Source organism: Marmota flaviventris, chromosome 11 (genome assembly GCF_047511675.1).
Source record: "Marmota flaviventris isolate mMarFla1 chromosome 11, mMarFla1.hap1, whole genome shotgun sequence".
In the NCBI taxonomy this organism is placed as follows: domain Eukaryota; kingdom Metazoa; phylum Chordata; class Mammalia; order Rodentia; family Sciuridae; genus Marmota; species Marmota flaviventris.
Window position 1 is genome coordinate 43,717,317 of NC_092508.1, and position 220,705 is coordinate 43,938,021.

The 220,705-nt window shown below is 37.1% G+C and overlaps 2 protein-coding genes across 11 annotated transcripts; one reads left to right on the plus strand and one right to left on the minus strand.

Moving 5' to 3' along the window:
* Positions 1–18,703: 18,703 nt before the first annotated feature.
* Nab1 (NGFI-A binding protein 1) lies at positions 18,704–71,405 on the minus strand. 4 transcript variants are annotated; one of them, XM_071618975.1, is made up of 9 exons: positions 71,133–71,405; positions 69,805–69,939; positions 60,675–61,512; positions 42,058–42,191; positions 39,274–39,325; positions 27,978–28,067; positions 25,984–26,146; positions 24,500–24,616; positions 18,704–22,094 (listed from the first exon to the last, which is right to left on the minus strand). In XM_071618975.1, exons 3-9 carry the CDS (start codon positions 61,491–61,493, stop codon positions 22,006–22,008), a joined length of 1,464 nt encoding a protein of 487 aa, XP_071475076.1. In that variant the 5' UTR covers positions 61,494–61,512; positions 69,805–69,939; positions 71,133–71,405; the 3' UTR covers positions 18,704–22,005. The 4 variants fall into 4 exon arrangements, with proteins under 4 accessions (XP_071475076.1, XP_027780820.1, XP_027780819.1 ...); XM_027925019.2 differs by lacking the exon at positions 69,805–69,939 and having other exon boundaries at positions 25,984–26,143; XM_027925018.3 differs by lacking the exon at positions 69,805–69,939.
* A 369-nt stretch (positions 71,406–71,774) lies between these two features.
* Nemp2 (nuclear envelope integral membrane protein 2) lies at positions 71,775–210,727 on the plus strand. 7 transcript variants are annotated; one of them, XM_071618981.1, is made up of 12 exons: positions 71,776–71,851; positions 100,224–100,380; positions 102,287–102,497; positions 103,270–103,333; positions 196,799–196,914; positions 199,668–199,899; positions 200,017–200,089; positions 201,217–201,310; positions 202,138–202,252; positions 204,102–204,327; positions 207,565–207,741; positions 208,549–210,727. In XM_071618981.1, exons 4-12 carry the CDS (start codon positions 103,297–103,299, stop codon positions 208,685–208,687), a joined length of 1,209 nt encoding a protein of 402 aa, XP_071475082.1. In that variant the 5' UTR covers positions 71,776–71,851; positions 100,224–100,380; positions 102,287–102,497; positions 103,270–103,296; the 3' UTR covers positions 208,688–210,727. The 7 variants fall into 7 exon arrangements, with proteins under 7 accessions (XP_071475083.1, XP_071475082.1, XP_071475081.1 ...); XM_071618980.1 differs by lacking the exon at positions 102,287–102,497 and having other exon boundaries at positions 208,549–208,705; positions 208,867–210,727; XM_071618978.1 differs by lacking the exon at positions 102,287–102,497.
* Positions 210,728–220,705: the final 9,978 nt, after the last annotated feature.

Consider the following 220,705-nt stretch of genomic DNA (forward strand, 5'->3'; position numbering starts at 1 on the left):
AAATAGAATTGGACAAAGAACAGTACATTATGAGAACAACTAAATGATGTTGGGAGATTTAAAAGATTAATTATTTTGAACAAAATTCTCTCAGTTTCATTTCTCGTCTTTGATGATAAGAATGTCACTTTGGCTTTTAGTATAGGGAGAGTGTCTTTCACATGGAATTTCATCTGCATTTCAGAAACAGAAAATAGGTCAGAAGGAACTTCTTGCACCTGCTGTTTTTCATGTCCTTAATGCAAAGCAGTCAATATGCCAGAGTGATATATTTTAACTCCTTCACTATCAAAAGACATGGTGAAATAAAGCGAATCATAGATCTTAGTTTTAAGAAACCTTAGAATTACTTTTACCAGTATCTTTAAAGTTTAAATAAAAAACTACAAAACCAAAACAACAAAATGGAGCACAGAGACATTGTGTCCAACATTACATAATAATTCATAAAAGATTAAATTCTATAGGTCTGAAAGCTAAGACATGTAAATGATTCATTTCTGTGAATTAAAACTGTATAGAGTTCCATATGAACCCATTTTGGAGTCTCTGCACAATTTCAAGGATTCTCCCTAAATTTCCACCCCGCCCCCTCCAAAGCGGATTAATCTGCACTCATTGCCCACACACAGTTAGTTGGACTGGAGTGAACGCCTAATCAAGGCCAAGCCAATCAGAGTCCTCTCCCGTGGAATTTGGAATTGGACTTGGAGATTGTTGCAATCTATGTTGCGAGATCCTTCCACTTCCGCACTGTCCAGTACTATCCACAGAACAGTGGCATTTCTTCCTGAATACGGCTACCCACCCTCCCAGCCTTGTTTACAAAGGCCAGAGCAGGTGCAGATGCACAAATTCCCGAGTGTAGGACTCTCCTTTTGCTGAACAGGTCAAGGTAAAAAGCTGAGTGTTGTCAGTAGATGGGCTACACACAGCAAGGCAACAAACCCTAGTTATTGCAGCACAAAGGATCAGGGAAAAGTGTGGGCTTACTCCAACTGACTGGGTTGGGCTACCTTCCCTGGCCTCCATGGGGAGGGGTGCACGCGGGCTCTGTTGCCACCTCTTCCTCAGTCCCTGTAGGTGTTGGTTCTCTTGTCCCCAGCTCCACTTCCCAGTCTCCTCTAGCTGAGGAGGGGAAGTCACAGTCTGGGTGTTCTTCCCCTTCTCTTTTCAATGTGTTATTAGGACAAAAATTCTATGCCTGTTTCCTTCAAGGCCTTTCAGCCCTTGTGATCCTTTTCTTTTCTCCATAAAGTCTACATCATTTAAATCAAAAGTTTTGACTCTCAGAACTTTTTTTTCTGATTGGCTATTACAAAAGAGCCTGTTTTATAAATCCAAAAAATAAAAAGGAAAACGAAAAAGCATGGAATGTTTATCTTCTCTCACCAGCTAAAACCATCCATGTCTTCTTTAAGTCAATGTGGAAAGTTCTGGGTGAGCAGTAGGAAGTACAAAGCAGACACACACACACACACACACACACACACACACACGTGTTTCCAGAGACTTGCTATTGCTGGCAGCCATACCCTACCCTATGAATTAGGGGGCAGGCAGAAACCAGTATGCAGAGATAATAATGAAGAACGCTCACCGTGACATGCAGAGAAACTAGTGAGAAGAGGGATATCATGGTTCCTGATGCCTTTTAGGTTTTCTGTTTCAGTACAACTCAAGATGCCCTTTCATGCTCATGACCTTAAACATCACTGTATTCTTAAAATAAATTTGTAATTTTTCTTAGGCTAACTCAAATGAGCCTATATTTTTAGCCATCAAACACGCTAATTAATACAGTTGTATAGTTTCAAAGCTAAGCTACATTTTTCCCAGCCATCTTTAAAAGGAAAACACTATAGAGATTAACATTAATATGCAGTTAAATGTTCCAAGAACTTTTGTTATGAAAGTCTGTGTTGTTCATTGCCACTCTGGTTTATGTTTCCATGATGAAGATGTCAGACTGTGGTGGAAACTTTAAGTTTTCTGTGTTGGATCTGAAAGAGATCTGACCAAGACTACTTACCTACTTCCACCCTCCTGTGCTAAGGGGTAGTTGCGAGGCTGTGGGTATTTTCTCCAAGTAAAGACTTCCTCTCTGTTCATGAGGAAGTGCAGGAAGAGACTATCCCATGGAAACAAGCATCATAGCTCCATACTCAGCTGGCCACCATGAGGCTCTTGATGCTATTAATTTCCTTTCTTTTATTCAAAGTCTGTCTGCCACATACTAGCAATAAAAGTCCTTAAGAACCCTATTATTTTCACTTGCCCATGCAAGCCTCCTTTTTTGGGAATTGTGCTCCTCTAGCTCCTATTGAGCAGGCAGTAATACTAACCAACTTCTCTCAGCTCACTGGAATATATTCCTGCCTAAAACTGGCACAGTCAGATACTCCCTGCAGGAAATTTGGAATTGGGCTTTAGAGACTCCAGTCAGTCTTTGTTAAGGTCTAGACAGAAAGTTGTTGCAGGGCTGAGCTGGGTAGCTGTGAGAATAAACATCCTGAAGCAGACATTGCTCATCTGAGAAACAAAACGGATGTGAAGAGGGAAGAGGAAATGAGGGACCATTCAGCCTCCTCCAGAGAGGAAGAAAATAACCATTGCTTCTCAGTTTCCCAGCTTCTTGGTTCTGGTTCTTTCTGAGGCTGGACTATGCTTCCTGTCCTTGGGTTCCTTTAGATATTCTCATATTCTTCAAAGAAAATTTCCTTTGTGCTTAAATTAATTTGAAAGCACTCTATTCCAGTCAACCACCATATATCTAGCCTATAACTCTCTGTAGGGGGTCAGTCATTAATTGCTAGAATATGTAATTCGTTGCCCATTAATCTGATTTTCAAAACAGGCTGTATCAAGAAAAAGACATGATCTAAGTTTATTTCTTCTCATTCCATGTATCTTTTCAGAGCAAAAAAAGGAATTTCCATTTCTTAAATTTGCTTTTTTAATATGAACAGAGATTAAAGAATTTGCTTTACAAAGTGGTAGTATATTTTAGTTGTAGGCCTAGATGTGGGAGCCAAAAAATTGTCTATCCTTAAGATATGGGATGACAGACTTAGCAGTTTTCATTTTAAATAATATTGAGGTGCTCAGATCCTTTTTCACATGACTTTCATCTGTGAAGTGACCTTGTCCTTAGCCTGAGAAAGTTCCTAACAGCAGCAGGATTTCAGTTAAACTTTAATGCATTAAAATGCTAACTGAAAATGGAATTCCATCGTTGTTCAAAATGATAGAGACTGATTAGTTATAGCATTCCTAGATAATTTTTAGTTTGAGATCAACTAGGTTAGGGTTTATTAACCTGGAGTCCATTATATATTAAGTTTGACTGTGAACCTCAAATCTATGCAAAAGTTGAAGTCTGTGCACATTGTCATGCGAGCATCAATGTGCTTCATCAGCTTTCCCGTGGGGCACATGACACAGTTAACAATCAGTAAAAGTCCACCCCCTTTTAATATAGGGAGAAACTGAGGCCCAGCAAAGATAAGACTTGATAAAGTCACTTGTGAAGACAATGGTAGAGCCAAGAGCTGGAATCCAAGCATTGGAATTTAGTCAATGTTCTTTCTCTGCATGATAGCACTCCCAAGTGCTTTAATAAGAGCTGCTTGAAAGACAGATTGTAATAGGCAAAGCATGCTCTTTAATGGCAGGAGAAGGTTGCAAATGCTAAGATTTTTTTCCCTCAGTGAATACTAACAATTAAACATTAATGATTGAGCCTCATGGATTCTTGGAGATATGCACGCAATCAGGTAAGAAAGTATTTGCACCTCCTAAAGGGGAGTGACAATCTTAGGGCATCTTTATGTTTTTTATGTGCCATAGTCCCAAACAAAATCCTGGGATTCAAAGAGCATCTCCTATGATTCATGTCTCACAAATGAGAAAACTGAGGGTCAAAAGGCTTCAATAACTTCTTAAAAGCCTCATCACCCCAAAATAAAACCAATTGCAAAAAGGAGGCTATTTGACCCCCAGTCCTTTGGTCTTTGAACTATCAAAGTGCACTTCTTTGAGCAAGAGAAATGCAATTATAGAGGAAAGAAAAATTGACTTCTTGGTGGTAGTCAAAAATGGTAGATGAACCAAGGCTCAAATTCAAGTGTCCAGAATTTTCTCTGACCAACAATAGTTAGATATTTTTCATGGTTTTGTTATTGTTGTAGGTAATAAAAAACTCATTTTGCAGACAGGAAGGGTGATGAAGAAGAATAAATACTGGGCTAGGGAGATAGGACCTGGGGTCCCACCCTGGCTCTGCCACTGTTGGCTATGAGACCTTTGAGTCACTTAACGGAGCCTGGGTTCATTTTGGAATTGAGCAGATTATCTCAACAACCTATGCTCTTCAATAAAAAGATTCTTTGATTCTTCTATCTGTATGTATCACAGCCCTTGTGATAACCTCTGCCTTAGGATTCTGGTGTCACACTTGTCGTTAAACTACATTGTAAGAGAATTAGAGAATGCAGAGAATTTTAAAAGCCACTTTTACTAAGTCAAAAACAGGGTAAGTTCAATTAGTCTAACTTCCTTAATACAGAAGTCTTAATAAAAGTTAATTACTTTGTACTTCAGCTCAAGAATACCAGGTTGTAGGGCTAGAGTTGTGGCTCAGTGGTAGAGCACTTGCCTAGCATGTTTAAGATACTGGGTTCAATCCTCAGTTCCACATAAAATAAAGGTATTGTGTCCACCTACAACTAAAAATAAAAATTAAAAAAAAAATACCAGGTTGTACACTACTTAAATCTTAAAATTGCAAAACTCAATATTCCCAGTTCTGATGTTCTTTGCATTTGGGCATGTCTTTCCGTCCTAGATAAGTGGCTGGTAACATGTTCCTTTTTAGGCTGGTTAGTCACTCTAAGGAGAAGCTAAGAGCAGATGCAGCAAGTTGACTTTCATGGCATTAAGTCATCAAAATCTATTTGTGAGAAATCAGGGAGAACTTGATTAGACCAAACTCCAGTTACTATAGTGCTCTAGTCATAACTCAAAGCTGACATTAGCATGAGAAAAATAAATACATTTTAGGGATTTAAACATCTTTCAATTTAAAAACATATTGATCAACTATTACTATTGTGTTCTAAAAATTCTATTTGTGCCTTGATTTTTACTACCTATTTTTTAAAAAATATTTATTCATTTTTTAGTTGTAGTTGGACATGATACCTTTATTTATTTATTTTTATGTGGTGCTGAGGATTGAAACCAGGGCCTCGCACGTGCTAGGTGAGCACTCTATCACTGAGCCACAACCCCGGACCTACCACCTATTTTTGAAGGCATAATAACTGCAGATATGCAGTAATAAAAATAAATAAAATGTTTTAAACCAAAGAAACCCCAGCCAGATGTCTATGAGGGTGGTCTGTGTCTTGGGTCAATAAAAAGTTATTTTGCAGAAACATGCAGAAAACAAAGAAAAAAAAACTAAATATTTTCTTTTACATCAATCTGTGCAGATGTAAAATTTAGGTGTTATCCAATCAGTTGTTTGATGGATTCTTCTTCAGCCTTTTGAGGAACAGACTGTCGGGGACTGGAGTGAGGAGTTTAAATATTCTAGGTGTGCTGCATGATTCTGGCTTCTTGCATATGAGTTTGGATGTATGAAATAGCTCTAAGTAAATCTAACCTTCTGTGAAAGAAGGAAGGATGTGGCATTTATCAAGGAACTGGTAAACTCTTAGATGTGAATAAAAGATTCCTTATATCAAGTTCATTACTAATCTTCATATTGTTTATCAGTATGTTGTGTTTTACTTTAGCAAATTACATTAAATGATTGCCCTATTGATTCTTCCCAGTCACTCTGTTTGGTAGCACTCTCTGAAAGTAAACGAAAACCTCCTTAATAATAAACTCCAACCGCCTGTCCTCATCCTTCTTGACTCTTACCTCATTTGACATTACTGACCAACTCAACTCTGTGGCCTCCAGGATGCTACTCCTCAGTTGTCCTTCCAATTAACTGCTTTTAGTGTCTTTGATGGCTCTTGTCATTCTACCTGCCTCATATGAGGTAATATTTCCCAGGGTTCTATCCTTAACCACCTTGTCTTGTTTTCAGGTTCTTTCATTCATTCATATGGGTTCAGCCATCTTTTATGAGACTCCCATTACTCTCAAATCTAAGATTCCAGTCTTGACCTGACCTCCAAGCTTTTTCTTTTGACTTTTTAAAATTAGTTGTTCCATGACAGTAGAATGCACTTTGACATATCATATATAATAGAGCATAATTTCTCATTCTTCTGGTTATACATGATGTAGAATCCCACTTAGTTATATATGTACATAGGGTAATAATGTCTTAATTCATTCTACTTCCTACCCCTAGGCCACACCTCCTCCCCTCCTTTCACTACCCTGTATCTAAAATAACTCTATTTTTTCCTGTCCTCACCCCCTATTGTGAATTAGCATCTGTATATAAGAGAAAACATTTGGCCTTTGTTTTTTGGGGATTGGCTTATTTCGATTAGCATGATATTCTTCAGCTCTGTCCATTTACTAGCAAATGCCATAATTTCATTCTTCTTTAAGACTGAGTAATATTCCATCACATATGTACACCACAGTTTTTTTAATCCATTTATCTGTTGAAGGGCACCTAGGTTGGTTTCATAGTTTAGCTATTGTGAGTTGAGTTGCTATGAACATTGATGTAGATGCATCAATGTAGTATGATGATTTTAAGTCCTTTGGTATAAACCAAGAAGTGGGATAGCTGGGTCAAAACTTTCAAGTTTTCTGAGGAATCTCCATACCATTTTCCATAATGGTTTCACTAATTTGTATTCTTACCAGCAATGTATGTGTGTACCTTTTTCCCTACATCCTTGCCAATAATTATTGTTGCTTGTATTCTTGGTTAATTGCCATTCTGACTGGGGTGAGATGAAATCTTAGAGCAGTTTTGATTTGTGTTTTTCTAATTGTCAGAGATGTTGAACATTTTTTCATATATTTATTGATTGATTGTAAATTTCTTCTTCTATGAGGTGTTTGTTCAGTTCTTTAGCCCATTTATTGATTGGGTTATTTAGGGTTTTTTTTTTTTTTTTTGGTGTTAAGTTTTTTAATTCTTTATGTATTTTGGAGAATAATATTCTCAGGTGCATATGATAAAGATTTTCTCCCATTCTGTAGGCTGTCTCTTCACATTATTGATTATTTCCTTTGTTTTTTAGTTGAAATCCATCCCATTTATTGATTCTTGATTTTATGTCTTGTACTTTAGTGCCACAGTCTGGCTGGGCACAAATGCCGCAGTCTGGCTGGGCACACAATCACGAGCCACCACACAGCTTGTAGATTCAAACAGCAACTCTTTATTCCCGAACTCACACCAGCCGTCTACAATCACGTTCTGGGGAAATCCACGTTCTCTGCCCAAATCCACCTTCTCTGCCCAACTCCACCACCACTGGGCTTCTATCTCCAAAAGAATATACTGTCTGAATCATGTGAGAACTCAAGGGGAACTCAGGCAGCAGGATACGCCCTATTCCCAGGAGGAATAATCTTAAACCTTAAACCTGGAACCTAAACTGGGAACGCCCTAAACACGATTTATCTTAAAACCGGGAACACCCTAATCTGCCTTGGTCCTTGAGCAAGGTCACCTACATTCAATGTCGCTGCAACATGTCAGCAACATGGGGTACGCTGGCAAGGAAATTGTCATACCTACTTGGCTAATGGCTCCCAGCATCTCCCCCCTTCTGATTAATTAAACAACAAGCAATGTGGCTTAAGGACCGTGTCTGGTAGGTTGTCCAATTCAACATATGGTTCTTACCCGTCATCGGAAAACTGACCTTTAGGCGTCAGCCTCCTGTCTTAGGTTGATACCACTGCAATTGAATCATACCCGTCACTGACTACCGGTCCAGCATACAGCCATACTTGTGGATAGGTCTATGCACCAGTGGGGGGGTGAGGTTCTTTGCCTCACCTCTGTTGGCCCCCAAATTTGGCCTTGGTGCCAGTGGGGGAGTGAGGTTAATGTGGCTTATGGACCGTGCCTGGTAGGTTGTCCAATTCAACATATGGTTCTTACCCGTCATCGGAAAACTGACCTTTAGGCGTCAGCCTCCTGTCTTAGGTTGATACCACTGCAATTGGATCATACCCGTCACTGACTACCGGTCCAGCATAAGCCATTGGCCCCCAAATTTTAGACCATCACTAGCAGAAGGGAGGAGGATACAGAAATGCCATGACACCAAGCCAATTGACGGCTCCTTGGGAAAAAATTGCATCACTGGTGACACCATCAGCAAAGATATGCCAGCACTACCACAATTAACATGGGGTGTGCTGGCAAGGAAATAAAAATTATATCACTGGTTAATCACTGTTGCAGATGTAAGAATGGCCAAGCTGGAGCTCTGGATATCAGCTGTTATGGATTTGAGTCAAATCATCTTCTTTTCGATCTGTAGAAATTGTTTTAGTTAACCTCTCTGGAATCCAAATCGGCTGCTGTTCTCCCTGTGGAAAAACACAAACAAAACCCTGACTCCAGATAATCACTGGGTCAGGACCTTTCCATTGTCCTGTTAGAATATCTTTCCAAAGTACCTTAGGCATAGGTAAATTTTTTGGATACACATGTCTTTCCGCAGCACTAAGTCCTGATGAATCCAAATTTTAAAAGTTTAGAGTAAAAAGGGTTATTTTAAGTTTATCTATGGGGGATATATACCCCTTTCCAATTCCCTCTTTTTGCTTTAATAAGTATGTCTGTATCTAATAGTTGTCTTAGCTTTTTGCATTTTCTATCTGAAATACCTTACTTGACATTTTCAACCATTTTTTATCTTATTTCTATCTTCTAGTTTTTTTCTAAGGTTTGTATATTTACCCTTAGTTGCTTATTTTCCTCCTAGTTTTTTTTTGTTGTTGTTGTTGTTTTCTATTTTGTGGGTTTAAAATTATTGTCTCCCTACATCTTTTTTATCTTTCTACATCTTCTTTATCTTTTCTCTTTTTAACTTTCTATACTTCAGTCTTTAAAGTTTTTCACTTTAAATTTTTAATCTTCTTCATCTAAATATCTTTTATCCTATTATCTTCCCATTTTTTTTAAAGTAATGCCTTTAAGATTAACTAGGCTTCGAATGATGCAATAAAGCAATCTTTTTTCCGCCATGAAGGTATCTCGACCACCTTCAATTTAACCTTTTAAAGCCTTTTAATTATCATCTATACTGTACTTTTAAATGTACTTTTTCACCACCTACAGCTTCGCTCTTTTAAACAAGGCTTAGATTCTGTTTAAATCTCTTTAATGTTAGTTTACATGGCTGCCCTTCAACCAAAGGCTTTTTTTTTTTTTAACTCCATTGAGAAGCTTTGTCTCAATCTGCCATGTACAAATACCTTTTTCTTCTTTTTTCCTTTCTCAAGCTTTTAAAGTAAGTCTAGTTTCCTCAAAATCTTTTTAAATGGCATTTTACAACTTTTTACTTTACCACACAGATTATCACTCATCTAGAAACATTTCTTTTTCCTTTAACCTTTTATATTAAAATATATTTCCATATCTTGAATCTTTTTCTCTTTTTTAACCGTTAACCCTTTTTATAAATTCACATTTTGAAAAAACTCTTATAAAATTTCTGATTTAGACAAATTACTCCACTTTAATAAGATGAAAGACTTTCATGTTTTTTATGATACTATACTATAATTGAAACCCAACTGAAAATTTTTCTACTCTTTGTATATAAATTACACATGATAGAATCTTAACACTTAGTAACCTTGTTTTAGCAAAGACACAGACACAAAGCAATATTAAACATTTTTCCATTTACCAATTTATGAAAACACACATAATGTTTAAATATATTACCTTATGGAACTTAATAAGTAAAGAGTACTTGATTTCATATTTAGTGGTTGATATTTTAACACTTTAGCATTGTAAATTAATCAGATATCTGTAAAAACCAAGATCTTAGACAAATGTAGTAAACAGAACTAGTCATCTCTTTCTTGAAGAAAAATCCTTCTACAGGATACCATGATGGTCCCATTGATATACTTAATAACTTGTCTTTAAAAAGCCATGGGCTACATTTTTGTATTGTATCAACATATGTCCTAACTGTTCTTGGTCTTACTGGGGTGCCTCCTTCCTCTAACAATTTATCTTGCTCGGAGGCGAACAACTTCAAACCTTGAGTCAACCATTTTCCCCAGTTTGCCTGAGAAAGTTCTAGGAACAGGCAACTTGAAATAAAAACAAAATAAATCAAAACAATAACACATTGTTTTTTGAATTGGTCACCCATTCTTTCGCTCTTCCTCAGGGGCGAGCAATTTCACTTACCTCTAAACTTCAGAAGTTCCCCGTACGGGCCACCAAATGCCACAGTCTGGCTGGGCACAAATGCCGCAGTCTGGCTGGGCACACAATCACGAGCCACCACACAGCTTGTAGATTCAAACAGCAACTCTTTATTCCCGAACTCACACCAGCCGTCTACAATCACGTTCTGGGGAAATCCACGTTCTCTGCCCAAATCCACCTTCTCTGCCCAACTCCACCACCACTGGGCTTCTATCTCCAAAAGAATATACTGTCTGAATCATGTGAGAACTCAAGGGGAACTCAGGCAGCAGGATACGCCCTATTCCCAGGAGGAATAATCTTAAACCTTAAACCTGGAACCTAAACTGGGAACGCCCTAAACACGATTTATCTTAAAACCGGGAACACCCTAATCTGCCTTGGTCCTTGAGCAAGGTCACCTACATTCAATGTCGCTGCAACATGTCAGCAACATGGGGTACGCTGGCAAGGAAATTGTCATACCTACTTGGCTAATGGCTCCCAGCACTTTAGGAGTCTTGTTAAGCAAGTTAGATTTAAGCCGACAGGTAAAGATTTGGGCCTACTTTTTCTTCTATTAGGTGCAGGGTCTCTGGTCTAGTGCCTAAGTCTTTGATCCATTTTGAGGTGAGTTTCATGTAGGGTGAGAGATAGGGGTTGAATTTCATTTTGTTTCATGCGGATTTTGAATTTTCCCAGTACCATTTATTGAATAGGCTATCTTTTCTCTAGTGAATGTTTTTGGCACCTTTGTCTAGTATGAGATAACTGTATTTATGTGGGTTTGTCTCTGTGTCTTCTATTCTGTATCATTCTATGTGTCTGTTTTGGTGCCAGTACCGTGCAGTTTTTGTTACTATGGCTCTGTGGTATAGTTTAAGGTTTGGTATTTTGATGCCTCCTGCTTCACTCTTCTTGCTAAGGATTGCTTAGCCTATCCTGGGTCTTTTATTTTTCCAAATGAATTTCATGATTGCTTTTTCTAGTTCTATCAAGAATATTGTTGGGATTTTAATTGGAATTGCATTAAATTTGTATAATGCTTTGTGTAGTGTGGCCACTTTGACAATATTAATTCTGCCAATCCAGAAGCATGAGAGGTCTTTCCATCTTCTAAGGTCTTCTTCAACTTCTTTCTCTAATGTTCTATAATTTTCTAACTTTTCCAATCTCAATTTTTGTTTCCAAGTAAATCCTAAATAGCTCCATTATGATAAACTGAAGCCCCCTCAAACTAACTCTGTCCCAAACAGAGCCCCTTATCCCTCACTGTGGAAGACAGCATCCAAGACATTCCCCAGTGATCCCCATTTCATATCCTTGAGTGAAGACAGGATAGGTCTAGGAAGTGGGCATAATTGCCAACTTTACTCTTTATCTTTGTTCCAAATAATGCTGTGCTCAGTTATCAACATTTCAAGCTCAAGAGCTCAAGAATTGTATCATTTATTCTTATGGTCACTTTTTCCTTAGGTGTGCCTGAAAAGTGTTAATGATGAAAATTTTTGTTGTACTTAAGACCAAGTTTTAAAAATGTGTGTGTGTGTGTGTGTGTGTGTGTTTTTTAAGAAAAATCACTATTTTTCCATCTAAAAAGAGAGACTCTCAATTAAAGAAAAAAATAAAGAACTATACTGATATTTAATTTTATCTCAAACTACCAGTATTTATATTGCTTACTTCTCAACTCTCCCACAATTGTCTCACTGGACTCACACTGGCCCACATAAAGGAGCTAGAGGCAACCAATATTTTTTAAACATATAATCTGATTTTCCTTCCTAATTACACAGAAATCAGAACAGAAACAACATATCACAAGGCAACTAATTCTTTTTCTAGACATCAAGTCCCTAAACGTCTTCATGGTTTTTCTTTTATAAAATGAGGATAATGCCATATTTGCTGGTTTGTAAATCAGATTAATTAGGTCACAACTACAGTGATAAACAGACTTGTAACTAACTTTCAGGTGTTGTCCCTAGAATTTTTTTACTCAATATGGGAAAGAATATAGTTCATAATTATAAAATTAATTTTGCCCTTTTGTAATTTTAAAATAATGTGTGGGGCTAGGGTTGTGGCTCAGTGGCAGAGTGCTTGCCTTGCACATGTGAGGCACTGAGTTTGATCCTCAGTACCACATATGAAAATAAACAAAAATATTTGATATTGTGTCCATGTATAACTAAAAATATTTTTTAAATGATTTGTGGGTGAAATTTGGAAAAGCAAATAAAGTTAAAATGAACCATATTTACCTAATTTGTTTCTGTCTCCAAATCCCTTCTTCTTCCCTACCCCCTAAAAAACACACACAAAACACTTCAATCCTTAATCAGGGTTCTCCGAGGTTTTCTCATAGGTTGTCAGTTTATAACTAGTGGGGGTCTCTCAAGAAAATGACTTCAAATTTTTAAAAAATCTTCAACTTCAACTGGGATCCACACTTTCTTTGATCCATTATTTTTTGCTTATTTGTTACTGCCTGTTTACATATGTGCTATTCACATATACAAATCCCTGACTGAACCATCCCAAACAAAATGTTGAACACCAAACTCTCTTTTTCTTAAATTCTCTTTGATTAAGTGACATTACTATGCTCACCTTTCCTTAGGGTCATAACCATGGATAATTTTCATCAGTATGTCCCTTCCTCAGGAGGAGGATATTTAATCTATGAAGTACTGCCATTTCATAAGCAGCCATCATAGTCTTCCTCTAGTGAACAATGGGTGTCCCTAATGGGTAGGAATGACGACTTATGTTCTTGCAAGTCCCAGTTCCTAACACTGCACCTGAATATTTTTATGCAGTTGGTTTAACAAATGTTTGCTAAATTATTATTCAACGATTGCATATCCTTCACTCTAGTTCCTCGTGATCCTTATTCTCACTGTGCAACTGAGTTCACTATGATCACCTGAATGTTGGACAATTGCAACAGAATCCTACTCTCTCCATCCCTCCTCATGTACATCATAGTCCAAATCAAGCCCTGTGGACCTTCTTGGAATACTTCACAATATCGATACAACTTGTATTACTTTGAGATTATACTCCAAACATTTTTGGACTGTTTTACTCCTCTCCTCATACTTCCAATTGTTTTCCAAATTAAATGAGAACTTTGTATAACCTGAAGATTAGTGCTCTATCTGATGTGTGAGGGGTTAAAATTCATTCCCAAGATGTAGGCTCTCTATTCACCTCACAGATTGTTTCTTTTGCTGAGGAGAAACTTTTTGGTTTGAGTCCACCCCATTTATTGATTCTTGATTTTAATTCTTACGCTATAGGAGTATTATTAAGGAAGTGGGGGCCTAATCCCACATTATGAAGATTAGGTCTACTTTTTCTTCTATTAGATGCAGGATGTCTGGTTTAATTCCTAGGCCCTTGATCCACTTTGAGTTTTGTACATGGTGAAAGATAGGGGTTTAATTTCATTTTGTTGCATATGGATTTCCAGTTTTCCCAGCACCATTTGTTGAAGAGGCTATCTTTTCTCCAATGCATGTTTTTGGCACCTTTGTCTAATATAAGGTAATTGTAATTGTGTGGGGTTAGTCTCTGTGTCCTCTATTCTGTACCATTGGTCTGCCAGGCTGTTTGGTGCCAATACCATGTTCTTTTTGTTACTATAGCTCTGTAGTAGAGTTTAAGGTCTGGTATAGTGATGCCACCCGCTTTACTCTTCCTGCTAAAGATTGCTTTAGCTATTCTGGGTCTTTTTTCCAGATGAATGTCATGATTGCTTTATCTATTTCTATAAGGAATGTCATTGAAATTTTGATAGGAATTGCATTAAATCTGTAAACCACCATTAACCCAGCTATCCCTCTCTTCAGTTTATACCCAAAAGACTTAAAAATAACATACTACAGGGACACAGCCATATCAATACTTATAGCAGCACAATTCACAATAGCTAAACTGTGGTACCAACCTAGATGCCCTTCAATAGATGAATGGATAAAGAAATGTGGCATATATACACAATGGAATATTACTCAGCAATAAAAGAGAATAAAATCATGGTATTTGCAGGTAAATGGATGGAGTTAGAGAAGATAATGCTAAGTGAAGTTAGCCAATCCCAAAAAACCAAATGCCAAATGTTTTCTTTGGTATAAGGAGGCTGATTCATAGTGGGATAGGGAGAGGGAGCATGGGAGGAATAGACAAATTCTACATAGGGCAGAGGAGTTGGAGGGGAAGGGAGAGGACATGGGGTTACTAATGATGGTTGAATGTGATGATCATTATTATCCAAAGTACATGTATGAAGACATGAATTGGTGTGAATATACTTTGTATACAAGCAGAAATATGAAAAATTGTGCTCTATATGTGTTAATAAGAATCGTAATGCATTCCACAGTCATATATAAATAAAAATATTTTAAAAAGGATTTTATTTTGTAGGCATTGTCTTCTCTATTGTTTCATCTCTAGTTAAAATTTTATTTAAATTCTCTGCCCTGGTTTCCTGATGGTATCTAAGTGTAACTCTTCTGCTCCCCTACTTGGGTCTTTCCAACATGCTAGTTCCAAAGCAGTGTGATGCCTTCCACTTCTCTGCTTCAATCCCTGCTTTCAGAATGGCTTGATGGATGTCCTTTAAGTGGATTCTAGACACCACTACTGACTAATCAACAGTCAGTTATTAATACAATCATTTTCACATATGGCTTAGTTGTTTCGATATTGATGGATGTTTATGCTTTATCTGTATAAAGTGCTTACTGTGTAAAATGTTCATATATCACAGAGGCCACTCAGTTTACAAGATATTCAAGTTTAGGGTGCACACGGACTTTGGAATCAGACAAGTAGAGTGTTTTATTCAGTTATTTCACTGTTGTGACCAAAAGACTTGACAAGAATGATTAGAGGAAAAGTTTATTTGGGGGTTCAAGGTTTCAGAGGTCTCAGACCATGGACAGCTGGCTCCAGTACTCTGAGCCCAATGTAAGGCAGGACATCATGGCCTAAGTGTGTAGAAGACAGCAGCTGGAAATATGGCACCCAGGAAGAAGAGATAGCACCCCTCATCACAGACAAAATATAAACCCCAAGGGCACATCCCCATCTACCCAGCTCTTCTAGTCACACTCTACCTGCCTATAGTTACCACCAGTTCATCCCTATCAGGGGATTAATGCACTGATTAAAGCTCTCATAATCTAATCATTTCACCTCTAAAATTTCTTGAATTCTCTCATGCATGAGCTTTTGGGGACACCTAATATCGAAACCATAACATGGGCTATAGTGGCCCAAGTTCCTACTTACTAGCATGTAACTACTATTACTAGTCTTGAGATGTCCATTTTCTCATCTGCAAAATGGAGGTGGTAATACTTAATCTGAGGTTGTGGAGGATTAAATGTAAAGCAATTGGCCCCATGCTAGGAAATGGTCGTTTGACATACCCACTACAGCAATTATTAATAGATTAAGAAAACGAGTCTTGGTTTTATGAGGTGGTGAATAAGGCAGAACTAGATCTTGTCTTTTTAATAAGGAACCATGAGAAAAAAAGTGACTTCTCCTATAAAACAACTATCATGCTTAAAGTCTTGGGAAATAGGATCCTTCTCTCTCCTCAATTTTGAATATTACAATATATTAAAATTCTTCCTTAAAACAAACAAAAAAATTTATAAAAACCCTAAAATTGGGGGCTGGGGTTGTGGCTTAATGGTAGAGAACTTGCCTAGCATGTGAGGCCCTGGTTTGATTCTCAGCACCACATATAAATAAAAATAAAGGTCCATGACAACTAAGAGAAATATTTAAAAAATAAATAAAATTGTTCTTTTTGAGTTAACTGGGTAGCCTTCAATTATAATACCTTCAACGTTAATTTAAGTGGAAATTACTTCTTAATATACCCTTAATATATAAGAAATGGAATTAAGGACTTAGCTGTGTGATATCCCTTTCTATCTCATATACAAGCTATTAGGTTACCTTCTTATCTATAAAAATTAGAAATTGTCCAATTTGAGTTAGCTGATGTATACAAGAGAAATTCACAAAATACATGGATGTGTTTTGATGATAGAAACATTGGCTGAATTCAGAAAGTTAAAGGGTATCTAGTCCATTTTAACTGTTCATAGAAAAATCTCCTTATGTTGTCAGGGACCTGAAGATGAAATGTGTGTTTTGAGGGTTAGCATAACTAAAATCATGAGACTCAGGAGAGTCTACAGTATCAAGAGTATGCTACCAAAGAAATCCTTTTGTGTTCTGGGAAAGATAACAGCAGGGTATGGTGTGAGACCACAGATGTTTGGTTTAACAATTCATAGCTGAGGATAGTAGGTAGTCTCAAAAATGCCTCTGCTGAACCAGTTACCAGTAAGATTCCACCTACGTATGTACTACTTAAATATCTTCCTACATACTCAAGCCTAAATGACCTGCCAATATAGGATATCTGTGACAGTTATGAGAGAATGGCCTTGCTTGCTTAGGATTGTGTGTGGGTGTTGAACATGACACTTTAAACATAAATTTATGAGGTGCAAACTTTTAATGCAAAGATGACTCATAAGGTTTCAGAATGTGTAAATATGAAGCACAATCTAATTTGTACCATCACTGGTGCTCACCCACAGCAAAACTACCCTGGGTTGATTACCAAATTGTTTGGACTACCTGGAAACTCACAAAATTTACCATTCTTAATAAGGCAATTATAAAGTAAAAATAGAGAAATACAGAAAATTCTGGAACTTAGAAGTATATGTCCTCATGTTTTCTCAATGTATATCAATGTAGAACTGTTTGGTGTTGAAGAAATATTTTAGAACATCTTACTGAAATTTAAAGAAACTGATCAAAGTGTATTAAGTGTAAAAACTAAAATTAGAAGGCAATTTCTTACTGAAGTGTCTTATTGACTGTGGTAATCTGTATACAGTGTGTGTGTGTATGTATATTATATATATACATAAAATCACATACTTGATTATAAATTTTTTGTTTTAGGTGGACACAATATCTTTATTTTATTTTTATGTGGTGCTGAGGATCAAACCCAGTGCCTCATGCATACTAGGCGAGCACTATACCACTGAGCCACAACCCCAGCCCCAGCCCCATTGATTGTAATTTCTATGTCAATTAAATATTGCAAAATTTTTAAAGAATGGAAGAATAATGGTAACTGTGCAGTTCACATGGCTGATGAAATGAAAATTTCTTTCGTGATGTTTTTTCCTGGTGTTCCTTGCCTGATGGTCTCATCTAGTTGTCACAAAAATGTTGTAAGAACTTCCCTTGGTTGAAGATGGTAAAAATTAGACCTTCAACATTATATTAGAGTGATTTTTTTGAAAATTGCTCACTTAGCTTTCAGAATATCCACCTTGTAAACTGTGTCTAAAGAGTCAGACACACTCAGAAGACCCAGGGTTCAAGAGGATATGGTTTTAATACTTAAGAACTGTGTGGCCTTAACAGATGAGAAGAACATGAAAGAATAATTCAGGAGCTTAACAAACCAATTTTATAATGGAAGCCATTATTTTCATAGTTCTTTTTAAAATGATTGTTAAAATTTGCTAAACTTACAAAGATTTCTAGGTTGAACTTAAAACTATACACACAGAAAGTTTTGGGATTCTAACTTTAATAAGTTAACTAGAAGTTTTAAAAACAAATTTCTGATTAGCATTTTTGCACCAAAAGCAAAAACACCTTCGAGGTAATTTTTTTCTTCTTCTATTTCCATAAGTTGGTAGAAAGCAAAGCTAAAGAAATTTTAAATATTTAACCATTGCAAACTTGGAAAGGAAGAAAAATCCTACCTCTAACATAACTTCTATGGGAAATAAGAATCATCTCAGTCATGAATAGTTAAGCATCAAGGTTTTTTGAGATTAAGAGCATAAGGTGGTTTTTAGTTAAATATCAGCTATCATATTTGGTCATATCCTTTAAGTTGATACAAACACAAAATGTTTACTCAATTCTAACTTCAGCTATTTAGTATTTGATTTCATTTCCTAAGAGACAGACCTCCTGGTTTTATTATGTTAATACCTAGGCAGATTTTCTTTTGAAGACTCAATGCAGTACTAAGTCAAGTCATAAGAAAATGGGTGTTGTTAATAATACTTAACCACTTGAATAGCCGAGTGGAGCATGTTAACTAAAGTTACCATCCAGCTATTTAGGTTTTAATCTTTAATACTGTCAATTATAATTATAAAAGGACATAGGAGCTAGGGACCTCATATTCACCAAATGGTAAGGCTTTTACCCAAGTAATTTTATTAAGGACAGGAGGAAAAGAGCATGTTTCGTTTTATTTTTTATTTTTTAACAACAACAAAGAGAGCCTCCAAATGAAACATATTACCACTGTGACTTTGTATCAAATCTCACCTCTTAACATTAACCGTTTTAGTCCTGACTGGTCTCTTCTACATCTCATTCATGAAATACTTTCTCCTATAAAATGTGTACTACCATAATGACTACATAACACAAAATGCACTTAGATGTCAGCTCCTTATTCCCAATTTTGTAACATTAAAATTTGTAGTTTTTATGAGTGGTGTTAGTTTCCATCCAACTAGGTTATGAGTTCACAAAGGGCAAGGATTGAATCTTACATTTATTTTGTGGTCTTCATCCCTATCCTAATACCTGGCATACTGCTTGTCACCTTGAAGCTCTTCGCTCAAGATTCATCTTCAAAACTTGTCAATTAAAACTTCTTTACTACAGGTTAGTACAATTTCACATACTTAGCCTGTAACACTGAGGCCAAATCAGATTAACATTTACAAACATATATTATAAATGTCAAATCCTAATGTTTCTCCTATTTATTAGTTTAGTTGGTTCAAAATGGTGAAGACTATTAAAAATGTCTTTATAAGCTTCTTATGAGTGAGAACAATATAAACTAACATCTCTCTCTGATAGACCAGAATCAACCTACAACCATTTCCCAAATAATCTTTTAGAAATGAAGGAAACTGGAATCTCATTTAGTTACAACTTAAAGACTTAAGCTCCTGTCCTGTGACACCCAAGCCCAGCCCAAATAATCAGATAAGGGAGGTACAGCAGGCTAACAGTACCCACTGTGGCAAGAGCTATGCACAAAGTGCTATGGACATAAATGTGAGGCAAACAAAATCTTTATTGCCACAGGAAACAAGTGTACTCATCCTACCTCACCAACAGCTTTAAGAGTCACAAAAATGCAGACTTCACACAATAAAATATAACACAGACTCAGGGGAAAAATGGTCCCTTGGACTATATTGGCTGTAATACTGAGGTAACCAATTGACCTTGTTCAGTGAAAATACCTCTAACACAATGAAAAAAAAAATCAACTAGTTATAACATCCAATTCATATATACAATTCAAATAAAAATATATATTATTTGCTTTAATGTATAGCAAGTTTAATACATTAGTGTTTACAAAATAAAAACTGTTTTCTACTGAAATTTTTGTGCTTCCTCATCACAAGCTTGAAAGAGCAGAAAAGTATGATTAAGGAATCTTACTTATGGATTTAAAGATGCAGTTTGTGAGTTCATGAAAGATGGATAAATACTAGTTGGAAGATTATTGCATCTTTAAAAACTGTTGCTTATTAAAATCTATAAACTTGAACTGTAAGACACAATTAAAAAAAAAACCACAAAATTTCTCAAAATAGATTAGAATACAGGAAACGTTTCATGAAACTACTGAGATACTAACCAGTGCTATGGCTAATATTAAAAACTGAACATTCTATTTAAATTGTACTCATACTAGTTCTACACACAGTGAACAATAGAACCACAATAATCAACCTCAAGCTAGCAACAAAGTTGCAAGGTCCATAAAAAGCTTCTTCAGTGGGCAAAATACTAGGGTACATTTAAAACATTTAGAAAGGGGAAAAAGCCTTTTAATAGTATAAAAGTTGTTTACTGGTGTTTTCTACCATAAAGCTCTTCTACAAATCAAAATGAAAAAAGCAATTATATATGTGACAGTGATCAGAGACTACAGTGCAGACATTTCATCTAACATTTGGCTGACAAATTTTAGTATAACAGATCATGACAATATTTGTTACACAGTTATGATTTAAAGCAGAACTAAAAACAGACATATACTCCATGTCCATATACTCTTCTCAGCAATATCTGGGTTTAGATGAATCTGTAGGAAGTAGGTAAACTGTCAAATATCTTCTCTTCAATCAGCAGAAAAAAATGGATGTTGGCAGAGTTGGATTTTCTTTCTTTTTTTTTTTTTAATACCCACTATGGATTCAAATATGAAATTCTTATAAGTATGCCAATGCACTATTAATATTTAATAGTGTGTATGAACATACGGTCTACTAATTAAATAGGGGAAATTATAAGTATACTTTCAAGTTAAAATGAATTTTACAAAAAAAAAGCATTCAAAAATCTGAAAGGTGTACAAAAATGAAATTGTAAAATAAATAATAAACCTGTCAACTGAACTTCCATAGAAATATGCCTGCAAATATGGATCAGTGACTCCACACTTGTGATGGATGGGTGGGAAGGCATTCCCCAGGGAGAGCCACCTAGTCTGACTCCTATACTTGGAGAAGAATTTCTGAATATAAAATCTAACAATCATTATAGCCTTTGTTAAGTCAACATCTTTATCACATTTAGGATTAATGTACTACATCTTACTCAATTTAACACATTCTGAAATACCAATGTTTAAATCAAGGATTTTACACATTAGTCCACTTGTTTCAAGTTCTGTCCAAGGAATAGCTTCCTATTCATTTGTTATGTAAATTCATTTGTTATGTAAATAGCAATTATGTAATCCATCTGGGTCAACTAGGTAAGAGAGATTTTTCAGAGTGCTCATCTTTTTAACTTTTAGTTTGTGCTCCTAGTAGAACAAGTGCTCATCTTTTTAACTTCAATTAATTGTGTAAATGTGCACTCATTAAAACAGCAAAAAGATTACTGAACAATTGCTATATATTTCCTGGTAAACAAAATCAGTTTCATCAAATATTAAATACACAATATTTTCCTTGGCTTAAATTGAGAATTTGCTTTTCATTTTTCTACAGTCATTGCAACCTTGCCAATAACTATATTACTTAAGCTTTCTTTTTTATGACTGCAAAGATTCTAAACTCTGATAATAATATTTACGCTAAATACACTTAAAGTAGACAATAAAATTTCAAGTAAAATAAACTGTATCCACATCTATTAGACCAAATGGGTCTCAACATCTAGATTTTACTTTATAAATTACACAAATACATTATACATTCTGAAATAATGAATGCTTACAATATTAACTTGTAAGCCTTTCCACATAAAATGACTTACACAGGAATGTGAATGGATCAAATGTTTCTGATATAAATTGCAACTCTCTCTTGATTTTTCTCTTTTGTGGCTGTTGTTGTTTCTTCCCAGTTTCCACAGACTGCTGCAGGAGTTCTTATGCTTTGGCTATGAAATCTGTTTGAGCTGAATGAGGCAACATTGGTTATTAAGGCTTATTTCTATGATGGAGCATTAATCCTTAAATCTGATGCCATTTCCAGAGAACAGTAGGAGAATCACAGCTATCTTGAATCTTCAGGTTCTGTTTTGATGACTTTCTTTTCCAAAGTAAAAGCTGAGTGAGGGTAGTCTTTTAAAATCCCAAGGCTCTCTGCATAAAAATGAAAACACATAGATAGTGTGTTGATATTTCAAACTGATGGGACTACAAAGTCAAACAGTTATAAAACAAGACCACAAACTTCATGGCAAATAGTATTCATGATTCTGCAATTCCATGTAACATTTTGTTCATAGAGGTGTGGTTAAAAGCTTGGATTATGGGGGCTGGGATTGTGGCTAAGCGGCAGAGCACTCGCCTAGCATGTGCGCGCTCTGGGTTCGATCCTCAGCACCACATAAAAATAAATAAAGGTATTGTGTCCAACTACAACTAAAAAAAATAAATATTAAAAAAAGCTTGGATTATGGATTTAAATTATGACTATGCCAATTACTAGTTTTATACAGTTCTAAAAGCAAGTTATACACCTTTCTAAGCTTTAGTGTCTTGATCTATAAAATGAGGATGGTATTTACAGTGTAAAATGGCATGAGAGTTAAATCATGAACTGTTCATACAACACTGAGCATATATAGAACGTTAAATTTTTAAAAATTCTTGGTCCAACAAATAAAATAAAACTGATCACTTATTTTGGTTAGAATATTTACTATCGAAGAAATGACAGAAAAATATCTTCACTGTTTAAATATAAAACTAGTTTTAAAATTTCCTCTTGCCATGATATATTAAGGTAGGGAAAACAGAGATAAAAGAATAATGACTCTATTTTCATAAGAAATCACAATGTCTAATATACGGGCAGATACATACACATATACAAATAAATGTATGTTAACATGCAAGCATGTACACATACCTTTCAGCTAATAGACTTATCTGAAATTAGGTACCTCAATTTATGAATCCACCTTCTCTATACAGAAAGGAAATTTAAATTGTGCATGAGAGAAATAAAAATACTAGCCACCATTTACTGAATTCTTGTCAGCTATACAATTCATATATACCATCTTATTTAATTCTCACAACTACCTTATGAGGTAAAAATGATTTCCATTTTACAGATGAAGCAACTGAGGGACAGGGTAAGTCAAGCGTTATTCAGTCAAGTATAATGCTAACATCTGGAGCCAGGTTTGCACTATATGTAACCCATATTATTTATACTCAATTAAAAAAGAAGGAAAAAGGCTTTTTAAGGCACTCCTTTGTTCTATTCCACATAAAATCCAAGCTCAACTATATCTCTATGTAATAGAAATACAAAAAGTACATAATCATGGTAAGACACAATAAATTTAACTGGAGTATTTCTTTCATAGTGTCTTCAAAGGAATAAAAATTAGTAGAAAGTGTTTTAGCTTTGTTTTGTTTTTAAGAAAGTTAAAGAGCAGATCACTTTTTCATGTTGTGAAAAACATGAGACTCACATGTACTACCAGTTTAGAACAATTTCTTAACTTCTCTGACAGTCTTAAAAGCATCTAAAATCAAGTATGAAATAGTCACAGCGCAGAATATTATTTAGGACTTTGACCTTTTTAGCATGTACTACTAGGAGCATAAACTAAAAACAAGAGACAAAGACTCTCTTGAAAACTTTTTTCCTAGAAAATATATAACTTAAGCTATCAGGTATAAAGTCATATTTAATTCTAACGTTTGTAACACTACTTTTCCCACTGGCTCAGAACATAAATTTAGAATCAATTATTTTGTCTGGCCTCAGCTTCCTCATCTATAATCAGTGGCTTTGATTAAGTGACTCTCAAAGATACTCTAACTTTAAAAATTAATGATAACTAGATTCTTTCAAATGGTGATCTCTTATAATTCAACTGTGTCTAACTCCCTTTACTTAAGTAAAAGTATGTAAACACCTAACTGGAAGCTGCTTATACTCTTATGGAGGTCAGTTTACTTCTGAAATATATTATCCACAAAATATATCTGCATAAAAAATTTACATTCTGATACATTAGCTTTCTTAGTATGAGGACAAATATACATACCATCCAACAATTTCATATTATGTTACTGACAAAAAAAGAACCAGCCAAACTCATATCAGCTATTTATTATTCAAATTTTTGTATAAAAGATACCATTCAGCTGGGCACAGTGGTGTACACTTGTAATCCCAGTGGTTCAGCAGGCTGAGGCAGAAGGATAGAAAGTTGAAAGCCAGCCTCAGCAATTCAGTAAGGCCCTAAGGCCCTAACTTAGCAAGATCCTGTCTCAAAAAAAGGAGACCATTCATGTAACAGCTAATCAAAAATAATCTCAATCTTTACAAGTTTCCCCTATCATTCTTTGAAATGCTATAGTCTCAAAAATAAAACTATAGAATCCACAATTTCAAAGGGGAGGAAAAACTGACCACTAATATTTTTGTTGGGGAGGGGAGAGGGACAGTTGTGGAGTAGAAAAACAAAATTTAAAGATGCTTTGTTCAAGTTTTACTCTTTGATTGTATAAGACATACTCACCTGAGGAGTGGGACTTTGCCTCATTTGAGTAAAGTCTACTCAGCTCCCCATCCACCACAAAATGATGGGGCTGTCTGTTCTGCAAATTAGGCATTCGGAGATTCAAAGGTCTCTCTCCTAATAAAAATAAAAATACATATATAGATAATATTTTAAAAATATCATAGTTTTTCTTAAAAACAAGCTTTCACAAAAAAATTGACTTGAACACTCCATAGGAAGAGAGGAAAGTCAATAGGCACTGAAGAATGTCAATGATTGTGGAAAAAGTTTTTAAATAATAATTGAGGAGGAAAATGGCAAGTTATTTCAAGCTAGCCCCAAGGTATATATAATTCTATGAAGACATCTTTCATAATTGCTTTTACTTGTTAACTCTTAAGAATGATTGGAGAAGTTAAATAAGACCACATATTAAAAGTTTCTGATATATTTTAAGAAGGAAGAACTTTTTTCTCCTCCAGTATTTGGAACTGATGACAGAGGTAATATTTCATTCGATTGGTTAACAAGTAAGAAGGTACTCTTACTTGAAAAGAAGTCTTATTTTTTGACAACAGTGATCACTCTCCGGAAAGGTATAAAAATAATATGTAAAAATGATGACACTAAAACATTATTGTTTTACTTCAAATACTTATTACTATTTAAACTGGAAGACATGCTTACATCCTTATATACTGTACATCTCCCTCCACTAGAGTGTAAGTGAATAGGGACTTATCTTGATCACTGTTGTATCCTCAGTGCCTAGAAGCATGCTGGGCATGTAAGAAATGCTTCAAAAATAAAAATTCGTCGAATGAGTGAATAATAATGATCTGGAATTATCTTCATGTGAGGACTTGAAAAAAATTAAATACTATTCAGTCAGAATGGTAAAAATATTCATGAATCAGTTTTCTAAATTTAAGAGTTAGACTTTGTCATAGTACTTCAGTAGCAATTACCATATTCTCTTAAGAAATAAAGGTTATAAAATTTCAGACTAATCTAGTTTTGAAATCTAAAAAATATAAAAGTTTTGAGCTTTTCAAACAAGGTAAGGGCTGATGGTATAGCTCACTGGTATAGTGCTTGCTTAGTATGCACAAAGCCATGGGTTTGAGCCCCAGCAACACAAGAAAAGAAAAAACAACAAATAGAGGCACACATAAACATCTTTAAGGGAATTTGTTTCTTGGGGAAAATGATCTGTACACTATTTGCATCTCCCTTCCTTACTTACGCTTTAGAAAATAAACACCAATCAGATGTGCCAACTATGGTATAAGAATGATAAAATTTAAAAAAATTACAAATTAAAATCTCCAGGAGAAATTCTTTTTTTTAAAAAGGGGACAACTTAAAAATTAAAACTCATAGAAAATCTATAAAATAATCTCTATACAACATCAAGATATAAAAATCAGCAATTTTTTTCAGCTTCTCTTTGAAGTATGCATAGTAGGGCTCTAAAGGCAAAGGCCATTCTGAAGATGTACCTTGTCCATCTGAGTTATCAGAAGGCAAGCCATTAGGGCTGTGCTCTTCTGAGCTCTGCCTGTAAAGCCCTGTAGACAGTCTTCTCTCAGCATGCTGCAGTCTTTCATAGCCAGCTTGGGCACAGAGGAGTTCCATCTGCTTTGCCATCACCTTTTCAGGCTGCTAGTAAGTAGAGCAAAAAATAAAATCAGTAATTCAAACATTCTAGATTTTTTAATGGTTTAAAGATGCCAATTTCAGACTGCAGTAAATATATTTAGTATTCATTAAAATTAGTTCACTCTTTATGTGGTATGCTCGGTTCCATAAATATGAATAAATGTATCAAGTGAAAACATAAAATACTGGATTTCATACAAAAGAAAAAAGGGTTCTTCTCAGCCATATAAAGAGAATTCCATCCCAGTTCAAAAGCAACATAACCCTAGCTTTATTTTCTAAAGTGTAGCAAGTTCATTAAAGTACTTTTTAAACAAGGAACCCAAGAGCAACAGCAATATTTGCTATCAACTGCTTCTAACACACAGGGTGAAATGTTGGCATTTTTATTTTAGGATTTGGCACTATAATACTGACTATCAGTATTCTGATATGGTGACAGTATGTTTGAGGGATAAAAGGTGTAAAACGGCTGTCTAGAAGAACAAGACAAACATACTTCCCTCTAAAAATCAAATAATGCAAATTATGCAAAAAAAAAAAATCAATGCTAGTGAGGATCTTCACCTTCATCAGAGAATGAAACTGCAGCATTTCCCAACCAATCATAAAGAGACATGTTTTGAAATGTGAAATTAGTGAGCTGACATAAATTTATCTCTGCCTGTGTTTTATAAGTTCCTTCTCTATGCTCTGTTTAAATTATTTGTATGTGATATTCAAAGCAGTATGTCATATCTATGATATTTTCCAAGGAGATAATGGTCAAAATGTACTTTTATGGGGGGCTGTGGCTCAGCCATAGCACACTTGCCTGGTACACTGCATATAAATATATTATTTCATGAAACATATTATTTCATATTTCTGAATTTTAAAAAAAAGCAAATTAGTTATTATTTAGGGGATAAATTTTGGTAGATGAAATATAAGTAAATAAAGGTCTATCAACAACTAAAAAGATATTTTAAAATATGTACAGATATGCTCATTACCATGTTAGTTACATAAGAAAGCAAGCAAGCTGCTATATAAAATGGTTATAAGTCATGATTCAAAATATTAAAAAACAATAGGTGGAATGTGTTAATTCATCAAATAAATAGGATAAAAACTCAGACTTTTCAAAATGCAAATAAATCAGACCAAAAGTAATCATAACTTCATCTCATTTAAACTTATCAATTGATAGCATTCAGCAAACATTTCTGAGAGGGAAATGTATTTTTCATCCTCTTACCATGAAAATATAAAATTTGGCAGTACTAAATTTGAATAAAAACAAGTCACTAGGGAAAAGCTCAAAAAGTTATCACTTATAGTACTTTCTAAAAGATGTCTGCAGAAGTAATATTTTTAATGTTCATTTCAGTGAACATACATAAATGATAGCAAAAGCACATGATGGTACATAGTAACATTTCTTCTTCTTGAATTTAAATGAGTTATAACAATAATTATAATACTGACTACCAATATTTTATTGAGAACTAATGCTATTTTATTTCAGAGTTATATTATATGGAGCCATGATCAACATGACTGATTTTCTGATACTAAATTTATTCTTTTGAATTTTCTTGAGTAGAGACTCTTGTCTAACTTCCTATAAACCACAAAGAATAAATAAGTAGTCCCACATCAGATTCTGTTAATGAAGCAAATCAAGTTGTTATTGCTATCCTGTGGCTACAGCTATGGATCAAATGACATTTTAAAAACAACCAGAAATAAATTTAGTCCTCAGAAACCTAAAACTGAAAGTAGGTGAAGCAGCCATTTATTTTTTAACCTACAGATATTATGATGATATGATAACTGGTAGTTTATTTACCTGTGAACTAAGGGCTGCGAGTTCTTCACTCTTGGCTCTAGCCTGCTGAAAGAGTGTTTGCATAGAATCCTGGAAATCTGGAAACCCATCCTGTGGGTAAAGAATATATCCTTTATATTTAAGTTTGTAAAAAACAAAATAATATCAAAAATTCAGATAATAAAGCAAATGAAACCACCTTAAACTCAATACTTGAATAATCACAGTTAAGGTTTTAATGAATAGTATTTCATTTTTAATTTTTTATGGTACCTTATATTCTACAACTGTAATATCAGTAAAAACACAAATAAAAATGAAGAAGAATATAATCATCACTATTTTTTTCCATCAGAAAGCAAACCTTAGGGCTGGGGTTATGGCTCAGAGATAGAGCGCTCACCTACCATGCATGAGGCACCGGGTTCGATCCTCAGCACCACATAAAAATAAAATAAAGATATTGTGTCCATGTATAACTAAAAAATAAATATTTTTTTAAAAAAGAAAGCAAATTTTATTATCATTATAATGGTTCCATAAAACTTCAACTAGTTGTTCAATTACACTATCCTCACATTGGACATTTTAGATTCTTTTCTTAATTTCTGGTATTAAAAACACTGCAAAGCCAGGCATGGTGTAATCCCAGCAGCTCAGGAGGCTGAGGTAGGATCTTGAGTTCAAACCAGATGTAGCAACTTAGTGAGGTCCCAAGCAACTCGGCAACATCCTGCCACTAATAAAATATAAAAGAGGGCCGGGGATATGGCTCAGTGGGTCAAACGCCCCTGGGTTCAATCTCCAGAACTGCACCCCCACCCCGCCAAAAAAAAAAAAAACACTGCAAAAATATTTTCATGGACACAGCATTTTCTAGTTGAGATTAGCCACTATAAAAAGTTTTGAGAAGTAGAATTACTACAAACAGATGCCATTTTTTATATCTTCTTACAAACTATGCCGAAAGGCCTTAACTGGGTTATAATATAAGCAATATGTGACATTTTGTCTTGGTACTGTTAGGTTTTTTTAAAAAATTGCAAATTTATTTTTATTTTGATACTCAAAAATTTTTTGTAATTTACATACTATAGTTGTATGAACTTCTGTTTTATTTTGTGATTTCTTCTATTGCTATAGAATTCTGAAAGGAAGGCATTCTACTTTGTACTCAAATCTACTCTTAGTTTTTATAAGGCAATTTTTGGGTCTTTGTTCCTCCTTCTCCTTCTCCTTCTTATTTTAGTTGTTGAGGGACCTTTATTTTATTTATTTATATACAGTGCTGAAAAATCAAACCCAGTGCCTTACACATACCAGGCAAATGCCCTACCACTGAGCCACAACTCCAGGCCTGGTTTTTGGCTTATTTGTTTCCTTAAATATAACTCTCCAATCTATCTGAAATTAATTTTGTTAATATTTAATGTGGTGAAGATTCAAACTAAGAAAAAAATTTGTAAGTCCTATCCAATAATTCCAATCTAAATTTCCTAAGAATTCTTCCATGCTGGCTTGTGATTTCTGTTTTATCATAGCAGGCAATGGGCCTTTAGAACTGGAAAGACCTGTACTTGTTTTCCAGTTCCACCGCTTAGGAGCTATGTGACTTTGCATGGGCAAATGTAACAATCCTGAATGTCAGTTTTCTCCTATGAAAAAATGAGGACAATAGAACCTATCAGAGTTGTTGTGAGGATTAAATGAGATAAATAGGGCCTATTTGTAGAAACTCTATTACTGGACAATGCTTCAACAAATTATTTGTTTTATACTTGACAAGTATTTGGGCTAATCCACCTATTACTTTCAAGTTTCTTTTAGTTGCCTGTTTACTGCTCCATGTGAACTTCAAAACTACAAAACATCATGATGGTGTATAGTAACTTTAAGGAAAGCTACTGAAGGACTGGATTCCTCACAGAAACAGTCATTAACTCCAAAACACACATTTCTTCTGCTGTTTGATTATGTAACTGAGGATGAATCATTAAATGCAATAACAACAACAAAAAAATAGTTTCCATTACTTGAGATGTAAGATAGTGATTCAAAAAACTTCTTCCATCATGTTCTTTTCAAAAAATTATTTCTCCATTGTGGAGCCCATATTTTCAAATATTTCATCTACCAAAATTTATCCCCTAAATAACAACTAATATGCTACTTTTAAATTCGGAAACATGAAATAATATAATGAAGTCAAAAGCAAATACATTTACCATCTTGAAATAGCCTTATATAAGTTTCATGGTGATTTTATATACAATCATTATCTTTAAAGTATTGAGAACAGCCAGCTTTCTAAGTCCCTACACTGATATTTGGAATGTATAGAACATAATCATTAGGTGAGCTAGAAAAAACTTTATTTAAGTGTACATAATCTAGACTAAAGGAAAAGTACACTTTTTCTTATCTATTCTATTTTTCTTCTAGGAATTTATTCCTAAAAACCCAACTTAGTCTTAGCAAACCTTCATTTAAGTTTGAAAGTTCAATGAGATAAGGTGGTAGAAGACTTGGAAGAAAAACAACAATAAGAGCAGCTATCACTTTATAGGCGCATACAAAGTACCAGTTCCTATGTTCTATACTTTATGTACATTATTCCTCCCCACAAACAACCCGAGGTTATCCTCATTTTATTGCTGTGGATAACTGACTTTCAAGTCTATGCTCAGTCTATAAAATCCTACAATGAAACAATAACAATTACCTTCATGAAACAATAACAATTACAGTTTTTTTTTAATTCTAAGTTGCTATGTATGGCAGCAGAATGCATTACAATTCATATTACACATATAGAGCACAAATTTTCTTATCTCTGGTTGTACACAAAGTAGAGTCACACCATTCCTGTCTTTATACATGTTCTTAGGGTAATAATATCCATCTCATTCCACCGTCTTTCCTACACCCATGCTCCTTCCCTTTCTTTCCCCACTCTTTGCTCTACTTAGAGTTTGTCTAATCCACCCATGCTCCTCCTCCACAACCCCATTATGAATCAGCATCCTTATATCAGAGAAGGCTATATACTGGCTAACTTGACTTAGCATTATATTCTCCAGCTCCATTTACCTGCAAATGCCATGATTTTACTCTCTTTTAATGCTGAATAGTATTCCATTGTGTGTGTGTGACACACACACACACATTTATACACACATAATTTTCATTATCCATTCATCAACTGAAGGGAATCTAGGTTGGTTCCACAATTTAGCTATTGTGAATTGTGCTCCTATAACATTGATGTGGCTATGTCCCTGTAGTATGCTGTTTTTAAGTCCTTTGGGTATAGACCAAAGAGTGGGATAGCTGGGTCAAATGGAGGTTCCATTCCCAGTTTTCCAAGGAATCTCTATACTGCTTTCCATATTGGCTGTACCAATTTGCAGTCCCACCAGCAATGTATGAGTGTGTCTTTTTCCCCACATCCTCGCCAACACTTATTGTTGTTTGTATTCTTAATAGATAGCTGACACTCTGACTGGAGTGAGATGATATCATAGAGTAGTTTTGATTTGCATTTCTCTAATTGCTAGCGATGTTGAACATTTTTTCATATATTTGTTGAGTTGATTGTATATCAGCTTCTGAGAAGTGTCTATTTAGTTCCTTGTCCCATTTATTGATTGGGTTATTTGGCTTTTTTGGTGTTAAGATTTTTGAGTTCTTTACAGGTTTGTTTTTTGATGTTACTGCTCTGTTTTATAAGAGGTGGCTTTAAATGTATGACTTATGCTGAGTTCGAAACCCAATTCTACTACCTATTTCTGAGATACAGGGCAGACTATTTCACCTGTTTGTTTTTTCATCTATAAAATAGCAATAGTACCTAACAAATAGTATATGAAAAATACTTGCCACAATGCATGGCACATAAGTATTTCCTACTAAATATTTGTTACTTATATTTACTCAGATTATCCAAAAAGCCACCAGATTTAGTTGGAGTAAAGAAAACATCATGCTATAGTGATATATTATCTCTCTATCATACAGAGGAAAATGGATAAATTTTAGCGATATTTCCATAGTGTGGACATCTTAGAATGAGTATGAATAGATATTTCATATGAACTAGATATTTCATACTAAAACCAGCAAGAGAATGTTGAGCATATTTGTCAGGGACTGTTTTAGTGAAAAGCACTCTGGAAATCTAGAAACATGCTTATTGACTCAACAAAAATGCCATGTAACTGGTTCACACACTGCTGACATGGGGTACAATGGTAAAAAGAGACACACTTTCTGCTTTCTTAACAAACAGTCTTGAGAGGGAAACAGACAGAGATCTGGGGCCCAGCTCAGGCACTATGGCAGAGTAGGCTCCTTAGAGGGCATGATGTCAAGGTTAAGACTTGAAGGAAGAGAGTTTTCTAGAAAGAGAGCAGCTTAGATAAAAACCTAGAGACAATCTGGTGAGAACTTTTAAGCTACATTAAGAATTTTAGGGGCTGGAGTTGTAGCTCAGTTGTAGAGTGCATACTTCACACATGTGAGGCTCTGGGTTCAAGTCTCAGAACCACATGTAAGTAAGTAAAATAAAGGTCCATTGAAAAAATAAATAAATAAAATAAAGGCACTGTATCCACCTACAATATATATATATAAAATTTTAGGTTTTATCTTAAATGCAAAAAGAAGTGATTAAAAGTCTTAGAGAAGAAAGTGTAAAATCTGCACTTAAGAAAGGCCAGGCTGTATGTGATGGTGGCAAAGATGGTGGTAGGGAGACTGGTTAGAGGGCTATGATGGAGTTGGAGAATAGCACCCTAGTCCTGAACAGTAGCAGATGTGGCAAAGAAATAAATCCCTGAGATTAGGCAACTGGGAGTCTGGTAGCAATGTCTGCTACAATATGAAACTCTGGGCCAGGGGGTTTGAGGTGAGGTGAAAAAAATCAACTAATTCAATTAGGGACATACTGAATATAAAGGCTGGTGAGACATATATACATACACACACACATATATTCCAGCTAAATAGGCATAATGAATTTGGAGCTTAGGGCAAAATCAGGGTTGGAAATCCAGACTGTGGAGTTACTAGATCATCAGCAGTCTCTGAGCAGAGTGTACCCAGCCAGAAACCCCCAAATGTTTCAATATCTCAATACTATTTTTGAAGAGCTTGCATGTTAGTACCAGATGTGTGGTCTCAGGAAATAAAATTAACTTCATTTTCAACTGGTCCCAACTTTTAAGGGGGGATTACCCCACCCCCTGCCCAGGGGAGATTTGTAATGATTCAACAGCAGCACAAATGGCAAATTGTGCCATACAAATATATGGTATTACTACTGTCAGGATTATTCAGCTAAGAGAATACTGAGAGGTTGGAAGAGTGGAACTCCAAACTCTGCATGTGATAGTTTTTCGAAAATGTGTACTGCTCAATCATTAATAAAGAGAAATAATAGCTTACAATGAATCATAAATTACAATATCCAAGTAACCAATAATATCCACAATCAGTACCTTAATCTATTTCATTTTTTCCTCCAGTCTTGACAGTTCATCTTAGATGGGAAAACTAGGACTGAGTAGCTATTACTTCATGAGATGTATAGGAGGCTTAAGCTATTCAAAATATGTGACTTAGAAATAAAAGTGAGAGGGGCTAGGGTTGTGGCTCAATGTAGAGTACTTGCCTAGCATGTTTTGAGTCCCTGGTTGGATTTTCAGCACTGCATATAAATAAATAAAATAAGGTCTATCAAAAACTAAGTAAATAAATAAAAATGAGAACATTCCCAAGAAACTGGTCTCTTTCACATTATGTTCGGTGCAGGACTTTAATTTTAAGCGTTTTTTCCTCAGGCACCAGCTGTACCATGCTATGAGCAATTTATCTCCATGTCATATTCTTGGCTGCTGCCATTAATCATGATGAGAGTTTAGGTCTCAGCACTGAGAAAATAAAAGATATAGGATGGAATGCTGTTTGTGACCTAATTACTCTCACACCATTGGTCTCTACCCTCACTCTCCTCATCTTTTCCACCAAACACCACCAGCAAGTTGCTTTAAAGTAACTACTTAACTATCTTTAAATGACTTGTTACAGCAGATGTTCTCAACGCCACATGTGCATTTTCCTTTTTTCTACTCATACTTTCTGTATGAATAGCAGATTGTAAAGCTTCTGTTTTTCTGATCCAGAGAGAAGAGTCTTCATCAAATCAGACCAGCTTTTTTTTTTTTTTCCCAACAAGCTTAGTAACAGCGTAGGTGGATATTCTGACCCTCTTCCCTCCTGCTTCTCACAGCCCCACCCCCGCCCTACTGGAACCTACTAGCAGATGTTTCCTCTAAGTCTTTCTTCAATCCCCAGTTCTCTTTCTGGGTTCTATTAACAAATTTCATTTCTATCATCTGGCTGTCTCTAACTGCTTGCTCCCCTAACCCCAGAGTCAAAAAAGCTGTCACCTCCCATCTCTGCCTTATTTCTAGCAATTCCAATAAGTGAAGAAAACTTACTGATGAGATATGAACCAAGTATTAGTTCATTTAGTCAGCTGCCATCACCAGTCCTGAGACTGGTGGCTTTACATACCATTCATCCCTTCTAAGATGCTCCTTGAAAAACTGGAGGTAATGAGTTTATTCATGGCACTTGTTATTGAAAAAGGCACCAACTAAATCTACTTTTAACTAAATTTTTAAAAAAATTTAGAATAAAACAAGAGAGTCATGGTCTCTGGCTCTTCATTTTTTATTCCTTTAACTAGCTGTCAAGCCATCTTAAAAATGTTCTGTCATAGGGAGTGTATAAATCAATTGGACTATTTTTTCTTGATTTACTATATCTTCCTAACACAGTTTTTATTCATTCTAAACAATGAGCAAATCATATAGCTTATATATAATGCATTTTGTCATTTACATTGTTAAAATTTTCTACTCAAAACTTACAGATGTTTACTACATAAGCTTCCCTGGATTAGAAAATAATAACTGCCATTCCTCCTCTTCTTCAGAGACCACTAGTCCTCTATGTGTACTTGCCCTTCATACCCTAGACAGGTCCAAACCCAATAGTGTTTTTTTGCATACCTGAGGTACTTTGTGAATACTCATTATTACCTAGAAAGGTGGCTTTCCTTTGAAGTTGAGAAGTGAAACAAAGTTTGGAAACCCTAATTCTGCTACTGGATAGCAAGGTGACAACTTGGGTAAGTTACTGGACCTTTCTGGGTCAGTATTGGCTGTAAAATGAAAAATCATAAAGCTTTTATAGAGGACAGAAAAGAAGTTTTGTGATAATAAATTTCAATGCCTAGCAGAGCATGGCACATAACAGTGAATAAAAAGTAATTGTTTTTATAACTGCCCCACAACAAGATTTGGAGTCCCTGATAAAAAAGAATAAGAATACACATACTTTGTTTTCACTTAGGCTTAAAATGGATTCACACAAGCTGCTCATCTATTCTGGGCAGAAGTGTTCCCAAGCCTTAGTAACTAACACATAAGGATGAAGAGGTACTTTCCCTAGAAGTTCTCTACAAGTGGTAGTTTCCATAAACCCTACACAAGCTAGCAGGCTATCTTTTTTTTTTTTTTCCCTCTCTCTCCTTTGTGGCTATCTCATTTACTATAGGAATTAAAGAAATAAAGATCAAAGACTCTATTTTTTAAAATGTCTAAAATACCCTGTAAGGAAGAGCAGTATTTAAAGACAACAGGTTATCCTGAGCACTTCTATACAATGTATACTAATATTTAATACTAATATTAAAAAGACAAAAATCAAACAGTAGCTGTCCTCAAGAGAGAAAAACATACAACATAAGTGCTTTCCAGGAAGAAAAATCAGAGAAGTATTTTTAAAGCTTCACTCCACCCAACTCTTCAATTACAGACCAGGGAAATATAACAAGGAAATATTATACTGAACTTGAACAATACATTACTTTTACTTGTGTATTTTAATGCACTGATAATAGCAAGCAAGAAAATTTTTATTTTTCCCTTATATATTATTTTGATATCATTTCTATTTTACCTACTGAACATTGCATTTATTTTTGTTTACTGTAAAGATTATCTTTTTAAGATGAAAAAATGAGCAACTTGGCATGTATGCTTACTGGTTGTTGACAGATTATAGAAGAACTTGTTTCAATTTGGACCTAGTAATTAGGAATCTGTCATATTATTTTCTTTAAAAAATAATAATAAGCTGAGAATCAAAAAACAAGCAGTAAAATGAAATAAAAGTATTTCAAAAGTTCTAAAATCTTTCTAGTTTTATCTATGTGGTATCCTATGTCAATTACATATCTAAACAAACTATTCTACTTATTGTCTCTAAACATACCTGGTATTTTCTTACCTCTGTATATTGTCCATGATAGTTTAAGTTTACTTTTGGTGTTAACACTACCCCAAACCCCCAAGGGTATCCCTAACTTCTTAAATCCTCTGTCCCTTTAAAACCCAGTTCAAATACCTCTTCAGTAAAACCCTACACATATCCCTTCTCATGTCAGAAAGTTTCCTTCTCCTCATTAGTCACATAGGAGATAGACATAAATAAACCACTCACATTCAGTGAGAAGTCATAAAACAGTAGAAACCTTTATAGCCAACACTAGCTACACCTCATTATTAGCTTCCAGAATCAAATGATCAACTCTAGTACCTAAAACTCTTAGGTACTAGAGAATTTAGACAAGGGTTTAAACCAAGACTGCACATTTTGAAAAAGATTACACTATATACGTTATACACACACACACACACACACACACACACATACACACACACACACACAAAAGACACTTTTAAAGAGATACTGATGACTCATAAATTCTTTTGAAAAACTAGGCAAAAACAAAACAAAATTAAAAGCAAAACTACAACTAAAAGTGAATCACTGTCCTAAATTCAAAGCTAAAGCCTTTATATGTTGGAAACAAAATCAAGAGTACAGTGTTTATAGAAGAATGCAAGAAATTTGATACTGATTAGTTACATGTCTTATTTAGGAAGGAATAGAATTGTTATTCACAGGAAAAGGAAACACTGATTATTTAAATTTGAATCCAGAACTGTTCAAGTGGCTTTGTGAACTCTAATAAAACAACAAACATCATATGTAATGATATCTGAATGCTCTCTAGTGGAATGTTTCAAAGGAATAGAAAGTTCACATCTAATGCTATAACCCAACACTCTCGACTTCTAATAAGAAACTCAAAACACTGTAAGAAACCATTTGCTTAAATTTCAGATCAGGGCTGCTGAGAGAATAAGACTAAATACAGTCAAATAAAAACAGCAGGGCTGGGGGTTGTAGCACAGTGGTAGAGCACTTGCCTAGCATGTGTGAGACACTGGGTTCGATCCTCAGCACCTCATAAAAATAAATAAAATAAAGACTCATCAACAACTAAAAAAAAAAGCAGCTTAAACCATTCAAGACTACAAATTTCAGTGTTCAATAATGATCTCTATGGCTAGATAAAAAGGGAAAGCAGGGCTTAAGTGTGAGAGCAGCCTGAATCACAATCACACTGAAGGTCAATACTAAAAAACTGATGTAGATGTATTTCTAGTCTAGCAGATGACTATTCTTCCTGGCCACTAAGTAGGATTAATACTTCCTTCCTTTAAATTATCCGACGGCACAGACCTTAGCAGCAACAAGTTTACTATGTTCACCTTCCTTCTCTGACAGCAGCAATAAGTCATTAACAGCTAAGTGCACAGAGATCTCTTAACTCTCATCCCAGGGTGCAATAGGATAAAACTGTTACACTGGTTTATCTTTCAATGTAATCTTTTAGACAATTTCAACAAATTTTCTGACAGGCATTTGAGATTAACTTGTCTTAAACATTACTCCACAGCTAACAGTGAATATATGACAAGCATGAAAACAACTTTTTAAAAGACGTGCCCTTTGGGGAACAAAATACTTCCCTTCTTTGTTAACTATTGCTTTAGGATAGTTTTTAGAAATTGAAGGTGCTTGTCCACAGCTATTCATTATTTCATCCAACAGATTTTATTAAGTGCAAGGCATTGTTGCAAACTGAGTATACGTAGTGGACACACAAGAAAAGAGCCCTGTTCTCATCCAATGACACAAATGATACTAAATTAAACACAAACACGTAACCATTCCACCAAACAGTAGTAAGTGCTATGAAAGCCAGCAAAAAACCCATAATAGCCTGAGTATGATTTTTGCAGTTCAGGAACTCCTTCAGAAAGGGAGGCAGGGAAGTCAGTAGAAACTCAGATGCAACATACAGCTGCTTAGAGAAAATAAGGAGGCAAGACAAAGGAGAGTGCTGAAACACAAACAGATTGGCACAATCCAGGAACACAACAGCGATCAGCATAGCTAGAACACAAGAGAGAGTAGAAAAATATAGAAGCAAACATAGTAAGAGAAGCAAGCTAGAGTCAGATCATATAGGATCTTAGACACCTCCAGAATAGTTTAGATTTTATTCTAAATACATGAGAAAGCCACTGGGGAGATTTAAGCAAGAGAGAAATGCATGTTTTTATAGAATAATTCTGGCTTTGATATAAATAAAGGATCATTGCCATAAAAATATTAGGTTATGATAGAAATTTAGGGCAGTCAAGCATAACTCACTTGCTTTAACTTGAAATTAAAATATGATGGCTAAGAGTGCACAAAATCCCATAAAAAAGGAAGAAAGACGGAGCCATCTGACTTCAAATTTCCATTCTGCTGTAGACTAGATTTTCAGAACAATAGTTCCGAAACCATTCTATACTTCTGAGAGCCCTAAGAAGAAAATACATTCTTGTTGCTTAATTCCCGCCTTACCACTTGCAAGTCTAAAATAAGAAGTCTCAACCATGGTCCTTTACAAAAGCCATTAATTACAGTAAAGTTTCTATGATTTGCAACTACTGAATTATTTTCCTCAGATAGTTAATATAAAAAAACTAAAAAGTCAGCTCTTCTGAATGTATTTGATGACTAATGATATAAGGAAGATTATAAAAGTAATTGTTTAACCCACAAAGAGTTTTAAATCTGTAAGACACAAATTTTTTGCATCCTTTGATAAACTGAATGGACATCAATGTAGACAATATAGTCTCCTTTTAAAAATTTGCTTCATTTGCTAGTTCAAAATACTATAGATACTTCAGAGTAACAAAATTATATATTGTTTTTCAGTGCATTTTTTTAGAACCACCTTTTTTTGGGGGGGAGTCTGAACTAGTAAAACTCTATTTTTAAGCATCTTAAAACAAAAGTAAACATTAATAGTATTTGAAAACATTACATGTAATCATACCTCTACTTTAATTCTCTTTGGGGATAATTCATCTCTTTCACCACATTTTGACCTAAGGGGAAGGGGAGAGAAGAGAAAAACTTCAGAAGATAAGAAATTTCATTCCTAAGGCATCTTAGTCTAGAACCTTCTCCCAAAACACATAATCTTGAAGCCCCAATATAAGAAATGACATACTTATATCAAACATTCAAATAATGAAAAAAAGATTTTTCATCATTTTCAAATTAATATTAAGAGAATATATAGACAACATTATTTCATATTTCAAGTTAAAATGTATACATGTATACAGAAAAAGCACTCAATAAATATTTCATGATGATTATATACCAAAAATTTTTTTTAAATAGAGGACATCCTTTTATGACTCAGTACAAATAATTAAAGAAAAAAAATGACCATTTAAGATGAATGCTTAAGGTTATATGAGATTAAAGTGCATTTTGTTTATCTACTGACACTACAGATGTACTTACTCTTAACTCAGAAATCTCTCTGCTGGGAATCTATCCCAGAGGTAGAAACACATATATGAAATGTCACTTCTTCAATTCTAGGATATACAATTATTTCATATACCACCCTGAAATATTCTTGCCAACTAAACTATGGATAGTCTTCAACTGTTAATACCTTAATATAAAAGATGTGAAAACGTGAAAAAAAATATATTTCACAATCAACAAAATATGTATGGTGTTATAATGTTATTATTTCTAATAAAAGAAGACCCAAAACAACTCAAGTGTACATTAGTAGGGCACTGGACCAATTAAATGGTACATTCACATAATTAATGCCTACAGCTGTAAAAAAATAAGGAATATATATGTGTGTGTGTGTGTGTGTATGTACTAATATAGACAGTTCTCTTATGTTAAGTTAAATAAAGGCAAAATAAAGAACATTGTAGATATATGCTTTTATTTAAAAAAAAGAGGTGAAAAGATAGCATTACTGGTATTTGTTTACAAATGCATAAACAAACTGGAAGGATGAAAATAAAACAATTAAAATTCCTAGATTGGGGAAGGTTAGAATAGAGTAAGAGTCCGGAATGGAAGTGAATCTTTTTTTTTACTATCTTTTTATAGTTTGGGCTTCTAAATTATATTAAAGTATTAATATATTTAAAATAGATTTAACTGGGGCTGAGGATGTGGTTCAAGCAGTAGCGCACTTGCCTGGCATGCACGGGATGCCGGGTTCGATCCTCAACACCACATAAAAATAAAAAATAAAGATAATGTGTCCACCTAAAACTAAAAAATAAATATTTAAGAAAAAAGTATAATAAAATAGATTTAACTTAAAAAATATACAAAAACCAGCTAACATTATTGAAGGCAGTTGCTTCTATGGCGTGAAATGGGAAGGTGGCAGAGGACAGGAACTGTTGTTTCATGATAAACCTTGTGTACTATATGACTTCTTACATCATATATATGTATTATTTTGATTAAAGAAAATCATCTAAATAAAATACTCGAAGTTTTGTATAATGCAGCACTGAAAATGAAAAAATCACTAAAATCAGTTTTTGATTATCCAACTTCAAAAAAAATCTTGGAAATAATCCCATATTGCTGTATATTCTTATCCTGTTACTCTATATAATTTTACTTACTATATGTTGGCAAATATGTAGATGCCCAGATAGGGCAGAAAATGAAGCCACTGTGAGTTTGAGAAAACAATGGTAAATGACAGCAAATGCCTATAATATAGTAGTAAACTTTAAACTTCAGTATGTACAATAATCATTTGCAATACCTGTAAAAACTTAAAATTTCAAGGATCCATCTCCACAGATTGACTTATTAAGGCTGGGAAGGGTGTTCAGGATGTGAATTTAACAAACAACCAGAGTTACTCTAATACAAGTGTTCATTTGCATCCACAGAGACAAGCAAACAATGAACTGGCAGTACCAAGTGAACAAAATAAAAATGATCCTACACCTACAGACAATGCTTAGAGACTAAAGTGAAGATAAGATAAAGAAGAATATGGTGTGTTTACAATAAATTTTGAAATCATCATTCTTTTCAACTTTATGTTTTTTATTTCAAACTCACATTTTATATTCAATTTGTTAAAAGTATCTCCCTTAAAATACTAGTCTATAGTCTTTTTTTACATTCAGGCAATCTCAAGACTGCAAGCACCTTGCAAAAGGAATCACTTTGTTTCCTCAGAGAGTTCAAAAAGTTCATGTAGTTGTAGGTATGCAAATAAGTCTAAAAAGTTTTTCTGAATCGCATCAACATCCCCAAACCCAAAATAAGTATGAGAAAAATGTTTAAACTACCTGTAAGAACAACATTAACATACCGGGAAACTATGTCTTTCAAAAGAAAGGAAGACAAGAGGAGAATTAAACAAAACAACAAAAATCACTTTGTTAGAAGAAAAAAGTTCTGGTGTTTATTTACACAGTAGGGTGATAGACACAATTATGAATACACGAATAACAATTATGTACTATGTATTTCGAAAAATAAAATGATTTTAAATGTTTTCATCATTAAAAAATGATAAATGCTTGATTTAAACATATAATGATCATAAGGTACTTCTTAATATGCACAATTTTTATCTTTTTATGTGCAAGTTAAAAGATTAAATTTAATTATAAAGTAATTTAAACAACAGTGTTTTGAAAAACCATCATAATCATACTTTCATCTTTTCAAAAATGCTCATATTCAATCAATGGATGGTGTTTCAAACCACTTCTATCAGGCAATGCAAAAATACCGTCAATTAGTTAACACTTACTTGGTGGTTCTGTAAGTATATTTATAGGTGACTTCTCGAGAAATCTGCCTAGCCAGAGCAAAAAGTTCATCTCTTCTTGTAAGCAGGGCATTATCTTTCACACAGAGTTGGGCAGCTGCTTCATTAACAGTGAGCTAGATATCCAAAATAAAGTTATAAAAATCATAAGCATTTATATTTCATTGATGCATAAAAGGTATCACTAAAGAATATAAATATTTCATATCACTGTATAATGAAACAATATTCACAAAAAAATCAGGATGGTCACTCCAATTGCCAAATTTTGGAAGAAAACCAACTTATTTACCATTTTGCAGAGCCCAAACTATTCAAAATAGTCATCATGGTTTTACTTAACTTATTTATATGTTTTCTTTTTCTTCTTCTCTCTTTTTTTTTTGCAGGGGGGAGAGGGAGGCTAAATGGAGTTTATGGATAATTTGAAAAAGTAAAGAATATTATATAACTCACATCTCATTTTTTCTGATGAAAAACCAAAGGATTTAATAATATGATATGGTGAAAATACTTTCCTAACTAAAAGTTAAAAAGCATTTTTAAGTGTGAACTGAAATGAAAATTCTTAGATTCAAAATTAAATGATTTGAGTTAAACTTATAATCAAATCACCTAAGTATAACAAAATTATCAAAAATTAGGGCTATCCTGGAAAAATCAAGGTCTTGGAGACTAATCGCTAGTAAGAGTAATCTAATTCTACCTTTCCATGATTCAATAATTTTTAGACACTGCCAAGAGAGCCGCTAGTTGACCAAACACCTTAAACTAAAATAGTAAATGTCATCCTAAACTCAAAACCTTTAATTCTTTAAACTATAAAATTCTGTCATTTACTCAGATATAGTCCTGCTTCATCACTTACCAGCTCTGTGACTTTGGACAAGCAAAAATTGCTCAGAGCCTTTTAAGAGACAAATGGGAGGATAGCACTACTATAAAGGACTCTAACAAGAAATGAGGAAACACACCTGGCACAAGTTGTCAGTGTCAGTCTTGTTTTCCTTTCATTAAAGAAAAGAAAATCAGATATTCATTTTTTCTCCAGGCATTCCACCTTTATTGATAATAATTTTTCTTATTTAAATTTTTTGAAAATATACAAGTGAAGAAAATAAACCAAGCATGTGATCTTTCCATCTAGAATGACTACTGATATTTTAATATAGACTAATAATATTTCTCAGTACACAATATAAACTTAAGTATATATGTAAATACAGATTTGCAATATTCTTTTTTCACTTAATGTATGCTATATTTTAATCATATATTAAGGCAGAGACTTGCCAGATACATCTAGTGTGCACTGGATGCTCAATATTTGTTGATGAATAAATAAATTTTAAAGTACTTTATAATATAATTTTTCACTAGTCATATAATACCCCATTATAGGAAAGAATAATACATTATTTGAACAATCTCACTCCAGAAATTAAACTACCTTCGTTTTCAGTATACTACAAACACAGTTACATAGGGTATTCTTAAATATACATTTTTTCACATATATCTAATTATTTTTTGACATAGACTTGTTAGGTCATAGAACTAAATTTTAAGAAACTTATGCCTTTCACCAAATTACTCCTTAGAAAAGTTATTCTACATCATACTACAATTTTATGAAGAGCCCATTCTTAGAATCTTGCCCAACACTGGTTATTATCTTTTTAAAGTTTACCAATATCATTTGGTTATAATTTGCATTTATTTGACTATAAAACTGAATTTTTTGTTATGGTTTTGACTTATTTTAAAATCTGCTTGCTTAAGAAATTTGTCTGTTTAATTTTCTTTTTTGTTTGTCTTTCTAATTGATTTTATTTTTTAAATAAACAACAGCTGAATGCATTACAATTCTTATTACAATTGTAATTCACAATAGCTAAACTGTGGAACCAACCTAGATGCCCTTCAGTAGACAAATGGTTAAAAAAAATGTGGCATATATACACAATGGAATATTACTCAGCAATAAAAGAGAATAAAATCATGGCATTTGCAGGTAAATGGATGGAGATGGAGAAGATAATGCTAACTGAAGTTATCCAATTCCAAAAAACCTAATGCCAAATGTTTTCTCTGATATAAAGTAACTGACTCATAGTGGGGTAGGGATGGGGAACATGGGAGGAATAAAGGAAATCTAGATAGGGCAGAAGGGGGCGGGAAGAGAGGGGGCAGGGGGTTAGAAGTGATGGTGAAATGTGATGGACATCATTATCCAAAGTACATGTATGAAATCATGAATTATTAAAGTTTATAATGTCTGTTTCATTTTCTTACGAATTTCAGACTTCAGGAATTATTTAATGTATTAGGAGTATTAATTATTAATTCTCCATCATATATGGTGCCTCCCACCTCAGTCTGGCATTAGCCTTATTATAGTTTTTGCCTTGGGTGCCATGCTTAGAAATACTCTTTCCACCTAAACAATACATAGATGTTCTCCTATACTTAATCTAATAGTTAAAACCTTTCACTTAAGTAAATAATCCACCTAGAATGTGTTATGGTAAATGGCATGATATAGTATCTAACATCTTTATCCTTAAATTTCCAACTATAATCTGTACTGGTTTGTTCTGAGACAATTAATTTGGCTACTGACAGCAAAGTTATAATAAGACCAGGCTTCCTATTTTAAGCTTGTAGCTGAATATAAAAGTGTAACTGAAGGAAGAAATCTATTTTCAGCCTTCTCCCCTCCTCCCAAAGAACCATCAAAGATCAATTCCTTTCCTAAGTTCTTTTGAAAGGTGCAATATTATTGGAGCTAAAAGTAAAATATACTTTAAAGAATGACATCCTAAGTACACTGCAATTTCAGCATGGTAGTAGCTCCAATGATCTTGAAGACCCTTCTCAAATTGCTTTTTGTACTTGTAAATCTAGATTACTATGAAAACTTCTGAATTAACAACATTTCAGAAGTATCAGCTATGCACAGCCACAAAAAACAACTTTTTAACATAATCTTCTAGTATGCCTTCCATCATCTTACCAGGAGGGAAAAAAAAAAAAAAAGAAACACATTCACTGTCACTGCATTCATGCTCCACAGACTGAAAAACTAGCCTGAAATCTCCCTACTTCAGGAAACTTTTGGTAGAAAATTAAGGCTGGAGAAATAATTTTAGCTCACTTTCAAGTAGTAAGAAGAAACTGACTTATAAAGTATCTCCCTAAAAAAAAAAAAAAAAAAAAAAGTTATCTAGATTTCATGGCCCCTAGTGGTTAATTAACAATCAATAATATATTTGAAAAAATAATAAAAACACTCCAACACAGTAGTAGTAGTTACCAGCTGTAGCACCATGCTAGCTTTTCAAAAATGCCAATATTCTTATTTTATTAAAGTATAAAGTAACAAAATATTCTCCCTTATTGTTTTACTTATTTTTCCTACTTCCTCTTTTCATGGCCCAAAATACCAAAATTCCATTTGTATCATCTTGTAAAAGACTTTTTAAAGTTAGCTTTGTATGATTTATGACTGGACCTAAAAACTGAACCACAGATGTCTTTATTTTCAGAAAGGAAGGTAACTAATTCTAAGAAAAAATTTTATTATTAGTTAAAATTTATAATCTTAATCAAATGATAATTCTAGATTAAGTATTGTTGGCACAAAAATACTGTGTAAATGCTGTGTGATAGGGAGTTCAAAAGGCAATCAGCAGAATACAACAGACACTAATATAGTAGCATGTATAAACGTGACTGTATAACCAATGTGATCCTGCAATCTGTACATGTGGGAAAAATAAAAATTCATACCCCATTTGAATCAAATGTATAATATATGATATGCAAGATCATTGTAATGTTTTGAGCAACTAATTAAAAAAAAAAGGCAATCAGGACTTCCTACTTCTAGTATTCAGAGAGCTAGGTACCATTACTGCTGCATCCCCTTTCAAAGAAACAACCAAAAATGTTGAATAAAATAGGGGTGGGGAAAAACATCTTAAATGCTGGAAAAAGAATAAGGCCAAAAAAGAACAAGGACAGTATCTCAAAGGAGGAAGTTAAATACAAGTGCTAAACTGGATGAACCTCAGCTTCAAACTTCATAGCCTGAGGCTGGGGAATGTGAGAAAAGACAAAAAGGCAAAGTCCACAGCTCTTCAATAAAACTCAAACCTCAAAGCACTGAACACCAATGTATGGGTGAATAAGAAAATCGTCTGTAGCCCCAGAGGAGTACAAGGAAAATTACCTGTCTTGAACTTTGGTGCTAACAGAACAGAAAGTATGCTCTTGAGATTTCATAAAAACAAACCCACCTTTATATAGATCTATGGCCTTAACTCACAATAAGTACAATGAGAATTTATTTTCTCAAAGTCCTAGAGTTGTAGTGTCTCCAGTTGCCTGGTAGAAATAAAAGCAAACAACCTCTAAGGAAGTTCACTTTCTTCCCAGGCTTCTAAACAGTCCCACAGTTAAAGTACCAAGAAATATAAGTTCATAGACAGAAATCATAAAATAGGCATCAAAAGTGAAAACTAGTAGAAAAACAGGTGAATCAGACCCTCAAAAACTTGATTTACCCCATTACATTCAAGTTTTCAATTCCGTACGTATTTTAATGAAATTGACACAGGTGCATTAAAATAGGTTGGAAATAATAATTTACGGCTTATATGTTATTATATTAACTAGTATTATTATAACTATTATAATTGTATCCTTTTTATTATTATACAATTATATATTATCTACTATACGTTTTTATGTGTTCCCCATCTGAGGTGATAGGACAAAATGTGACTAAATGGAACTAAAAAGCAATATAGTAAAATTAATAATCAGAGAGGACAAAAGAAAGAAATTGGGGCAGAAACAAATAGAAAATTTAAAAAACAGACAATAAATAACAGAATAACCACTAACTTCTAAACAAAGTTGAAAGCCAATAAAATGGTATCTGTGAAAAACCATAGACAATATAAAATTTACCTTGTATAAACAGTAATTAAGAAAGAAAGCAAAATAAAGATATTTTCTGGTGGGGTAGAGAAGATCAGAGTGATTTTCACCAATAGAATTTCATTAAGAAAAATTTTAAATCCTACTGATTTCATTTAGAAATCAGTTAAATTAAATCCACCTGAGACAGAAGGAAACTAGTCCTAGATGATAAATTTGAGATATATAAAGTATGTGTGTGTGGTGGAGGGAGGAAGAAGTAGAGAAAAACTAATAAAATAATGGAAATTAATCCAAAATATTAGTAATTATAGTAAATGTAAATAGACCAAATTTTCTTTTTTTTTTTTTCTGTTGCTTTGTCTTTTTTTTTTTTTTTTTAATTTTATTTTTTTTATTGTTGGTTGTTCAAAACATTACATAGTTCTTGATATATCATCTTTCACACTTTGCTTGTTACATCTTTTTATCATTGTTTTATGCTATGCTTTTCTGAATTCATGTTTTCTATTGTATCTCCTATAAATACCAGTGGTTGAATTTTAAGGAATCCAGTCTAACATGCTTACATGACCAAATTTTCTAAGTTAAAAAACAAAAAGATTGTTAGACTGGATTCCTTAAAATTCAACCACTGGTATTTATAGGAGATACAATAGAAAACATGAATTCAGAAAAGCATAGCATAAAACAATGATAAAAAGATGTAACAGGCAATTATTAAGAGACCTAATATATTTATATATTGTATTTGCAATATCAAACAATGGACTTTATAGCAAAATGCATTAAATGATTAATAAAATGACTACACAATGCAAAAAGAAAAAAAGACAACTCCACTAACACACTACATTTTAAAACACAACTCTTATTTACTGATATAGCAAGTAGCTCCCCCCCAAAATAAGTAAGAATATAGGAGATTTGAATAACAAAGTCAATAAGCTTATTAAAACAGACACACAGAGAAGACTCCACCAACAAATGTCAAAGATACCATTCCATATATATCAAAAACACTGACTACATACTGGATCGTAATTAAAATCTTAAAAAATTTTAAAGAGCTGGCATCATGAAAACTATGCTCCCCAGAGCAAAATGTAATTCGATTAGGAAACATTACAAAAAATAATGGAGGCAGGGACACTTCGATTTGGAAATGAAGAACACTTCTAAATAACTCATAGGTCAGAAAAGAAATCATAAAACAAAAAATAATCAGAACTAAAAAATAACAAGATAACCTCATATAAAACTTTGGTGGGAATAAGACTAAATCAACATTTATAATTTTGCTTGCTTATATTAAACATATAAGGGGCTAGGATTGTAGCTCAGTGGTACAGCACTTGGCTCACATGTATGAGGCACTGAGTTCAATCCTCAGCACCACATAAATAAATAAAATGAAGGAATGGTGTCCATCTACAACTAAAAATTTTAAAAAAATATAAGAATGATAGAACTGATGAACTAAATACCCAACTTAAGCTAGAACAATAAAATACAGGAAAGTAAAACAAACACATAGCACAACCAGAAATATCAGTAATACGAAGTTAAAAGTCGCTTCTTCATAAAGATCAGGAGTTGGGAGGATGGTTCTATAAAAGGCCAAAGAGTAAATATTTTAGGCTTCACAGTCTAGTTTATGTCACAACTACTCAATTCTGTCATTATAGTTTAAAGGCAACCATAGACAATACATAAATAGGCATGGCATGTGTTTCAATAAAAGTTTATTTACAGGCTGGGGATATAGCCCAGTTGGTAGAATGCTAGCCCCACCTGCACAAGGCCCTGAATTCAATCCCCAGAACCACAAAAAGAATTTATTTACAAAAACAGATACTAGTTTGCAGATATCTGAAAAAAATAAAATAAAATTGAGAATCCTCTGTCAAGGTTGATCCAGGGGTAAAAAAAAGACAGATTCACAGACACAGTTAGTTCTTAAAAACCATAAACAACTTTCAAGCCAGCAAGTTTGAAAACAGATGAAACGGACATATTGTAAGAAAAACTGTAAATTTATCAAGTGATTTAAGAAACAAGAGTACCTTAGTAGTCCTATAACTTACTTTAAAAATCACTGGCCTGGGCTAGGGTTGTGGTTCAGTGGTAGAGCGCTTACCTAGCAGTCTAGCACATATGATGCACTGGGTTCCATCCCCAGCACCACATAAAAAAACTAAATAACAAAATAAAGGTATTATGTTCATCTACGACTAAAAATATTTAAAAAATAAATCACTGGCCTGAGCAACTTAGCAAGTTCCTAAGCAATTTAGCAAGACCCTGTCTCAAAACAAAAAGTTTTAGAAGGCCTGGGGATGTGGCTCAGTGGTTAAGTGTCCCTGGATTGAAATCCCTGAACAAAAAATAAATAAATAAATATAATAATAATAATAATAATAATTAGAAGGAAATGCCCAACATTTCTTTTGAAGTATTAGATGCTAAAAACTCTCAATTCTAAGCCGAGAATTCAGAAAACAGCATCAAAACTTATTAATAATGTTTTTCAGTCTTTGGGTCTACCAGATTCTGTACTCCTTTTCTCTCAAAGCTCAAACTTAACTTTCTCTGAAACATCTCAGCCTTGACTTCTCAACATTACAATGGCAATCAACCTAAGCGTGGCTTCATTGTTTATTTTATGGGCCTGGGTCCTTGTCTTGGTAACCAGTGTGCAGCCCAGTTCCTATATAATTTCAAGAGATATATATTCTTTACTACCTTGTTGTTCCCAACCATTTCTCTCTCTGAAGACCTGAGGCATACTGTTTAGCCTAGTTTAGCATCTACTGTCTGCTAACATCTCTTTGGATAAATAAAATATTCTAGGTGTTGGAAATTCTTTATAGTACTACATCTGGGTACATTTGTCCTACTTGTCCCACACCAACTACTTGTGTGGTTCTAAATCCTCTGACACTAACTTCATGGTCTGACTCCTATAAACCAGACTATGTCTAGCCAGGTCCTAAACTTCAGTTTAAAAAAACTTCAGTTTTTAAAAAAACAGGGTTTAGGGACTGGGGACTGTAGTTCAGTAGCAAAGCACTTGCCTAGCATGCATGAAGCACTGGGTTCAATCCTCAGCACCACATAAAAATAAATAAACAAAGTAAAGGCATTCAGTCCATCTACAGCTACCAAATTAAAAAAAAAAAATTAAGCATTTAACATGATTAATGCTTAAATGCTTAACATGATAATTCTTTCCTAAACAGTATATGATACATTTGGAAATAAATATAAAAAGTTTATAAGAAAAAAATCACAGGAACTTAGGGGAATTAAAAAAAAATTTCAGATGTAGATAATTTCCATCCACACCTACATATAGTTGCTTTGTCTTGAAAAATAAAAAACAGTATCCATAGAGTTTCTATAAAGAAAATTCTCAGGACAGTGGGATTAAGCCAACAGTGAATTAAGTCATACATTTCCTTGTTTGGAAGTTGAAGGCAAACTAGCAACATTTTTTAATCTTAAGGAATTTAGAAAAACAAACAAAAGTTTTTCTGATTCAAATAAATGAAAATATGAGAAATTTTTATAATACCTCAAAGTTACACTTAATACTTTCTTTAAATTCCCTCAGGATTTTATAATTTTATCCAAAGTCTTAAAAAGTTACTAGTTTTAAAAAGCTTACTGATTCATAAACACCTATCCTATATTATTGGACTAGATTCACAAACTTGAGTCATAAGTAACCAGTGGTCTAAGTTAAATCTTGAAAACATAAGCCACATTTTTCAAAGACCCCACCTCCACATCTCAGCCTACTGGCATTCATTTTGAGTGTTCCCTTATTTCAGGAAACCCAGGATGGTCTCATTACTTAAATATCACCTGTACTTATTTATCTAAACAAGCAAAGAGCCCCCTACCAAAAGCCAAGTGTAAAAATAACTTTTAAAGTATTTTTTAAAATAGAATTTTTTGCTAGGCCTGATGTCATATACCTGCAATCCTAGTGGCTTAGAAGGCTGAAGCAGGAGGACCAAAAGTTCAAAGCAACTTAGGTGCTAAACAACTTAGTGAGAACCTGAGACCTGTCTCAAAATAAAAAATAAAAAAGGGCTGGAGTTGTGACTCAGTGGTTAAGTGCCCCTGGTTTATTCCCTGGTACCAAAACACACACACACACACACACACACACACACACACACGGAGCAGAGGGGACTTTTTATAGTGAGACTGACTGGATTGTTTTGAGTAATCTTTTTTTTTTTTTTTTTTTTTTTAATTTTTTATTGTGGGTTGTTCAAAACATTACAAATTTCTTGACATATCATATTCCACACTTTGATTCAAGTGGGTTATGAACTCCCACCTTCACCCCATACACAGATTGCAGAATCACATCAGTTACACATCCATTGATTTACAAATTGCCATACTAGTGTCTGTTGTGCTCCACTGCCTTTCCCATCCTCCCCCCTCCCCCCTCACCACCTCTCCCCTCCCCTCCCCTCCTCTCTCTCTACCTCCTCCACTGTATAACCCTGAGGGTCTCCTTCCATTACCATGCAATTTTCCTTCTCTCTCCCTTTCCCTCCCACCTCTCATCCCTGTTAAATGTTAATCTTCTTCTCCTGCTCTTCGTCCCTACACTGTTCTTAGTTACTCTCCTTATATCAAAGAAGACATTTGGCATTTGTTTTTTAGGGATTGGCTAGCTTCACTTAGCATAATCTGCTCTAATGCCATCCATTTCCCTGTAAATTCTATGATTTTGTCATTTTTTAATGCAGAGTAATACTCCATTGTGTATAAATGCCACATTTTTTTTATCCATTCGTCTATTGAAGGGCATCTAGGTTGGTTCCACAATCTTGCTATTGTGAACTGTGCTGCTATGAACATCGATGTAGCAGTGTCCCTGTAGCATGCTCTTTTTAGGTCTTTAGGGAATAGACCAAGAAGGGGAATAGCTGTGTCAAATGGTGGCTCCATTCCCAGCTTTCCAAGAAATCTCCATACTGCTTTCCAAATTGGCTGCACCAATCTGCAGTCCCACCAGCAATGTACAAGTGTACCCTTTTCCCCACATGCTCGCCAGCACTTGTTGTTGTTTGACTTCCTAATGGCTGCCAATCTTACTGGAGTGAGATGGTATCTTAGGGTGGTTTTGATTTGCATTTCTCTGACAGCTAGAGATGTTGAGCATTTTTTCATGTACTTGTTGATTGACTGTATGTCCTCCTCTGAGAAGTGTCTGTTCAGGTCCTTGGCCCATTTGTTGATTGGGTTGTTTGTTTTCTTATTGTCTAATTTTTTGAGTTCTTTGTATACTCTGGATATTGGGCTCTATCTGAAGTGTGAGGAGTAAAGATTTGTTCCCAGGGTGTAGGCTCCCTATTTACCTCTCTTACTGTTTCTTTTGCTGAGAAAAAACTTTTTAGTTTGAGTAAGTCCCATTTGTTGATTCTAGTTATTAACTTTTGTGCTATGGGTGTCCTATTGAGGAATTTGGAGCCCGACCCCACCGACTGTAGATCGTAGCCAACTTTTTCTTCTATCAGACGGCGCGTCTCTGATTTGATATCAAGCTCCCTGATCCATTTTGAATTCACTTTTGTGCATGGCGAGAGAAAGGGATTCAGTTTCATTTTGTTGCATATGGATTTCCAGTTTTCCCAGCACCATTTGTTGAAGATGCTATCCTTCCTCCATTGCATGCTTTTAGCCCCTTTATCAAATATAAGATAGTTGTAGTTTTGTGGATTGGTTTCTGTGTCCTCTATTCTGTACCATTGGTCCACCCGCCTGTTTTGGTACCAGTACCATGCTGTTTTTGTTACTATTGCTCTGTAGTATAGTTTGAAGTCTGGTATCACTATACCGCCTGATTCACACTTCCTGCTTAGCATTGTTTTTGCTATTCTGGGTCTTTTATTTTTCCATATGAATTTCATGATTGCTTTCTCTATTTCTACAAGAAATGCCGTTGGGATTTTGATTGGCATTGCATTAAACCTATAGAGAACTTTTGGTAATATCGCCATTTTGATGATGTTAGTTCTGCCTATCCATGAACAGGGTATATTTTTCCATCTTCTAAGATCTTCTTCTATTTCTCTCTTTAGGGTTCTGTAGTTTTCATTGTATAAGTCTTTCACCTCTTTTGTTAGGTTGATTCCCAAGTATTTTATTTTTTTTGAAGATATTGTGAATGGAGTGGTTGTCCTCATTTCCATTTCAGAGGATTTGTCGCTGATATACAGGAATGCCTTTGATTTATGCGTGTTGATTTTATATCCTGCCACTTTGCTGAATTCATTTATTAGCTCTAATAGTTTCTTTGTAGAGCCTTTTGGGTCTGCTAGGTACAGAATCATATCATCTGCAAATAGTGATAATTTAAGTTCTTCTTTTCCTATTTTTATGCCTTTAATTTCTTTCGTCTGTCTAATTGCTCTGGCCAGCGTTTCGAGAACTATGTTGAACAGAAGTGGAGAGACAGGGCGTCCCTGTCTAGTTCCAGATTTTAGAGGGAATGCCTTCAGTTTTTCTCCATTCAGAATGATGCTAGCCTGAGGCTTAGCATAGATTGCTTTTACAATATTGAGGTATGTTCCTGTTATCCCTAGTTTTTCTAGAGTTTTGAACATAAAGGGATGCTGTACTTTGTCAAATGCTTTTTCCGCATCTATCGAGATGATCATATGGTTCTTATTTTTAAGTCTATTGATGTGGTGAATAACATTTATTGATTTCCGTATATTGAACCAGCCTTGCATCCCAGGGATGAATCCTACTTGATCATGGTGTACAATTTTTTTGATATGTTTTTGTATCCGATTCGCCAGAATTTTATTGAGGATTTTTGCATCTAGGTTCATTAGAGATATTGGTCTGTAGTTTTCTTTCTTTGAAGTGTCTTTGTCTGGTTTAGGAATCAGGGTGATGTTGGCCTCATAGAATGAATTTGGAAGTTCTCCCTCCTTTTCTATTTCCTGAAGTAGCTTGAAAAGTATTGGTATTAGTTCTTCTTTAAAGGTTTTGTAAAATTCTGCTGTATACCCATCTGGACCTGGGCTTTTCTTAGTTGGTAGTCTTTTGATGGTTTCTTCTATTTCCTCAATTGATATTGGTCTGTTTAGGTTGTCTATATCCTCCTGACTCAATCTGGGCAGATCATATGACTTAAGAAATTTATCTATGCCTTCACTATCTTCTAATTTGTTGGAGTATAAGGATTCAAAATAGTTTTTGATTATCTTCTGTATTTCTGAAGTGTCTGTTGTGATATTGCCTTTTTCATCCCGTATGCTAGTAATTTGAGTTCTCTCTCTTCTTCTCTTCGCTAGCATCGCTAAGGGTCTGTCGATTTTGTTTATTTTTTCAAAGAACCAACTTTTAGTTTTGTCAATTTTTTCAATTGTTTCTTTTGTTTCGATTTCATTAATTTCAGCTCTGATTTTAATTATTTCTTGCCTTCTACTTCTTTTGCTGTTGTTTTGCTCTTCTTTTTCAAGGATTTTGAGATAAAGTATGAGATCATTTATTTGTTGGTTTTTTCTTTTTTTAAGGAATGAACTCCAAGCAATGAATTTTCCTCTTAGAACTGCTTTCAATGTGTCCCATAGATTCCGATATGTTGTGTCTGTGTTTTCATTTATCTCTAAGAATTTTTTAATTTCCTTCTTGATGTCTTCTATAACCCATTGATCATTCAGTAACCTATTGTTCATTCTCCAAGTGACGTATGCTTTTTCCTTCCTTCTTTTATCGTTGATTTTCAGTTTCATTCCATTATGATCAGATAAGATGCATGGTATTATCTCTACTCCTTTATATTGTCTAAGAGTTGCCCTGTGACATAATATATGGTCTATTTTTGAGAAGGATCCATGTGCTGCTGAGAAAAAAGTGTAACTGCTTGATGTTGGGTGGTATATTCTATATATGTCAATTAGGTCTAGGTTATTAATAGTGTTATTGAGTTCTATAGTTTCCTTATTCAACTTTTGTTTGGAAGATCTGTCCAGTGGCGAGAGAGGTGTGTTGAAGTCTCCCATGATTATTGTATGGTGGTCTATTAGACTCTTGAACTTGAGAAGAGTTTGTTTGACGAACATAGCTGCACCATTGTTTGGGGCATAAATATTTATGATTGTTATGTCTTGTTGGTGTATGGTTCCCTTAAGCAGTATGTAGTGTCCCTCTTTATCTCTTTTGATTAACTTTGGCTTGAAATCTATTTTATTTGATATGAGTATGGACACTCCTGCTTGTTTCCGAAGTCCATATGAGTGATATGATTTTTCCCAACCTTTCACCTTCAGCCTATGTATGTCTTTTCCTATCAAATGCGTCTCCTGTAGGCAGCATATTGTTGGGTCTTGTTTTGTGATCCATTCTACTAGCCTGTGTCTCTTAATTGGTGAGTTTAAGCCATTAACATTTAGGGTTATTATTGAGATATGGGTTGTTCTTCCAGCCATATTTGTTTATTTCTGTTACTAAACATGGTTTGTTTTCCTCTTTGATTATTCCCCCCCCCCCCTTTACTGTCCTACCTCCCACTGTTGGTTTTCATTATTATTTTCCATTTCCTCTTCCTGTAATGCTTTGGCGAGGATGTTTTGAAGAGATGGTTTTCTAGCTGCGAATTCTTTAAACTTTTGTTTATCGTGGAAGGTTTTAATTTCATCCTCCATCCTGAAGCTTAATTTCGCTGGATACACAATTCTTGGTTGGAACCCATTTTCTTTCAGTGTTTGAAATATGTTATTCCAGGATCTTCTAGCTTTCAGAGTCTGTGTTGAAAGATCAGCTGTTATCCTGATTGGCTTACCCCTAAATGTAATCTGCTTCCTTTCTCTTGTAGCTTTTAAAATTCTCTCCTTATTCTGTATGTTGGGCATCTTCATTATAATGTGTCTAGGTGTGGATCTCTTATGATTTTGCACATTCGGCGTCCTGTAGGCTTCTAGGATTTGGGATTCTGTCTCATTCTTCAAGTCTGGGAAGTTTTCTTGTATTATTTCATTGAATAGACTTCTCATTCCTTTGGTTTGGAGCTCTGTACCTTCCTGTATCCCAATGACTCTTAAGTTTGGTCTCTTAATGTTATCCCATATTTCTTGGATGTTCTGCTCATGGTTTCTTAACAGTCTTGCTGAGCTGTCTATGTTCTTTTCCAGTTGAAATACTTTGTCTTCATTGTCTGATGTTCTATCTTCTAAGTGTTCTACTCTGCTGGTAGTATTCTCCATTGAGTTTTTAAGTTGGTTTATTGCTTCCTGCATTTCTAGGATTTCTGATTGTTTGTTTTTTATAACCTCTATCTCCCTGTATAGTTGATCCTTTGCTTCCTGGATTTGTTTGCGTAATTCTTTGTCGAAGTGATCTTTCATTGTCTGATTTTGCTGTTTAATGTCTTCCTTGATACTCCAGATCATCTGAAGCATGTATATCCTGAATTCTTTATCTGACATTCCATCTGCTGCAGCTGTTACCTCTTCTAAAGTTGCGTTGACCTGCATTGCTTGTGGTCCTGTCTTTCCTTGTCTTTTCATACTGCTTGCGTATCTTCCCTGCAGGTGCGGGCGGCGGCTCTGCTCTCTCCTTATTCCAATTGGGGTGTCGTGGCTACCACGCCGGCAGGTCACTGGGCCTGTTCTGGGAGCTGGCGGCGGCTCTGTTCTGCCCGTACTCCAATTGGGGTGACGAGTGTACCACGCCGGCAGGCCACCGGGCCTGATCCGCCGGTCGGTTGCAGGTTTGCCTACCCTGCAGGCGCGGGCGGCGGCTCTACTCTGCCCCTACTGCAAATGGGGTGACGTGTCTGTCGTACCGGCAGGCCACTGGGCCTGTCCCACTGGTCGTTCGCAGATCTGCCCACCTTTCGGCACGGGTGGAGGCTCTGCTCTGCCCCTACTCCAATTGGGGTGTCGTAACTAACCCGCCTGCAGGACGCTGGGCCTGTTCCTGGCACGGGCGGCGACTCTGCTCTGCCACTACTCCAATTAGGGTGGTGTTTGTACCACGCCGGCAGGCTCCTGGGCCTGATCCGCCGGTCTGTTGTAGGTCTGCCTACCTTGGAGGCGCGGGCGGCGGATCTGCCCTGCCCCTCCTACCACGCCTGCGGACCCCTGGGCCTGATCTGCAGGTTGATCACTGGTCTGCTCACCCTGCGGGCACGGGTGGCGGTTCCGCTCCGCCCCCCACTCCAATTGGGGTCACGTGACCACCACACCGGCAGGGCCTGATCCGGGCGTGGGAGAAGGATCTGCTCTGCCCCTACTCCAGTTGGGGTGACGTGTGTACCACACTGGCAGGCCACTGGGCCTGACCCGCCAGGCTGTCACAGGTCTGTTTACCTTGCACGCTCTTTCGTCACAGCGCGAACCGCGGCTCTGCCCTGCCCCTCCTACCACGCCCATGTACCACTGGGTCGCGGGTCTGCCCACCTTGCGGTTGCGGGTGGCGGCTCCGCTCCGCCCCCTCTCCAATTGGGGTCACGTGGTCACCACGCTGGCGAGCCGCTGGGCCTGCTCCGGGCGCTGGCGGCGGCCCGGCTCCTTCCCTCTGGCTTGACGACAAATTGAGGAGACTCAGGTGACTGTGCCTCACCCCCCCTACCAGGAGACCAACTGCTTATGTCACCACTGGTATTGATGAAGTTCCCTCCTCTGCCGCTTTCTGCAGACATCAGATCTCTGCCATGTTGGTATCCTATGCGAATGGCAGCATTTCGTTCCCCTTGCCGGGCAACCAAAGCACCGGGTGAGTCCTGACCGGCCCTCAGCAGGACCCGGACCGAGAAGCAGTTTCTGCGGGCTCCTAGCCCCGGGCCAGGGAAGTTCCGGGAGCCATAATTCGGCTGCTTAGTGCTTGTTGTATGCTCTGGTAGGAGCAGGGTCCAAGAAGCAGCCTCCGGAGGCTCAGCAGCCCTGGGCCAGGGCGGTTCCGGGAGCCGGAACTCGGCCGCCCCGCGCTCGGTATTCACTCCGATAAGATCAGGTTCTAAGAAGCACCCAGGCGCTGAGCCCTAGCAATCTGTCTGCAAGCCGCAGGCGAATTGCAGCCTGAAATTACCTGTTCTATGGCTGAATGAGCTGCAGTCAGTCGAAAACAGGGGTGGTGACGTCAGTTTACCAACATGGTGGCTGCTGGCCTCCTCTGTGGTCTGACCGGTGTGGAGAACCAAGATGGACCGCTTCCTTCCCCTGTCTCGAACCCAGAATTCAGCCCTGAGTATGGTGCTTGCGTGGCTGGCAGAAACTGCAGCGCTGTAACCCTGCGTCTCTATCCCAGCGCACGCTGCAGATTCTAGCCGCGGGGCGATTTGCTGAATAAGCAGTGTTACCCTCCGTGCGACAAACCTCTCGCGTTTGAGTCCCCGTAGCTGATCCTCGTGCGATGGAAATCCTTCCTCCAGGTTCCGGAGCACCCCACTATTGCTGGAAATTCCTAACAAGATATCCTTTAGCCGTCCTGACTTGTCATACTCCCACACAGTGAAGCAGCACATGGGGGCAATGCACTCCCCTCGCCGCCATCTTCCTTCCTGTTTTGAGTAATCTTTTGAAAATATTTTACCTTGATAAAAATACAAGTCTTTTGACTCATCTTTGTGTTTCATGTGCTACATTTAAAAAATTTTATGAAAATTGCATTAAAGCATGAAACTAAAACTGCCAACATGCTTGCCTCTTGTTTTCCATTAATAACAGCCAGATAGCTTTTTAATTGGATTCCTCTACTGGTTCATAGGTAATAATAATTAAAAAAAAAAAAAAAAAAGCATCAAAGTGTAACTGAACTATAATGCTAAGCATGTTTTCTACACAAGTTTCTGTGAGGCACTTGTGTAGAAATAATGATACTTAACAATTGCAAAAGGACACATACAAAATAGTCACAAACTTACTGTGATTTAAGTCATTCTGCTAACCAATTCTTTGATCTTAAGCTCCAGTATTCATATCTAAAATCACTTATTTTAAAGATCAAATGGTTAAATTGCTGAAAACAAGATTAATATACAAATCTCAGCCAGTGATAGTCATTAAAAAAACGGGGGAAAACTCATTTGGATTATATCCCTTTATTTGTATGTCCTATTTAAAATCAAAGAAATTTAAAAACATACATACTAGACATTTAATATTTGACCTAACAAGAAATGTACAAAATATACATCAATAAGAGAATTCTAGCTGGCCTCCATGGTATACACCTATAATACCAGCAACTGGGGAGAATGGAGCAGGAGGATTACAAATTCAAGGCCAGCTTGGGCAACTTAGCAAGCGAGACCTTGTCACAAAATTAAACAGGCTGGGAATGTAGTGGTAGAGCACTCTAGGCTAAATCCCTAGTATCATAAATAAAAAACAATATAACATAACTAAGGAAAACTTATTTACAGTGAGACCCATACAGGATACATATACTATATTCCTGTATGGGTCTCACTGTAAATAAGTCAATTTTTATCAAATTAACTTATGCATTTAAGGCATTTATAATCAAAATAACATTTTGAGAAACCTAACAAATGCATCTAAAATTGTATTTGTGTAACATTATCTTACAAAAAAAACAAAAACAAAAAAGTTACAAAACTAAATTAATGAAGAAATACGTCCTTTTCCAAAGAGCATACCATATTATAAAGCTACATTAACTAAAATAACTCTATAAAAATGAAGAAATAGAAACTTAGGCCAATGAGACCATATAGGACAAGATCAGTAAATATGATTATATAAAATTAAAATTTCACATGGTAAAACACTCTGAAAGGTCAAAGGACAAACAATTTGGAAAAATGTTACAATGTCAGGCAAAAGCTTAATATCCCTAAAATATAAAAAATATTTACCAATTTTTTAAAAGTAAGACAACTATAATACCAAAACAAAGGATAAGAACATAAAGTTAAATGCCTCTTAAGCATATAAACAATAAATATAAAATACTCATCCTCACTAAGAAAAGTAAATTTAAGCAACAAAAAGTTTTCATCTGTTAGACTGAATATAAGATGAAAAATAATGTAAAATGCACTATTAGAAAGTATGTGGAGAACTAAACATTTATTTGCACAATAGCAGAAGTATAAATTGTCACAGCTTTTTTAGAAGACATTTTAGCAGAATATTGAAATAGTAAATTTACATATTCTTTGATTCAGTAATTTTTGTATGTTGGATAGTAGAAGCCTATAAAGGTATTTTTTTTAAATGTCACTATATTTAAAATCCTACTTTATTCCATAAGTAAAAAACAAACTTCTTAAAAATGCAAAGATTTTAGGCTTTCTTTCACTGTTTAAATTCTGACATTTTTCTAAAACTTACTTTGTTGTTTCAAAGCTAAATCATGTTTGAGTGCAACACAAAACACCCCTAAACAATAAATTCAGACTCATTTAATATTATTTTGCTAACACCTGAACTGTTTTTAATATCACTTTTAGGAAGTATATCTTTTTTTTTTCTTTTCTGCAAGCTTTCAACAAACTTGGGCTGGCATGTAGTTTAGTGGTAGAGCACCTGCCTAGTATACACAGCCCCTGGGTTTGATCCCCAGCACTGCAAAAATAAATAAAATAAAACCACTATCAAATTTCCCTTTGAGGAATTATAACACACCACACACACATTTCTTACCTCATGAAGTGTGAGATGTTTCCCATCCTTTCTCTTTGAGTCAAATCTGCCATATATTGCACTGTATTTTCGAATTTCCTCCTCTTTGTGTGGATCATCATCACTCATCTCAAAAATGTGACCAATCATTTTGGCCAACTTCTTGTTGTTTTTTAGCAGCTCTTTCACTTCATTCAAGTCACTTTTTGGCAGTGTGGGGGCCATTCGCTCCACACACTCTGCCACAGAGAGGGCAGCAGCAGCATCCAGTGCCTCACTGCTTTCCTTAGGGGAAGCCGGAGAGCCAAGGTCTGCTGGGGACAGACTGTGTTCGCTCTCAGTAGCATGGTGGCCTTGCCAGAGTCTGGACTCACCAACACTCTGCAGTGCTAAGCTCCCCATCACATCTGACTTCCCCTGTCCCAAGCTCTGCACACAGGTGGTGGCAGCACATTTGGGAATTTTTAAATGAGGTTCCCGGGCATTGCTATTCCTTTCATAACTACTGCAGGATATTCCTAGCCATGTTGGTGATCCCTCTGGTAATTTGTAGATAGGTATGCTACTGACAGGAAGGGAAGTCAGTGGCTGATTGAAAAGGCCAGGGTTTGTAACCCAGTCTCTCAAAGCCTTCTGTAATCTTCTAACATGTAGGGGTTTGCTAGCCATGCCAACGAGTGCCATGATTTCCAAAAATTCCTCTTCTCCAGCTTCACAGAGTTGCTGGACATCATCACCACCTTGTTGGATAAAGGCATCAAAATAAGAGAGCAGATTGGCTTTCTGCAATATTCTATATAGCTGCAACTCTCCCAGGGTCCTGGGTAAGGCCGCAGCCATTACTGTAGATGGGTTTAACCTACAAAAAGAAGACAGGAAAAACTTACCACACTTGCTTCAAACTTCTTAAACCAAATATGTTATTAGACATTACAGGATTTAAGAATGAAGTACAGGAAGAACAAAAACAAGAGAATATTTGCACAGCAACTAACTGTTCTCCCTCACACAACTTTATCCCATTTTGCACTTACAACAACCATAACCATCAATAACTAAACTGACCTATTTTTCTAAAGGAGAATAAATAGTAAGCAGGAGACTGGGGACTCAAACCAAGGCTCACAGGGCTTCATCTCCCATATTTTAGGGTATTCACTTTGCTGCTTCCATGATGCAAAGATAATCAAAATTAGCAGGAGGTAAGAAGTACACCAGATGATAAACACTTTACCTTACCTTATTTCTAATCCTCATAGTAGCCTCTGTGAGATAGGGATAATTACTCCTATTTTATAAAGAAAAATTACCAAGAATTGTCTGGCCGGTAAAGAAAGAGAATTTTCAATATGAATTGGAGGTAAGAAAATAGAAGGTGGTATATTTAGGAACCAAGAAAAGACTTCAAATAAGTGTCAAGACTTGTGATCACTTAAGTATAAATGATAAAGAAGATAAAGTTAACATTTATTGATACTTTCTGTGGTTTTAAGAAGAGTTACAAGTAACTATGTAATTACATATCTGAGAGTCTAGAATTATGACAGGTATTCAACATACAGAAAAATCAGGATAATGGGATTCCTTTTCAAATGCATGGCACTGAAATGCAGAATGGAATGCTTTTATAGAACTACCCTTCAGGGAAAATAATAGAACAGGGTCTAAGTATGTATTACTGATAAAGATGTAGGATGAAACCCAGAGGGTAGGTGAGCCCTCCAAAGCAGCAGCAGAGAGCCCAGGGCAGAAACAACATATAGAAGAAAGATACTTTTGGAGCCCAAGCAAGAGAGAGAAACCTGTTTTTAAAGAAACAGAACAAGATCCAGCAAAGTACTTCTTGACCTCTTAGCAGGCTTCAAAAGTTGTCTGGAGACCTCCCACATACAAAGAAGAGTTGGCCAAGTATTTCCATTTAAGAAAAATAAACTTGCTGTAGTCAATGCACCTTTAGGATTAAAGGACCCTGGAGCCCTCTGTGGAGAAAATTACAGAAGGCTAAAAGAATACATACATCAGAAGAAAATAGAAGTCTATTCTCAACTCAAATGGTACGAAGCAATAGTTAACTTAAGATATAATGCAAGCAAAGGCATATAAGGAACACTCCTGAAAGCAAGAGTCACCAAACCTGGTACATGTTTTCAAATGCCACTAGCCAGAATGCTACATAAAATTCTAGTGTCACTCACCACAACAAAGAGAACACATCTCCATATCACTCTAAAGACTAACAGCTGAGAAGCCCCATCTCCAAGAACCTTTATATCATCCACAATCTGTTTTGATCAACTAGTGATCTCCTAAACTTGATGGTTATTTTCAAGGGCTAGTATGGACATGGCCTGTTGACATTCAAAAAGACATAAAAAAAGAGCAAATTAATGTTCAGTAACTTCTCCATGAGATGCTATTGAAAAACAGTTTCCCAGGTCCCTCCAGGGATTCAGTAAATGAGGCAAACTGCTCAAGAAGATCTCTATTTAGTATTTCCTCTGAGCAACACAGACACTGTACAGGTTTTGTGATCATCTACATTCTTTAGGTTCACCTTAGGGTTCATGCCATCTCAGCTGTCTGGATAAAAATATCTTAGCATTTTCTAAATCACCTAAATGGGGATCTGCTTGTCCTCCCAATTCAGGAAGAGTCTATCTTCCTGTTGGATGTGAGCTCACAAAAACACAGCCCTTGGGAGTTACAGATGTTTACATTAAACCTAATAGAAAAGCTTCTAAAAAAGCCCAAAGTGGAATAAATTCACTTTCTCATCATACACCTAATACAATTGCTCCACATGCTTTCAACTGGAGTATACAATACACACACATACAAATAAACATGTACATAGATAACCTTTTTAATAAGAACTAACTATGCAGTGTTTATGGATTGATCAATTACTCACCATCATTCACTCCTTATGTTATGGAATAGAGAACATGACAAAAATCTAGAATAGGGTTTTGAAATATTTTTAATTAACATCTAAAAAAATACATGGCAGACAAATATAAGAGAAACAATAAAAGGAGAGCTAAAAGACCCAAACTTATTAAGGCAGTAACTTTAGAAAATAATAATTTTCAACTTTTACTTTTTCCTATTGACACAGAAAAAAAAGAAAACTCCCTACTTCCTAGAGAAGCACTCATGAACCAGGAAGTAGTATTTATGGATATAATAACTCCATAAGGACTAATAGGACCAAGTATACATTTCCAAAGTCAAGATAAGAGTTGAAAGATAAGTAAGCAAACTATTCAGAGTCCCAGGAGGCTTTCTAAAGACCCATACTTACTGCTGGGAAAAGTTTTTTCCCTAAGCTTTTACCTTAGGAGAATGTTTCAGTTTCCTTCCAAAGCCTGCTGTGATAATTTAAACACCCACCACTTCATACATTAACTTGATTCAATTTAAAAGAAAACTTTCATAAGATGGGATTCTCTGTTTTCATAAAACCTGTAACAATTCATGCTTCAACATAAAGTTCAAATAAGTTAAAAGCAAATTTCAAACTGCATCTCTCTGGTCTGAAGTAAATATAAAGGGTCACAATATATTCAGATAGCTTATAGTATAGTAAATCTACTCAGCTGAGAAGCATTACCAAGGCTTCCGCAAAACATCCTGGAACCCCATGCTGATTCTGACCTTTCCATGAAAAATCCACAATTAAGAGAAAGAAGTTTTCTTGTTACATTTCAAAGATAATAGGAGGCCTTGCTACTCCTGCACAGCAAACTTCCATTTACAGGAGCTTATACATTCCTCATCCTGGTCAGTCCAATAAAAAGACCAGTATTAAAGAAGAGTTAAATAACAGATTAGTTAGACCATTTGATGATGTTTCTTATTCATTTATCCATTTTAAATGGTTATGATTTGTCCCAAATCTTTAAAACAAATATGTCTCACTTTGGCTCCTTGTAAGGTAAGCATCAGTCAGTTGCAAGATTCAAATTATGCTAAGTGACATAAGGAGCTATCTTATACAGAAAGACTTTACTGAACAACTTCTTTGCTGTGGAAAACAAAACCTTTATATGATGTTCTCCAAGCTGCCATGTGAGGATATAGGGGAGGACAGAGGCCTCTTTCATGGTCCCTAGGAAAAACAAAAATCATTCCTTCAAAGAGGTCTCAATCCAGCCAGCTTTCTGACCCCATCAATCTATCAATCTCTAGTAACTACTGAGTTATCACCTGGTCTCTTCCTCTCTCATTAATCTCTCTGCTGCAAGTCACTCCTTAAAATGCTTTTCATTTGACTTTGGTAAATGTTGTATCATTTTGTTTTCCCTACCTTCTCTGAATGTGTTCTAAGTGCAAGGTTTTTTTGTTTTGTTTAAATGGGGGGTCTTTTTATGTTGCCTAGACTGATCTTGAACTTCTGGGTTCAAGTGATCCTCCCACCTCAATGCTGAGGCTACAGATGTCCATCAGTGAATCCAGCTTCCAAGGTTTTACATTAGGTCTTTTTTCTGTTGTCTGTCCATATTCTCCCCTGATGATCTGTCCCGTTGATGGCTTCAATTATCACTATAGGCAATGAATGCCAAATCTCTATCTATAGCTTGGACCAAATGTTCAAATACAAGGGCTATGTATTTACTCAAAGTGTTCTCAAATCCAATGTACATCAAGCTCTGGTTGCTGAGTTACATGTCCACCTTATATATGAAACTAAAATAATATTTCTGTGATATAATGAAATAAAAACTCATTTAAAAGTGTAATTAAATTTTGTAGAATGTGTATTCTCAATAAACAAATGCTAAAAGCAAAATTATCACATTTGCAATTTTTTTAATTTAAAAAGTGATCCTTACATTTTTTTTTTTTAATTTAAAAAGTGATCCTTACATCTGAGAAGTTTGAGAACTATCAGAACCAAATTTTCTTGTGAATTATATAATATGGAATTTCACCCAGGGATTGTTAAAACCTCAAGTTTGGTATGTCCAAAAGCAAGGACACTGTCTCATTTTCTGGATTCTCAATTTCACTATTCACACCTTCCTGGTGCAATTTTAGTTGCACCATGACTTTTCTGATTTCCTGGATCCATAAAAATGTGGATTCTATCTTTGTTTTTTCCTCTTCCATCCTCAAATCTACATGTCCTTAGACCATGCCACCCTTTTTCTTTAAGGCACCTAATTCTGATTTTCATTGTTTCTTGCCCAATTTTGAAAATAGCTTTCTCACCTTTAATACATCCCACACTGCAATACTAACTTCATTTCCCATAGGACTGTCTTCACTCATTTATGCAAATTTCCCTGCAGCTTAGAAAAAGAAACCCAAGCTACTTACATGGGCATCTCAGATCCAAACCTTTCAAATCTGTTTCTTAACATGACCCTGTACTCAGGCCAAAAAGAGCCCCTTGGCATACCTCAAACGTGCCTTCCATTTCTCTGCCCAATGCCAGACATCCTTCCTCTACAACTTTTTTCATAAAGCCTTTCAAACACTGTCCTCTCCTTTCTTGGAACCCCACAATTTTTCCTATCTTTCTCATTTTTTTAATTTATTCAAGTATGCCACACACTTGAGTCAGTTCTGGGGATACAAAGTAAAGACTGTCCTTTATAAAGAATACAATTAAGAGGAAGGAGATAGAAAAGAAGCAGACGGTTAAACATTGTGATAAATGCTATGCAACACGTCATACAAAGGATCCACAGAACAAAGATGACTTAAACCTATTTCTGTAGAACAAGTTATTGTAGTTATAAGCACCCAGAGGATAGGAATTAGATCTCATTAATCTTTTATTCACTTTTATTCCTAGCAAAGTGTTCTATGTAGAATAGCATCTCTATAATGATTGTTTAATGAAACCCAATATTTGAGTCAGAATCTGATCAGCAGCCTCCTTTCATATTTCAAAAGGGACACCTTCTGGGTAAATTGGCGTCCCAGTGAAATGTCAATCTAATAATGGTACATTCTGTTACTTTATCTATAATTCTTTTCATTCTCTCATCCTCAATACTTTCTCTTTCTTAGAAGGCCTTTTGGTAGACTCTCATAATATGGCTATTTTCCCAAGAGATCAAAGGATGTGCTCCCAAATATAGGAACTGCATGTGGTTAGTACCAGATTTTTTTTTGGTGGGGGGAGATACTGGGGATTGAATTCAGGGGCACTTGACCACTGACCCCACATCCCCAGCCCTATTTTATATTTTATTTAGAGACAGGGTCTCACTGAGTTGCTTAGCATCTTACTTTTGCTGAGGCTGTTTTTTTTTTTTTTTTTAATATTTATTTTTTAGGTGTAGATGGACACAACACAATGCCTTTATTTTTATGTGGTGCTGAGGATCGAACCCGGGCCCCACCAGTGCTAGGCAAGCACTCTACCGCTGAGCCACAATGCTAGCTGAGGCTGGCTTTGAACTCGAGATCTTCCTCTCTCAGCCTCCTGAGATCCTGGGATTACAGGTGTGCACTACCACGACCAATTAAGACCAACATTTTTAAGAATTCAAGTTTATTCATAATACCCTATATCTTTTTGTGTTTCTAAAATTAAATTTAATGTAAATTAGTCCCAAATAACAAATATCTTAAAAATTATCATTATATTTAAATGGATTCATAATCACTATTCTTGAAAACTTCCCTTTCCTGCTACAGGAATCATTGCTATGTACCCAAACATGTACCACATTTGTGTATATGTGTGTACGTACACTTTTTATGAAGTCTGTGACATTCAAAGAGAAAAAGACTCTTTAAGTAGAAAGAAATCAAAAGCAAAATCCCAGTTAAGGCCTGACTTATACAGAGGACTCTTAGAAACATACCCCCAAAATGTGAAAAACCTTGGTGAAGAGCTCATGAATCATTAACAGATTAAGGTGAATTAGTTCCACTGACCTGTTTTTCTCTTAACATCTAGATGAGATCTGTTGCATGCTAAGGGAATGAAAGATTAAGATAGGAAATGGGGACAAAGGTAAATTTCAGGACAGAGACTACACTTAAAACTTCTGAAGTAAGCCAGGTTTAGAAGGAGTGTAGCTTGAAGGTATAGTGGCCTGGGAGAAAGGTGCAAAGAAAGCCAAAAATAGAATTTGGCTTAGGAAAGGATGAGATTCCAGGAAATGAATTCAGACTTCTATCCTAGTCCTACAACCCAGAACTCAAGCTAAAATGATTGAATTTCATGGGTTACTTAATGTTGCAGGAATGGCCTGGGTACTAATTCCTATGTATGTTTCAAGGTCCAAAAATTTTACCTAGGCATACTTATTAGTAAGCATGCAATAATATTTTAAATCAAGATACTTTGAATTAAATACATGGTTTCTAATGAATTAATGATACTTTGGGAAACTTTGATTCTTTAGCTGGGAAAAAAGCCTTAAAGATCCTCACCCTTATGATTGGATAAAAATATTTAATGGGCAAGTTTAAATGCATTTATTGAATTTTTAAAAAGTAAATCTTATTTATTTTGCTACTAGATGATCACAGCATTAATTTAATACCTATAAGCAAATACTAGCATTTCATATAATGCCTACAAATTCTTCAATCAACCAACAGTCAAACCATTCAACAGGTATTAAAAGCACTCTGGAGATACACTTCATAGGCAATATATATAAATTTTGCCACCTTTTTACAAGTTTCTCTGTAAAAATTAACATAACATGCAAATTGACATGCAGTCTCATAAACACAAAGTATTGAGAAATGACAAACTATTTGAAAGCTTAATGGTATGTTTTAGCTGTGAGAATTCTCACAAGATGAGGATTAATATTTTTTCCCAGCATCAACTTCTGAAATTTCCCACTTGTTCCATTATTAATTTTAAGGGAGTACATTCTACTATTGTATGAGTTATTGAACATGTCAGTTCAGAAAAGAAATTTGCATTTAGTATAATAACTGTACTATTCTTCTTTCTACTACTGAAAAGAAAGGAAGAATCAGGTAAGACATAAATTCAAAGCAAAGGTGCTAGCAACCTTATATTACGTGCTCAAGTGGGTTTTATTTATTCTGCAATACATTTAATATTACATATTTGCATAGACAAGATGATTACACATTAGCATGATCCTAAACTGTTTGTAAAATGGTCACTTCTTTGAAAGTAACATATATGATGGTTATGTGGTATCCAGAACACAGCTTCATATTGAAAGGTAAATCTTACAGAGATTCTCTTTCCGAAAATGCATATGAACAACAACAACAAACACTACAGGCTTATTATAACTGAATACATAAGACGTAAGTTTTAGGACAGAGTCTAAGTCAACAGACTCAAAAACCCAACATACTTCTGTTTCTATCCAAGAGTATCCAAGAGTCTCTTACTTTAAAATTTGAAGTTCAAACAATGAATTCTTCAAAGGTTTCCCTGACCTTATAATTTCTTCAAAGTACCCAGAGTGCAAACCCCCAAAATCTTAATAAGTCAGTATGTTCTTAAAGTGTGATTACAAGAAAATATCTAATGCTTTAACTGATTCTCTAAATGATAACAAGAAGAACAAAAATCTACTAACTCTCCAACAGTAAGGTGGATGTTTTTGATGTAATTTTAGTTTAGCTAAAATTATGCAACTGTATTAATAATTTTTTTAAAATAACAAAGTATTTATTAGATGTATTCGATTATACAGACATATAAGTGCACTTAATCACCTGTATCTGCTATAGTAGTCCTAAGGATTTTTGTCATCTGAATTACAACCATAAATTACAGAATGAAATAAAAATCTACAGTACCTCCGTGTTTTATTACTACTGTTATTAATGATGAATTAATGTATTAAAAGAGACCACCACAGCCAGGAAAAACAAAGTATTTTCAAAAGGGATGGCAAACTAGCTTTAGTGAAAGATGGTAAATTTTTTTTTAAATCTTCCAAAGTTTCCTTAAAATTTTCTTTCAAGACCATGTTCTTTCAAGATAAAGTTCCAATATCTAATACCCCAAACAGAAATAAGGAAGGCTGACCTTGCCAGCCAGTCATTTAGAAATTCTCAACTCTATCCTTATTTGCATATTAGCCCCATTTGTCCTATCCAGACAAAATAACCTCTTAAACTTAACGAAAGAACAATTTTAAATGTCTCAAATGATATAAACATGAAAGAAAAAAGGATATACCTTGAATCTAAGACACACTTTTACTGGAACTCAGATTGGATTGGAAGCAGCTCTTCAGGTCTTCAGGGAGAGAGCCTCCATCCAAAACAGAAAACAAGTCCTCTGCATTCTCTCTCCAATATTTCTTAAAACCCACTGATAATCACAAAAAGTCATAATTGGGAATGTAATACCAAGATAGTTTTCACAAAGTGAAAATCTAAGAAGGTAATTCACTGTATGTACACTTTTCTAACTAAGACACTTTGTATGTGACTGATCTATTTTAAATTCGGTTCCTCTGTTCCTATGCAATCTAATATTCTCTATTAAAACTGCCAAAATATTTTTAAACAAGATCTGAAAACTTCCCTCTCAGCTTCTGATCTTTGCACTCCTTAAGAGTTGACAGACACGTCACAGGCAAACCAAATGGCAAGTGACAAGTTACTCCAAATCGGCTTTCTCAGATGAAACTGAAAATTAACGGTCACCCCAAAATTTCCCAAGCCTCTGGAATCTTAGGGAACTAGGGGTAATTATATGCAAATTCAGGATTACTCCAAATCACCTGCTGCAAGACTTGGTCTGCACAATCCACATATGCAAATTTTAAATCCGGCTATACTTTTCTAAAAGATCTTGCAACTTAAGTGTCCTTTCACATCTTGTGAACCCCAAGATTGCAGATCACAAATATTTGGTATTACTTCAGTATTTCTCACTGATAAAGTCAAAACACCTCTCCATCCAAGACTTCTACGCCCCGCATCGTTTGCAGATTCCTTACTCGGCTTTAGGGGCACATTGAGTCTTTCCAATGCCTGCACTTCGGTGCCAAGTTTCTGAAAGCCTCATCCAAACAAAACTCTCCTTCCGCTTTTAAAAAAGAAAACTACCTTCGGAAGAAGGGAATACCCAGGGAAAAATTAAGACGCTAAGTGCAGCACTTTTGTAAAGTAAACAAACAAAAAAGAGTCTGCCCCCCGGCGAAGGCGGCTTGAAACTCTGGGGCCGGCGCGCGCACCCACGACGCACCACCCCACACCGACCCACGATGCCCGAGGGCACCGCGAGACGACCCAGGCCCGGTTAGGAGAGTGGACACATGCCCAAGCTTCCTCGCCTCGGTGGGAAAACGCACCAGTCGGGGCTGCTGCCGCGTTCGCCCACCCCGCATCCCTGCACAGCGTTCCTCAGGATCGCCCACTCAAGCCCGAGGCCGCCTCTCCTTCCGGCGGCGGACGCACAGGGCCAGCTCCCCAGGACGCCCGCCCTGAGGCCGAACGACCGCGAACGCGTCCCGCACCCGGCCGACCCGAGTTGCGGACGTCGGCTGGGGTACGTACTTGGCCCGCAGCTGCAGCAGTCTTGGCGCGCTCTCCCCGGTGGACAGCTCAGCCCCAACTCCGAAGAGGCAGCCCCCGGCTCTCCCTCAGGCGGCTGCAGCGGCCGGGACGCCCCCGCTCCCATCGAGGGGGGGAAGGGAAGGTGGTGGGCGCGCTCTCCCTGCTCCCCCCGGCTCGGGCCCGCCGCTGCTGCCCGCCCGCCCCGACGGCGCTCGCTCCGCCGCGGTGGCGGTGGCGGCGGCTCCTCCGGGCTCGAACGCGCGGGCGGCGGCGGCGGCGCCTCCCCCGCCCTCCCCTCGCGCGCTGCACCCTCCCCCTCCCCCTCCCCCGCCCGCCTCCGCCGCCGCCTCCACCCCCCCGCGCGCTGTCACATTGGGAGATTCCGCTCTTGCTACATTCGCCGCTCCGGCTCCCGCCCACGCGCGGCCGAGTGACGCAGATCCAGGCGTGGGCCGCCGCGGGGCGGGGGCGGGGGCGACGGCCGCAGGGGCCGGGACTCGGCCTCTTCCCACCGCCCCCCTCCGCAGAATCCGGAGGGCGGCCCATTCACAGGGCAGCTGGGAGGAACCAAGTGGGCGCCCGGGAGGGGGCGGCTCCCGCCAGTCCCGCTCCGGGCAGTGGCGGGAGGGGGGAGTTGTGGAGAAGGAGGGGGACGGGGGCGGTGAGAAGGAGGGGACGCCGCCTCGGGCCTGCTCTCCAGCTGCGGAGTGGAGCAGAAGGTTTGCGATTTTTTTTAAGTGTGAGATTCCCAATATAGTATTTCAAAGAGCATACCCCGCCAAATCAACGTCCCCCAGGAGGCAGACTTAAAAAAAAATAAAATAGCGCGCCCCGCCCACACATCTGGGCGCCGGGCTCGCCCCGCCCCCCTCTGGCTTGCAGGGGAGGTGGGCTGGACAGGTGGGCCAGGTGAGGCAGTGGGCCTGGGTGTTCTGCGGGAAGTTGGCCGCGACTGCGTGGAGGAGGAGAGGCGGCAGGTGCTCGGAGTTGGAAGAACCCGTAGTTTTGAACGAATCTCTGCCTCGCCCTTCTTGTCCCCTCTCCATCACCGCCTTGGCGTTGGGAGAGAAGGGGGAGGGGAGGAAAGGGAACCACTAAGCCAGAGGTGCGGTTAGACAACTGTCTTGTCCGGTAACTTTAATTCCAACCTTCTCACCTCCTGAAAACCTGCTATTTTACTGGTTAACGTTTTTTTTGTTGTTGTTTTGTTTTTGTTTTTTTATTACCATAGTGTAGGAAAAAAGAAGGTTCGGTTCTGTCTTGGAGTGTGTCAAAATAGAGTTCCTAAGGCACAATACAGAATTTTTGAGTTTGTTTTGCATAAACTTATTTAGCCAAAGGAAATACTCAAGCACCTCCAAAAATGTACTTGAGCTATTGCTAAAATATTTAGAAAACTTTTTAAGTCTTATTTTCCTTTTTTTTTTTCCAAAAGAATGGAAAAATGAAAGATTTCAAGTTTTAATGTATTCTTGAAGGATTGAGAGCCCTAGTTAATACAAAAGAACTGCCATACAGGTAGAATCCAGTTTCAACATACATATTAAGAATCCAGTTTTATATAGGAGGCATTTCCCACATCCTGGCTGGCCTCCCAGAGTATGCCTACTTTGCTGAAGGGGATACAAGGCATTCTTTGAGATGGGAAATTCTTCAAACCACATCTTTATGTTGCAGTGATGGATAGGATGATGATAATATTGAAAGAAAAAGACCTTATTAAAGTACAGAACCTGTTGTTTTTTTTAAAAAACCTTGCAAAAATAAAAATGAGTAATGTCATAATGGAATATATATCATTAAAGTTAAATTTCTTCACGTTAGTGACAGGATCTGTCTGGAGTGTTTGAATTGTTATTTCAAATTAGTAAACCTGCTTGCTTCCTCAATTTCTTCTTTAACTGAAGAAATCACTGCTGAACATTTCTCTTTGTTTTTATAATCGTGAGAGTTTTTTTCTTTTCTTTTTCCCTGCTGTAGATCCTGTTCTGCTAAAGAGAAAGTTAACTTAGGTTTTTATGGTACAATAAAGACTAGGCAATTTCTTAGCTGGTTGGGAAAGGTAGAGGTTAATGAATGTTCAGGCAATGAAATCTGCAGAATTCTTCTAATTCCTCTCTGGAATCCTGATGATTTGCAAACATTGTTGCTTCTGAACAGCTAGAGAAAAGGACCTTTCTTCAGTAAAGATGTACAATTAGTGATTAATGAGTCATGAAATGAGTGGTCTTACCTGCACTGTTGAGCCTTCCACTGGAATTGTTTCCAGAGTTGGAAGAAACGACATTAAATCCAACCTTGAATATGTCTGGCTGAACTTGATGCTGAAAGGAAATGTGTTGGGGCAGATACTCTTTCCTCTGACTTGCAACTGGTTGTTTCAACACTGAAATCTTTCCTTGTTTGTTTTCTGGGCACATTTAGATAGTGTATTCTTCCCACATTAAGAATGGCATTTTGGGCCCACTTTGCTTTGCTTAAATGCCCTGTGGTGCTGGGGGAGTTGGTGGGAGGAAGGAAAATGATGAAAATATAAAATTTTAAGGTTTTAGGCATCCAGTTCTGTCTGTATGACAACACTAGTCAACATGATTGCTCCAAAGAATCAAGTCATTCACCTGCATATGAGACAATTTGGATGAAGCACTAATTCTTACTTTGGACCTTGCCACTTTTTATCATCCCTAAACACCACCTTCCCCACTCCAACACACGTAGTCTTCCCCCTTCTCAGGCCCTAGTGATTTGTTAAGGAAGATGGAAAAGGTTCACATTCATTCTGTAAGGTAACAATTACATTATGGTGCCTGATTCAATGAAGGCCAATGGTAGAAAGATTTCAGGGTTTTAGAATTTTCTTGGAAGCATTTCTGGACAGGTGAAAGAGAATATGGTAACAAATATAGTTCTTACTCAGACCATTTGGGTATCTTTTGTTAAACATTCATGCAATGGTTTTGGTTACTCCTGATTTGATTTTAAACTGTAAATACCTGTATAAGTTATTCATTTATCCAGTACAGCTTGTTGAGTTCCAGTTAAGTGCTAGGCTTAAGGTTGGGTTTTGGGGACAAAAAGACACATCATGGTTCTCTGTTCCCAGGGCTTTTCTATAAAACAGTGACAATAAAGAAGACAAAAGGAAATGTAAAAGGCAAAGGAAAATGCTCTGTTTCTTTTTACTGCTTTTATTGTTTTTTTCATATAATACTTATTTTAACTAAAGAATAAGATAATATTCTTCTCATAAAACTCCTTTAAGTTGAAATCACAATAAAATAAATTTTCTTAAAAATGGAAACATCACACACATTTCATGCTACATTTCAATAAAAACCTAAAGGACACTGGAATGTAATTTCTAAAAGGGTAGGTGATTTTATCTATTATGTTATTTTATTCATTGCTGTTATCTCCAATGTCTAAAGCAGTAGCTGACACATAGTAGTCAATAAATGTTTGTTGAATAACTGAACAAAATGGACAACATGAATTGCCTAGCAAATGGAGTTTTTGTATTTTTTTTTATGTTCTTGGTATGAATTATATTTCCTAATAGAAGTCTCTAAAATGTGTGGTACATCTACTTCTTACTAAATATATAACATTTCCAATAAAGTTCTGAGAATAGAGTATGTTCAAAAGCAGTATATAAATTGCAGTTTTGCTTTTAGCATATTACTAAAGTAATTCACTTTATGTTTCAAGCACAGATTTATTTTTTTATAATTTAGAAAGGGTAAATCAGTATACCAAGTTTTCAATTTTAACTCCACTTGAGATGTGACCTAAGGAATATATCAAATTATTTGTCATCTGTTATTAATGTATGTTTATTCCTAGGAACACCATTTGGAAATATTATCCCAGGTTTAATTTATTATCTGTAAAGGCAAGGTAATACATAGTTCCTTCTGATGGCTTAAACAAATATTACTAGTACAGTTTTAAATTTTGAAACTAGATTTTTAAACATTGGAAGGCCTTTTCCCAGGTTATGGTAGGTTTTGTTTTCACCGTATAGATATGGATTTAGGAGAAGCTTATTTTACAGTTTTGTTTCTAATTTTAACCAATACTGTAGAATGTGTCATTGTGTACAACCAAATATGATATTATTTATCCTCTCAGAAAACCAAATTTTCCCTCTTGAATTTAAAAATTGGAGTAAAAGAATAATATTTTTTTAGACCTTCTGAATGAGAGTTGAAATTGATAAGAAAATATAATGTGTTCCATTGAAAATAGACAATCAGTGCATATAATACACCTTTAAAAACAAGACTGGTCAATATTAAATGAACAGTGCTCCTTCTTTTTTCTTCTAATGGCCCTCCCAAAGCATGGGAAACATGCTGAGATGATTCAAGATAGAAATGGATGGTGGCATTAAATAGCACTAGATCACATACTGAGCAAGTTATTCCCTTTTAAGTTCTGTTTCAATCCTTCTAAAGGAAGAAATGTAGTTGGTGCCAGTATGTCTCTAATCCCTCTAACACGTACTGAATTCTTCTTTTTTTAAACAGGGAGAACAAGCTTCTGCTCAAGGCTTCAGTATACAGCTAAAACTTAATAGCTTTGTTTTCTTTGTTTTTGCTTTTATGGTTTTCTTCTCTTGAAGCAAGCGAGATTAATTACATACTTAGAATAATGATATCAAAATATCTTTTAAATAGATTTATTTAAGTAAAATAAACATGAATGTTTAAAAGAAAACTACTAAGGTGGGAATGTAAATTAGTATAGCCATTATGCAAAACACTGTAAAAATTTTTCAAAAAATTATAAATGCAACAACATATGATCTAGCAATCCCACTACTGAGTATATATTTGAAGGAAATGAAATCAGTAGAAGAGAGATCTGTACTTCCGCGTTTATTGCAGCATTATTTTCAGCAGCCATGATATAGAATCAACTTAAATGTCCAGTGGATGGATGGATGGTAGATGGATAGATAAAGAAAATGTGGTCTATATACAATAGAATACTATTCAGCCTTTTAAAAGATCAAAACCCTGTCATTTGCAAAAATATGGATGAACCTGTAGAACATTAAGTGAAATAAGCCAGGCACAGAATGACAAATACCACATGATTTTGCTCATGTGGAATCCAAAAGATTTGATCTTATAGAAACGGAGAGTAGAATGGTGGTTTATAGGGACTAGGATGTTTGGGGGTTGCGGGGTGAAATGATGTTGGTTAAAGGATATAAACTTTCAGTTAGGAATAAGTCTGATATTCTCTTATTTTGTAGTTTTAAGATCAAGTTTGCACAACTTGATGACTATAATTAACATTATAATGTATTCTTGAAAAACAAGAGTAGATTTAGGGTTCTTGCTACAAAAATGATAACTATGTGTGATAATACATATGTCAATTAGCTAGATTTGATCATTATATAATGTAAACATTGTACTTGAAACACATACTATTACCCCCATCATCATCTCTAATAGCTGTCAGGAAACTGAAATACAGGCTACTGAAATTCTGTCAAAGTCACAGGGGAGAGCCAGGGTATAAGACCAAGCACTCTGTCCCAAAGCATGTGTGTCAGCTATTATGCCAGTGGGTCCGAAAATGTCAGTGCTGGATGTTTCAGAAACACTGTCTCACATTTTTCTCCTGTCTTTGAAGGTCCAGACGCACCTTACCTGGCCACCATGTCCCTCAAGATGTTGTTTTCCTTATTCCTGTTGCTACTAACTTTTGTGCCACAAGGAAGCTCATAGTTATTTATGCATCTTTAGTTGCTTCATTGGTGTTCAGCTTCCTAAATATAGTGTAAATCCTTTGGGAAGAACTATGTTCTGTCTTATACTCTTGAATTCAGTGAACACATATTTAACAGAATTTTTAAAGAATTATCATTAAAAATATATTAATGAATCAGGTGTTGTGGCACATGCCTATAATCCCAGCACTCTTGGGAGGCTGAGGCAGGAGAATCACGGGTTCAAAGCCAGCCTCAGCAACTTAGTGAGACCCTGTCTCAAAATAAAATATTAAAAAGGGTTGGGGATGTGGCTCAGTGGGTAAGGGCCTCTGGGTTCAATCCCAGTACAAAAAAAAATGTATATATGTATATGATTAGTTCATTTGCAAAAATAAATTCTTTCTAAAAAAATATTTATATGTAGTGAAACTAAAAAGTTAATAAGAAAAATGTAGAAAGTAGTGGTTCTGACATTTGAGTGAAAGTTTCACTGAGTAGCATTAATTTTTTACTTCATAAAGATTTCTTGCTTTAAAATGCTTCGGTGATTTAAAACAAAAGAAAGTATAACTGATTTAAAAGTTTCTTAGAGGAGAGAATAACATGGCTTATGACCTACAAGCTCTAAGATACAATATAATTCTATCACCACATTCTTTTTTTATTGCCTTAGAACAATTCTGTACTTAACAAATTTTCCACTCTGTGTGGTGGTGGACCTACAATTAACTGAGTCATGTTAAATATTCATATTACCAGAAATATAATTAAAATTTCCCTCATTTTGTAGTATGAAGTTTAAACTTTGAAATTGTATTGTAGATAAAATAGATTTTTAAGTGTATAGAAATTTTTGTATCTTTTAACTGTATGAAGATTAAAAACAAATTTCTTAGAGATAAATTAATTGGAATATGTAATAATTATTTCAAGAGCAAAGTCTTTAAAATAGCTGCACTTCTAAAAAAAGTCAAGCAAATTGTTATACATTGCATTTTATTACAGATGCTGTACAATTTTAGGATATAAAAAATCATAAAGTCCACCTAGTTCAATCTTTTTATTTTCAAAGTATGTTTTTGCAGAAATTCAATGTGCAACTTGGTTAGTTTCCAGTAATCAATATGTAAATTGATAATTTTGAACTGATAATATAGTCCTTATTAGAAGAAGAAAAAGCAACAAATGAAATGGTAGATTCCCAGGAGAACCACAGATACTTATAAAATGATGGAGGAAATAGTCTATTATAAATAGACTTTGGGGAAACTACATAGGATCTTAGAAGTCATCTAACTTAGGAATTTATACTAAACACTGATAATATGAAGAGCATAAAAGTATAATATTAGGCAATAAGTACAACCAAATATTTAATTGTCACAACAAATTACACAATAGTGACTAGGAGCACTTTTAAAGGACAATGCACATATTCTACAATAAGAGATCTTAAACTACTGAAATAAAGGAGTATCAAACATGATTCTGTTCACATACCATTGTGAAGTTATATGATTACAGTTTGAATTATACTGTTGTGCTTATCCAATTTGTACACCATGACTCCCACTTGCCCAGGATTGGCAACGGTATGTAGTAGTAAAAAATTTTAAGGACTCAGATTTCTTCATTTTCTATCTATTGCTATATTGCTTCATTTCCTACTGTAACAACAATCTCTCATAATGGCAAAAAGAGAGTTTTTTTTCCCAACTAGAAATACATTCATGAAATACAATATTACAGATCACCTTGGTGTTGGTAAGGTTAGGGGCTTTTAACTGCTGATAAAAAGTAACCAACCTTTAGAACAACAGTTTGGCAAAGCAAACAAGCATTTCAAAGTGTTAATAGGATTTGACCAAACATTCACTTCTAGGATATTATACAATTTATAAACATTAAAGAGAATATCTACCACACATTATTTATAAATTTTAAACATGAAAACATTCAAAATAATGAATTGGTTAAACCAGTTATATCACATCTATCTGGTAGAAAATATTCAATTAATATAAATTGATATTAAATAATATTATAGGTAAAACTAGAATAGATCAAAATAAGTCTATAATATCTTTACCTAAATAAACATGGAAGGAAATTAACCAAATGTTAGCAGTTGTTTTCTCTGAGTGATAGCATTATAGATAATTTTTGTTTTCTTCTTTATATTTTTTCAGTTTTTCAAAATTTCAACAATAAATATGCATTACCTTCAAAATGGGGAAACATTAAATGTTTACTTTAACAAAGATCCTGCTTCAAAAGCAGTTCACAATGAACTAAAAATGAAAACAAAATTGAGGCTGGGGTTGTAGCTTAGTGATATAGTGCTTGCCTAGCACATGTGAGGCACTGGATTCCATCCTTAGCTATATATATATATATATTAAAGGTATTATGTCCATCTACAATTAAAAAATATTTTTTAAAAAATTATACTGTATTTATCCACAATATTGAATATTGAAGAGGAAAACAAACATCAGGAGCTTATCCAACAAGTGTGTGTTGAGTACTTAGTATATATTCAACCTATGTAACTACTTGTCTTAAAGAGTCTACCGTGTGTCATATACATATATGTGTGTATATCATGCTTGAACTGCTCTAATCTGATGCCATAGTCTTTTTTTCCTGATTCATCATTCAAGCATGTATCTGCTTGTATTCCTTCTTGAGTATCCTCCTACTCCAGGAACCTATGCACTCCCAGGGCTGTTACAGTTCATAAAATGATGTTCACTGGGTGTTTATACCCAGTGACAGAATTGGCCTCTAGGCAAGCTCCTGATGCCTCTGTTTCTTGCCCTGTTTGGCTGCACCAAAGTGGAGCCTGTCTGTAAGCCACTGTGTTTCTTTAGGGGAAAACAGAGGAGCCCATTTCCTCCAAAACTGCAGCTTGTAGGCTTAGCATTCATTTCACAAATACAAACATCTCCCACCCAAGAGTGCTGGCTCCAGCCCAACCTTGGTCATCTCCAGACCCAAAGCCACCTCCCCCTATCCCAGGAATCAAACCCCAGTGATGACTCTTTCAGACTTTCACAATAGAAAGGGTTTGAATTTATTGACTACTTGTTTATATATTGTAGTTTTTATAGTATCTTTTGGGTCTTTAATGAATTTCAAGATTTTCCTCCTATTTCTGTCCTTCCAACCTCTCAGTCTGCCCAACAGTGAGTTCATTTGCGTCAAGGACTGTCGACACTGCTGCAAAGTTTCCCGTGGCTAGCTGCCCAGATGCTTATGATCAGATCCTCTGAGTACCCAGGCAGTTACACAAGGCCCCTCTGTGTGGCTCATTGTCGCCCTCCACTCCTACTCACACATACTATGGATGGGTAGGAGTTTTGATGCTAGGGTCAAAGAAATAGGCAGGTTACTGACTTATAAGGTGGCATTTCTCAGGCAAGAATGGACACTCAGAGAAGCAGATGCAGGCAATGAACACAATTACAGGCAAGAAAAGATGAAAAAACTAGAATAGTCCATGCTGTCTATACAGCACAGTGATCTGACAACTGGGAGTCCTCTGGGCACGGAGGGGGAGGGCTCTGTGGTGCTGCCTGGAGCACTCCTACATGCTTCCTCCTGCAGGGCTCTGGCAGAGCTCTGGGCAACATTGCTAGCTCTTTCCCCCCCCTTCTACAGTGTTCCATCCCTCTTCCTTCACTTGCTTTTACCTCTTTTTACAGGCACCTAGTGTGCTCCTGATGTCTTGAGTTTGTTTCCTGACAAGGAAGAACATGATCTGATCCAAATATACCTAGAGGTGTTAGGATTGCAGTGTGATTCTTTTCCAAAGACATTTCTACCTGGAGATTTCACTAGTTCGACAATTAAGCATTAGTTTGAGGGAGACACACTAAGCCTGTATACATGCACAAGAGAATTACAAAAGAAAAAAAATTATCTGCCTTAATTCCTGGTCTGGAAAGGGAAATAAGCACATAAATGAGCAGTTGTACACATTAATGATACTCATTAAAAAAAAAAAAAAAGTAACGGTTCTTTGTTGGGTGGGGCAGAAGGGTGAATATCATAAGGTCTTACAAGAGAGCCATAATTGAACAGCTCTTGAAGGATGGATTTAATAGAAAGACTCAGGAAGTGCAGGCACTGCTTAGCAAGTACAGAAGCACAAAGGCAGTGAAACAGCATAGCAGTGAATTAAGGAGATAATTACAAAGTGAAACTTGACTGGTTCAAAATGACTTGAGAATGAGATGTGATGAGGGCAGAAGATGAGGTTGCAAAGACCAAAGTATTCAGGGACCTCATCTGACACACTAAGAGTGTGGACTTTTTATGTTGTTGCTGTAATTCTCATCTTTTTGTTTTTTCCCCATTTTTTTTTTAGTTGTCAATGGACCTTTATTTTATTCATTTATTTATATGTGGTGCTGAGAATCAAACCCAGTGCCTAACATGTGTGAGGCAAGCACTCTACCACTGAGCCACAAACCCAGCCCCTGTAGTTCTCATCTTCGTGGGGGGGGGGGGGAAGCAGCATGCTGGGAGCATCAGACAGGAGAGTACTGTTAAGGAAGAGGGAGGTGAATGGAAGGGAATTTTCTGACATGCTAGCAAGGCTTTCCTTCTTATTCTGGGCCATAGTTATGTGGATGTTCACTTTGTAATAATGCACTGAATTGCACATTTATGTTTTCTATACTTGTTGTGTGCTGTACTTCTCAATTGTTAGAAAAAACAAAGGAAACATCAAGCTGGGTTATCTGGTGAAAATGAAGATTTTAGGGCTTCACTTTCAGACTACTGATTGAGAAAGCCTTCAGTGGAACTCAGGAATCTTCATTTTTTAAAACAATTACCTTAAGGGATCTGAAGCCAGCAGACTCCCTAGGCCACACCTTGAGGATACTGTTAGGGTTTTTAGTGCTCCAAAAGATGTAAACAAGATGTTATAAACAGAGATTTGCCTGTCTAAATGTGGCAGAGTAAAGGGAAAGGATGAAGTTGAGGATGGCCTTCATCTTACAGCCTATTAGTACTAGCAGGTCTGTGTCCCATTCTTTTTTGTACTTTTGAAAAAGATGAGGTGAATAATGTACTACTGACTTTTCAGTACTAAATGTATTTTTAGAAATGTGTTTTCTCTTGGAGTTTTCTTAAATATGAACAGTTTTTTACCCTAGCACATTAACTTCTAATGGTCAAATTTAAGCATGGAATAAGTCTCTAAATATTCTGGGGCAGGGAACAACTTTCTAGAATTTTTTAAATGAGTGCATTTTCAGCCTGTGAGTAATAGTAGTTCTGCTACTGATCCACTATCATTATGACATGTTCTTAGTGATGATTGATTTGCATAGATGGAGCTAAATTATTTTTCTGGTGCCTCTGTATAATCACAGGATATTTTTGTGACATAAAGCATCCAACATGGTACTCTTCCAAACCCTAATCCCTATGAAAAAGTACGACAAATTGTGTGCAGAGTTGTTTTTCCTCTAGTGATGACAGTGTTGGAAGTAGAAAGGGGAAACCTTATTTGGACTTAAATAGAAGATGAAAAAGTCCAAAAATATGACATAAATTTGCACATTTTTTTCCTCATAATCAAAGTACTAAAGATATGCCATAAGATTTTTTTTCAGTTGCCACAATTATTACTTCTCTGTGAGCAAAGTGCTTCTATTTATCACATCAGCAAAAATTTTAAAGACTGACATCAAAGTGTTGGCTAAGATTAAGAACACTGGAACTCATACTCCTGGTAAAAGTATAAATTGGTGAAAACACTTTGGAGTGCAATTTGGCAATAGTCAAGTTAAAGGTATACATATTCTTTGACTCAGACTGTAATCCTAGATATATTTTCTAGGAAGTTTTCTTGCCTGTGCCCAAGGAGATATATACAAAAATATTCACAGCAACGTTGATTACTTTGGTAAAATATCGGGAGCAACCTCTATTAAAGCAACAGAATTCATGAATAAATTGTGAAATATAAATGAATACAGCCATGAAAATGAATGAAGTAGATCTATGTATCTACATGAGAAAATATCACAAATATTACCTTAATTTAAAAAATCAACTTGCTGATGAATGTGTAGAATATATTTACATCAGCTTAAAACTTGTAAATACTCTAATTGTATGGGAAACTACTTTGCTGCAATGGTAGCCTGTAGCATACTAACAGACAAGTTATTCAAGAGATCATAGAACAGAAAGGCTCATGGACCAAAACAAGATAAATCACATGGCTAGTTAAATCAATCAGAGACTATGGGATAGGTTAACTCATTGAAGATCTGGTATTGGCGGGATAGAAAAATGACTCTACGTGAATCCATGGTCACATCCCCCCATCCATCCCTCTTTCCCTCCCTCCCACATCAGCCTACTTTATTGAGGGTATGCTCACAAGGACCAGAATTGAGATTTAAGCAAAGTAACCTAACAGGCAGAAGGTGCTTGTGTCAAAACACGTGCTTGTGTCAAAACACACGCTTGCTCTATTGTCCTCGGAGCAAGTGCACCTGACTGATAGCTGGAGCTTAACAATTAGCCTCATGAGCAACCATGGGTTTTATTTACATTCCTGTGCAGAAGATTCATTCCTCATGTGAGGAACCCATGGCTGCCCAAATTAAGACCTTGAAAATAGCGAATATTTCCTTTGCCTTAAGTATCTTCAGTGTGTCATGAAAATTTGATGATTCAGGCCTTGTGTATATTTAGTGTATCATGACTATTAGATGTTCCTTGTGCTTTCCATTTCTTTCTTCTTATGTTCCTTATACAAATGCTCTACTCTATATATGTCTAATATGTCCCACAGGTTACTAACTTGTTCTCATTTAACATATTTTACAAATTTTGCCTGTCTTTGTATGCCACTTTCTTGGATTCTTAGTTTCATTTTTCTCCCTGTGTTAATTTCTCTGATTTTCTATAGCAGAATTGAATATTCTTAAATAACTCAGCAAAAATACATTATAAATAAGTTATAGTTTGGATATGTAGTATTCCCCAGAGACTCATGTGTTGGAGGCTTGGTCACCCACAGTGTACAGAGGTGGGGCTTTTAGGAAATGATTGCATCATGAGGGCTGTACCTTCACCAGTGATTTAATTCACTTTTTGAATTAATAATTTGAATGGACTATTGGAACATGGTAGAAACTATACAGGGTATGGCTTAGTTGAAGGGAGTGAGTCAAGAGTATGTCCCCAAGGACTCACTTCTTTGCTTTCCAGCTGCCTTCAAGTGAACATAATTCTTCTGCCACAGTCTTCTACCTTGACTTCTGTCTTGCCTCAGGCCCATAGCAATGGAGCTGGCAGAACATGGACTAAAACTGTTAAGCCAAAATAAATCTTTTCTCTTATAAGGTGTTTATGTCAGTCATTTTGGTCACAGCAACAAAAAGCTAACACAAATACATGTGTAATGTGGTTAAATAAATGCTTGAGAAGAGTTCAAGATTTTCTTAACTATGACATAGATGTAAAGGGATGCTTTCAGGATGGGGTACATAGACCTTTAATTATATGAATAATGTATTATTCTTTTTGTTTGGGGTTTTTATTATATTATTTCTTACTATAAATGGTGGATATGTATTTATATTATTCTTTATAAGTTTTGTCACCAGAAAATTTTCAAATTAAATTTAAGTTTGAAATTATAAATGTAGTACCTGGAATCTTATATGTAATATATATATATGATTATTTATAAACCCTATTCTTTTTTTTAGGGGGGGGTACTGGGGATTGAACCCAGGGGCACTCAACCATTGAGCCAAAATAAAATATTTTGTATTTTATTTAGGGACATGGTCTCACTGCATTGTTTAGTACCTTGCTTTTGCTGAGGCTGGCTTTGAACTCAAGACCCTCCTGACTCAGCCTTCTGAGATGTTGGGATTACAGGGATGCGCCACTGTGCCCAGCATATTTATAAACCCTTTTCTGAATGCCAAATTAACTTTAAAACACATCGGTTATGTTCTTTAATATATAATCAATACAAAATTAGTAAAGTATTAATATAGATATTTCAACACACAAATCTCATAAAGCCACTTGATAATATAACTGGTCTCTGACATTGTCTAAGTATTGTTTCTTGGATCAAAAAGGACTTTGCTATATTGTCAACATAGAAAGCTCAATCAAAAATTCAACATGACTATTTCAAAGTCAATGTGATCCTGTAAGTCCTATTCCACACAACTAGCAGAAAGAAGTTAGGTTGTTTGATAGGTCAGCTAGTTTCTAATATACCTCATCTGGTTGAATATGTAAGCATCAGAAGACACTGCTGCCTCCTCATCTAGAACTCTGAAGCTCTGGTCCAACATCATCAAAAGAATGAAATGCAAGCCCATTATATCTTAAAAATTCTTGAAATTTTTGTAGCTGATGCTCATGCTTGGCTTCCTGAAACATTAAATAAATAATATTATCATTTCTTAGTCAACTCTGAGTTTATATGGAGAGTAACATAAGATGGTTGAATTATTTTAGGGTAGCTTCCCCAAGAGGTTGAAAGTTTCTAGGAAGCAGGGGCTGTCTTCATGGCTTTCAAGACTTCACTTGACCTTCAACTTTAACATTTAACAAAGGATATAGCAGCTACCCTATAGGTATTTGGTGAATTGTTTTTTGAGGAGATAGCAGGGTCAAAAGTACAACCAACAACCATGTGTGTACCATTCTGGACTAAAAACAGCTTCCATTATTTGGATATTATTATCTGATTACTTCTGGTTCTTAATTATAGTTCAGATTCTTGGATATATACACTCGATGAAAGGATTATGACTGTGTCGTGTGGTCAGAAACCTTGTGGAGTCACTGTCTTAGGAAAGAACTTTCCTTGCACATAAGAGAAGGGAATTTAGGATTAGGGTAGGAAGCTGCCCAATCCCGGAAGCTAGAAGCACAAGTCAGGAAGCCAGGAACCTTGCTCTTTCTGCTTCCTATAGTTTCTCAGTAGATTTATTTTTCTTTCCCTTTTTCACTGCCTGCAAGATCTGCAGAGGTGTTTTCATTGCCCCAGGGCACACAACCCCAAACACTGTCAATCCGCAGCTTGGAGTATGTATCACCAGGACAGACTGAAATAAGCATTTCCTATTTACCATCTTCCCGTAGAGATTCAGATGGCACAGTTTAGGCCAAGGGATACTCTTCACTCAATAGTGTAACAGACTGAAGTAGAATAGCAGGCCTTCCAGAACGGACTGTATCTTTTCTAAGGGAAAACGTATGTCGCATGCACTGCTAATTTAAAGCCCTTATACTGTTGGGCTCTACATTCTCACAAGTTTCGGAGATTTTTTTCCTTGAAGGAAGACTAAGCCATATCGGGTGTCCTCCCTCAGGCTTATCTTATCTCTGGGCACCTGGAATCCTTCTCATTGACCTCTGCTTCTAGAGGAGGACTCTGAACAGATGCCCCAGCAGATCAGACTGATAGCTGGTCCCAATGTCCTCTCCAAGCCGTTCTGGATGGTAAAGCATTAAGAGTCTAAAAACTGGTAAACAATCTGCAGAAATTCGGAATACAAGGAGGCAATCCAGAATCACTCAGCTCTAAAACATTGCGGTTCTATCATCAGGAACACGAGGCGGCACCATGGACCCAGAGGCAACTGCGCAGCTGCCAGGAGAGCAGCTGGTGGGGCTCTTGAGGGCTGCTGGCTGCCGGGAGGCTCTGGAAGGCGGCGGAGGAAGAGCGCGGCGCGGGCGGGGGCGGCACGGCCCTGCTCCCGCAGTCTGTTGCGCTCTGCTTATTAGCTTGGCACACAAATTGAAACATGTACGTCTAAATCTATTTCTGGCTTTTAAATGTGTGAAGGAAACACATAACTTTATTATATTTTATTTTTGTAAAGTTAAAGGCAGAGACAGATGCCCCTAAAGCGTATGCATTCTCTAAGAAGTTCCTATTTGGTGGTGCATCTTGGAAGCAAAAATCAAGGACAAATAGGTCATCTCCTCTGTCTTCCGGAGGAATCTTGGTGCTAGAAAAAAAAAAAAAATGCACTGGTAACTACTGGAGAGGAGCGTAATAGCATCAAGAAAGATGTCAAAAAAAAAAAAAAAAAAAAAGAAAGAAAGAAAAAGAAACTTTGAGAGGATAAACAACGAAGTAAGAGTTGATGTAATATTATTATTATTTGTTAAATGCTAAAAGTATAGCAGATATAAATAGACATTTAAAATTTAGCTAAGAAACCTGTGAACATGTGTAGAATTACCTCACCAGAGATGTTTGGAAATCTTTACAGCATAATATCTTTCTGTGAAGGGTCCGTCAATAAATTAGGAATTTAAAAATCTGGAAAAATACACATTACCAATCCAACAAATATGTTTCTGAGAGGGGTTGTTATGATAAATTTAACTTGAGCTGTGAGTGTGCCAAAGAAAAAAATCTTATAAAACAAAATATTATGACATTCATTTATTCAAAAAAATATTTCTGAGCACATGCTATGTGCCAGGCACTGTGCTAAGTAGGGGGAATATACTGGTTAAAATGAAACAAATGAGTACTGTCCCTGCAATGCTTGTCCTTGTCCAACTGGAGCAGGGAAAATATCATAATCACCAGATTAAGCAGATAATATATTGGGTCTACAAGATTGGTTAGTCCAAACATTCATTTTACATTGAAGGAACTGAGGCCCCACATATTGTATAGACGAAGCTGTCTGTGCTCTTGGCTGATTTTTGATCTCTGAAGGAAATAGTATAGTATTTTTTTTTGTCTTATACTTTCTTTTAAAATTCTCAAACTGTATGACATAATAAATGTAGACACTAATTTATTTCAAAATTCTTTTTATAGGCTTTCAGTATTTCTGTGCTTTTCTGGAAATGAAACAGGAAATCAAAACTTTTTCAAAAGCTGGGGTTCAGTTTTCAATATCTAATCCAGTTTTTCTCAGGAAGTGTTAAGCCATGTGATTCCTATTACCATCAAAAACAGTCGTATTGTGTGATACTGACCATCTGTTTAAGATATGGCAGACACACTTGGGAAAATCCAGAATAATGGAAACTCAAAACTATTATTTGTTAGGGAGTTTATCAGTACAAGAAGAAGCCACTTTGGTCAGATGTGGATGAGGCATTATTAGATGGACCATCTGGGTTTCACGCCTACCTGGGCTCTCCATGGCTCATGTGATAACTGTGTGTCCCTTAGTTGTCTGACCTGCAGTTGTACTTCACTGTTAGCACAGTGCCTGCCACCCACAAGGATGTTGTGACAATCGCTGAAGTAAATGCTGTAAAGCATTGTGAGCAATTCAAAAGGAGGGTTGCTGCCTAACTACCCAAAATCATTATACACCTACGGGTACAGCTTTTCTTTCTTTTTTTCTTTTTTTTTTTGACACTATTAATATGGCAATATAAAAGGGCATTCCTCAGGGTTCATTTAATTTTATATGTGTTTTATTCCATTTATTATTCATTTTAACTTTAAATGAATATTTCCAAGATGTTAACCTGGCACTAAAGGGAACCCATCATTAGTTTGATATGTCATTACCATGGGTTGCATGTGCCCACCCCTAGATGCATATGTTAAATCCTAAACCCCCAATGTGGTGAAGTCTTTGGGAGATGATTAACTCATGAGGGCAAAGCCTTTATGAATGGGATTAGTCCCTTATAAAGGAGGCCCCAGGAGCTCTCTTACCCATTTCCACTGTGTAAGGACACAGAGAGAAAGAAGACTTCTCAGTCGAAGTCCAAGATCAAGGCACAAAAATATTCAAAGTTCTCATAGTTCTGGAACTATGAGAAATAAATATTTGCATATTTATGCATACCTGATAGCATTAAAACAACCAGTTATGGCAATTGTGTGCTAAACCATCCTAGATAAGTTTCTGTTGGCTCTGTTACTTTTTCTTTTCTTCCTTCTTTTTTACTTTTTAAAATAATGACTTATTGAGATATAATTCACAAAGAAGTTCACCCTTTCAAAGTGTGCAACTTAATGATTTTAGCTTCCTCACAAAGTTGTACAACTATCAGCATTAATTTCAGAACATTTATGAGTGAATTATATCTTATTGTATAGATATATCACATTGTGTTTGTTTATTCATCAATTGGTGAGCATTTGGATTGTTTCCACATTTTAATTACCATGAATTATATTGCTGTGAACATTGGTGAACAAGTGTTGTGTGTAACCATGTTTTCAGTTCTTCTGGGTGTTTAACTAGAATTACTACTACTAGACTATATGATAACTCAATTCTTAGCTTTTCATGGAACTGCCATACTGTTTCTCAAGTTGGTACATTCTTACCAACAAGGAATGAGGGTTTGTATTTCTCCACATCTTTGTCAACATTTGTTATCATCCATCTTTTTGATGATAGCCATTCTAGTGGATGTGACATAGTATTTCAACAGTTTTGGTTTGCATTTTTCTAATGACTAATGATGCTGAAGATCTTTTCATGTGATTATTATCCATTTGTATCATTTTGCAAGAAATGTCTGTTCAAGTTTTTTGCCCATTTTTTTATCTGAGTCATTTCTCTTTCACATATTTGAATTATTATGAATTCTTTACATATTCTCATGCAGTTCCTTTTTAGGGATGCTTGATTTACAAATATTTTATCCATTCTATAGTTCGTCTTTTTCACTTTCTTAATATTTTCTTTTTTGTTTCAGTGCTGAGGATTGAACCCAGGGTCCTGTGCGTACAAGGCAAGCCCTATGTCTCTAAGCTTCACCCTTGCCCTGTCTTTTCACTTTCTTGAAATGAAGCACAAAAATGTTTTAATGTTGATGGCGTCCAATTTTTGTTGTTGCCTGCATTTTGGTGTTATATGATTACCCAATCCAAGGCCACAAAAATTTGCTCTAACGTTTTCTTCCAAGAGGTTTATAATTTTAGCTCTTATATTTAGATCTTTGATTTGTGTAATTACTGTATAAGATACATAAACAGGATCAAGCTTCTTGCTTTTACATGCAAATATCTAGTTGTCTCAGCACTCTTTGCTAAGACCACTCTTTCTCCTTGAACTGTCTTGACTGGCCCCCTTGCAGAAAATCAGTTGGCCACAAATATGGGGGTTTGTATCTGGATTCTCAATTCTATTCCATTGATCTAAATGTTGTTACATATGCCACTACCAGATTGTCTCGATTATTGCAGCTTTGCAGAAAGTTTTGAAATTCCTATTTAAAAATCAAGCTGGAGGGGCTCGCCTAGCATGTGCAGGGCGCTGGGTTCCATCCTCAGCACCACATAAAAATAAAATAAAGATGTTGTGTCCACCGAAAACTAAAAAATAAATATTAAAAAATTCTCTCTCTCTCTCTTAAAAAAATCATAAAATGTTAAAAATGGGGGGGGGGAGTGTGACTTTAATAAAAAATCAAGCTGGAATTCCATTGCATTGCATTTGCATCTATAGATCAATCTGGAGAGTACTCCTATCTTAACAATTTTAAATCTCCCAGTCCACAAACATGGGGTGTCGCTTCATTTATTTTTATTTTTATGTTAATTATTTTAATTAGATATATATGACAGCAGAATGTATTTTGATTCATTGTACACAATTGCAGCACAACTTTTCATTTCTCTGGTTGTACACGATGTAGCATTGCACCATATATGCAATCATACAAGTACCTAGGGTAATAATGTCCATTTCATTCCACTGTCTTTCCTGCCCCCATAAACCCTCCTCTCCCTGCCTCTCTGTCCCCGCTTTACCCAATCAAAGTTCCTCCATTTTTCCCATGGCCCGCCTACCATCATGGATCAGCATCCACTTATCAGAACATTCGGCCTTTAGTTTTGGGGAATTGGCTTACTTCACTTAGCATAATATTCTCCAACTTCATCCACTTACCTGCAAATGTCATAATTTTATTTTCTTTTAATGCTGAGTAATATTCCATTGTGTATATTTACCACAGTTTCTTTATTCATTAATCTTTCAAAGGGCATCTAGATTGCTTCCACAATTTAGCTATTATGAATTGAGCTATTACACTGATGTGGCTGTGTTACTATAGTATGCTGTTTTAAGTCCTTTGAATATAGACTGAAGAGTGAAGTAGCTGGATCAAGTGGTGGTTCCATTTCAAGTTTTCTGAGGAATCTTTATACTGCTTTCCAGAGTGGTTGAACCAATTTGTAGTCCCACCAGCAAGGTATAAGTGTGCCTTTTCCCCCATATCCTCGCCAACACTTATTGTTGTTTGTATTCTTGATAATTGCCATTCTAACTGGTGTGATATTTGCATTTATCTAATTACTAGAGGTGTTGAACATTTTTTCATATATTTGTTGATCGATTATATATCTTCTGCGAAGTGTCTGTTCAGCTCCTTAGCCCATTTATTGATTGGGTTGTTTGTTTTTATGGTGTTAAGTTTTTGAGTTCTTTAAATATCCTGGAGATTCTATCTGACATGCACATGGCAAAAATTTGCTCCCAAAATGTAGATTCTCTCTTCACATCATTGTTTCTTTTGCTGAGAAGTAGCTTTTTAGTTTGAATTCATCTAATTTATTCTTGATTTTATTTTTTGTGATTTAGGAATCTTGTTAAGGAAGTTGGGACCTAATCTGATGTGATACATTTGGGCCTACCTTTTCCTCCATTAGACGCAGGGTCTCTGGTCTAATTCCGAGGTCCTTGATCCACTTTGAGTTGAGTTTTGTGCATGGTGAGAGATAGGGATTTGGTTTGATTTTGCTGCATATGGCTTTCCAGTTTTCCCAGTACCATTTGTTGAATAGACTATCTTTTCTCCAATGTATGTTTTTGGCTCTTTTGTCCAGTATGAGATAACTGTATTTATGTGGGTTTTTCTCTGGGTCTTCTATCCTATACCATTGGTCTAATGTCTATTTTGGTGCTAATACCATGCTGTTTTTGTTACTGTAGTTTTATAGTATAGTTTAAGGCCTGGTATTGTGATGCCTCCTGCTTCTCTCTTCTTATTAAGGATTGCTTTGACTATTCTGGGTCTCTTATTCTTCTAAATAAATTTATGATAGCTTTTTCTGTTTCTATAAGGAATGACTTTGGGATTTTAATTGGAATCACATTGAATCTGTATAGCACTTTGGGTAGTATGGCCATTTGGGGAGTATTAATTTTGCCTATCTGCTGAGAGCCACGGCTGAGTCTGTATGGCCCCTGGCATTTTGCCAACAGTATTGATTGACAGGCGCCTCTGCCTGTCCGCCTCTGCCGCAACTTTTGAGTTCTCGCACTATTTTGGAGTTCTCGTGGGGATTTCCGGGGATTCCCCGAGAGTTCCCATTGGTTGGGGAAGTGCAGGAGGAGGGATTTCCGGGAGAGATAGTTCCGGCTGGGGGTTCCTGGACAAGCCTCGTGGCGCGTTCGGGAGGATTCCCCAGGAGCTGTGTGAAGTGTTTTCCTGCAGTTTAAAAATAAAGTTTGTTCCTGCTTCAGTGGCTCGTGATTTGTGCCCAGCCAGACTGCGGCACCTATCCAAGAACATGGGAGATATTTCCATCTTCTAAGGTCTTCTTCAATTTCTTTCCTTTTTTTTAAATTTATTTTTTATTTATATATAATAGCGGAATGTATTACAATTCTTATTACATATATAGAGCTCAATTTTTCATATCTCTGGTTGTATACATAGTACATTCATGCCAATTTGTGTCCTCATACATGTACTTTGGATAATAATGATCATCACATTCAACCATCATTAATTACCTCATGCCCCCTCCCTTCCCCTCCAACCCCTCTGCCCTATCTAGAGTTCATCTATTCCTCCCATGCTCCCCCTCCCTATCCCACTATGAATCAGCTTCCTTATGTCAAAGAAAACATTCAACATTTGGTTTTTTGGGATTGGCTATCTTCACTTAGCATTATCTTCTCTAACTCCATCCATTTACCTGAAAATGCCATGATTTTATTCTCTTTTATTGTTCAGTAATATTCCATTGTGTATATATGCCACATTTTTTTATCCATTCATCTATTGAAGGGCATCTAGGTTGGTTCCACAGTTTAGCTATTGTGAATTATGCTGCTATAAACATTGATATGGCTGTGTCCCTGTAGTATGCTCTTTTTAAGTCCTTTGGGAATAGACAGAGGAGAGGGATTGCTTGTTCAATTTCTTTCTTTAGTGTTCTGTAGTTTTCATCATAGAGGTCTTTCACTTCTTTTGTTAAATTGATTCCATTTGTTTGTTTGTTTGAGGCTATTGTGAATGAGGTACTTTTCCTAATTTCTCTTTCAGAGGATTTATCACTGATGTATAGAAATTCATTTGATTTATGAGTATTGATTTTATATCCTGCTACTTTGCTGAATTCATTTTTTAATTCTGGAAGTTTTCTGGGGGAACTTTTTGGATCCTCTAAGTATAGAATCATATCATCAGCAAATAATGATAGTTTGAATTGTTCTTTTCCTATTTGTATCCCTTTAATTTCTTTTGTCTAATTACTCTGGCTAGAGTTTCAAGGGGTATGTTGAATAGAAGAAGTGGTGAAAGAAGGCATCCCTGTCTTGTTCCAGTTTTTAGAGGGAATGCTTCCAATTTTTCTCCATGTAGAATGATGTTGGCCTTGGGTTTAGCATAGATAGCTTTTACAATGTTGAGGTATGTTCCTACTGTACCTAGTTTTTCTAGTAGTTTGAACATGAAAGGGTGCTATATTTTGTCAAATGCTTTCTCTGCATCAATTGATATAATCATATGATTCTTTTAAGTCTATTGATGCGATGAATTATATTTACTGATTTTCGTATGTTGAGCTAAACTTGTATCCCTGTTTTCATTTATTTTGATCTTTATCTTTTTCAATGGTGTTTTGTAGTCTCAGTGTATGAATGTGCCACAGTCCGGCTGCAGCAAACTAACGGGGGGTGACGAATAACTTGTGTATGTTGATACAGCAGGAGTGGAAGCCGTTTATTCCAGGACAGGAGCAGTATTTATACATTCCACACAGCTTATCTAATTAGCATAAACTAGATACATCAGTCAACCAATCAGGAATCTCCACACTTAATGGCTTGCTTTTGTTACTTCTCAAACCACTCCCTCTGGCATTTTGCCAGGCACCATCCAGACTTGTTTACGAACTCTAACATTCCCCTGGCAAAATGCCAGGTGTTATTTTGACTTGTTTACAGACTCCAACATGAATGGAAGCATTTATTTTGTTAAATTTATTACTATTTTATTCTTTTTGATGCTATTATTTTTCTCCCAGGGCTGAGGACCGAACTCAGGGCCTTCCACATGCTAGGCAAGTACTCTGCCAGTGAGCTAAATCCCCAAACTCCTTTTTGATGCTATTTTAAATGAAAGTTTTTACCTTTCATTTTCACATTGTTCATTGCTAAAGTATAAAAATATATTGATATTTGTATATTGATCTTGTGTCCTACAAACTTTCTAAATTTAGTTGTTCCCAGTAGTTTTTTAAATAGATTATTTAGTGTTTTCTCTACATAAAAGACAATTAAGCTACAAATAAAGATAGTTTTATTTTTTTTTCTCATTAGTGTGGATGCTTTTATTTTTTCTATTGCCTGAGTATCCAGATCTCCAGTACAGTATTAACTAGAAGAGGCAAGAAGTGACCTCTCTGGTTTTTTTTTTTTTTTCTTGATAAGGAGGAAAATCCAGTCTTTCACCATTGTGTATGATATTAGTTTGAGGTTTTTGTAGATGAACTTTATCAGTTCAGGAAATTCCCCTGAGTATTTCTCTTGAAATAGCTTTGGTGGACAGAGCTGTAGTGTCAAAATGAATGATTTGTGAAAGTTCTTTTAGGACTTCATGTCCTTTCCATTATTTATAATAAGGTTGGAAACACTGCCCACTAAACACAGGTGTGTGTGTTCTTTCCCCCCACGCCCAGAAAAGACTGGATGTTACAGAAGAAACTCTTTTTTCTCTCTTTTCCTCTCTCCCAAGTATTTTCCCTAATTGCTACCCATATGAAAGCAAACAGTCAATTGTGGTGGGTAAATATAATAGCTTCTTACCATTCTATCCTTATGCTTGTAGGATGCAGTACATTTGTGCATGAATTTCTATCATACATATGCCATGGGTGTTATGTAAAATAAGCTGCAGGAAGTCAGGAAAGTTGTCAACTCCAGAAAAAGTACCTCAACAAACTTCTAAAAGGAAAAGACATTTATCAAATTCAACCAAGAATTTAGTTCCCAGAAGAATTGGCATATTAGGATTTGGTCGGCATTCTTGAAAAAGAATTACTGATTTGATGATGATTAAATACACTAATATACTGCCAGATGCTAAGTGGTACCTTTAAGAAGCTGAGACCCAAAAGCCAATGAAGACTGGCCAACCAGGTTAAAAAAAAAAAAAAAAAAGTCCCAGCCAAGGAAAACACAGCATGGTAGAGTTAACTGAATGGCGTTGGTGACTGTTTTCTGACTTGTTGTTGCCTGGTAGCTTGCCATTTTCCCCAGTGGACTATATTCATCTCCCACTCTCAACTTCTAGCACTTCTTTGCTTTTAGCTTTATGTAAAGGCTAAGGATCAATAATTACTGCCCTTGGCTTCCCCATGAATCTCTCCCTTAGATGGCAGAATAAAAACACTACATGTCCCCTGTTTTCTGGAACTGACCCTGCACACACCCCAGGTTTGACTCAGTCTTGCATTATTTGTGTATGGCAATCACAATATGAAAAGCAAACTATAATGTTTTAAAAAATCTTTTAAAAAAACATCTCATGTGATTTTTAAAGCCAAGTAATAAATGGGTTGCTGTGAGTCTTAATAGTTCCCCTCTTTGACTTGAAAACTAGATTTACTACTTATTATAGAAAAAAATTATTCTTGGTTTACTTTCATTCCCCCAACTCTAATATTTCAGGCAAGAATTTTCAGGGAAAAAAGGAACTTTAGAAGAACAAAGGATTTTCCTCCATTTCTGGTGAAACTGTAACCCAATAACACAGTAAGGAAAAGTTAGATAATTAGGAATTATCTCCTTTGCCCCAAAATGATATAATCTATTCCTAACTACTAATGACTGGTAGAAGGGAGGAGAGAAGGGATAGGAAAACAGGAAGAATTGGGATACACTGACAAACAATGCTATACTTTGTCAGGTCTTTGAGTGATTTTCATCAAGTACCATTGATCACTGATTGATATCAATATCTCCCTCACAGAGATATACTGTCCATCCTGGCCTGGAGAGTCCAGGAACCACTAGAAACAGAGGATAAGAGCTGAGGAGCTGCTTGGAACACTTGGCATAAAGGAAGAACTGAAAGCAAAGGGAGAGGATACTTGATGTGTAACTTGTCCTGTGCTAAACAATGAAGCAAAATAATCAAAAGGCAGGATGATTTTTACTAAGCCTTGATGAGATATCACACTGATAAGTTGTAAACAAAGTAGAGAACTTGCTCAGGTCTTGGGCTTCTGAGCTGGCTCTGTGGTGAGACAGCATATCCTCAGGGTTTCTCCTGTGACTCGCTAAGAATCCTAGGAGAGGAATTTTCCATTTTACTATTTGGTAATACAATTCACGTCCTAATTTTTGGGCAGTTTAAAGAATGGGCAGTAGCTAATGTCATGTAAAAGATGAAAAATGGAAACAATTAAGGAAATAATCACGAAACTCTAAAAGCCATTTCCAAGATTGAACCATAAAAACGTAGGCTAAATACTTAATAGCAATGATCAAGGAGAGGAGAATAAAGAAGACTTTACTGCAACCAAAAAGTCATTTCAGTTCTCACATGGGTGCCCTGAGAAAAATGAGGCTGTAACCCAAAGGAAATGTCAAGACTTGTTTCTTATTAAGTTATTTTTGAGGAAATTTGCGTTTGTGGGTTTATTCTGAGTAAATTTCCCCAGAGAAACATGTGAGGATGTAGAGTGTATAAATAGGGTCCACATGAGAAATTAAAATGACACCCAGAAATAAAATAGGGGTCAAATGGAAAGTCTGTGCAGGTGAACTGCTTTTTTAGTTCAATGAATCTTCCCAATCTCTCTGATAGAAAATCTGATTTAATTTGAGTCAGGGAAGGGAGTGGGATATGGTAGCATGGAGGTTGAAGGAAATTCTAATGTCCTTAAAACCATGGACTAGAGAGGGAAATGAAGAATATAAAATTCATCTTTTGTTCTTCCATCTGGATTGTCCTGAACCATTTCCAAACAGAAGATACTTTCTCAGGAATTTTTCTCGGGGGGGGGGGGGGGGGAGAAGATTACTCAGGCTCCAAATAGAGCCTGACTTCAGATGACTGACATAAAGGCCTTGGGAAGACCCTTAGATAATGGACTTTAATTAAAACTGAGGAGTAGTGGGTTACCTAAGGTAGGAATAGAAGTGTCCATAAGTGCAATAATTTCAACATGTTAGGAAAATTAAAAATTCAATATTTTAGGAATACATATAACAAAATATAGTATACCATTAAGATTATCAGTAAGATTTTGCTTTTTCTTTTGAGGTACTGGGGATTAAACCCAACTCCTCCTCATGCTAGGCAAACACTCTACCACTAATCAACACCTCCAGCTCTTTTTATTTTTTTATTTGGCAAGAGGGTCTAGCTAAATTTCTCAGGTTGGCCTCAAACTTGAGGTCCTCTTCATTCAGCCTTCTAAATAGCTGAGATTATAAGTATGGACCACCACACCTGACTAACAAGAAATTTTTATCAAAAACTAGTCTTAGGGTTTAGGGTCAAGAACTCAGCACATGGATTCTGTATCTGTGAGCTCTAAGGGGAAGCAAGAGGTATCCAAAAATAGTTTCCTTCTATTGAAGAGGATACACTGCAGTGATCATTTCCGCTGATATTGTGGGGTTGTGTTAAGAGCTCCATGTTATGTGAGCCACAATTTATTCAGCTCATTATTTATTATGTAAGAGTATATTGTTCCAATCAACTCAAGAGAGAATTTAAATGGTTTTAACCATTTAAGTTTTAACACATTTTATTACATACTGAATTATTATACTGCACGGTAATTAAACATGAATATTACACTTATTTTTTTTTCATTTCATTTTGTCATTTCTTGAACATTTAAAACCAAGGTCAGTTTATGTTCCTGATGCCAAGTACCTTTTAACCATCTATATTAGTCTGTTTTCTGTTACCGTAACAAAATACTATAGGCTGGGTATTTAAAAAGAAAAGAAGTTTATTTAACTCACAGTTTTAGAGGCTGAAAATCCAAAGAGCACAGCACCAATTCTGGTGAGGGCCTCTAGCTACATCATCTTGGAAGAGGGTATCATAATGGCAAGAGCACTAGCAAGAGTAAAAGGTAATTAGGCAAGACAGGAAGGCAAAAGAGGGAGCACAGCCAGTCTGGTTAATTTTAAGCAACTGTTCAAACTTACCAAAGGGTACTATGAGAACTGCTTTAATCTATTCAGAGGAGAGTTGCCTCAGTGATATTCCACTACTAAGCTCAACAGCTTAAAGTCCTCTCTCCTCTATACCACCGCACAGAGGACCAAGGCTCCAACACATGAACTGCTGGGAGACAGACCACATCCAAACAATATCATTATTATCCTTTTTTCCCCATAACTTTTTAGTCATCTATGTGATTCAATTTCTTACCCTCAGTACCTGAGCCTATGCCCTAGAGATGGGGATTTCTGTGTATTTTATCCCAACACATCTCTGCTCTTCCCTCATCCCATTCATTCTTGAAGATTTGAGCCAGCTGCATTTTTGCCCCCATTCCTGCTACTTATGAATTAGGCAAGGAAAGGCTTAACATGGCAGGAATCCTGGGGCATAAAATAAAATTGCAGACATCAACAGAAGGGCAACAGTAACATTACAATGTTGTAGATGGGAAAGAAAAAGATCAGAAATGGCAAATGGAAGGTGACAAGGGAAGTGGGATTCCCATAATTTAGATTCCTCTGTAAATTGTATTGGAGTACCAATGGCATGCTCTCTCTACAAGAGCAAACAAGCAAGAGGAGATGTGAAACAATAAGAAATATACAACTAGTCTGTGCATTCGCCCTGCCCTGTTTCCTAGCACACAGCTCCTAACCCCCTTGGAATTTCCTAAGCAATAAGTGTCTTTTTGCTTGCTCATGAAATAACTGATGACTAGGAGTTCCTGGATACACTCTAAATGGGGGCTGGTTACCTGGGGAACCAACAGTGTGATTAGAGGGTTGAAACTTTCATCCCCACCCGCTGACCCTCAAAGAGGGGAGAGGTTTGGGGCTGAAGGTTGAGTTAATCACTGAGGGACAATGGTTTACTCAATCATGACAATGTAATGAAGCCTCCACAAAAACCCAAAGAGGGTTTGGAGAGGTCCAGGTTGCTAGGAAGTGCTAAGAGGGTGGCAGAACTCAAAACGGGAATGGAAAGTCCGTGCCCCTCCTCCATACTGCCCTAGTCATCTCTTCCAAACGGCTTTTCATCTGTATCTTTTGTAACATACTTGATAATAAACTGTTAAACATAACAAATAATAAACTTCTAAACTTGTAAACAAATTTCCCTGTGTTCTGTGAGGCATTCTAGCAAATGATCAAACCTGAGGAGGGGGTTTCAGGAACTTCTAATTTATAGCTGGTCAGTCAGAGGCAAGATTGGAATCTGAGCTTATGATTGGCATCTGAAATTGAGGAAAGTCTTGTGGAACTGAGCCCTTGACCTGTAGAATCCACACTAACTTTGGTTAGTGTCAGAATAGAGTTAAATTATAGGACTCCCAGTTGGTGTTAGAGAATTGGTCAATGTGGGAAAAAAACCATATACATTTTGATGACCTGAAGTGTTCTGTGTTGAGAGTATAGCAGGAGAAAACACTTGGTTTATTTTCCTGTTATGCAGGGGACCTCTTTGTAACTGTAATAGTTGCAAAGATCACCAAGACCCGCTCTGGGAATGAAAACGTTATTCTCTCCAGTTACAGCACTCAGCTGTCAGTCTTCTTAAGAATTGTCTGGGGCTGGGGTTGTGGCTCAGCAGTAGAGCACCCGACTAGCACGGGTGAGGCCCTGGGTTCGATCCTCAGCATGACATAAAAATAAATAAAATAAAGGTATTATGTCCACCTGCAACTAAAAAATAAATATTAAAAAAAATTATCTGGGCTCAGGAGAACTGAACTGCCTGGCCCTTGACCACCCTCTTTCTTGTAGCATCTTACATCCAATGACTAGTCAAATATAAAGACCAGCTCCTTCACCCCAACAAGGGACATATCTGAAAATCCACCTCATCTTCAGAGTTCACTGTGGAGTCAGCTGAGGCTTTCTTTGAGCCTAGCTCCTCCCTCTATCTATGCTTTCTTCCCTTCCCTTCAACAGGTGGTGAAGCCAGGGGTACTCCCCAAGACCTGTATACCAGCCTCCATTCCAGAGTCTGCCTCCTGGGGCCCCATCCTGTGGGACTGAGTGTGCATGTCTATAAAACAGACCATGAGCACAGCAGCAAATGAAAAATAGATGGATTGGGCTTCAAAAGGTAAACCTTCACACATCAAAGGACATTATCAGCAGAGTGAAAAGGCAACCTGTGGAATGGAAGAAAATATTTACAAGCCATATATCTAATAAGGGATTAAAATCCAGAATATATAAAGAACTTCTACATCTCAGTGGTCAAAAAATCAAAACATGGGCAAAGGGTTTAAATAGACATTTGTCCAAATAAGATATACAGATGCCAGTAAACCCATAGAAAATGCTAACATCACTAATTATTAGGGAAATGCAATTCAAAATCACAAGAGATGCCACTTCATTCCCATTGGGATGGCCAGAAAATAAATGTTGGTGAAGATGTAGAGAAATTGGAACTCTAATGCATTGCTGATAAGAATGTAAATGGTACTGCTACTGTGGAAACCAAAAAAGCTTCCAAAGTAAGTCTAATATACAGCTAATATTGACAACTGCTATAATTAAACCCATGAAGTCCCACTAACCCAGATTTGCCTGCAAAGGTACTCAGTGTAATCATGGACCTTTAGAATTACAAGGAAACTGAAAGCACATCTGGTCCACAAACAGAATACAATTTTAGTGTATAACACAGCAATTTCACTTCTGAGCATATTCTCCAAATAATTTAAAACAGGGACTCAGATATCTGTGCACCAATTTTACAACAAAATAATTCGCTGTAGCCAAAAGATGGGAACAGATCAAATACCATCAATAGATGAGGGGTAAACAACATGTGGTATGTACATACAATGGAATATTATTCAGCCTTAGAAAGGAAGGAAATTCTGACACATCCTACAACATGGATGAACATTGAGGGCATTAGGCTAAGTGAAATAACCAATCACAAAAGGCAAATACTGTGTGATTCTACTTGTATGAGGAACCTAGATAAGTCAAATTCATAGAGACATGAATTGGAATGGTATTTGCAAGGGGTTGGGGGAGGAAGGAATAGGGAATTAGTGTTCAGTGGGTACAGGGCTTTGGTTTGGGATAATGAAATTTCTGGAAATGGATGTTGCACAACAGTGTGTATAATTAATGCCTCTGAGCTGTGCACTTAAAAATGTGCACTTAAAGCTGTGCACTTAAATCTTAAAAACAGCGCTGAAGCTGTGGCTCAATGGTAGAGTGCCTGGCATGCGTGAGGCACTGGGTTTGATCCTCACATAAAAATAAAATAAAGGTATTGTGTGCACCTACAACTAAAAAAATGTATTTTTAAAAATGGTTAAAACAAAAAGTTTTTTGTATATTTTGCTTCAATAATAATTACTTAACTAAAAAATACAAGAGTGGGGTACATACCTGTAATCCCAGCTTCTTGGGAGGCTAGGGGAAAAAGATGTTCAAGGCCAGCCTGCAAATTTAGCAAGACCCTGGGTCAAAATAAAATAAAAAGGATTGGGATGCAGTTCAGTAGTAGAGTGCCCCTGAGTTTAATCACCAACAGCAAAAAAAAAATAGCACCTAAGACCACATGTGCTTTCAGTTTCCTCATAATTCTAAAGGTCCATGATTACACTAAATACCTTTGCAGCCAAATCTGGGTTAGTGGGACTTCAGGGGTTTAATTATAGCAGTTGTCATTATTAGCTGTATATTAGAACTACTTTGGAAGCTTTTTTTTTTTTGAGTATGCCTTGACTACACGATAGTGATTCATATGTGATTGACTCTAAGCCTTGATACTTCTAAAAGCTGCTGGTGATACCAATATATAAACACAGTTAAGATTTACTGGGCTAGAAGAATACAGGCCATAGCTTCCCTGCTCACTTGCTATTATTGCCCCTGAGGATTTGGCCACCTGCTTATCTTTCTAGACTCATCTTTCTGACTCCTTCCTCCTACACACAGACAAACTATAACTGAACCACTTCTCTCCTGTCAAACCCTATCTGACTTCTGCCCCTTAGTTCATGTTTCCTCTGACGAGACCGCCTTCCTCAGACTGATGCCATCCTAGTGGACCCCTTCTTGGAAAACTTTCCCTCGGCATCCTCATGTGTGCCTCTGTTCTGAACTCTGGAAACATTTCATGTGACAGTCCCCATCCTGGGAACTTTGTGGATCTGCATACCTCACAGGGCAGCGAGCGAGTCTGCTTACCTGCTTTCCTAGTACAAGGTAGGAGCCAGGCACCAAGAAAATTGTTAATAGATATTTATCTAACAGATTTCTTTAATAAGAGATCGTTCATTCATAATGAAATAGCATTTTTAAAGAAAATGCTTTGGGAAGAATTAGCATGCCTGTATAAACAAGGCGGTTTTTAAAAACCATTCACTGAACCATTATTATGTTTCATGGATTGTATTAGTGCTTTACTTGGAGTTTCTTATTGAATCTCCACAGCAACCCTAGGAGCAGATAGCATTAGCTCCATGTTAGAAGAGAAAATATTCAGTCAGGTAAAGAACCTATCTGGGATCCCAGCTAGTGTGCAGCAGAGCTGGGAATTTCTTTGGAGATATAAGTGATGGTTCCTAATATGGGGAAAGGGACAGAGCAAACATGTTAGAGATCAGTAAGAATCTAAAAGGAGGTGAGAGGCTCTTGTTACTGATAGGAAAAAAGGAGAGCCACAGACAGAAAAGACAAACTTTGACATTTTCCATATTTTGCTCAGCCTTCAGATTAATTGAGTAGTTATTTAAATCACAAACACAAGACTGGAAGGTGGGCACTATGAAATTTATTCCTCAGATAAATTCAACTAAATTCAATCCAACAATATTTATTGAAGTCCTATGGTTTCCAGAAACAGTGCAAGACATTAATGCCACACACAGATGACACAAGATCTTTGCCAACAGAGCTCTCACTCCAGTGGGGGGGATGAGAGGTGCACTATCAACAGATATGCCATGTAAAATGGTATATTTCTTTTTTCTTGCAGTTCTGGGTGTTGAACCCAAGGCCTTGTATGTACTCTGCCACTGAGCTATATCATCATTCCAATGGTATGTATTCTTATAATCAACGTATGTGTTAAGAATTATGGAAGTACAAAGAAACACAGTTTTCCAGAGAAACCAGGGAGGGTTTTACAGTAGAACTGGCATTTGAACTTGATGAATGAATAGAAGATCATGTGGAAAGTGAAAATGTAAAGTTTAGCAGTTGCAGAAGTATAACTAGTAGGTTAAAAACTAGCCATTGAGTCAGGATTATCGTGGCAGATATCTTAGTCTGTTTTGTACTTCTATAACAGAATCCCTAAGACTGAATAATTTATAAAGAATGGGGATTTATTTCTAATAGTTCTGAAAGTTGGGAAGTCCAGGGTTGAGGGTCATGTATCTGGTAAGGCCTTCTTCCTACATCATCCCATGGTTTAAGGTGGAAGGGCAAGAGCATTAGCACGTGGTGGTGGAGGAGGAGGAGGAGGAAGAGGGAATTTTTCCTTTTATCAGGAGCCCACTCTTGAGAAAACAGCATTAATCTGTTCAAAAGGGCAGAGCCCTCATGACCAAATCACTCCTGAAAGGTCCTCCCTGTCAACAATATTGCACTGGGGATTAAGTTTCAACACATGAACTTTTGGGGACACATTGAAGCCATAGCAATGGGGGAAGAGAGGCAGGAGAGGGGAAAAGAGAGAGAGATATCTTTCCCTGTATTTTCAGTTTTCCTTTTGTAAGAGTTCTCTTTGTTCTCTCATTCAAGTCTCCAAAGATTCTATGTCCACTGCATCACTTCGCCTCCCAGAAGTGCTTTAATGTTATCTGGCAGTCAGGCATTCATTAAAAAAAATCAACAATATGTTATTCTGCTGTCTCCCTAACCTGACATTGTGGAAACCTGGGAATCTTGATTTTTCTCACTTTTTTTCACTCCCTTTTCTCAATTGCTCAAGTTGTAAAGATTATTTTAAGACTATTAATTATAATTATCTAAATATTATTATTATATATAACCAAGAATCCCAGGTTTCTAGTTTAAACAACTAGGCAACTTGATTGAATTAACAAAACTAAGAACATAGAAGTTGGTTAACATTCAGTTGTTGTTTTTATTTTACTTTATTTTTTATTTGTTGTTATTTAATTAGTTTAATTAGTTATACATGAAAATAGAATACTTTTATGCACTTTGATATATCATACATAGATGGGATATAATTTCTCATTTTTCTGAGTATACATACAGTCGAATCATAGTGGTCATGCATATATACATAAATAATAATGTCTATTTCGTTATACTATCTTTCCTATCCCCACATCCCCTCCCCTCCCCTATCACATAGAATGTAAAGTACCAGGGACATTCAACTAGAGCAGAAATCATATAGTAGGTATGATGATGTGATCCAAGATGCCATACATCTGGGAGGCAAAGTGGTATGGAGTAAAATCACTATGGTATTCGCGCTGGTCTTCACACTAACCCTATACATGCTCTTTTCCAACCCCTTCCAGAGGAGAAGGGAGGACAATGGGCAGAAGGACCATCCCTCTCAGCTTATTCATACCTGGATTTCCTTGCAGGTGTAACATATCCTTTCACTTTAGAATAGAGCAAAAGGTCAATGAAATTCATTAATTCCTAACTAATAACCAGTTGATTAAATTAAAATGATGTCCTTTCCTATTTTGAAAAGATGAAGGAATCAAAACAGTAGGGGAAATTTGAATATTGAAATTGGATAAACAGTTGGGAGAGTTGTTTAAAATTAGAAATTAAGCACTAGAGCTGTTGCTCAGTGGTAGAGTGCTTGCCTAGCATGTGTGAGGTGCTGGGTTCAATCCTTAGTACCACATAAAAGTAGATTAAATAAAGGCATTCTGTCCATCTACAACTACAAAGAAAAAGAGAGAGAGAGAGAAGTTTAAAACAAAAGTGAAGAATGAATATACAGAAAGCACTTCAGTTTTGGCCTTGAGTGGGTTTCCAATATTTGACACATTAACTACATGTAAGATGTTTGTTGTAAGATGCCATTGTTGGCAGCTATACATCTAGAAATTTTTGAAACTGTTGTTATGTTGACTTTGTTCTAAATGAGTATTGTTCTCTGAGAATTTCAGAACCATCCTAGAACCAACCCAGGAACTTTGTTCTCTGAGAGTTTCAGAACCTTCCAAAATGCCAGAGCTTCCCAGACATTAGTGCAATTCAACACACAGAAAGGCACTGTATGCAAGATGCCACACACCACCAAGATGCCAGGGAGTGAGATGAATAAAAGTAGCCCGGCCCTAAGTGTGCTTCCAGTGTGGGAGACTTGGAGGTGGCTAAGGGGTGCATATAGAAGATGAGGGTGAGGGAGGTGATGGCCACATAAACAAGTATATTTACAAATTCCCCAGAATGACTGGAGCCTTGACCTATTTGCAGCCATTATGTAATCACTGAAACAAGTCCAGCTAAATTATTCAAAAATCTCCAAATGCCAATTCCTTTTAATTTTAAATAACAAGCATCCTTGAGAGGGATGATTTTCAGAACGATGACTAAGGGAAAATATTTTTCCAGCAGGGTTTTTGCACAGGAAAAATTTCATTGCTTCCATCCCTACATCCCACACCCCACATTCCATACCCCTTGGTGTAAAAATATTTGTATTTAAATAATTTTAAATGTCATGCATTTCTAATTAAAACCAATTCTGTGCTCAGAAGAACAGAGATTACTTACTTTAAATCAATGAAAAAAACTAAATTTTCCTCAAAGGAAAATTTCATGAGATTCAACGGTAGTTTAAGTGTAATGAATTTAATCCCATTGATTACAAGTGGTCTCTGGTGATTACTGATGTCCCAGCTGCCTCCTGCAGCAGGAGTATATAGGACTCTCCAGATATTCTTTCCTTTATCTCTTATCCTTCCTACCTTTAAGTACCCAAGGACTGCTTTTGCACAAAATATTTCAGTTCCCTTGAGAACTGCATTTCCCTCTGCCTTACCTCCAGTCAGTGGGATCCATCTGATGAAAGGTCCTTGATTTCAGCTACCCACAGCCCTTCTTCTGTAACACCACAGCCTATTTCACAGCCAGAAAACTGCATTCCCTTGCCCACAGTGATTGGTTCAGGAATGGAAACATCTGAAGACAAGTCAATCAAAACCTATATCAAAGAAGTAGTAAAGATGAGGAGGGGTAACTTCCTGATGACTTTATGGTACTCCCTGGATTCCACTCTCCCTGTCATGACTAATTCCATGTTTCAGAAACACCAGTCTACCTGTTGTTGTGGGTTTTGGGGGTCTTTTTGTTTCTTTTTTTTATTGTGTCTGATGCTTATTTTTACATATGATTACATTTGTCTGTAGACTTTGGGTAAAGCAGATTACTCTCCATAATGTGGGAGGCCCTCATTTAATCAGTTGAAGGCCTTAAGTTCAAAGACTGAAGTTTCCCAGAGTACTACAGAGTACAATATAGAACCTTGATTGAGCCTAATGCCCTGCATAATTTGGACTCAAGACTGTAACATCAACTGTTAATCTGAATTTCCAGCCTGCTGGCCCACTCTGTAAGTTGCCCTTGTAAACACAAGTGAATTCCTTAAAATATCACCCCTCATGGATTCTGTTTCTCTGGAGAACCCCAATTAATGCACTGACAATGTACTTTATCTTTGAATTATCCAATGTCTTACTTTTGTGTTTGTTTTAGCTAGCTTGAATAAAGTTTCCACCTGAAACTAAGAGTTGAACAGTCCAGAGTATAAATGGATGGAGTCCCCTATAGGTTATTTTTTTTTATTGGTTGTTCAAAACATTACAAAACTCTTGACATACCATATTTCATACATTAGATTCAAGTGTACGGCCATACCACCCTGAACGCGCCCGATCTCGTCTGATCTCGGAAGCTAAGCAGGGTTGGGCCTGGTTAGTACTTGGATGGGAGGCACTATAGGTTAATTAATGAAAGATTTCCCCAGGATTTTGCCTTCCTTATTAGCTACAAGTAACAAGCTATTTAAGGACACAATTGTGTCTGATGCTTTTTTTGCTTCAAATCCTTGAAACTTGATCAGGCTAATAAATGTTGACTGAGCTGAATTACAGAAAGAGGTGGCCTAGAATGCTCACCTATTGGGATTACCCTTTTATTTAGAGATTAATATCCTTTGACATTGAAGAATCCAACAGTGACGGCAGGTTTTATCATTTGTATTAAGAACCATAGAAAGTAGGTTCAATAGCATTATTGTTATACAATTGTTCAGAGGTTGTTGCAGTGACTTTATTTATGTCCTTATATGTATATGTCTGTTATAGATGTACACAGGTTTTATTCTGGATGTTTGGATTGGATAGTACACACTTCTTAGCTCCACCAAACCAGCACCCTTCCAAGGACACTGGTCAGAACTAGCACAGACACTGTATATTGGTTTGCTAGGGTGATGATCACACACCATAAACAGCAGAAATCCATTGCCTCATAGTTCTGGATGCCAGAAACCCAAGATCAAGGTTGAAAGTAGGGCCATACTCCCTCTGAAGGCACTAGGGAAGTATTGTTTCCAGACCTTTCTCTTAGCTTCTGGTAGTCCCTTGGCTTGTGGAAGCATAACTTCAGTCTTCACGTGGCATTCTCTCTGCATATGTGACAGTCTCCAAATTTCCCCTTTTTATGAAGACACCATTCATACTGCATTACAGGCCCACCTTACTCATTACCTCATCTTAACACTTGGAACAGCCTGTGTCCAAATAAGGAGACATATTCTGAGGTACCAAGAATCAGGATTTTAACATGAATGTTGAGGGGAGACAACTCGGTTCATGACAATTGTTTGTATTTCCTTAACCTACAGAGCAACATTCACAGGCGGGCACTAGAGCTGAGCAAATGATAGGAGACAGGAACACTCATCTCCAGAGCTAGGAAATACATTGCTAGGACTACTCACTTACTGCCCTATAGTTACTACTATAGATTACTATGCCAAGCAGTTATTGTTATTTTTACTGCAGTGCTAGAGATCAGATCCAGCATGCTAAGCACATGCCCTGCCTCTGAGCTATACACCAGCCCTAAGCAAACAATTTCTATTCTGGCACTCCAGGCTTGGAACCTACTCTAGTGAGTTCTCTTTCCTTCTCCCATATTTTCTAGTTAGTTTTTAACCTATTGCTTCCTTCTCCTTGAAGAGTAAATAACCAAGAAACAAGAATTAGAAACAACAGAAAAAGAAAGGAAGTAGAGAAAGAGTGTTTTTAAATAACAGTGTTAAAAATGACACATGCATTGTTTTCTCTGACATATAGAACAAAGATAAACACAAAAAGTAATTTTCTCAGGTTCCAATTGTTTTTTATCACTCAGACAGAATGGTGCTCCATAGAGCATGAGGAACATTGTGCTATTGCAAACTCTCTGTACCAGAGCAGGAGGAAGCCAGTGCATCTGACTCTTGCCAAAGACAGTTCTTCCAAGGGAACCTAGGATGGGGGGAATGGGGTTCTTTCAGGAGGCCAGTGATTGTGTGTAGACAACTTGCCTAAGGGACCCTGACAACAGTCCCACATGCCATCTCTGTCATGCTTACTATAGGTCAGACACCTACTCTTTTTTTCTTTTTCTTTCCACATTTTTTTATTGGTATGTAATAGTTGTACATAATAATGGGACTGGCCTCTAATCCTGAAAATTTCCAGCATGGTCCCTGGTTCGTGAAGATTCGTGAGCACCAGGCTTGTTGCAGTGGGTAATAGCATGTAGCTCCTATATAGCCAAGTAAATAAGTACCAGATTAGAGGCCCAGCACCTACATAAAAGATACAGATTCTAAAAAAAAAAAAAAAAAAAAAAATTAAAGTTTTAAATGAATTAACAATGTTACTACTACTGATACTTGACATATTACTAATAAATCAGTAGGAAATTTGGGAAAAGATGATGAAAATTTTATGGGCCAGAAAGAATATATTTTGTCCAGATCTCATTGGAAATCACAGACATTTCATGAGTTTTCCTCTGATTCTTCCAGACCTGCCAAGGAGAAAATAAAAGGTTATCCCAGAGCTTCAGCTTTTCTCTCATCTACTTGATGCCAAGTAGTAAAATGAGAGAAAATGGAATTCTCACCATATTTGAATCATATAAGTCAGAGGTTTGGCTTTATAAAAATCCAGCCTGCCTTTTGCACTTACCATACAAAGTTATTGTATTACCATAAAAGTGACTGGTTTTCATTTCTCTCTGTGTGTGTTTGTATATAATATATATATTTATTATATATAATATATGCATATTTATTATATAAATATATTCTGTGTAAGTGTATATATATATATTTATATGTAAATGAGAAACCAAAAACATTTATGGTAATCTTCATTAATATTAAAATAATGGAGAAAAGATGAGTATAGCATGATTTTTATACATCTGACTTAATGCTAAAATAAAAATCTACTTAAAATGGGCCCAACTCCTGGCCTACAGTGTTCAAAAAATGTTATTTGAAATAAATTGTACTCTATTAACAAAACAAAATCCACCACTTGTAATATTTTTCTGTTTTTCGGAGCAAAATACAAGTCAAGATAAGATGTATACTGTGAAGAAGACTATGTCCCTAAGCTTCAGATTAAACTATATTAATTTCTAGCCACTCTTTATATATATACATTTATTTATTGATGCCTAGGATGGAACCCAGTGCCTCACACATGCTAGGCAAGGGCTTCACGACTGAGCTACAATCCCAGCCCCTCTAGTCACTCTTTAGATATGAGGTTTGCTCATAAGGTTATTTGGTAAAGTCAGTATTGTATGCAAACTACAATTTGCAGGTAGTAAAATGCTTTATGCCTGTGTGACAACATTGTAAAATGGATCTAGATAACTTCAAAATGCAAACAAAAAATAGTTGCTCTAATAACTAGTTTAATTTGAGAACTGGAGTAAAATATAACTTTTTCTCCTAAAATGTGTTTTCCATGGTGCATCAAAGCAGTTTTCAAAGCTTGGGGGGAAGAAAAAAAATACCACCTGATACAATATTCAGTGGAAGGCCAGCAGTGCTACAAGTTATGAAAACAATGAATGGATCACTAACATTCTTCAAGGTAAAGTCTCGAATCATTGACAATATACCACAGAGAAGCAGTTATCAATTACAGTTTAAAATAATATGTGTAAAATTGGCTTGCTTTGGAATAAGATCAATTTCCTAAAAAACACTTGTAAGCATCTTTGACTAAATTCCATAAATAGAATAATTTCTAGAATAAATATATGGAGAAAGAATCATTTTCTATTCTCTCTCTCTCTCTCTCTCTCTCTCTCTCTCTCTCTCTTCTCTTAAATCTCACTAAAGGTCCTCAACCCAGAGGAAAGTAGTGGTTTTCAATGGGGGGTGTTTAGCACCCCACCCTCCAGACATTTGGAAACATCTAGAAACATTTTTTGTTGACACATGGAAGTGAGGACAAGGGTAAAAGGAAGGTGCTACTGGTATCTAGTGGGAAGAGGTCAGGGATACCGCTAAACATCCTATAATGCACCAGCCAGTCCCACAACAGAATTATCTGGTTGCAAATATCAATAATTCAGAGACTGAGAAACACTGGTCTAAGGGTACAACAGCCCTTTGAAACCCACATAAACTGGGGGAATTGCAGATTAGCAGGTCTAGCAAAGAAATTCAATTTTCAAATTGGATGTGTGAGGAAATCTCAGAACTGTTTTGATTCTTTGCCCTACCCCATCTACTCAAGTAAAATTCTAAAAGAAACATTATGGTAAATAATCAGAAGGATTGTCTATTTTATACCACAGTTTTTCAAAGTGTGGCCTGTGCCTTAGCCTGGGATTTCTGGCAATCATAGTAGACACTCTGTTAGTTTTCTCCTTGGTCCTGAAAGTTCTTACTGTATATTTTAAAGATGAATGCTGCATGACATTCTCTATTCCACATCATTCAATTGCATTTTTTGTTTTATTTGGGTTTTTATTTGTTTTTTCTTTCTCATTCTCCAAGCCCTCGTTTAAGACAGCATGTAATTTTCAGGTAACAAGTTTCAAGAAAATTGTTTTGTGGATAATAATGGAGACTTTATGATTCACAAGCTCTAGGGGACTTCAGTATAATTTTATTTTCACAAACTAAGAGTCAGTTATGGCAAGTAACTTTCCATTCTTGAAAACCATATAGCACATTTCTATTCCCCAGCCAGTTACCTGTCCTGCCTACCAGAGCTCTGAACTGATTGTGCTCATGACCTTAGTCTTTTTCAGGGAGCCCACCACTCCTTTATGAACAAGTCTACTGTGGTCAACCAATTGAGGAGGGTTTACCTCAATTAAAATGCCAGAGGCTTTCAAAGTACAGCTGTTAGATACTAGAAAAGTTAGGTATAGCCAGGCACAGTGGCTCACACCTGTAATCCCAGCAACTCAGTAGGCTGAGTGAGGAGGATCACAAGTTCAAAGGCAGCCTCAGCAATTTAGCAGGATCATAAGCAACTTAGGAAGACCCAGTTTCAAAATGAAAAATAAGAAGGCTGGGAATGTGGCTCAATAGTTTAGAGCCTCTCAGTTCAATCCCTGCTACCAAAAAGAAAAAAAAAAAAAGATATTGGTACCAAGCAAGACATTTTAAGCAGATAAAACACCATTTAGAAAAACTACCTGCCAGCCAAACAAACAGAATGCAAGAGAAAACCTAGCAACAATCCATACAATTAACCTGTACAAAATGACACAATATCTTTTATAACAGTCAAATCATAGAAAGCAGGCTGGGGGTGTGGCTCAGTGGTAGAGCAGTTGCCTGGTATGTGTGAGGCACTGGGTTTGGATCCTCATCACCACATAAAAATAAATAAATAAAAATAAAGGTATTCAGTAAAGTAGCAGGATATAAAATCAATACCCGTAAATCAAAGGCATTTCTGTAGATCAAATCCTCTGAGAAGGAAATGAGGAAAACTACCCCATTTACAATAACCTCAAAAAAAGAAAAACGATACTTGGGAATCAACAAAAGAGGTCTTGGATAGGCAGAATTAATATTATCAAAATGACCATACTACCAAAAGCACTATACTGATTTAATGCAATTCTGATCAAAATTCCAATGGTATTCCCCATAGAAATAGAAAAAGCAATCATGAAATTCATCTGGAAAAATAAGAGACCCAGAATAGCTAAAGCAATCCTTAGCAGGAAGAATAAAGCAGGTGGCATCACTATACCAGACCTTAAACTATACTACAGAGCAATAGTAACAGAAATAACATGGTATTGGCACCAAAACAGGTAAACCAATGGTACAGAACAGAGGACACAGAGACTAACCCACACAATTACAATTATCTTATATTAGACAAAGGTGCCAAAAACATGCATTGGAGAAAAGAGCTTCTTCAACAAATGGTGCTGGGAAAACTGGAAATCCATATGCAACAAAATGAAATTAAACCTCTATCTCTCACCATGCACAAAACTCAACTCAAAGAGGATCAAGGACCTAGGAATTAAATCAGAGACTCTGCATCTAATAGAAGAAAAAGTAGGCTCTAATCTTTATAATGTGGGTTAGGCCCCAGCTTCCTTAATAAGACTCCTATAGTGCAAGAATTAAAATCAAGAATCAATAAATGGGATGGACTCAAACTAAAAAGTTTCTTCTCAGCAAAAGAAACAATCTGTGAGGTGAACAGAGAGCCTACATCCTGGGAGCAAATTTTTACCTCTCACACATCAGACAGAGCACTAACCTCTAGGGTATATAAAGAACTCAAAAAGCTAAGCACCAAAAAAACAATAACCCAATCAACAAATGGGCCAAGGACCTGAACAGACACTTCTCAGAAGATGATATACAATCAATCAACAAATATATGAAAAAATGTTCATCATCTCTAGTAATTAGAGAAATGCAAATCAAAACTACTCTATCATCTCACTCTAATCAGAATTCTATTATTAAGAAAAACAACAATAAGTGTTGGTGAAGATGTGGGGGAAAAGGTACACTCATACATTGCTGATGGGACTGCAAATTGGTGCAGCCAATATGGAAAGCAGTATGGAGATTCCTTGGAAATCTGGGAATGGAGCCACCATTTGACCCAGCTATCCTACTCCTTGGTCTATACCCCAAAGACTTAAAAACAGCATACTACAGGGACACGGCCACATCAATGTTTATAGCAGCACAATTCACAATAGCTAAATTGTGGAACCAACCTAGATGCCCTTCAGTGGAGGAATGGATTAAAAAAGTGGCATATATACACAATGGAATTTTATTCCGCAATAAAAGAGAATAAAATCATGGTAAATGGATGGCGTTGGAGAAGATAATGCTAAGTGAAGTTAGCCAATCCCCAAAAACAAATACCGAACGTTTTCTCTGATATAAGGAGGCTGACTCATAGAGGGGTAGGGAGGGGGAGCATGGGAGGAATAGATGAATTTTAGATGGGGCAGAGAGGTGGGAGGGAAAGGGAGGGGTAGGAGATTTAGCAAGGATGGTGGAATGTGATGGACATCATTATCCAAAGTACGTGTATGAAGACACGAATTGATGTCAACATACTTTATATACAAGCAGAGATATGAAAAGTTGTGCTGTATATGTGTAATAAGAATTGTAATGCATTCTGCTGTCATTTATTTTTTTAAAAAATCAATAAAAACAGGTATTGTGTTCATTTACAACTAAAAAAAAACATAGGGAGCTAGGGCCAGATAGAACATTTTATACTATTTAGGTGCACTACTGAGTAAACTCTTTCTGGGGTTTTATTTTTCTCTCTTGCTTTATTTTTGTGATGAAGAAATGAAATAAAGACTCAGTGAAGGCAAACAACTTGGCCAGACTCATCCAGGGAAAGAATCAAAGTTAAAACTGGGAATACAGATTTTTCTTCTTTATGTATAAAGGGCCCAAAGCACAAAGACTATTTTATTCATAGACTTTCCCATTTTTTCCCCAGTACTTCTTTTTCTCACCTTTCTCTCTTAGCTCAAATTCCCAACTCCCTGGATAAACTATTTTGGAAATTAGAAAACTTTCTTTTAATGCAAATAATGCCTTTTTTAAAAACTTGTAAACACCCACAACATTTTTATGCTTAGTGACTTCATGCCAACTATGTATATTCATGGTGTATTGGGATCTATAAATGTCATTTGTATATTCATATACATTTGCATCGCAGATTTCCAAATCTAGTTGTTTTCCCTCCCCTTCCTGAGAGACAGGCACACCCCTGACATTTTGGTAGCCAAGCTTTAAATACAATTCAATTATGGGAATTTGAATTGGATACAAGTTATGGCAAAGGACAAAATATATTTCTTGATAGTTTCCTTCCAGTAATATTCATCATCTTTTACTAGAAAAGATTAACAGAGAAGTACTCAGTGTATCTCTGGAAATGAAGGAGATTTTGACCTAAATAAAAATAAGCACTATTTAAGACTTGACAAATTGCTAGCGAATTTTTTTCTCCTGTTCTACAGAGGGTCCCTGGCACAGGGCATAGTTACAGCTGCTGATAGGAATGTCTATGCAAACCTTATTCTGTACTTCCTATAATCACCACCTAAAATATGTAAGTTAAGCACCCAACCTAATTTATTTTAATGCTCATCTTCATACTTTAAAATAAGCATTATTTCTTGGCAAGTGTGCTTGGCAAGTTTTCTATTTAAAGTGCATATATAATATGATGCCAATTTTTAAAAACGTGTGTGTGCATATAGGCAAAAAGACTATTTGAATACTTACCAAAATGATAACAATTATTTTCTTGCAGTGGTAGGGCTTTTCTTTATAGTTATCTGCTGTATTTAATTTTTTTTAGTTATACATGGATATAGTATCTTCATTCCACTTATTTATTTTTATATTGTGCTGAGGATCAAACCCAATGCCTCACATGTGTGAGAGGCAAGCACTCTGCCTCTGAGTTCCAGCCCCAGCCCTATCTGCTGTATTTTTTACAAAGCTTATTTATTTCTTTAATATTCAGAAAAAGTATTAAGCACAAAATGTTTATAACAATTTATCAAATGGCACTCTTTGTCCCTCTGATTCACTGGAATTTGCACAGTTCTATTTATTTAATAAATATTTATTGAATGCCTACCATGTGCAAGGCCCTGTGCTAATAGCTGTTAGATAAATAGTATTGATGTTTCACTAGGACCAAAGAGTGCATATTATTAGGGCTGGGGTCATAGCTCAGTGGTAGAGCACTTGCCTAGCATGTATGAGGCACTGGGTTTGATTCTCAGCACTGCATATAAATAAAATAAAATAAACGTCCATTGATAAGTTAAAAAAAAAAGTGCCTATTATACCCTTATAGCTATTTTCCAGGAGCTCTGGATACAGGGGAGAAGAAGACAATCTCTCTGACTCCAGGAGCTTACATACTATAAATATGTAAAATAAGTAATAAGTAATAGTCATCATGATGTTTGTTATGAAGGTGATACAGTAATGCCAGATTTGTGGGACCCCAGTAGACCTCCAGGAGCAGAATCTGATGCAATCACACAAGAGTCTTTATTGCAAACTCGAGCCTGGACTCACAACCATTCCAACACAGGAGCGGTCCCAGGGAATGAGTCCTGGTCCTTTGTTCAGTGAGATTTTATAGGTATTTGGAGATGCTCTATGCATCACAACATCACACAGCAAATCATTTCAGACCGCGGGAAAATCAAACTACAACTCTTAACATTGATTAGCACATTCACTGGCTGGAACAAGTTGGGTAGGGGTGATTGGTTAGTACAAGAGGGGGATTCCTTTGAACTGATTGGTTTAAGTCACGAGCGGTGTATGTACTAAACTACATGGTTTCCCAACATGTTATCAATCACCATAAATTACTGGGGGGTTATCTGGCATCCCAGGTATTTTCCCTGTCTCATGCTGATTGGTAGTTGCTAGGGGGTTGCTATGGGTCCTCACCTAGCCTAACTGAGTCAGGGACACCTAGAGTCTAAGATCTCTCCTGTTATTTGCAGACAAACAACTCAGCAGGGTGGGTATGTGCTTAGGAGTGCTCTGTGGGTTTTTCCAAGGACAAGGGTCACGCCCCCTTCCTTGGACAGGCTTTGAGGTAGAAGCTTTTTTCAAAAATGGAGTCATATCAGTTTTTCAATACTTTGGGGTCATGTCCCAGATGGTGACTGGGAGGGTATAGCTGCCTTAGCTGGGGTAGTCATGGAAGGCCTCACTGCAGAGATCACATGTGGATGGAGGCCTGAATACTAGGAGGCAATTTGTGAAGTTAGGCTATTAAGCAGAAGGAACAGCAAGACAGAGAGACCAAGGTGTATATTCAAGCAATAAATTGGACAAATAAAAGACTGTAGCAGAGGGCAGAGAAGAAAGAAAAGTAAGCAGAAGCTAACAGGGCAGCCTGCAGGCCATGAAAGAGAGTTTAGATTTGATTCTCATTGCCCTGGGAAGTCGTCAGTAAGTTATTAGTAAGAGAAGTGACATTGCCTAGTTTACATTTGATAAAGATCCCTTTGTGGGAGACAAGGGTGTAGACAGGGATACCAGTTAAATGCTGTTGAGGATGCAGAGGATGATAGAGGAGAGGAATACTAAAAACTCAAATTGGGGAAAAGCCTCATGATTGGGGACCGAAAAAAAGTGGAGGAAAGCTCAGTGGTAAAACACTTGCCTAGCATGCATGCAGCCCTGGATTCAATCCCCAGCACCACAAAACGAAAACAAATGAACAAAAACACAATGGCGGAGGTTTTGTTCTTCCCTTAAGTAGCGGCTACCTTTCTCTTTCAACTTCTGTCTAATGGAGTAGGATTGAGATTATTAACTATATCTCAGTATCAATTCTCCTTTATTATTTAGAGTTCCCTAAATTATAGCTAGACACAGGGCCATTTGATTATAAACTACATTTCCCAGCTGTCCTTGCAACGAGGAGTGATCTCATGTATAAGTTCAAACCAATGGGAAATAAACAGGAGTAATGTGTACTGCTTCTGGGTTATCTCCTTAAGGACACAGACAAAAGAAAAGACTTCACGCATCCCTTAGGCTGGAAATCAGACAGAGTGCTAACCCAGCTTTGACCGGAATGTCACTGTCCATCATGGTGGAACAGCCAGATACAGGGACCAGTTTCCCTGAATGACCTCATAGAACACAATCTGCTAGATGACCACCAATGCTCACCTTCTATCTGTATCACATGGGAAAAATTAACTTCCCCTTTTTTAGAGTCATGGCACATCTATGGTGCATTCTAAACATGGCGCATTGTTTAGAACCACTTATCCTATATCCAGTGTAGGGTAATGTGGGGAAGCCAATGGAAACATTTAAACAGAGAAGCTAAGGCATGGCAGGTGGCTGATCTGTGGTTTTAAAAAGATAAATAAAAAATTCTTCTTTTCAGTGCCCTTTTGCCCAAGATGGGAAGAAGACACAGCCAACCAAGAGAAAAACCATCTTCATACTAACCTAGTCAGAAGCTCTGAGGCATATCCAAGACTTGGAAGAGTTTTGACCCCCAGCTAAGATTCAGAATGCATAATAAAGGAACACTCTAGTCTTGAACTCTGTATAACATTAAGTTTGTGATATGCTGATTAAAAAGAAACAGAAAGATAACAAATTGTTTTCTTTACTCCTCTATTTTTAAGAAACTTTACATATAATTACTCTTAATGAAGCAGTATGCCCTTTCTATACAAATATGCAAAATATACCAAGCTTTAAGTCAATCAAACACATTTGTACACCAGGCTTTGTGGCTCCATCTGTATTGGGTGTCTGCAGCCAAGTAGGCTGATCTGATGGCAGTGTATCTAAATTTGGAAACCTTACTAAAAGGGGAAAAAAAAAAAAGGTGTCTCAGAGTTTTGAAAGGCACCAAACTTGCATGATAAAATGAATTAAGTCATACTAACTATTATAATAGGTAAGAAAATAGGATTCGAATATGGGGAACTTTACTTCCCTCATAGGGCTTTTGGGAGAATTAAAAAAATTATTAAGCCCATTGTTGGTATATATCTGTCATCCCAGCACCTCAGAGGCTGAAGCAAGAGGAATCACAAATTCAAGACCAGCCTCAACAATTTAGTAAGACCCTCAGCAACTTAGCAAAACCCTGTCTCAAAATAAACATTAAAAAAAAAAGAGCTGGGGATGTGGCTCAGTGGTTAAGCACCCCTGGGTTCAATCCCTGGTGCAAAAAAAAAAAAAAAAGATTAAAAAAATTCTTGTTGTTAGTTTCTCCTTTGCTCATACTTGGATGATTATCTGGCTTTCAAATTTCAAAATACTCTGAAATCTGCCCTGAATCCCTGAAAGTATGACCAAATGACCATTCCCAGTAAACAGACAACTTGACCTTTCCACATTTCTCAACGTAGGGATGGGGGTGAGAGGAGGGAAGGGAGACTGGCATTTGTGTAGCACTATGTGCACTGGTTTTCTCTTTTTGGTCCTCATAGCTCAGTGAGGTAGCACCACCACTCCTATTTTAACAGTAAAGAAACTGGGTCTCAACAGAGGTTAAGTTCTTTTCTCTATCACATTACTAACACGTGTCTGATAATGGAAGAGCTGAAACTCAAGGTCAAGGCTTTGTAACTCCAAATCTCACCTTTCCCGTACACCTCTGGGGAGGTCTAAGCCTCATACAGCATAGAATATAGGGCTATATGCAGTATTCTTGTACATAGTAGTGGACTCCCAAGCCACTTTTTTCTTTTCTTTTTTTTTCCAGTACTGGTGATTGAACTCAGGTGTTCCCTACCACTGGGCTACATTCCCAATCCTTTCTTATATTTGAGATAGGTCTCACTAAGTTGTTGAGGCTGACCTCAGTCTTGCAATCCTCCTGACTTAGTCCCCTGAGTCACTGGAATTACAAAACCATGTTTCACTCTCAATTTTCTTGTTTAATTCCAAGTAAAAACAATCATTTTCTTCTCTGCATTCCCACTTAACATTTTGTGCATACATCCACATGTCAAATAGTTTTTGGTGAATAGAACTATTTATGGTTGCCCCCAATTAAACTGCTAGTTTTCCGTAGGCAAACATTTTAGCATCTATGTATTTTTTGTGTCCAGTAAAATCCTTGCACTCAACAATACTCATCCGAAGATTCCCTTACTGCAGTCATAGGTCATAATGCAGTTGCTGAGCATTTAGCCACGACACTTTCCAGGTATATCATTGAACTCTCTTCATTCTCCAGGTCCTAAGCCTCACGGGGTTTCCATGAGCAGTAGCTACCACACATGTGAAGATAAGTGAAGAACTGTGTGTCAGAACTGTTGCATATCAACTAATGTAAACAAGGACCTTTGAAGGTTGTGGTTTATGGTAACCACAGAAACCTTTGTTAGTAAATGAGAAAACGGCTTTCACCTGCCTGGGTTTGAGCGCATGAAAAAGTTCTGAAGGGTCACACACAGATACACACATACACACTCAAGCTGCAAGCTAACATTATCCCTTTAGTACCAGGAACCTCCTGACCTGTAATCTCACAGCATGGAGGCTGAGTCATAATAGTAAACCTGCGAGGAAATTTCACAACAAATTCTTTAAATATATTCATAGCTATCAGCAGTAATATTGGATTCAATTAGGTAACCCTGATTTGAGCAGTATACAATCTTTACTGTAATTAGTCTCTTTGTTGTACACATTGTGTCACCACCAAGGAACATCATTAAAAGGCACACTCTTCCCATAGGTAATCACACCCTAAACCTTGTAAGTAAGATGGTAACAAGCAAAGAAAATACAATATTTCTTCCACTATTTGGAACAAATAGTGCCCAAATCCTACTCATTTCCATTTTTTGTCAAAATGTTTTTAGTATAAGCTTGCTGAGTCCATAAAAGCATGTAACAGAATTATCACTGTTGGTTTGGGCAATACTAGTTGAAAGGTAAAATAAAAACAAGTATCTTTCTGTAGGGATTTATATTTAAGTTGTTTTACAATCCAGACTATTTTTCATTGTAGGATAGTGTCAAGAAACATGAAGAGCAATAGTTTATGGATTCTTGTAGAAGAAATAAGAAAATAGGAAGAAATACAGACAAAGGACAATTTATAACTTATAGCAATAGTAGGTAAACCAACCAGACTGGCCTGAGGTTACCATTGAAAGAAAAATAAAAGCATCATGCTTTTATCAAATGGTTTGGGCAAAGTCCTGAATTTTCAAAATTGGTCTCCCTACCCTCTTCATCCTAATTATTACCCAGGAGGCAACTGAGAAGGAGTTGCATTCAGTGATAGAATTATCTAACTAAGGTGTGTGGGATCAGGAGGAGATTGAGGGAGGTAGAATTGGAAATCCCATTGAGGAGGCTATTCCAGTGTCCCACAGCACCAGATGCCCATGGATGACAGGGAGCACAGAGGGTTCATCAAATACCTTGACTATGAACCCACTGTTGAGTGGCTTTTGTGGTAAAAGGCATACTATTTCCAGACTGTTAAAGGTCCAGATAGCCAAAAACATGGCATGGATTAGTGTCAAGGGCTAATCAAACTGTAATGGAAACACTAAAACCTAAAAAAGTGTCAACAGCAGTTAGCCCCTGGATATCCCTGAGAAGGAATCAAAAGTCAATTTTAGATGATCTGCCATAGTGGGTGGGGTCAATGCCTCACATAATGGGTTCTCCTTCAGTGCACAAACAGGTCTTTTGGCCTTGGTTCTGTAGTGGCACCACCACCCGCAAAATCTTAATTAAGCTTCTTCAGAAATCTTCACCATAATTGATCTTAGGACTATCAGCAAAAGGCTCTGTGCAAGAGTTCAATGTAATTAAGCTTCCTAATTCCTGTTGCTCTATCCTACTTGGCCATGGGATGAAGGAAATCAGCACTCCAGGTGCTGAACACTCCTTTACTAGTTTTTCATAACATTTATGGGCTATCTAGTGTTGTAGATTCTCTAATCTAAAACAATATATGTATAATAGTTTGTAAAAGTTTTCAAGCTGGAAGTGTGTTTGCAAATGCAGAGTGTGATAAGGAAGACAGATTCTTTTAACAAGGTCTCTGGACTTGAGCCAGCGAGCTTCCCAGGGATATTTACATTTCAAAGATAGGAGATGATGTTACTAATTGGGTTCCAAGGAAACTGCTGGCAGAGGGGAAAAGAAGCTCTCCCTTCTCAAGCGCTGTCCTTGAAGGGTTAACTTGCCCAAAACAGTGAAAGAAAAAGCTGTTTTTGTGTGAACTTCTGCAGATTATGAACTTCTGAGCTCCTCCCCTTACACACTGGGTATAAAGTTTTGAAACATCCTGAACTTGGGGTTTCGGGGGAATTGATTGATATAGCGAAAGCTTTTCCCTCTGTACCTAGTTGCAGCCAAATAAATCTGCTTCCTAGTACTCCTTTGGTGTCTGACCTTGTCTGTTCCTACAACAGGGGTTAAAGAGATAGCAGTTTTTCCTTGAATGCCAAAGAAGTTGAGTGTTGTGAATGCAACCAAGTAGTTCAAGCAACTGAAGCAGAGCAGCAGTATCCTCTGCATCAGGAACATGCAGACCTTCACTTTATGCCCAGTGTGTGATGGGTCTTGTACCATCGACCCAGGCAGCAATGGTGGCAATCTGTGTGGTACTGGCTTGACCAGCAGCTTGAGTCCAGTTGATCTTATTAGATCATGGACTCTTGCCATGGGCTTAATCTGAAGAGTTCCATCAGTCGCCACAATTTATTTTCATAGTTTATCTCCCTAATTATTTTTGTTTTTAATCTGCCAGTCTTTAAATGCCAAACCCTACATTCACATTGGCATCAGCCCAGCAATCAGTAAAAAACATAACAAATGTTTTTCAAGGATAGTATTGACCAGAGATATGAGAACAGCCTTGAGTTCTGCCCCCTGAGCAGAGCAACCTCATCCATTTTTGGTTTTGTATCTTTGTCACTGAGGTTGAGCAGTCACTGTGCCCAGTGAATGTTGTCATATTTCAGCTTAACCAAACAATGAGCCCAAAGGGGAACTGCTTGAACCAATGGCCCTGGGAAGCCCTTGGTTTGAAGCCTTTGCTTCATTTGGCATAGTAGGGATAGAGTTTTCTAGCAAAGGTATAGGTACAATTCTTAAATGTGGAATCTGGATGCTCCAGGCTGAGCTGGCTGTGTTCTTGAGTGTACCATTCCATTTAACAAGTGAAACTTGGTTGGCCCTTCCTGACTTAACGCCAAGTTGACTCACCCCAAAATAGGGATGTCATACAGAGAGTCACAAGAATACTTGGTCAGGCATTCAACTTTGACAAGATCTCAAGTTACTTTTTCAAAAGGGGTGTTCCCATATACTCTGGTTTCTCTTCAGATCGTATAAATCTTTTGCCTTTTCAAAAGGGGTGTTCCTGGTAGCTACATAAAGGCAGTAGTAAGTCCAAAGCCCCATGGGGGAAATCTCTGAATAGAGGCTATCTCCTGCTGGCAGAGGCTCCAAACAACAAAATCATCAGTCACAAAGACTTGTAGCTCAGAGGGGTCATTAGAGTCATGGTACCCTAGTGTATACAGTGTGGTATAACTTGCAGGACAGCTTACAATGCAGCCTTGGTTTGGATACCCCTCAAAGAATTTTGAATTTCAAGTTAGTTCATCAAAAACATCAAATAGTATCCCCAGTGAGGCATATACTGTTTCTAATACTCAGAGTCCAATATGGGCTTTCTTTTTGGTGATAGGGGTTAAAGAGATAGCAGTTTTTCCTTGAATGCCAAAGAAGTTGAGTGTTGTGAATGCAACCAAGTAGTTCAAGCAACTTCACTTGACCAACAGACCCCTGAATTTTGTTAGGGTTTATCAGCCATCTGTGATAATGCAGGTATTAGGTAATAATACTGTGGTTAGGGTGATTAAGTTGAAGTCTTCAATTTTCCAGTGGCCAAGAAAGCCATCATCTATGTAATGAAAGCTTTTGACAGCAGAGGGTGGAGGTACACCCTAAATCCTTATGCACACATTGGCAACTAATTCATTTGTTGCTCCCATAGCACCAACTATTCCAGACACCGATTGCAACTGAACCCATTTTGCAGACTGATGGCAAACTAATGATTGGCACTTAAAGATCAAGACTCCTGCAGGAAGGCTGTTTAGTACTCCTCCAAGGCATCATTGAACTCCTCAGGCATTCACTAATATTTATGTGTCCCATTCACATTCTTTACATGCAGCTCTTCTCAATTAGGAGAATCCTTTCAGTCACAAGGCAAATACAAGCATTGATTCCTGTTTAGGCTGAGATGTAGATACAGCAACAGCAAAACACTGAATGGACTGAAAGGTCTCCAGGTGGAGAAAGCTAGCTTCCTTTCTTCACTTGAACCCTGCCCAAACACCATTCACTGAATCTGCATGTCTTTTCTTTATGCAGGTCCTGATAGGTTCTTGTATCCGACAGTCAGAAAAGTTTTCTCTAAATTATTCCCCAACATACTGAGATGGAGACGTATGGTCTTCAACCCTAGTAGGGAACAAGAAGACCCTCACCCCATCTCTAATCATTTGTCCTTAACATAGATGAAGTCAGTGGAGCAGGGAGAGAGAGACAGAGAGATCATTATTTTTTTAATTTTCATTCAACAACATTATAAACCTAATTAATGACCTGGATCCTAACCAAAGTCTCATCTATAGTTTCCCACAGGAATTTTCCTTTTCCAAAAAAAATCTCCCCAAGAAGGGAGTTTCCCCAAAACTCCCTTTTAGCAGTCAGGACTTGCTATGAAAAACTTCTGAGGCCTTTTCCTGTCACCTTCAAATGGATTTAAGGTTAGCATTGTAGGTTGCAGGAGGGGTTGAACTGTAAGAAAGCCCATTGTTGCCATTCTTCTACCCCTGATTTACTAAGCAAACCTGTCAAAGTTCTAATAATTTCCTGAATTTTGCCCATATTGGTAGCAAATTCCCTCCTTTCCTGTTTAGTCTAGATATGTATCCCTGTAACTTGTCTGGAAGAGAATGGAGCCATCTGCCACCAGGAAGAATCTCAATAATGGCAGTTACACGGAGTAGATTTGAGGTTGAACTCTCAGTGAGGAAGCTCCCCTGCCCAGAGGAGGGTTAGCAACAAGCAGGACACTGTTGAGTCAACTATATCTAAGTTTACTTCCTCATACTCAACCTGCAATCACCTTTCCAATTTCTTCCAGTTAGCAGATATATGGTTTGATCTTAAACTCATGTGTTCAAGTCTTGGTCCCCAGCTGAAGGTGCTATTGAGAGGTGATGGAAACATTAAAAGGTGGGGCCTGGTTGGAGGCGCAGGTCAATGAGGGCATGCCCTTGAAAAGGGAAGCCAAGCTTTCCCCTTTCTCCACCTCTTTCTACTTCTCAACCACCAGGGGATAAGCAGTTTTCCTCTGCCCAAGCCCTTCTGTCATGATGTATTGTCTTGCCACTGTCTCAAAAGCAATAGGCCAAGTGACCATGGTGTGTAACCTTTGAAATTATGAACCAAAATAGACCTTTCTTCCTTAGAACTTACCTCAGGTATTTTTGTCACAGTGATGGAAAGCTGACTAACATAACAGGCAATAAAGTACGGAGAGTATATTTTCCATGCCATTTGTTCAATTCACTACTGATACCCATGGACTTTCCCTAAATCCTGATCGTTGGCCTGTGAGGCACTCATCCTTCCTCTTCCAGAAAGCCATACGTTTGTCAGAATCCCATCATCATTACTAAAATCACAAAAGGTTTGACTTTGACTCTATTTGCAAACCAATAAGTTAACCTGTTGTAGTTTTATGGATACTGGTACAGAAACCAAGATAATAAATGATAGATGAAGAACAGCTTTATTACTCACATCAATAGCAATATTCAGAATATCAGGGTTTTTGCATCTGTTCCTCAAGTGCCAGTTCTAACAGCATTATTCAAAAGGATCAGGTGACATCTGTTCATACAGTAGGTTGAGTTATAAGAGAAGGACCTGAGCTTAGGGAACCTACATCTTTTATAATGATCAGTAAGTATGCCACCTTTTTCTCCAGGGAGATACCCTATCTCTAACTTCCAACATTTTTCACTATATAAACATCTTCTTAAAAGACCAAAGGTAAGTCAGTGCTTTATTCACATGATATGCAGAATTATGAGAGATCAATGGAGAAGTGTCTTTATTAAGATAGATAAATGTCTAGGTATACCATGGGAATGGCATTTAGATAGCAGGCGACTAGGGGTTGAATGAGTATCTCATAATTTTGTGAACAATATACAGAGAGGGGCTGGTAGCCTACGATTACAGTAAAAAATGTCCAGCCTTCTCCAAGAGGTTAAATAAACATCTCCACAAGAAGAGAGAGAACCTGAGAATTTCCACCTCGGAATGGACAATAGAGGTCAAGGTGTGTTTAAAAAAAAATAAATTAAATTCATGAGCTATTGATAATTATTGAATCAGTATGATGGATATTTGGGGATTCCCTTTTTTAGATACTCTATTTTTATGTATCTAAAAATGTTTATAATAAAATTTTAAAACAGTTTAATTAAATATTTTAAAATAGCAGAATTCTCCATTGAAGAGAAGGTGCATAGGAAAAGAACCTCCATTGGCTGTGGTTGGTATGGACCATTTCTCCTCTGGAAGACCTCAACTACAATAAAAAAAGAAAATAAGAATAAGAATTACATCTGTAGATAACTGAAATGGAAATTTTAATTTTAGAAATATTGTAAATATAGGGGAAAGATATGGGATGAGGGAAAGTTGGACAATCAAATTAAATTTCTGGATGACTGCTGTGTCCAAAGTACTAGAAGGATCTAATGCATAACCCATACATCATTGAAGTTCCAATGTTCACTGAGAACAAGGAGAATGCAGGTCTGGGAAGTATTTCTAACAGATACTATTTATATATAACAAAGAAAATCAAAATGAAACTGTCATAAAGGGACCATAACCATTCATTCTTCCATTGAGTATCAACTAAGTGTTGGCACTAAGGTGAGCATAGCTAAACAGAGAACAGGCTTAGAATTCTTTTTCAAAATCATGATCTTCAGTATTTTTTAAAATGTCATATTATACATATATTATTGCTAGTTCTTACATTATTCAGGATTTGAATGCATTTGAGGGGAGGAAATACAGAATGAAATCTGAAAGGTGACAGGTACAGTTGGTACAGTTTTTAACTGATGAAGATAATATGAAGAAAGACTGCATCAAGCTTAGAATATGTATAGAAAATATCTGACAACTGTCTTCCAATGAAAAGACAGAGTCTGAGGCAAATTAGCCTAAACTGTGATAATAAAATCATCATCTCTAGAATATCCATTTGAAACCCTCAAAATGGAATCCACTATTGACTTTTTCTTCTGGCCCCAATTTTGTAACTATCCCTAAGACCATAGCCCACTGGATATCACTGAACCTGGAGGGGCCTGAGGAGAGCTCAGAGTGCCTGGGCTACTCTTCAGCCTGATTCCCACATTTCTGGAAAGGCAGAGAAGAGTGAATAAACTCTAAATCAGAAATTAACAGAAAGAAGAAGGTCCCTTAGGGAGATGATCCATTAGAAAGGAAATTACTATTACTTGTCAAATCTTTGAAGGACCCTCTTGGTGAAGCCCAGAGCTGCTGTATACCATTGTACTAGTTGTAGACTGCAAGGGCACCCAGCCAAGGACATAATGTAGGGGTGGGAGTACCTGGCTGGAGCTAAAATATAGCTCCCATTTTGCTTTCAGGGCCATGCACCTGGCACAGAGATGTATCTGTCTGAATGAGGGATCACCCATTCCTAAATCAAGGGCTCAGAGAGGATGCCATTTCTTATCTGCATAAAAGCTTTGTGGGCTAGCTATAGCTCTGAAATGGGAACATCCTCAAATCCTGCAATACTAAAACTCTGGGGCACCCATTGAAATTCTATGAAAGTACTTTAAAGATAAATAAAAGATGGCATTCCTTTATACAGTGGGTAGTAAACATATGGAACTCATTATCCTCAAGATGTTGCATAGTCCACAAATATAAATAGGATAAAGAAAGATTTAGATAAATTCATGCTTGTTAGATTCATATGAGCTGCTAGAGCATTGTTAGAAACACACAGGGAACATGTCCAAATGCTTTCAGGGAAAATACCATGTTTGTCTTCAAAGTGCCTTGCAGTGTGGGGGCCATGAACTGAACACAGCAGGTCTCTGACTATGCAGGTTTCTCAGGGAAATCAGCAGCCACAAAGACCAAGTTTTCCAAATAACTGGAAGTTAAATTACTATATCTTAAGTATTTTCTTTATATTAGCAAGTTGTGTAAAAATCTTTCTTAATAGTGGTATGGGCTTTTAGGTGAGCTTAAATGGAGTTTGCCAAACTAACTTTTTTTGAGCACTTAACAGTTGTCATGAGGAACACCCATTATTGTATTGGGCTGTGTGAGAGAATGATTTCTTAGGACCCTGGATTTCAGTTGAGATGCGAAGCACCGGTTAATCATGATATGATCCCAGTGACCTTATGGTGGTTTCCCTTTTCATTTCTTTCAGTGTTTGAACTTATTTTGAATAAAATCTTCTCCTTCATTCTTCAGGCCTCTGTTTTCACTATTGTGAATGGGCTTGCAAAAAAAAAAAAAAAAACCTTTCACTCCCTTTCTTTGACTTCAGAGGAAGGTTCTCTTCTGTCATGTCACCTCAATGTGTAACAGACTTTCCCTTACTTCATTATAGCCCCCCACCAGGCTGCACTTTTTACATGCTTAACTGAAGATTAAGGAATAACAGAAGCGAAACACATTTTGGTATCCCTGTTGGACTTGACTACAGATGAGCTTACCCCTGAACCCAGGGAGGATCAGACCTACCCTGAGTTCTCCTATGGATGGATATGCCTATTTATTTCCCATCCCAGCCCAGCTCCATTCAATCTTAGAAACAACTCTATCTAACCTTCCATGAGTGTTTTCAGACATGTCTCCACAGAAATATATAAAACAATGGAGTGTGTGTGTGTATAACAGGAACAGTGGCGCTCATCCATCAGTCCATCTGCTCCTCCCTACATCCTCATGCTTTTGTAGGTATGTAGTGCTTTGTGACTAGTTCTGGCGGGAGGGACATGGATAGAAAGTGACTTGTGTTATTTCTGGATCACAGCATTAAAAAAATTAACTTCCAGAAGTCTCTTCTCATGCCACAATAAACCCTGAAGTCTCTTAGCAAAATGATGGCTGCTCAATCAGCATATGGCTCCCAAGTGACTGAGTAGAGGTCCCAAATATAGTCAATATCCAATGACATCTTCCTTTTGATTAAATACAGTATAGCATACTCAGCAGTGTGCTGATATTGCTTAATAACCAGCTCTGGAGGAGATGGAGGGAGTCCCTGATTTATAGTATTTGACTATTTTTCTGGTATAAATACTTCTACTATGGTCAATTTCAAATTACTGATGTGATTGTAACTGGCTTGAAAAGTTCCTGCAAATGTAACAATTTCTTATAAATCAATAAAAATGGGCTCCAGTACAGCATCAAATATACATCACAAATATATGTTTTTCTCATGGGACATGTTTTGCTTTTAAGCACCCAATTAATATAACACATATCTCTTTTAATATATCATTTGTTGGCTCTGTTTTAATAGGAACAATGTATATTTACATACTCAAAATACATGGAATATTTTGAATGAAGCAATACATTAAAGAAGAAATATAATTAGCAAACAGAATCATGTGCATACACACATATAAATGTACTTGGCTAAGTTCCAGTGACTCAGGAGGCTGAAGCAGGAGGATTGCAAGTTAAAGGCCAGCCTTAGCAACTTAGTAAGATATTATCTCAAAAATAAAAAGTGCTGAGGATGTGTGGTTCAGTGGTTAAGTACCCCTGGGTTCTATCCCTGGTATCAAAAAAAAAATTACTTGGTTACAAGGAGTAAGTTTTTCTATCACTGATACGAACAGACATTGTAGCATATAAAAGTTCTTAACAATTATATCAATTCTTTGATAATCAGCAAGCTTCGTTTAGTCATTTTACATCATAACATGGTAGTTTGTTATTTCCATATATGCATTTTACTATGTTTTATTTACCATTTAAGAAATTTATTGGTTTAAGGCTGATGTGTTACATATTCTAATTTTGCCCATTTAAAATAGTGGAAAATAGAATTCTAGTTAGTCTTTTCCATGTAGAACATCTGGTTTTCAGTAATAGACTACTGACATTTTGTGAGAAATGTGATTATATAAATAACAAGACCTTGAGCTCTTAAGAGCTTTAACACATGGGTTTAATGACATCTATTTTGCCACTCAGGGAACTTTTTGCATAATTCTTGGTTTTTAGTTGTGTTCCAGATGGACAACGCTGCTGGAAAGCTAAGTTGTGGATGGTTTGAAGCAAGAAATTCTTATATTCTTAGTATGGTTTAAAATATATGGTACAACATTAGTTACTATCTGTTCTGAGATGAGAAACAGGGTGAAATTCAATTATTTCTGATTCATTGAAGACACATAAATGAGTAACCGTTTGGAGAATGGTTAACAACCTTAGCTACTCCGTGTCCTCAAATGTCTTTCCTTTGAACCAAGATTTTCATCTGCAACCTTCTCAATCTTTATCAGTTAGAATGAGACTGAGATCCTTACCACTGTCCCCAACACTAACACTTCCCGTTTCTTTTAAATTGTCCGATAACAGTGCTAATCATGCAGTGGATATTTTACTGGTTGATCATTTAATATTTCTTCTCAAGACACTGGGTGTGTCAGTCTGGAGGAATCAGAAGGCCATTTAAGCAAACCCTCCCACCATAATATACTTTACCTATCACAGAGTTGGACATTTTGCTGATAGAACTTTCTCCCTCAGCATCTTGGAAATTGAGAATCTTAAAAGAGCTCCCTGGGAAAGGTCACATCTTAAAATCCTTACTATTTGATTCCTTTGAGGTGATTAGGACAATGGGTTGAGGTCAAAGTCTGGAGAGAAAAAAATGAAGATCTCTCTTAGGAAAAGGTGTGCTTTACCAAGAATGAGACAAGTAGGTAAGGAAGGGATGAAAACAGCTTTGTGTACTTGATGGTTTAGCCTGGAATTCCCAGGAAGTCACTAACATTTAACCCAGTAGACTGTATTATCACCACCATAGGGCAACCCCAGTCAAGTCCAGGCAGATCTTTTATTTTATTTATTTTTTTAAATTTTTTTTATTGTTGGTTGTTCAAAACATTACATAGTTCTTGATATATCATCTTTCACACTTTGCTTCAAGTGGGTTATGAACTCCCATTTTTAGCCCATATACAGATTGCAGAATCACATCAATTACACATCCATTGATTTACATATTGCCATACTAGTGACTGTCGTGTTCTGCTACCTTTCCTATCCTCTACTATCCCCCCTCCCCTCCCCTCTTCTCTCTCTACCCCCTCTACTGACCTTCATTTCTCCCCCTTGTATTATTTTTCCCTTTCCCCTCATTTCCTCTTGTATGTTCTTTTGTATAACCCTGAGGGTCTCCTTCCATTTCCATGCAATTTCCCTTTTCTCTCCCTTTCCCTCCCACCTCTCATCTCTGTTTAATGTTAATCTTCTTCTCATGCTCTTCGTCCCTACTCTGTTCTTAGTTACTCTCCTTATATCAAAGAAGACATTTGGCATTTGTTTTTTAGGGATTGGCTAGCTTCACTTAGCATAATCTGCTCTAGTGCCATCCATTTCCCTGCAAATTCTATGATTTTGTCATTTTTTAATGCAGAGTAATACTCCATTGTGTATAAATGCCACATTTTTTTAATCCATTCGTCTATTGAAGGGCATCTGGGTTGGTTCCACAGTCTTGCTATTGTGAATTGTGCTGCTATGAACATCGATGTAGCAGTGTCCCTGTAGCATGCTCTTTTTAGGTCTTTAGGGAATAGACCAAGAAGGGGAATAGCTGTGTCAAATGGTGGCTCCATTCCCAGCTTTCCAAGAAATCTCCATACTGCTTTCCAAATTGGCTGCACCAATTTGCAGTCCCACCAGCAATGTACAAGTGTACCCTTTTCCCCACATCCTCGCCAGCACTTGTTGTTTGACTTCATAATGGCTGCCAATCTTACTGGAGTGAGATGGTATCTTAGGGTGGTTTTGATTTGCATTTCTCTGACTGCTAGAGATGGTGAGCATTTTTTCATGTACTTGTTGATTGATTGTATGTCCTCCTCTGAGAAGTGTCTGTTCAGGTCCTTGGCCCATTTGTTGATTGGGTTGTTTGTTATCTTATTGTCTAATTTTTGGAGTTCTTTGTATACTCTGGATATTGGGGCTCTATCTGAAGTGTGAGGAGTAAAGATTTGTTCCCAGGATGTAGGCTCTCTATTTACCTCTCTTATTGTTTCTTTAGCTGAGAAAAAAATTTTAGTTTGAGTAAGTCCCATTTGTTGATTCTAGTTATTAACTTTTGTGCTATGGGTGTTCTATTGAGGAATTTGGAGCCCGACCCCACAGTATGTAGATCGTAGCCAACTTTTTCTTCTATCACTCGGCGTGTCTCTGATTTGATATCAAGCTCCTTGATCCATTTTGAATTAACTTTTGTGCATGGCGAGAGAAAGGGATTCAGTTTCATTTTGTTGCATATGGATTTCCAGTTTTCCCAGCACCATTTGTTGAAGATGCTATCCTTCCTCCATTGCATGCTTTTAGCCCCTTTATCAAATATAAGATAGTTGTAGTTTTGTGGATTGGTTTCTGTGTCCTCTATTCTGTACCATTGGTCCACCCGCCTGTTTTGGTACCAGTACCATGCTGTTTTTGTTACTATTGCTCTGTAGTATAGTTTGAAGTCTGGTATCACTATACCGCCTGATTCACACTTCCTGCTTAGCATTGTTTTTGCTATTCTGGGTCTTTTATTTTTCCATATGAATTTCATGATTGCTTTCTCTATTTCTACAAGAAATGCCGTTGGGATTTTGATTGGCATTGCATTAAACCTATAGAGAACTTTTGGTAATATCGCCATTTTGATGATGTTAGTTCTGCCTATCCATGAACAGGGTATATTTTTCCATCTTCTAAGATCTTCTATTTCTCTCTTTAGGGTTCTGTAGTTTTCATTGTATAAGTCTTTCACCTCTTTTGTTAGGTTGATTCCCAAGTATTTTATTTTTTTTGAAGATATTGTGAATGGAGTGGTTGTCCTCATTTCCATTTCAGAGGCTTTGTCGCTGATATACAGGAATGCCTTTGATTTATGCATGTTGATTTTATATCCTGCCACTTTGCTGAATTCATTTATTAGCTCTAATAGTTTCTTTGTAGACCCTTTTGGGTCTGCTAGGTATAGAATCATATCATCCGCAAATAGTGATAATTTAAGTTCTTCTTTTCCTATTTTTATGCCTTTAATTTCTTTCGTCTGTCTAATTGCTCTGGCCAGCGTTTCGAGAACTATGTTGAACAGAAGTGGTGAAAGAGGGCATCCCTGTCTTGTTCCAGATTTTAGAGGGAATGCCTTCAATTTTTCTACATTCAGAATGATGCTAGCCTGAGGCTTAGCATAGATTGCTTTTACAATATTGAGGTATGTTCCTGTTATCCCTAGTTTTTCTAGAGTTTTGAACATAAAGGGATGCTGTACTTTGTCGAATGCTTTTTCCGCATCTATCGAGATGATCATATGGTTCTTATTTTTAAGTCTATTGATGTGGTGAATAACATTTATTGATTTCCGTATATTGAACCAGCCTTGCATCCCAGGGATGAATCCTACTTGATCATGGTGCACAATTTTTTTGATATGTTTTTGTATCTGATTCGCCAGAATTTTATTGAGGATTTTTGCATCTAGGTTCATTAGAGATATTGGTCTGAAGTTTTCTTTCTTTGAAGTGTCTTTGGCTGGTTTAGGTATCAGGGTGATGTTGGCCTTGTAGAATGAATTTGGAAGTTCTCCCTCTTTTTCTATTTCCTGAAGTAGCTTGAAAAGTATTGGTATTAGTTCCTCTTTAAAGGTTTTGTAAAATTCTGCTGTATACCCATCCGGTCCTGGGCTTTTCTTAGTTGGTAGTCTTTTGATGGTTTCTTCTATTTCCTCGATTGATATTGGTCTGTTTAGGTTGTCTATATCCTCCTGACTCAATCTGGGCAGATCATATGACTTAAGAAATTTATCTATGGCTTCACTATCTTCTAATGTATTGGAGTATAAGGATTCAAAATAATTTTTGATTATCTTCTGTATTTCTGAAGTGTCTGTTGTGATATTGCCTTTTTCATCCCGTATGCTAGTAATTTGAGTTCTCTTTCTTCTTCTCTTCGCTAGCATGGCTAAGGGTCTGTTGATTTTGTTTATTTTTTCAAAGAACCAACGTTTAATTTTGTCAATTTTTTCAATTGTTTCTTTTGTTTCAATTTCATTAATTTCAGCTCTGATTTTAATTATTTCTTGCCTTCTACTTCTTTTGCTGTTGTTTTGCTCTTCTTTTTCTAGGATTTTGAGATGAAGTATGAGATCATTTATTTGTTGGTTTTTTCTTTTTTTAAGGAATGAACTCCAAGCAATGAATTTTCCTCTTAGAACTGCTTTCAATGTGTCCCATAGATTCCGATATGTTGTGTCTGTGTTTTCATTAATCTCTAAGAATTTTTTAATTTCCTCCTTGATGTCTTCTATAACCCATTGATCATTCAGTAACCTATTGTTCATTCTCCAAGTGATGTATGCTTTTTCCTTCCTTCTTTTATCGTTGATTTTCAGTTTCATTCCATTATGATCAGATAGGATGCATGGTATTATCTCTTCTCCTTTATATTGTCTAAGAGTTGCCCTGTGACATAATATATGATCTATTTTTGAGAAGGATCCATGTGCTGCTGAGAAAAAAGTGTAACTGCTTGATGTTGGGTGGTATATTCTATATATGTCAATTAAGTCTAGGTTATTAATTGTGTTATTGAGTTCTATAGTTTCCTTATTCAACTTTTGTTTGGAAGATCTGTCCAGTGGCGAGAGAGGTGTGTTGAAGTCTCCCATGATTATTGTATGGTGGTCTATTAGACTCTTGAACTTGAGAAGAGTTTGTTTGATGAACATAGCTGCACCATTGTTTGGGGCATATATATTTATGATTGTTATGTCTTGTTGATGTATGGTTCCCTTAAGCAGTATGTAGTGTCCCTCTTTATCCCTTTTGATTAACTTTGGCTTGAAATCTATTTTATTTGATATGAGTATGGACACTCCTGCTTGTTTCCGAAGTCCATATGAGTGATATGATTTTTCCCAACCTTTCACCTTCAGCCTATGTATGTCTTTTCCTATCAAATGCGTCTCCTGTAGGCAGCATATTGTTGGGTCTTGTTTTGAGATCCATTCTACTAGCCTGTGTCTCTTAATTGGTGAGTTTAAGCCATTAACATTTAGGGTTATTATTGAGATATGGGTTGTTGTTCCAGCCATATTTGTTTATTTATGTTACTAAACATGGTTTGTTTTCCTCTTTGATTATTCCGCCCCCCTTACTGTCCTACCTCCCACTGTTGGTTTTCATTGTTATTTTCCATTTCCTCTTCCTGTAATGTTTTGCCGAGGATGTTTTGAAGAGATGGTTTTCTAGCTGCATATTCTTTTAACTTTTGTTTGTCGTGGAAGGTTTTAATTTCATCTTCCATCCTGAAGCTTAATTTCGCTGGATACACAATTCTTGGTTGGAACCCATTTTCTTTCAGTGTTTGAAATATGTTATTCCAGGATCTTCTAGCTTTCAGAGTCTGTGTTGAAAGATCAGCTGTTATCCTGATTGGCTTACCCCTAAATGTAATCTGCTTCCTTTCTCTTGTAGCTTTCAAAATTCTCTCCTTATTCTGTATGTTGGGCATCTTCATTATAATGTGTCTAGGTGTGGATCTCTTATAATTTTGCACATTTGGCGTCCTGTAGGCTTCTAGAATTTGGGATTCTGTCTCATTCTTCATGTCTGGGAAGTTTTCTCGTATTATTTCATTGAATAAATTGCTCATTCCTTTGGTATGGAGTTCTATACCTTCCTGTATCCCAATGACTCTTAAGTTTGGTCTCTTAATGTTATCACATATTTCTTGGATGTTCTGCTCATGGTTTCTTAACAGTCTTGCTGAGCTGTCTATGTTCTTTTCAAGTTGAAATACTTTGTCTTCATTGTCTGATGTTCTATCTTCTAAGTGTTCTACTCTGCTGGTAGTATTCTCAATTGAGTTTTTAAGTTGGTTTATTGCTTCCTGCATTTCTAGGATTTCTGTTTGTTTGTTTTTTATAACCTCTATCTCCCTGTATAGTTGATCCTTTGCTTCCTGGATTTGTTTGTGTAATTCCTTGTCAAAGTGATCTTTCATTGTCTGATTTTGCTGTCTAATGTCTTCCTTGATACTCCAGATTATCTGAAGCATATATATCCTGAATTCTTTATCTGACATTCCATCTGCTGCAGCTGTTACCTCTTCTAAAGTTGAGTTGACCTGCATTGCTTGTAGTCCTTTCTTTCCTTGTCTTTTCATACTGCTTGCGTTTCTTTCTTCTTGGTGAAACTGTTGTGTTTTTGAAAATTTTCCCCCCCATATGTTTATATTGCTCTTGTATAGTTGAAAAGTCTCCCTTGCAGGTGTGGGCGGGGGCTCTGCTCTGCCCCTCCTCCAATTGGTGTGAGGTGTCTACCACGCCCGCGGACCCCTGGGCCTGATCCGCCGTTCTGTCGCAGGTCTGCCTACCTTGCAGGTGGGGGCGAAGGCTCTGCCCTGCCCCTCCTACCACGCCCGGGGATCACTAGGCCTGATCTGCAGGTTGGTCGCCGGTCTGCCCACCTTGCGGGCACGGGTGTCAGTTCTGCTCCGCCCCCACTCCAATTGGGGTCACTTGACCACCGCACAGGCGGGCCGCTGGGCCTGATCTGGGCGTGGGTGAAGGCTCTGCTCTGCCCCTACTCCAGTTGGGGTGAAGTGTGTACCACGCTGGCAGGCCGCTGGGCCTGATCCGCCGGTCTGTCGCAGGTCTGCTTACTTTGCCAGCGCGGGCGGCGGCTCTGCCCTGCCCCTCCTACCACGCCCGCAGACCGCTGGGCCTGATCTGCAGGTTGGTCACAGGTCTGCCTACCTTGTGGGCGCGGGCGGCAACCCCGCTCCTCCCCTCTGGCTTGACGACAAAGCGAGAGAGACTCGGGTATCTGTGACTCACCCTCCCTACCAGGAGACCAACTGTTTCCGTCGCCGCTGGCACCGATGAAGTTCTCTCCTCGGCCGCTCTCCGATGACATCAGATCTCTGCCCTGCTGGCATCCCCTGTTCTATGGCTGAATCCCATTTTCTTCTCTTCCAATAGGCGGAGCTGTGCCCTCTGAGCTGAGCTTCTGCCCTCTATGTGCTGACAGAAATCTCTGTAAGGTGGCTCCTGGGAGTCTCTCAATCCTGTTAGTCCAGAGCCCTTTCACTTATCCGGCCCCTCCCCCTGTTCCTCCTCCCAGCCAGCCAGCCAGGTCCTGTTCACCGGAGGCGGTTCCCCAAGGATCTGATTACACTTGCAGCCCCACCGCGTGTCCTATATCCCGAACGATGAACACCCTCTCTGTCATTCATCTAAGCCCCAGTGCTGTGGTGGGGTGATCTGGGAACCAACAGTTTAATTTTTCCGGACCCCTTTGGTGGGCACGCCCCCAGAAACTGGCAGCTAAGATCTTGGGTGTCGCCGCTGGTGTTAAGGGGAGGTGGGGATCTGGAATCCCCTCTGCTTCCTTACAGACACGCCCCCGGAGAGATTCCCGAGGTTTCCTGGCTGCTTGTATCTGGAGGGGGTGGGAATCACACACCTGCTAACGTGGATTCCGCTGGGAAGGAATTCTGTCGGCGGAACTCTGGTGATGTCACCTCTCTGCTATGGCGGGCCCCAGGCTCCTTGCCGGAGTGTCCGAAGGGAGGGGTGGGACTGGTCTGTCTCTGGTTGGTTTCAGCTCCCGGTTCGCTATTTCATGAAGGCTTGGCGAGAGACCTCTTCCTAGAGTCCCTGTACCGCTCCTGCTGCGCTGCGCCTTGGAGGCTATCCGCCCTGACGCGGGGGCCGCGTGCAGGCAGCTGACAGTCGCCGAGTCGCGCGGGCAGTGGCTGGCGGGTCTGGACCTCTGCGCTGCGTGGCGGAGATTCACTCATCTAGCACAAACTGTCACCTCCAAAAATCCTACCAATTCCCGGCCGGTCTCTCTTTAGTGGAATTTTGCTAGGAGTTTCTCAGCAGGTCGAATCTAAGCGCATCCATGCGTCTCTCTGACCCTGTTGTTGAGGAGGTACTGAAAGCGCTGCCTCCCCACTCGCCGCCATGTTGGATCCCCCCAGGCAGATCTTTTACTTCCTCACGTATGCCCCTGGACAGAGCCAAACCAATCATTAATTGTTTAATGGCACCACAAATCTTCTCTCTTTTTTTTATCTATTAATTTTGTGATTCCATGGATGGGACAGTATTGAATCTCATTTCCCAGAGGCATTTTGTACTCCTGTCTGGGAAAATATAGGTGAGTACCTCGAATTTCCTAACTTCTTTTTCCTAATTTCCTAATGTCTTTCATGTCCAGACTTGCTTCTCTGAGTGATATGTGAACAAGCACCATCAGCTTCTCTTAGAATTACAGAATCCCAGTCCTACTGAATCAGAATCTGCGTTGTAATAGATCCCCAGGTGATTCGAGTGTAGCATTCTGAGAACTGCTATACCACCTCTCAAACAAGTACCTGGGATGTGCTTAAACTGGACAGTTAGCAAGCGTCTGAAAGTTATTAATCACTGAAAACTTTAGTAATCTCAATACCACACAAAATTGGACTGGACCTCCCATAGCAATAGAGACAATTTAGAGTGACTGATAAGAGTTCAGGTCTGTTTTTAGTAAACATTTCTGTCCAAAACATAGCATAACCTTCTTTCTCTACATTTGAGTTTGTCTTGGGGTCACTGTCGTTCTCAAGTTCTGTCTGCATTTATATGATGTACATATAAATTGTCCGATAACAGTGCTACTCATGCAGTGGATATTTTATTGGTTGATCATTTAATATTTCTTCTCAAGACATTTAATATTAAAAATAATTCTGTATTGCTTAAAGCTTAGTAGAGTCCATAACATATCTCAAAATTTTGCTTAAAATTCTTCAGACTATCTTAAGTCCACCTTTATTTATTGCTGAAATTCTCCCTAAACATACAATAAATGGTCATCTTCCCTCCACTTGAATATGTATAATAGCATAACATATACCATTTCCCATGGCAATTTCTTCCAGTTTTGAGTAACTACAGTTAGTAAAAGTTCTTTCTCAAATTGAAAATTTGAGATTAAAATTTGTCACCCATTGATCTTTGTAATTATCTATTCATTGCAGTAATTAATTCTGTACAATGTTTCCCTAGCTGGCTGATGTGTTCTTTATTGTTACTAGAAGAATCAGGAGCCAAGGCACAGAAATCTTACAGTAGAGATCCAGAGGTAATCAAAAAGCATACAAAGAAACCAAGACTAGAAAATATGTATTTCTAATTTATAGTTCTATTCACTAGACTTCCCAAGAAACACTCCTTTGTGACCAGCACTATGATAATAGTGTAAGTAAAAACATCAGTCCCTGGGAAAGATCATGGAATAGGGTGTGGTAAAAATCCAGAAATGTTCCCTCCCTTCACATTTGGCAAACATCCTGGGGTCAGATTAGAAGTCAGAAGCCACCATGGGGAGCTGATCTGTTCCCACGAAGGAGATTTGACTCCCTGGCAGCTGGCAGTTTTCCTTTGGGTGTTCCTGGCCCTCCATGAAAGTCCTACCCCCTTCCCTCTGCACTCCTTTTTCTCTCCACCTCCACACTCCACACCCTACTGTACACACCCTCCCACGCCTTCATCAATAAAACCCCTCCCTAACATACATTCTGCACACACACATGCCCCCACAGCTTCCTCTGCAAACACACCCACACATCTCTCAGACACACACCCAGGCAGCACCAGGCTTTCTGTCTCCTTCTGTCATCCCTCACTCAGCCTTCTCAGAATACCTTAACACTGTATCTACCACCCAATACTTCCTCTTCTCATTATCTCCTCTACTTATTATTACTGTAATTTTCCTTTGCCTCATCCCAGCCCACTCCCCTTTGCTCCTTGGGCCTGGGAATTCTGGCACTGTAATCTTGTTCTGCACATTTGTAATCTGTCACAAGCAGGAAAGTTGTCAGCCTGCATGTGCCTGCCTGTTCTCCTGCAGCAAGGCTAGGTGGAGGATGGGAAGGAGCTGGCAGGCAGTTCTATTTCTGGAGACTAGAAAAACCCTTGTTTTCCTTCCTTAAATTACTAAAGGAGCCATCCCAGCCTTGCAGTAGTCACCACCATTCCTCCTTCCCTATAACTCAGTGGCAAGTTTCACCCTGTCCATTTTTCAGAGTCAACATGTTGTGTCTGTCTTCAGTGGGTCCCTCACACACTGTCCATGATGACATGTCACTCAAGGCCAAGAGACCCCAGAGAGGATATAAAGGGCAATGAAAGAGAGTATAAGGCTCTATGTTTAACCAGACCTTAGATAATTTAAATATACAGTAATTCCTTGGACTCTATCAATTGACATATCCCTGAAAATAAAATGCTGAATCAATAAAATATAGGACCTTTGTTTTATAGTATCTTGATGCTCCATCATACATGACAGCTTCACAGGATTTAAAAAGTGATCTTAGGCAAATTATTTGCCACTGTTACCTGGGTTTTTTGTTATTCCTTGGTGAGGTGGGTAATAGCTTAGCTAAATAAATAAGAATAGCAGGGGTCCTTTATTCCTTTCATACTAAGAACACATGAATTTTTAATAACAGCTGCTATTTACATGAACTAGATATTAAGCATAGTCCACAAAAATTACCCTTGGACACTAAACAAGCAAAATACTGTTTTTGCTCACTGAAAATTTACTATCTGAAAAAACAATCATAGCAATGAAACAAAAAAAGGTGAATAAATAATCAGAAGTAGGACTGAGGCTATAGCTCAGTGGTAGAGCACTTGTCTATCGCGTGTGAGGCACTGGGTTCGATCCTCAGCACTACATAAAAATAAAATAAAGGTATTGTGCCCATATACAACTAAAAATATATTAAAAAAATAATAATCAGAAGTAGCATTGATCATTTTCTTTTAATGTTAAGGTAAATTCAGTGGGTTTCCACTCTCCAAATAATAAGATTGTAACATCTTTTCAACTCTGTCTTCCAATTTTCCTACTAACATTGCAGTTTGCCCACCGAATTCATTGATTCCCAAACACAATCTGTGCTTTTCAACAGAATCTTGAGGCCAGGGGTATTGTCATTTCTGCATTCCATCCTTCACAGTTCCTAGCCCAGTGCACGATGTTGACTTGCTATGTAAACATTTGCTGAAAGCAAGCTTCATGAGAACAAGGCAGTTAAGATTCGGGTGGAGTTAGAATTAGCAAAGCTCATTGAATAAAGAAAAGACATGTCGTTTTTGCCTACAAAGTGCCTACCTTATCCCTATAGAAGGCCATCGCCCTTTTAGCATTCTTGTTCATCAAAGGTGTTTTTCCGTTGCCATAACTGCCTAATAACGTTAATGCATTTCACAGTTCTAGGATGTGCTTATCCAACATCACATGTCCAGGCTTCACCTACCGCTGGACTGGGTTTTACCAGAGGCTAACAGGTTGCTATCACCACATGTATCCAAAACACAAGGGAAACTAGTCAGTGGCACAAGTAGAGACTGGCACCAACCCTCCCCCTGCTTAGACCAGTTAATTCAACTCTCATTGGGAACATACAAAGTTTTACATATTTCATTGATTTCTTCTATCTTAAGGAACAATTGTCCTCTAATCTCTTCCATCCTCTTAATGCTTAGCTGCATTTTGCTGCTTCATGTTTTATTTCACATGAGTGAAATGTATTATCTTATGGACTCCCCTTCAATCAAAGAACCTTGAAAGCGGATGCTAGGTCTAGAAATCATTGTTTCCAGTCATATGGTTCAGATAATTTGAGTCTGGTAAAAACAAATACCCATGATTTAACATGTTATCAATAATTTTCCATGGCAGTGAATGTTATAAAAAGTAAACCAAAAAAGTAAAAATAAAAAGGTAAACCGGAAACTCTCCACACTAATTGTGGACATAGGTCATTAAAATTCACACTCATTTTTAACTATGAATTTTGATTCCTGCCTTTCTACCAAGCTATGCTTTTTAAAAAACTAGAGTTATCTAAGATTGCAATTTTAATTTGATCTCATCTGTTGACCACTTTTTATAATCAGTTAGAGGTACTAACAAGCTGTGGAATGGCTCATGAGAGAACAATGAAAGAGAAGAAAAGATTTTGAACACTTCATAAATTGGATAATCAGATCATGAACAGATGAGAATGTGAAAAAATAATCAGATTTTAATATTTTGTTAAAAGGAAATTCTAGGTTTAGCACACTACACCAGAAACTTTGGGTTTTGAAGCCAAAATAACTGAGAAACTTTGCAGAGTTGCAGGTAGAGCTGGAGTGGGAGAGAGGAAGAATCATTTGATGAGGGTGGTGAAAAACTGACATTCTGAGAGCCCTTGTAGACAGTCTAGAAAGTAGATTAGTAGAAGCCCAGGGCTAGGAAGTGGGTGGGGTAGCAAGGTGGGTGGAGTAGCAAGAGGGTTGGGGGTTATGGCTAAAGGGAATGGGGTTTCTTTTTGAGGTAATGAAAATTTTCTAAAATTGTATGATGGATTTACAATTCTATGGATATCCTAAAAGCCATTGAATTGCATGCTTTAAATGGGTGAATAGTATAGTATGTGAATTATACCTCAATAAAGCTATTAAAAGACACAGATAGAAGGACAAAGTCAGTAAATTTTGGACTTGGAGCCATTTCCTGAATCTAATCTAACACATTCTATCTGACTTGTTTCCACTTCAGTTTTGAAACGACTTTATCCTTTCATAAGCACGTGAGTTTGAACTGTTCCCCAGCATATCAGAGCCAAGAAAAATGAAAAAGGTACTCGAGTTTATGAGCTTTCTGGAGAACAAGCAGGGGCTTGAACTGTAGGCCACTGATCTTGGAATCAACTTGTTTCTTTTTGTCTTGCAACAAGTTTAAGAAAATAGAGGTTTTGTTGTAAGAATAAATGTAAGATTCTTAAATGGTAAGAAATTCACACAATGTTGTAAATACCAATAATAAAATAGGCTACAAATGTCCAGCTTCCTAGTTAGATGGCATGAGGCAGAACACCCACCTTTCCAAGCTTTGTTTTTCTCCTTTAGAAAATGGAGGGTCTTATAATACAGTTGTTCTCCACTGATCCTTGGGGAATATGTTCTAAGACCTCCAGTGGGTGTCTAAAATTATGGACAGTACCAATCCCTATATATGTTATGTTATATGTACATTTGTGTATGTTCATACTGTAATAAAATTACAGCATAAGTACTCTTCCTTTGGAGGGCATTATTAAGTAAAATAAGGTTCATTTGAACACAAGCACTGTGATACTGAGATAATCTGACAACTGAGACAGCTATGAAGTGACTAACAGGCAGATTTGTCTACAGAGCATGTATACACTGGAAAAAATGATGATTCATGTCATGGACGGGACAGAGCAGGGTGGCACAAAAGATTTTGTCACTCTATTCATAACAGCACATGATTTAAAACTTATCCATTGTTTATTTCTGGAATATTTTATTTTATAATTTTGGACCACAGACTGTGAAACTGCAGATAGGAAAAGACTATTATGTGTACAAGATTGTTCTGAAGATTAACAATAATGTATTTAAATGTCTGGCACAACGAGGGCATTGATTATTGCAAAGGATATATATTTGAAGTTTTCCACTGATCCAACATCTTATACATATTGTCATTAATCTTGAGAAAACCTGCAGCAGTCAGGGTAGGCTAGGTTCTGTTGCAGTAACAAAAATCCCCAAAGTCTCAGAAGCTTCAAAAACCCAAAAATGGATTTCTCACTCAGTTTACAGATCCATCAAAGTTTGGCTTGGGGCTCCATTCTGTGCCATCCTTACTCTAAGACTTGGGTTTAAAGAACTGGTATTTTCTGGAAATTTTCCACTCATGTGGCAGAGGGAAAAGAGAATGGCACAGACTTTTAAAATGTGCCTGGGAATGATATATGGTACTTCTGCTTCCATTTCATTGGCTAAGACAAGTCATAAGGGCATATCTATTTTCAAGTGGGCATGGAATTACATTCCTATCTTGTGCATAGAAGATGGTAAAATAGGATATTTTTCAATGGCCTTAATGATTACCATACAATCTTATGATGGAAACATTTGTAACCTCAATTTTAAAACAAGAAATAAACAAGGAATTGGAGATACAAGAAAAATAAGTACTTGCCTGCAGCTATACAGCTAAGAACTGTCAACATAAAGGATTCAGACTCAAATCCTGGGTTTCCCTGTGTTATTTCTAGCCAGACTCTGAAAATATTCTACCTACAAGATTATGTGAATATGTCTCCCAGCCCACATTTATAAAAAATATGTGCACATTTCCGTTGGGAACAAATTGGTAACTGCCTTCTCAGAAACCAATTTGGAACAACAACAACAAAAAAAAACATTAAGAATCATAAAATGTTCACACACCCTTTGACCTAGTAATCCTAATTCTGGGAATTTATCCTAAGGGAATCATTCCCAAAAGATAAAACAAAAATTATACTCATGAAAAGGTCTATTGTAACATTGTTTATAATACTGAAAAACTGGAAAGAATCTACTCTTTCAGTAATAGGAAATGTTAAATAATTTATTGATTATACACTCAATGAATTATTGTAAAGCCAGTGCTTAATAATTATGAAGACCATGAAGTAATATTTTAAAAATATTACTCTTGATATAAAGTTAGGTAAAAGTGAAATAAAAGTGTTTTACTATAATGCAACCATGTCATACATTTGTGTGACAAGCATACTCCATATTTGTTCACCCCTTTCCTTTTTTAAAAAATAGATATTTTTTTAGTTGTTGATGGACCTTTATTTTATTTGCTTATTTATATGTGGGGCTGAGAATCAAATGCAGTGCCTCACATGTACGAGGCAAGTGCTCTACCACAGAGCTACAACTCCAGCCCCTGTTCCTCCTTTTAATATTAGAACCCACACCTCCAGTTTCAGCTGGTTACAGAGGTACCCAGCTACATTTCCAAGCCTCTCTTGAATCTACTGCCACATAACTAAATTCTTGCTAACACAATGTAAGCAGAAGGAATGTGTGTAACTTTCTAGTTTTATCCAGAAAAAAACGATGATGCACATGTTCATATGAGTTATTTACCCCTTCCTTAAAGAAAGAAAACAGGACTGACCAAAGCAGTTGTCTTACTTCTAGTGATGAAAGCCATGAGTTATGGAAATGGTAAATTTTTCTTTTCTTTAAACTTCCTTAATCCAATTTTTATATAAATAAAGTGAGAATTGTTTTTACTACAGTTAATGCAATTAATTATCACCAAAATTAACCTTAAATATTGTTTTCCTATGTGTGGGGAGGGGGGAGGGGGGTGCCAGGGTTTGAACCTAGGTCCTTGTACATGCTTCACATGGGCTCTATCACTGAGTTTATACCCCCAGCCCCAAGTATCATTTTTATAAAAGGAAGGTAGATCTTCTCACATATGTGGAGGTGTTAAAGGAAAACTTGTGGGGATAAAAACAGAAAATAATAAAGAAGCACATAAAAATGACATTTTTTTCTTCATTTTGGGCACTTTATCATTTTGAATACCTAGAAATCATTAAGGAAAATGATTGAGAAGGGTTATGGTCACGGCATGCTACAGTGTTGGGGTAGAGAGACTAAGATCCCATAATGCCCTGGGCAACAGAAGACTGTCACCCTGTGGTTGTGTGTGTGTGTGTGTGTATTCTATTATACGTACATTGGTGCAGTTTATTAAAGTGAAGAAATGGGAGTAAGGGGGGAAAAGAGAAAAACTAATTTTTATTCAGTTTACCAATGCCTAACTTCTTTCCCTTTCATAATGCTACTATGGAAGATAAACACTTATTATCTCAAGTAAAACCTCGTGGTTTAACTCAGGGATCAAGCTTTTGTTGTTGTTTTTTTTTTTTGTTTTTGCAGTGCTGGGATCAATCCAGGACTTCATGAATGCTAGGTAACTGCTTTACCATAAACCTACATTCTCAGTCCCCTGGCATTTTTAAATATTCACAAATGCAAAAATGGAAAATATTGTATACTTGTAAATTATACTTACTTATTGATATATTTATTTTTAAATTGAAAAGTATTTACTGTACATATCCCATTTATGGGATACAGTGTCATATTTCAGCATTTGAATACACTTTGGAATAATCAACTCGGGATATTTAGGTTACCCACCATCTCAAACATTTATCATTTCTTTGTGATTGGAAATTCTTTTTTTAATTTTATTTTTAAAAATTTCTTTTTTTTCTTTTTTTTATTAGTTACACATGACAGTACAATGATCTTGACATATCATACATTTGAATCAAATGGGGTATAATTTCTCATTTTTCTGAGTGTACAGGTTGCAGAATCACATTGGTTATACCGTCATGTATATACATACAGCAATATTAGTGTCTATGTATATGACAGCGGAATGCATTAAAATTCTTATTACACATATAGAGCACAATTTTTCATATCTCTAGTTGTATACAAAGTATATTCACACCAATTTGTGTCTTCATACATGTGCTTTGGATAATAATGATCATCACATTCCACCATCATTAATAATCCTATGCCCCCTCCCTTTGCCTCCAACCCCTCTGCCCTATCTAGAGTTTGTTCATTCCTCCCCTGCTTCCTCACCCTATCCCACTATGAATCGGCCTCCTTATATTGAAGAAAAATTCAGCATTTGGTTATTTGGGATTGGCTAACTTCACTTAGCATTATCTTCTCTAACTCCATCCATTTACCTGAAAATGCCATGATTTTATTCTCTTTTATTGCTGAGTAATATTCCATTGTGTATATATGCCACATTTTTTTATCCATTCATCTACTGAAGGGCATCTAGGTTGGTCCCACAGTTTAGCTATTGTGAATTGTGTTGCTATAAACATTGATGTGGGGCTGGGGTTCTGGCTCAGCGGTAGAGCGCTCGCCTCACACATGTGAGATCCTGGGTTTGATCATTAGCACCACATGAAAATAAATAAATAAAATAAAGGTATTGTGTCTAACTACAACTAAAGAATAAATATTAAAAAAATTTGATGCGCTGTGTCCCTGTAGCACGCTGTTTTTAAGTCCTTTGGGTATAGTCCAAGGACAGGGATAGCTGGATCAAATGGTGGTTCCATTCCCAATTTTCCAAGAAATCTCCATACTACTGTCAATATTGGCTGCACCAATTTGAAGTCCCCCCAGCAATGTATGGAGTGTACATTTTTCCCCACATCCTCGCCAACACTTATTGTTGTTTGTCTTCATAATAGCTGCCATTCTGACTGGAGTGAGATGAAATCTTAGAGTGATTTTAATTTGAATTTTTCTAATTGCTAGTGATGATGAACTTTTTTTTCATATATTTGTTAATTGATTGTATATCCTCTTCTGAGAAGTGTCTGTTCAGGTCCTTGGTCCATTTATTGATTGGGTTGTATTTTTTTTGTTGCTTACCTTTTTGAGTTCTTTATATAACCTAGAGGTTATTGCTCTGTCTGATGTGTGAGAGGTAAAGATTTGCTCCCAAGATATAGGCTCTCTATTCACCTCACAGATGGTTTCTTTTGCTGAGAAGAAACTTTTTAGTTTGAGTCCATCCCATTTATTGAGTCTTGATTTTAGTTCTTATGCCACAGCAGTCTTATTAAGGAAGTTGGGGCCTGATCCCACATGATGGAGATTAGGGCCTACTTTTTCTTCTATTAGACACAGGGTCTCTGGTTTTATTCCTAAAGTCTTTGATCCATTTTGAGTTGAGTTTTAAGCATGGTAAGAGATAGAGGTTTAATTTAATTTTGTTGCATATGGATTTCCAGTTTCCCCAGCATCATTTGTTGAGAGGCTATCTTTTCTCCAATGCATGTTTTTGGCACATTTGTCTAATATAATTGTAATTGTGTGGGTTAGTCTCTGTGTTCTCTATTCTGTACCATTGGTCTGCCAGTCTGTTTGGTGCCAATACCATGCTATTTTTGTTACTATTGCTCTGTAGTATAGTTTAAGGTCTGGTATAGTGATACCACCTGCTTCATTCTTCTTGCTAAGGATTGCTTTAGTTATTCTGGGTCTCTTATTTTTCAGATGAATTTTATGATTGCTTTTTCTATTTCTATGAGGAATGTCATTAGAATTTTTGATTGGAATTGCAATAAATTTGCATAGTGCTTTTGGAAGTATGATCATTTTGATAATGTTAATTCTGCCTATCCAAGAGCAAGGTAGATCTTTCCATCTTCTAAGGTCTTCTTTGAATTCTTTCTTTAGGGTTCTGTAATTTTCACTATCTTGATCTTTCACTTCTTTTATTAAGTTGATTCCCAAGTATTTTTTTTTTTGAGGCTATTGTAAATGGGGTAGTTTTCCTCATTTCCCTTTCTGTGGATTTGTCACTGATATACAGAAATGCCTTTGATTTTATATCCTGCTACTTTGCTGAATTCATTTACTAGTTCTAGAAGTTTTCTGGTGGAACTTTTAGGATCTTCTAGGTATAGAATCATATCATCAGCAAAGAGTGCCAATTTGAGTTTTTCTTTCTCTATGTGTATCCCTTTAATTTCTTTCATCTGTCTAATTGCTCTGGACAGTGTTTCAAGAACTATGTTAAATAGAAGTGGTAAAAGAGGGCATCCCTGCCTTGTTCCAGTGTTTTAGAGGGAATGCCTTCAGTTTTTCTCCATTTAGAATAATGTTGGCCTGGGGCTTAGCATAGATAGCCTTTATGATGTTGAGATATGTTCCTGTTATCCCTAGTGTTTTGAACATAAAAGGGGTGCTGTATTTTGTCAAATGCATTTTCTGTTTCTATTGAGATGATCATGATTCTTTAAGTCTATTGATGTGATTAATTACATTTATTAATTTCCATATGTTGAACCAACCTTGCATCCCTAGGATGAATCCCACATGATCGTGGTGCACGATCTTTTTGATATGTTTTTGTATTTGATTTGCCAGAATTTTATTGAGAATTTTTACATCTATGTTCATTAGAGATATTGATTTGAAGTTTTCTTTTTTTGATGTGTCTTTGTCTGGTTTTGGAATCACAGTGATACTAGCCTCATAGAATGAGTTTGGAAGTGCTGCCTCTTTATTTCCTGAAATAAATTGAAGAGTATTGGTATTAGTTCTTCTTTAAAGGTCTTGTAGAACTCGGCTGTGTATCCACCCTGTCCTGGGCTTTTCTTGGTTGGTAGACTTTTGATGGCATTTGCTATTTCATCACTTGAAATTCATCTGTTTAAATTGTGTATGTCGTCCTGATTCAATTTGGGCAAATTATCTGACTCTAGAAATTTGTTGATGCTGTTGATATTTTTTATTTTATTGGAGTACAATTTTTCAAAATAATTTCTAATTATCTTCTGTATTTCTGTAGTCTTTGTTGTGATATTTCCTTTTTCATCACGTATGTTAGTGATTTGAGTTTTCTATCTCCTTCTCTTCATTCTCATGGCCAAGGGTCTGCCAATTTTATTTATTTTTTTCAAAGAAACAACTTTTTGTTCTGTAAATTTTTTCACTTGTTTCTTTTGTTTCAATTTCATTCATTTCAGCTTGGATTTTAATTATTTCCTGTCTTCTGCTGATTTTGGTGTTGATTTGTTCTTCTTTTTCTAGGGCTTTGAGATGTAATGTTAACTAATTTATTTGTTGACTTTTTCTTCTTTTAAGGAGTGAGCTCCATGCAATGAACTTTCCTCTTAGAATTGCTTTCATCGTGTCCCAGAGATTTCAATATGTTGTATCTGTGTTCTCATTCACCTCTAAAAATATTTTAATCTCCTCCTTGATGTCTTCTGCAACCCATTGTTTATTCAGTAGCATAATATTTAGTCTCCAAGTGTTGGAGTGGATTTTATTTCTTATTTTATCATTTATTTCCAATTTCATTCCATTATGATCTGATACAATGCAGGGTAGTATCTCTACTTTTTTATATTTGCTAAGAGTTGCTTTGTGGCATAGTATATGGTCTATTTTAGAGATGGATCCATGTGCTGCTGAGAAGAAAGTGTATTCTCTTATTGAAGGATGAATTGTATTATTAGTTCTACAGTTTCTTTGTTCAGCTTTTGTTTGGAAGATCTATCTAGTGATGAAAGAGGTATGTTAAAGTCACCCAAAATTATTGTGTTGTGGTCTATTTGACTCTTGACCTTGAGAAAAGTTTGTTTGATGAATGTAGATGCTCCACTTGGGGGGCATATATATACTTACAATTGTTAAGTCTTGTTGGTGTGTGGTTCCCTTGAGCAGTATGCAGTGTCCTTCTTTATTCTTTTTGATTGACTTTAGTTTGAAGTCTACTTTATTTGATATGAGGATGGAAACCCTACTTGCTTCCGCAGTCCATGTGAATGGTATAATTTTTCCAACCCTTAACCTTCAGTCTGTGACTGTCTTTTCCTATGAGATGCAGCATATTGTTGGGTCTTTTTTTTTTTTTAATACAATCTGCTAGTCTATGTCTATGTCTTTTGACTTAGGCCATTAACATTCAGGGTTATTATTGAGACATGATTTGTATTCCCAGCCATTTTTATTTTTGGTTATATTTAACGTGACCTGGTTTCTCCTCTGATTAGATGTTCCTTTAGTGTATGTAATACCTCCCTCTGCTGATTTTCATTTCCTCTTCTTGGAATATTTTTCTGAGGATGTTCTGTAGTGTAGGCTTTCTAGTTGCAAATTCTTTTACTTTTGTTTATCATGGAATGTTTTTATTTCATCATCAAATCTAAAGCTTAGTTTTGCTGGATATAAGATTCTTGGTTGGCATCCATTTTCTTTCAGAGCTTGGTATATGTTGTTCCACGATCTCCTGGCTTTGAGGGTCTGGGTTGAAAAATCTGCTGAGATACGAATTGGTCTCCCCCTATATGTGATCTGATTCTTCTCTCTTGTGGCTTTTAAGATTCTATCTTAATTCTGTACCCCAGACATTTTCATTATAATGTGCCTTGGTGTAGATCTATTGTAATTTTGTACATTTGGTGTCTTGTAAGCCTCTTGTATTTGGTTTTACAATTTGTTTTTCATGCTTGGCAAATTTTCTATTATCTCATTGAAGAGATTGTGCATTCCTTTGGTTTGAAACTCTCTGCCTTCCTCTATCCCAGTAACTCTTAGATTTGGTCTTTTGATGCTGTCCCATAATTCTTGGATGTTCTGTTCATGGTTTCTTACCATCTTGACTGTGTGATCAACTTCATTTTGTAGATTGTATACTTTGTCTTCATTATCTGATGTTCTTTCTTCCAAGTGATCTAGTCTGTTGGTTATGCTTTCTATTGAGTTTTTTATTTGACTTATTGTTTCCTTCGTTTCGAGGATTCCTGACTGTTTTTTCTTTTTCAGAGTCAGTCTCTCTCTCTCTCTCTCTCTCTCATCTTTTGCTACCTGTATTTGCTCTCTTATCTCATTGTTGGAGTGATCAATTTTTGCTTGTATTTGCTGCTTTAGGTCGTTATTTAGTTCACAGATCAATTTAATTATGAACCTTCTGAATTCCTTCTCTGACATTTCATCAACTTCACTGTCCATGGGTTCTGTTATTATAGTGTCCTGGTTTGGTTGGGGCACTTTCCTCCTTTTTTTTTTTCCATGTTGTCTATGTGTCTTCCTTTCTTGCAGTGTGGATCTGAGATATTACAGTTTCTTCCCTATATTCTTATAATACCCGTGCAGATTGTCTATACCTCATCTTGATGTTGGGCTTCCAGACCCTGCTGGTGTCCCTCAATGTATGCTACTGCATCTTGGACCTGGGTCCTGCACAAGTCAGCTTAGGTGGATCTGGGATGCTCAGCTTGACCTCCCAGTGTAGTCTGCTGGTTGGAAGGGGTGGTCCTGCATCCGAGGTTAGCCTCTGGCGGGTATCTGCCCCACTGGTGGAGGGGTGGACAGGCGGACAGGCTCTACTGTGAGCCTGGGTCCCGTGCAGCCTGGTGTGGGCAGTCTGATTGGAAATTCTTAATAGAGACTCAGATCATCATGGCTACCTGTAACTTTGAAGAAAAAAGATTGTTAAACAAAAAGATACTGGCCAAGTGTGATGGTACATACCTGTAGTCCCAGTGACTTGGGAGGTTGAGGCAGAAAGATTGTCAGTTCGAGGCCAGCCTCAGCAAATTACTGAGGCCTTAAGCAACTTAGTGAGACTCCATCTCAAAAATCAAAAGGCCTGGGGATACAGCTAAGTGGTAAAGTAACCCTGGATTGAATCTCCATAAATATCTCCCCTGCAAAAATACTCAAAAATACTAATAGCTAACGTTTGTTGAACATTTATGATTTACCAGACACTATTCTAAATAGTTTAAATATATTAATGTACTTAGTTCTCTCAAATCTTATTAGATGGGTATGATTATTATTATCACCATCTTATAAAAATGAAAACTAAATCTCAGAGTATTTAAGTAATTTTCCTAAGTTAATAAAATGGAAGCCAGGCAGGCAACTTCAGAATCTGAGTTTTTACTCCCTACCTGTGTTGAATATAATTTATTAAATCCTACAAAAATATGCAATTAAGACTCCAAATAAAGGATTTGCAAAGTGGTACTCTTTAGTGCGTATGTTAGCCTAGCAGTATATATAAAACATCTAATTGACAGATTGGTTTTGTTTGAAGGGAATTATATGGCGGTTACTAAAACATGTTGTGAAAACTGCTGGTAGCCTACCAAATATCCATTCTCCCCTTCTCTCTCAAATTAATAGAACTTCTATTTTAAGATGGCCATTGAGCTGAAGTCCACAATTTGCAACCATGTTTGTAGCTTTGTGTAGCCATGTGACTAATTCCACACACTAAGACCCAGTGGAATTAAAAGTCTCTCTGAAAGGCCCCTGGGGTGTGGATGTGCTGGCTTATGCTCCCTGAGGAGGAGCCTCACTCCTTAGCAGTGCAAGGGCAAAAGCTAAAGGTAGCCAGGCATTCTGATGACAACGAAGCTAGAGGTCTGTTTGCAGGGAAGAGTATTGATTTAATTACTTAAACTACGTTCTTGGGTCTCTATTAATTACTTATAGATGAACTTAATCCAAACTCTTTCATAAACTTAACATTATGTGATTTCCATTCAGATTTGATAACATAAAAAGTTATTTAAAGACATGCAAATTTAACAGCAGTCCTCTTTCCAACCTTATCCCTTCACCCATCCCCACCTCCCGGATAACAACAACATGGATGCTCAAGTTGTTTATATAAATTACATAGTATTTGCATAACCTACTCATATTTTCCCATACACTTTAAATCATCTCAAATCACTTATAAAACCTGACACTCAGCTATGCAAATACTTGTTACACTTTATTATTTAGGGAAAATGACAAGGGAAAAAGAGCATGTACATGCTCAGAATTTTTTTTTCTGAATATTTTTATCCAGAGTTGATTGAATCTGTGAACACCAAGGACTGACTATACTTCTATTATTAATTCAGTAAGTAAACAACTGAAAAAGAGTACCTAAATGACTATGAATTCTTATGAATATGTTTTTATGGTACCCACGTAAGACAGTGCTCTCCAACCCTTTCTATGGCATGACACTCAAGAAAATCATAGTAATTGTACATTTCTGGGTAAAAAAAGTTTGGATGCTTTTGGCCAGAGGATGCTGACCTAGGGGGAAACCTACCCCAAGAGCTGTGGGGCTCAAGTTAACCTCCCTTCTAACCCCCAACACTTCATTGATAGTTTGGCTGGGTATTGCATCCTAGGGTTAAAAAAAAAATACGCATTCCTTATAATTCTTAAGGCATTGCTCATTGCTTTCTCTAGTTCAATATTGAAGTTGGGAAGTCTGATGTATTCTGATTTTTATTTTTAGCATAAGACTCATTCTTCTTCTCTTTTTATGGAAGCTTTTGCAAGCTTTCTGTCATTATTCCCAGTACACTTCTCAGAGATGTGTCTTAGTGTGGGCCCATTTTTATTTGTTGTGCTGAGTTCTTGGTAGGCATTTTCAATTTTGAGATATGGCCTCCAGTTCTGAGAAATTTCCTTTATATTTTCCCCTCCATTTCTTCTGTTTTTGAAGCTCCTTCTAGTCAGACTTTATACCTACCGGATTGATTCTTTAAGTTTCATATATTCTTATTGCTCATCTACTCATCTTTTGTCTCTATTTTTAGCCAATTTCCTTAACTTTATCTTCTACTATTTCTACTGAAGTTTTAAAAATTATATTTTTAGCTCCCACTTGTCCTCTCTTTTTTCTTAATTGGTTTTTTATCATGGATTCTGATTTCATTTTATAAATACAAATCTCATAATTTTGAAGATAAAAGAGCATTTAAACAGTGTTTTTCTGTTCTCTATAGTTTCCCCCTTGTGTTCAATGAATCCTCTCTTTTAGGTTAGAGGTGTGCCTTACACATCTGGTGGTCCTTTTTGTCTATTCATGTTAATGATGGTGCTAAACAGCTGAAGAGGAGCTCTGTGTGGGTGGGTGGGGTTTGTAGAGTATTGGGCTTCCCTTTGCATGTTAGGGAAGAAAACATTTTGTCTCTTTTCTGGGTCTGTTTAGCCTTTCAGAAGAAAAACATTCTCTAGTTTCTTGCATAGGGAAGTGACTCTTGAATATTTTTGTCAGTAAGATTATTTTCTATCAAGTCCCAATCAATACACATCCACATATATTTATATATATGAAAAAGGTTTCATGGAACAATATTTCCTTTTTCTGTTATATATGCTGACATTTTCTGTATGTCAATTGAGTTTTATTTTCTTTCATGCTTGTGGTGGACCTTATGATGCACCAATAGGCCCCTCTGCAGTGAAAGGACTAAGCACCTCAGTCTGAGAGTGCTGCTGGGGGTCTGTTAAGCTGTCATCCCCGGTGAGGATTGCCTCAATGCAGACCTGCCTTGCCTAGGGTCACACTTTCTATGGCCATATCCATCAAGAAGGATGGATTAGTTTTCTAGGGCTGCCAAAACAAAATAACACAGACTAGGTGACTTAAACAATAAAAATTTACTTTTTTCACAGATAAGGTGGCTCTCAGAGGTTTAGCCTCTCTCCTTGGCTCTCACTATGTTCTCACAGGGCCGTTTTGTGTTTTTGTTTTTGTTTTGGTTGCATGTGTTTTTTGTGCCAGTGTTTGTTGCTTTCTCTTCTTAGAAGGTAACCAGTCTTCTGGGATTAGGGCTCCCCTGCCCAAAAGCTTCATTTTAACCATATTGCCTTTTAAAAGAATTTGTCTCCAAATAAGGTTACATTCTTAGGTACTGGGTGTTGGGACTTCAACATAAGAGTTTTGGGGATACAATTCATTTCATAACAAGGGAAAAAGCCTAGCCATATTAGCCTCAATTGGGACAACTCCAGAGAGCCACCAGTGCTCCAAGGTTGGCTGAAGCAGTCATGGACTTGGCATCACAGCTATGCTTTTCCCTTTGTCCAGTTCTACAGCTTCCCAGACATGGATCCCAATGGCATCCCCTAATAGACATTCTGAACTCTCTATCTCAAAATTTGCTTCTTTGGGAACTAAAGCATGAAAATGTTGATTGTGACCAAGTAAACTGATTTTATAATCCTTTAATCATAACTTATTTCATAACTCAGTTTGTAAAATGCTGGCCCAGGGGTTAATTGCCTGACAAACAGAGCTTTGACTGTGTGGTGGGGAGACAGCACAGAAAATCCAACCACTCCTGATGCACACTTACAGTCTGTTTCATTGTTTTCATCCCCGTAGCTAAGCCCTTCTTCTAAAAGACCTGGTTTCTCTGCTGCACAAGCTTCCTGGGGCAGGTGGGAGTAACCTGGTTGCTGATTTTCTCTGCCTGGGGAACATGAGTAGTAGGCTGTTCCATATCAAGCTTTCAACTTATCTCAAACTTTATACCCATACTTCACCCCCTCTCTCTGCCAAAACTGGTAACTCCAAATCTTGAGCTATGTTTTCAGGTTCTTCACTATAAAATACATTGCTTATGCCTACTACACATTCTAGGCTGTGGCTTTCTCTCCAATTAGTAATGATAACCATCCTCCATTCTCTTCCCAACAAACAGTTTGAATTAGTCTATTTTCTGTTGCTATGACAAAATAGCTGAGGCTTAGTAATGTATTAAACAGAGGTTTATTTAGCTCACAGTTCTGGAAATTCAAGGCTTGGTACTTGCTCTAAAACTACATCACATGATGGCAGATGGCAGGATAGCAGAAACAAGTGTCAGAGGGAGAGACCACATGTGATACTGGAAACCAGTATCCTTACTGGAAACCAGAGAGCAGGGAAGGGTCAGGCCCACTCTTTTATAACAACCCCTTCCATGGGAACTAACTAGGGTCTCATGACCAGTACATTAATTCCTTCTGAGGGCAGTATCCCCAATGACACAATTGCTTCCCATTAAATTCCACCTCCTAAAGGTTCTACCACCTCCTAAGGTTGCTATGCTCAAAACCAAGTTTCCAAAATATGAGCCCTTAGAGGGACACAGGCAAACCAAATCCAAAACAGCATATTTATTGAACCATCTTACCTACTCATAACCCCTCTTCTGATCTCCATTAAGAAGAAAGGTATACGGTGCTCACTGTGTGATCTTTAGCCGTAAGTTAACAACTTGAGACTTGGTGGCAGTCATATCACCACTGCAACTATGAAATGGGCCGGAGGTATTCATTTTTTGCTTTTCTACCTCCCTTGCATCTTTTTATATAAGGAATTTTTAAAGTGAGAAACTTTGCTTTTCATGAGCATATAACGTTAAATCATAGAGAGATCTGTCTCAAAAGTCCTGATGAGCCAATAAGAGTTTTAAGATTAAATATATTACAGGAGAGAAAGTAATAAAATACATGTGAGCATATAAAGTTTTTAGCTCCCACTTGTCCTTTCCATAAAGTTTTGTGGAAATTGAAAGGAAAGAATAGTTACGTTAAAATTAAAAAGACTGGTGGAATAAATTTGGCTCTACAGTTTAGGGCTAATGAGAAATTACCAGGGATATGAAATAATATTTGGTTGTTGATCAAATGCTACTACACATCAGGCATTGTGCTAGACCTTGGAGAGATTAACAAGGAGGCCAAATAGCCTCAGCCTTTCCTTGAAGACTTCATGTTATGATTGAGAAACAAAACAAAACAAAACAAAACTATATATGTAAACACAAACCAGTTGGGAAATTCTCAGAATCCATTATTTGCTCATATTTCCTTTTAAGAGTAGATTTGTAATATATCAGAACTGATTCTGTTCACACCATGTGGCATAAAATCTGAGCTCCCCAAAAAAGATAAAAATAGTTGCCATGAATGGAAAGAAACTCCAGCAACATCTTTCTAATCCTTCACATTTTAAATACTGAGAGGTTTCAGGACTGAATCTCTCTTTCTGGAATGTCAGGCATAGCAACACCAGGATGACTTGGGAAGGGCCATTCTGGTAGCCTTAAAAATGCATAAAAGCAACAGAGGCTGGCCTGGGCCTCCCCTGGGGCAGCTCCACAGAGCTGGAAGGCTTTGGCAGGGTTCTGATGAGTGGGCTGGTCCTTGTTTCTGGTGTTGGCTCTGGAATTGCTCCGGCATAATTCACAGCCAATTAATCTTGTCAGGCAGACTGTTGATGCCAGCTATAGCTCAGACACCATCATCACAAATAACCATCCCGATGAGCCATTGTCTCATCGGTGCAGCCATTCACTTCAAAATGTGAGTAAAATATTTTAATTTGGACAAAAAGATAGGGCATCTGTTCTCAATGAAAAAAGTTACAACACGCCAAGTATATATACATTTTGGTAGAGTTTTTAAAAATAGAAAATCCAATTCTTATGTATGAGGAAATTTGGGGAAAAGAATCTAAGAATAAAATAACTTTATCAACTGCTTATTGTGCTTTAAAGCTTGTTGATATATTTCTAAAAACCCATAAGGGCTATTAGAAAAAAAAAAAATCTCCCTAGAACAGTATTGTGCTTTGTTTGTTGAGCAGTGGGAGTGTGAATACCTCCACCTGTGTGAAGGAGGAAAGAGGAGTGGGTGGGTTTGTGGGAGAAGCAGCTGGAGGAGGCAAGCCTTGTGGGTCCCTGAGCCTGCGTGGGCGGAGGCTGGGCACCTGAGTCAGCGGGAGGAGGAGGTGGGCGGGCACCTGTGGGCAAGGAGTGGGCGACAGGCGAAAGCAGCAAAGCCACTTCACCTGTGAATGTCTGAGGGAAATAGTCCCCAGGACTGAACAAAGAGCATCAGAAAACAAGTACCAATTCTAGTTTAAAAAGGGAAAGCAAAGCTCTGCTGACAGTGCTGTTTACAGGTAGCCGTTTTGAATTTTTTCACTTGTGTTTTTCAAACCTACCTATGTGGTTTTTAGCCTGATACTTGGTAGTGAACCTACTATTGTCATTGACAGAGATAGTTTCTGCTTCTGTGTAGTTGTAAGTTGCCTTTATAAACCAAAGTGGCTCAAGGCAGAGCAGGGGAATGAGTTGAGGACTTAACATTGAGGTAAGCTTAAATTTTCCATCTAAAATGAGCCTTTAAAAACCCCACTATTATGTATAATTATAATGCACGAATTAAAAAAAATTTTTAAAGAATTCTAAGGAAGGAAATAAAACCTTAAAGCCTTAGGAAGAAAGGTAATTTTTCTGTTAGTCAAAGGCATTTATATTTTTTCTTCTGTAATTATGGAGGGGATTTTTTAAAAAATCTGCATTTAAGTCTGAAATGGAAGCATAGACTAATAACATTAGTTATTACGGTGAAAAGGAATCACAGAGATCATCTTGATGAATTTCCACATTTTTCAGATAAATTTAGACTCAGAAAGCATAAATGGACTTGGCCAAGGAGTGCCTTGGGAAGTCTAGAACAGCTTGATAGATCCATCAATCAATCAATGGTAAAGCAACCATGGATGAAATAAAGGTAAGGGTACCGGTCCTCATCCACAGCAGCCTCTTGGGATAAAAGGGATGTGGGGGAAGCTTGGAAGCAGAACTGGATAGAGTTACTGACCCCATAGAGAAGTGAGACCCTCCTGGGCAGGCACAGCTGGACTCAGAATACAAAGAGCCCTACTCTGGCACTACTGTTGAAAGCCGCAGACAGCTGGGAAGAGGGCTGGGGACCCCTAGTCCTCTGTGTAACTCTGAGAACTTCCTGGCTGGGAAATAGCCTTATTAGACCAGAGTTTCACTAAGGTGGCTCCTATTCAGTTTCTGTCAGTCTCAAGCAGTCTTTCTCTTTGAGCTAATTCAAATGTGTGGAGCTTGCTTCTTACTCAAAAGAGGGAAAGGAATATTTAGATTTTCTCTTTTCTGTCAGCTAAGTGAATCTTAAAGATTTCTTGTCTTTCCTCTTTTACCAACTTTCTTTACCCTTTTAAAACTATTTATGTAAACGTTTTCTGGGCATTGAGTACACCCAGTCAAGGGTGTTTCAAACAGACAACAGTAACTACACAGTAAAATAAAAACTAAGATGCTCTTATTAAAAAAAAAAATGTTGGTAGCCTCTGAGACTCTTCCAGGGGCCACTGAAATACAAAATCTTTCTGCTCTCAGTACAATTAAGTAACTGAATTCATGATGTTATGAAAATATCTGTGATGTTAATTAAAATAGGACACTGTTATGGTTTGTTTCTGGAATATCCCATAAAGTCTGCTTGGTCCCAGTGCAGCAATGCTCAGAGCTGGGCCTTTCAGGAAATGATTGGATCATGATGGCCCTAACCTCATCAGTGGATTAATCCATTTGATGGATTAATAATAGAATGGATATAGGCAGGTGGGGCATGGTCAGAGAAAGTAGACCACTGATGGTGTGCCCTTGGTGACTATATCTTCTCTCTCCTGACTTTCTCTCTCCTTTTCAGAGCAATGAGCTGAGCAACATTCCCTCTGCCACACTCTTTTATCATCATGTTCTGCCTCACCTCAGGCCCAAAGAGATGGAGCGAGCCAGCCATGGGCTGTAACCTCTGAAAACATGAACCAAAAAAAACCTTTTTCTCCTTTAAGTTGTTTGTGTCAAGTATTTTGATCATAGCAACAAAAAGTTGACTAGTACAGAAACAGAGTGCTTGGAAAACACCATGTGAAGGTGGAGAGAGAAAAGAGCCATCTATAAGCCAAAGAGAGACATCTAAGAAGAAACCAAACCTGCTGACACTTTGATCTTAGACTCCTAGCTTCTGGAATTGTGAGAATTGGTGTCTGTTGTTAAAGCCACCAGTTTTGTGGCCCTTTATATTGGCAGCCTAAGCAGAATAATGCACACTTTTATTAATTTGCTACACATTGCCTTCAGTTACTCTCTGAGAGAAAGTTCAGCCAAGATAAAAGATTTCCCTCTCTCACTTTTTGAGTCTTCTCAGGCAGGATAATTGGAGAAGAGGGTCCTATTTGAAATAAATTGTCCTATGGAAGGAGGGGCAGGCCAGAGGAATGGATAGTCCTGAGGGGAGCAGAGAGGCTCGAGTACAGAGAAAGGAGTAGGCAGGCTCCTAGGGGAGAAAGGGTAATAGAATCTGAGAAACTCCCCTTCCTCTGGTTGCCCAATATCATCTTTTATTCTCCAGAAAGAAGATTAAAAAGCTTTTTAATGGGTATAACTCTGCTACATTTGAATTATTAATGCAGTGTATAAATTCTCTCCAACAAATATAGTATTTAGGTATTTAAAAATAGCCTGGGGTATAAAAACTGCTATTTCATTTTTCCTAATTCTACTCAGAACTCAGCCCATTAAGCTTAGAGTTTACAGGATTAAGTCAAATGACTAAACTTCCTACACATCTTGGGGATTATTTATGCCAATGAACTGAATTTACAATAAATTTATGACACTATTAAACAACAGACACATTTCACATTCTTTGCATAGGGAAGTTAATGGCTGTAAACTCCTTGCCCAAAGTAGGCACTCAATAAATAATTTTTAGCCTAAAATCAAGTGACATATTTATCCAGAAGTTCAAAGATTTAATTCAGATATCCAGATATATATATATATATATATATATATATATATATATATATATATATAGAGAGAGAGAGAGAGAGAGAGAGAGAGAGAAGGCAATCAATGATTAGGGCAAGTATCACATTTTCTTTAATTTTGAAATATAAATACTGCAAGAGTTTAATTTTCAAAAAGGCTAAAATGACTAACAAGCAAACAAAAATGTAAACGTATAAAGATTTTTTTCAATGCATTGAAAGTGAAAGAAGAGTAAGACATCAAAACTAGCTCAGTGAGCCTGTGAGAAGCCATGGAGGGAGTGGGTAGAGGCACTTTAGAAAAAGGAAGGAGAGTTGTAATTTGGTGGTGGCTAATGGCCTGTAGACTATTGCACTCATCCAAACTCTCTGAAGCATTCCTGTCTCAGCAGTAGGAACTGCAGCATCTTACCTGTTCACATAAGTGGCGCTCTGCCTTATGTCCGGAGTCTGTTTTGCTCTTTGCATACCAGAGTTGGTACCTGCTTTAATCCCTGTGCCATGAGAGCGCAGCTTTGGAGATCTGGCTAGAACTGCCACTAACTTAGGATGGAGCTCCCAGCTCACTCTCACCAACCTCCTCTACAGAAACGGCAGACCTGTTCTGAATCTGAGTAAAGTTTGCAATTGCGCAATGCTGACAGATTTCCTGGGTGCCACCTACCTCCCTGGGACACCCAAACCTTCCCTGCTCCTGAGTGCTCTGTCAGGTGTAAGGTTACTCATCTCTTACCACCTCCCAGACACAACTGTGACTTTCCATGACCTTCTCCCCACAACTGCTTGTCTCAACTACCGCTTCTTTTTGTTGATAACTCCCAGGACATGATATCCTTCTAATTGCTAAGTCTTATCTTACTAGAACGTTCTCTAGCATTGGACAGTGCTGACTACTCCCTCCTTGGAAAGTTCTCCATTGGCTTACATGACTCTAATCTCCTGGTTTGCTTCTCAGTTTCTGTTGTAGGCTCTTCTTTTTCTGCCTCCTCTTAAATGAACATATTCTTTAGGGATCTCTCCTTGGTACTCTTCTTGTTTTGACTCTTTACACTCATGCTGGCAACCTTATCTTCATTCCTTTGGCTTCAGTTAGGACCCATATGCTTAAGTCCTAACTTTCTCCTGTTCACATTTTTCTGACCTCCAACTACTCTTCTATCCAGCTACCTAGCCTCTCTGCTCCCCTCAGGACTATCCATTCCTCTGGCCTGCTACAAAGTCACTTCCAACTGGAATTCCTTTTCAAATGTGTATTTTCTGCATTCCTTCTATCAGTAAATATAACAAGCATTCATTCATGCCAGAAAAGCAGTCATCTTCATGGGCAATTGGTAACAAGTTCCTGTGGATTTTAGCTCTACACTACTGCCACTGTCTTTCTGTATATTCTAAATGTTCTTGTATGTCTATACTTTGAGTGGTCTTAATGTCTCCCTTCCACCATCTTTTCTTCAGACTGACTCCAAAGTAATAAAAAAAATATGAGGCGCATCCCTTTAAGAGTTGTTCAAACAATTTAATGGGTTGCATTATCTTTTCTAGATGCAATAGAATGAAAAATAGAAGGGTAAGTGAAATTTCATTTTATTCACTTCATATATACATTCACGTGCGTACACATATATATTTGTATATGTATATAATCTGTATCTGAATTGTCATGTGAAATATATTTCACAAAGAAGTTCAGAAACTATTACTCTAAAATACACAAGTGATCCATTTCCTTTGCTCTTGAACCATTTCATGGGCTCCTCTGTTTCTAAATTCCAAATGTTTATCAGAGTCGTCAAATTTTGCTCATGTGGCTGCAGCCTACCCCTCTCCACTTCCTCTCATGCCTTCAAATGAAGAATCTTTTAGGGCTAAATGATGATACATCAAAAGGTATGAAGAGCCCTGGATAAACGTTTTCTCTCCCTGTGACAACAATTTTACCTGCTGATAAATAGTGCAAAATATTCTTTTTGTATTCAAATAGCACAGAAACACAAAATAGAATTTAAAATTTGTGTGAATCTGAAGGTAAAGTATTAAAATGTGGTAAAAGATTCCCTGGAGATAGAAGACAGGCTTCTCTCTGCTTCACAGAGCGTTAAGGAGTAGACATGTGAGAAGCACTGCCACCATCACCAGAAATGTTCTGATATCCTCCTCCTACAACCGCTGTGCATGGGAGTTCTTGTGTCCCCAAAACATGCAGGCATCGTGGGGCCACACAGAGCCGCAGGCCCCATGGAAATTTGGCAGCTCCATGCTTAACTAGATGTTATCGCAAGACAAATCAGACCACAGGAGCCAGCGTCAGGAAACCTAGGTTCAGATGATACTTCTGTCCCTTAGTCTTTAAGGTACTAAACAAGGCACTTCACTACACCCTGAGAGTGATCCTCCCACAGAGCCTGTCACTCCATGGGACTTCAGGGAGTGTGGAGCTACCTAGGCAGGTTTATACTTCCTCCACACCTCACAGGGATGTCACCAAAGCTAGGCATCCTGTGGTAAATCCTTACAGATAAAGACAATAAGACTGTCTCTGTAGAGACAGTAAATCTTAGTCACTTATGTCCTCTAGGCTCAACTTCTTATTCTGAATAATGAGACTCATAACAACAATATTCCCAAGAGGGTTATTTTGAGGATTAAGTGAGCTAATGTATGTGAAAACACTGTGTAAATAGACCTCCTCTTACATGAACAATAATATTACTTTTGTAATATTTACATTATAAACAGCTTTATACCAAGTTTTCTTTTTTTTTTTTTTTTTAATAAAAAGCTGGTTTCTATTAGTGCCTGGAACACCTAATATCTTTAAACTGGTTATAGGACACACAAATATTATCTCTTTAATCATACCAGAACTAAGCTGAAAATAATACACTGTCATACAGTTTTTAGAGGATTTTGTAACATTGAGAATGTGTTCCCTGAGGCTGGATGGAGTTATATAAAACTATCAACACCTAAGAAGTTAATAGCAACTTGCCATTTCCAATTCTTATAACAATGGAGATTCTACTTCAAGAACATTTCAGATTTATTTAGTGGGTTCTAGGAAGATGATGGTGGCAGCATCATCTTTAATATTTTTAAATCCAAATCTTGCCATAAAAACACTAAGTAAATACATAGCAAAACCAAAGCCCATGGACAACATTTGCAATGACACTAGGAACAAGGCATCTACACAAACTTCAAAATATATGGGAGTATGAAAAATAAAACAAAAGCAAAAACAAACAACTAGCCCTGAATTGTACCCATATCCTGTATCTAAGCAGGAGAAAGCAAAGAGAAGCAAGCAAGCTTAACAGACTTGGGCAAGGGAGAAGCCCCAAATAGCAATGGATATTCACTGCCCACTACTGTGGGTAGGTTCTGCCCAAGTCGTAGGTCTTGAGTACAAGGGGCCTATTGTGAAGACCAAAAGTTCCTAGCATATGCAGAGTCCTGAGTTCAATTTCAATCCCCAGCACTGGGGGAAGGGGGATTGGCAGGGGTGTGTGTAGAGAGAGGGTAGGGGGAGAGAATAGAACCCTTAAAGTGTCATAAAGCAACCTGACCTTTCTGAACACACATAAAAACAACAGAAGAGGGAGTTTGTGAAGTTAGAATGTTATGCCAGATTCGTGGGACCCCAATATACCTCCAGGAGCCGAATCCGATGCAAGCACACAAGAGTCTTCATTGCAAGCTTGAGCCTGGACTCACAACCGTTCCTGACACAGCGGTCCCAGGGAGTGAGTCCCGGTCCTTTGTTCAGTGAGATTTTATAGGTTTTGGGGGGATACTCTATGCGTCACAACATCACTCAGCAAATCATTCCATACCAAGGTAAAATCAAACAACAACTCTTAACATTGATTAGCACATTGACTGCCGAGAATAAGTTGGGTAAGGGTGATTGGTTAGTACAATAGGGGGATTCGTTTGAACTGATTGGTTTAGGCCACGAGGGGTGTACGTGCTAAACGACATGGTTTCCCAACACATTATCAACCACCATAAACTACTTAGGGGTCATCTGGCATTCCAGGTATTTTCCCTGTCTCATGCTGATTAGAGGTTGCTAGGTGGTTGCTATGGGTCCTCACCTAGCCTAACTGAGTCAGGGACACCTAGTGCCTAAGATCTCTCCTGTTATTTGCAGACAAACAACTCAGCAGGGTGGGTATGTGCTTAGGAGTGCTCTGTGGGTTTTTCCAAGGACAAGGGTCATGCCCGCTTCCTTGGACAGGCTTTGCGGTAGAAGCTTTTTTCAAAAATGGAGTCACATTAGTTTCTCAAGAAGAGCTATCCCAAAACACATGTTTTGGAACTTAAAAGTTTCAAAACTAAATAAAAATTCAGGAAAAGAATTTTCACATAAAAATGAGAAACAGAAAAACATTGAGACCAACTCTCTTACAAAGTCATTTCTAAGAGAAAAAACAAGGCACTAAAACATCCCTACACTAGAAAGACGTGCTCACAAAAACAAATCAAAACCATAACCCTTTACTTCAAAAGAACCTAAAATACATTAGGAAAATGATACATGATATGAAAATAATAATCTAAATTTTAAAAACTCAGAAATAAGATTATAGAACTTTGGAAATAATCAGAGATAAAAGAAAAATCATTTCAGAAAATATGAAATATAAAAACATGCTGGAAGGAACAGAAAAGTAAACAAAATAAGACAGATTACCCCATAAGAGAAATAGAAGATAAAATGGAGGAAATTTTTCAATAAAAGATAAAGACAAAAATTTGAGAGAAAATGACATATATTGAAAACAAAGAGATTCAGCCACAAAAAAACTGGAATCCCTGAAGAAGAAAAACGAAGGGACAAAAAGATACCAAAATATATAAAAATTTTTTCCTTAAATTAAAAAAAATATGAAACTACATGTTGAAAAAACACACTGTGTAGCTGAGAATACTACAGAACAACCAAAATCAAGATATATTTCCAGTAAAATGAATAAACGTTAAGGAAAAAGCAAGTATTTCATTGGATATCAAATCAAACTGAGCAAGCAATTTGTAAGGGTAAGAAAATTCAATTATCATCAGATTTCTTTTTTTTTTTTTTACTTCTTAACATTTATTTTCACAATGAGTGAGCTACTGTAAATTATTGTGTTCCACAGCAAATTTGAACTACATCAAAATCAAATAAGTATATAAAATATGAAGATTAATCCAGGAAAGGGGATAAAATAAAAATAATTTTCTGTTTTGTTTATATTTTTATTTTAAATGAAAATTATACTAGACTGACTTACATTGCCATACTTATATTATTTTATTATGAAATATTTCACTATTTTCTTACGAAAATAATTACTTTTGCTTAATCTCTTCTATAAAATCTCTCCCTCCATTTCAGATGTGGTTTATTTAATTCAGTTTACAGTGAAAATCATTTTTTTTGAATACAAAACAAACTTTATTATACATATAGAGCACAGTTTTCGTATCTCTCTATAAAAGTATGTTCACGTTAATTTATGCCATTATACATGTAGTTTTTTTGCATTACAATTCTTTTTTTTTATTGGTTGTTCAAAACATTACAAAGGTCTTGACATATCCTATTTCATACATTAGATTCAAGTGGGTTATGAACTCCCATTTTTACCCCGTATACAGATTGCAGTATCACATCAGTTACACACCCACGTTTTTACATATTGCCATACTAGTGACTGTTGTATTCTTCTACCTTTCCTATCCTTTACTATGCCCCCTCCCCTCCCCTCCCCTCCCCTCCCATCTTCTCTCTCTACCCCATCTACTGTAATTCATTTCTCTCCCTTGTTTTATTTTTTTTCCTTTCCCCTCACATCCTCGTATATGTGATTTTGTATAACAATGAGGGTCTCCTTCCATTTCCATGCAATTTCCCTTCTTTCTCCCTTTCCCTCCCACCTCTCGTCCCTATTGAATGTTAATCTTTTTCTCATGCTCTTCCTCTCTGCTCTGTTCTTAGTTGCTCTCCTTATATCAAAGAAGACATTTTGCATTTGTTTTTTAGGGATTGGCTAGCTTCACTTAGCATAATCTGCTCTAATGCCATACATTTCCCTGCAAATGCCATGATTTTGTCATTTTTTAGTGCTAATACTCCTTTGTGTATAAATGCCACATTTTTAAATCCATTCATCTATTGAAGGGCATATAGATTGGTTCCACAGTCTAGCTATTGTGAATTGTGCTGCTATGAACATCGATGTAGCAGTATCCCTATAGTATGCTCTTTTAAGGTCTTCAGGGAATAGTCCAAGAAGGGCAATAGCTGGGTCAAATGGTGGTTCCATTCCCAGCTTTCCCAGGAATCTCCATACTGCTTTCCAAATTGGCTGCACCAATTTGCAGTCCCACCAGCAATGTACAAGTGTACCCTTTTCCCCACATCCTCGACAGCACTTGTTGTTTGACTTCATAATGGCTGCCAATCTTACTGGAGTAAGATGGTATCTTAGGGTGGTTTTGATTTGCATTTCTCTGACTGCTAGAGATGGTGAGCATTTTTTCATGTACTTGTGGATTGATTGTATGTCCTCCTCTGAGAAGTGTCTGTTCAGGTCCTTGGCCCATTTGTTGATTGGGTTATTTGTTATCTTATTGTTTAATTTTTTGAGTTCTTTGTATACTCTGGATATTAGGGCTCTATCTGAAGTGTGAGGAGTAAAGATTTGTTCCCAGGATGTAGGTTCCCTATTTACCTCTTTTATTGTTTCTCTTGCTGAGAAAAAACTTTTTAGTTTGAGTAAGTCCCATTTGTTGATTCTTGTTTTTAACTCTTGTGCTATGGGTGTCCTATTAAGAAATTTGGAGCCTGACCCCACAATATGTAGATCGGAGCCAACTTTTTCTTCTATCAGACGCAGAGTCTCTGATTTGATATCAAGCTCCTTGATCCATTTTGAGTTAACTTTTGTGCATGGTAAGAGAAAGGGATTCAGTTTCATTTTGTTGCATATGGATTTCCAGTTTTCCCAGCACCAGTTGTTGAAGATGCTATCCTTTCTCCATTGCATGCTTTTAGCCCCTTTATCAAATATAAGAAAGTTGTAATTTTGTGGATTGGTCTCTGTGTCCTCTATTCTGTACCATTGGTCCACCCGCCTGTTTTGGTACCAGTACCATGCTGTTTTTGTTACTATTGCTCTGTAGTACAGTTTGAAATCTGGTATCACTATACCTCCTGATTCACACTTCCTGCTTAGAATTGCTTTTTCTATTCTGGGTCTTTTATTTTTCCATATGAATTTCATGATTGCTTTATCTATTTCTACAAGAAATGCCATTGGGGTTTTGATTGGCATTGCATTGAACCTATAGAGAACTTTTGGTAATATCGCCATTTTGATGATGTTAGTTCTGCCTATCCATGAACAGGGTATATTTTTCCATCTTATCAGATCTTCTTCTATTTCTCTCTTTAGGTTTCTGTAGTTTTCATTGTATAAATCTTTCACCTCTTTTGTTAGGTTGATTCCCAAGTATTTTTTTTTTTTTTTTTTTTTTGAGGATATTGTGAATGGGGTGGTTTTCTTCATTTCCATTTCAGAAGATTTGTCACTGATATACAGGAATGCCTTTGATTTATGCATGTTGATTTTATATCCTGCCACTTTACTGAATTCATTTATTAGCTCTAGTAGTTTATTTGTAGACCGTTTTGGGTCTTCTAGGTATAAAATCATATCATCCGCAAATAGTGATAATTTAAGTTCTTCTTTTCCTATCTTAATGCCTTTAATTTCTTTTGTCTGTCTAATTGCTCTGGCTAGTATTTCGAGAACTATATTGAATAGAAGTGGTGAGAGAGGGTATCCCTGTCTTGTTCCAGATTTTAGAGGGAATGCCTTCAGTTTTTCTCCATTTAGAATGATGCTAGCCTAGGCTTAGCATAGATAGCTTTTACAATGTTGAGGTAAGTTCCTGTTATCCCTAGTTTTTCTAGTGTTTTGAACATAAAGGATGCTGTACTCTGTCGAATGCTTTTTCTGCATCTATTGAGATGATCATATGGTTCTTATCTTTAAGTCTATTGATGTGGTGAATAACGTTTATTGATTTCCGTATATTGAACCAGCCTTGCATCCCAGGGATGAATCCTAGTTGATCATGGTGTACAATTTTTTTGATATGCTTTTGTATCCGATTCGCCAGAATTTTATTGAGGATTTTTGCATCTAGGTTCATTAGAGATATTGGTCTGTAGTTTTCTTTCTTTGAAGTGTCTTTGTCTGGTTTCGGGATCAGGGTGATGTTGGCCTCATAGAATGAATTTGGAAGAGCTCCTTCTTTTTCTATTTCCTGAAATAACTTGAAAAGTATTGGTATTAACTCTACTTTAAAGGTTTTGTAAAACTCCGCTGTATACCCATCTGGTTCCTGGCTTTTCTTTGTTGGAAGTCTTTTGATGGCTTCTTCTATTTCTTCCTTTGTTATTGATCTGTTTAAATTGTGTGTATCTTCCTGACTCAATCTGGGCAAATCATATGACTTAAGAAATTTATCGATATCTTCACTATCTTCTATTTTATTGGAATATAGGGTTTCAAAATAATTTCTAATTATCTTCTGTATTTTTGTAGTGTCCGTTGTGATATTGCCTTTTTCATCCCGTATGTTAGTAATTTGAGTTCTCTCTCTTCTTCTCTTAGTTAGCATGGCTAAGGGTCTGTCAATCTTATTTGTTTTTTCGAAGAACCAGCTTTTAGTTTTGTCAATTTTTTCCATGGTTTCCTTTGTATCAATTTCGTTGATTTCCGCTCTAATTTTAATTATTTCTTGCCTTCTGCTACCTTTGCTGTTGTTTTGCTCTTCCTTTTCTAGGGTTTTGAGATGAAGTGTGAGCTCATTTATTTGTTGTTTTTTTCTTTTTTTGAGGAATGAACTCCAGGCAATTAATTTCCCTCTTAAAACTGCTTTCATTGTGTCCCATAGATTCCGATATGTTGTGTCTGTATTTTCATTTATCTCTAAGAATTTTTTGATTTCCTCCTTTATGTCTTCTATAACCCATTGATCATTCAGTAACATATTGTTCATTTTCCAGGTGATGCAGGAATTTTCCTTCCTTCTTTTATCATTGATTTCCAGTTTCATTCCATTATGATCAGATAAGATGCATGGTATTAACTCCACACCTTTATATTTACTAAGAGTTGCCCTATGGCATTATATATGGTCTATCTTTGAGAAGGATCCATGTGCTGCTGAGAAGAACCCTCTTGATGGTGGTTGATATATTCTATACATGTCAGTTAAGTCTAGGTTATTGATTGTGTTATTGAGTTCTATAGGTTCTTTATTCAGCTTTTGTTTGGAGGATCTGTCCAATGGTGAGAGTGGTGTGTTGAAGTCACCCATAATTATTGTGTTGTGGTCTATTTGGTTCTTGATCTTGAGGAGAGTTTGTTTTATGAATGTTGCAGCACCATTATTTGGTGCATACAAATTGATAATTGTTATGTCTTGTTGGTGAATGGTTCCTTTTAACAGTATATAGTGTCCTTCTTTATCCCTTTTGATTAACTTAGGTTTGAAGTTGATTTTATTCGATATGAGTATGGCCACTCCTGCATGCTTCTGAGGACCATATGAATGGTATGATTTTTCCCAACCTTTCACCTTCAGCCTGTGTATGTCTTTTCCTGTCAGATGAGTCTCCTGAAGGCAGCATATTTTGGGTCTGTTTTTTTATTCCAAGTTACTAGCCTATGTCGCTTGATTGGTGAGTTTAAGCCATTAATGTTTAGGGTTACTATTGATATATGGTTTGTACTTCCAGTCATGTTTATTTATTTATTTTAATTTGGATTGTTTTTCCTCTTTGGTTATTTTTCCTGCCTTTACTGAGATACCTCCCACTGTTAGTTTTGGGTGCTGTTTTTCGTTTCCTCTTCTTGTAGTGTTTTGCTCAAAATGCTTTGCAGTGCTGGTTTTCTGGCAGCGAATTCTTTTAACTTTTGTTTATCGTGAAATATTTTAATTTCATTGTCAAACCTGAAGCTTAATTTTGCTGGATACAATATTCTTGGTTGGAATCCATTATTTTTCAGTGTTTAAAATACGTTGCTCCAGGATCTTCTCACTTTTAACGTCTGTGATGAAAAATCAGCTGTCAATCTGCCACAGTCCGGCTGCAGCAAACTAACGGGGGGTGATGAATAACTTGTGTATGTTGATACAGCAGGAGTGGAAGCCGTTTATTGTAGGACAGGAGCGGTATTTATACATTCCACATAGCTTATCTAATTAACATAAACTAGATACAACAGTCAACCAATCAGGAATCTCCACATTTAATGGCTCGCTTTTGTTACTTCTCAAACCACTCCCTCTGGCATTTTGCCAGGCACCATCCAGACTTGTTTAGGAACTCTAACATTCCCCTAGCAAAATGCCAGGTGTTATTTTGACTTGTTTACAGACTCTAACATTTCTCCCTTTTGTTTAATTTAAATAATGACCATAGTGGTTTTTACAGAAACACCATAAATAACCTGCTACAAACAGAAAGGGAGGATACAAAATGCCACAATACCAAGCCACTTGATGGCTCCATGCAAGAAGCCCTTGGAAAAATTATACCAGCAATGACACTGTTAGCAAAGATACCGAATTACAATTTGTTATAGATTACAGTTTGTTGTCTCAGTCCAGGTAAAGCAGTGTCTCAATAGATTAACTCACAGTCCAGGTAAGTTCTGCAGGCAGCTAGCTTAAATCACAGTCCAGGTAAGTTCTGCAGGTAGCTAGCTTATATCACAGTCCAGGTAAGTTCTACAGGCAGCTAGCTTGATCCGAAGTCTCCTCCGGTTCTCAGCAACACTGGAAATTCTTCCACTTTCGTCCTCACCGGCACTGGGATGAAGGCAGGAACTCCAGCAATTCTGGCTAAAGAAAATCCTGTAGTATTCCAGCAGGTGCTAAGAAAACAACCTTCTGAACAATTTAGTACATTATCTCAAGGTTTTTTACATTTGAAATAAGCCTTAATAGTGCTCATTACTCATTAGCTTCCAGGTGTGGGAGAACCACTGTAGTTTAGTTATTGAAATTGAAAATGACCAAACATCAGGGACACCAGTAGCGTCTTCTGCTGGCTGTAGTGCCTGGGCAGCCCCAGATGGCCCTGGGGAGTATCCCGTACTCAAACTGCTACTGGGCACAGGGAGCAAGAGCCTGCGAGACTGTGCCTCCAGGTCAGGTCTAGATTTGGGCTCGCGGCAGTGGAAGAGCCAGCTCCCCGGCCAGGAGGCGGGGAAGGGCCAGTCGCCGCTGCCTCTTGGAAAATCCTTGCTGTGCTGTGACCGGCTTGCACACTTGGCAGCCGCCTCTCCGCTTCACGCACCCTCCGGTAACGAAAAGTATTTAGTAATAGCCTTTTGCTGCAACTTTTTTCCTGATAATCCTTCTTCTTCTGAACTTTCTTTTTCTTTCTGACTAGAGTTCCTGGGCTCTTATCAACACATGCCCTAACTATTCTTGGTTCCACTGGGGTGCCTTCTTCCCTTAGTAATTTACTTCTCACCCCTTCCATATTTTCATCACAAAGACAATACAATACACTGAGACAAAACAAGACACAAACATACTGTATCAATCTTTTCCATTTTCTCGAAATGGTCATTTTTCCTCTCGCCCTATCTGTCTAGGGACCAGCAGATTTGCTCCCGTCCTATCTATGGACAGGCAGCTTTTTTCGTCACTTACCCCCGAGTGTCCCGGGGCTCCCCGTAACGGACCACCATCTGCCACAGTCCGGCTGCAGCAAACTAACGGGGGGTGACGAATAACTTGTGTATGTTGATACAGCAGGAGTGGAAGCCGTTTATTGTAGGACAGGAGCGGTATTTATACATTCCACATAGCTTATCTAATTAACATAAACTAGATACAACAGTCAACCAATCAGGAATCTCCACATTTAATGGCTCGCTTTTGTTACTTCTCAAACCACTCCCTCTGGCATTTTGCCAGGCACCATCCAGACTTGTTTAGGAACTCTAACATTCCCCTGGCAAAATGCCAGGTGTTATTTTGACTTGTTTACAGACTCTAACATCAATCTAATCGGTTTACCCCTGAATGTAATCTGCCTCCTTTCTCTTGTAGCTTTTAATATTCTTTCCTTGTTCTGTATGTTGGATATCTTCATAATAATGTGTCTTGGAGTTGGTCTATTATGGTTTTGTATGTTTGGGGTCCTGTAGGCTTCCAGAATTTGGCAGTCCATTCCATCTTTCATTTCTGGAAAGTTTTCTAAGATAATTTCATTCAGTAGGTTGTTCATTCCTTTGGTTTGGACCTCTATACCTTCTTCTATCCCAATGACTCTTAAGTTTGGTTTCTTTATGACACCCCATATCTCTTGGATGTTTTGCTCATGGTTTCTTACCAGCATTTCTGCATTGGCTATAGTCTTTTGAGTTGATAAACTTTGTCTTCATTATCTGAATTCTGACTTCTAGTTGATCTAGGCTATTTGTAATATTCTCATTTGAGTTTTTGATTTGGTTTATGGTTTCTTGCATTTCTAGGATTACTGTTTGATTTTTTTTTTTTTTTTTTAGGATCTCTATCTCCTGGTAGAGTTCATGTTTTGCTATTTGAATCTGCTTATGTAATTCATTTTCAAAGTATTCTTTTATTGTTTGGACTTGCTGACTCATGACTTCTTTATGATTCCATTCCATCTGAGTCAGGTATGCCTTGAGTTCTTTCTCTGTCCATTTTTCTGATGCCTCTAGGTTCTCCTGTAAATTTAAGTTATCCTGCATTGTTTGCAGTCCTTTTTTCCCTTGTTTTTTCATGGTGCTCACGTTACTTTCCAACTCTGTTTGACTGCTGTGTTTCCTTTTTCTCCTATAAATTTGTTTTGGTTTTATAGCTCCAAGATCTCTCCTTTGTGTTGGGAGACAATGTTTAGAGATGTTGGATTTAATTGTGATTTAAGGTAAATTCATTAGTTTCATTAAAGGCCTATAGATTTTGATGCCATATAGAGAATTGAGGTTTGAACTTAGGATTTTATGTTAAGGTCGGCAATTTGATGGTATGGAGGTTAGTATATGTTAGCTTCTTTGGGGGGTTGCTCAAATGCAGGTGGATATTAACAAGAGAATAGACAGGAGTACTTTGGGGTAGTTAAGGGCTTAGGTGGACTATAGACCGACTCGTAGTATTCATCTATTTGCATTTAGTAAATTATATGTAATTGGGGTGGTCATGCTTAAGAGGAAAGATAGGGAAAAGGTAAAGAAGCAAACCAAGAAAGAGAGAGGGAGAGAAAAAAGAAAGAGAAAAAATAGAAAAGAAAAAGAAATGATAAAAAATAATAAAATACAGTAAAATAAAAATTACAATTAAAAAATTAATTAAAAAAATTAAAATTAAAAAATTAACAAAACAAAAAAAAGGCACTGTTAGGCTTCTATTTTCTTCGCTTCCAGTAGGTGGTGCTGTGCCTTTGGGGCCAAGATTTTGCCCTCAGGCTGTAGGAAACAATCCCTGTGAGGCCGCTCCCACCTCCCCCACCTGGTGTCTCTCCAAACATGTTAGCTTAGGTTTATTCCTGGTCTCTAGTCTCCTCGCTTCTCCTGCCAGACAGGCCTTCCCCAGTGTGATACCTCTCCGCAGTTCAAGCTACACTCTGGGCCTGCAGTTTCCTGGATGTGGAGCGTGGCTATTGGGAACCGGCCCCTATTGTTTTAATTCCCTCTGATAGCCACTCTTCCGAGAGCTGGCAAGACAGTTTTCGTTTTCGCCGCTGGTGGGAGGGGGGAGTTAACGGTCAGGTGCCTTTACCTTTCCCCACGCCTCTATTCATGCTCACTCTGATAATCATGCCCCTGGAAAGCCAGGGAGAGCTTTTATGCAATTTCCCCACTGTATGGGAGAAGGGCTAAATGTCACATACCTGTTCTATCGCTGAACTTGCTGAGATCTGTCGGAAACTGGCAATGGTGATGTCAGCTCTCCAAGATGGTGGCCACTGGCTTCCTCGGTGGGTTATCCGGTGTGGAGGACAGATCTGGACTGTTTCTCTCCCCCGTCGCAAACCCAGAACTCAGCCTGGAGCACAGTGAGGGCACAGTTGGCAGGACCCCACTTAATCCACAGCACCATTTCTCTGTGTTGCTGGCACGCCATTTCTCGGCGCGCTGCAATCTCTGGCTGCGGGGGGGGGCCGCCGATCAATCAGCCTGAATCTCCGGGCGCACGGTTCACTCACGATTGAGCCCCAGTAATTGATCCTCGTGTGATGGAAATCCTTCCTCTAGGTTTTGGTGCACCCCAATTTTGCTGGAAATTCCTAACAAGATAGCTTTTGGCCATTCTAACTCGTTATTCACCTGTGCAGTGACGCCATACACAGGGGTGATGCACTCTATTCGCCACCATCTTCCCCTCCTCTCATCATCAGATTTCTTTTACAACAATGTTTTAGGCCAGAAGAAAATGTAGTAAGAGATTTAAGAAACTCAAGGAATAAAACATAAACCAACTTTAAAAGGTTAATACAAAAGGCATATAACAATAGTTATGAATATGCAAGAACTCAGAGAATATTGTTGTTATTAGTCCTTCCTGAAGAATTGACTAGTGAATGAATTTCAAATAATTAGAATGATCAGACATCAAATATAACAACTGTTGGTATATATTAAAGATAGGTTGTATTAGTCAGCTTTTCATTACTGTGACAAAATACTTGAGAAAAACACAGAGGAATGATTTATTTTGGCTCATGGTTTCAAAAGTTTTAGTCCACAGTCAGCTGTCTCCATTGCTATGGGCCTTTGCTGAGGCAGAGCGTTATGATACAGAGGATGTGGAAGAGCAGAGCTGCTCATCTCATGGCAGCCAGGAAGTAGGGAGGTATAAATAGAGATCCTCCAAGTAGGCCCACCTCCTACAGTTCCAGTCACCTCCCAATAATGCCATAAAATCATGAATCTATCATTTGGATTAGTCTTTGATGAGGTCAGATCCCTCATGACACAATTACCTTCTGATAGCCCCAACTCTGAACACTGCTGCATTGGGGATCAAGCCCTTCAAAATAGGACCCTCTGAGGAACATTCCAGGTTAAAACCACAACACAGTGTCATTGTGTTGTTCAGAACTAATATGGAATGACAGTTAAAAGAGCATGATACCTAAAGGCAATGTTCTCACATAATAGTATAGCTATAAAAAAACTGAGATGAGAGAGGTAAGAACATATGAAAAATATTTCAAGGTGTTCTTTGTAATTATGTTGTTGGTGATATTATGTGTATTGTTATTCTAAACCTGTTTTGTACATAATGTGGAATAAAGTAAATGAGCAATTATGGGATATTCCATTTACTACAGTTTGAATGTTTTTGTTTCTTAAAAATTCATATGTTGAATTCTTAACCCCTCAGGTGATGCTGTTGGGAGGTAGGGCCTTTGGAGGGGGCAGTGATTAGGTCTTGAGGGTTCTACCCTCATGGGATTAGTGCCCAAGGGAGCTCACTCATTTCTCCCACCATGTGGGGACACAGTGAGAAGGAGCCATCTGTGAACCAGTAAGTGGACCTCAGCCAACACTGAATCTACTGGCATCTTGATCTTGGACTTCCCACCCTCCAGAATTATGAGAAAAAGCTTTTTGTTATTTATAAACTACTCAGTTTGTGGTATTTGATATTTTATTATAGCAGTCTGAATGAACTAAAATACTGTCATCTCCTGTATCTTTTGTAATTAGGAATCTAAATAAGGAGGCAAAGAGATTCAGAGGTAGTATAAAAAAGCAAAAGAAAACAAAACCATAATCCTGAATTTTAATTTTAATATTGTGATTAGGAATTTTTCCTGTAAAATTATATGTATACTTATAAATTGATAGATTTCCCAACTCTGCTACTGAAAAGTCTCAGAAACATTAACCAATTCAGTAGCACTAAGCAATAGCACCCAGATTGTGGTCTTGAAGTTATATTTCCCACTAACATAAATCAAGACATTTGGAAACATGACCAATTCCATGTCTGGGTCAAGAGGCATACAATAAGCCTAGAATATCAGATATTAAGAAAGTTAGTAAAAATTACTAAACCATGCCAAAAGGACTCAGAGGCCAACTTGAAGAGAACCCTACTGGCCAAAGAAAACAGTTTGAACTAAAAAAAAAAAAGTAATAACAGTTGAAACCTTACTAAGTATGTCAAAATCCATGAGTTCATGATTATTCTTTTTTTTTGGTAGTACTGGGAATTGAACCCAGGTACACTCTACCACTGAGCTATATTCCCAGTCCTTTTTATTTATTTTCTTTTAATTTTGAGACAGAGTCTCACTAAGTTGTCCAGGCTGGTCTCAAACTTGTCAATCTCCTGCCTCAACTTCTGAGTAGCAGGGATTATACACATGTGCCACCACACTTGGCTCACAATAATATTTCTGAAAATATAAAGTATTGTTTAGCTTCAGGGGATAAGGAACCAATTCATTATCTTGAGAACCGGTGAATAAGGGAAATGAACTTAGCAATATCTTGCCTTTTCTATTTGAACTTTATCACTAGATGACTGAATGATGGATGGGGAGACATGCTTTCTTATAAAAATACTCCAACTAATAAGTGTAAAAGAAATAGTAGAATTTTATTATTGCCATCTTGCAACCTTTATTGAATGAAAGGATCTAGACATCAACAATCACAAAAACAGCCAGATGTGATATGCATCCTGAGGAAAGAACACATCCAACCTATAGTTTCATCCAAAGGGATAAAACCAGTTGTGATAAAGGAGAGGTTTGGCATTAGGACTAGGCACATGGAGGGTTTCTGGAGCAGCTAGAAAATTCTGTTTCTTGATTTAAGTGCTAAGAGAATGTTTTCTGTGTAATAAGTTATTAGAGTATACATTTATTTTGTACAGCTTTCCAAATATACTTATTCATAGTGGATGTAAAGATTAAAAGGAATAAAAATCTATTAAACATAAATGATAGCTGTCACAACAAAGGGAGAATTTCAACAAGATTCTCTCATGTCTATCACTCAAGATTGAAAGTACTGAAAAGTAAGTACCAATAATATTTCCAGTATCTACAAAAAGTACTAGAGAAGAAACTATGAAAAGGCAATAAAGAACCAGGTGAAATAGTGAAATGGAAGGAAGAAAGAATAGCCTTTAAATCCTAACACAAATCCAAGGAATCTTCAGTGCATTTGGTGAGTTATTTGCTCTAAAATATGCTTATATTTTACCCAGAGGAATAAAGTTCTATAAAGCTCCCATTACTTGGAAGGTCTGGTCCCTTTGAAACTCGGGGCATAAAAACGTCCCTTCTAGAGATGTAGCCCAGGGTTCAATCCCAGCCCTTTTAAAAAAAGTGTCCAAATTTAGGGCTGGGGCATAGCTCTGTGGGAGAGTAGTAGCATATGTGCTCAACATGTGGAGGGCCCTAAGTTCAATCAGCAGCAGCAGCAACAACAACAAATTTCCTTGGCCTATTCTAACCTCATTTATTGCCAAGGAAAGATAAGAACCTTAAATATTTAGATGGCTTGTTTAAGCATCATTGTTGGGTAAATTATCTCTAAGTGTGTGGGGGAAAAGGTGGCATTAGGATTCTGCCACCAGAATCCTAATGCCAAGCTCTATGAACATGCATTTCCTGCCCCATGGTTAAGAGGAACAGATTCTAACCTGCAAAATGTATGCTCTGAAAAGGAGTCTGCTTCCTCCCTCTTGTCTGCTTTTTGAGCTTATCCTGCCCATCACTCCAAGTGGCAAGTGACCTAGTTAGCTGAACTCCTTACATCAGACCATCCAGATTAGTCACTATTCATTCTACTCCACCCCTCTTTTTTTTCTGCCTTTTTCTCTTTCAGCAAATCCTATTCCCTTTCCTTTTCTTTCATTATTACCCACTTTCCTTTGTCTAATTTTTCTTCTCTTTCATTGTAAGAATAGAAAATATTTGCCACTTAGGAAATGGAATGATTCAAAATAAAGATGTTCTGCCAATGTACAAAAGAAGATCCATAGAAGAAAAATACATAAATGGTGCAGAAACAACTCCCTTCTTGAGTCAATGTGTAAATTTCAAAATTGAAAACACATTTATCAAAGTTTAGAATAATGAATAAAACTCATTTGTTAAATCACCATCAAATTTCAGATTACCATAAATTTTCACATATTTATGAAGTCTTTTGGGATCTGTCAAAAATATCACCATAGTGATTTCCCCCCTCCCCCATCTATTGCTATTCCAGTTTTTGTTTTCTATGAAAGCACTTCCCACCATATGCCAGATAACTCACTCCATCACTGAGTAAAGGTACTGATGGGTTAATAACCCGCCAGTGGGACCAGCAAAGTAGTCTGCTGGGATGATGAAGGTGAGAATTTCCAAGAAAGGCTTCACTTTTATATGCAAGATATGGAAGCAGAGGTAGACTCCCACATTTGGTCACAGTTGTATGAGGATCCAGTGTCAGTCCCATGACATACTTTTTGCAATTACAAACAGAAAACCTGAAGGACAAAGTTCAACAAACTGAGAATAATGAAGTAGAAAACTGAAAAGAGCCCGAGTTCCTGGTGACATGCTTAAATTACTAGATCAATTTCTTTTGGGACTTAACCTCCATGTGACATAATAAATGTTTCATTGCTTAAGATATTTTTAGTTGTACGTTCTGTGACTTGTAACTGGAAACATCCTAACAATACATATCCTAGTAATACAGGTAGAATTATTGACTGTTGATAGGTCATAGCAGGGGATGAAAAGTAACTGAAATGTACTAAATAATAATTATTATTCTTTTCATCTAATTTTAGAGACTTAGAGTGTGGGCAAAAATATATCTAATTTCAAGTAGATAGATATACTTAATAGGCAAAATGTGATTAATCACATTAGCAAAAAATAGAAATATATTAAGAGAATTATTTATACATTTCACTTCCCATGACCTGTTTTGAGACATGACTAATGTAGAAATTATGATTTTGTTATAGAAACAGTTCAACAGATAGACTCTCTTGTGTCAGTTTTCTTCATAAAATAAAATATTAGGTGCATCCAGGTTATAAATTTCTTCCCAATGGCTTCTTACATTTTCTTGGACATTGCACTCCTATGATCAACACCAACATCCTAGAAATATAAGGAGAGAAAATCCATATAACAACTCTAAGATATGCTTGGATCTAGCCAGATATAGAATACAAAGTGACATAAAACTGGAAATAAAGGCTAAACTTAAAAAAAAAGGAAAGGAAAAGGAAGAGAGAGGGAACATATAAGAAAATGTGAAACTTGTATTTATCTGCATCTACCAAGCTCCCCCCATCCCTCTTAAAAAATATTTATTTCCAAAACCATGTGAGTGAAAGTAAATTGAAGAATTTTCTGGATAGAATGTGACCATTAGGGATACTCTGACGTGCATGAACAGGAACTGAAAACTAGAAGAAAAAATTCCTATTTTGTAACTAAATTGAAGATCTCCTGAATCATACATAAATATTTTTCATTTTCAATAAATGTCAATAAAGACAGTTAAAGAATGTAAATTAAATGGATATCTGTTATTTTTAGTTTTATCTGAAAGAAAAAAAAACTTTACAATATGATTCACCTTCTGTCTATATAAATCTCTTTAACAGAAATTTCCCCAGAGTAAAAAACAAAACAAAAAACATAAAAAAAAACAAAACCACAAGCAGCAGCAGCATAGATTATGCAGAATGGCTGATTAAGAAAAATCCTTCCTAAGGGTGTGCTGGTTGCAAAGAAAATTTGGCAGAAGCTCCATAAGAATTAAATGAGGTGAAAGAGCAGGATTGGATGGTGTCCAGGCAAGGAATAAATGAGGATTCTAATGCTGGAAAAATGTATTTATAGTGCAATCTTAAACTTACTTCAATTTAATCCTATTTCTTTCTCTTGTTTTTAAATTTTGAAAACTTAACAGATAACTAATGACCAATATTCTGTATCCTAATTCTTTAAATGTATTCGTTCAAAGCTGTAACTATTAAACCTTTTGGTTTTTTCAGATTGACAAATTATACCTTTCTATTCTCATTGATACCATATTTTTAGCCACTAGTCACCAATTACTTGTCATTTGAATTTTTCCCCATTACTAAGTAGTCAGAAGACTACCTTATCATAGATATAGATTTATAGATTCCTAGGCCACATATGAGACCCACTGAATAAAAATGTTTAGAGATAGAACTCCTGTCCAAAACAAAATTTGAACTACTGCTTTAAAGAATTCTCCATCTCTCAATTTACAGGAGTTACCAATTATTATTATTATTATTTTACCAAGGGCTCTAGCAATTTATTATATAGGATATCTATCTATCTAGATAGATGTGTATATATATATATATATATATATATATATATAGATATAGATATAGATATAGATATAGATATAGATATAGATAGATGTGAGTGTTATATGTGATTTATATAATATATTACCATACATGTTACATATATTCCATATGTATATATTTTTCAGTACTGGGGATTGAGCCCAGGATATTCTACCATGCAGCTACATCTCCAGGGTTTTTTTTTGAAGACAGGGTTTCACTGAGTTCCCCACGCTAGCCTCAACATTGTGAACCTTGTCTCACATTCCTGAGTAGCTGGGATTACAGGCACATACTACCATTCACAACTTTATATTACTTGTTTCTTAATAAATCATATTTATTTTACTCCTCCTCAATATTATTCATTCATGCTGAAAAATTATGTTAGTTTTAATATGACTTAGTTGTTATTAAAATTAGACAATTACTATATAATAAGTCAATGCTAAAACATTTCCTAAATGAAATATGCTAAGAAAACCATGATTCAACATGTCAATGTCTATTTTCATTCTTTTATTCTTTCCTTTTATTTAGAAGACTTGGCAGTCTATTATTGGTTGTGTTTGTTTGTTTAGGAAGAAATGATGACATACAGCCTCTGTAATCTGTATGGCATTAGCCAGTACCATTGCAGTTATAGATTAAATCTTTATGAAAGGACATAAAAATAGTAGAACTTTTCCTATTTTGTTCCAACTCATTTAATTAAATGTTTTATCTAGAAACCAAGTGAAAGCTCCTAAATAATTTCTGACATGAACTGGATTTTTCTTCTGATTCATAATGACTGATTATAACCCTACAGCAGTTATAGAAAATTAATTAGTTATAAAGAACAAGAACTCTAGAAATAAAAATGCAGAGGTTGAAAATTGAATTGTCATCTTTTTATACTGCATGAATATAGTCTGACAAAACTAAAGAAATTAGGTCACTAAAATAATATTTTAAGAGTATCTTTATTATACACGGTTTTCTCATCAATATCTATAATTCATATTACAATATGAATTATATTAACCTGCACATATAATGTTTTATTTCTGATTACAAGTTTGCCCAAACTGCTACATGTTGTCAAGCATGAAACTTGTAAAAGTTCAAAGTTTAGTCCATGGTCCTCATACTTTTGAATTACTTGGTGACTCAATCTCTGGAGAACATATCCTAGGAATCTGTACTTTGCTGAACATTTATTACTGCACACTGCTGCCAGCATTCTGACAAGGATGCCAAGGTCTTCACTAGCTATGAGATGCAGATGCTCCAAGATGCCATATTTCATCCTTTCTTGGAATTTATTAGAGTCAACAGTTAGGATCCATAAGCACAAGTGAACAACTGCTTTAAAGAGGGGATGGATTCTATCCTTTTAAAACCATCTCTTTGGTGTAGAAATGTATGAGCTATTTGACAGTATCCACTCACAATTGTTTTACATCATCCTGGAAAATTTAGTGAATATTCCAGCAATTACCATATTGAATCACTGATGGACAAATTTTTATGTTTTCTAATGGAGATAAAGAAAGCAAGCCTGTAATAATACCCCAGAAGACTCTGAACAGAAGATTCTGCAGGTTCCCTGTTTATGTAGATTTTTTAAAAATTTAGTTTTAATCACTATAGTTTATCTCCTAGAAAAAGGTACATGAATTTCAGTATAGTTTAAAAACAATAAACAGCAAGAATGAATTTCTTATGGGAAGGAAGCAACTATACATGATGGTGTCAATGGACCCCAGAGCCTCCCTAAAGCTGACTACATTTTTGATTCTTTTGTAAGGGTCCGGCGAACGTTGGAGGAAGAGACCACCAAGAGACTGGCTCATGCAACAGCAAAAGGGGTTTATTGAGGATCCAATCCAGCGCGCTGGGGCTCCGTGCTCACTCAACAAGGGAGAGCAGCCCAGAGCCCCGAGCAGGGGTTGAACAGTGCTCAAGTACACTTTTTGGGGAGGGCGGGGACTATACATACATCACAGTCTCCTTTAACAAATCATCATACACCGCGGGAAAATCAAACAACAATTCTTAAACACGATTAGTACATTCATTGGCAGGAACAGGTTGGGCGGGAGTGATAGGTCAGTTCTAAAGCGGGGTACACATTCAAACTGATTGGTTTAGGTCCTGCAATGCCTACGTGCCAAGCCACACAGGGTCCTAGGTTATTAAACAACCAGAGGGTCAGGTGCAATATTTACTGGGCAGTTCCGGGTATTGTCCTAACAGCTACAGGAATTTCAGGTTTTGCGTGTAGCATAGGAACTTAACAATACCTGGTCTTTTACTTTTTAACTCAGGCCTTGCAGCTTAGAAACTTTACAATGCCCGGTCTTTTACACTTTAACTTCAATTTCTTTTACCCTTACACTTTCTTCCTGTATTTCTCCTCCTCCTAAGTGTCTTTTTTATGTCATTGCCATTGTTAACACAAAGCTTAGACATATTGCACACCTATTAACACCTCTGATATTCTGGCTTAAGCACTCTGTAACTCTTTATATAGGTGAAATTTGACTTCAAAATCTTTATTAAAGATTAAGTATAGTGTTTTTCTAAACTGTGTGCATAGGATGTTCAGAGATTTTATTTGGGAAAACTAATTATTATGGCTTAAACGTTGATGGAGTACAAACACAAGCCAAATGTTTCACCTATAATTTCTCAATACCCAAGAAAGATTATTAGTGGAAATGATACAGAACTAGAAGGGTAAAACAAGCCAATCCTTGGTTTTAAACACTGGGTTGGGAAAGTTATACTAGTTTTGTATTAGCTATCTATTGCTGCATAACAAATTAAGTGTTAGGTGGAAATGATAAACATATTTTCTCACACTTTTTGAGGGTTAGGAATTTAGGAGCAGATAAAATAGGTTGTTTTGTCTTAGGGTCTCTTACAAGGATGCAATTCATGTGTCAGCCAGGGCTGAAATCATCTCAAGGCTCTTATTGGGAAAACCCACTTGCATATTTAGGTTTTGCACCGGGATGCCCCTCCCAGCATGTTAGCTGGCTTTCCTCAGTGCAAGAAATTGTGTGTGTGTGTGTGTGTGTGTGTGTGTGTGAGAGAGAGAGAGAGAGAGAGAGAGAGAGAGAGAGAGAGAGGGAGAGAGCATATTGAAGTTGGAAGCCACAATCTTTTATAATCTAATCTTGGAAGTGACATTTAATCATTTCTTCCACATACTATTCATTAGAAGTGAGTCAATATTTCCAGCCCACACTTAAGGGGAGGGACTTATATAAGGGCATGATAACCAAGAGGTGGAGAGGATCATTGAAAGCCATCTTAGAAGCTGCCTTATAATGTTTCTTTACTGTAGGAATTTTAAAATACAGTCATGTGTCACTTAATTGGGACATGTTCTGAGAAATGTATCCTTTGGTAATTTTGTCATTGTGTGAGCATCTTAAGAGTGTATTTATACAAATCTAGATGGTAGAGCCTACTACACACCTAGGCTATGTCTATATACCTTTGTTTATGCAGTTTATCATTGACTAAAACATCACTCTGCATCATATGACTGTATTTAATATGTAGTTTACCATTGTAAACATCTATGGGGCATAGTGCAGTAAGTTATACTTTTCAAACTCTAATTTAAAGTCCTTCCATCTGTTTTTATGCTTCCAATTTATATATCCACTTAGGATTTTAAGGACTTGCTGCCCAAGTTATGATTCATCCTTGGACCAGACGGTTTATTAGAAACACAGACTCTCAGGTCCCACCTTGATCCACTGATTTATAAATAATATTCCTTATCTTAGCATCTACCTTTAGATATTAATATAATTCATCTTTCTTTTGATTGGTATTCATATGACATATCTTTCCCCAATCCTTTCTTTTTAACTTGTCTAAATCCTTATATATCAGGGTTTCTTGTAGACTGTATTTTTTTTTTTGGTAGATTGCATAAATATACTTAGTTGACAATGTCTGCCTTTTAATTGGGGTATTGAGGCCATTTACATTTGATGTGATTATAAATATAGTAGAATTTAAATTTACCATCTTTTAAATTGTTTTCTATTTGTCAATTTATTCTTTAACCTTTACCCCCTGTATTCTTGCTTCCTTTTAGGTCATTTTATTATTCCATTTTATCTTCACTATTAATTGATGAATTACATTGCTTTTTAAGATAGTGTAGTGTTTGGTCTAGGTTTTTATAAAATGTTTAAAACACAATTTATTTAATAGTATTATAGAAAATAAAGATTACTTCCATGCTTTTTTAAAAAATATATAATATTTTTTAGTTGTAGTTGAATACAATACCTTTATTTATTTATTTTTATGTGGTGCTGAAGATCTAACCCAGGGCCTCACACATGCTAGGCAAGTGCTCTACCACTGAGCCATAACCCCAGCCCGACTTCCATGCTTTTTGATATTATAAATAATGCTGTGATTAATATTTCTTTCTTTTGTTTCACCTACAATGGTGTCTTTGTTTTTAAGGGTTAATTTACAGGAGAGGGATTACTGGTCAAAATGCATGAATTTTTTAAGGATTTTGTCACGTGTTAAGTTATTCTCCTGAAATGTTGCACCAGTATATTCCCTCTCAAAAGTTTTTCTACTGGTTCTTCTCTCTGATCACAAACTAACCATGGAGCACTGTTAAGGAAACTCTCAGGACCATATCAATAGTGCCTGTAAATGTTCAGCATTCTCTTTCCCTTTCTATTGTGCCCATAAGTTCTTGTGGAGAAGGGTGCTTAAGTACAGAAAACCGTATTGGGCCTTGGCAGGTAGTAAGATGATAAGAAAGAAAAGGGAAGAAATAGGGGGAAAGGGCAGCCTTTCCTAAAACCTTACTACCCAATATCTGGTTTCTCAGGCTGGCAATCTTGTATCAAAGATGAAGTAAAAGCCTTTAGTATTAGTAACTCCAGGTACAAACTTTGATCAGCTCTCTTCCCTTAGATGAATTACTTTCTGTTTTCTCATTTAAAATTATTATATATCAATAATATGGGTAATAAATAGGGAAGAATATATTTTACAGATACTAAAATGCATTTTTCTCTCCTTTTAACTTATCTGAAATAGGGATGTATCATGCACTGATGATTTTAAAGTTATTTACAACTGTGCATTGTATTGTTTTTTCTTAGTGGTTGTGGTAAGCAGAATTATAAAAATGATCCTCCAGTGACACTTCTTCTTATATGATCATCTATTCTTCAGTGACTAGAACCTATCCATGCAACAAAATCTCACTTCAATAAAGACCTATGCTATGTAGCAAAAGAGAAATTTCCTGATAGGCCTGTGGGAACCATCAGTGCCCTGAAAGGCAGTGAGTTTTTCTGGCGGGTGGGCAAAAGGGGAAGTCAGGAAGATTTATAGCAGAACAGAGATTTGAAGAGATCAGAGTCTGTGTTAGTCAGCTTTTCATCACTTTGACCAAAACACCTAATAAGAACAAATAAGAAGAAAAATTTGTTTTGGCTTATGGTTTCAAAGCATTCAGTTCATGGTTGGCTGGCTCCATTCCTTTGGGGCACAGGTGAGGAAGAACATCATGGCAGAAGAGCATGGCAGAGGAAACTGCTCAGCTCATGGCAACTGGAAGCAGAGAGAGCTGGTCTAGGTTTACAATATAAATCTTTTACTTATTATAATATAGTTTCATGTACTATGAAATTATTTCATGTATAAGAACCTTACTATATATAGTATAAACATTTCTCTTTCATCCTTTGAAGTATTGTTGTCATACATTTTAATAGTAAAGATATAAATCTCAACACATTGCAACTACTTTTGCTTTAGATAGTTGTCTTTGAAAATGATTAAAATAATTTCAAAGTTTTATTTCTTTTCATTTTTGTCATTTCTAGAGCTATTTATTTCTGTTTATAAATCCAAATTTCCATCTGCCATCATATTCCTTCTGTGGAAATGACTTCTTTTAACATTTCTTGTATTGAACGGCTTCTGGGCATGGGAGAAAAGCAACATTTGTCTTTGTTTGTTTTTTAAAAAGATATTGTAGCTGGGTATAGAATTCTGGATCAATGGTATTTTAATCACTTTGCATAGTGCCATACAAAATTAAGCCAAATCAGAATGAATGTGGTTAGTTGTCAAAGCGCTGTCTTGCATGAGCCAAGTGCATACCTTACCAGGGAACTTTAGGATTTAAGAACTGGATATGGACTCTGGTGTTTATTTGGAGGCAGATCCTAAGGGCCAGACACTGAGAATTCAAGTAATGATGGCTTAAAAAAAAAAAAAATCATCCCTGGAAGAGTCCTTTACAAGAAAATTTCTGAACTTTTTGAACGTCATATATAGTATACACATGGTGCCAAGAAAACGTTTAAGGGCAGTTGGCTAAACCTTCCTTTAGGCCAGGGAAGCCTAATCTACCCTATTCAAACCTTTAGAAAAAAATGAAGCTTTAAGTGTTTTTAAATGATTTCTGACACACTGGGTTCTCTAAGGAATCTCAGCACAAGGCCAGAATTAAAGAGAAAATGACTTCTTGTTCTACTTGTGTGGGATATTAAATTACATTAGTGGGTTTCTAGGGCCTTGAAGGTCTGTACTTAAAGACCAATCACAATTTATATATTCTTTTTTTAAACATGTTGAAAGGTAAAACAAAATAAATTGGCTTTTATTTATAAAAAGGGGATTGCTAGGGCCTTCTCCTTTCTGGGTCGTCACGCACGGGTTCTTGGAGACCTGGGCCCCACGGATCAGTCTTGTTGTAGGAAACACTCACGGACAACCGGCTCCCTTTTTGCAGCCTGCTTCCGGGTACCAGACGCCTAGGCAACACAGCCTGGGGCGAAGGGAGAGGTGGGTGGCTCCGCGAGAACCCGAGGAGGCGGGGCTCCGCCGCCGCCCCTTGCCGACTTCCCGCCCCCTCTCCGGCCCCGCCCCCTTTCCGGCCCCCTCCTCTTTCCGGCCCACTCCTTGGCCCCTTCGGGCTCCTAAGGGGCGCGCTCCATGTCCGCCTCCTTGGGCGGAGCCGGCCCCTAAGGGCTAGGGCCGCGCGGAGCCGGGGCCGCGGCGGGATGAGGCCGCCTTTGGGGCGGTGGTGGCTGCTGCTGTGGCTGCCGCCCCTAGCCACGCTGCCCGCGGGCGCCGAGGACGCGGCGTTGTCAGGTAACCGCGGGCACACGCGGCGGGCGCACGCTTCCGGCTCAAGGGCGCGCTCTCGCCTGGCGGGGTGGACGCTCCTCCCTCGGCCTCCGGGTCACTCCCGGGCGCGGCCTACACTAGGGCGGGGCTGCCTTCCCGCCTTATTGGGTTCCCCTACCCTTTCTGCTGCCATTTGGACATTTTGTGATTTGAGGAATAGAAGCAGCCGCGCGGTTCAAAGCCTGGCTCAATTTTTCATTTTACAGAAACAACGAAACTCAGAGATGTTTTGTCCAGGGTCACACAGCTACTCACTGGCACAGCTGGCCCTAGACTCCTTATTTTCAATACGGGGCTTTTTGTACAGTACTTCAGTTTATGTCTAAAATCTTGTTATATTTATAGCCATTTCTTTAAAACTCAAAAGACTAGAGAAGCAAAGAGCTTCAGCTTTAGAATGGGGCCGAAATCCATCTACCCTGACTGTTGTGACCCTGGGTCACGGACGATGACAACCCGCAAGATGATGGCAGTGTTTAATGTATGCCTGGCGTATGGGAGAAAGAACTGACAGCAACACGCAGTGTTGTTATAGGCAACCCCGGGAGTGCTTTGAGGATTCTGGCACAGAAGTTAGAAACTAGAATTCTGTCTCTATAACTAGTAATTTGCCCTGAGCTCAATGTTTGTTTCATTTAACATCCTTGAAAATATTTCCTGGATGTACTGTCCACCAACTTCCGCTCATTGCGTTGGGGCCATTCCTGATTGCAAGGGAGGCTGCCAAGTATGTTCTCTTAGCTGAACTCCAACCACTCAAGATCAGGGTTATTTATGTATTTATTAGCATCTTTCACAGCTGTCTAAGGGTAGGTAGGTATCTTTCAGTGAGTTACACCTTGGGGAACTATATATACCAGTTCTCTTTGTGCTAGATAGTGTTAAAAGTGCTTAAACTGCAAAAGAGAAATTTAATATTTAATACCCATAGAAGTCCCCTTGGGTAGTTGCCATTTATATACTCATTTTATAGATTAGGAAATGAAAAAAAAAATAAAACTTCTGTCTAAGGAAGAGAGTTTCTTGTTATGGCAGCAGCTAGAAAATTAGAAGTAGCTCTAGACCAACACCCAGAACCTTGAGCTCTAATTGAGTTATTACATTTCATGCAACAATTGTGGTGTGTAATCTTGATCCAGGCACATAGTCTTTATACAGTTTTCTCAACAGTAAAATGAAGTTGTTTTAGTGCTGGATAGTTTCAGTATTTTCTTCACTTTTATTTGCCTCAGTGAAACCAATGTTTTTGAAGTTCTTGTGTTGTTATACTTGGTGGTAAGGGTTCTTAATTTTACTAATCAAAAACATACATAAAGGATTACCAAGGCTTCTATTCTACCTTCAACTTTCAGGATGCCCACTGAGTTGGTTAAATTTTAATCTGCAACTAAGAAAATTGGCTACTTCTGTTGCTATCTAGTGAGGCTTGCCTTTGCAAATAGGCTTTCAATGTGAATAAAGAAGCATCCACTGTCCTGTGCTGCGTTAGACTAAGTCTAAGAATCATTGCTGCTCCAGGGTGTTCAGTGGTTGAGAACTTGCCTCGCATGTAGGAGGCGCACTGGGTTGATCCTCAGCACCACATTAAAAAAAAAAATAAAATAAAATAAAGGTATTATGTCCATCTACAACTTAAAAAAAAAAAAAAAAAGAACCATTGCTTTTCTAAAAGACTTTGGTTTTATGAGGAACCTCAAGACGAAATAGTTGGTAACCTAGTAAACACCCTTGTTCATGGGGGATATGGTCCAAAACCCTAGTGGATAACTAAAACCCGAAACAGTACTGAACCCTATGTACTGTGTTTTTTTTCTATATATACATACCTATGATAAGGTTTAAGTTATACAATTAGCACAGAAAGAGAATAACAATAGTAAGTAATAGATTATTATAGCAATATACTGTAATAAAAGTTATCTGAACTTACGAATTGTTTACTTCTGGAATTTTCCATTTATACCATTTCATAATTTCAGATCACAGTTGACTACAGGTAACTGACGCCTCAGTAAGTGAAACTGCAGATAAGGGAGGACTATTGTACTTTCTTCTGTAAAGTAGGGCCTATCTATAACACTAGAAGCTTGTATTTGATGATACTTAAGGTTCCTTCCTATTGTAAAATTCGGTCTGTACACACACACCCATCTATGAAATGGAGAATATTCAGACTAAAACCAGCTTTCTGTCACCCCATTTGGAAGAAAGAGGCAGTTGGCACAGGAAGCACAGGTAGGTAGTTGTCTGGCTGAGAAGAAAAAAAACTTCAAGCTAACAGTCGTCCGTAATTTGTAACCAGTGGGTGAGGTCACAAGAAACCATGGGTTTCCTGAAATGAAGTTCAGGTCATAGAAATGGCTCCCCAGGCCTAGATTATACCAGTAAGTCTCTTCATATTCACAGCTTCCACATTCATCCATGCAAAGGAAAATCTGTACCTGGCAGTTAAAACCAAACCTGAATGTACGTTATCAACTCTTATTTTCAGTTTCAAGTTTGAAAAACAAAATGGGTTAATAGAATAGAGAAGTTACCTTTTCAACTAATACCTTTGAAAATGTGAATTTTAAAAAATTAAAATTAAAAATTAAAAAAATTTAAAAATAAAAAGCTAAGCAAAAAATCCCCAGCTCCATCTGCAACTGTTTGCATTTGAACTTTTTTTTTTTTTTTTTTTTAATAGTAGATGCACACTTTTTTTAAAAACATTGATTGAGGATCAAACCCAGTGCCTCTGGGTTTGCTAGGCAAGCACTCTATCAACTGAGCTACACCCTAGCTCACATTTGAACTTTTTACTTTTTGTTTTTTCTGCTCTTCTCCCTCTCCTTCTTTGCCAGCCGCCCCCCCCTTCCCAATAATTACAGGTAAAATGGAGAAAATGGCAGCATAATGTAACAAGTACATTTATATATATTATTATTCTGTTGTAATTTCATTTGAGGATAGGTTTTTTTTTTTTTTTTTCCATATGAGAACCATGGAAGGTTAAGTTAGGAGAAACATTGGTGAAATATTTTTTATATGGAAGGCGGTTAAGATCTGCTAAGATTTGAGAAGTGTTTGTGTTTTTTATTCTTAGAATATTCTGTAAGTAGGCTTAAGTACACCTTGTTTTTTTTCTCAAGATTCAAATGAATATTTTTACCATTATGTATGGACAAACTCTTTAACTTAAATATATATGTAGTTGTTTAGAAAAACTAATAAAGGACAAAAATATTAAGGAGAAATTTGAAATTTAACTTGTTACAATGGGGGATATTGGGACTGTGGCTGTGGCTCAGAGATAGAATATAGAATGCTCGCCTAGCACGTGCGATGCACTGGGTTCGATCCTCAGCACCACATAAAAATAAATAAATAAAAGAAAGATATTGTTTCCAACTACAAATAAAAAAAATATTTTAAAAAATGGGGTATATGTAGCTGTCCCTTTTTAATATCAGATATGTATAATAGTACCCCCTATCCAGAGGGGGAATATACTGTTCCAAGTCTCCCAGTGGATGCCTGGAACTGCAAAGAGTACTAAAACCCATATGTGCCCATACATAATATTCCCTCATACATAATATTAACAATAAAGTTTAATTTATGAATTAGGCACGGAGATTAATAACAATAGCTTCTAAGAAAAATAGAAAAATTATAACTATATTATAACAAAAGTTACTTAAAACCTATGAATTATTTCTGGAATTTTCTATTTAATATTTTTGGATTACAGTTGATCATAGGTAACTGAGACTTGAAAGTGAAACCACAGGTGAAGGGGAACCACTAATGTCCTAAAATTATATTCGTTGGATGTTTATAAATTGAGTGGTATTTAAAATGAACTGAGGGATCTATCTGATTGGTTCTGGTAATCCTGACTTGAATCCTGTGCTAATGTAGATAACTAATGCCTAGAGAACCTGCTGAGAATTGCAGGGAGTTAAGGAAGATGGTGCTCATTCCAAGGTGTAGAGACCAGCCTTGCCATAGGAAGGATGACATTCAGTGTTGGTTCAACAGACCTTCGCAAGTGCTTGGAAGATGTGGCAGAGCTGGGTTGGCCCATGCTGCCAGATCTTTCTCCTGATCTGTATCAGGTTTGAGGAAGTGAATATCGCGGTAATGGAGCACCCTCCAGGGTGAGAACGTATTTCAATCTCAAGTGTAATCAGTGGCTGTCAGAGGTACATATTGTTCCCTTCTGATTAAATGATTATCACATTTTTATATTTAAATTCCTAGAAATTCTTTTTCTTTTCCTGGATCTCATTATAAAGGGATTGTTTTTATGATCTGTCTGTATATATTTGCTCTCAGGAGGTTCTGTTTTAGCAAAATAAACCAGCAAAAGTTAGGGCTGCACTAATGAAGGCACCTGCAGTAGCACCATAATCTTCAGTGTCAGGGCTTAATTGGTAATAGAGTTCAAATAAATCAAAGTGGCTATTTTTTTCTATTTCATATCCTCAAACAATGAAATTTCTGTAGAAGATGTTTACAGAAGGGAAGAGAAGCCTAAGAAAGATATGACCTTTATAATCAATCTAAGGTAGAAGAATCTGGTCTCTCTAGGAAGGCAGTGGACCAGCTATGAAAGTAAACTTGTCACAGCCACCATTTCATGTTTTGTCTGGTTAGCCCATGCCTATGGTTCACATGGGTGAACTCACTTCAGGCTAGGTTTGTAGCTTCTTGTGGCTGAGTTTCTGGTCGCTTAGATGTTTAGGCATTCTGTGTGGGTTGACTAAGGTAAATTCACCTCAGGAGACCTATGATGAGAATGGAGGGCAGCCAAAGGACACCATGAAATACTGACACTTTGTCTCTACTCTTTTGGGCATTGTGTGAATTCCACATCAGCTTCATCTCTATGGCCAGAGGCTACCTGAGAATTTCTGGGGAGGCAACATACTTTTAAGTAATGTACATTTCTTAATCTGGAGGTGGAAGGAAAATTCAGAGCAAGTTCTTTTATTCTAACCAGGAGGTCCCTTACACAGATGGACAGCATATGAAGAAAACAAAGCCAAGATTAATGCCACTTCTTGCTTCCTCTACCCTCAAGTATCTGGTGAGGAGCAAGAAGATGTTCCCTAACCAGAGGCTATTAAGAGTTATAGGCTCAACCCTCTCCTTAAGGGTACACCAATAATAAAGTAGGTAGAGGGAGGTGTAGCCTGTGGCTTCCAACAAGGCTGGAGAGGGTGTCCTGCTGCATCAGGAGTGCTAACTGGCACTGGCCAAGCTCTTAACTAAAATTGGTTGGACTTTCTGTGGCTGGACTATACCCATTCAAATAATCCTCTTATCCTCTTAAATTGCTAAACACACACACACACACACACACACACACACACACACACACCCCAAATATTTTAAATATTTAAGTGCTGTGGAATATAGTAATGAAATGCATGCTGTCCCAAAGTCCACAGGAAGACAGTATGAGCCAGTAAATCTATTTGTATTATGAAAACAATAAAGCAGAATCAGAAGAATGCAGGTAAAAGTGCTTGGGTGTGCAAGATTAGACAGTGGATCAGAGAGGTCCTTCCTAAGAATGTGATATTGGAACAAATACACCAGTTATTGGAAAGTACAACCTCTGCCAATATCTAGAGAAAGAAGGTTGGTTGCAAATGAAAACTGAAGCAGGGTGAACTAGCACCTAGAGGAGGATCAGTGGGTTGATGTGGCTGGAGCAGCTGAGTGGGAGGAAGGTTGAGGAGAGAAGGTCATAGGGGTACTTTTGTCCCTGGAAGGGAGGTTAAATTTTGTTATCATGTAATAGGAGATAAAAGATCTTTATGCTGTTTGTAGAATAGTTTGTGGAGGAAATAGTAGGGCACTTCTGGAAGCAGGAGGCTGCTACTGTAATCCAAATGCAAGATAAAATGTGACATGGATAACAGAAACATTTACTCCCAAATTCAAACAATTGCATTAAATTTGAATAGCATTATGTTGCTCTTTGTTAAAGAGCTACAGGGATCAAATGATTTAGAAGATAGTCTTAGGATCAAATGCAAAAAACTTCATTTTAAGGTAGCACTTATTTACAAAGCTTAGGCCCCACAATGAGTATTTTCTCAGACCTCTAAAAAAATGGAACTCTTCTGTGGGAATTGATTCAGCCCTTGAAGTAGTAGGCTTCACTAAGAGAGGAGTTATAGGGAGGGTCCTGGAGGCATCCCTAAGAAAAGTGCCCCTAGCATTGAGTACATGTGATATTGAAATAACTGGCTAGAAGTGAATATTTCTGTAATGTTCCGGGTCTCCTGAGACCTCAGTTCTTTCATTTCCCTCACTGAACATACTCCTTCCAACATCAGTAGATCCTCTCTTATCTTTTGACAATTCCCAATACAAAGTTCTTAACTCTAGCTACCCCATTTAACCCTGGTTCTGGCTAAAAGACCCCATAGGATGCTGTGCAGAGGCAGAATGTGGGATGGGGAAGGCCAGTCCAGAGACCTCCCTCTCCCTCCTCTGCTGCTTACCAGGTGAGGGCTTAAGTTCTTGCAGTTTTGCGCTGTCTTCCTGCCTAAACCCAACTGTCAGCCCTTCCCTGCCCCAATCTGCTCTTTCTCTGCCACTGCCCTTGGCCAGGAGATGGGTGCATCTCAGACATGCTCAAGAATGTTTCAGCATAGGCTGCTCTGGGTGTTCTAGCATTGTCCTTTGGGCTCTTGTGCACAGATAGACCATACAAGAATGTATTTTTATTTTATTTTCCTGTATTTAACAGAGAGCTTCTCGAGCTTCCTTCTTGTGCTGTTTTAAAGCCTAGCTCTTAACATGGATTCCTGAGTTTACATCTCAGGCTCTTAAACTGCAAAATTGGTTGATATATTTTAAGATCCATGCATTTCATCATAAATTTAAGAATAAAATGAAAGAACATAACTGTCACAGGGGAATATCGTGGGTCCTCATACAATTTTACCATTTCATGTATCTTCCTAAGAACTCTGACATTCATGCTACTGTTTCAGGAGGCAGGACCTTCTCAGGGTCCTTTCCCCAAGTCTGTCTTCCCCAACTTCATGGTCCAATTTTTAATGCCAAGGATATTTCAAACCAGAACAGGAAACTATCAGAACTTATTCAAGATTATTCCCTAAATAGGTATAATTGTTGACTAATTATTGCTGGTTAACCACTCCTTCCCCAGCTTTGGTATAGCAGGTTGTTCTAGCTTCATTTTAGGTTTTTCTGTAGAAATAGCTGACCATACTTTCCTCAGAGGAGTGGGTATTGGATATCAGACCCATTTCTCTGGGGAACCAAGAGTATTTCCTATAGCTGTTTCCTATTTGGGAGATATTTCCGGTTTGATACTCTGTCTTAGATTCAGAAGAACTTACTTATTTTCACATCCAAACAGCAGTGGTCACAGAAGAATGACCCCCATTACTTTATTTATTTATTTATTTTAGCATTTACCACATTAACCTTCTATAATTACAGCACTTGTTTCTCCCCCTCCTCTCTCTCCCCCTCCCCCTCTCTCATATAGTTATGTAGTATCATAAGTGTGTGATTATTATATGTGATATGCAACATATATTTGTGTACATGCATACTCATATTTTTGTATCTGTAGCCATCTCCAGCCAAATTTCACTTATGCTATGGACCTGCCCATTTTCACTTAATTCCACCAGTGAAAACTGGGTACATATTGTGTCTAGAATTGAACTCATCCCACATTCCTCTCACAAACATTGCTTCTTTTCTAGTATTTGTTTTCTGTGGAAAGGGCTTCACTATCTTTCCATTCACAAGACACCTTCATATTATCTTACTTCTTCACCCAATGAACCTCTAAAGCCTGTTGGTTTCATTTCCTAAGAGCTGTTGAATCTGTTATTTCTCCCTCCTCACTTAGTTCAGAGCTCCAGTAACATGGGCTCTTCTTTGCTGTATCAGGTGCTTCCTGCTGTTGTTGGTGCCTGGAAACTTCACAGTGCCTTATGATTGGTGCCTTAACATTACCTAACCCTTACTGAACTGTTTAAGTCCTTTTGATTGCCAGCAGTTTCCTGCTGAGACTCTGATATTTCCTAAAATCTTTCAGTACTCTGCTTTCAGGATGAATTCACATTCTTTGTGTGAAGTAAGCACTGCTCGCCTCTCCAACAGCAAATGTTGAGATGTTTCCATGTATCCCTCCACAGGATTCTTGTTCCTATGCCAATGTATCAGTTAGATATCCCTCAACTGAACTACTCCCATGATTTCCTACATATTTGCCACCCTCAACCCCTGACTGTCTTGTTGCCTCCAATCATCCATTTGTATTTCACTTTTTCTGGGAAGCCACCCTTAACTCCTGGCCTCTGCTTCAGGACTGAAGACATGCTTACTCTCTATGCCTGTGTAGTGCCTTCCATGTCATAAGAGCCTTTACACTGGACTAGGATATTTTCTGTGTCCTGCTAGGTCATGAAGACCAAAGGACTAAAATTACCTTATAGAAGAATTTATTAGTCACAGAATGTTAAAACTGTTACTATCTCTCTTTGAATAATTAAAAAAAAGATTCTGGGCAATTAAATATTTAAGAAATTACATTTTTTTTTATCTCTTAGTTCCAAGATGTAAAGCTTTAAAAGAGATGGATTTTATTCAAACTTCTGAGTCAAAATGTTACTGCTACAATCAGAATTCCCAAATGGAGTGGACATCTCTGTGGTCATCTGTGCAGGTAGGGGTCTACTTTTAAATCATGTCTTAAGGACAGTACATTAAAATGTAAGAATAAAAAGTACATTTTGTATGGCATGTAGCTGAGTGTCAGGATGAAACTGATTAGAAGATCACATAGAGCGGCTCAAGGAGCAGTGGTGTGGAAAGAGTATGTTAACTCCTCTGCCTACTTCTCCAGCCCCTTTCTAGACCACTCTTAGTGAATATACCATCCAAGTGAATACAGTGTTGAAGCTATGATATTAAAAGGAGTCATCAGAATAGTTTTATTGAGAAAGTATCATTAAGAAAGATTTCAATGAAGTGAGTTACCAAGAGGGTATCTGAGGAAAGAGTGTTCTAGACTGAGGGGATAACTAGAAAATTATTATCAGGAGGCACATGATATTGATTTATACTACAGATATATACAACACTTTGATCACTTTTTTAAGGTGGTATCTGCCAGGGCCTTCCACTTTAAAATTACTATTTTTCTTTTATTAATGAACGAGTTTTTCGAGGAGATAATTTGAGACTGTGTATATATTCTGTTCCTCATCAACTTTCTAGCCTCTAGGGATGCTTGCCTATCATCATCATGTTTATCAGATGATTTTCTAATTCCATTATTCTTTTTACATTCATTGGCATTCTACGAGGGAAGAGTTTTTCCTCCTTCTATTTATTAATTTATTTATATCCAGGTATTCTCATAAAGTGTCAAATTCATTCAATAGACTATAATCCATTACCTCTTTTGATACTCAAATTGTCCTAGATTTTGTGAGTATGGTGCTCTTTCAAACCATTTCAGTATCTTTTTAACTTGTGCCTATCATCTCTTTGAGTACTACATATTTCTTCTTCTTTTTAAAATATTTTTAATTGTAGATGGACACAATACCTTTATTTTATTAATTTACTTTTATGGGATGCTTAGGATCAAACCCAGTGCCTCACACACAGGAGGCAAGTACTCCACCACTGAGCTACAACCCAGCCCAAGTTCTACATATTTTCTAGCAAACAAAAATGTTTCAGGCTCATGTTGTAGTTTCCTAGACCCAACCCTGCAATCATAATTTTTTCCAGGGTGCATTCAGCACTAGGTGTGTCCATTACTACTAGAATATCACTATCCTGTGTATGCATCCACACCTATATCCCTGCACATAAATCTGTTTCTATCTATCGGTCTACTTAAAACTATGAAATATAAAACATGGAGATATCAGAACTCATGTGAGTGATTCAGGGGTTAGGTTTGTTCTTATAAAAACTTGCTCTGGAGAGAACTCAGGGGTCCCACAAGACATCTAGCTTAACCCCATACAAAGCTTCTCTCTCACTGAGCTCCTATTCGACCCTATCCCTTAAAGGTCCCACCGATTCTCAGCACTGCCACACTAGGGGCCCAGCCCCCAATACGTGAACTCTAGTAAATACACTCAAGCCATATCCAGACTGTAGCAAGAACCAAGAGATGAGCCTGGGCCAGTCTTATATTAGGAGGTCAGAAAGAAGAAGGGAGCTAGCAGAGGGGAAAGAAGGAACAATAAGTGAAAAAGGAAGTGTCTTGAAAGCCCTAAGAGAAGAACTGGAGACTGCAGGCATAAGCAACTTTTTAAAGGAATTTTATTGAAGTGAGAGGCAAAATAATGGATTGCTAAAGGGAAAAGTGGAGTCCATAGGAATTTGTTTTTCTGCTTTAAATGGAAAAAATAGCAGAATGTGGCATGTTCATAGAAATGACCTAGTAAAGAGGGAAAAAGTGCTTGTGAGGTATACTTGAGTAGGGAAAGGATAGATAGGATCTGGTGCACAAGTCAGGGGCTTGCCGTTAAGGGAGTGTATTAATTTCCTCTGACAGAAATTTTCTCCCAACTTGTGAGAAACAGAGCATGTGCCCACAGATGCTGACAGATGGGTGGATAGGGGAATAGGAGCTGATTGACATTCACTGCTGATTTCTTCCATTTTTAGTGAAGTAGGAAGGATCATCATCTGAGAATGAGTATGGGGAAGAGGTGTTGGAAAATTGAGTAGGGTGATGTGAATGCAGAGGGATGTGTGGTATGAATGACTGTAGCTTTTAGGTCCTACTTCAAGTTCACTGTCATGTATTCAAAGCAAGACCACTGTGCCTTTCCATAGCATATTTTGTGACACAAATGCAAGAGTGGAATAGATGCAGAGTTAGATTTTCCAGGTGAGTATGATAAATCAAGAGGGATACAAAGGAGTTAAGGATACATGGAAGGGAATGGCTTATGCATGGAATTTTGCTGGTAAGAAGGGACTTGAGTACATCCAAGGCGTAAGGATCAGGAGAAAGATGTTCAGGTCTGTATTGTAGTCAGGGCATTAAAAGAAGCATGAAATGTAGCACATGGAGGGGCTACAGTTTGATACAGACAGAACCAGGATGTGACTATAAAAGTGATTAGTTGAGGTAGGGTGGAGGACAACAGTATACATAAAATAGAGTTCCAGGAGCCTTTAAGGTCCCTTATGTGTCTCTTAATCACAAAGACTTGCTAGAAGAGAGGAAGAAATATCCACTTTCAAAAATGCCAATGTGTGTTTGGATTAAATGCAGATGTGTAGAATCCACCATTTGGATTCTGGGCTCAGTACATGACCATGTGCATCTGTGTGTTCTTCCTTCAACAAATGTTGGATTCTCCTTACTCCTCTGCTAATGTTTTTAGGAAGCTTATGAGAAATTTTTACTTCTGTATTTATGAATTTCTTTGCTTTGTTTTATAGGTGAAAATTACCAGTCCGGGCCTGCTCAGTATTGTATATATCACAGAAATGCGTAATTGCCAGTATCCAGAAACCATTCTGACTTTTATCAAATGTGTTATTCATAAGTTTTGGGCACCAAAAGAGTCTAATGAAATAACTATAATCATCAGTCCAAACGAGGAAACCAAGTGCTTCTCTGTGAATCCTGTCAGGGAAATATTTATTTATACAATAAGAGTGAATCGAAAGAGTAAGTTTGTTAGTTACATTTGACTTTCTGGATTCAGTTTAAGTGACATGTCTCTTCTTTTACCAACAGTATATTGACACAAAATGTTTTTTGTGTGTTTGTCTTTTTTTATTTCAGTTGTGGATTTCAAACTTTTCCTTGTATTTGTGGCAGGCATTTTCCTTTTCTTTTATGCAAAGACCTTGAGTCAGTGAGTATTCATTTTTACATTCTTGACTTTGTGACTTAAATGGGTTATAGGTCATTTTCTACCCTATTGTAAATATTTTTACACCATTGTGCATTTTTGTTCTTGCTTTAGGTTTTGCAAACAGTAGGTCTGAACATAGTGTTTGAAAGATCTTTAAAGACAGCAACAGTTATTTGTATAGCATGGTATGTGTAAAGTACAAAGTGCTTTTGTATGCATTATTTTATGTGTTAACATATTTTATTAGATTTTCATAACAACTATGTGAACTCTGTATATTCTCATTTTATCAATGAGAAAAACAACATCCATCATCATACAACTGGTTCTTATCACGGCCCAGATTCATACTGAGGTTTTCTGATGCCAAGTGCCTCACTCTATTTCATTAGAGCTGCCTCCTAGATTTGTGGCTCAGATATATAAAGTTGAATATAACAAATATCTGACTCTTGAATAAGCATGTTATTCTGACATTTTCATTTCTTGCAATCTCATTTGTGAAAAAATCAATCTCTTTCCAATATTGCACTTTTTAAGTTTCTCATGCTAGTTAATATCCAGCATTTTCAAGCATTCTTAACATTGTTCATTTTTGAGCTTATCCTTGGTTCAATTAAATATGCTTAATGTCATCTACCAGCTTTATAAACCAGACAACTCGTATAGAGCAGGAAGAGTAAAGCTTAGACTCCACGGAGCTGGGCTGCAATCTTGAATCCTCCAGTTAGTGTATATTTGGGAAGGTCTTCTAATTTCCTGATGCCTTTCCTCCTCTATAAAACTTAGACATAGATAACTATAAATACATGTAAAACTCTCAGATAAGTGCCTGCTACCCGGCAGATGCTCAATTACTGTTGTCAGATCACATTCTGAATACATAAGATAACTCAGACATCCTGTTTTGAGTTAATGGAAAGTTATATACTATAAATTGGAAGACTGATTTCAAGCGATTTACTATAAATTGCAAGACTGTAAGAACAGGATTTAATTAGAGTTGCCCTCTGAGTTTGTCTTTCTTAGTATTCTTCATGGCTACTGTTGTCATGTTGAACATGGTTTTTTTCATACTGAAAGTGCTCTTGACATTTAAACTGACTTTTATCTGCTTGCCTTGACAGAAGCCCTGTTTTCTATTACTCTTCGGGGACTATGCTGGGTGTTGTAATGACTTTAGTCTTTATACTACTGTTGGTGAAAAGATACATTCCAAAGGTAGGCATGATATGTGTCAATAAATAAAAAATGGAAACTGTAGTCTGATAGGTGTAAAATACTAATCAATTTATTTATGTTATTGACAGTTCCTAATTCAAACAATGTTTCTTCACTATATTACCTGACTTTAAAATATAATATTTCTGGAGAGTTCATTTTATTTATTACTTTATATAGATTTACCTAAGTATTAGGTTATGGCAATATGTCTTTTGAGACCTTTTTTTTCCCTAGGTAGTATGTATGTGGTTGGTTGGTTGGCTTTCTGAGTGATAGGAGACTGATTCTGTGATTCTATATTGAGAGAAAATTTTATCTTGGCCAAACTTAGGACTCTCATGATGCTGAATCTTGGGGGCCTTGTTAATAGCATTGCTGTATCTGGGGATTTATTCTTTATTATTATTTCTACAGCACACCTTCAAAAGCATACTTCCCTGAACTTAGTTGAGGATAAGTAAATAGTAATCCATGATGGTAATGTTGCTATTACTCTGGTTAAAGTTTGCAACAACAGCAGTATTTTGAGATAAATTTGTTCTTTTTAATAGTGTTTCTCCAATTTTATGTGCAAAACCACTTGGGGACCTTGTTAAATTGCAGATTCAGTTTCAGCAGTCTGAGAGCCTAAATTTCCCATAAACTCCCATGTCATGCCAATGACGCTGTTTTGTGGACCATATTGAGTAGCAAGACTCTAGAGAGAATCTTGAGATTGGTTTTAGCTCAGTTTGATGTAGTTGTAATACAAAGCGTTTGTTTTCTTCTATTTTTACAAGAATGAATGAACCAAAAAATGTGTTATTATTTTCTTCCACACACAGTATAGCACCTTTGGGGCTCTAATGGTTGGTTGTTGGTTTGCTTCAGTTTATGTTGTGTGCCAACTGATGGAAGATCTCAAGTGGCTGTGGTATGAAAACAGAACATATATGTTTGGTATGTAAGAATTAAAAACAGCACTTTCTCTTACTGGTGAATCTGTAATTACTAGAAGCCTTCTTTTGACGTATGTTTCTTTCCAGCATCTGAATTTTCATTTTGAACTAAAGGAGGTACCATTAAAAATAATATTTTATTTATTTTATTCCCATAGTTGGTAATTGAAATTCATTTGGATCCCATTTTAAACAGTTTTTCCTATAATCTTTCTTAATTTTCTTATGCTAATGATCAAAAGAGTAAAAAAAAGTAACTAAAAAGTACAAATTAAAAAAAAAGCGTGCACACACTCACACGCACACACACACAGACACACACACAAAGTGTCCCTTTTGACTGTGTATGCTTTTTCTTAATGTGAAAGGTGAGAAATCCTTAATATAAATGACTAATAAAAAATTGACTTTTTGGAAACAAAAGCTAAAAACAACATTTATTTTCTTTATTCATTGTACAAAAAAAAACCCCGTTTTGTTTGTTTTTATTAGGAAATAATGGACAGTAGGAGAACCCTTAGCATCAAATTTCTCACATGTTTACCACCCCTAAGAAAAAAGCAATTAATATTTTGTTTTACTTGAAATTTTTATGTTTTTATCTCATTTTCTTTGTTAACATAATAAGATATTTTAAAAAGTAAATTACAGATAACATGGTAGGCTCCTCTAAATTCTTTTCTATTCATCCTAAAAACAAAGGGCATTTTGGGGTGAGTTGCTGGGGATTGAACCCAGGGCCTTATGCAGGCTAAAACTGAGCTATACCCTTAGTCCTACTATGGGTTTTTAAAAAAATTTAATAATTACAAAAAGTCATCTATTACTCAGGCCATGTTAAAATTGCCCAGTCACCTTGATGGCTGGTTTGTATAAACCAGGATATAGTCCAGAACCACAGTTTGTATCAGTTATGTTTGTAAATCTCTTACAATTCATAGCAATTCCTGTTTTCATCACAGTGGTGTGCTGAAGACAGCAAGCTAGTTGTTCAATAGAATGTCCACTTTCTGGATTTATCTAATGACTCCTGTGAGGCATAATTTTTTTTTTTAATATTTATTTTTTAGTTTTCGGCGGACATAACATCTTTGTTTGTATGTGGTGCTGAGGATCGAACCCGGGCCGCACGCATACCAGGCGAGCGCGCTACCGCTTGAGCCACATCCCCAGCCCCTGTGAGGCATAATTTAACTTGTATCTCTTTCTCCCATATTTCCTGTAAACTAGAAGTTAGATGTGAATGTTTGGTTACATACAAATTAAGTGCTTTTGGTGGGATATATAAGAGGCAATATACACTTCACATTGGATCATAACTGGAAACATAGTATTATATAGTTACACATAGGCAATGATGCACTAGATTAGGCGGGTGATCATCTGATCCCTTCACCAAAAAATTACATTTTCCTTTTGTGACTTGAAGATTAAAAATAGGGTTTATAGCAGTCTGAATTCTACTGTAACTTATTTCTGACCAAAGCAACCATGATAACATTTACCCATCTATAACATTGGGCTAAAATAAAACATGCTTAATATATCACTATTATAATGACCATACATCCTGTATTATTTTAAAAGTCAACCTAAGGGCTGGGGATTTAACTCAGTGGTAGCATGCTTGCCTAGCGTGTATGAGGCCATGGGTTCAGCATTGCAAAAAAAAAAAAAGGCTGATAACTAGCTGTATACTCCACCCCCGCCCTGCCCCAACCTTCAATGGAAAAAATAAAATTAAAATTAAAATCTCACAGATTTTACTTTTAAGTCAAGGCTTTGCCAATATTTTTACATAATATTTCAAATTCAGATTTACATTATTATACCTTCCTCTGCTTTTCCAGGCTATGTTTTGGTAGTTGGATTTTTCAGTTTTGCTGCCTGCTACAAACATGGACCCCTTGTTGATGACAAGAGCAGAAGTCTTCTCATGTGGACCCTACGGCTTCTCTCCCTGGTTCTAATCTATGCTGGTGTGGCCGTGCCTCAATTTGCTTATGTAGTCATGATCCTCCTTATGTCCTCTGGGAGTCTGCACTACCCACTGAAAGCATTCAGTTATGTGAAGTGGTGTGTAATCTTTTTTTTTTTTTCCCATAAATTTGACATTTTGAGTTCTGGTTTTGTTGTTTGGGGGGATTTGTTTTTATAACATGTGATTTTATTTCATAATTAACTACATTTACTCTGGAGATAACACTTTGAGAGAGGAGAAGGATAGAGAACTCTAATCATCTCATCCCATATCCATTTCTTGTCTTCATTAATCTTTCAGAGGTGCACCACCACTTACAAAGTAATTAGAGCTCACTTGAAATTTACTAAAATCATTGGCAAAATTACTTGGGCTCTGGGTTACTAAAGATTTCTTCTTTTATTCTGCATTTCTTTTCATTAAAGCCAAAGACTGCTTTAATGTATTATTTGTGCTTGTGAGATAAGAGTTAGGAAAAAGAAATGAATTGTAAATAATTGAAAGGTGTTATTCAGTTGATTGCATTAAGGACTTTTTTAGGTTTTAAGTTAAGGCTTAAGGCTTTTCAAAGTACAGAAGGAAAGACATGGCAAATTCTGTTGTCAAAGCTTTTGTTATGTCTGTCTTCAGTCATAGAGTCTGAGATCTGTTTTCATGTCAGGTGCACAGATGGCGATGGTCCCTGTATAGATGTATGTCTCTGTGCCTTTTAAGTGACAAAATAGAGCTTGCCCAAGGACTAATGGATATAAAGAAAGTTCAGGAATGCTTTCCTGCAGGAAATATCACTGAACTGAATCTTAAATAATGAGCCAAAATAGCTCAGTGAATAAATGTGCAGGGCTTTCCTGACATAGAGAAAGCCCCATTTGGTGTCATCATGAGGCAGTGGCTATCAGGGTAGTTAGTGAGGTGGGCAAGGGCCAGATTAAGGGGCATCAGCAAGCCATGCCAAGGAATCTAGTCTGGTTCTGTACATTGTGGAAGGGTTTACTGATATGCAGCTTAGTTAATCTCTGTTGCTTGAGGCTAGGGAGATACTGTGCCAGACAGAGGTGAGGCAGTAGGGTAACCCTGAAGATGGTGGGAAATTCTGCAGTGTACCCTTATCAAAAAGGGTACACAGTTACCACTCAGCTTGAGCTGATTGTTGCCTTGTGAAAATATGGATTCTACATTGAAGATATTCTAGAAATAATAGAACACTTCTAGAAATACTAGAAGTGTTGTTTGGGATTTAAATGTGACTTCTTAGGATTTTTAAATATTGGCAGTTAATCTAATTAAAAATATATTCAACAGGGCTGGGGTTGTGGCTCAGAGGTAGAGCACTGCCTAGCATGTGTGAGGCACTGGGTTCGATCCTCAGCACCACATGAAAATAAAATAAAGATATTGTGTCCACCTATAACAAAAAAATAAATATTTTTTTAAAAAAAAAATATATATATATATCTCCAACAAACCAGAATGTACTCATGTGTTAGTGGGATGTGGCCCATGTGTCTTCTGGGACAGAGGGTGGATAAAAGGGGAGGACTCTGTGGTAGGAAACCCGTCCTCAGGTATCACAGTGGCTAGGTAGGCACTGATGAGGACAAGGAGTAGGAAGTGAGACTGGACTGGAAGAGGAAGTTAATAGATGTTTACCAAATTGGCCACAAGGAAGGAGATTCTATGGTGATACTTAGTTTATATATGTGGTGACTGCATGTGTGGCAGTGTCACAGGGTTAAAATGCACCAGTGACAGGACAGGCTGCCTGCACAGAGTGGTGGAGGCCAAAAGGCAGCAGTGCCAGTGGAGGGGTTGACACTGAGTGGCTCTCTCTGCCCATCTGCCCAAGGTAGATAGTGTCTGGGATGACCAGAGGTCCCTCTATCACTCTACAGCTTCCAGATCCCTGGCCCTTTGCCGGGCTTGTGGCCTAAGGAACCCAGGATGAAATTCCTTCCTCCTTCCCTGTAACTGTCCACCCACCTGCCAAGAGCAAAGTGTGTCCCTGCACAATGCTTCTTTTATACACTTACTGTGTGTTCAATAATGATAAAAATGTACAACAGACTCTCAACTTTAAATTCTCCTAGTAAATTATTATATGAAAAATTAGGGGATATTTACAGGTTAAATAAACCAGAAATAATACCCTGATTTTTTAATAGTACTTTCTAGTTTCTAGAGTTGTTTCCATATAGTTTAATGATAAATGATAACTACTCTTTTGATTATCTTTATTGAATACTACTATAGGCCACTTACTATGTTAACTTCTTTACTACCCAAAATAGTCATTTAGTCTGTAATGACTTCATGAGGTAGATGTTACCGCTCTTATTATTTTTATATGAGCAAAGTAGACTCAGATCTGGTAAGGAATTGCCCAGGTTCATGCAGTGAGTAACCTCAAAGCCAGGACTCTGCCCCAGTCTTCTGGCTGAGTCCAAGGTTTTTCCTTTGGGAAACCAGGCCAGGGCTTCAGAAAAGGAGAAGGAAATAATGTCAGTGGTTCCTCAATCCAGCTCATTCACTGTCAGATGATTTTTAAATGGTAAAAGATTTTTGAGATCCCAACCCTTAAGAAAATATGTTTTTTAAAACCTCCTGATAATTCTGATGTTCATTTAGATTTGGAAACCCCTGATTAAATTAAATTTAAAAGCACTTCAAAACATTTTTAAAAACTAATTGATAAATATCATTGTCCTTTTTATGAGATTATTAGATACATAAGTGTTTAGATGTCTACATTTTATGAGATTTGGGACTTTCCTGGTTGGAAAAAGAAAATTCCAGTCATGAGCCTCTTGGCATGTTGTGAAAGAACTAATATAAATTATTGTACATAAAAGACCTTTGTGCGATATTTGCTTTCTCTAGGTTTAGTGAGAATTACCACCACTAGGTGGAAGTGATAACCCACAAATGCAGCTTCTTGGTCTAAAGACTAAGGAGACCATTGGGTCTCCTTAAAAGGACATCTCAAAGGCTGGCTTCTGTCAGTGTGCAAGAAAATCAGCAGGCCAAGCATAAATAAGTCAGACTTGTAATTGTCTGATTGTGTGAGTAGAATTCACCAAGGAAGAAAAGGACAATTAACATTCTGTGTCAGAAATTGCTTCTGAAGGGCCTTAGGACATTATTGGATAGTTCAGGAAGCAAAAAGCAAACATCAGGCCCAAACCACATTTTCTCTATACCTCAATCATTAAGGACAGTGGAGAGCATAGTCTACAGGGCCTTAAGAGGGATTACTATTCCTAAGATGTATAGTTTTCTAAATCCTGAGAATTGACTTGGGCAGGAATCTAGCAACCAAATGCCACATGTTTTAGGAAAATGAAGCCGTGGTTTACACCAGGACAGCCAGTGGTTAAGTGTCTTACTGAAGAGGAATATAGGGAACAAGCTGATGCTGAAACAACCAGCGCCCTGGAGGAACTGCGCAGAGCCTGTCGCCGGCCTGACTTCCCATCCTGGCTAGCCATCTCCAGACTCCAGGCTCCTAAAAAGTAAGCTCTGCTCAGCTGATCTGGCCACAGCTTGGTTCAAATTATTTTAAAATTATAAGGTTGTCAGCAGCTTGGGAGACTGAGGCAGAAGGCAAGTTTAAAGCCAGACTCAGCAACTTAGTGAGACCTTGTCTCCAAATAAAATATAAAAAGGGCTGGAGATTTGACTCAGTGATTAAGTGCCCTTGCCCTTGGTTCAATCTCTGGTTTAAAAAAAAAAAAAAAAAAAAAAAGCCGTTTTTGAGAGAGGCACTTTAGTTTAGAAACAGACTACTTCCCTGGATCACAGATGATGAAGTCGGTAGCAGTTCTCTTTCCTCAGTACTATGACTTCGCAGTAGAGCTGTTATTGTCTGAATAAATATTGATTTGATGAGAGTTATTGATATTAAAATAATGAATAATAAATTTAAACTTACAAAAAATAGGAAAAAGGGCTGGGGATATAGCTCAGTCATAGAACACTTGACCAGGGTGCATAAGGCCCCAGGTTCGATCCCCAGAAGTACAAAAATAATAATAAGAAGAAGAATAGAAGGAATTAGCAACAGGAGTGGTTGGTTGCATTTGGCTGCCCTGGGTGCTCATAAGTCTGTCTACTTCTCCACTGTTTCCCTGGATAGCTGTCTCTAGGAGGATTGCATAAGCCATCTCCCTGTTTATACCAAGAGTGTAAATGTCATCCTCTAGTGACGCAGAGTCAAATTTAATTAAAGGGATAAGAGACAAGGGTGCATGTTATCTTAGAAATAAACCTTTCTGTTTGTTATACCACTAACTTTATTTACAACATTAAACACTTACTAGATTTGCAGAGTTTGTTCTTGGAGCAAGCCACCTGTCACCTGAAGAAATCCATCTGCATGAAGAAGAGTATGGCCTTGGCGGTGCTTTCTTGGAAGAGCAGCTCTTTAACCTACAGACTGACAGTCTACCTGCAAGTTGACTTCATTCTGGCAAGGAAGTGAGTAAAGGGCAAGGATGCAGTTAAAGTTGGGCAAAAGGGTTTTAAGGAACAGTGGAAAAAGCATGTGTTGTGGAGAAAAGCCATGCTGGAAAGGAAGACTAACCTATATTTAAGGGAACTTGTTTTCCTAGTAAGTTCTGCTACTTATTGTACTGTAGGTAGCCAGCAAGATTCTGTGACAGTTCATTGCCACTTACCTTGAAGTCTTTCATTAGGAACAAGGGAATCATGTTGTTCTTCAAGGGACCAGTAAGTATGAACAGGTGACTTGTCAAAACCAAGGCACTAAATCCTTACTCCCCTCAACCTGGGCCAAAAGACTATTACTCTTCCTGCATTCCATCAATACCAGTGATGGAAGAGACCTGAGATATACTGGGCCTGTGCTTTCTAAAGTGTGATCCACAGGATAGCAACAAGTGTTTTAGTCAGTGAAAGGATTCTGAGGTTAACTAAGATTGATACAAAGTTAGGCAAGTATATTGTAGGGCTTCTCCAGGGCCTTTAATGATACTAATGCACATTGTAAATCTCCTAAACAAGGAGAAATTGTGTAGCAGTTTCTGCCTTAATTTGATCACAGAACCCTTTTTTATGAGATTAATATTCCTTAGAACACATATTTGTAAAATGCTAATAATGGTAGAATTGAGGTTTGAGGAGGTTATATAACTCATCCAAGACCACAAAGCTATTTGAGGCAGTGCTGGTAGAGCTCCAGCCCCAGTATGTCCTAGCTAAGGTAGAAGACTTCTTCAGACACAAACTCAGGGGCTATCTCCCTACAGCCTAGTTCTCACAATGTTGACATCTTTTTTTTATTTTTAAATAATGTACCTATTTAATAACTGTGATAAAGATAAACATTTAAAGTTTTGATAAGATTTAGATATATGTGTGGATTAGAAATTAGAATTACTTTCTGTATTTTTTGTATGTTGAAATTGAAGAAAACCTTTTGTGAAATTTGAGATTCATTTTTAAAAATTGTTCAGCTGTATACATTTGTAATAATTTTGTACAAACAGATTTGTAATATTTTTTACAGAGAGCAAATGTTTGTTTTTTGATTCATGATGTTAAACTCCAGAGTGAAATGAGCAACTAACTAAGCCTTAACCCTAGCGGAATGATGCCAAAACAAGTTTGAGATTTGAACACAGCAAAATAATTTATGGGTTAAGATGTTGTTAAGTTGATTCTCTTAAAATCAAACTTTGGCCATTTTTACTGTGATGAGATTATCAGGAAAAGGGTAACAGGGAAGAGACAGAGAATTTTGTTACTGTAACTTTAGTAAAGCTTTTCTAAATTATCAAGTAAGAATGTACCTATATATTTGGAATTTTCTAGATCAATTTTCAAATGATATTTCCTCTGTGAGGCAGTATGTCAGTGTTTACAGGTCTGTTTTTGCCAGACATCTTAAAATATTAAGAACTGTCTCTTAAAAAAAAAAAAGAAAGAAAGAAAAAGAAAACTAGATTCAACTTATGCCTTTATATAGACTTTGATTTTTTAAAAACTAAAAAACATATCATCCATTCTGTTTTATGATAACTATTTTATAAATATTAATAAGGGATAAAAATATTTTTTGTTAATTTAATCTTATTTTTTTATAATTATATTTTATTGATGATGTATTACAAATATATCAGATGTATCAATTCTTGTGCTCACTTAGTTCACCTCCCAAGAGGCAGTTTTTATAGTACAGAAATGTGTGTATGAATCATGAACATCTGCTGGGGCTGCCAGGGCACGTCTCAGCTGGACAGCTGCTGGGCCCTTCCTGAGCCAGGTTGGAGAGAGGCTTCACTGGAAAGAAGCAGCTCCAAGTGGGCCAACAACCCTGTGTAACCATCACAATAAAAAACTATTAACAAAAGAGAAAAAAAAAACAATAATCTTCAGGATATTGTTCCTCATGTTCACTTTTAGAGGAAATTATGGATTTGTCAGTTTCTGTTATGTGAGTACTGTGAGAAGCTAAACAATTAAAAGTGTTACTCGTGATATTTTTGGTGTATTTATGTTGTTTTCTTTTACTTTTGTGTTTTATAGTAATGATCACAATTTTAATTCCCATAAAGCAATGTACAGGTTTTTCTCTCCTTGCCTTCTTTCCTTCCTTTCCTGTCCTATCTCCCCTCCTCTGTTTCTTCTTTTTAAAGATCTTTAAGCAGTTCAGATGACTGTTCAGTAAAATGGCTATACCCATCACAGGTGGTTTAGAGTTGGTGGGTGCTTCATGCCATCCCAAGTGTGTAATTGTGGAGTATAACAGAACCTTTGTCGTGTTCTTGCTTATGCTCATGCTTGGGGCCTCACAAAAGTTCACTGTTGTTAGCAAATTGACTATTTGACACCAAATGGTGGGTGAGAAATGCCGCTGTCTGGCTGGGCACAAATCACGAGCCACTGAAGCAGGAACAAACTTTATTTTTGAACTGCAAGAAAAAACCTCACACACGCTCCTGGGGAATTCTCCCGAAATCCACGCGGCTCGTCCAGGAACCCCCAGCCGGAAATATCTCTCCTGGAAATCCCTCCTCCTGCACTTCCCCAACCAATGGGAACTCTCGGGGAATCCCCGGAAATCCCCACGAGAACTCCAAAATATAGTGCGAGAACTCAAAAGTAGCAGCAGAGGCGGATAGTAATGCCTCGCCTGTCAATCAATACTGTTGGCAAAATGCCAGGGGCCATACAGACTCGGCCATGGCTCTCAGCATCTCCCCCCTTCTGTTTAATTAAACAACAAGCAATGTGGCTTAGGGACCGTGCCTGTTAGGTAGTCCAATTCAACATATGGTCCTTACCCGTCATCGGATGAACTGACCTCTAGGCGTCAGCCTCCTGTCTTAGGTTGGTACCACTGCAATTGGATCATACCCGTCACTGACTACCGGTCCAGCATACAGCCATACTTGTGGATAGGCCTTTGCACCAGTGGGGGGGTGAGGTTCTTTGCCTCACCTCTGTTGGCCCCCAAATTTTAGACCATCACTAGTAGAAGGGAGGAGGATGCAAAAATGCCATGACACTAAGCCAATTGAGGGCTCCTTTGAAAAATTGTACCACCGGTGACACCATCAGCAAAAATACTCCAGCACTACCACAATTCGCTGCACCAACAGATAGTTCACAATGCATACAAGTGATACATAGTCCAGGCAAGTTCTGCAAGCAGTTCAAAGCAGAGGAATTTGTCAATATGTCCATTTCCTCCCAAAGTAAATCGACTCCTTGATTGAGCATTACTTGTTGAGTTATTATTCATTGATGCATCAGTTTATACAGTCTGTTGTGATAACTATCGAAGAAGCTGTAGTTTGGTTTTATCTTTGTCTTCACCGGCACTGGGATGAAGATAGGAATTCTGGCAATGATGCTAAGAAAAAAATTATGTAACATTCCAACAGGCACTAAGAAAACAATTTTTTGAACAATTTACATTATCCTGAACAGAATTATTAAATATAATGAAAAGGAAAGGTGAAAGTAAACAAACATCTGTTAACCTCCTTATTTGTTCACATATTAAAACAATTTTCAACAGCTGTTTACCCAATCTAAATTAAACCATTAAAATCACGTGAATAAAAAAAAATTCGGATCCATTTATTCATGAGCGCTCCTCATATATGATATATGGACATACGCACATACAGACATACAACACAAATTTGGCCCCCAAATTTTAGACCATCACTAGCAGAAGGGAGGAGGATACAGAAATGCCACTACACCAAGCCAATTGATGGCTCTTTTGGAAAAATTGTATCACCAGTGACACCATCAGCAAAGATATGCCAGCACTACCACAATTCGCTGCACCAACAGATAGTTCACAATGCATACAAGTGATACATAGGCCAGGCAAGTTCTGCAAGCAGTTCAAAGCAGAGGAATCCATCAATATGTCCATTTCCTCCCAAAGTAAATTGACTCCTTGATTGAGCATTACTTGTTGAGTTATTATTCATTGATGCATCAGTTTATACCATCTGTTGTGATAACTATCGAAGAAGCTGTAGTTTGGTTTTATCTTTGTCTTCACTGGCACTGGGACGAAGATAGGAATTCTGGCAATGATGCTAAAAAATTATGTAACATTCCAACAGGTACTAAGAAAACAATTTTCTGAACAATTTACATTATCCTGAACAGAATTACTAAATATAATGAAAAGGAAAGGTGAAAGTAAAAAAAAAAAACGGATCTGTTAACCTCCTTATTTGTTCACATATTAAAACAATTCTCAACAGCTGTTTACCCAATTTAAATTAAACCATTAAAATCACGTAAATAAAAAAAAAATTCGGATCCATTTTTTCATGAGCGCTCCTCATATATGATATATGGACATACGCACACACAGACATACAACACAAAACACAAGTGTGCACACAAACATACAACATATAAGACAATAGTAAAGGCCTTGTAGCTTTACACAGGTGAAATCTCCATTGCAATGTTTTAAAACTCCACAGTCAAAAAATAAAACTGATTAGAAAAACATTAACCTAGGTCTGTATGAGCTCAAAAAATAAAATAGAACTTTATGATGTGGGAAAAGGCAATAATAAAATAGATATTGAAAAAAGCATCCTGGTTAATCACTGTCGCAGATGTAAGAATAGCCAAACTGGAGCTCTGGATATCAGCTGTTATGGATTTGAGTCAAATCACCTTTTTTTTTTTTGGTCCATAGAATTCGCTTTGGTTAGTTTCTCTGGAATCCAGATCGGCTGTTGTTCTCCCTGTGGAAACACACAAACAGAACCCCGATTCCAGACAATCACTGGGTCGGGACCTTTCCATTGTCCTGTTAGAATATCCTTCCAAAGTACCTTAGGCTTATGTACATTTTTTGGACACATGCCTTTCCACAGCACTAAGTCCTGAAGAATCCAAATTTAAAACGTTTAGAGTAAAAAGGGTTATTTTAAGTTTATCTTTGGGGGATATATACCCCTTTCCAATTCCCTCTTTTTGCTTTAATAAGTACATTTTAATAGTTTGATGAGCTCTTTCAACTATGCCTTGTCCCTGAGGATTGTATGGGATTCCTGTTATATGAGTAATGCCAAATGATGAGCAAAATTGTTTAAAAGAGGTAGAAGTATAACCAGGACCATTATCTGTTTTTAACTGTTTTGGAACGCCCACAGTGGCAAAATTTTGTAAGCAATGAGCTGTAACATCTTTAGTTTTTTTCTCCGGCATGAAGGGAGCCCATCAAAAATCCGGAAGAAGTATCAACTGTAACATGCAAATATTTTAATTTTCCAAATTCTGGCAAGTGTGTGACGTCCATCTGCCAAATTTGGTTAGGTATCAGTCCTCTAGGATTGACTCCAAGATTAACTTGTGGTAAAAAGGTCACACAATTTTGACATTGTTTTATTATTTGTCTGGCTTGTTCCTTAGTTATTTTAAAACGCTTTTGTAAAGTATTAGCATTGACATGGAACCTTTTATGAAAATGTGTAGCTTCTTCTAGTGTAGAGAAAATATGTACGTCATGTGTAGTTTTATCTGCTAAATCGTTGCCCAAACAAAGGGCTCCAGGCAATCCTGTATGTGCTCTGATATGTCCTATAAAGAATGGATCTTTTCTGTCCCAGATTAGACTTTGTATAGCAGAAAACAAAGAGAAAACAGTAGAGGAAGGGGAAATCCTACCAGCATCTTCAAGGGATACTATAGCATTAACTATATACTGACTATCAGAAAATAAATTAAATACAGAATCTTTAAACATCACAAAAGCTTGTAAAACTGCATTAAGCTCTACCTTTTGAGCTGATTGTTTGGGTACTAAAAATGTAAAAGTTTGATCAGGGGTAACTACTGCTGCTGTACCATTATTTGATCCATCAGTGAATATATTTGGAGCGTTCATTATAGGGGTTTTTCTTGTCATTTTTGGAAAAACTACAGGATGTGAAGACCAAAAAGACAACAAAGGATTAGATGGTAAGTGATTATCAAATGAAACATTAGATTTACACATGATTATTGCCCAAGTATTTAACTCATTAGCTAACTCATCAATTTGATCCATAGTATATGGACTAATAATTTTATTGGGAGAAATTCCAAACACTCCCTTTGCTGCTTTTATTCCTTTGAGTATTAATTGTCCTACAGCCTCAGGATACCTAGTAAGAATAGTGTCAGGAGAATAAGATAAATGTATCCACAATAATGGACCTTCTTGCCAAAATACTCCTGTAGGAATATTTTTTGTTGGTATTACAATAAATAATAAAGGCAAAGTTATATCAATTCTATCCAAATGCATATTTTCCATATATGTTTCAATAATTTTTAATGCCTTTCTTGCTTCAGGCGTTAACATGCGGGGTGAATTTGGATCTGATGGACCTTTTAGGATATCAAATAAAGGTCCCAACTCTCCTGTTGGTATGCCTAGATAAGGCCTTATCCAATTTATGTCTCCTAATAACTTTTGAAAGTCGTTAAGTGATTTGAGTTGATCTACTCGTATTTGAATTTTTGGTGGACGGACCATGGTTGAGGATAATAGAACTCCTAAATAATTAATTGGAAAATTTAATTGTACTTTATCTATTGCTATCTCTAGATTATAATTTTTTAATAAATTTGTAAGTGTGGCATAACATTCTAGCAATGTGTTTTTATCTTTGTGTGTTAACAATACATCATCCATATAGTGAAATATTTGTAGTTCAGGATTTTGATTTCTAAGTGGCTGGATTGCTTTGTTAACATAAATTTGACACATAGTTGGGCTGTTAGCCATCCCTTGAGGGAGTACTTTCCATTCATATGTCTGATCAGGACCTTCATGATTCAGTGCAGGGATAGTAAATGCAAAACGTGGACTATCCTCAGGATGAATTGGAATTGAAAAAAAAACAATCTTTAATATCTATAGCTAAAACGTACCAGGTTTTTGGCAAAGCAGACAATTGAGGAATCCCCGATTGAGCAGGTCCCATAATAACCATCTCATTATTAATGGCTCTTAAATCTTGCAATAATCTCCATTTACCAGATTTTTTTTTAATGACAAAAATGGGAGTATTATAAGGAGATACGGAACGTTGTATATGTCCCTCCGCTAATTGTTGTTTGACCAGGTCATGGGCTGCTTGTATCTTTTCTTTAGTCAGGGGCCACTGAGGAACCCATACTGGTCTATCTGATTTCCAAGTAATTTTTATTGCCTCAGTGACCCCTTCTGAAAACCCAGTCCATGTCTATTTATTCCTTGATCTATTTGAATTGGTGCTGCTATACCTTGTTCTCCTAATCTTTTTTCTTTCCTGAAACCTTGTCTAGCCCTAATAGTGGGCGCATTTGGATTGATGTTATTTGTTAATGTCAAACCTAATTGATCTAGGACATCTCGTCCCCATAAATTTACGGGAAGATGATCCAATACATATGGCTGTATAGTTCCTTCACATCCTTCAGGATCCTTCCAATCTAATACCATTGCACTTCTATGGGCATTAGTTGCCACTCCTAGGCCTCGAAGCGTTTGAGTGGCTTGTTGTAACGGCCAATGTTTTGGCCATTCTTGACGAGATATGATGCTAAGGTCTGCACCTGTATCCAGTAACCCATTAAATTCATGTCCTTGAATATTTAGTTTTAGCATGGGGCGAGAATCTAAATTCAAAGACAGCATAGCCCAATCTACACCTGTGGATCCTAATCCCCTGGAACCTCTTTCTATACTACTACTGGAAAATTTATCATGTAGGCTGGGTATTATTAATAACTGTGCTATTCTATCTCCTGGTGAAATTACTGATATACCCTTTGGAGAACTAGCTATAATTTTTATTTCACCTTCATAATCGGGATCAATTACCCCAGGACTTATCATAAATCCTTTTAGCGTAGAAGAACTGCATCCTAACAATAAGCCTACTGTTCCTTGGGGAAGAGGTCCTTTTACTCCTGTGGGAATGATTTGAACTCCCATCTCTGGAGTTAGTACTGCTCTGGCGGAGGCGCAGATGTCCAACCCTGCGCTCCCTCTGGTTTGTCTGATGAAAGATCTGATGGATAATGTGTCCTGGGCACTACCCTGATGGTGTTGCTGGGTTCCTCCAGTGCCCCGTACATTTGTGGTTGTGGGCCCCGGAGCATTGGGCCCCCCCTCCGTTTTTTTTGCAATGGAGCCCGATGCCTTTCTCTACAATATCGTGGGTAAACACCTGGTCCTTGTCCATTTTTTGATAACGGAGTACCCTCTATGGTGGTTTGAGAATGGCATTCATTAGCCCAATGTCTCCCTCTATGGCATCGTGGGCAAATACCCGGTATTCTATTCCTTTGATACCTAGCTTTGTTAAACCCTCCTCCTATGGGGCAACTCCTTTTAAAATGTCCTGTTTGTTCACAATTGTAACATGTTTTTGGCCTGGCATCTAAAGCCTGTTGTACTGCTGCCAAGACTTGTCCTTGTTCATTAACTCTACATAATTTAATATATGTGTTTAAATCTTCATGTCTCCATGGTCTAATGACCTCTCTGCAGCAACGATTTGCTTGGTCATAAGCCAGTTGTTTTATAAATGGCATTGCTTGTTTTGTATCCCCAAAAATTCTGGAAGCTGCCTGAATAAGCCTATCTACAAATTCAGCGTAAGGTTCATTAGTTCCTTGTATTACCTTAGATAATTGACCTTGTAAATCTCCATGCCCCTGTAAAGTTTTCCATGCCCTAACCGCATCTACAGCAATTTGTGCGTATACGCCAGGATCATATTCAATTTGTTGCCGTTGACCCTCATAAGGTCCTTTTCCTAACAACATATCTAGATTTCTTTGAGGGTAACCGGCTGCTGCATTTCGCCTAGCTGTCTCCCTGCAAAATTCCTCATTGGCAACCTTCCATAACAAATATTGTCCTCCATTTAGCACAGATTTACACATACTAGCCCAATCTGCTGGCGTCATGTCCAAGTTGGTAATGGATTCGACCATGCTTACAGTGAAGGGTGCTTGAGGACCATAGGTTGTTACAGCCTCCTTTAACTGCTTCACTGTTTTAAAATCTAAAGCACGGTGAATTCGCTGCCCTCCTGCCTGCTCAAGTACAGGGCATGCTAATCTTTGAGGTCCTGTCTCAGGATCCCATCTATCAACTACGGGGGTTGAGGGCCACTCAGCTATCTCCATAGGTGGAGCTGTTGGTTGAATTACGCCCTCTGGTGATAGAACGGTGTTAGTAGCAGCCTCCTGTTGTAGCTTTTTCCCTAATTGCTGTTTCTCCTCTAAGCTTTCTTCCTTTAAATTTTCTTCCTCTGTCTGACTAGCTTGAGAGACCTTCTCTTTTGCTTGATCTAAAATGTCTTTCTCCATGGTCTGAACCTCTAACAATTTACTTAACACTCTTTCAGTTTGTTTTTTACTAATTTCTAATCTGTTATAAAGATAACGCAACCCAATAAGATAACACAAAACAAAACCAAAACAGAATGAAACAAAAACAGAACAAAAAATCGTTGTATCAATTTTCCTATTTTCTTGACATGTGCATTTGTGGTCTATTTCTATCTCTTCCTCAGGGGCGAACAACTTCAGACCTTGAGCCAACCATTTTTCCCAGTCTGCCTGAGAAAATTCTAGGGATAGGCAGCTTGAAACAAACACAAAACAAATCAAAACAAGAACACATTGCTTTTTAAAATGGTCACCCATTCTCTCGCCTTCCCTTAGGGGCAAGCAATTTCACTTACCCCGAAGCTTCAGACGTTCCCTGTACGGGCCGCCAATTGCCGCTGTCTGGCTGGGCACAAATCACGAGCCACTGAAGCAGGAACAAACTTTATTTTTGAACTGCAAGAAAAAACCTCACACATGCTCCTGGGGAATTCTCCCGAAATCCACGCGGCTCGTCCAGGAACCCCCAGCCGGAAATATCTCTCCCGGAAATCCCTCCTCCTGCACTTCTCCAACCAATGGGAACTCTCAGGGAATCCCTGGAAATCCCCACGAGAACTCCAAAATAGTGCGAGAACTCAAAAGTAGCGCAGAGGCGGATAGTAATGCCTCGCCTGTCAATCAATACTGTTGGCAAAATGCCAGGGGCCATACAGACTCGGCCGTGGCTCTCAGCAGAGAAACTCATTGGTGGCCATGTTTAAGTAATCATATCATTCACATATTATTTTTGAAAGGTTTAAAAACATTTTACATATTACAAAAAAACCCTTTGTGAATTAGATTTATAGTTTGCCAATAATAGTTAGGGCTGAATTATAGGAGAATGTCCAAGTGATATTTAGGACAATATTTAAATTTATGACTTTTCTAAAGTCTGAAAATTTAAGATTTTAGATTTTAAGAGATTTAAAATAGGTGATGGATTACATCAATATATCTAAACATATGGATGAATTATGGTCCTGAAATGATGTTAAGAAAAGAAATAGGATCTTTTTCTGTTGTCATTATTCCCCAGAATTAGAGATATACACTCTTTTTTAGCTTTTTTTTTGACCCACTAAAAGCAGGATCATATGTATAGATAACTTTCTGGATGTAGGATTTTGATGAGGCCTGCATTGATTACCCTGGGAGCAAGCTGCCCTCTAAGAGTCCCTACTACATGGCATGAAATTGATGAGTTAGCCATTTGGGTGTTCAGTAGTAGAATGCTTGATGCATGTGCTAAGGCTCTGGGTTCCATCTCCAGCATGAAAAAAGAAAAAGTCAAGGAAATGTCCCTAAGGATAATGCAGTTGAGCAATGACTATATCTATTGATGTTCTGAATTTGCCAATTTTTGTCCTTTGTAGCTATGTATACTGTAGAGTATGATCCAACTTGGTGCTTCTCAAAGTGTCTGCCCAGTTCATCACAAGTAATACTTATGTAAGATCCACCAAAAATAAGTTATTAGAAAAATGAGATCATCTTTTAAAAAAAGACATAAAATATGAGGCCAACAACCAAGTGCCAGGCTGTCATGATAATCTCAAATTGCTATACATATTTTGAAATGATTCTATTTTAGTCAGCTTTGCATCACTGTGACCAAAGTTCCTTACAAGAACAGCTTAGAGGAAGGGAAGTTTATTTGGGGCTCATGGTTTCAGGGGTATCAATCTATAGACAGCAGAGTCCATTGTTCTAGGCCTAAGTTGAGGCAGGACATCAGGGCCAAAGGGTGCAGTGGAGAAAAGCAACTCACCTCATGGTGACTAAGAAGCAGAGAGTAAGGAGAAAAATGGAGCCACGTTAAGAACCACCCTTCTAGGGAACAACCCCAGTGACCTACCTCCTCTAGCCATGCCCCACCTACCTACAGTAAACACCAATCTGGACTGATTAGGCCATAGCTCTCACAATCCAATCATTTCATCTCATTAATATAGAAAGTAGCTTTTGGAGGACACTTAATCTCCAAACCATTCTATTTTGTCACATACCAGCAATACTTCAGATATAACATCATCCCTAGCACTGGTCTAGATGTTATTTTTCTGAGATCCCATTGATGTTTTCCATTAACAAAAAATTCCTGACCTTTTTGAAATATAAGTTTACATTATAAAAGAGTAGCATCCTCAGATGACTAGTGGAGAAAACATGGTACATAACTTTTTAAGTGATTATACAGTTTTTATTTTGTTGATACCTCTTAAGAAAAAAATGGAAATTATGGAGCAAATGTATTATAACCTACTCCTTTCTGCAGACCTTGCATATTATGCAGTGTCATTACCTGTCATTTTCCCATCCTCTTCAACTTGTGTTTTATTTAATTTTATCTTTTAACTAAGTCATATCTTCGACATTTAGTGTTTATGATGCGTATCAGAACTGAAAGCTTTATTGTACAGCTTACTACTTGTAGGTAAATATATTTAGCATGGTACTATATATTGTTTGAAGGAACATAATGATTATAGATTTAAATGTCAACAAAATACTAAAAGCAAGGCCCTAGAGAAGGAGACAGTACTCCTCCTT

Excerpts from the sequence above, each read along its gene's own strand:
- Nemp2 (XM_071618978.1), top strand. The coding sequence starts at position 100,351 with ATGAAAAATAGATGGATTGGGCTTCAAAAG. Across the intron at positions 201,311-202,137 it reads TGAAAAGATACATTCCAAAG|TATAGCACCTTTGGGGCTCT; the intron begins GTAGGCATGATA and ends TTCCACACACAG. Across the intron at positions 204,328-207,564 it reads GCATTCAGTTATGTGAAGTG|GAAAATGAAGCCGTGGTTTA; the intron begins GTGTGTAATCTT and ends CACATGTTTTAG.
- Nab1 (XM_027925018.3), bottom strand. The coding sequence starts at position 61,493 with ATGGCTGCGGCCTTACCCAGGACCCTGGGAGAGTTGCAGCTATATAGA. Across the intron at positions 28,068-39,273 it reads CAAAGAGAATTAAAGTAGAG|GATGGGTTTCCAGATTTCCA; the intron begins GTATGATTACAT and ends CTTTACCCACAG. Across the intron at positions 26,147-27,977 it reads TCGCAGCCCTTAGTTCACAG|CAGCCTGAAAAGGTGATGGC; the intron begins GTAAATAAACTA and ends TCTACTTACTAG.